The sequence below is a fragment of the Martes martes genome (assembly GCF_963455335.1).
Source record: "Martes martes genome assembly, chromosome: 11".
NCBI lineage: Eukaryota > Metazoa > Chordata > Mammalia > Carnivora > Mustelidae > Martes > Martes martes.
Window position 1 is genome coordinate 95,761,041 of NC_137899.1, and position 243,793 is coordinate 96,004,833.

Sequence of the window (243,793 nt, forward strand, 5' to 3'; positions counted from 1 at the left end):
TCTTACACCATACACAAAGATAAATTCAAAATGGATGAAAGACCTCAATGTGAGACAGGAATCCATTAAAATCCTAGAGGAGAACACAGGCAGCAACCTCTTTGACCTCAGCCACAGCAACTTCTTTCTACACAAATCTCTGGAGGCAAGGAAAACAAAGCAAAAATGAACTATTGGGACTTCATCAAGATAAAAATCTTTTGCATAGCAAAACTAGTAGTCAACAAAACTAAAAGGCAACCTACAGGGTGGGAGAAGATATTTGCAAATGACATCAGAGATAAAGGGTTGGCATCCAATATCTATTAAGAACTTCTCAGACTTAACACCCAAAAAACACATAATCCAGTCAAGAAATGGGCAGAAAACATGAACAAACACTTCTCCAAAGAAGACATACAAATGGCCAACAGACACATGAAAAGATGCTCAATATTATTTATCATCAGGGAAATACAAATCAAAACCACAATGGGATACCACCTTACACCAGTCAGAATGGCTAAAATTATCAAAATAGGAAACAACAAATGTTGGCAAGGATGTGGAGAGAGGGGAATCCTCTTACACTGTTTTTGGGAATGCAAGCTGTTACAGCCACTCTGGAAAATGGTTTGGAGGTTCCTCAAAAAATTAAATACAGAGCTACCACATGATCCAGCAAATTGCACTACTAGGTATTTATGCCTGAGATACAATTGTAGTGATCCAAAGGGACACCTGTACCCCAGTGTTCATAGCAGCAATGTCCACAATAGCCAAGCCAAATACATATATTATATATGTGTGTGTGTGTATATATATATATATATACACACATATACATATATATATATATATCACATCTTCTTTATCCAGTGATCTATCAATGTATGTCTGGGCTCTTTCCACAATATATATTACTATACACACACACACACACACACACATACATATATACACATATACATATGTATATATACACACACATATATGTATATATAAAATATATATCTCACACACATAAATATACATATATACACATGTACATATACATATGTATATATGTATATATATGTATGTGCATGTGATATATATTTTATATACACATATATATGTGTGTGTATATATACATATTAGAATATTACTCAGCCATCGAAAAAGATGAATACTAACCATTTACATTGACTTGGATGGAACTGGAGGGTATCATGTTGAGCCAAAGAAGTGAATCAGAGAAAGACAATTATCATATGGTTTCACTCATATCTGGAATATAAGAAACAGCATAGCGGATCATAGGGTAAGGTAGGGAAAATTGAATGGGAAGTCATCAGAGAGGGAGAAAAACCATGAGAGACTCTCAACTGTAGGAAACAAACTAAGAGTTTCTGTAGAGGAGGTGGGTAGTGGGATGGGGTCATCGGGTGATGGGCATTAAGGAGGGCACATGATGTGATCAGCTGTGGGTGTTATATACAACTGATAAATTATTGAACACTACATATGAAATTAAGTCTGTACTATATGTTGTACTATATATTGAATTTAAATTAAAAAACCCTAGGGACCTATATTCATCAAAAGATAGCTCAGACATGGTGAAGTGGGAAGTTACAGTCTGGGAGAAGAGATTTTCGAATAACATAACAAATGAAGTATAATACAAAAAAACTTCTAAAAATCATTTTTAAAAGTACAAACAAATCAGTGGAAAATAGGCAAATATTACAGATGCATATTTTATAGAAGAGGAAATACACATAGCCAATAAACCTATAAAGAAACATTCAACCATAGTAGTTGGGGCAGAGACTTCTAGGTGATCACCAAACATTTCTTCTTTTTGTACACATAGGTAAAATAAAATTTCCACTCTTCCCTGAAGGTAGGAGTGGCCATGTGAGTTGGTTCTAGCCAACAGTATGTGAGCAGAAGTGAGGTACACAACTTCCACATCTGGTACCAAAGACTTCTTCATGCGTAATCTCCTCTCTCTCTTTCACTTATATCCTTGAGGCCATATGTTGAAGATAGAAAACATTCATCAACATAGGTCCCTGAATGATCCTGTGGAGCAGAGTCTGTGCTACCAGCAGGCATAATACGTGGCCGTACATTAATGAGAAATAAACTTTTATTGTGATCAGCTACTGAACATTTGTAGTTTTCTACAACATCTAACACTACTCTAAATAATACATTAATAATTAGGGAAAACAGATGAAGACCATATGTCAATAAATAATAATCTCATGTATTTCTATCATATATTTTTGAAGGGAATGAAAATTGATGTAATCTCTTTGGAAACTATTTTGCATTATCTTAGAAAATTCAAAATTTACATACCCTATTACCCAACATTTCTCTACTCAGGATATACTCAAGAGAAACTCTTGTATGTGAGCACCAGAAGAATGTTCATGGCAGCATGGTTCGTGTTAGCAAAAACCTGTCAGCAATCCAACTGTACACCAACTAGAACAGTCATGTTTTATATAGTCACACAATAGAATATTATAGTAGTCAGTATTAATGAACATCAACAATACAAATGAATCATTTAACATGAAATGAAAAAACAAGTTCTGAAAGATTCCTTATATCATAATGCCTTCTTATAAAGTTAAAAAGAGTACACAAAAATGAGAAAAAATGAATTTTTTAAAAATTGAATGATGAACATGGGAGTGAGAATGGTGGTTGCCTGTGTTGTGGGGAGACAGAAGGGTGGAATAGGAGAAGACCATAGAGGTAGATATAAACTGTTATAAAGATTCTAGCTTTCATGGGTGGCTCAGTAGGTTTAGTGTCTAACTCCTGGTTTTGGCTCAGGTCATGATCTCAGGGTTGTGAGATTGAGCTCTGTGTAGGGATCCTCCCCAGTGTGGAGTGTACTTAAGGTTCTCTCTCTCCCTCTGCCCCTTCCTCAACCCTGCTCACATGCATGCTCTCAAAAAAAAAAAGAAAAAAAAAGATTCTAGTTTTCATGTTGGGCAATTTCATGGGTGTTATTACCTGTATGTAATACATATAGTTATATATGAGTGTTTTATAAATATATGCACGTATATACATAAGTATGTATGCATATGTATGTATATATAACTATTCATATATCTATCTATCTATATATATATATATATGACAAAACAAATGCATAAAAAAGACCCATTGGCATGTGTCAATTATGGGAATGTCCTATGAATGAAGGATTTTGATTAGTGTAGTCTTTGTACGTGAAGTTGAGCAAGACTGTGGCTTGAGAGATACTCAAATACCTCTGCTACCATGGACTCACTGGCCACTAGTGAGGATACCTAAGGGAATCATGAGGACCCCCTGCAGGAGTTAGAGTCTCTATGAGAGTCTACAGTAGGTAAGAGTGGAGGGTAAGAATTTTACTGCATTATTGTTCAGCCTGTGCTAAGGGAGACTCAGGAAGTGAAGCAGGACTATTCAGAAGGCAAGGGTCACCAAAGGATATGGCTTCTGAGGGTGGGGGTTGGCAACAGCAGGGAAAATAGGCAAAGGTGACCTCTACCTGATGTTTTCAGTCATGAATCGGTCCTGATCTATCAACATCTGAGGATGTGGGTCAATGACTTTGGTCGTGGGAACAGCAGCTCACACAGACAGGATGAGTAATGTGAATGTAAGCCAGAGCCATGGAAAGTATGGTCTTGACAGTCACAGAATTTTTGATGCACCTTTTCCTGACTTGGGCATAGTTTTATTTGCATATTATAAATGAGTGAACAGAAATTCTGAGAAATTAAGTGGCTTTCCTACATTCAGCTTTTAGGAAATTGAAGAATACTTCTTGGATAAAAATCTCAGCTTCAAATCTTCCACAAATGTTTCCCATATGTTTATTGCCATTGAGGTACATAGTGGGCATTTTATTTGATATACACATGAATTTTGTGAGAGGAGTATTACTTCCTCATTTTATAAGTAAAGAAAGAAAGGGACAGAAAGAGTAAGAAATCTGACAGATTCACATCGCATATTGGAAGCAAAGTAAAAAACTCTAGTCAAGGGGTTTACTAAATTTCCATTGCTTTAAAAAAAACCCTCATACATACCACTGCTGTCCAATAAGGTCACATTTGTCTACCCTCTTAAGGATCCAGCAACCCCTGTAGCCCCCAGTAATGAATTTAAAACCAAAGGGTCCATATTCCCTATATGCTCCCTACTCCCACCCCAGCCCGCTGGGCTTCTTTTAGAACTTTCACAGAAGTGTGTCTTCATCTTGGAGGAAATTTGGGCTACTAGGGAAATTACTAGATATCTACATTTCCTGACTATGGAAGTCTGAATTGTATTCTGTCATAAAACAGGAAGTGTGGCAACACACTTCTCCCTTCTCAAAACAGAAAGTTTGTGGTTTTCTTTCTGTTGTCTGGATTCTGGGGCTTCCTTTGTTGTAGAATTCTGTTTTCTTTATCTACCATAGACTCAGCCTCTCCCCCTAATACTCGCCTCAACTGCAACATTTATTCTTTGCTAACACCACATCCACTCTACCCCAAACACAAATTATTTCTGGTAACCTCCTTCAAGCAACTTCTAACACTTAAATGTATTTTCACATTTTTCAAAAATTTTAAGTGGCCATGATAATTGGACAAAAATTATGAGGCCCAGGAATATTAGGAACAGAGCTTAGTTTTATAACAAACAATAAAACAATAATTTTCTTTGACATACATCTGATGATATACACAGTAATTGTGGTATGTTGTTATGAGAAACAAATGATGAACAATTTACTTAGGTGACTATAATTTCCATTAGTTTAATACAGTCTTCTGTTATGGCTTAATTCTTATTACTCCAAACACACAGGTGTCTCTTTTTTCCTTTCCATTTACTGAGGAGGGTATGTGGCTGATATTCTGTTGCAAGTACAGAGAATAGCCAGGATGCCCCAAGACTTTCTTGTCTTTATCTTGCCTTTATTCCAGTATGGTGAAATGAACTCCATTTCCTCCTGCCTATGATTTCTATTTGTCCCTGGTGTTCCCTCTCTACTATATGCCTACTTCTTGCCTATACACTGTTTCCTTGAATAGTCCCCCTGTTTTTTACTCCTTGCTCAACTGGACCAGTTCTAGGTTGGTGTGATGCCAGTCAGTTTAAGGGCCTGACATCTTTGAGTCATGAGGCTGTACCTGGTAGCAGGGTTTCTCTAAACAGCATACAGGACTATTTTATGACCACCGGAGCCCAGGAGACAATTATAATTCTTAAAATATACTCAAAAAGCGTGGTCAGGTAATAAAAATATACTAAAATGGAGATTCAGGTCAAGACCAGGAGAATGTCCTGAATGCCCGAGTGTCTCTTCAGGGCTTTGTTGAAAAACATTGATTAGTTTGGTTGGTCATCTTGGCTGTCCGGTTATTTTCAAAAGGATTCCCTGGGAAATTCCTGCCCTGGCCAGACCACTGTCCATTCCTGTGAACAATGCTTTCTGTACTCCAAGGTTGGTTCCAGGAACACTTCCCTAGGCCTGGCCTCAATTCAGACTGAGGAGGGCCTCTGCTATCCCACCTCGGGTTCAGGGGGAACATGGGTCTCTTGACCCATGAGAACGAGGGTCTCTTGGGAACAGAGGTGAGGTCAGGAATCTGAGTTTCTTTCTCTTCCACCCTTGCTACTCTCTAAATAATGTCTTCACCTGCTCAGTCTGCAGTTTCTCCTTGGTTGTAGGGGCATGTGCTCTGAGGATAAAACAGAGCCTGGCAGCAGTCAGATCAGCCTGTTGATCAGTCAGAAATGCTCAGTTCTGTGGAAATAGACTTTGTCACTATATCAACTAAGTTGTTTCCATAAGATGACCCCATCTTCTCGAGATGGCTTTCATCCAGTCCTGCAAACCAGATCATTTCCCTACATAGGTAGGGACCTCTCATAGTAGGTAGATGGAGAAAGGGATCACTGATTAGATGCCTGGTGCAGATCTAAAAAGAGTCAACGGTGTGACACTCACAGGAAGTGGAGTCTTGGGGATGTTGCGGGCCCAGAATGGGGAGTTTACCTCTGTTGTGCCTTTGCGAGTATATTTGTGGAGGGGCTGTGGAGCCCAAGCCCTGAGGATTTGTTAGGGACCTCTATCAGTGACCTGCGGAAGACCGATACACTAATATGATACTCTACATGTCCTGAATCAATCCCAATTGTATTCTTTTTGCTTTTTCCAAAAGTGTATTTGTCATTACTATCAGAGGCCACAGAGAACTGCAATCATTTGGCTGGCTTCTCACAGATCCAGCGGGAGTTGATGTCACACAGTGCAGCATCGTATGTCCTTGTTAGGCCTATAGTCACACAGTTGAAATTCTCATGCTGATTGCTAATGCTAAATGGGAGAGAAAGTGTGGTAAAGGTGCATTGTTTCAGCCATGCCTTTTACTGATTCCAGTCTCCCCCACCCCCATCCCCAAATCCAGCTCCACACCCGCCCTTTCCTGTGAGCTCTCCTGTGAGTTCTCCTGTGAGCATTTGTGGACTCATGGTCTTGGATTAACTCACTCTTGTGGTTGGTTAGAAACATCTCATCTGTCTTCTCCTCTCAGAAATAGTGTTATACATAAACAATGAATTTTGGAACACTACATCGAAACTAATGATTTAGTGTATGGTGACTAACATAACACAATAAAAAAAAAGAAATAATGTTTTAATACTGCATAGGCTAAGTTCACAGCAGGAGGACTGAGAGGCAGAGGAAAGAAGTTGCTCCTCCTTTCGTAGGCCCCGACTGGCTTTAGGAGAAAGTGTGTTGGCCTTCTCCCACCTCTCTTTCGGTCATTGAATCTTATTGGAAAGAGTTTGGTTTCATGAAAAGGTCATGAGTTTTGGAGTCAAGTGGATGTGTGATTAGATTGTGGCTCTACCGTTTCGCAGCTTGGTGATATTCAGTACATTTTTAAGCCTCCCAGCCTCAATTCAACTGCTAAATGAGGATTAATAAAATCTTTTGTACAACATCTTTGTGAGCACTGTACGAAATGACGTGAGTAAGTGCTTAGCAAGTGCCTGGCATTTAGTAGACTTTGAATGAATCTTAATTTCCTTCTTCCTGTGAGAAGCCCAGTTGTAGGCGGGGGAACTGACTTGCTTTCTGTCTGACTCAACACCAGGAATGTCATGTTCACCACCAGTGTTTTACGTAAAGAAGCCTCTTCTGGGGAGTTTATAAGAACTTAATGATAAAGTATGGTCTGTGGGTTAAAAGACACTTCGGAGATATATCAAACAAATAGCATGTATATGGATTTGTTTAGATCTTGATGTGATCAAAATAATTCATGTGAATACTCTTTTTTCTACTTAAAAATGTTTGGTATCTTTCTTTATAAAAGTTTACAAAAAAATGTGTCTCTGGAAATAGATGAGTTGGAAGAAAGAAAGGAGAGGAATAAAACAAAAAACCAAGTCTCAACCTTTGTGCTATTTCAGGACAAACCCACTGAATCTCAGGTCAGGTTTCTTAAGGTGAACTAAGATCCTTAGAAAAATGTGAAATATTCACATACTTGCCATTAAATATGGAGTTGTCAATCCAATGCCATCTGTTCTTTGCTTGCTGGTATAAGCCAATAAAATACTTCTCAGCACCACTTCTGTCCTGGAGAAATTTCTAGAAGTTAAAAAAAGTAGTTCAACAAAAAGGTTTTGGTTTTTTTTTTTTTTTTTTTTTGGCTGCTCTCTCCCTTTGACAGCAGGCCCTGATTATATCTGATTCTGGGAACATGGAAGGCTGGTACAGGACTCTGGGGCTGGCTATAGCTGGCACTCACCATAACCCCTAGAGTAGTTTTCAGTAGGCACAGAGCATCAGGATCACTGGGAGGTCTTGTTAAAACAGTTTACTATGCTGAGTGAAATAAGTCAAGCAGAGAGAGCCAATTATCATATGGTTTCACTTATTTGTGGAGCATAGGGAATAACATGGAGGACATGGGGAGATGAAGAGGAGAAGGGAGTTGAGGGAAATTGGAAGGGGAGGAGAACCACGAGAGACTATGGACACTGAGAAACAACCTGAGGGTTTTGAAGGGGCAGGGGGTGGGAGGTTGGGAGAACCAGGTGGTGGGTATTGGGGAGGGCACGGATTGCATGGAGCACTGGGTGTGGTGCGAAAACAATGAATACTGTTACACTGAAAAGAAATAAAAAAAAAAAAAAAAAACCAACAGTTTACTGGGCTTCTGGTTCAGTAGGTCTGGTGTAGGGGACTAAGAATTTACATTCCCAACAAATCTCCAGGTGAGGCTGATGCTGCTTTTCAGGGATCACACTTTGAAAATGAAGAGGAAGGGTACTATATGATCTAAAAGAGTGCGTTTTTGAATACTTCTTTTTTTTAAAAATTGGAATGCCTCTCTGCATGGGCTTATTTCATTGCCAGAAATTTTGCATCCCAAATGACGTTGGATCAAGTGAATCTCTTGAGTACATAGCAAGGAATATAGTTAGAGAGATTTAAAAGTGTGTTGAAAAAAAAAAGTGTGTTGAGAAAAAAATCAGTTTTTTTTTTTTTTTTTAGTATTTGCTAAATTGATACCAATCCATGATATAATAGTTTCTTTATTAAGCTAATGAATCACAAATCACCCCAGTTAGAAGTTGGGGAGTCCCTGGGCTCTTTCCTGTTACTCTTCACATACCTCCTGTAATCAGTGGATATCCAAGTTCACTTGGATATTCCCTCCATCCCCAGGGCTATTATCTTTATTCCTCCTTTTCCTATATTCTCCTTCCCTGAAATATCTCATTTCATTATTCTTTAAAATTAGTTACCATGCTTCCTCATTTAACAAAGATTTCTTGAGTGTCCAGTGAGCCATTGTACAAGGCTGAGGAATATGGAAACAAATTGGTTTCTCCTTAAAGAAATTATGATCTAAGACAAGGGTTGGCAAAGTACAGCCAGTAGTTTAGCCCATTTTTGTAAATAAGGGGCGAAGAGAAGAGGTGAAGTCTCAGAAAACCATCAGCATTCAATCTTGGATAACATGACTGCTTGCCAATACTTGGAACACAAAAAGGGGAACCAGGTGAGGTGAAATATGATTTTGTTCAGTTTTGGACATGGTGCATTTGTGCTGTGTTTAAAACATCAGCATGGATTTTGATTACTGTTTGGTCCAGAGACAACTAGCTGGGGATACAGACTTGAGATCACTCGCAAATCCTTGGCGTGATGAGCTTTTTCTAGGGAATGCCCAAGATGACAATTGAGTTGCACCAGAATTTGAGGGTTGAGTAGAGGAAGAGGATGGAAACTTCCTCTCTCAACCCCTATTCTTCTCTTCTCTTTTTTTCTCCTGTCCCCACCCCCACCCTATACTACTCCTGGCTTTCTTCCATAAGGCATTTTCCCTTTCCACCTGTACACTTAGCCTCAGAGGTAGCATCCTGACCCCTGCTCTCTGTTGGACACCTGTTACCAAGATTCAGAGAGGGCCCTCTTATGAATTCTTCTCAACCACATGAGGACTTTCTAGAGGAATGGTGAAAGGTGGAGGGCAGAGAAGCAGGCATATAGCATCTCTCACATGCCTAGCACCCAGCAGGTGCTTAGGATTTGAAGGAGAGGCAACTATAAACTAAAATAACTTATGATCTAAAATTGCTATAGAGTGTGGGTTTTAGAGTTAGTGAGATCTCAATCCAATCCTGTCCTGTCACTTAGGAGGTGTATGACCTAGGTCAAATTATTTTTCTGTGCCCTAGCCTCCTTGTATTTAAGATACGGATAATGATAATACCTCCTTGGAATTGTTAGGAGGATAAAGAGAGATAGTAAAATAAAGATTTTTACACTGTGTTAACCATCTTTATTGTCATAATTATACACTGCAACCCAATTCTATGACCTGATTCTTTGTTTTTCATATGGCTAATTTTGTTAAGTTGTATCTTCCTTATTTTTGAGGCCGACTTGGATGATACATTAGGAGCTCACATACATGAAGTATTCCATAGTTTTTAAACAACTTTTAAACACATTTGGTCATTCCCTGCATTTTAAATATCTTGGCCCATCCCCAGGATACCAGTGCACTGCTAAGCCTCATGGGAGAGATCATAGAGTGTGGATCTCTGTAGCTCAAGTGATCCGAGGAGAACACCCCCACTGCTACTGAGAAGAGTCTCTCACCACCAGAATCAGAGAAAGGGGCTTGGGGTCTCAGCCAGCCACCTCTCTGTTCCTCTCCTCCACCCAGCCCATGTTGCACCAACCAAATTGCCCCACCATCTCCACTTCCCGAGACGGCTGTAGGGTGAGCCACTTTACTGTACCATCCTAATATTCTCACCAGTTTCTCTGGTGTGTCAACAATGGCCAAAGTGGATCCTTCTGTCTTGCAAAAGTCCCTGCTTTTGTTCCAGGACAGTTCAAACGGGGACAACAAAAAGCATCTTCTTTCATAAAAATACCACCTTTTGGGGCAGACTAAAGAAATCCAAGAAAAGAGTATAGAATTAGTGGTTTGGAGTGTGAACCCTGGAACTGAGTCAGAACATAGTGGGGCATAAGTTTCTTTATAGCAGTTCTATCATTGCAAATCATCCTTAATCCCAGAAGAAATCTCATGCAGTCTAGTCTGAATTTCCCTGTGGACAACGTGAAGAAGGTGAATTAGAAGCTCTTTATGGCTCCTTTGAGCAAGAAAGTTCCATAAGCAAGGAGGCAATGGGAAAAGTGTCTAAGAAATCATCACATAAGAAGCTGGGATAGAGGAGAGATTATTGTGATGCATTGTACCTGGTCCGGGGCTCTCCGTGGCAACTAAGGTGACATTACTGTTCTCGATAGTCTGTGGAACTGAAATAAAAAGAAAACCTGAAGGTAACTGTGTTGTGAGTACAACACGAACATCAGAGCAGCTGTTTGGTCCCTGCAACTATTTGTTGTGGGGTGGCGATGACAAGGCACTCTTGGCCACCCTCGGCTAGAAGTTTTCATTTTCTTTCTTTGAATTTTCCATCTAACTGCTACCTTCCTTAGTCATGTCCCACACCCCACGTCGTACTTCATATCTTTTTTGAAGGGGGTGTCAGAGTGAAATGTTGAGAAATAGAAGAGGAGAAAGGAAGAGGAACGGGTGAATTTAGTACCAGAAAGGAAACCTCTCATTCCTTTCCATATATGCTTCTGAGGGTGTTGCCTCCTCCCCTCCCACCCAGGTGCTGTTTGGAGCACTTCCCTTCCTGTGCGCACAGGATCTGTGCTGTTCTCCCCATCTCTCGTGCCCCTAGCCCCACTCTTCTCCCATGGGTGGCTCTTGGCTCCCCTCTCATCGGCACCTGCAGTCTCTAAGAGTTGAGGCTAATGGGAAATAGTTTCAGGACCAGGGATATTGGCAGACGTGGAGTCAGGTGAACATTCCAGAGATTTCCTGTAGGTAGAGAAGAGTCCATTTATTTCTTTAAGTATAAATAGGGGAAGGGGTGCCTGGGTGGCTCAGTGGGTTAAAGCCTCTGCCTTTGGCTCAGGTCATGATCCCAGGGTCCTGGGATCGAGCCCCTCATCGGGCTCTCTGCTCTGCAGGGAGCCTGCTTCCTCCTCTCTCTCTGCCTGCCTCTCTGCCTACTTGTAATCTCTGTCTGTCAAATAAATAAATAATCTTTAAAATAAATAAATAAATAAATAGGGGGATTGATAGGCCTCTAAGAAGCCTCATTTTTTCCTGGGAACACTGGCTGGCCAAGCAGACAGTGTCGTGGCTTTGGAGGCTGGTCAAACCTCTCCGCATCTGCCGGGTTACTTGTCCCGTGTGGCTCAAGACCCCTGTAGTTTACCCAGACACCACATTGGCTACTTCCAATGATATGAATAAATTATATCAGTTAGTATTCGCTTTTTATTTCAGTTCCCAGTTCAAAGGCTCTTTGTATTGTAAAATAACCTGGTTTTCAGGAGAAACTGTTCGGGGATTATAACTTCACAGAACTCCATAAATAGTTGATGAATGTTGCTTCCATACAGCTCACTGTACTAAGAACCTCAGTTGATACAAATATGAACAAACAACTTTCTCCTCAAGATGTGTGTAGTAATAGATGTTTTAAGACGGAGTGAGAGGGAGGTCCTTGAAAAAGCTTTAAGCGTGGAGGGATTTAATCGGGACAGCCATGTCTCATTCATCTCTTCATGCCCCTTAGCTTCTGGCATGGGGCCTTTTGCTTTATCGAGAAGAGCTGGCCAATAACTCCTATTCTTCTTCTTCTTTAAAAAAAATTTTTTTTTTAAAATTTCTTATTTGACAGAGAGAGAGATCACAAGCAGGCAGAGAGACAGGCAGAGAGAGAGGGGGAAGCAGGCTTTCCGCCGAGCAGAGAGCCCGATGCGGGACTCGATCGCAGGATCCTGAGATCATGACCCGAGTCGAAGGCAGAGGCGTAACCCACTGAGCCACCCAGGCGCCCCTCTTCTTCTTCTTCTGTTGTTGGTCTAGCAGAGTGATTGGCACACAAAAAGTGCTGATGAAGGTTTTGATTTTTTTTTTTTTGTATAATAATTCCTTTAGATGTACAACATGTCAGTTTATAGAGTCCTTTCCCACAATATTACAGTGATTATATCCAAGTTATCCTCATACTCAGGAGGAAAACTGAGGATCACAAATTTCGATCAGCTTAGTCTGATTTACACTAAGTTGTCTAAATCTATAGATGAGTTTCCCATCTACCAAAACAGGGGAATGAATTAGAATATATTTTTGGGGGGCATCTGGGTGGCTCAGTTGGTTAAGCATCTGCCTCTGGCTCAGGTTAGGATCCCAGGGTCCTAGAACCAAGTCCTGGGGTGGGCTCCCTGCTCAGCAGGGAGTCTGCTTCTTCCTCTCTCTCCCTCGGTCCCTCCCCCTTGCTCATACTCTCTTGTTCACTCTCTCTCTCTCTCTCAAAATAAATTTTAAAAAAGTTCTTTTTTTTCTGGGTGTGTTGCATTTATTTTTCCCGCTTTATTGAGATACAATTGACATAAATCATTGTGTAAATTTAAGGCATACAAGGTGATGATTTGATTCATGTATGCGTTGCAAAATTATTTACCACAGTAAGGTTAGTTAACACCTCCAACACCTCACATAATTACCTTTTTTTTTTTTTTTGAGAGAAAACATTTAAGATCTACTCTCTCAGCAACTTTCAAGTAGTGTATAATACAGTAGTTTTTTCTTTTAAAGATTTTATTTATTTGAGAGAGAGTGAGAGAGCACAACCAGTGGGGAGAAGGAGAGGCAGACTGCCTGCTGAGCGGGAAGCTGACGTGGGCTCCCCTAGCTGAAGGCAGACACCCAACTGACTGAGCCACACAGGTACCCCTAATACGGTATTGTTAACTATAGTCACCATGCTGTACATTAAACCCCCAGAACTATTCCTCCTATAGCAATTAGCATATCTTTGTGGACCCTCCCTGGAAAGAATTTCTTAGGAGAGGAGGCCTTGAGAAAGGACTGTAAGAAGTCAGCACACAAAAACCTGGAGGCTGGGAGGAAATCACTGTCGTGTACATTACCTGTTCCATAGCTCTCTGTGGGAAGGAAGTTGACTTGATTTCCGCCAAAAATCTGTGGGACTACAAAGAAAATCAGCTGTTGGCGCAGCCCCACAGGGAGCTGCAGCATGACTATAACAAACCAACATCACCCGGGGCTGCTGGGGCACCTCGATTATTATTACTGTGAGATCTGGAGTTCTCTGACTCAGGTCAATGAGGATGTGTATGTGTGTTTTTGTGAATGTGTTTACTTATTCGTATTTTCTTCCTGCTCACTTACATGATAGGAATTGCACCTTCAGTTTGGCTCAAAGGGAAGACAACTCTTACCCAAGTGCTGTCTTTTACTCACGTCTTCTTCCTCATTTACGTTCCCTACTGGTTTCTGGGGCTGGAGTAGATTCTCACAGCGACAGTGAAACCCTTTGATACGAGGCTTCTTCTAAGCATCTGGATGAAAGTTTCTGTGGATATAGAGGGAAACTTCGCCCCCAGTAAAATCCCATTATCTCATCATGCAGCTCTTAGCTCAGCCTCATCACTGGGTTGAACTGGCGCCAATTTTCAAATTTGAGGAACAATAACAAGTGCTAATAAGTATTTCACCTCAGACTGTCCAACTAACACTGTAGTGGGGAAAGATTTGTGTGGTCTTTTAACTGTCAGGCACTAGTCAGTTCTGTATCTACAAGGCAGACCGAGGGACCTGGCTCATTGTGTGTGCTGGGGAGCGAGACGAGCATTGTCAGTTGCCCCTACACTGGTCATTGCCCTCAGGTGGGAAGACTTAGGTGTGCAGCCTTTATATTCAACTTTGTGTTCTGAGAGGAAAGTCGAAGAAAAAGACAGTATGAAGTTGGAGTAGGAGGTTGCTCAGATACTCACAATAAAGCAGAAATAAGGTCATTCCAACAATTTTAAGCACCACTATGAAAAGCACAGAGATTATCATGTGCCAGTTCATGTTGAAGGCAATGAGGAGACCTGTGGGAATTAGAGCACAGTATCATTTTAAAGATATGGGAGCACGGCTTCTTTCCAGCAGGACACAAGCTTCTTTCTCAGAGCAACCTTGGGGGCCTTGAAAGGCAGGTGTGCCAATGACAGCTAGGTACAAGAATAAGGTACAGCCCATGCCCAGAAGATGCATAGAGTCTTGTACTGATTGGGAGCCTTGGAAGTTGGCATGGTGCCTCTCCTTCACCCATACTTTAGCTCTAGACTTTAGCTCCGTGTATCAGTTGCCTCCTAAACTCTGTCTAATGAAATAAATCTCCTAGACTTTGAGAACCCTTAGCTCTGGAACCTTCTCTGTGGTCTTGGCCATACTGACTTAAACTGTCAGAAGTCTCACTCTGCAGAAGACTATGCCAGGACTCTGACAGACAAGACAGTGTCCCTGAAGCTCTTAGCCTTGGGGAAGGGCCAACAATCGGTGCAGAGAGGGCAGACAGACAGACTCACCTGCTCTCTCTTGGGAAGGCTGGCCTAGTTTGCAGATGGGGATCTTCCTGGTGGCCTTATGCTTGGTGTGGTGGGCAGAGGCACCTTCAGAGAATATGCTTCTTCTGCTCAAGCACTCCTTCCTTCTTTACATGGTCTTTCTATCTTCACAGCATCCCTGAGCAAACACTTCTTCCTGTTCAATGTTCTTGGCAATGGGAGTGGGTGGGGCAAGGAAGGGAAGGGAGTTTATAGCTTTTGCAAGAGGAAGCTTCCTGCCAGAGGGTTTCTAATACAGTGGGACCTTTTTTATTTTTTTAAGATTTATTTATTTATTTTAGAGAGTGAAAGAGAGAGAGAAAGAGTGAGAGAGAGAGTGTGTGTCTGGGTGTGTGTGTAAGCAGAGGAAGGGAGAGAATCTTCAAGCAGACTCTCTGCTAAGCATGGAGCCCACTACGGGCCTCCATTCTAGGACTCTGAGATCATGACCTGAACCAAAATCAAGGATTCAATGCTTAACCACTAACCTACCCAGGGACCCCTGCAGGGGACCCTTTTTAGGAGAATTTGGAAAACCACCTTGACACAGACTGACCCTTTCTGTGTGTCTAAATCTCCATGAGATACAGTGGGAAGGAAAGGTAGTAAAATGTTAACAAAGAGAGAATTTGGGTGAAGGGTATCTGGAAATTATTTGTACTTTCCTTGCAACATTTCTGCATATCTGAAATTATGTCAAAATAGAAATTTTAACAAAAGAAATCCACCTGAAGTCACTAGTGTTAGTGAGCAGGTCCTCCTGTGCCCCATCTGCTCCACTCACTGTCATGTAGCTCTGCACAGTACCCTTGGTCATGGATGACTCCTCTTCGGCTTCAACAGCTTACCTTCCAGACCGTGTGCCATGTGAGACTAGGGGCCATTCAGTATTTCTTGAGCATGGCCTCTGCTCAATACAGGAAGTGTAGTGAGGGTGAGTAATACTAAAGTCTTATTATCAAGGAATTTGTACTACATATTTAATTTGAACTTTTCCTTTTATTATATTTCCCCTAATGTAAAATCTATGTGTGCTCATTACAAAAAAAATGGCTAGAAAATATTTGCAGGGAAAATTGGAAAAACAAAAAAGTCCATATAAGTTCACATATTTAGCTATAGTCACTATTAACATCTCTGGGTGTATATCCTTTTTAGATGACTAGGTAGTAAAAGGTTAGATGATAGATAGATAGGTGATAGCTAGCTAGATGATAGATACTGGTTCATTTAGAAAAATGGGATCATATTGCATATATTGTTTTGTAGTATATACACTATACATTAAGCTAGCGCTATATAAATATCCTTCCATGTTAGAATATAGATTTTGCATTTACAAATGGTCAAGATGGAAAATTTTATGTATATTTTACCACAATAAAAAAAATTGAAAAAAAAAAGAGAGAAAAACTGAGATTTAACTTTGGTAATCTTCATATGATATTAAGATGAAAATACAGTCTTTAGCAAGTGTATGTTGCAAATATAACAATTATCTTACTAACACAATGGAATCTGCTCTAAATTGTAATTAGCAAAGGGTTTAGGGAGATAGAAAACCATGCCCATACCTGTTCTTGGAAGAAATTTGAAGGGGACACAATATATAGCTAAACAAGTCTCCTGGGTGTACCATGGATTTGTTTTGGGAGAAAACAGCATGCGTGTGTGTGTGTGTGTGTGTGTGTGTGTGTGTGTGTGTGTGAGAGAGAGAGAGAGAGAGAAGGAGAGACTTACAGAGAGAGAATTGAAATGGATAGTCATTAAGAACTCTTCCAAGGAAGAGCAATAATAGGGGCCATGGAGTTTCCCTTCCCTCAGCTTCCAGAATCAACTATTAAAGCTGCAAACTATGGCACCAAAGAGATGGGCTGCCAGTTTCAGAATCTACACCCTGTGGCGACAATGGCAGCCAAAAATACCAGTGACAGTAGGAACTGTGTGACTGTTGTCTTTGGATTGATAAGCAACCGGGGGTATCATGGGGTGGTATCTGGGAAGGAACTCTAGAAGAAAGGGCTCCTATGATTCATTGCTTGGTGTTTTGCAGTCAAATGCTCTACCCCTGAGCTATACCCCATTGCTTGGTGTTTTGGAGTGGTATCAATCTACCAAAATGACTATACTTTGTACTTCACACAGAGAAAAATACTATCTCTTGAGCTTTATTATTAGGCACATGTACATTTAAATGTATGTACTTCCTTCACTATATATTGCAGGAATTCTTTCAAGTAGCTTAATGAGAAAACTTGGCAATTGAAAGAAACCTGATGTTTCCTCTTATCTTTACAGTCACAATTCTTGAAAGGATTGTCAGTTTTACTGCCTCCTCTCCCTCCCCTCCCACTTTCTCCTCAGCTCTCTCTGATGGGAATCCCACCATGACTACATCATGAGATAATGACTCCCACTCAGTAATTACATGCATACAGTTTGGTCTTTATATTTACTGATCTTGAACAAGGGCCCACATCATTTTATGTCGTATACTTTTTCTTGGCCTCCATAAGTCTACGTTCTGCAGGTTTCTCATCTTTCTTTCTAGCCTCTCCTGTTGCTTTCTTCTCCTCTGCCTCTTCCTCCGATTGTATACTTGTCCCTCTTCTCTTCTGAGTCTCGTGGTTTCAAGAACCATGCTCAAGAAGATGATTCTTAAATCTTTACTCTGAGTTTCAGATCTGTATATTTTCTGACTGTTTCACTTTTCACTGCGATGCTCTACACACAACCTGGAGTCAACATGTTCCTAAATGTATTAATTACTACCCTCTGCTAAAACATGTTCATCCTCTTATGCTCTCTCTTTCAGAATGTGAAGACCATCTCTTCAGTTGCCCAAATCATAAAATGTGGGTCTTTTCCTTCCCTTTCTTCCCCTTCCACTTTTCCTCCCATCTTCCCTCCCCTCCCCTCCCCTAGTCTCCTCTCTACTCCTCTCCTCTCCTCTCCTTTCCTCTTGTCTCCTCTTCTAGTCAGACGCCATGCCATGATGATTCTGGCTCCTCAAGTCTGTCCAATCTGGGTTCTTTCCTCCTTTCTCATATCTACCTCTTGCTCTCTCACTGGCTCTCTCCTCCATCTTCTCAACAGTTTCCAAAGAAACTTCTTGCTATAATCTTGCTTCACTCTGCAGTCAGAATGATCTTTCTAAAATGCAGACTTGGTTGTATCATTCCTGTGATGAAATATTTGAGTAACTTTCCATTGCTATTACAATAAGGTTTGGGTTCCTCAGTGTGGTCTATGAGTCTTTACACGTTCATTCTTTCAGCAAATGTTGCTGAGTGCTTGCCATGTGCCAGATACTCTTCTAGGCACTTGGGATATATGTTCTGGTTTTCTGTACATCTCAGGATACCACATCTACCCGTGTTCTGCTAGGAACATTAAACTTTTAGCTCTTTATACAGTCTTTTTGATCCAAGTCCTGACATATACTTATTGAGCACATGATATGTACAAAGCAGTAATCTACCTCCTTTCTCCCAGGCATGTATATATATCCCTATATACTCTCTTTAACTATATAATTTTGACTCATTCTTTGAGTCTCAGGTTAAATGTCACTTCTTTCAGGAAAATTTTTCTGATTCTCGTTCTTTACTCCAATTGGGATTAGGCACCCTTTATCTGTGGACTCATGATATCATGTGCTTTTTCTCTGAGGGCTAAGGGAAATGTGTGATAATGTACTTGTTTTCTTCCCCTGCTAGATGCTATGTCGTCATGAAGGCCCATCCACCGTGTTTGCAACACTGCACAATGGCATTAGGCTTCTAGGCTTGTTGGATTTTTATAATTTACTCATGAGAGTATGGTAAGGCCTTCAAAATACTTCCAATCAATTAAAAATTTGTGTAGTATTCTTTGTGTGAATTAAGTAGTTTTCAATAAGGATAATTTAAGAGCTAGACCATCTTTAAAGGTGTTGATTCCTGATTAGGAATATCTTCATATCTTACTTAAATAACCACCCTGAAGTATGGATTGTGACTACAGTACTTCAGATGATACCTAACCACCTCCTAGTTTATATAGAGTTAATTTATGTTCATATATATGATACTAATACTGTGTTATGTTAAAGTAAATTGCCACTCAGGCAAGGTGACAACCCAGAATCGTAGAATGTGCAGAATAAGCCTGCTTTGGGAGCAACTAGAAGAACCCTCCATTAGAACTGTATGATGTATATCCTAACCTGAAAAGTCAGGAGATGGAGGTGAGGTGTGGCTTTGGAGCCTGGAGAGGGGAAGATTTAGAGTGTCAGGTTCTGGATGTAGGGTATCAGGTTCTGGAGCCTACCAGAAGCAGCATGGAAACACACGGTTGGCTTCCACTTCATGCAGTGACTCACTGAATAAATGAGAAGTCATGCTGCAGGGGACAGTCATCCACTTGGGTAATGAGGACATTACTGTATTTGTAGCAGCTGCTGCAGCATCAGGGCAAAAAAACCCCCACTATGCTCCGTGGTCAGATTTCCTGCTTAGGTTGTCTCTGGTTGGGCAAAACAGAACCAGAGGATGGAAAAACACTCCCCATGTTCTTTCACCATATCCTAGAAGATTTGATGCTTTTAAAATCTAAATAGTCCCTTGTGACCTTGAATGTAGGAGAGACTCCCTAATCTCCCACTTCCAAGTTTAACACAGAGGAAAAGAGATCAGTGGATTATGTGAGAATGCAATCACTCAAAATAAGGTGAACATTGTGAAGAAAGCAGGCCATGTTTGTGACATAAAGTCATTATCAGACACAGAAGATGCTAGAAAAAAATCTCTTTCATTTTCACTGAGATTTTAGAGAACACTGATTGACTCTATAGAAGAATGTGTCCTCATATCATGAAATGGACAAACAAATGGTTTTAGATGTAGCTGCTGATGTTTGAGACAGTTAGTGACGTGAAGGGTTCTGAATAGCAGATAAGATACCGCAGGAAAAGAATGAGAATATTTGAAGATATCACTAAAATGTCAATTCATAATTCACAGAAAAAGGACAAAAGAAAAAAGTGTGATTGGAGGTAGAAGAGAATATGATGCTAGATCCAGCAGAACTTTTACATACACTGCAGTTTGCAGAAGAGAGAACACAAAACTGAATAAATATAAGAGCTGCAATAGTCAAATAAATTATAAGTAAAAGTATATGTGAATAAAAGCTGAAGTTTAGGCAAAATCAATGGAAAAGGTCCAAACCTACATAAACTGGTGATTTGTTTAAAAAAGAATAAAAACTATTGCATGGAACACTGGGTGTGGTGCATACACAATGAACTCTGGAACACTGAAAAGCAATTAAAAAAATAAATAAAAATTAAAAAAAGAATAAAAAGAAAATATATTCTTGAGGGCTCTGGGTAGAAAAATCTATGATGGAAGTAAATACTAGGTTTGTTTCAGATTTTTGTTTAGAAATTCTAAGTCCCAGAAGATAAGTCGATGTCTAGAGTTTTGATGGAGATGCTCAGGAACTAATAAGTAAAATACACGACAGAGTTTAATTTGAACTTGCATTCAGCATGCAGCTATATTTTGTTTGATCTGTTCAGTGTTTTAAGAAATTTGAGTCAACATTTTGAAATTTTGGAGCTTTCAACAGATGTCAAGGTATCTAGAAGTTCTAACACTGCTGAAAACACATTCCCACAAGGAACAGTGGGCTGGAAGCTAGAGCAGGTGTCAGGAGTCACCAGGTCTATCTCCAGTGACTCCTCGGTGGAAGGAACCCAGTTGGTAGCTAGTGTCATGCTTGCAAGGGTGTTTTTTACCCCCCTTAGAATAGAGCAAGAGTTTAGAGTCAGGCCTCTACTGAAAGAGGAAAAACAGAATGAGGCCATATGCTTCCAGAAAAATGTGAGAGAATGCATTTCTATGTGAAAAGTAAACAATATTTTATGTATTTAAAATTCAAAGTATGTCTTTGCCAAGAAATAAAATTTAAGTGGCGCCTGGGTGGCTCTGTGGGTTAAGCCTCTGCCTTCGGCTCAGGTCATGACCTCAGGGTCCTGGGATCAGAGCCCTGCCTCAGGCTCTCTGCTCAGCAGGGAGCCTGCTTCCCCCTCTCTCTCTGCCTGCTGCTCTGCCTACTTGTGATCTCTCTCTCTCTCTGTCAAATAAATAAATACAATCTTTAAAAAAAATTTTAAGATGCCAGTATAAAACAAATTAGAACAATTGCTATATGGAAAAGATATCTGATGAAAATTTAATTAACTGAAAGAAAGAACCAGAATTTCCATAGGATTAATTTCTGAATGCAAATAGAATAGGTAATGCTTTTGTTAAAAAGTGGCCATAAAGTCTTATAGTGCATTTCTGAAAGACTGTCTGTGGAGTGAAGGAGAATTTATATGACTTCAACAGAATCAAACACTCATGAATGCCTTATAGCTAAAAATACTGTGGTGTTCAGAATACTGAAGATGGCAGAGAATTTTTTAGAGAAGAATGAAAGAATCTATGATATTTTATTTTATTATTTTTAAGCTGCTATAAGCAATTTATTTTCGAAGTCATTCAACTGCCATCAAACATCATTCTAACTGTACATGTTCATAAGGCTAAATATGGTTTAGAGTATTAGATTTTTTAAAAGTTTAAATTCAAGTTAGTTAATATGTAGTGCAGTATTGGTTTTGGGAGTAGAATTTAGTGATTCATCACTTCCATGTAACACCAGTGCTCATCCCAACAAGCATCCTCCTTAATGTCCATCACCCATTTAGCCCATCCTTCCATCCATCAACCCTCAGTTTGTTCTCTATGTGTGATATTTCATAATTGTAGCTGATAAAAGCAAACACATACATAATAATTCCAAGCAATAGCTATATTTATCTGTGGCACTGAAAAAAAGCTTTTGTAATAAACCAAACATAAAATGCAGATGTAGGATATCAGAGACAAATTGAAAATTAGAAATGTTTAATTTTTATATTATATTCTCGTAATTTTATAATGTTTTTTTTAAAGATTTTATTTATTTATTTGACAGACAGAGATCACAAGTAGGCAGAGAAGTAGGCAGAGAGAGAGAGAGGAGGTAGCAGGCTCACCACTGAGCAGAGAGCTCCATGGGGGCTTGATCCCAGAACCCTGAGATCATGACCTGAGCCGAAGGCAGAGGGTTTAACCCCCTGAGCCACCAAGGTGCACCTATAATGTTTTTGATTTGGAACTAGACCTAATACTTCTCCTTTTGCACATTACAGTTTTAGATTAATATTGTGCACTGAGATGTAGTATTGTGCATTGAGATGTAATATTGTACATTGAGATTTTAACTAGAAGCAATATTTAATTGCATTCTGCTTCATAATGAAAAGTAGTTGTTCTCAAGTACAGATTTTTACAAATATGAATAGAATGTTTGCCAAATAATTTTGAAATCAGAGAATATACATTGGAAAATAGTCTTTTTTACCTTTAGAAATTTATTCCATGTCATGTGTTTCACTTCTGAAAAATTTTGGCATAGAAAATAGTCTATATTATTTAGTATTAAATATGCTTCCCAAAATCAGACTTTGTGTAAGAAAGAGCGAATCTGATTTATACAACTGTATATCTACACATGAATGTCCTCACAAAGAAGTATCCAAGCCATTAGTCCATTAGGTGGAGGGAGGAAAGAAGGTGCTAGGAAGGCAATAAACAAAAATATGGTCCATTCAAACCATCCTCGCTACCTCTTATCAGGTTGCTCCTCCCATAACTTTATGTCCTCCAAACTTGCCAATATTTTTTTCTCTACCTATATGACCCAATTGAAGATTTACATTTTTCAGGATAGCTTCTTTTGATGGCCACAAGTCTATGGTTCTGTCTTCTAATCTGAGTTTCACTTCTTCATTTCCAAAAATATGCCGGTGTTTTCCAAATAGATAACCTGATACCAACCCAGTTGCAGGAAATTCCAAACCACACATACCATTTTCCTTAAACTCAACCCCACTTCTCTTCTCAACTTCTTTATTTTTGTTAGTTATTACATCATATTACAACACACTCACACACCGGAAACTTCCTCAATTCTTCCATTTCTGTCAAGCACCTATTGAGATGCTAGTTGATGATTTTCAAATCTCTCTCATATTTATTCCATCTTCTCTATTCCTACTACCCCATCCTATCCAAATTTTTCACTGCAGTTGAAGTTTAAATGGTTTAAACCCTTCTCCTCTTCTTTTCAAACCAATATTAGACAAATCTTTATAAAATTACTGCTCTAATGTATCACTTCCTTATTTTTCTTTTATAACCATTAACATGAACTTGTCTCAACTCTTGAGTCTGTGAGAAGATATTTATTTATAAACTAAATGTATGATAAGAGGTCAATATCCAAAATATAAAAAAGGAGCTCATACAACTGAAAAGCAAAATGATTAAAAATGGGCAGGAGGACTTGAATAGACATTTTTCCAAAGAAGACATACAATTAGTTAACAAGTACATGAAAAGTTTCTCAGTATCACTAATCATCAGGAAATGCAAATCAAAACCATAGTCAAATACCATTTCACACCTGTCAGGATAGCTACTATCAAAAAGACAAGAGCTAACAAATACTGGTGAAGATGTGGAAACTTTGTGCCTTGTTAGTGGCAATGTAAATTGGTACAGCCACTGTGGAAAATAGTATGGGGCTCCTCCAAAAGTTAAAATTAGAACTATCATAAGATCCAGCAATCCCATTTCTGGGTATATGTCTAAAGACAATAAAAACAGGATATCGAAGAGATATCTGCACTCCCATGTTTATTGTAGCATTATTCACAATGACCAAGGCATGGAAACAACCTAAGTATCTATCAATGGATGAATGGACAACGAAAATGTGATATGTTTATTCAGCCGTAAAAAAAGGAAGCCTTGCAATTTGTCACAAAATGGATGGATCTTCAGGGCATTATACTAAGTAAAATGAGTCTGACAAAGACAAATGTTGTATGATCTCACTTCTCTTTAAGATCTAAAATAACTGGACTCATCGAAACAGAGGAATATGGTAGTTGCCAAGGGCTGGGTTTGGGGGAGAGAAATGGGGAAAGTGTTGGCCAACGGCTACAGATTCTCAGTTATAAATAAGTTCTAGATACCTAATGTACAACATGGTGACTACAGTTAACAGTGCTCTATAATATACTTGAAAGTTTCTATGACAGTAATAATTAAATACTTTCACCATAACCAGGAACAGCAACAAAATGGTAATTACGTGAGACAGAGGATGTGTTAACAAACTTTATTGCAGTAAACATTTTGCAATATGTATGTGTATCAAATCATCACATTGTACACCTTAATATTACAAATGTAATGTCAATATATCAATACAGCTGGGAGGGAATGTAATATATTGAAATTTGTGAGATATGACAAAAACATGTTTAGTGGAAAGCTTAAAACTTTCAATATTTGTGTTAAAGCAGAAAAAAAAAAGATTTAAAATGAATGATCTAATTCTCTGCCTTAAGAAACTAAATCAGATTTCTTTGTGAGATTAAACCTACAAAAGTAGAAGGAAGGAAATAATAAATAATAGGAAACAATGAATAAAAAATACAAGAAGTAGAGAAAAATCAAATGAAACAAGAAGTTTATTTCTTGGAAATATCAATAAATTGATAAACCTCTACCTAGATGAATTAAAAAGAGAACAAAATTTATCAAACTTGGAAATGAAAGATAGCAAGACAAGTGCTATAGACATTAAAATGAGAATAAAGGAATATTATGATCAAATTTATGGCAGTACATTAAAAACTTAGATAAAATAGGAAAATTCTTTGAAAAATACAATGTACCAAAATAGACACAAGAAGAAAGTATACTGAACTAATGAATCATTGGGCACTATATAAAAAACTAATAATGTACTACTATACCTTGGCTAATTGAATTTTTAAAATAAATAAATAAATAAATAAATAAATAAATAAATAAAGGATTAGGATAGTTAGCCATTAAAATAACTTAATAATACTATATCTATTAAGTAAATTGTAATTATAATAATTTGGAAAACCTCCCTGAATAGGAAATTTCAGTCCCATAAGATTTCTGATTAATGTTATCAAATATTTAGGGAAAGATAATACCAATTTTATACAAAGTCTTAAGTAAAATTGAGATGGAAGAAACATTTCCCAACTTGCATTATGTCAGAATAACCCTGATAACAAATTTGAAAAAGATATTAAAAATATATAGAGAGGTTAGTATTCTTCATGAATATAGATGCAAAAATTCTTAGCAGTATCTTTGGATATCAAATAGAGCAATATACAAAATAATGATACATCACGAATAAGTGAGTATTTACCCCAGGGATATAAATAAGATTGATTTAATATTTAAAATTTTTCAATGTACATCCTTATGTTAACAAAATAGAGGAGAGAAATTACACAATCATCTCAATAAATACAGAGAAATCTTCTGATAAAATTCAACTCCTATTGATAATAAAAATTCCTATTGCACTAGGAATAAAAACAGCTTTTCTTAATCTAATAAAGCAGATCTATAAGAGATCTATAGCTAACATTGTACTTAATGACAAAACTACTGAATGTTTCCTCCCTAAGATCAGTAATAAGGCAGTTTGTATATTCACATTACTACTAATCAATATTGACTGAAGATCTTAGCCAATGAAATACATAATATAATAAAGGTAATAAAGAATATAAAGGACATAGAGATTGGGAAGGAAGAAGTAAAACTGTCTCTATTTGCTCATGACGTGATTTTTTTTTGTTTAGATTTTATTTACTTATTTGACACAGAGAGAGAGAGAGAGAGAGTCAGTGAGAGAGAGTACACAAGCAGGGAGAGTGTGAGAGGGAGAAGCAGGCTCCGCACTGAGCAGAGAGCCTGATGTGGGGCTGGATCCCAGGACCCTGGGATGGTGCCCCCAGCCAAAGACAGACGCTTAATGACTGAGCCACCCAGGCACCCCTCATGACATGATTGTTTAAGTATAAAATTTCAAATAATCTACAACTACTAGAACTAATAATAAAGGAGAGTCTCAAGATACATGGTTAGTACACAAGAATCAATTATATTTTTATATACTAGCAGCAAATAATTGCAAAATGAAACTTTAAAATAAATTCTGTATATAATAAGGATATAAAATGTTAAGTACTTAGGGATAATTGTATCGACAGATATGCAGGACCTCTGTACTAAAAGCTATAAAACATTGCTGAGATAAATTAAAGACTTAAATAAATGAAGATATATATCATATTCATAGATTATCAGACAGTATTTTTAAGAGTCATTTCTCCCCAAATTGATGTCTAGATTTAACATAATTAGAATTCAAAGAGGCTTTTCTTTTTCATTTTTAGAAATAAATGAATAATGTGTTATTTTAGATTAGCTTAAACAAATCTGCAAAAAGAAAAATAAACTCTAAAGAATCACAATATCTGGTTTCAGAATTTACTATTAATCTATAGTAATAAAGAAGTGAGGTTTTGGTGAAAGGATAAACAGATAGATCAATGGAATACAATAGAACCACAAAACCAGAAAGAGATCCATGAATATATAGTCCTATGTTTTTTGACAAAGATGTTAATTCAATGAAGGGAGGGAAGACTTCAACAAATAGTAATGGAGTACCTGAATAGACATATGGGAAAAATAAAGTTCATCCCTGCTTAACATTAGATACAAAAGTTAATTCAAGATGAATTATAGCTCTAAGTATAAAAGTGAAATAATAGAGAAAAGCATAGTAGACCAATTTTGCATTTTAGAGGCAGGCACATATTTCTTATAGAGGACACAAAAAGCACTAAGTATTAAAGGAAAAAAATATGATAAATTTGGTTTTTCCAAGATTCAAAATTTCTGATCATCAAAAGATACCATTAAGAAAATGAAAGGAAAACCATAGTCTGGGTTAAAATAGTCATAATACATGTATCAGACAAAGGACCTGTATACAAAAAATCAAAAACTATATATATAACCATATATATTTATAATTTACACATACACACAAACACAAATGCTACCAAACTCCTACAAATTAATAAAAAAACAACTTAATATAAAAAGGGCATCAACTTCCAAGTTAAAAAAAAAAAGGCATCAACTGTACTTAAATGATACTTTTTTTTTTTAGAAGATCAAACAAATCAAAGTCACTTTACAAGATATACAAATGGCCAAGAAGCACCTGTGCTCCATATCATTAGTTATGAGGGAAATGCAAGTTATAACCATAAGGAGACACTATTCACTCCATCAAAATGGCCAAAATTTCTGATGATTGGGAATACCAAATGCTGGTAAGAATATGGAACAATTCTCTTACATTGTTGTTGGAAGCATAAAATGCTAAAATAGCTTTGGAAAACCCCTTTGCAGTTTTCTTATGAAATTAAATGTACATCAATTTAATGACCCAGTAATTCTACTCCTAGGTGTTTATCTAAGAGACATAAAAAGATGGATTTAAGAACATTGATTAAACACTTTATTTGTGGCTCAGTCGGTTAGACATCTATCTGACTCTTGGTTTCAGCTTGGCTCAAGATCTCAGGGTCATGGGACAGAGTTGGGTGACTGGCTCCACCCCTGCCCACGAATCCGCTGGAGATTCTCTCTCTCTTTCTGTCTCCCTCTACCCCTTCCCCCACTCATGCTCTCTTTCTCTCTCTAAAATAAATAAATAAACCTTAAAAAAACCCTTAATTCATTATAGCCCCAAACTGTGACCAATGCACATGTTCATCAATAGTGAGTGGAAAAACAAGCTGTGGCTCATACACAGTTAAGGATGGATCTCAAAGACATCATGTTGAGCAGAAGTAACAGAAACAAAAGAGTATTTACAGGATTTATACAGGAACAGGTAAAACTAATCTATGGGAAGAAATTAGTATAGTGGTTGCCTGTAGGGGATGGGGATTGACTGGAAGAGAGTACTGGGTCTTTCCATGCTGATGAAATATTGTACGTCTAATTTAGGGTGTTGGTTACACGCATGTGTACGTTTATCAAACTTCACACTGTACATTGTTGTACATTTAGCATCTGTGTGTTTTGCTCTATGTAAATTTTACCTAAACACGAGTAATACTATAAACAAATATTGTATTCTAGTTAGTCCTTTTGCCTTTTGCAGTGCTATAGGATGGAAATTTCAAAACCGCATTCTCTGTATTCTAGGCATCAGTAAATGAGCAAATATATTAAGTGTAAGTGGAATATATTTCTCATGGTTAGAGAAGGGAGTTACAAGTGTGTAAAAAGGAAAACTAAAGTGAACCATCTATTATAGGATTGGAACTGGAGGTATCTGTGTGGGGGAGTGGAGAGAGAAACAGGGCAAAACATAAATAATGAGTGAGTGTTGGTAAAGGTACATGGGACTTCTGGCAACTTTTCTATAAATTTGAAATTTTATCAAAATGTAATGTTCAAAACAAAGCCATGGAGAGGAGCAAGAGGTAATGAAGACTGTTCATAGAGAATTTATGCAAAAAGAAAGAAAGCAAAATGGTTTCTTTATGGTCATATTCCTCCAAGTACTCTAGGGGAAAGTGGAAAAAAAGGCACAATACAGGTTGCCTGGGTGGCTCAGTAGGTTAAGCTTCTCGATTTTGTCTCAGGCCATGATCTCAGGGTCGTGAGATCGACCCCCATGTTGGGCTCCTTGTTCAGTTTGGTGGTGGCTTGTCCCTCTCCCTCCCCCTTCCTCCCTCTTCCTGCTCATTCAAGCTCCATCTCTCCCTTTTTTATTTTATTTCAAAGATTTTATTTATCTCTTTGACAGAGAGAGACACAGTGAGAGAGGGAATGCAAGCAGGGGAGTGGGAGAGGGAGAAGCAGGCTTCCCGGTGGGCATGGAGCCCGAAGCGGGGCTCGATCCCAGGACCCTGGGATCATGACCCGAGTCGAAGGCAGAGGCTCAATGACTGAGCCACCCAGGTGCCCCCCTCTCTCTCTCTCTTAAACAAGTAAATAAGTAAATAAAAAAAAATAAATAAAATCTTTTTTTTTTTTTCTTAAGGGCACAATACAGTTCCACAGGAGGGTCTGACATCATCCAGCTCAAGAAAAAGGGCATCTGGAACAGTGTTTCTCAACACTGACTGTACCCTGGAATCACCTGGGGAGCTTTAAAATGATTCCTGGGTTCTACCTCTAGAGATCTGATAGAAGTGGCCTGCTGTGTGGCAGGGGCCTTGAGATTTTCAAAAGCTACCCAGACGATTTTAGCATGCAGACAAGAGTGGGGACCCCTGCCTTGGAGGGAATTCTAGGACAACTTCAGTGGCCACCGAAAAAGGAAACCAGATGAAGTTACGAATTGTGTAGCCAGTTCGGAGGTGACAGAAGGTTAGTTGGTTTTGGACAACTGGGGGGAGGTTTTGGACAACTCTGCCGGAGAGTAGGAAGCAGTTGCTTAGCAGTTCCCACAGCTAGCCGAGCTACGAGCCTCTGTGCGTGACCTGCTGTGATTTGAAGTCTGTCAAGATTTGTGTCTTGTATGTCTTTTCCTTTCCTGAGTGTTGTTGGATCTGATTTGAGGAGAGCCTCCCTGGCAGGCCGAGAATGCCGAATCTCTACAAACAGGCTTTTCAGTGAGGCTATTTTGGCAGGTTCTGATGCTTGATACCAGGCAAAGCACTGTGTTCAAGGGCAAATAGAGCAGAGCCAGAAGGCACACACCAGCGCTGGTATCCCGGGCACCCACTGAGCAAATATCTACCTCTCTTTCCTCCTACTGCAAAGCAGGTTAAGTGTACATTTCTGAATCTGTGTATTCCCAGACAAAATAACCCCTAGTCTCTGGCTTGTGTAGGAGTTTTAATGGAGTACCTCTTGAAGTTGAAGTGATGACTCTTGATCTTTCAAGACTGTCTTTTCATATCTTACATTTCCATGAAAATTGTGGAACTTAAAAAGGGTTATGTGATTGCCATAGTAGTGAATATTTTCTAATATTAAGCTAGTGCCTGTTTTAAGAAACAAGTTTAGAAGTCACGTGGAAAGCCAATCATGTTATCTTGGGGTTTAGAAGGTATTTGGTAAGAGGTGATTATCATGGTTTGGTTCATACCAAGCACAAATAATCTGTAGTATACAAAGCATTTACACTGAGTACCTCACCTCTCTATTTCATTCTTTTTCAAAACAAACTTGAAGAACCCATGCATGTCATTCTTGCCTAGGCCATAGATGGAGCTTTAATTATTTTATTCTACTATGGATGGGTTCATTGACATAAATTGGAGAGACTCTCACTTATGTCTACAGAAGAAACTAGAATAGGTTTCTGAAGGTTTTATGAACAAACAAAGGCATATTCATGAAGAGCCCATTTCGTGTCTGCTCTCAGCATAGATCTGGAGTCCTGGGATCTGCCCTGTGGTCTGCCCTTACCTTTAGGCTGCTCTGAATCCAGAGTAGAATGGTTTCCACAGCTCTCCTTAGCTTGGCATTGCCTGAGATTAGGATTGCTGCATGTATCGAGGGACAAGCTGCTAGGATCCCCACACATATCATTACCCCGATCTTGTTGTGCCACAGCATCAGTAAAGGCACTGAAATGAGGGCAGCACAGAATGACACCACGTAGAGGCAGAGAAAGGAGATGAGAGATCTGAGTGCTTTGATATGGGCCTCCAGGCTGGGGTCATGGGAGTCGTTAGTTTTGGCCTTCATTGTCCTCATGTGCCTCCCCAGAGAGACAATCAGCACCCCAGAAGAAACCAGAAAAAGCAAGAAAGGAGGGATGGACCCCAGGGTGCAGAAGATGAAGGAATGATAGAAATTGAGTTCTGTGATTTGCAAATTGAGTTCTGTATTATTCATGAAGAGCATAGTTGTGAACCCAAAGCCTGATCTACTAAAAAAATCCCCCAAACAGATGAGAGTGCATATGGAAGAGAAAACCATGGCACCCAGCAGCATCTGGGGGACCTTCCTGGAGACCCAGCTTGCCAAGCAGAGTAGGATGGTGTGAGAGAAACGGACAATCTTGGAGCAGTAGAGAAGGCTAAGACAGGTGGTGAGCCAGAGCCCAGCTTGGTTTGTGACCATCCAGAGCATGACGATGATCTGGTAGCTGAGGCTCAGTGGGTCCTTCATCCGCTGGAAGTATATAAGCTGGATGGCATCCAGGAACAGCAGCCCATGCAGGAAAAGCCGGGTGAGGCTGAGACTCAGAAGGATAAGATCACAGTTGCTCAGTGGCTGCCTCCTCACCACGTCCCAAAAATTCACCAAGAAAATGAAGGTATTGGTCAGAATCCCCACTGCAAACTCCAGGACTGAAAGGAACAGAAATGCACTCTTGACTTCATAGGACACAGTTATGACAGGAGTCAGAGTCAACATGATGTCTCTTCTTACTTGGTTAATCTAAGGCTCAACATACCACCCGGCAGAGAAGGGTCAGTGTACGTTATAAGCCAGGACCTCTCCTTCACAAGGCATCAGGCTCTTGCCCTGGATCTATCCCAAAGTGAGTACATAAAAATTTCTGACAGCAAACTTAGAAGAGGGATATATTGCTGCTTTGGAATATCTCTTGGATACACACAAGGGCTCATTGTAAGAGCAGAGGATTGATGGTTCTTTCTTTTGGGTGATGCAGAAGCTTTTAATAAACTGAGGTGTGTCCATACAACAGCCTTCTCAGAGGGCTCTGGCACAACATCAGGGATGCAAACAAGACAGGGTCTCAGTTTTCCAAGTCTGGTTTTGCATGCCCATCTGGACCTGCATGGGAGGAGAAGGGAGCAGGATTTGCTTATGGGTTTGAAGGGAACTGGCAACAGGCAAAACATATCTTCTTAATGAACTAAGGTTTGAAATGGCGCCTCTTTCCATTTACATGCCTTCTTCTATCACCTCTGAGTCATGACTCTTATCATAGACTTTGTTTTTAATGTGGATGAATGTATAGTTCCTCTCCTGGCATCAGCACACGTTAGTTAAGACTGCCCTTGCTAAGGATTTCATTCAAGCATCATCATTATGCCAAGCACTGTGCTGGCATGAGGAGCATTACTGTGAATGAGGCCAGCACCTGCCACGAAGGGAGTGGGTAGGGGGTGGTCTGGCCCAGATTATTGCAGAAGCCTTTTAACTGCTCACTCTGCTTTCCACTCCCCACTTCCTTACCCCATTTTTCTACAAAGCAATGATAGTGATCCTGCTAAAATACAACTAAGATCATGTCATTGCTCTGTTCAAGGCTTTCAGGGCCTCTCACTTCTCTCACCATAAAAGCAAAGTCCTTATAGTGGCCTATGTATGGGTCCTGCATGCCTAATCAGGTCTTCTGTCCCTTCTCAGATGTCGTCCATGATACTTGCTTCCTCCTTTATTCCATACCAGCCATATGGGCCTCCTTCATGTTCTGTGAACTCCCCACGCATGCTCCCACCTCAGGACTGGTGTGCTTGCCCTTCCCATTGCCCAAATTGCTTTCCCCACACATACCCAGGTGTCTCACTTGCTTCTCCAAAGTCATCTTCTCAGAGGGACCTTCCTGATCATCCTAAGAATGGCACCCCATATCCACATCTCGGATGCTTGTGAGCATAGTTACCCTATTCTGTATTCCTGCATGACCAGAGCATGACGATGATCTGGTATAAGGGATTATATCCTAACGCATGACATACTCTAACATACCAGGCTGTAATTTTGAAGTCTAGCCCTCTCTTAAACATTTCCAAATATCTGATGTGCCTGGGCTTTCTGGCATCTCTAATTCTCCTTCATCTCTAAAGGAATTTGAGCTGATTTTATGATCCCTTCTCCAAGCTTTGTAAAAATTCAGGCTAGTTACTCAGTGGAGATTTGGAGAGCTGATCATTTAGAGACCGGATCTTGTTTTATAACATTTCTGCCTGATCTGGTGCTTTTTCCCCACTCTTAAAAATGTTTAAACTTTTCCGGTTCTTTTGTTGTTGTCCTTCATGCTTCATCCAGCCACTCACTCATTCTGTGGGGTGAACGATGGGGAACAGGAAAGGAGAACTTGAGTGGTTGGTTTGCAATCTGTCATATGGTAACATTTCCTCTAAGACGTGGAGCTTTCCACCTCTTCACCTCTGCTTTCTCAGCCTCCTGCCTCATTGGCCGTTTTTGCTAACGTTTCACAGTCTTGCTTTGGGCAATATGCCCAGTGAGTGAGTTCACAGTTCCGTAAAGCACCTAGAGGAAGGGTGTTCTGTGTTGAGAGTCTCTGGAATCACGAGCCTTTGGAACCAGGGTCTTTAGGGTTGAGGCCTGGCTCCGTCACTTCTCTGTGTGACCTTGGCAAATGATTGAATCTTCTATATTTATCTCATATGAAATGGAGATGACCATCAAAATAACTCCTGCCTCGGAGGATTGGGAAGATTACCTGAACTGACACATACAGCATGATTGGTGTTGTGCTTGGTGCATGACATCTGAATGTGAATTATAGGACCAGTGCATCATCTAGCACTCTATCTTATAAATATATAGCCAGTGGAAATAAAGCCAGTACCTCGAGGAGGTATCTGCGCTCCCATGTTCATTGTGGCATTATTCCCAATAGCTGAGATATGGAAACAACCTAAGCCTCCGTCACAGATGAATGGATAAAGAAATTGTGACATATAGATATAATGGAGTATCATTCAACCTTAAAAAATGAGATCCCGCCATTTGCAACAATATGGATGAACCTGGAGGACATTATGTGAAGTGAAAGAAGCGTCACAGCAAGAAAAATACTTCATGATCCCACTTATATGCGAAATCTGGAAAGAGTTGAATTCACAGAAGCAGAGAGTCGAATGGTGGTTATTAGGGGTGTGGTGGAGGGGGTGATGGGGAAATGCTGGTCAGGGGGTAACCTACTCTCAGGAAGTGTGGAGGCTGAGGATGAGTCCCCATGTCTGCAATGTCCCCAGAGAATTGGACAAAGAAATGGGCCCCAACAAACTGGGAAAGTCCTATAATCACTGGCATTTTCCCAAATGTTCAAACCAGTTTAGGACCCAGAATCCTCCTTTCATTACTTAACAGCCCCCACCAGAGGGCGCCAGACCAATGTGAGACCTGGAATTCCTGCCCGTTTTACCCAGCAGGTTCAGCCCAGCCATTTACTTAATCTCAGGAAAATGTGGCCCCGTATTTTACAGAATTGAAATTGTAGACTCCACTTACTACTTTAGAGTAGGATGAGTATCCCTTAAGCTCACAGTTCCCCTCTAAAGACCAGAATGCTACTTCCATTTCATTGACAGAGTGGAGTTTCAAGAAAGTGAAATAGTTCAGTATCTCTGCCAGAGGCACTCAAGGGGTTAAGTGAGAAGCTGCGTTTCTAATTCTAATTCTAATATTCCGACTTCATGTTTGATGTTCTTTCCTCTAAGGCTAGCTACCGATCTGTAGACTGGGGTGTGGTGGATATCCTTATTTGGGTAAAAGGCCTGGTGACATTCTTTCCAACCTGATTCCTGTTTGAATGGGTTTATTTTGGGGAATGGCAGTTGAGTCCTTGTGAACTGCCTCAGGGTAGAGGTCGAGGTGGAGGGAGGGATGAACTATCATCCCATTCTCAGGAAAGGCGGAAAAGGCGGGTCTGGTGGGTTCATATCTCAGGAAACCACTATTCTGGCAGGGGAAGAGGTGGAGGGATCTCTGTAGGCTTGGTTACGTTGACTGAAAGAAAATATCTATCTACCCAGGAGGTTAACATAGCGATTAGCAGTGTATAAATATAAGTATAAGTGAAATTCCTCAGAATTTCTTCGAGTAGATCTGGGTTGAGGCCTTCTTTGATTCCTTCCCATAGATTTCCTACTTCTTCTTTGCTACAAAATGGTGATTTTGTCCATACCACTATCGTAGGCTTACCATATCGATCAAAATACATATTGGTTTACAAGTGTGTATCCCCACTTACACTGAGTTACTCAAAAGCAGGGATTATATATTATTCATTCTTTGCTCCCCATGGTATATGACATACAACTAGATTTTTGTTCATTTATTTAGTCATTCACTTTAAATCCAAGGCAGTGATATGATCCCTTGTGCTTTCTTTTTATTTTATTTTATTTTATTTTATTTTATTTATTTGACAGACAGAGATCACAAGTAGACAGAGAGGCAGGCAGAGAGAGTGGAGGAAGCAGGCTCCCCAGGGAGCAGAGAGCCCGACACGGGGCTCGATCCCAGGACCCTGGGTCATGACCTGAGCCGAAGGCAGAGGCTTTAACCTCTGAGCCACCCAGGCGCCCTCCCTTGTGCTTTCTTATGAATGTAGTACGTAGGCCCCGTTTGAATGTAGATGAATTCACTCCTGGAGTTCAAATGTGTTTTCTGTGCTGAAGATTAAAGGCTGTAAGTCTCTCACTACCTACTGTGTAGCCATTCAGGAAAGCACTCATCTTAAAGGTAGAAAGAATTAGGCAGTGAAATTTGACCTGGTAACAACTGGAGCCACCAGAGCATAGACAGGGTTCTGACGGATACGGTGTTTGTCATTAGGTCTTGTTCTCGATCTGGTCCAATGGGCTTCTGTCTGAGTCCAAAGGATATATAAAGCAGCTTCTTTTGGCTACAAGGAGTAAAGAATCATTGGGAAGATCTCCAGTAACGCAAGTTTACTATAAGTTACAGGAGATCAGTATCAGCAGAGAACTTGTGGGAGATGCAAACTCTTGAGCTTCACTTAGAACCATTGAACCAAAATCTCTGAAGGTGGAGCCCAGTGGTCTGTGTTTTGACAAAGCCATTCAAGTGGTGCCAACATACACGAACATTTAACCCCCGAGATAAAAAGGCGTTAGGGATTTCCAGGATCCCAGCAGTAGCAACAACTCAATCTGGAACATGGCTCGGGCACTGAACTCTACTCAGAATCCACATCATCTTAGCAGGAAGACTTAATTGCCATTCACTTGACTGCTCATACATAGTGAGATTCAGACTGTCATTGGAACTATTGGGGTGCCTGGGTGGCTCAGTTGGTTGGGCAGCTGCCTTCGGCTCAGGTCATGATCCCGGTGTCCTGGGATCAAGTCCCACATCGGGCTCCCTGCGCGGCAGGGAGCCTGCTTCTTCCTCTGCCTCTGCCTGCCACTCTGCCTGCCTGTGTGCTCTCTCACTGACAAATAAGTAAAAATAAAATCTTAAAAAAAAAAAAAAGAAGTATTAAGGAGGGCACGTATGGCATGGAGCACTGGCTGTTGTACACAAACAATGAATCATGGAACACTACATCAAAAACTAATGACGTACTGTATGGTGATTAACAGAACTTAATAAAAAAAAATACAACCCCCCCCCGAAAAAAGAAGATAAGACTTGTTAATACTTTCAGATGGCATATAGCCAAGAGTGCCCAATCCCAGCTCTGCCAGTCACCCCTATTACATGAGAACAGCAGTAGAATGGGGGTGTACGGTGTATATTGGTTTATTAAAAGCGAGACCAGAGCCCGAAGAGTCTGAAGGCAGAGCTTTGTGTAGTACAGGTTGGTTTGGAGCCCACAGTTGTCATAGGCAACGTCCGCATATCCAACTTGCTGCTCTGCTCATGGTGGATATTGCTAATTACCTACACTCTTCATTACCAACAGAACCCCTGTGATATTGGGTTGTCAATATTCCATCTACAAATAAACTGCATTCCCATCTTTCATATAGGTAGGAGCAGCATTTGGAACCCATGAAGAAGTTATTGAGTGGAATATTTTAGAGACTCTTGTTGCCTTTTTTCCCTTCTGTGCGGGCATGTTAATGTTACAGTTGGAGCTCTGAGCATGAGGGAAAAGCCAAGAGAACTGCAAAGACCTCACCCTGAATTTGCTAAGTACTTAAAGCCACACCAGCAACTACTCTGCTCCAGGCTTCTCCTCCTGTGAGAAAGGTCATCTCTTTATGGTTTTAAGTCAGAAGTCTTGGGCCACCATGACTCTTGCCTGCAAGAAGGGCCCTGGGAATCTATTTTCCTGTCTAAGCATGGAGGTGGAGTGGAGGCAAGGGCAGCCTGGCCTCTGCCTAGGTGTGCTTGTCACAGAGAGGCAGAAAACAGGAAGTGCAAGAGAAGAAATAAAAGGAAGGATGTCTCCATTTCCTGCATTTTAAAGCCTATTTTGTCCACTCACAGTTGTCAAAAGGATGTTGGAAGAGTGGTACTGGTATGGGGAGAGGAAGTTCAAGATTGTCTCACTACAGCTCTTATTTTTGATTCTCTCTCTGTACATTTTACTCTTTCTACTAACTGATTCTGCTGTAAATTCTCTCCGTGTCTCACACTCAGAGAATCTAAGTTGTCTTGTGAACACACAGCAAGCTACTTCATAAGAGGCTGGTGGAAATAAGGACTTGCTGTCTTGGGGTTAGGGGCTCATCCCTGGTCCAGGCATGGAATCTGGCGACTCAAGGACATACATAAGATCACTTCCTTCAGCAGGGAGCTGTGGAAAGGGATTCCTTTAGAGGGATCTCTGGGCTCCTTCTTAGGCTTCATTTTGTCCACTAAAATGAATTAAGGAAGAGGAGGTTTTCAGTAAAAGCCGATAGAGCTGTAAGACATTAGATGAGAGCCAGTCCTGTTCTGTTTCTCTGACACAATAAAGTATGGAGAACACTGGGCAGCCTTGGCACCTTGAGGGTTCGTATCCGGCAGAGACAGGGAGATCCTGTGGACATGCTGATTCCCAGAGAGCGGAATGGAGAGGGAAGCACATAGGGAGAGAGACTGAGCCAGAGAGAGGGCAGCAGTGAGAGAGTCTGTGCATGGCTCTAAGGCATTGTCCGTGCCTTTAAGATGTTTTTTTGTGGCATTCTTTTCACATGTTTTCCCTCGGCATGGGGGCAAAGAGGGAAGCGCACTCACTAGCTTCTCATCACAGGTGAAAATTTCTGTAAAATTTAGTATTTCATGTTAAAAAGTATCATGTAAATTTGCACGCTATTACTTTATGCCATCACATTTTTCATCATTTAAAATATTGATCCCAATTACTCCTTCTCCAATGATCTTAGACTAAAATGGAATTTCCCAGAAAATGTGTGATGTTCCCCTCAGCAGGTCACCACTTAACCCTGGGTTATGTATATCCTGATCTTAAAAGTACACTTCTATGGGAATGCCAAATGATCCAGAGAGACTCTGTGGGGATTTGAAGGTCCCACGATTATTACAAGTGGTTGTAAAACCCGGCAAAACACGGCAGGAGGATATGTTCGAGGGGAGTGTTTAGAGATTTTTGGTGAAGATATTTACTTTGAACAAAGGGAGAAAACTAAGAGCCTGTGGTAGCAGAGACTGGTTGCCAGGCATGGAAATGCACAGAAACTATCCGGAAGAAAGGATGATGGTGGTGGTGGCGGTGGCATTGGTTAGTAGTAGAAGAGGTGGTGGTAGTAATAGTAGGGAGAGTATCTTGGTGAAGGTGTCGGAGTATCAGATGACTTTCAGTTGCACCTTGGTCCGCACAGAAACAGGAAAAATCCTGGCAGTGAGTCTCTGCTGTTCCTTCTTTGGACCTGAGCAGTCTCTCATTTCTGCTACTTCCTACATGCCTTTTCCATCCTCATTTCAGTAAACAAGTATGTTCAGCAAAACTTTAATTTTTCTCTTCCAGGAACACGACATGACCACACAGACATAGCGCCCAGTGCAATGGGATTCAGACTCGGTGTCTCAAATCCTAATCTCTGGGAGAGAGAATCGGACGGGATGATATTGGCTCAATCGGATGGGACCCGTCAGTCAGGGCTATGCTGGACTCCCTTATAGGAGTGGGCAGGTGTTCTCCAGGCACAGGCAGGAAAGCTGTGGGGGTGCCCATGGGACTCTCTAGTTCCAGATGTGGGCTGAAAGAGAAGGGGCTAGCTGTAAGGTGAGAGTGGTAGAGGTTGGTAACTGACGGGATCTGAGAGTGCCCACTTTGGGAGATGTGGTAGAGAGTGAATTTGGAATTGGCTGACTGAATGAATGACTATTTCATCTGGAAAAGAAATTCTGTATTTACTGAATTATTCACCGACTTCAGACTCCGTGAACATCCAGAATACTCTATTGAAATGTCTGTGAGCTCCACTCTGCCACAATTCAAGGACCTTTAGCAAGTCATCTTTCTTGGTTTGTTTCCTCATTTTTACATGGGGATAAAATACCTGCTTTATGACATGCAATTAAAGAAATAGTACAGGTTAAAGTGCTCTGACAGCTACAAGTATGGTACAATTGACGCTTTATGACTGACACGTGAACACTAGGTAATGTATTATTCCTGACAACTCTCTCCCTGGACCCACACCTGTGTGTGCACGTGTTTCTGTCTGCAGGGGTAAGAGGTAGGAAGGGAAGCCAGCCAGCTCCAGACTGCTGACTAATAAATATTTCCCAAGGGAAGGAAATGCTGTAATGCTCAGTATGGGTTGCCCATACTCCCCACCACCTTTCCTCTGAACACTTCTGGGCAGAGAAATTACTCCTACCCCACACAACTCCTCTTTCTCCTTTCCAGGTAGCCTCTCCAAGAGCTTATACTTGGAACAAAAGAAGGAAAACCAACTCAGCTGCAATAAGAAGAAGAAGGTACAACTTAAAGTTTGTGGGTTGTGGTGAGCATGAGAGGTGATTTGTGATAGGAAGGGTGGAGATGGCACGTAGCCTATGAGTGTGAGTGCCTTGGAGTGCGTGTGCGCTTGTGTGCGTGCAGGGGAGGGGATCATCTTGCAGAACAAAGCTCTGGGCTAGGACTGGCTTTCTCCCACTGGCCTGGGAGTCAGTTTGGTGTGGCAGACATGCATTGGTCTCTGTTGTCTGTCAGTGGTCCGTGGAGGAAAGAGCCCACTGCTTCCGCCCCTTACCCCTTGAGGCTCTTCCTGGTGGTTGAGGAACCGAAGGAAGAGTTCTATTAGGATTTAAGCCAGTGCCACTGCTTGCTGGGTTTTATTTGACTTAATTTTCAGAAAAGACCAGTTAGGGAGAGACTGGAAAACTGACCCTGGATGTCAAGCATTTACCATCTCGGCTTAGGCTCAAAATAATACTATGTCATGCACATCATTATCTTTAATTTACAGAAAAGGCAACTAAGCTTGAGAAAGTTTAAATGACTGCCCAAGTCTGTAGCAAGTAAGCAGAAACTCTGATATTCAAGCCCAGGCTAGTTTGATTCCAACACCATGTTCTTTCTGTGACACCAAATGGGGGATCATTAAACCACCGTCTGAAGATTTTGCATGAAAACACGTCTCCAAGAGATGACGTTTCTTGATTCCAACATTGTTTTCAACTGTTTCAGATTAATAGGCTACAGAGAAAATGTCAGTGTTATCTTACCCACCCCTAGTCTACCGCCAGTAAAATGCAAGCAGATGTGTATTTTCTGTTCTATAGAATTTTCTTCCCGTCGGGGCGCCTGGGTGGCTCAGTGGGTTAAAGCCTCTGCCTTCGGCTCAGGTCATGATCCCAGGGTCCTGGGATCGAGTCCCGCGTCGGGCTCTCTGCTCGGCGGGGAGCCGGCTTCCACCTCTCTCTCTCTCTGCCTGCCTCTCTGCCTGCTTGTGATCTCTGTCTGTCAAGTGAATAAATAAAATCTTAAAAAAAAAAAAAAAGAATTTTCTTCCCGTCATTGGAAATCTGACGATGCGTTCGGTGCTAGGAGGGCGGAGACACACACCAGTGCTCAGCCAGCCCCTCTCAGCTCAGTGGTCAGAAGGGGCTCCTCACCTGGGTCTGGTTCTGCTAGAGCCTCTGAGGGATCTCAGCCAGCAGGGACTTTGATGAGTGGCTAGCACTGCTCGGAACACTTTGGGGTATACACATCTAGTAGAACCCTATCTTCTTGAAAGTACTGTTGCTTTAGTAGCTGAGAAAAGGGGAAGCATCCATATGAATTGAGTTAGAGAAAGTTCATGGCGAAGTGAGTTTAAACTTGCAATAAGAGAGAGGGGTTCATGGAGGAAGACACAGGACAGAGACATTTCCGGTGGAATCTGCACCCAATATGCAGAAACAGCAGTGAGCTAAGCTTTTTGGTGAATGATGAAAAAAAGAATATTGGAATGGTAGGATCAAGAACGGTAAAGTGGCTTTAAGGAGAAAGAAGAGCTTGAGATTTATCCTGAAGAACAGACTGTGACGACTTTGGGGTTTAGAACGGAAGCCAGAATGAAGTGTTGTGTAGGGCAGGTCCGCAGATGTTCTCGTCAGTACTGGCGAGGTGACGCACGGCTCTCTTGATCTTTAGGGCATGGCCCTGGAGATCTCAGGGTGGCCTCCAGTGTGCCGCTCCAATGGAGAGGTCGCTTGTAGAGCTTCCAGAATTCCCTCCTGAGAGGTACTTGCTCTGTGTGGAGCTGTGGGGAGACCAAATATCCTGACCAAATATCCTGACTAGTAAAGAGACAGATAAGCCAGCATTTTGAGTCCTGGGCAGAGAGCTCAGAAATGGATTTCATACTTATGACTGCTCTGGGCAGTTTCTTATCTGTGATGGTTCCCTGTTGGTAACAGGCTAGAGTGGGACTCCACGATGGGACTCCAGTGTGCTCTGCCAATAGTGTCCCTGACTTTCCCACAACCGTCTTCCCCGTCTCTATCTTTTCACTGCAGTTTCTAAAACTGATCCCATTCTCTCTAACCTCTGAGACTTGCGTATGCTGATCCCTTGGCTCAAAATGTCCTCCCGTCTTCCCTGTCCACTCCCATCTATCCATGCCTTCGGTTTCTTTCTTGTCCCTCCCAGTTGTGGTCTTTGCATTAGTCAGTGCCGTCTTGTCTTCTGTATGGCAGTCCCTGGGACTTCTACCTTCTCTTGGCCGTGAGGTTATGGAAGCACCGCTCACGTTCATGTCCAAGTGCAGGCTTGACCGCACTGACCGAGTTTGCATTCTGGTTTCACTCTTCCTAATTACAGAACTTCGCTCAGGCAAGTTGCTCTTTGTGTCTAGGGTTTCTAGTCTGTGGAACTGGAGTGACAGCTGCTACCTCACAGTGTAGTGATGAGGAGGAAATGGAATCATGCATGTGAGTCATTTAGCCTAATGCGCAGGAGCCATCGCCATACATGTTGCTGCTGTTGCTCTTCCGACAACGCTTGCGTATATCATACATATACCTGCGTACTGAACTGACTTGTGTTTAAGAAGGGGTTAGTGTTGTGTTTTCAGGGGTTGGAAGCAAGGACGGGGGTCATGAAAGTCTAAGCAAGGGTGATGTCTAGGGGATAGGGCGGAGGTGTCGTCATCAGTTACTGGCCGAATGGTCTCCATGGCTCCCAAGTAGACACGAAAGACAGAAAGCCAGTGAACTTGCAGGGAACAATATATATGTATTTTTCTTTGCTAAAATATAGCTGAAATGTGGCCTGTCCTTTAAGTATAAAGTGAGATCACAAACCTCAGGAGTGTTAGGAGTACCTAAGAATTTGGTTCCAAGAGAAGCCACAGTTACATTTGTATCTATTTTGAAGATAAACTCAAGATACTATTTCCATTTATTACTACTTTGAGATTGCAGTAGCTGTTAGACCTGTTGCTAGATCTGTTAGGTAATACATCACTAAAAAAAAAACATGCATTACTATATTGCAATTAAAAATATTCTAGTAAATAATTCATTGGAATTAGTTTCCTCTGTATTTTTAAAATTTTTAAAAATTTTTATTTAAATTCAATTAATTAACATGTAATGTATTATTAGTTTCAGAGTCTTTCGTATCCGTAGTATTTTGCCTCATTCATTTAAAAATATAATTCTAGGAGAGGTCCACAGGAAGCACCAAACTGCCAAAGGGTCTCTCCCCGCACAAAAACGCTTGGGGACAGCTCTCCTAGAGACAAAGAAAGAAGAAAACTGCTCTGGAAACATTTTCAGAATTATTTCCTTCAAACACAAGCCAGCTGATTGTGCTAGTAAATGTCAATGTGACCCTGGGATGGTTTATTTTTTGCTCTTAATCATCTACAGGTTGAGTCCGTCTGTGTTCCTTTGCCAGGCACCTGAGTGTGATCACTGCTGAAAGTACACTCAGCACCTGGAGGGGTCAGTGGGGGTCAGGATGATCACTTCTTTCTCCAGGTTCTTAGGGATGTTCTCAGAAGAAGACCATGATTACTAATTAACTAGGAGATACGATCTGGAGAATGAAATCAGGGCAGTCATTTGCATTTGAAGCCCATTAACCTTAACACGGCAAGGGCTTGCCAGGGCTGTCGCTGCGCTCTGCGGACTGCCCTCCTCGCTTTGCTTCCTAGTCCCTCCTTCAGTGAGAGCCGGAACAGCGGCAGGGAACAGTGAGGTATGTTTGTGAACTGTGTGTCCGTTTACGGCTGTAGATGTGTGTGCGCAAGGGTGTGTGGGCAGACACTGATCTCCGTTAGTCAGAACATCCTTGTAATTGGTCAAACACAAAACTAAACAACAGCACACATAATTACACAAATACACACACCAAACAAGATTCAACTCATTTGTGTGTGTGTATGTGTGTGTGTGTGTGTGTGTGCATGCACCCAAGGATGGGTCTATAAGCCCTGCTGTAGCTAAACCTTTGTGTGTATGTGTGTGAGGGAGAGGATAATGAGAGTTAATATCAGGGTAGCAATTCTTTGTGATCCAGAGGAGAGGTGGGAGAAGCAATGCAGAGTAGGGTTAGAATAGAATCCGTGGGGACGTTCCTTCTGAAAGGACGTGGGGTTGTGATAGCAGGGTGGTAACTAGAACATCTATCATGGTCAGGAAATTGAGAAATCTATTACTAGCCCCAAGAATTGGGTACCTTCGTGATCAAATAAAGAATTATTCTAGGAAAGAGTCTCAGGTGTACGCACATGCTGGGTGCTGGGTGCTGGGAGCTGGGGGCTGTGGGGCCTAGGAGAGCTTTCCGGTGGAGTCTGGGAAGAGGGTGTGGAGGGAAGGGTGCAGGACCTGGACGGGGGTCATGTGTGAAATAGCACAGAAGTGCCCCGGGGAAGGGGGGAGGCGGTGGCTTGTTGCTGGCCCCTCTCTGGTAAAACTTAAAGAAAGCTGGGTTCTCGCTAGTTGCTAAAGTCTAGCTAGATACAAATGGGCATTTCCTGGCACTGAGGTGGGAAGGAGAAGTTTCTGTTGGGGAAAGAGAAGGAGGCCAAGATCAATGCCACGGTCTCACTAGAATAGGCTACCAAGGGTCCGAATGGTGGCTTTCACGTTCTAAAGGGACCTCCTGCTCTCCAAGCTGGTTATTGCTCTGATGTCATGTTGCATAACAGTGAGTACCTGTGTGCTGGGCAGGCAGGGAGCGAGAGGGAAGGGGTCTTTGGTTTGTTGTGCTGGGCCAAAGTGTATCGGGGACCAAATGGAGTGGAAGGACCGTCTATCCTGTACTCCAGTTTTAAGATAGCTCATCACAGTTTCACTCACACTTACACACAATATCCGTGATTTTTTGTTGTGAGCCATTCCCTCACAAATGAGTTTCGATGAGCTAATAAAGTTACTTTACAAACTGCTCCGTAAGCATGGATTACTCCTGAGTAGATGGACTTAGAAGAAGAAATTTTCCCATTTAAAGTTTTTGGGAGTTAGCTGCAGAAGAGGATGAGGAAGATAAGCCTTTGTTGAGGCTTATCAACAAAGTGATAAGGTGATGAGGAAGATAACCCTGGTGTTGGGGTCACGGTCGTCCAAAGCTGTCTTCTAGTGATGATCCCTTTGTGATTCAGGGGAGGAAGCGAGGCCTGGAAGGGTTAGACAGGAGCTGGGAGACAATGAACTAAGCCAAGAAGTTTGGCCCAGGATTTCTGAGGTGTAGCCATGACTAACTGGGCTCCTTTTTGCAAGTTATTCCCCGTCTCTGTGAAACTAACTCTTTCTTCTCACTAGTTCTCTTGCCTCGTGTTATCAAAGGATTTTTAGAAGAAAGGCTTAGATCTTCATACACAAGTCAGGCACTGATCGTATGATCCTATGCAAATACGCTGTATTTAGAAAATATGACAATTGATTATCCAGTTTTTCCAAATTAATTCAGATAGCTATTTCAGTAGTTTGGGGTGCTACCTGATTGACCTATCTACTTTGCCTAAACAGTTATAACAGTACCAGGAAAATGCCCTTTGGCAACTATTTATGTAACCATTTTAATGTATATGAATACTGTTGGAGTCAGCATAGTTTATGTACAGAAATAATTTGAACCTTCCAAGTGAGTTTTGCTCTGACCAGTCTTATTGAAAGTGCTCCCCTCACCCCCACATGCCTCATCCCCCCACCCCATTTTATTTTTCTTTCCAAAGTACTTGCCACATATATGTACTTATTTTGTTTATTGTGTCTTTCTTCTAACGACAAGAACATAAGTCCCACGAGGGCAAGAATTTTTGTTTCGTTTGTTGTAGAACCAGCTCCTGGAAGAGCGCTTGGCACATTGTGGGTGCTTAAGTCATAATTGATGAGTAATAAATGATGAGTAATAAACTGATTGCAGTTTATACAGTTTATTCATTACTCTGCCCAAAGACAGAGCACTGATAATTGGATGATGAATAAACATGGAAAGTGTGCATTGGCAGCTCACTCCCCTTGGTCTCTGAGAATTTAACACAGTGCCGTGTCCCGTAAACTAAAAATGAGCTGACATCTACAGATGCCTACAGAAGCACTTTTGAATCCCCCAGGGGCTGTGGGGACTGAACTGTTGCTGAATATTTGTTTCCCCTTCTTTCCAGAAGACTTCAAACCCCATGGTTGTCTCTAGAAGGACACAGGCATCTCCCATGCATCCTACCTCGTCTTAATTTAGCAGTCTTAATTATTCATAAGTAGAGAAGTTTCCACATCACAGTGTGGAAACTGACTTTGGATTCACAGTGCCCGGTTGGAAACTTGGCTCTGAGCTCTGGACCGTGGGCACCCCAGCTTCTATTGGGCCCACTTAACTATTTGTAGAATGGGGATAATAACAGTCCCTCCTCACAGGGTGGTTGTGAGGACTAATGGAAATAAAGCAGCTAAGTGCTTAGCTGTGTACCACGCACATTCTGAGTACTTGGTTAATGACCTAGATACTATCTGATAAAACCACAATCTCACAAAAAGCCTAAGCTGGTGTGCAAAATGGGACATGATAACTTAGAATAGAGAGTCATGGTTGAAAGTTTTGGCTATGGAGTCCAAAGGCCAGGTGTTGAAATTGTGGCTTTGCTTCTTATCAGCTATGTGACACTAGGCAAGTTTTTTGACCTTGCTGAAATTTTAATTTCCTCATCTGAAAGCGGGGTTGTAGCAGTAAGTAACATTGGGTTGTCATGAGGACTGTATGCAACAAATTATGTAACCTCTTAGCATATTCACTCACTCATCATTAATTATTTTTAGTATTATTATCAGATTGCACAATTTTTATCATATGAAATAGAATATTCAAAGGTTAATGATGGACTGCCAAGTAGCAGTTTGTTAAAAAAATTTTTTTTAAAGATTTTATTTATTTATTTGACAGAGAGAGATCACAAGTAGGCAGAGAGGCAGGCAGAGAGAGAGAAGGGGGGAAGCAGGCTCCCTGCTGAGCAGAGAGTCCGATGCGGGACTTGATCCCAGGACCCTGAGATCATGACCTGAGCCGAAGGCAGAGGCTTAACCCACTGAGCCACCTAGGTGGCCAAAAATGTTTTTTCTTTTAAAAGCAATTGAAATTGTTTGTATTTGCCTTTTGCCATCTTTCTTGATTTTGTCTTCCTAAGTTGCATTCCGAAGTGAGACTGTAGGTTTCACCATCAAGATCCCTGTGATTCAGAAAGTGAGGTCAGCCAGATGATGCTGATGAGAGTTGTTTTTTTTTTTTTCCTTAAGGCTTATGGAAATGTTTCTCTTCTATAGCTAGGAAATAATTATTATTTTTCCAGAGAGCAGGTAACTATATCTGAATAAATGAAACAAAAAGACTTTGATAAGAGGCAAAAGATTTTTTAAAATGCAAATGATATTCAGAAGTCTAATTTACCCACATGTATTAATTATCTCTTAATGCATAACAGATTACCCCCACTATTCACAGCTTGAAACAATAAATATTTTTTAGGTCACAGTTTTTATGCATTAGAAATGCAGGAGCAGCTCAGCTAGGTGATACTGCATCAGGATCTCTCCTGACCTCACAACCAAGATGTTGCCAGGGGCTGGAGTCATGTGAAGGCACGACTGGTGCTGGAGGACCCACTTCTGAGGTGGAGGTGGCGCCCTCACCTGGCTGTTGGCTAAAGGCCTCAGTTACTCGCAGGTTGTTGGTCCTTTCCATAGGCCTGCTGGAGTGTCGCTATGATGTGGCAGCTGGCTTGTCTAAGAAATGAACCAAGAAAACGAGGAGGGAAGTGATCCAAGAGCAAAGAAAGGAAGAAACTGTCCTGCCTTTTATAACCTCATTTTGGGGGTCACGCACCATGCATATTTATTGTTAGAAGTGAGTCCCCGAGTCCAGCCTACTCTCAAGAAATGAGGGTTGGGGGACTTGGCTCCACCTCTGGTGGGGGGAGTATCAAAAGATTTGTGGACTTTTTTTGTAAACCACTGGATCATAATTTTGAAAAATAATGAATTTTATTTTATTGCACATTTTACTCAGTCCTCTCTCTGGATATTTACACTGTTCTCAGTGTTTTGCTGTTATGTACATTTCATGTCATGCCAAAATGAAAAACCTTTATCTGTACATCCACGTGCAAACATGTTTGTGGGCCAAATCTCTATAAATGGAATTCCAGATTGAGAGCATACAAAGTTTTAATGGTTTTGGCCAAATCTTCATTAAGCATATGGTGTTTACATTTGACTGTGGGTACAAAGTGTGGGTACCTTTTATTTCATAGTCTCTCACACAGTGTGTTTTTATAAACATTGGAGAAATTTAAAACAAACAATCTCCTATCTCATAATTACTAGTAACAATGAAAGAGAAGGAGACATGACCACTTAGACATGACCACTCTGGTAACACCTGTCCTTGCCAGTGAACAAGAGATCACTCTTTACCTCATTAGCTAACTCCATTCTATCAGGCATGGGAGGTTATTAATCTTTATGGAATTTTAGATGTAAGATTAATGTTAAGGGATACTTTATCGAGCCTTTGGGATTGAGGTATTAGGGACAGGACAGATTGGAGTTAGGTAATGTATTTTAGAAAAACCAAGGGGGTTCCCCTTTCTCCACATCCTCTCCAATACTTATATCCTGTCCTGTTAATTTTGGCCATTCTAACTGGTGTGGGGTTTGGAGGGGAGGAGGGTGGGGGGATGGATGAGCCTGGTGGTGGGTATTAAGGAGGGCATGTATTGCATAGAGCACTGGGTGTGCTGCATAAATAATGAATCTTGGAATACTGAAAAAATTAAATTAATTAAGAAAGAAGGAAAGAACATATTAAAAAAAACCAACAAGAGGATCCTTGTAGGGAGAGGTAGGGCCACATTTCCTTTCACAAAGTAAGAGGGCCTTATGTCAGGGCACCTGGGTGACTCAGTTAGTTGAGTGTCTGAGTATTTTTGTTTTCTTTTAAGATTTTATTTATTTGACAGAGAGGTAGAGAGAGTCAGAGAGCACAAGCAGAGGGAGAGGGATAAGCAGGCTCTGCACTGAGCAGGAAGCCTGATGTGGGGGTCCATCCCAGGCCCTTGGGATCATGACCTGAGCCGAAGGCACACATCTAACCATCTGAACCACCGAGGCTCCCTGAGCATCTGATGCTTGATTTCGGTTTAGGTCATGATCTCAGGGTCATGGGATGGAACCTTGCGTCTGGGGCTCCTCACTCAACATGGGGTCTGCCTGAGATTTTCTCTCTCCCTCTGTACCCCCCACCCTGTGCCCTCGCTCTCTCCCTCTCCCTTTAAAAAAAAGAAAAAAGAAGGGTGTTATGTTGGCAAAGAGCAATTTCTCATTAGTGTGTAGGAAGAAGATCCTCTTGTCATTTCACCTTTGGGTGAAGGACTGAGGAGAGTATGGAGCTTGCATGAGGGCACAATGGTTGGGTGGAGAGCAAGGCTCCAAGGCTGTATCAAACAGTAAATTCAAGATTCCCAAGCTGGGAGCTTTAAATTAGGGCCTGAGGGAAGATGGGTGGGGGTGTGCCTTTTGAGTAAAGCTGGTGTGATTTACAAGGCAGCCTGGGAGAGCAGCAGTGGATGCTGGGGCAGAAAGTGGGTCTTGAATGGGCAAGCTCCAGCTCTGGCTCCCACTGTTTCTTCCTGCCTTTCTGTACCTGCGTCTCAGGTAATGCACGACTCACCCAACATATGGCCGTAAAGCACTCAGCATATTGGAGGGTAGATCAGAAAAGGTTCACAGGGGCAGCAGTCAGGAATGTGCATCTGCCACTTCATGAAACACTGAGCAGTGCCATAGTCTCTGAAAGTGGGATGGACATGGTTCTTAGGGACATGCCACTTCTTACTCAGCACCCATGGCTATCTTTTTTAAGGCAAATGATAACATGGCATGTAATGCTTTGTAATTTATTTATTTATTTATTTATTTATTTATTTTTTTAAAGATTTTATTTATTTATTTGACAGACAGAGATCACAAGTAGGCAGAGAGGCAGGCAGAGAGAGAGAGGGAAGCAGGCTATCCGCCGAGCGGAGAACCCGATGCGGGGCTCGATCCCAGGACCCTGGGATCATGACCTGAGCCGAAGGCAGAGGCTTTAACCCACTGAGCCACCCTGGCGCCCCAATGTAATGCTTTGTAATTTAAAGTGTTTTTATTTGAGAGGTGCCTGGGTGGCTCAGTTGGTTGAGCGTCTGACTCTTGATGTCAGCTCAGGTCATGATCTTGGGGTCCTGAGATTGAGCCCCGTGTTGGTCTCTGCACTCAGCTGGAAGGCTGCTTCTCTCCCTTTTCCTCTCCCTCAGCCCCTCTAGCCACTTGCTCCTGTGTGTGTGTGCTCTGTCTCTCAAGCAAATAAATAAATCTTTAAAAAATATTGTTTTTATTTGATTTTCACAATAAGAAGGTGATGATGGGTAATACAATAGGTATTGTTAGTTTCATTTTTACAGATAAGAAAACCAAGACTCATGAATATTAGGAAAATTCTTTGGCTACCACATCAAGAAATGGTAGGGTAAGGAGTCAAGTGCGAGTCTTTTTTTTTGCCCTATTTAGCAAGCTCTCTGTTCTGAGAGTGAGACCTTGGGGATAAGATGCAGCAGGAAATTACTAATGAAAATTTTAGCACAGTGATCGACCAGGGAGTAAAATATTATCAATCAATAAGTATTGATTATGCAGATTCTACTAGTAGATACTTAGGAAGGAAATAAAAAGGAAGAAGCAGGCCTAATATTTATACCATGGGAGCTCATAATTTGAGAGAGAAAAGGGGTTTTGCAAACCTGTGGAAGTAGACACACTTTTTGGGAGAAAGCCTTAGGAAAAGACTTAACTTGACCACAAATGAGCTGGGAGTACAGAAGGTGTGTTGACATACTGGAGGTGCTGGGAGTGGTGTTTGATGGACTTGATAATTTCACAAGGGGCCACCCATCCCCTATTACTCCTTCCAAAAATGTTCTTTGGTTTTTAGTTGTTACTGTCCCCTGCTTAATGTTTGTCCCATTTTTCAATGTCCTCAAGTTATACCTGCCGCTCCACTCCCATCCTATAGGATAATGTCATGCAGTATTATTAAATCCACTGATGAATTCAACATCCCCCAAACGATTTTCAAATAGGAGTAGAGGGAACTGAATATCAAAGTCATCTGGGGAACTTTTGAAACCTACCCAGAAAGGTTCAAGATGGTAGACTGATCACAAGACTTTACCTGTTTTCTTTTCCAAACTTCCGTTAATGTTCTTATAAAGATGTACCAAATGAAATGGGTCTGTAACAAAACGGAAAAAAGAAAAACAGACCTGACCATGGTGCTGGGTATAGCAGAGCAGAGAAAATCTCTCAGGAGTCTGTTGTGGAGTTGGGGGCAGTTCTGCTCAGAGAGACCACTGAGCCTTGAGCTAGGAGTATGGGAGGGCAGAGTAGCAGAGGGATATGAACTAGTGTTCAGCTATAGTTGGGCTTAATAAAGGGGCTGTGAAGAGCACTGTTTTCCAGAAAGTGGATTTACTAGTATATGTTTTTTTAATAAAGATATGATTTCCAACTATTTCTTTTATGTTTATAACTCATATTAAGGCAGTTCTTCATATGAGCTATAGTTACAGAGGTCATATGGAGAGGGAAGTGGCTATATATTCTGAAAAAACAAAAACAAAAACAAAAACAAAAAACAACCCTCCCTAGAGATAATTGATTACCTTTCCTTCATACTTCAAAAACTGCTGATGAAAAGAAATCTTGACTTGGATCCTTTTGTAAAATAAACAACTGCATTCTAGTTTATATTATTTTTTATATCATTTTTTTCCTTTTTCTCACTTGGACTCCTGTAGTTAAGGGTGAGATTGCTGGGATGAAGGCATACCGTTTCCTGTTTCATCCCTCTCATACCCTTGGGAAAGAGGACCAGGTTCTCTGAAGTGCATCTGTGACACAGAGCATATCATGATGGTGTTTCCACTCAGTCTTGCTTCCAAATCAGCAAATACTCACTTAGAACCCTTGCCAGGGGCATCCACTGAAGCATTGTAGAGTTCTTCCCAACATTTTCCTGATCATAGAGCACAAAGGAAATGGTGGTAGTGTCATTAGGCTAATTGAAAGGGATCTAGATTTGCAGAAGCAGCAACTCTCAACAGAAGAATGGCCCAGCCCTGAACTCTCTGCCCCTACCCCACCCAGCTACCCACAGAACAAGGAAGTCAGTATCTCAAGCTCTCAGGTTGAGAGGGATCACTCAGGGAGGGGTGAGATACTCTCACTCGCTGGCATCTAGCTGCTTAAAACTTAGGAGGGGAAGACACATTTTCCTCAGAGTTAAATATAGATATAGATAGAGAGTTTGGGAGCAAGAGGGGGAGAGAGGGTTAATTTTAAGTCCTGGAGGAGATATTGTTGAACTGAAGAAGCAGGATTCTGATAAAGGGAGCAGGTGGTGTTGGGGAAGGGTGTGGGCTTTGCTGTGGTTGTGTAGAGAAGCATGTCTTTGGAGAATAGACCGGGAGTGCATTTCAGCTCCACTATTTGACATTGCTGATAAGTTTCATATCTTTCTGACCTCTGTTTTCTGCTTGTAAAATAGAGGTGAATGATACCTGCATTTCAGGATTATAAAGATGATTATAAAGATGACAGTCTGCAAAATACCTGACATAGAGAAATCCCAAAATATTACCTATAATTATTACTCAGAGTCAGACTGTAGATGATACCATTTAGCTTTATAAATGATGGATTTATAAGCCATTACAAGCTTGTGAGGCCTCAAAACCAATGGCCCCACTCATGGAGGCAGTTCTGCTGCTCTGCTCTCCTCCCACCTTTTAATGTACACTTCTCACTATGTCTGATTCCAGATTCTGCTGCTGTACGGTCTCCTGTAACTTAAGGGGATACGAGAAGCTAGTTAGATCGATGAAACTCATTTTAGAAATCATTCTGTCACACCACCCAACTTGACAATGGATTTGTTTACTTCTTCTGTGTAAGATCTTTCCAGAGACATTTCTCTCTCCGTGCTGGTTGATGTATTGATTGTGACTTGTCAGCTTCACTCCCTGTTGGGTGACACATTTCAACATCACAATACAGCTCTGGGTAGTTTCTCACACTTTCGAATAAGTGCTGTTATCTGTGTAGGTGGACACTCTCACAGAAAATGGTGGACATTCTCACACAAAACATGAAAGACAGAGTGTGCCGTTACCTAAGAGGCAGTGAGGTCTTAAAGACAACCCCTAGGGTGGAAGTCAGAATCCCTCATTGTGCCTTATCCTTAAACATGGTCTGTGCATGTCTGGTCAGATGAAGGGACCCTGCTCAGAGGCCCAAGTGCCACTGCCAGTCACCGTGGTCCCTGCTTTAACAGATGTGAGTTCTTCCTTTCTTAGGTCCTATTTCTGTGTTGGTCATCATACTCACCCTTAGGAATGTGGTATCCTTTTTTTTTTTTTATTTGAATATTTGCCATGTTGCTGTGATCCATATCTAGACAGTGGAGCACTTCAGCTGCTCTCTGGGCACAGTTCTCCCTGTAATTTCCCCCAGTGTAAGCAGGTTCAATGAATGAGGGTGACTGCCTAATCTTTCCTTATTAGTGAGAAGATATTTCAAGACCTGCTTTATGTTGGACCTCTGAATATGAAGGATAATGTTTTTAGGGTTTGAATTCTATGAATCTCTAAGACACAAATTTTGACTTAAAACACTGTCTGCATTTAGCACCCCAACAAGCCAGCTTCATGGTTGATCCCATTCTGTGGTATGTTTGGCAGGAAGCACTGAACTGGGGATCATATGAATCTGGAATGCAATACTTTGACTCAAATCTGATGGAGATCAGGAGCTGTTTGGAAGAAGGGGACAGGAATGGGTTGAGGGAAGTTGTTAAAGACCGAGGTTGTGGTAGGCTCAAGCATATTCTATCCATGAGGGGACGACCAAAAGTTGCCAGGATAGATACAGTAGCTAAGAGAACTACATTCAGCTTATTGGGAACTTTGGTTCTAGTCCTTGGTTATGTGACTCTCAACAAGGCACTTGGCCTACTGTACCTTACTTATGCATAAAATGAAGGGACCTGACTGACTATTGGTTCCATTTTTTTTTTTAACTTCATGGACACCATTTCTTAATATGTTTTTGCATAGTGAAATGTGTTTATTATAATTTATTAGCCTGGAATAGGGCCACTGTCTCCAAAACATAGTTGCATATCAGAATTATCTGTGGTGTTAAAAAAAAATTAGATATCTAAACCTCCCCAGAGATTCAGATTCACTTAGGTTGAGACAGCAGGAGAGTAGTGAACATTTGATTTAAACTTCTTGGCAAAATACTTTAATGCCCAGCTAGGATTTATAGCAATTCTAACATAGGTAAGTGTGTCATTTCTGTATTTTTTTAAATTGACAATTCTCCCTGGGACTCCAAAGGTAGCCAGTTGGTCAGGATGATCCATCAGGTACCTTCATTTGTAGAATTCACCAAATCTCATTGAAACTATAGTTTCTAAATATTGTTACCACTGTAAAAAAAAAAAAAAAAAAGCCTCCATAGAGATGTTTCTTTTGGGTATGGGGGCAGGAAATGTGCAAAATGAGCCTAGGTTATCATCTTATAACAGAGAGCAAGGAAACTATCAAAGACTACCAGGAACCAACTTGGAGAGACTCCCACTGGGTACATTTATCCTACCTCTCCTCTATGAACTGTGTCTTTATGATCCAAGTAATAGGTGAGGGGGAATTTCTCTCTATAGTAATATTTCATCCAGTATATAAAGAATGGTAGAATTACAGTATCACTGTCACAACTAATGGAATAATGGACCTAAGAAATGCTCACCAATGGCTATTAATATGAAAAAGGGAGAATCTGCTAGATCTTTTGTGTCTCCTGCTGGAAGACTGTATACCAGCTCTACACCATTCTTGCTAAAATATCAAACCTGCATCTCTCAAAACTCTAGATATGATCCTTAAATTTACAGGAAACATTAAGGTAGAGAAACATGTAAGTATATCCACAGATGCAATGAACAAAATCCAGATTATGGGGAAATCTATAGAACAAACCTATAGATTAAAAAAACCTAACAAGGGTGTCTGGGTGGCTCAGTCAGTTAAACATCCAACTCTTTATTTTGGGTCAGGTCATGATCTCAGGGTCGTCAGATTGAGACCCTGTGGGCTCTGCGCTGGGCATGGAGCCCATTTAGGATTCTCTCCTCCTCCGCCCCTCCTCCCACCCTGGGCTCTCTCTCTGTAAACAACAGAAAAAAAAAAAGCTTAACAGACACAAACCAATTACAATATATACATTTTGCTTGCATCCTGATGAAAGTAGAACAAATTATAAAATATTTATCAGGCAATGAGAGAAATTTCAACATTGACTAGATATTTGATGATTGAGGAATTATTTAAAAAATATTATTGGTGTTGTAACAACATTTTGTTTAACTTTCATGAAGTTTACTTTTTTAATGCTTAAATATTTAAAAAAATTTTTAAGTAGAAGATGCGGCATATACATACAATGGAATGTTATTTGGCCATCAGAAAGGTTGCATACCTACCATTTACATCGACATGGATGGAACTGGAGGAGATTATGCTGAGCGAAATAAGTCAATCAGAGAAAGACGATTATCATATGGTTTCACTCATAGGTGGAAAATAAGAAACAGTGCAGAAGATGATAGGGGAAGGGACGGAAAATGGAATGGGAAGTCATCAGAGTGGGAGAGAAACCGTGAGAGACTCCTAACTATAGGAAACAAACTGAGGGTTGCTGGAGGGGAGATGTGTGGGGGGATGGGGCAACTGGGTGATGGGCATTAAGAAGGGCACATGATGTGATGAGCACCGGGTGTTATTTGCATGTAACACTGGGTGTTATATGCAACTGATAAATTATTGAACACTACATCTGAAACTAATAATATGTTGGCTAATTGAATTTAAATAAAAACAATAAAGGAATCTCTATATCTACATTGTGGGGCTCAAACTCACAACGCCAAGATCAAGAGTCACATGCTCTACCAACTGAACCAGACAGATTCCCCAGTACTTAGATATTTCCAGATGAAAAGATATCTGAGATTTGCTTCAAGGTTAGGGAGAGAAGTAAATAGAATAAAGAAAAAATGAGATTGATCATGAGTTGATAATTTTTTAATCTTGCTGATGGGTATGTACATGAAGGACTTGTAGTTATTCATTTTACTTATGTGACATTTGAGCTTGTCCATTAGGAAATTACTAGCTATGAATTAAATAAAACTTAAATATAATTTTTTTTTCAGATGGCAAGAAAGAAGTTGAAAGATTTCACGACGTTGGAGATTATGCTCAGTGTTCTTCTGCTTATGGTATTTATCATCACTATTCCTCTGTTTGTGCTTTCAGCTAAAGAGTCTTCGGAATCAAAAGGTAACAAGGAACTCTAACATTCCCTCCCCATGTGTTGCTCTTACCAGAGCAGAAATCTCATAAATGGCAGGGACTTGATTCTCTCCTGTCCATTGTTGTGAGTGTGTCGGGGGAGGGTGGGGAGGGGGAGTTACATGTGTGTCGGTGAGCCCCTGACCGGAACTGTGATAGCTCACTAGGTATTTACTGTAGGCCTAAGCCGATACTTTTATTTCCCAGTTAGCACAGTGCAGGATTCCACAGCTGACTCTTGAAACAAATTTGCTGAATTGCTTTGAATAATTCTCATTTCATTAACAATATTATTGACATTTATTAACGAATAACCCCTTATATGTAAGGCAATTGAATACGTATATAATCAAAGTATTTAAGGCCAAAGTTCTGTTTTTTATAAAGTTAACAACCATCAGAGTTATTTAATTAAACGTTTATTGAACTGTCTTACTCTAAAAGAGGGGCTGGATTGTGTCGAGTTATCCCTGGTTTCTTCTCTGGTATATCTAGGAACAGTTTCTATGAATCAGGTGATGAAGGGGTAAGTCTGTGGCTAGAAGACTTCTCTTCTCCCAGTCCCTCTGTCCCAGCCCTGACAGTTTCTACTTTGGTGGGGAGTTAGATCAAATAATCTCAAAGATTGTTTAACTCTTAAAATTCCATGACTTTGAAGCTGGAACTAAAACCCTTGTTCAGAAAGTGGCACAAATGTGGAGCTTTCTAAATCTACCACTTTTGAACTGGAATAGAAATGAAAACTAATGAAAAGCCCCATTATCCTGTCTTCATGTTCTTGCAGAGTGACTTAAAGAAATCTCACTTCCTTATTTTAGAATGTAATCAATGTGTTTTTTATGTGACTGATTTTAAAATCCGAATCAAGGCGCTTGGGCAGATCCTAACTGCCAGTTTTTACATTGGTGGCCTTCCTTTACATTTTTGCCATATGAGACTTTACATTTACATGAGAACGTCATCACTCAGAAGTGTTCCTTGTTGAGGGAATGCCTGGTAATGGAACAACTGGAACTGAGGTTACAATGATTAGGGTGGTAACATCCATGGAAACATACACCGTGCGTGTTCTGTGCACAGATGTATTGTGAACCAGTTACTGGGAGTGGAAGTAAAGGACCAGGGCAGTCTGCAAACTTTTTTGTAAGAAACCAGGGACTTAATACTTCAGATTTGGTGGACCATATGGTCTCTGTCATAACTAACTAATTTTGCCACTGTAGCACAAAAGCAGCTGTAGATAATACATTAAAAAGTGGGTGTGTCTGTGTTCCAGCAATCAGACAGTGACCTGATTTGGCCCATGGGCTGTAGTTTGCCTGCCCCCTGGACTAGAGAAGAAGGTAGATTTGGTTCTTACCTTGGTGACCTTTTGATTTAATGGTGGAGCCACACTCCTTGCTCTTATATGAACCATCTCAAAGGGGAGAGCGTTGGTGGTAGAAGGAGATGATGCAGTATACACAGAAGTAAATACAGTCAGCAAGAACAAAATGAGGCTTTCTGAAGTGAACGTGTACATTTCAAGGGCATCAGGGTGAAGAACGATAAGTAGTAGAGTTCATATACTTGGAGGTGTTGAGAACTATGACAGTCATGTTAAATGCTTGTGATATTAGACCTGATGGTCATTTTATGTTTGTTTCTGGGATTATCCCAGATCCTGGGACAACAGTTACGCCATATCCAAGTACCACCCCAGAATCTGCTGTGTGCCCAGTGGTAAATGAAGTGGAACGGATAAATTGCATCCCTGACCAGCCACCAACAAAGGTTTGAATTACAGATCTTGTTTCCATTTAAGAGTTTATGCTATTGGATAGTTTTTGTTGTTGTTGTTAATTTCTGTTCTGTTTGTTTGTTTCCTGTTTGTAACTCCCAGAGAACTGTTTGCATTGCAACTATTGGTGGTTCACGCAAATGAATCCTGTATCCACCCTTGTGAGACAGTGCAGCTTTGGGAGAGAAAGAGTGAGAAAATTCCCTTGGGTTGACAGATTAAATGAAATACGAATTTCTGATAAATCATGAGTCCGTTTTTGTAGCATAAGAATGTCCCATGCAAGATTTGGGACTGACTTCTACTAAAAATGGATTTGTCTTTTATCTGGCAACACTGCTTGGTTACTCGTTCTCTCTGACTCTGTTACTGCCTCTGTTTCTTGCCTTTTCTCTGTCTCTCTGCTTTCATGATTCCCAAAGGCTGTCTAGGATCTACAATGAAAAGTAATACATGTGAATAAGACATTATTTAAAATAAGGATAAAGTTTTAAGAGCCATGTTTTGTAAGGAAGAAGATAATAAATCCCAGACTAAAGATAGTGCAGGCATCTGGGTATTTACAGCAATATCTCTTGATCATCAACTGAAGTGCTGCTGAATATTGTCATTGTGAAGTTCATTACACACACTGTATCAGTCACCTTTCACGCTGAGAATGAATGAAAACAAAATGCAGCCTTCTGAGTGAAGTCCACTGATATGAAATGGCAGATTTTTATCAGACACAGATATGATGCTTGCTACACGTGATACCCAGGCACGTGGCATGCTCCCATTTATCTCTCTAGCCATCCTATTGTGAGCTGGCTGGAATATCTGTGGTGTTCTTGAGAGCTGCAGTTTTGGTTTGTCTGAAGGTCCTAATACCAAAAGATGTTTTATTTTTCTTTTCTGTTTTTTTTTTTTTTTCCCTCTTATACTTCTGGAGGCTACAAGTCCCAAATCAAGATGTTGGCAAGGTTGATTCCTTTTGAGCACTCTTAGGTAGAAGCTGTTCATGCTTCTCTCCTAGTCTCTGGTGGTAGCAGTCAGTCCTTCACATTCCTTGGCTTATAGCTGCATCACTCCAGTTTCTGTCTGTGTCTTCACATGGCTTCTACCTGTGTGTGTGTGTGTGTGTGTGTGTGTGTCTGTGTTCAAATTTCCCATTTTTTAAAATTTCTTTTCAGTATAACAGTATTCATTGTTTTTGCACCACATCCAGTGCTCCATGCAATACGTGCCCTCCCCAATACCCATGGTCGAATAAGGATACTTGGCATATTGGATTAAAGGCTTACCCTATTCCAGTATGACCTCTTCTTAACTAATTACCTCTGCAACCATCCTACTTCCAAATAAGATCAAAATCTGAGGTATAAAGATTAAGACTTCAACATGTCTTTTCTGAGGACATAATTCAGTCCAAGTCATAGAGAGGGGAACTGTGGAAAGTGGGAATTGTTACAACTTGAGCCATTGGTGTTGACTGACTGGGTGTAGATGCTGAGTTGATGAGAACCAATGAAGCCAAGGGAGAACAGATGAAATCAGCTATAAGATATGATGGACTAGGGTTGGGGAAGTGGGAAGTTAAGGCAGAGAAGGGAAACCAGAACCAGATAAGTAGCTTGACATAGAGAAGATGCCCAAGACTGCAGCAGAGTGGTGGGATAAATCTAATCAGAAAGTCGAGATGCTGTACTGAAGGCAAGAGAGATCCAATCTCTGGATAGAGATGGGTAGTTAAGGATCAGAAAATCTCCTGGACAGGAAACTCAGTGCCGTGACTAACTGTTCTGGCTCCAAGGGCAGCAGCCTGCACAGCAAGTCCGCTAAGGTAAGAAATAATTCCAGTTAGACCAACATACCTTGCCAAGGTGGTTGTAGTGTTCAATTCCCTTTATTTGGCATCTTACCCTGACTGAAATGAACTTGACCTATTAGAATAGTGAACAGAATTAGAGTTGCCTACTGGGAGTAGGAAGAAACAAGATTGAAAAGAAAAGGTGGATTTAAATAGTAGAAGACCTCGGAAGTCACGTAGAGGAAGCTGGTTTTTGATGTGATATGCAGCAGCTAGGAGCAACGATTTAAGGCTGAATGGAATCATGTACTGAGAAACAAAGAAAAGAGAACATCAAAACAGGACTAACAGAAAAAGAAGATACCAGGGAGAAAGAAAAAGCAGAATACTTCAGTATGGGGCTAAATGTCAAAGTTCAGCATTTGGGGTGATAGGTTCAATTAAACTAAATATTTTTCTTCTCATAAATTCTTGTAGAGGAGATAAACCAAGTAAATAAATAACTGGAATATGAAATAAAGTCATAGATATAAAAGAAATATGATGGAGACCACAGAGAAGAAAACAGTATTATCAAGGGGAAGGTGACAGTATGGAATTAAACATAAGGAGGATTTTGACACAGATGGGAGGAATAGAAAGTGAATTCAAAATAGAATGGATGAGGAAATTGTGGGGCACACACATGACATATCAAATGGTCCCATATGGCCAAGATATGGGGTGGGTGCCAGAGAAAAGATAATGCCTGAGATGGCAAGGTAAATTAGAGCTTGATGAGAAAGAACCATTAATGTTCTGCTTTGTTGATAGGAAAGGGAAGCTGTAGTCTAGATATGCTTCATGTAAGCAGGATGTTTGGCACACTAGGTTTGCAGAAAGTTGATCCACACCCGTTCACTAGCCCCTGTCGCAGTGTGCTTGGAACCTTGTTGCTTGGAAGCACAGCTAGAAGGCTAATGCATCCTAAGTTCAGTCTCCTACAACACCTCCTCTTGATATTGATTATTGAACCTCAGATGTCATTATTGGCTCAGCAGTGTTTCTTTGGGGATTTATTGTAGGACCTCTCATAAACTCTGTGGTATCAAGATTATAGTTCAATAAATGAACTTTGTCTTTTTTTTTTTTTTTTGTATGTTGTACCAACCGCATTAAACTATGACCTTGGCATTCATTCATTGACCCGCTCTTCTTTAGCTCAGCCAGAGAGAAGTGCTCTGGGAGTACTTTCAGTGGCCTGTTTTTTCATAGAAGTTATGTCTTGGGCATTTTGGTGCATGTTTCAAGTATCCTGGCTGCTATATGCTCCCCAGACTATTGTTGAGAGGCCAAGTCTATGGATGATGATGTATTTGTATAACGTACATGTTAAAGGGAAGTACATGGCTGTGTGGAGTAGAGAAGTGGGAAGAAGTTATGAATATGATACCAGGCTAGTGGAATGTTCCAGTGTGGAGGCCATTACTGTACCATTTTATCACTCCTATCTCTCTCTCTCCTCCACGATTACTTATAAAGAACGAACTGTATAAATTTCCCTTCAGATTATTCTTTGTTGTAGATCCCACTGTTTTTAATTCCCAAGAATGGAGGGAATCCTATGAATTTGTCAAACCATGTGGTATACTCTTGGAGACATCTTGGAGAGAATGAGCTCCAAGAGTCTCTTCCATCTTAGGCGGGGGGAAAGGATGACTTGGTTATCAAAATCTCTAGTCTGATCTTTAGTTTTGGGTTGGCAGCTGTTTGCAGGGCGTCTCCCTTGGGTGTCCCATGAACACCTCGCCTGAACTCATCACTCCTCATCAAATCTGCTTTCCCTCCTCAACCGTCAGATTCTGTTCATGCTCCTGTTACGCTTCTCGTCTCGGTAGCAGGAATAGCAGAACTCTTGCCTGGCTCTTCCTTCAAGCCCTTTGAACAATACTTCATGTATTTTAAACATTTCCCTTAACAACGTTTCCCAGAATAAGCACTTAATTTCCCTTTACCTGGTCATGTTGGCCCTTCTCCACCTCACACGTGGCTTATTCCACAGACTCCCAGCACCTCTTCTGAATTCCATCTCTCCCCGACCTGTGCCATTACACACAGGATTGAAAACTGCCCTCTTGAATATGCTACTTTCTTTATTTTTATTTTTATTTTTTAAAAGATTTTATTTATTTATTTGACAGAGAGAGAGATCACAAAGGCTGAGAGGCAGGCAGAGAGAGAGAGAGGAGGAAGCAGGCTTCCTGCTGAGCAGAGAGCCGGTGTGGGGCTCGATCCCAGGACCCTGGGATCATGATCTGAGCCGAAGGCAGAGGCTTTTACCCACTGAGCCACCCAGGAGCCCCAATATGCTACTTTCTTTATATTGCTTCCCAGCTGGGGTACTTACAGCCTTCATTATTGTTTATTGGTCGAGTTCAAATACTCAAGTCTGTCATCTTAGACCCTGTTTAACCTTTGTGCCTCTCAAGCTGCACATAGGCCATCCTCCCATGCAGATTTAGAGACAGCTCTCATACTTACCCAAAACCTGTCCATTCTGAAAGACCGTATCACTTTCTACTTCCTTGGAGGCCTTCTGCCCACAATCCCAGCACCTTTTACCCATAATCCCAAGTTGAAAGATCCTGTTGATGGCTGGGAGCAGAAAGGTGTAGTCAATTCAGACACCCAGCTAAGGAAAGAGCTGTAGACAGTAATTTTAGCTCATTGATTGTCAGGATAGAATGTATTGTATGTTGGCTAGCTGAACATAAAAAAAGAACGTGTTGTATAAACAAAGAAGAGCAGGTTTACATGCTTAAAATAAACCGACATATCCTCACTATCTGTAGAATGGGTAAACTGAGAACAATTTACAGTAAGTCCTATGGTTAACAATAGTACAATGATGATAACCTTTATGATGATGTTTGAGAAGTTACTGTCTTCCTTATTCAGAAGTTGTGTCATATTTTATAGCAGGCATACTCAGTAATTATCTCTTTATTATTTATTTATTGGCTTGTGTTATATTCTGCAAATTCCATTTTCTTATCAATAAGTGTTTAATGGCTCAAGTTTTATGAATATCAGCAAGCAAACTGCATTTTGCAGAGATTGTTAAGAGTCCCCACCTTCAACATTACTCTGTGTTTACACAGCATTAGTTAAGAGCCATTATGTGGTGCCAGGAAGAGCCGTGAGCTGTCAGGTCCTGTGTACAGACTTATGTTTATGCTCTATGCCTTGAACTGGGAGTGTAGCCCTTGGGCAGCAGGGTGTTAGGGGAGCCCCAGTACAGGTTCTAGTCCTGGCTTTGCTCCTAAAAAACTCTGTGACTTGATCATGAAGTCTTGTTTCCTTGCAGACTATCCAAATCTTTGTCAGTGAAATGAAACAGTGTGCTCAGGCCAATCTGTCTATTAAACAAATGCCTACCAAGCACGAGCCAGGAGCTGTACTAGAGCTCTCTGTTTCCCACGATTTTAGTGACCACGAAAGTACTAGCTGATGACACGTGATAATTGACGTGATACATTTTTCCCCAAGGTCTCATTTTGTGTTTTCCATTTGTTCTGTTTTGCTATGTGCTGCTCCCTACCTGTCCCCCACCCCATGCCCATAACTATGTCTTCTTTCCTTTTTTTTTTTTTTTTTTGCTTTGAGGATTTTTCCCCCCTGGAGTTCTTAATACTGTATTGGAAGTTACACATGCTATATTATTTCAGCAATTCCTCTTAAATTTAAATTCTCACATGAACTTAAAAGGACATTTGTGTCTTGGCTCTAATTCTTCTCTTTATGTGCCTCCAGTCCTATTCACATCATCATTTTGTACAGCTTTTCTCTACGACGATTTTCCTAGGTTTCACATCCTTTTTACTCTCCTGTTTATGTGAACCATGCTTCTCTTTCCACTCCTCGTGACTGCTTAGGGCCACTGCAAGAACTGGTATTTTCAAGTTAGCCAACAGAGAACATTCACTTTTCTGGCTTCTTTGACCACTCCTTGATCTTTGTCCCTTCCATTTCAATGAAGAAATTATTAACCTCTGGGCAGCGTGCAGAAACCGTTCTGTTTAACACCCTAAAGTACCTTTCTCTTTGCCTGATGTACTGAGGTTTCCACTGAGTGGGTTTTAAAAGGAAAAAAAAAAACAACAACCCTGCTGATTGGAATTCATGGTGCAGCCCAATCCCACAGCCATATCATCCACAGATGGGCATGGTTTTTCCATCCTTAAATTAGTATCCACATAAAAATAAGTGTGTGATTAGATCCAATTGTTCATAAACCTAAACCATTTCTTTGTCTTATCATTTGCAAAGCATGGCCATGTCCTCCTGAAAACGTGCGTAAACAGAAACTCAACCCAGAGTATAGGAAAAAGATAGTAGATAGCAAGAGAACGAAGTTTTGGTGCTTGCCTTCCCAGTAGCTAACTGACTAAGCTTTGGCAGGTCACTGCACCTCTGTGAACTTCTGCCTGTCTCGGGTGCTTCATCTGTAAAATATATAGCAGGATGTAGTCATTATTTATTGCTTTGTGACAGATTATGCCAAAACTTCATGGTTTAACACAACAAACATGATTTTTTTATGGTCACAAATCTGACTTTGACATAGCTGGATGCTTTTGGCTCAAAGTCTTTTAGAAAACTGAGGTTGAGGTGTCTGCTGGGACTGAGCGTGATCACTTTCAGGCTCATTCATGGGATTGTTGGCAGGATTGAGATCCTCCAGGATTGTTGGATGAGAGTCTCAGTTCCTAGAAGGCCATTGGCTGGAGACCTCCCTTCGTCCCTTGCCTTGTGCTCCAGAAGAGCAAAGGAAAGAGAGCAAGCCAGACAGGAGACCTAATCTTTCTGTAGTCTAATCTTAGAAGCAACGTCCCATTATTTTTGCTTTACTCTGTTCATTACGAGTCACTAGGTCTAGTCCACATTCAAGAGGGAGAGGTTTCTTTGTACTTTTTTTATAGTTAGCCTGGTGCTCCTCCCAAATAAATTAGTTGACATGAGAGAGGGATTGTATTCATTTTAGTCTCCACTCGATTCTACTGTTAATTGTGGCATAAAGTGGACACCTTTCTTAACTAAAAATTAGAATCTCTTTGGGTTTCAAGGAACAATTACTTCCTGCTTTGGGAGAAGTTGAGAGACTAGGTATGTATATATGTATGTATCTATCACATATATGTAACACACACATAATAGACATATTTAAAAGTCAAAAATGATTTGATCTCAAAGCTTCTGAATAAAGCAGAGTCTTTTTTTTTTTTTTAAATCAAACCAGTATAAGTGAAGCTGCTTTTGTAATTTTGAGATACTGGTGGTATGACTATATTGTAGTTTAAGATATTTAAACAAAGTTACCAGTTTTATTGTGATGGCAGATATGGGACTGCACTGTGGTCCCTATATTATTATAAAATAATAATAACAGGGTAAGGCAGTGGCAGAAAAATTAATTTTGAGTACAAGCTGTGAATTGACTGGGATACAACACAATTTCTCTAGATATCATTATAAAATGAGGTTAATGATACCATAAGCTCAAAATACATTTGTAAATGATAATATTCTACAAATGCATGAAATTATTTGACTAATCTCTTATTTCAGGCCACATGTGATCAGCGTGGGTGCTGCTGGAGACCTCAGGGGACCATAAGTGTGCCCTGGTGCTACTATTCTAGAAGTCATGGTTATCAAATGGAGGATGACCTTGTCAAAACAAATGCAGGTAAGCCAGACAATGAGATGGGAGCTCCAGACCCTCTATTTGCTACAGAGGAAAGTCTTAGCAGCCTGCAGAGTATCACCCTGCAGGCCATACTACCGCCTGTGACAGAAGGTGAGCACTGCTCTTAAGCAAGGGCTGGGATCTATTTTGGCATCAAGGGAAAAAAAAATCCAATCTTGGCAGTTAGGATACATGGTCTATTCCTGGCTCTACTTTATGTCCCTTAGTAACCTTGTACAATCATTGTGACATCTTTGATCCCCAAGTTTCAAACTTTTAAAGAGAGGGATTTGGACTTAGTAACCTCTGAAACTACTCATAACTCTAATACGATGTGATTTTGATGATATGGAAACAATTCCAATTTCATCAATTTTATGAAAGTTAGCTAGTCAATATCAGTGTTCATGAACTAAATGTCTCCTCCTGTTTCTCCCACCCCCAAATACAGAGAATAATAATGAACCTTCTGAGAGATAACAGAGGGTGACTACTTTGGGGAAGCTCTTAGCATAAAGGAAGAGGCATGCTGCCCCTCCAAGGGTCTTGGCCTGTGGCCTTTTCTAATACAGTCTCAGTTCTCACCTGGCTTATCATGGAACCTGGAAGATGACATCAGCATATATGATCACCTGCAATGCAATATGAAAATAACTGAGAAGGAATGATATATAGATAGAGATAGAGATATATTCAGATATATCTATCTCTATATCCATATAGATCTCTCTCTCTCTCTCTATCTATCTATATATATCAAAGGCTGAGAGTGTAAAGGGTATGTGATTAACACAGAATAGCTGATGGACTGTTGGAATGACAATTAGGCCTTTGGGGAGAGGTTTCAAGCTGATTTTGTAAGCGAGAAGCATGGGTAAGGTAGTGCCTGTGCCTAGCTTCACACACTACCCGCGGTAGTGTTTGATGGGTAGATATCTCTCCTCCCTTCTTTTGAGAAATAAAGTCTTCTCAAAAAGGCTTATGTCAAAGGCCCCTTTGACATAAATATGGCTACTTCTTGTGAGTTTACACAGCCGGCTATGTAAACCTTTTTCTCTCTACATACTAGGATTCACAGCCCAGTTGAAAAGGTTGCCTTCTCCATCCCTATTTGGAAATGATGTCGACAATGTCCTTCTCACAGCAGAATACCAGACATCCAGTCGTTTCCACTTTAAGGTTGTGGTTTGTTTATTCTTTAAGAATCTTTTTGAAAAGTGCTTGTTCTCTACCTGGTGGCTGCAGTTACTACAAGACTGACAGTATTGCTAATGGGGGCATTTTTTTTCTACTGACATTGTTTTTCTTACTACCTCTATGCTGAAGTCATCTGTAGCCTTCCTGCAGTGTGATAACTTCCTGAATGTAGATTATAGGGTCAACTAGTGAAATCTGGCTTTCGTTTATTTGTCCCTAATACCATGTGAAATGTAGTCAGGAAGGAAAAGAAAAAGAAAGACCACAGCTATGAAAATTCTAGAGCTACTCCATCTCTGTAGACTTACAATGTCTATTTCTACCAAAAGACTAACTTCTGCCCAAGTGTGAAACATTTGAATTTGGTAATATAATGGATAAATCTACCTCAGACATCATGCCATTTGAGTCAGTGCCTGAGTTCAGTACCGTGAGCATGGTCACTGGGAAACACTGCTGTTGGTAGGGAGGTTTCTATTTTGAAAATACTGAGGAGTTTTCATTTTGGCTTTCTTTCCCTTCATGTCCCGGGCAGCTAACTGACCAGAGCAAGGACAGGTATGAAGTACCTCATGAACATGTGCAACCTTTCAAAGGAAATGCTGCTTCTCCCTTGACCTATGAAGTTATGGTCTCCCAACAGCCATTTAGCATCAAAGTGATCAGAAGAAGTAATAACCGTGTTTTGTAAGTTTTGAAAACCTGTCTGGGGATCCGAGTAGGAAGGACATGGGGAAGGGAGGTTTGCAAGTCCAAGGAAGGGTGCATGCATTGCAACAATGTTCCTGAGGGTTGGCCCACTTTTGGTGACTAGACTCTTCGAATGTGTACTTTCTTCCACCTTCCTCTTTCCTCCTCCTGCTGCTGCTTCTTATGTTGTTGTTATAGTTATTACTAAGCATTTATTATAGGCCAGGCACTGGGCTGGGTCCTTTTCTTTTTTTCCTTCATTTTTATTACTGTGTCATCATTTTTTTTCCTCCTTATTTTTCCATTCCTCCATCCATGTATCCACCAGTAACTATTTACGGAACATCTATTATAATGTAAGAGTAATATTTTGGCAGTGTCATAGGGTGTCTAAGGGAAAAAGAAGTCCTGATCTCTTGGTGTCCAGGGGAGGGCAAATGGAGCCAGTTAAACAGGGGATAGGAGTCATTAAGATGTAAGGGACACTTTTCTAAAAGGTGTGTCCTCTCCACTCTTACTTGCCCACCTGTCCCTGCATTTTGCATCGGCGTCTAGGTTGGACTCAAGCATTGGACCCCTCCTATTTGCTGATCAGTTCCTGCAGCTCTCCATGCGACTGCCCAGTGCTAACGTGTATGGTCTGGGAGAACAGGTTCACCAACAGTACCGGCATGATATGAATTGGAAGACCTGGGCCATGTTTGCCAGGGACACAACCCCCAATGGGGTAAGCTTTTAGGATGGGCCCCCCTGCACTACAGGTCAGCCTCATTTCTGAAGATCACTCCAAGTAGTACAGAATAATAGTTAAGAGTGAGATTCTAGGGTGAGGCTATTTAGGTTTGAATTATAACACTGACACTCACTAGTTCTGTAGTTCTGGGAGAGTTACCTCTATGTATCCCCAGTTTCTCATCGATAAAACAGGGGGAATATACTTCCCTCGTAGGACTGTGATGGGAATTAGAAGAATTTATCCACATAGAGTCTCTAGAAGAGTGTCTGCCACATAGAAAGGGCTCAATAAATGCCAACTACTCTTCATTTTATTTTCCTTTTGAACTAACTAGTTGTGGAGAAGATGTTACTAATATTGACTCTGCACAATAGGTGAGTTATTATCTCCATATATTTTAGGTTGGGCTTTATAGGTCACCAGTTTATACCAGGTTTGTCAGCAAAATAGGATAAAATATCAACAAAAATACTGTCTTGCTCATTCCCGTATGAATAGTGTTTGGGGCAGTGAAAGAAAAAAAGACATAGAGTTTTGTTGCTGTTTTGTTTGATTTTGCTTTTATTTTCATTTTTATTTTGCTTTGACTTTGAAAATCCAAATCAGAGTTACTTTCTAGGCTCAGAAATATTACCTACAGATCTTGTTCAGCCACTTTCCTGATCAAGAAGAATGAGTTTCCGAATAAAGGAGATCATTGGAATAATATATTAAGTGATCCTTTTAATATATGATCTGTATTTATTAAAAGAACCCTAAAAAATTAAGCATAATTGACTTCATTTAACAGGTGAGAAACTGAGGCTCAGAAATAGCCCAATGTTTAAAAATAAGTTTGGAGTAGCAGAGACAGGATCTAACCCCTGGCCTGAGTAATGTAAAGCCCATGCTCCTCACTCTACCATATGCCTATCAGAAAGACAGAAAAGTTGAGTCAGAGCAGCTCTCCTGGGAATCATTTAATAAGGAGCCTGAGATCTTTGCTACTCAAATGGGCATCACCATGTGAGAAATGTATTAGAATTAGAATCCACATTTAACTAAGATTCATGTATAATTTCTGTGCACACCAGATTTTGAGAAATGCTGTTCTAGAGTAGTGATTTCAAACATGACTACTCATTGGAATCACCTGGAGAAATTTAACAAAATATCAATGCCTGCTTCTATCCCCAGGAATTCTGTTTTAATTGGATTGGGATGCAGCCCCCGGTTGAGAACTACTATTCTAAAGTCTTAGAAGTTCAGCTCATGTTCTAAGAGACTTTAGCAAGACTAGAAGACCAAGATAGCTTGAGTAGAGCTCCCTCTAGTTGCACATTAGAATGATGTCTGATTCATATTAAGGCTTGATGGAGCTTTTGCAGATGGAATTAGGTTAAGCCTCTTTGAGAGAAGAGGTTTTTTGAACTACAGTTTCAAAATTCTTGTTCTCCTACATTTTGACAGATATCACAAGCTCTCACATTTCTACTAGATAAATGGTTATAACTGATTCAATTCAATAAGAGAATACTAATTCACTTGGTTGACATCAACCAAATTTAGACTTGATATATTAGAGATTTATCTGTGTCTTCTTTGACCATGAGTTCCCTGTCAGTTACTCACACGATTAACACTGATTTCTTAAGTCATTTCTAGTCATTTGGGGTTTAAATTATTAGATGGTAAGTTTTCTATTTTTTATTTTCTTTCTGCAGGATGGAACTAACTTATATGGTACACAGACATTCTTCCTGTGTCTTGAAGATGCTAGTGGATTGTCTTTTGGAGTGTTTCTGATGAACAGCAATGCCATGGGTAAAAGACTAAAGGGGTATTCATAAAAATGCATAAGAGCAGTTTTCAGCACTATGAGAAATGGAATGGAGCCCTTTAGGAATGGCTGAGCCATAGCTCAGGGACTCGCATGTTCTTTGATTGTCCCATCCCTAGTTCATTACCTGTTGTTATATGGTAACCATATATAGGCTTTCTCTCCTAACTTATGATTTTCCTTAATCATAGCTCAGATTCAGCTAAACCGAGCAATGAATATTTCATTCAGACAATACAGTGGTAGCAAGGCAAAGTGGAGTGGCAAGGGTCATGCCCTACAAGATCAATTTGTTTAAGACCAAACAGTGTAACATCAGAGGATTCCAGAAAGTAGGTAGCTTCCCCATTTTTGAAGGTTTAGATTGAATCAATGATTCTCTACTTTTTTTCTGCTTGCATCAGTAACAATGGATCTCAGTGGCAGTCAGTCAATCACCACAGGGGAAGAGGAGATGTATTAGAATCTCCCAGGGTTGATGGGATATTGATCCCTACTTTTTCTCAACTGAGAATCAATGGACTAGATCAGAGATGCTCAAAGCATGGCCCATGGATAGTTCACAAACTGTTTCAGGTCTATAGTAAGATGATTATAGTATTGGAAAGTAGACATTGCTGTGGTATCCAAGTGCATTCATGAGCCCTTTTTCATAGATACTCCGTATGAGTTGTTCTTATGACCAAAGAATACATTTCAGTAGATCTTGAAGCTTTTTATTCCTAAATACAAACTAAGGCAATGGGGAAACTTCACCTCTGAGAATTGTGATTGGGTTTTAGGGGATTTGGAGTTTATAATATAATCTCTGACCTTTTTTTTTTTTTTTTTAAGCTTGGCTTTTGCTCGAGTGAGATTCACTGAGGCTGGTGCCTCAGTTTGTCCAATTGGGTTACATTCCTGCAATGATGATGGGGTGTGAAGTGGGAGCAGCAAATTCTGTAGTTGTGAAGGTCAAGAAGAAACAGTTTTCCTCTGCCCTCGCCAGGCCAGTATTTGGGGGCCTGGGAGTCAAACTGACAAGAGATAGGTTAGCAGGAGAAAAGACAGGTTATTTCCATGTGCAGCATGGGTACACAGGAGAGTGCTCAGTGAAGAGTAACTTCTCAGAGGGGTGTTTGGAATTTGGGGCTTATATTCCAGCTATGCAAATGAGAGGGAGATAAGGGGTACTCATGGGAAAACACATGACTTTTTGGAAAGATAAATGAGCTCTTTGGAGAACAGTTGGGGGATAGGATATTCTTGTGACAATGTCTGTTTGGCGATGGTGCCAATGTATTGTCTCGGAGAAGATTGTAGTTGCTCTGGGGGTGGGAATTTATGACAACTGAGTTATTTTGGGAAGTCCTGCTTTTTGCTGATAGGGGATTTCAGAAGCTCAAAAGTCTTCTGCTTAAAATAACTTCCGTGCTACAGTGGCTTAGTCTGGACCCCTTCGTGAAACTATTTTTCATGAAAGCCGGAGTCCTGACATGGGAATGAAGATGCTCAAGTCACCAATGACCAAAATCAGTCCTGGAACAAATGCTTTGCCTTTCGTGTGCCGTGATCATCAGAATGTCTCCATTTGTATACAAAATTTGAGGTGTTGGATTCACTTTCTTAATATTAAGATGATTGATGATCCTCCAGTCTAAAACTGCATTCATTACTCTAGAGTAAATTCTAATTTTTATTTTTTTTCCACTTCTAAATCTTGCAAGAGGTTGCCCTCCAGCCTGCCCCAGCTGTCACTTACCGCACCATTGGGGGCATTCTCGACTTCTATGTGTTTTTGGGAAACACTCCAGAGCAAGTTGTTCAAGAGTATCTAGAGGTAAACTTACGATACCCTGACTACAACTGAGGAAATAAATCCCAAGTAGCACAAAGAAAAGTAAATTTAATATGCAGATGTGAGGCACAAAAATCTGCTGTTGTAAGCAGCTGTTATACATCTGCTACTACAATTGCTCCTACTCTCAATGATTTATAAAGGGGCTAGGAAAATAGACTAACATTCCTACATTCATGAAATGGTGTGTTGGAATTTAGAGTAGGTCATGTGCCCCCAAACCAGTGCTTACAACATTTTGTAAAAAATCGAGTATTTGCAGGGCGCCTGGGTGGCTCAGTGGATTAAGCCTCTGCCTTCAGCTCAGGTCATAATCTCGGGGTCCTGAGATCAAGCCCTGCCTCAGGCTCTCTGCTCAACGGAGAGCCTGCTTTCCCCCCTGTCTCTCTCTACTTGTGATCTCCGTCTGTAAAATAAATAAATAAAATATTTTAAAAAATCAAGTATTTGCTAACTTTCATTTCACATACTTCTTTCAGCTCATCGGACGGCCAGTCCTTCCCTCATACTGGGCACTTGGATTCCATCTCAGTCGTTATGATTATGGAACACTGGAGAGCCTGAAGGAAGTCGTGGAGAGAAACCGTGCGGCAGGGCTCCCTTATGTGAGTAAGGCTTTAAGTCAACTCTGGAAGTAAAGGAATTCCCATGGGGAATAAGAACAACTGCTTATAATTTCTCTGCCTAAGTTATTTTTTAAATATATATAATAAAAAGATTTTTATATATTCAGAATGCTTGACTTTTTTGCTGCACTGACCATTCCTTTAAGGAACTAGTTTTTTTTTTTTTTTTTTTTTGTTTTGTTTTTTTAATAGGAAATGATACTTAGAGACCACAATTTTGGGGTTAGGAGGACAATCTGTTTGTGTCTGTTTTTCTTAGAACGTTTTATTAGTAAAATTTTCTTATGCTATTGTATTGACTACATTTACATAATGTGTTTTTGCTTGAGTTCTCAAAGCATTTCTTTACCTAGTTTAAGTGAGCAAAAACATACAGTACATACATTTAATAATAGAATATTTTAATATTTTTGAATGGCTAAATTTGAACATGTCTGTTCTGTCACGGAGCATGAGGCTTTTCAAGAGGTGCAAAGGAAAAAGCCCAGTTGTCTCTGGAATAATCCTCTTCTCTTCCCCACCCCTTTTCCTTGGAGGCAGACACATAGGTCCTAGAGCAAGGGTCAGTTTCATTCTAGGTGCCACTATTTTCATACAGGTGGAATCAGGAAAAAATAAATGCCAAAGAACACTTGAGTTAGAAGAGAAGCAACAAAACAAAACACGAGGCAGTAAAATGAGGGAGATGTAGGACAGACTGTCTCTTCTCCCCTTCCATTTGTGGATGGCGTAGGATTTAGGTATGGATACATATTTTTTAAAATTATGTTCAGTTAGCATATAGTGCATCAGCAGTTTTTGATGTCGTGTTCAACAATTCATTAGTTGCATATAAACCCATTGCTCATCACATCATGTGCCCTCCTTATTACCTATCACCCCATTACACCATCTGTTTTTGATAGCCTTAGTGATTTTCTGTGATTGTTGTGGTTTGTTTGCTAGATTGGTTTTGAGTGACGGAGGGGGCCGGGTGACAAGGCCGGGTGATGCAGTTAACCTGGTTCCAGGGGTGAGGGTCAGGCCTGAGGGACACAACGGGTCCTCTGTTTTTGAAATTACTATTGGAAAACAAGCACTTAGATGCTAGGGACTGATCAAGAACCTGGCTTCGAGCCCGGCATGCAGTCAGCGTGTATGGTGGATAATAACAGTGATGATTTGACTGAGTCGTTTGAACAGGGAATTTCCTGCAATCTGAATTGTGGAGTTTGTGTATACTTTCAGGATGTCCAGCATGCCGATATTGATTATATGGATGAGAGGAAGGACTTCACTTACGACCCAGTCAATTTTAAAGGCTTCCCTGAGTTTGTTAAGGAGTTACACAATAACAGTCAGAAGCTGGTCATCATTGTGGTACGGGCCATCCTCCTTTCCCCCTGGATCATCGGGTGCTGGCTCTTCCTTATCTTTACAGCAACCTCCCTCTCCTTCACCCCCCAATTCCCAGTCTCCTTTCTGTGCCTCGAGCTTGAGGCTGGATTCTTCATTGTGTTTTTTCTTTTCTTAGGATCCAGCCATCTCCAACAGCTCTTCCCCCAGCAATCCCTATGGCCCATATGATAGGGGTTCCAGCATGAAGATATGGGTGAATGCTTCAGATGGGGTGACTCCACTCATTGGGGAGGTAACTAAATGGGGGACCTGGGGGCTGGTGACGGGGCTGTGGCAGAGTGTGTGTGTGTGTGTGTGTGTGCATGTGTGTGTTTGCATGTGTGTAATTGTCTTGACACTTTCAGATACCTTATATATGCTGGGGATACACTTGCTCCCCCTTCCCTTCATCCCCAGACCCCTACCAGCCATCTAGCTCTATATTCATTTAATTGACTCTGATCAATGTTTTCCTTTTTCTCCTGTAGGTCTGGCCTGGAAAAACTGTGTTTCCTGATTATACCAACCCCGACTGTGCTGTTTGGTGGGCAAAAGAATTTGAGCTTTTCCACAACCAAGTAGAGTTTGATGGAATCTGGATTGTGAGTCCTTAATACTCTGAATATTTGGTGACTAATGTCCAGACTGTGTGTTTCTATATCATCGAGTCAAGGAACATGGCAGGAAGAGGAGGAGAAAAAAGTACATAGGGCAGTGATTTTGATATTCCCTATCTTACTATTCAAATAATCTTACTGAAACATGTAGCTTAGAATCTAAATCAGATCATTAGGCCTGGAAGTAAACTCAGAAATTTGTGTTTTTTTTTTCCTGAATCCAGCTTTTCTTTTAAAAATGAATGAGCTGAATGACATAAAAATCAGTCATATATGCCTTATATTGTCGCAAACTTACATTGGTTTGTTCCATCACCAGCATAGGGCTCTTTCCTTTGGACATGGTGAACAAATTGGTCAGAACCAAAGTCCCTGGGTGCATGACAGAACTGTGGGGGTGGTAAGGACAAATGTCACATATGATATCAAATGAAAACAAATTCAAAGCAACAGATGTTCAGCAAAGTTTAGGGAGCTCTAGAGTTGAACTTTTTTCTATTTTTAAGAGAAGTATAGAAAATTTAAACAATATAGGGAGCTAAAAAGATGAAAGCGAAAACCCTCTAAATTGTTAACCAAAAACAATCTACCATCGACATTTTGGTATGCATCTTCCCAGAACCCTCACCTGCCCGGCTGTTGGCATGGGCTTGCCCCCTCACTTTCTCTAGGTATGTGTTTGTGTGTGTATATGTGTGTGTGTGTGTGTATCTAGTGTATATATATACATATACATATGTGTGTGTGTATATATATATATATATAGGTAGATAGAATGTGTGTGCATTCATAGCTGTATTTGGGTATATAGGTAACATATAAGTTGATATATATAGAAGCATATGAATTGCGATATTTTATCACCCAATGTTTTTGAAAATTTTCATTTCCCATGATTATAGACATAGAGCATTTTGAAGGGATTTTAAGAACTTTTTCTGTGAAACCTTCCATGGATAGAGAAGACAGGAAAATCTATTTCCCTCCATGTGCATAAGAACCTCTTTAAAGACAAAATATCTGGAATCATTTCTCCGATTTCTTAAAAAAAAAAAAAAGGGAGACAAACATCAGTACAACATAAGGGGGAATGTTACTTTTCCTTTGTGGTAGTTTTGCTCTTTGTCTTGTAGGATATGAATGAAATCTCCAACTTCGTTGATGGTTCCGTTTCAGGATGTTCCATGAACAATCTAAATTACCCCCCATTCACTCCTAGTAAGTCTTGGTGGTAGTATAATTAAAGTGGCAATGCGTATTTGGTGTTTTACATTCATAAGGATAGATATGAACCACCCAGCAAGGGAGTTTGTGCATAAGTGTACGTAGGGAGAGGAAAATGTGAGTAATATATACAGAAAATTAGGAAAGAAAACCAAAGCACTCCAAGCTCTCCTAAATGAGGCATAAATTCAAAGGGGGCCACTAGTCTTTCTACCAACAGGCTGAGCTATTTCTAGGGCACGGTCCAGAGAACATTCAGCACAGAAGCCAGAGGCCAGTGCTTAGTTGGTATTATTCTCTAGCATGTATCCCTCAAGGTCAGGGCTTACTAGAAAGAGACTGTGTAACTTGGCTTGCTTTTTGGATGAGGGTGACGTCTGGTGATATCAAGAGTGTGAAGAACAGATGTGAAATGTAGGATGAAAATGAAGCCAGGACCCATGGCCTTGAAGGCCTGAATCAGATCCCGTAAATATACTAGTGAACTCTGAACAACACCATCTCTCGGGGTATGGCCCTGGAATCTCAGCATTTGTTGTAGTTTGAAGAAAGCTAGAGGCTCACAGATACATTATATCTTGATCGAGGAAAGAATGAGGTGCTAGCATTAGAGCATTTTATGAAGACTTCCAGTGTGGTAAGGAAATAGGACATTGGGGTAGATGGGCCAGGGATTTGCATGGGGGTGAACCAGTTCACACGTCATTCTTTTGGTGATGGAAGCTATTTATGTATTCATCTAAGGGAATTAAGGTAGTCAAATTATTTTGGAAATACTAATCTGGTGTTAGTGTGCAGTATGAATTCGAAGACCAATAGATCCGAAGTCAATAAGCCATTAACTAGGTGTGCTGCATAAACAATGAATTCTGGAACACTGAAAAAAAATTTAAAAAAATAAATAAAAATTAAAAAAAAAAAAAAAAGAAACCATTGCAGTCATTAAGATGCAAATGTAATTTGGATCAGAGTCAGAATGGTACAATGGTAGCAGAAAAGAATAGAAGCATGAGAGAGATTGAGGAGGCAGTCTTTTTACTCTCTGGTCAGTGAAGAAAAGGGGTGAACAATTAATTTACACTTTCATCCATTATTTGTATTCTTGGACCACATGGTTTGGCTGAGTTTGCAAAATTCGGATTAAACCTCAAGTCTAACTGGATCCTTCGGCTTCCAAGTGCCTGCCTTGAACCACATGAGCACCTAGGGTGGAAGAGTGTGTATGGGGCAGCACAATTTATTTATATATCGGAGAAACTACTCCAAACATATAACCCTCTGACAGTGAGGAAGCTGTGTGACCATTTGCAGGATGGCCACAATAGATCCCTGCCTAGAGTGCCACTGTTTCCGGTTGTGCCACTGGATAGTCCAGGAGCCAGAAGTGTGCCCCCGAGGCTCTCATTGACTGATTCCCTCTTTTCCCCCAGGAATCCTGGATGGGTACCTTTTCTGCAAGACTCTCTGCATGGATGCAGAGCAGCACTGGGGCAAGCAGTATAATGTCCACAATCTATATGGCTACTCCATGGCGATTGCCACGGCAGAGTAAGACCACTGTTGCTATGGACTTCCTACACGATCAGATTACTGATCTTTGTTCGATGCCACGTGCCAATGTGTTATTTTTAAGAACGCTGCAAGATAGGGGCGCCTGGGTGGCTCAGTGGGTTAGGCCTCTGCCTTCGGCTCAGGTCATGATCCCGGAGTCCTGGGATCGAGCCCCGCATCGGGCTTTCTGCTCAGCGGGGAGCCTGCTTCCTCCCTCTCTCACTGCCTGCCTCTCTGCTTGCTTGTGATCTCTGTCTGTCAAATAAATGAATAAAATCTTTTAAAAAAAAAAGCTGCAAGATAAATAGGGTTATTATACTGAATGAATGAAGAAACTACCCAGCACATAGGGAAGAAGGAATCCAGGAAATACGTGTGGAATGTATAAAATGAAAGAATGGATGAATACATGAATGGAAGGCTGGAAGAGAGAGAGAGAAGTAACTTGACCAAGGGAAAGCAACTAATACCTTGTAAAAGCATATTTTAAACCATTTTTGCATGAATCCCAAACCCACATATTTTCCTCTCTGCCACACTGTATGGGGTATGGAGGGTAAAGTAACTTACAGACTTCATGTGCCTGAGGGTTTTGGATACGGGTTCAGCATCCTTCTACCGTGCTGGGTCTACCCTTGTGTGTAGACTCAAATTCTACAGTGAGGGAAACGTACTGAGAATTTGCTCTTCTGACTCTAACGGTGACAGCAGGAAGCCAGACCAAAGCCACATTCGTTCATTAGCAACGTCATGGTATAAGTTTAGCCATCTTGAAAGTTGTTTTAAAAATTACAGAGCAAGAGTTTAAAAATAGACATATAGACTTACAATTTAAAAAATACAGATAGGAGTGCTAGGCTGGCGCAGTCAGTTAAGTATCCAACTCTTGGTTTCAGCTCAGGTCATGATCTCAGGGTCATCAAATTGAGCCCTGGATCAGGTTCTGCACTCAGCGCAGAATCTGCTTGGGATTTTTCTCTCCTTCCCTCTATGCCCTTCCTGCTCCGTCTCTCTTAAAATAAATAAATAAATCTTTTATAAAAAAATATAGATGATACATATTTATAGTTACTTATAAAACTACACATATGTATCTATACATTTAAAATGTCTTATTTATTACAAAATTACGACTAAAGTGTCTCTACTTAAAAACAATTTAAGTTCCAAAAAGCTGTTCATAAATTCACTTTTTGCGTGTGTTTAAAATCATGCAGTGTGAAAGATCAGTGTATATCCATCTATGTAAAATTAAATTTCACCTTTGTTCCATAAAAATTGTGCCTCTAGTTACTAGCCTTTTCAAGGCTGCATTTAAAAATCTTGGAAATTATGGATTTAATGAGGTACATAAAACACCTTAAAACGAAGCAAAATAAAATGGAAACGTATTCAACGGTGCAGTCTGCTTCTACAGCATCTCTAACCCTACTAGGAGGGAGTTAAAAGGCAATGATCCTCGTCATTGTCACTGTATCTGAGGGGCTGAGACATTCAAGGATCACACACTAACTCCTTAAGTTTCTCTCCCTTTCTAGAGCTGTCAAGACTGTGTTCCCTGAAAAGAGAGGCTTTATTATAACCCGTTCTACCTTTGCGGGATCTGGCAAGTTTGCAGCCCACTGGTTGGGAGACAACGCGGCCACCTGGAATGATCTTCGGTGGTCCATCCCTGGCATGCTGGAATTCAATCTTTTTGGTATCCCAATGGTGAGTCCACATCCCTATCTCAGTCCCCGGAAAGCCTCTTCTAGAAAATTCTCAGAGTATGACGCTCACCTCTCCTACCCTTCCTGGCCCAGGGATTTAATGTCTTGAGAACAAAGGCTTCATCTACATCAGTATGGCTCTGATACTACAACATACTTTCCTGTACTGACTTATTAAGATAGAAAGTACAACCTTGAATTGCTATCATTGGAATATTTTTTTCTATTAAGTTATAACATACACACAAAAAAGTATACATATCCTTCAGTATATAGTTGATGGATTTTACGAGCGGAACACACGTGTGTATCCAGCACCCACATGAGAAAACATTACATTGCCAGGTCCCTAGAGGTGAGTTTGACATCTATTAGTTAAATTCAACATTTATATTTGTGGAGCTGTTACTGTGTGCAAGGTACTAAGCTAGGTATGCAGGGTGAGGGTAGAGAAAAGCATAAATATTACAGAAGCAACTTCTCTTTCCTCTTATATAGAAAATATATAACCAATAATTATGACAAGCTAGGGACATGTAAATTAAATATTGAGGGAAATCCTGAGAGAGACTTTTTTAGTTCCAACAAGATTATAAGGAACACAGGGAGTCAGGGCAACAAGTGAGAAGAAACATCACGGAACAGGTTGCACTTGAATTTACCCTTGAAAAGTGGGCTTATTTTACCAGACTAATGGAGAGGTCATTTCAAGTTTGAGAAATAAACATGAGGAAAAGCAGAAGGGGGAGAATTTGATGTGTTTATAAGGATTAGTTTGTAGGACTGGAGTGGAAAGTGATGCTGGAAAGGTGGGTTGGAGCCAGGTTTTGAGGAGCTGCTGGCTAAGCTGTGAGGAGACCTTGGAGATGTTTGAATACGTGACTGATGGAGTCAGATTTAGGCTTTGAGAAGTTAATTCTGGTAGTGGTACGGTCAAATAATATTGGCAGTAATCTTAGTTCTACCCATCAAAAGGCTATCGTATGTTGGGGCACCTAGGTGGCACCATTGGTTGGGTGTTTGACTCTTGGTTTCAGCTCAGGTCATGGTTTTGGCATAGTGGATGGGGCCCCACATCAGGCTCCACACTCAGTAGGGAGACTGCTTGGGACTCTCCCTCTCCCTCTGCCCCCCATCCCCCACCACTCTCTCTCTCTCTCAGTCAAATAAATCAATAAATCTTTAAAAAACAAAAGCTATTGTATGTCAAGTGTTTTACTTACATTATGTCATTTACTAAAACCCTGTGTAGCTAATTAGCACCCATTTAATGAAACGAGGAAACTGAGGCACAGAAAGATGAAGTAGCTTACTCATGGTCATCTGACAGTAATGAGTGGGCATGGGGGGAGCTCCTGGGTGGCTCAGTTGGTTAAGCATCTGACTGGATTTCAGCTCAGGTTGTGAGATCGAGCCCCATGTCAGGCTGTGTGCTGGTTGTGGTGCCTGCTTAAGATTCCCTCTCCCTCTGCCCCTCCCTTAAAAAAAAAAAAGAAGAGTGAACATGTGATGTGACCCAATTCTGATCACATTCTATAAGGCTTCTCAGGGAAGTCCCTGATGGGAAGCAACGAGGGCGGGATAATGGAGGTGAGGTAAACGTTCCGTCTGTGTGTCCTTCCAGGTGGGTGCTGACATATGTGGCTTCGCACTGGACGCCCCTGAGGAGCTCTGCAGGCGGTGGATGCAGCTGGGGGCGTTCTATCCGTTCTCCAGGAATCACAATGGCCAAGGCTATAAGGTAAGTCTCCTGGGAGACATGATCAAAACAAGAGCGGGATCTGCCTGCATCCTCACCAAGACATTGGGCGAGCCAGTCTCCTACCTGGCGCTTCGCTTAGGCTAATTTGCAGTTAACCAGGACCTCTGACATGCCATTAAAAGGCTCCGCTGTCACAGAGTCTGCTTTTGGTACTGCTGCAGTCAAGGAGATGGTTAGTCTGTGAAGGTTTTCATCAATGTCTGTACACTCTGTCTACGTTGCTCATTTTGTTATGAGAGTCAGATGAGGAAGTACTTCAGAATGATTGACATAGCAGGTGGTGAATGGCACTTACTGGTGAAGCGATCCTGCCCACCTGTACGGCTCAGAGGCCGAGTTTACACCCTAGGCTCCAGGTCTTTGAGGAAGGAAACTCTTGGGTTCTGATGAATGGGGTCTGGAGTTCTCCAGATGCTTCTGTCATTCATAGCCAAATCACAGCGGCAACCTCTTGCTCCTCCCAGGCCCAGGATCCTGCCTCTTTTGGAGCTGACTCTCTGCTGTTGAACTCCTCCAGGCACTACCTTACCATCCGCTACACCCTGTTACCCTACCTCTACACCCTCTTCTACCGTGCCCACAGCCGGGGGGACACGGTGGCCAGGCCCCTTCTGCACGAGTAAGTTCACCTCATCCAAAGAGCTTTTGTTAATGTGACTGGTGACATGGACTGTTTGATCAAATATCAGTGTGAATATTGAGACACGTTGAATGTTTATTCAGATACCTGTGTATTTTTTTAACTGGGTTACGCCGTTGGTACTTGGAAGACCACTGCTGCCTCCATACTGTTCTAGAGGTATATTTAAATGGTATAGCTTGTTCCCTTTTGGGGAACAGGACTTCTATCCCCAAGGGATTGAAGTAGACTTCTATCCCCCAAGGCTCTCAGGCACATATCTGCTTTTGTTATTATTATTACCATTATTATACATTCATTATTTTCAGTCCATTTTTACCGCCTCTTGGAATTCCCTGTTAGAAGGCAGCTACCCTAAAAGAGAAGAGTAGAATTTAAATTATCTGCTATGTGTCATGATTGCATCCAATTTCTTCTTGATAGTCTGCTGAAGTTTGGGGATGTATTGCTTGTTTTACTTATTTTATTTAAAGAGGCATATGGTGAATAGACTTAGAGTCTGGATCCTGCCTAGCTCTCATCTAACCAGGGAAAAGCGTCTGACCAGGAAGAAGCAAAGGAGAGTGCATGGGTTGGGGAAAGCGGATCTGTCTCTCAGGGCACAGACGCAGGACTTGAGCAGGTGTCCCAGAATAATCCGGGGGGTTACCACAGACAGGTGGCCTGCGTGTTTTAGACAGTTTGGGGGGAGAGTTGTCAGGAAGCATTGGCCTGGATCTCAGCGAATGTCTCTCTGTCTCCAGGTTCTATGGAGACAGCAGTACGTGGGATGTGCACCAGCAGTTTTTATGGGGTCCTGGCCTCCTCATCACTCCGGTTCTGGATGAGGTAAGCGTCCCACAGAGGCACACGGAGGGTCTCTGCTTCTGTTTCTGCTACCCTCCAAACTCTTCTATTCCTAGACCCATTTATCTTCTCTTTATCCCCAGCCTGAGTCTAGCCTCCATGCCTGAGCTGGCACTGAAGGCAGTGTGCTGAGGTTTGGAGAAGTTGGAAATGGGTTACTCACAAGTGTGTTTTTTTTTTTTTTTTCTGACCAAGTGTAGAAGCATCTGCTGGTGGCTCTGGGTTTGGGAATGGTCCTATTCATCATCAGAGTCTCCTAGTAGATCCTACTTGCTCCTTGAGGTAGAGGCAGAATGGAGCAGGGGCCCAGCACTGTCTTGAAGGTTGGATTGAATCAGGGTGTGATTGTTGCCTCCACCTCTTAGCACCGTGTGGCCTGGGGCAAGTGCCTCACCTGGAAAGGTGAGACCATGAGAGTACCTGCCACCAGAGACAGGTGAGAGGATTACATGAGTTCATGGAAAGCTGGAAATTTTAGCACAACATGTATCTCAATATTATTATTATTCCTAATGTGATTCCACTGGGATTTTCCCTTGTGTTGCAAATTATTGCTTCTATTATTCCTGTTAGAAGAAAGGCATGATTTGATAACAGAGAAAAGAAAGGCCACTTATGCTCTCTCAGTATATGGTTAAGAAACTCCCTTGGGAGTGCTAAGAAATCCATTTTACCCACTTCAGAGGCTGGGTCACAAAGAACAATATTTTGTTTTAATTTCAGGGTGCAGAGAAAGTGATGGCATATATGCCTGATGCTGTCTGGTACGATTACGAGACTGTAAGTAGCTTTGACTTAAACTCCTCAAGACCACAGCTGCATAGATGAGATACCTCCCCAGATAGAGGAAGATCTATCCACACCTGGAAGGGTGTTTCTGTGCTCTTTTCTGTCATTTCGTAGCACAGTGGATAAAGTGAGCCTAAGACACTTCATGTTAGTCATGAAGAGATCTGAAAAAACAAAAAACAAAAAACTTTTATACACTTTATTCAAGAGCGAGATAAGGGCAAATATTGGAGGGTCCAATGGAGAAATTCAGCTGGGTCAGCAGTCAGCTAGCTTGTTTAAAACTATCAGTCCATCTAATATATGTCAGATAGCCTTGGCATGACATAAACGCTCCCCCAAACTCCCAAGTGATGGCCAAAACCTGTTCTTAATTTGTTTCCTTCCTCTCATTTGATTGTCTGACTACACACTAAGTCAGCTTGGCAGAAAAATGAGAGAGCTGTGGATAGGTCAGCCCATGGGTAAGAGGCGGGTGCAAATGCGCCATCCTGCCAAGGTGCTTGACGTGTGTCTGCCTGCACCAGGGGGCCCGAGTGAGATGGAGGAAGCAAAGCGTGGAGATGGAACTTCCTGGAGACAAAATCGGACTTCACCTTCGTGGAGGCCACATCTTCCCCACACAACAGCCAGCCACCACCACGGTGGCCAGGTAGAGCACGGCGGGAGTTCCCTTCTAGGGGGAGGCTGCTGACAAAGCTGGTCATTTCCGTCCCCATATGTTGCCCAGGCAGAGAACGCTGAAGCTTTCCATGGTGTGTAGGGAGGAAGGGGATTGAGGTGTGCGTGACCCTTGCATTTCTGTTGGCTCTTTCTGAGGAAGTTGTGATTTACAAGATGGATTTTGAAAGAACTTAATCCCTCTCCTTCAACCTCCTGCATTTCTCCTCAAAGCACACTGGCTACTGGAGTGGTCTTCCTTCCTGGTTTTCCCAGAACCGGTTTAATTTTAGGACTGCAAGTTTCATGTCTTGGGAAACCTCTCAGTTCCAGGGAAACGGGGTCTGTTGATCCCCCTACCTGCTTGGCCAGATCATTCATCCATTGTGCTATGCTCTTGACTCATTCATTCTACTTCTAGGGAGAGGGAGTCCACTTTCCATTCTCCTATAATCTCGATTTCCCAGTCCTTTCCTCCCAGTGAGCCATTTCTTTCTGGTGACGCAGAACAACATACAAAAATTACTTGCTCACTTCAAATCTTCATATCACTGATTTCTCCTTTATGACTCTTCGATTCTGAAATTCTAGACTCTGTCTGTACTAAAGATGTACACGTTTCTACATGTCTCTAAAAGTCTTGTTTTTAATAGGCTGGGAGTTCTTTGGAGGTTAGAAATCTTTTTCCTTCTAAACTTTCCTTACTACCTTAATTTTTCATATTGCAGACTTTTTATGATAATGAGGCAAAATTCTCCATCTAACACCAAATGTTTTCTTTGTATCTAATTGTTCAGCCTCAGGCTGTTCTGCATACTGATACCAAAATTATCTTTCCAAAATGAAGATTTTTTTTTTCCTTGTTGCTCTCCTATGTGGAGTCCAAATTCTTTCATGAGTAGGGTGTTCAGGCCAATCACGATCTAGTCACGAGTTAACGGTGCCTCTGGAGACATCTGGGTGCACTCCTGTAGACCAGCCATGCCCCAAAGCTGGATGTTCCCAGACATACCCATCTATTGGACAGCATTTGGGCTTCTGTACTTATTAGCCTCTCCAACATCCTTTGCCTGGTGCATTCTTAATGACTTTCCAAATCAAAGATTTCATTGGTCAGAAAGCTTCCTTAATTCTTCCAGCAGAGGGAGTGATGCCACTCCAAACTTTTTTTTTTTTTCATCCTTCTTTTGTATACTGTTCAATATTATTGTGTGCCTTAGCTGAGAAAATTCAATTATCTAAAATCCTTTGGAAAGTCCAAATTATCGTTCATTGTTTTTGCCAACTTTCCTTCATGCTGGCTTATTACCTGGTGTGTTTAGTAACGTTTTTGTTTTTCAAGTGTAATGGTCTTAAGGATCCAAATGTGGGTCTCATTCCTTGGGAGAGGATTTGCCTCTTTTCTTCAGTTGCAAGTCAGGACTGTTGTCAACTTGAGGTCATCTGAAGCAACATTTAAGGATCGTGTGTTGGCTGGGTCTTTCAGGGTGCCTGGTGTCCCCCAGAATAGTCAGTCAGCCACACCGCTGGAAGTGCCATTCTAGACTCCTATAAGTCTTTTGACTTTTGTGTCACTCTACTTTCTGCCTTGAGTATGCAATGAACACGTTTAATCCTTCTCATAATATTTAAGCTCATCAATAGAGTTGTGATGTATTCATCTTTGTATTTCTTAGACTTGCTAAAAAACAAGAGCTACTTAATACATGTGTGTTAAGAGAAAGCAGGTGATTTGATTGATAATGGAACCTGCCTTGCATCGGGCACAGTGGAGGGCTGACCTGGGAAAGAACAGAAAGTGTGACTTTAGTGATGGACCAATGGGAGCAGGAAACTGGGAGGGGGTCCGGGGAGTGGTGACACAAGGGGAGATTCCACATGAAATGGCTCTTTCTTTCTTTCTCTCTACCCATGTACTTACCACCTTTTTGAGCCATGTTTGTGTTTTATATTCCTCTCTAAATGAATTAATAACAAATAATCAAATTAGGAAAATTACTATTAAATAGATGGGCTTTATTGTATTTTATTGCTTTCTGAGTCAAAATGGAGTCACTTTCTTTGTCAGGAAATATATCCCCCCAACCATAGTTAAAACGTCCCCTGCACACCATCAAAAGACACGAAATCTTGCCATTTGCGACGACGTGGATGGAACTAGAGGGTATCATGCTTAGCGAAATAAGTCAATCGGAGAAAGACAACTATCATATGATCTCTTTGATATGAGGAAGTGGAGATGCAATGCGGGGGGATTGGGGGGAGGTAGGAAAAGAGAAAATGAAAAGATGGGATTGGGAGGGAGACAAACCATAAAAGACTCAATTTCAAAAAACAGACTGAGGGTTGCTGGGGGGAGGGGGGATGGGAGAGGGTGGTGGGGAAATGGACATTGGGGAGGGTATGGGCTATGATGAGTGCTGTGAAATGTGTAAACCTGGCGATTCACAGACCTGTACCCCTGGGAATAAAAATACATTATATGTTTATTAAAAAAAAAAAAAGTCCTCTGCACAAACTCTAAAATTAGGCTGAACCAATTATTGTGTAGAATGTCTTTCTCTTCTAATACTCTGTATTCTAAGTAATAGTTGCTTCAGCAACTTTTACAGTAGCAATTGCAATGATTCTGACACTTAAATTTTTGCTTCTACATAGATGTTTATTGCTAATGTTTGCAGTATTTCTGTCTCCTGTGACATCACTGATTCTGGAGAAAGACGCGCCTGTTGTTTTGCTTTTGTGCCTGGAGAAAAGCCAAGCCATCTGCTGCTAGTAACCTTTCCCATTTGGAATCTGATAGCAGGGGCGCCTGGGGGGGTGTAGTTGGTGAAGCATCCAACACTTGGTTTAGGCTTAGGTTGTGATCTCAGGGTTGTGGGATTGAGCGCCCTGTTGGGACCAGCGTTCAGGAGGGAGTCTGTCTGGCATTCTCACTCTGACTTCTCACTCTCTCCCCTCTGCCCCTCCTGCTTTGCTTGTGTGTTCTCTCTCTCTCTCTCTCTCTTAAACTGATTTTGGTCGGGGTGCAAAAAAAAAAAAAAAAAGGAAGAAAGAAAACAAAGGGAAAGAAACCTGATGGCAACATTCCCAGCTCATTTGGCAAAGTTCTTTGAGTCGTAAGTGTTTATCTCCTCCCTAAACCTTGTTTCCCACAGCCGACGGAACCCTCTCGGTCTTATCATTGCCCTAGATGATAACAAAGAAGCAAAAGGCGAACTTTTCTGGGATGATGGGGAAACTAAAGGTGAGCACTGTTACGACAACCTGCGTCTGTGAGTGACTCCCACGGGTCATCCAGCCAGCGGAGAGATACCAGGCACAGCAGCGCTATTCACTCAAGAGGAAAATTTTCGTGTGGGTTGCACTGTTCATGGTTAGTGGTAGATGGACCACAGATGGAGGGAAAACACATTTCTACCTCTTAGCATGCTCCCCTCAGACAGGCAATATATACAGGCTCTCATTTTATTGTCAACAGGCATCTGAGAAAGATGTTTTCAACACTGTTCCTGCCATTCACTGTAGATCTCTTCCTCCACAATACTCCCGCACAAAAGTCAGTGATAGGAAACACAAACCATGGCAGCGAGGCAGAGTGAGAGCGTGTTCTTCTCGTGAGCCTCTATCCAGCCGTGCCTCTTTGTGTATTCTTCTGGCTCCAGTATACTAACAACTCTCGGGGCCGAAGCTTAGGCAATAGATTCACTTGAGGCATATGCCTTGGATGCATTTGGAAGGGAATCATTTCAAGAGTAAGGTAGGAAGAAAAAGGGAAAACAGTGGCCTGGCCTTGGAGACTCTGTCTATAATCTTATCATTCTCAAGATGAAGATTTCAGTACAGCCCAGGGGTGATGGGTTCTTCAGTGGTAGGCAGGCCAGAGGCTGACTCACCTTTCTTGCACTTTCAGATACTGTGGCCAATCAAGTTTATCTCTTTTGTGAGTTTTCTGCCACCCAAGTAAGTAGCACATTTTTATGATTCTTAGGTGTGGGCTTTTCTCTGACGGCTCATGTGTGTTTGTGTTATGTGTGAAGTTACATTTATGACTTCATACGCCTTTATGACTGTAGATGAGCACGTTTCTGGTTTCTTTTGGAAGATAAAAGAACTTTGTTTTTATTATTATTTGTTTTTATTTTAATTCCAGTTAATTAACATGCAGTGTTATATTAGTTTGAGGTGTACAATATAGTTATTCAGCACTTATGTAGATCACCCAGTGCTTAGATGGGGACATTTCAATTTATGACTTAACTCCCAATAATTGAATCATCCATGTTAGTAAAAAAGAGACAATGATACGGTTAAATCAAAGTAGTCAACCTTTTAAAAAAATTTCTCTGTGTGTTTCTCTCTCTCTTTTTCACTCAGGGGAGTATTAAAAAAAAGTTTGTACTCCTTGAGTACATGTTAGTAGAGACAGCTAAGAGGCATTTGAAGCAGTTTTGGGTACCTGGTCTAGGATATAATTTTTGAGTGACTTGACAACCAATCATCAGACCTTTGTGCTTAACTGTTTTGCAGAACCGCTTGGATGTGAAGATTTTGCAGTCAACTTACAAAGACCCCAATAATTTAGTATTTAAAGAGATTAAAATTCTTGGGACCCAGGAACCTACCAATGTTGTCGTGAAACACAATGGTGTCCCAAGTCAGATTTCTCCTAATGTCACTTATGATTCTAACCTACAGGTAAAAATCCATTTTGTTGAGATAGTTTATCAAGAATTTATAGCTTATCGTGTTCCTTTTTGCTAAAGTCACAAGGGTTCCTGAAGGACCAGGGCACACTCTGAGGTCTGGGGTGGGGAAGTCAGAGGGTTAGGAGAGAAAAAAAGCAAGGGTTCAGCCGGAGCTAGAATGGATCAGGTTGCTGCTGAGAAGCTGGAATAAGATGGCTGAAGCTAGAAAGGCAAAGTGGGAGGTGGGATCCCTATAATTAAAAATTTGAAGTGCATTTTTTTTTTTTACTGTGTTCAGATACATAGATTTTCTCTCCAACACATACATTGTAAAAAATATTTCAAGTCAAAGACTCTGATCAGCTTAGCTAAAGGCTACTCATTGGTTAGATAGTGATAAAAAATAATTTTTCATCAGTTGTAATGAGACCTGATGCTCCTGAGCAAGTTGTAATCTGTTCCCCTGGTATCTTAGCATTTCAGGAATCCTTTCCCCCATCCTCCTCAGTTCAGGCCCCCCAGATGATCTGGGACTGGGGGGTTGTGGCTCAGCATGTTTGTGAGGGATCTTCTAAATTTGGAGAAAATAAGTAAATCTGGCATTCCCCTATAATGATGTATTGATGGCATTGGCCATTTTGCCTTACAACGTACGCTGAGGATACCTATGTTATAGAGTTAGAAATAAAGCACAGTTGACCCTTGAACAGTATGAGGGACACTGAACCCCCCTCCCATGCTGTCAGCAATCTGTAAGCAACTTCTGAGTCCCCAAATCTTAACTACTAATAGCCTACTGCTGACCAAAAGCCTTATGGATAAATTGTCAATTAACACATATTTTATGTATCATAAGAATTCTGTACTCTAATCTTACGATAAAGCAAGCTAAAGAAAAGAAAATGTTGTTAAGAGAATCATTAGGAAGAGAAAGCATTTGCAGTTCTGTACTGTATTTATTGAAAAAAAAAAAAAAAAAGACCCATGCAGTTCAAACCCTGTTGTTCAAAGGACAACTGCATTGTATGGTTAGTTATGTGCACTGCAAAGTGCAAGCCATTTGAAAGGTGCATATATTAAAAAAAAAACTCAACAAATATTTGTTATATTAATTAATATAAGAGTGAAAGAATTGTTGGTGCTTGAATTTGGGTGGTGGGGAAACACAATTTATACACAGAAATCTACCAGGCAGGGGACCGACAGTCCAAACAACACAGAGGCAATGTTTACTGACATATCTAATTTAATGTTCAAAGTCTACTGGCATAGCTGAGCAAAGCTGTTGGAGAAGTCAGGGTTTGAGGCGGACTTTGAGTGAGGGTGTTATCAGATAGAGATCCATTCAGCTAACAAGTGATAGGAAATGGAGCAAAATGGGACTTTGAACAAATTGGGATTTTTTCTTCTTCATGCAATAGCAAGTTTAGAAAGTGGGTCAGTTGCCAACATTGCTTCAATGGCTCAAGGTTGTCAGGGTTAACTGGAAGTGACAGCTTAATACCAGTTGTTGTGGCCCAATTACTGCAGCATAAAAGAGGAGGCAGGAAGGAAAAGGTGCAGGGAAGTCCCTTAAGTCAAAATGAAGACTGGGCCAGCAACTCCCAGTGGACTTACACTTGCCTATTAAGGGCTGCAGCTATGTTACACAGATTAAAAATTAAGTTCTTAATTATGAACTTTAATATTCTAAGCTGAAATAGTGAGTCAGAAGGGAACTTTTATATAAGGCGGCAACTAGCAGGACATTCCACAAAAGGGCACCATTTTCCTGGAAAAAGCATTTGTCTAGAAAAAGTATGCAAGGTTGAGATATCAGGGTAAGACAATCTAAGAATTGAGACTAGCTTGGCATTGGTCTGTGAGTATCCTGTAACTAGAATAGGGAGGAGATCAGTTTGGACAAATAGTTTGTGGTCAGATTTTAGAGGATCTTAGATGCCAAAGTGAGATCTGATTCTTCAAGTGTGTCCTATGAATCCTTGAATCCAGGCCGTGCTATTATGAAAGCATTGCTCTGGGGAGTGAGATTTGTAAAACAGAGAAATTTAAGGTGAATTTAGACTGAGAAAATCCTGGAAAAGGGGTGATTATCCTTAGAGTGTGATTTTGTAACTCTGGGCAAATGAGGACCTGCACTATGGAAATTGCTAATTAAAGAAGAGATGAAAATACACAGAAAATATTAAATATTTTATTTAGTGAGATACAAAGAAGCAAGGTTTCAGGTTTTGAGGTGTGGGTCTTGGAGAAATGAAGAGGTTGGGATGTTAGAAATGGAAAGAAATGTAAGGATTTTTGCCAACTCCCCACTTTTGCAATTGATGAAACTGAGACCTAAAGAATCGAAATGATTTGGCTAAGTTTCCCTAGTGGAATGGAGATGAGAACCCAAGCCACATGTTCTTACTCCGTATTCTTGCCACCACTGCAGACCAAGACAGGACAGTGGGCTAGAGAATGGAAGGCAAGACCATAAGCTTGATTTTGGATGGCCCCGTGAGCTCATGTGTGTTGTGCTACAAGGGAAAACACAGGAAGGTCTTTTGTCCAAGTAAGGAAGACGAAGGGGAATCAGGGAAAGAAAGACAATGGGTGATCACAGAAGATTTTATTTGGCTTAATTCTCTTCCAAATGTGGTGTACGAGATTCTGATAGAGTTGGCACATTTGCATTTGCGTTCTTCCCCTCCCTCCATGTAGCTCTCCTCCTAGAAGTGCCAGTGGAGTGCCACTTGGATTGTTGAGTCTTCTCTGGTTTCTATTCCCTTTTCTAAAAGAGGTTTCATATCTTGCAAGGACTTTGTCCTGGGGGTAAATTTCCTTGTCACTTGCCCGTCCCTACAGGTTGCTCTGATCAGGGGAATTGATCTTATCCTGGGAGAAGCTTACACGGTGGAGTGGGCCCTGAAGATAAAGGATGCAGAAAAAATAGACTGTTTCCCTGATGAGAGCGGTGCTTCTGCAGAAAACTGTACTGCCCGTGGCTGTGCCTGGGAGGTAACCGTACCGACAACACTAGCGTGCATCAAAATCCTTGACACTCCACCTAGACTTTCATGAGCGTAGCATCAGTACCTATGTCACTCCTTAAAACCCACAGAAAGGCAGGACTTCCAAAGGAACCTGAGTCTGTATCTGGATATAGGGATAGGAGTGGGATTTTTTTTCCCCCAAATACTTTGCAAGGAGACCAGGAATTTAAAGTGATGCCCCTACCAAAGCATATATAAAGAAGTGAGTAATGGTCTGGCTTTATCTCCCTGTAAATGGCCTTTTCTAGCCCTTTGTATTTGATAATTCTAGGGTTGCATGCCGAGCTGACCTTACCTTTTCTTTCCAGGTACCCACTTCTCCAGGAGTCCCGTTTTGTTATTTCGTCAATGATCTATACTCTGTCGGTGATGTTCAGTACCACTCACATGGAGCCACTGCGACCCTGTCTTTAAAGTCTTCTGTCTATGCCTCCGCTCTGCCCTCAGTACCTGTGACCTCCCTCCGTCTGCATGTGACCTATCATAAGAATGACATGCTGCAGTTTAAGGTATGTGTCTGCAGTATCCCTATGTATCAAGTGCCCACTGGGCACTTGGCAGTTCCATTACTTTTTGCTAGTTGAGGTCACAGAACCCTAAAATAAGTTTGCTCCTCTGAGCTAACCATGCCAAAGTATACTAGATCATTATCCTGGGGGCACTGAAAGACCACTGATGAACCAGTGCTGCCCGTTCTGTTGTGCATTTGAAAAGATCACTGTGCCCGCTGTAAGGAGAATGGTTGGCAGGACAAGAGTGAAAAAGGAGAGGCCAGCCAGGAGGCTGCCGTTTAGGGTGTCCTTGTGGGTGACCAAGTGTAGACCAGGTATAAGAAAGGAGGAGGATGGTGGGAGAATTGAGAAGGTAGACTCACAGGATCTGGTGATGACTGCAAGTTGGCCATGAGGGAGAGGGAGGCATCGAGAACGGTTGCCATGTTTCTGGTATGTGTCTCTATATGGGTGACAGTGACATTACCTGAAATGGGAACATTGGACAGGTTTGGGCTTGGGCAGAATAAGATGATGGGTTCAGTTTGGGATACTGAATTTGGGATAGCTGAGAAATAGCCATGAGAGTGTAGTGATCTCTTTCTTTCCTATGGTTTAATGACATCTAAGGATTAGTGACAGCCTGTTCTTATGTCTATTTCTCTAATAACTTGAAAGTTTCTCAAAGACAGGAATTTGTCCTTTCATCTTTGTGTTTCTGAAATCTGACACCGAGCCTGATAGACAGTTAACACTCATGTTTAATGAGAGAGTAAATGAAAGACATTGGACATTGCCCAAAAGTTTCATCACAACCTGCTATCAACCTAGACTGACTCCTTTTACATTTTCTAATGCAGGGAAGATGCTCTTTGATATTCCTGTCCTCACCATGGTGCTGGCCTGTGGTAGGCACCTAGTGAGTTTGAACTAAATGAACTTGCTTGCATTTCCCACTTCAACCCTTTCCTCCTCTACCTCCTGATCAAACAGTGGCTCTCCCCCCAGTCTTTGCCTCTTTCTGACCCAGCTTTAATACTCTGGGCCTTTGCATTTATTTCTCTACCAGGAATGACTTTATCTCCTTGTTGTGCTGGGTTAACAGCTGCAAAGGTTTTAACACAGCCTGTATTTTGCCCATGATATCACCTCAGTCTTCTAGAAGCTGTGTTGGGCATTTTCTTCTTTATAATCTCACAACACTCCCACATAGCTGTACATGAGCATATCATCACCCAGATATTGTGGGCACCTCTTTTACTTCCCATTAGCATGTGAATTTCTTAAAAACAGCAAGAGTGTGTTATCTGATTTAGTGTATCTAGTGTATATAGTGTTGGGCAGGGGTAGAGTATGTACTTGGTGAATCAATTTAGATATCATTTGTTGCAAGGACATCTATGATTATTTTCATCAAATAGAGTTCATATTATTTTACTTTTTTTTCAATTCAGAGAAGTTTTCAGATATTCACATACAACCACAGACAAATAAATAATATATTTATATGTACCAAACTGATATCATACTGATGTTCAAAGATATCAATAATATCAAAGCAGATGTGTTACTGTAATGGGGTCTTAAAAATGAGATGACAGGCTCAGGTCAAAATGTTAAGTCTAACATTGTTCTTTGATATAATAACTAAATCCCTGGCTTCATGAGCTTAATGGAGACAAAGAAATATAGCATTCACACTCTGTGTCAAGGATACAAGTTTCTGGTAAGGTATATAGGTTTCTAGAGTACTATGCTTTTCTAATTTTCTTTGCACTCACCCTAGATTTATGATCCCAACAATAATCGGTATGAAGTCCCAGTTCCTCTCAACATACCCACGGTTCCTTCCAGCACCTCTGAGAGTCAACTCTACAATGTCCTTATTAAGAAGAATCCGTTTGGGATTGAAATTCGCCGGAAGAATACAGGCACTGTAATGTAGGTGGCTCCTAGTCTGATTTGAAATTGATGGTTCCCTGCACTGCCAGGTCCATTGTCCTTGGAGATATCCTGGCTCAAAACATCACACTATCCATTTCCAGATTTATGAATACATTATTCCTTTGGGGCCTGTTCTTATGGGAAATCTTTAGTCCCCTGGCACTAATTACTGAGACATTTACATGTACTAGGGATTCATTCAACCAGTGTTTATGGGGTGGTTAGTATATATTATCTCTATATTTAGGTAGTTCTAGAAGATGAGGTCTCTCTACTCATGACAAAAATTAATGATCAATAACAAAGATAATGTAAGTTAAAATATAAATAAGGAAGTTTAGATAGTGACAACTGCTATGTAGGAAAAAGAACAGGGTAATGAAGAGTTATGGGGAGTTTACTGCTTTTGATACTGGAGTCAGAGTAGGTGTCTCAGAGAAGGTGACATTTGAAATAGTACTTAGATGAGAAGGATCCACCCATGTGGAGATTTGGGGAAAGGGAGAGGACATTCCAGACAGATGGAATGAGAAGTACACAGGCCATAAAACAGAAGCACACTTGCCATATTGAGGGGGAAATGCTTGTTGTGGTTGGAGCACACTGAAGCCAGATGGCTGTGGATGTTAAGTCGCGAAGGGACGGTAGAGAGCACCAAGAGTGGCACCCTGGGCTGGTGTGGAGCGGAAGCACCCAAGATGTGAAAAGTCATTGGCTTTGGCATCCAGGAGACGGAAATGAAGGGAGGCAGTGAGAGAGGAAACCAGAAGAACGAAGGCTGGCTCCTGGGCTGGTAGCACGTGCATCAAAGATTATTTTAATCAAATAAACTTTGTGGATTTTTGGGAAGATAACAGGGCTCTGGGTGGGAGAGGGAATCAAGAGTTCTGTTGTCCTTGAAAAGTCAGCTGCTTGAAGCCAACAGGATGGCCCATTTCTTTTCTAAATACACCCTTTTGTGTTGCAGTTGGGACTCTCAGCTCCTTGGTTTTACCTTCAATGACATGTTCATCCGCATCTCCACTCGCCTTCCCTCCCAGTACATCTATGGCTTTGGGGAAACTGAGCACACAGCCTTTCGGAGAGACTTGAACTGGCACACATGGGGGATGTTCTCCAGAGACCAGCCCCCGGGGGTAAGGGCAGAGCATCTGGGATCTGTGTCTACTTTTTATGCACTATGTGCACTCCATGCTTCATCTTCCCAGATTCACCTTAGATGGTCACATTTCCACATTTAGATGAGTGGGTCAGTGCTCAGTCTCCTTTGTTTTTTATATATTTAGTTCATTGCGCAGAGAAAACAGGACATACCTTGCCAATCATTTCTTCGTGGAGTTTCTTTCTTGGCCACTATGTCTTTTAACCTCTTACCACTTCCCCCCCCCCCCGCCGACTCTCCCAGTACAAGAAGAATTCCTATGGCGTCCACCCCTACTACATGGCACTGGAGGAGGATGGAAGTGCCCATGGGGTGCTCCTGCTGAACAGCAATGCCATGGGTAAGAGATGCCAGGATCTCCCCTTGTTTCTGTGAACCAGTCATTTTTGAGTAACAGTGTGCTCGAACTAGCTGCCCTGAAGTCAAAATCATTATCTTGGGGACAGTGTTTTTGTTTTTATATTTCATTTCCTTTATAGGCTTTCTGTTTATTTCAATTTAGTAACATGTGGTAACAAGAGTTAACTCTTATTTGGCAAACATGTAAGAAGGGATGTAAGAAGGGATAGAAAGAACAAGTGAGTCCCACATATCCTGGGGGTCAGCCAGTGGGAGCCATTTTTTAAATTTGAATTAATGGTGAAGCTATGGTTAGGAGTGCTCACTCTGGGGGTATGAGGGTGTGAAGAAAATTTATACGGTGTATTGGAAAGAGGGTGGAAAAATAGGGTCAAATGTAAAAACTGCATGTAAAAACCGGTCAAATCAGAATCAGGTCTATCCCTAACTTAATAGTTTCATGTGAATGTCAGTTTCCTGGTTTGGACAATGTACAATGGTTATATAAGATGTTGTCATCGAGGGAAGCTGGGTAAAGTATACAAAGGAACTGTAGTACATTTTTGCAACTTCTTTTAAGTCTTAAATTATTCTAAAATAAAAGATGTAGTAATAACTTTAAAAGAACAGAATGACAGAGGGCCAAAAATCCAGGAGTAGCACCCTGTAGACTTTCATTTAACTTCTTCAATTCGATGTAGGTATAGTAAAAATACTTTCTCTTAATACTCCATAATAAAGAGGCCTAGGGAGAAGGAAAACCTAAGAATTTGAGGGGTTATTCCTCACCTTCCTCACCTTGAAGGTTTCCAGCTTGAGTGGTGTTTTCCTATGTTTCCTATATTTTCCTATAATTTCCTATATTTTCAGATGTGACCTTCCAGCCCCTTCCTGCCTTGACATACCGCACCATAGGAGGAATTCTGGACTTTTATGTGTTCTTGGGGCCAACTCCAGAGCTTGTCACTCAACAGTATACTGAGGTAGGAGGACATTAAACTGATTACCAACTACTCATACAGTAGGTTCTGAGTACCCAATCCACCTTGATTAGCATAACTCTCAGATGATACCTGGAATTGTTGATCCTTCTGGAAGATAGACTATAAAATGAAGAGCAAAAAAATATATCCCAATAACCATTACATTTGCAGCCTCTCAAAGCACTGCAGAGTAGCAGAAGTAGTATGGTACCAGTGGTGGTGTTGGCAGTGGCGATGGTAGTGGTGGAGGTGGTAATGGTGGTGCAGGTGGTGGTTGAAGTGGTGGAGGTGGTGGTACAGGTGGTGGTGGATATGATGAAGGTGGTAGTAGAGGTGGGGCATGTGGGGCAGAGGGTGGTGATGTGGTGATGGTGATGGTGCTGGTAGTGATGGTGGTCATAGTGGTCATGACAGTTACTTTCGCAGCAGTAACAAACACTTATATAACTTACTATATGTCACTGATCATTTTACATATATGAACTCATTCAGTCCTCACAAAGAACACTAATGAAGCAAATACTATTATTATTTTTTTTAAAGATTTTATTTATTTATTTGACAGAGAGAGATCACAAGCAGGCAGAGAGAAAGAGGAGGAAGAAGGCTCCCTGCCAAGCAGAGAGCCTGATGCGGAACTCGATCCCAGGACCCTGAGATCATGACCTGAGCCGAAGGCAGAGGCTTAACCCACTGAGCCACCCAGGCACCCCGAAGCAAATACTATTATTATCCTCAGTTTACAAGTGAAGGAACTGATGAACAAGAGGTTTTTAACATCTGCACAGGGCTACATAGCCAGCAGAGTTTAGAGCCTGTATGGTAGGCCAGGCATATTGCCTCTAGATTCTGAGTTCTGAACCAGTAAGCTTGACTGCCACTAGGAATCAGAGTAAAATCAGATTTTCCAAAATTCTTAGGGAAGTAAGTTAAGTCTAGGAGAAACCTTTCTCCAAGGTATCCCAGTGGCTCTACATCCTTTCAGTTTCTCTCCATTTTTGAATTTCTTGGTTATCTAAGATGGGACGCCAGAAAGATGTTCTTAATAATATGTCAACAATTTTAATCCCGATTCTCCTTTTTAAAGACTGAATTTTCTGTTTATTTTCTAGCTGATCGGTCGGCCAGTGATGGTTCCTTATTGGTCCTTGGGGTTTCAGCTGTGTCGCTATGGATACCAGAATGACTCTGAGATTGCCAGCTTGTATGATGAGATGGTGGCTGCCCAGATCCCTTATGTATGTTCTTCATATGGGTGGATTGGCTTTGGTACCTCATGGCTGATACTAGTCTTCTCTGTATCTGGATTAGCTTGACTTGAATGGGGGGGGGGGCGCGGAATTCCTATAACTATATGACTTTAAAACATTTGGTCAAAAACACCTTTGGTATCTTAAGAATAAAAGGTTGCCCAAACAGTAGTTTTGCTTAATTGAAAAGAAAATGACCCAAATTTAGTCAGATCACCATAGGTGCAGATATAACCTCACTTCCAAAACTTGGCTGGCATAGTGTTCCCTCAGTTTTGAGCTAAAGTTGAAGATAGGGATCTTGGTTATCAGTTTCCTGACGAAATAAATATGGAAACAAATTCTGTCCTTGTCTTGAGGGCAAGAGGGGTCCAAGAATCAGAGAATTAACCCCCTAAACTTCTTACATATTAAATTTTATTCAATATATTTTTCTATTATTTGCAATTGTTCCTATTAATGGTAAGCATGGTATGGAATATTTCATTTTTAATAAGAAAGCTATGTCTGATAACCTCCAGGATTGGATACTCTAAAGCAATCACAGGTGCTTTTTTTTTTTTTTTTTTTTTTAAGTAAAAGGTAGATTTACCATCCATCCAGTTATATTAGTGCTGGGGAGTTTACATTATGTTCTTTTCTCTGAAAGTGAACCACCGATCCCAGGGGCAGCCTCTTTGGCAAGGTAACCACAATCACTCCTACTGGCCTTTCACAAAGCACTTTCTTGTCCTCTCTTTTCATTTATCCTCCCAACAGTCTTGGCAGATAGATAGGCATTATCATCCTATTTTTGCTGATTTCGTTTTTTTTCTTCTATTTTACAACTGAAAATTTGAAAATTTCCTAGAATCCAATACCCGATACCTGAGGTTAGAATAAGTCAAAAGGAAGCCTTCTGAAATTCACCACTGGTTAATAGAAGCTTGTTCTCACCTGGAACCTGGCCTTTTCCAAGCAGGAGCCACTCACTTTTCTCCTGTGCTCCCCCCAGGACGTGCAGTACTCAGATATCGACTACATGGAGCGGCAGCTGGACTTCACCCTCAGCCCCAAGTTCCTGGGATTTCCAGCCCTGATTAATCGCATGAAGGATGACGGGATGCGGGTCATCCTCATTCTGGTTAGTCCCTCTGTGAATGGGTGGAGGGTGTTAGAGAGAGCGAAAGGGCTTTGGTGGAGAAAGCTTTCTTTTGTGTTTCCTTCCATGTCATGAGTGGAGAAGTTGAGGTTCAGAAAGAAAGGTGTATTTCCCAGGATTCACAGAAGCATTGTGGTTCAGGTGGGAGCTGGTGCCTTTCTGTTTGAAGAGTTCTTCTTTTTTCTGTCCCAAGTTGTTCTCTGGGTTTGGACTTCTACCTAGTCTGTGCTTTGATTTCAGGACCCAGCTATTTCTGGCAATGAGACACAGAACTATCCTGCATTCACTCGGGGTGTGGAAGATGATGTCTTCATCAAAGCTCCAAATGGTGGAGGCATTGTCTGGGGAAAGGTATGACCAGTGCGGTGATCCACTAATCCCCAGCCTGGGGTAGGGGCCTGACAGCGTATTGGTGCATATTGTTTTGGGGCCTTTTCCATTTGGGTTTAGAGCTCAGAAGTTCTCATTTTGTCCGTCAATATTTGTCAACACAGTTAAGGAATTTTTAGGGAATATATGTATGTGGTGCCTTGTGGGATCTACTTTTCTAGATCAAAATTAAGGTATTACCACCTACGACCATGGTTTATAGTTTCTTAGGAAGTACGATATAAGATAAATTATCTAGTGCATTGCTTTTGAACAGTTTTCTCTCCACAGGTGTGGCCTGATTTCCCTGATGTCGTTATAAATGGGTCTCTAGACTGGGAGACTCAAGTGGAGGTAAAGGGCCTTTTGTGGACATGGGTGAAGTCAGGGCTGCTGGGAAGGGGCGGCCATTCTCAGGATAGTGGATTTCCCCATGCGTGTTCCCTCAGGAATACACTGAGGGATTATGTCCTGTGTGTCCATCTGTGTGACAATCACTTTACATATAATATTTTACTTCCAGTTGGGAGGCAGGGATTATTATCTTCAGCGTAACTAGGATTCAGAGTGCTTAAATTACTGCTCTGGAGTTTTCGGTGACCAAGTGATGATTTCAAATCCAAGGCTGCCAGATTCCAAGGGCCCATGAAATTTCTACCTCCCAAGAAATACTGTTTGCCTAGAATGAGTGTATTTGTTATTGTTTTTATTGTTGTTCCTGAGTATCCTTTTTAAAGATTTTTATTTTTATTTATTTGAGAGAGAGACAGAAAGAGAGAGAGAGAGAGAGAGAGAGCAGGAACAGGGGGAGGGGCAGAGAGAGAAGAAGAAACAGGTTCCTGATGAGCGGAGAGCCCAATGCGGGGCTCAGTCCTGGGACCCTGGGATCATGACCTGAGCCAAAGGCAGACACTTAACTGACTGAGCCACCCAGGCACCCCTTAAGTACCCCTTTTGAACATAGTCTCCAAACCCTGTCTTCAGTGATGGAGTCTTTTTCTCTGTATATCTGTTTTCCATGGACAAGCTTCTCCATCTTCACTCTTACAAATCCCCCATCCTGGGGAACCTGGGTGGTACAGTTGGTTAAGTGTCTAACTCTTGGTTTTGGCTCAGGTCATGATCTCAGTGTCAGGAAATCAAGCCCCTCATCTGGCTCTGTGCTCAGCGTAGAGTCTGCTTCTCTCCCTCTCTCCCTCTCCGTCTATCCTTCCTGCCCCTCAAGTGCTCTCTCTCTAAAATAATTAAGTAAATCCTTTAAAAAATAATATAAAAATAAATCCCCCATCCTTCCTTGGTTTCTCAACTTCTCTCTTACCTCCCAGCTTCCATCCTTATGTTAAAACTTGCTCTCTCTGGGGAATAAGTTCTTACTTGTAATGGATCTTATATAAGGATTCAAGGGAGAGGACCTAGCTTCCTCTTCTCTGTTGCTTCTCATAGGAAACTATTTGAAATTTGCTGGTCCAGAGAGACCATATGGAGACAGTAGTCTGCCAGGCTAGAGAAGTTCAGGGTCTCCTTGAACTTAACACTCATTCATTCATTTTTTCATTCATTCATTCATTTTTTAAGTTTTTTTTTCCTCTAATACAATTGAAATATTACTGACAAAATTATATGTATTTAAAGTATACAGTGTGGTGATTGAATACATATATGTATCATGAAATGATTACTATAATTGGGTTAATTAACACATCCATCATCTCATGTATTTACCATTTGTTGGTGTGTGGTAAGAATACTTAAGATAGGGCACCTAGGTGGCTCAGTTGTTAAGCATCTGCCTTCAGCTCAGGTCATGATCCCGGGGTCCTGGGAATCTAGCACTGCATCAGGCTCCCCGCTCAATGGGGAGCCTGCTTCTCTCCCTCTGCCACTTCCCTTGTTTGTGATCTCTCCATCTCTCTCTGAAATAAATATTAAAAAAAAGAATACTTAGGATCTACAATCATAGCAACTTTTATGTATACAAGACAGTATTTTTACCTGTAGTCATCAGGCTATACATTAGATCTCCAGAACTTACTCATCTTAAAAATAAAAGCTTATACCCTTAGACCAGCATCTCCTCATTTCCCCCACTCCATTATCCCTGGTAGACACCATGCTGCTGTCTGTTTCTATGAGCTCAAACTTTTTTTTTTTTTTTTAAGATTCCACATATAAGTGAGATCATATAGTATTTATTTTTCTCTGTACAGGTTTTTCATTTAGCATAATGTCCTCTAAGTCTAGGTATGCTGTGGCAAATGGCAGGGTTTCCTTCTTTCTCATGGCTGAATAATATTTCATTGTGTGTATATATGTATGCCATATCTTCTTTACCCATTCACCCACTGACAGATGCTTGGTTTTTTTACACATCTTGGCTGTTGGGAATGATGCTGCAATGAACATGAGAGTGCAAATCTTTCTTTAGATATTTCTTTCATTTTACTCAGGATATATATCCGGAAGTGGGATTGCTAGATCACCTGGTAATTCTATGTTTGATTTTTTGAGGAACCTCCATATTATTTTCCACATGACTATACAAATTTAAATTACCACCAATAGTGCACAAGGTGCATGTCTTTTTGTGCCTGTCTTCATGAACAGTTGTTATCTCTTGTCTTTTTGGTAAAAGGTGCCTGTCTTCATGAACAGTTGTTATCTCTTGTCTTTTTGGTAAAAGCTATCCTAATAGGTAGAAGATGATATCTCATTGTGGTTTTGATTTGCATTTCCCTGATGATTAGGGATGTTGAGTACCTTTTCTTGTACCTGTTGGCCATCTATATGTTTTCTTTAGGAATATATCTATTTGGGTCCTTTGTCAACTTTTTAATCTGTTTTTTTTTTTTTTTTTTTGCTATTGAATTGTATAAATTCCTTATATACTTTGGAAATTAATCTCTTGTCAGATACAGGGTTTGCAAGTATTTTCTCCCATTTCCTAGCTGGCCTTTTCATTTCATTGATTATTTCCTCTGCCATGCAAAAGCTTTTTATTTCTATATAGTCCCACTTCTTATTTTTGCTTTTGTTGCTTGTGCTTGCGGTGTCAGATTCCCCCAGTATCATTGCCAAGACCAGTGTCAAGGAGCTTTTCCCTTGTTTTCTTTTAGAAGTCTCACGGTTTCTGGTCTTATAACTAAGTCTTGGGGCACCTGAGTGGCTCAGTCATTTAAGCATCTGACTCTTGATCTCAGCTCAGGTCTTGATCTCAGGGTCATGAGTTCAAGCCCCACACTGGGCTCCATGCTGGGTGTGGAGCCTACTTAAAATAAATAAATAAATAAAAAGAAATTTTAAAAAATTAAGTCTTTAATTCAGGTTGAAAATTTTTTGTGAGTGCTGTAAGAGAAGGGTTCAGTTTCATTCCTTTATATGTGGATATACAGTTCTCCTAGGACTGTTTATTGAGGAGACTATTGTTTTCCCACTGTGTTCTCTTGACATGTGTAGATTTCTTATGTGTAGATTTCTTTCTGGACTTTCTATTTTGTGTCATTGGTCTATGTATCTTTTTTTTTTTTTTTTTTGCTAGTACTATGATTTTTAAATCATACTGGGAAAGGGACCATTCAGTAATGAAGAGGTTGGCTACCCTGCAATTCATAAGCCATTGAGGGCATTTGGAAATCTGTGGGGCAGTTTTGATTATTACAGGGGAGCACCAAACGGCATTTAATGGACAGTGACCAGGGATGCTCAGAGTTCTGATTGTGGGGGATGTTCCCTGAAGAATTCTCCTGCCCCAAATGCCAGTTGTGTTTTTTATTAGAGATTCTAATGAAGGCACCCTAATAAAGTCGTGATATGTATTTGATAGCACATAAGAGATTCTCAGTAGATAGAATAATTATGACTACTTATATTAATAAGACCCACTTCATGATGCTGGTGGGGACAAAGCTACTGATATCCAGGTCTGGCCCGGCTGTGGGTAGTATAAATCAAACAAACAAGCAAGCAAACAGTATGCAGCCTGTGGAAAGCAGGTTGCTGAGTCTGAAGCTCAGATTGAATTCAGGAGTCTAGGGTTGGGGGCTAAGAACTGCATTTTGCTAGCACGCGCATAGTGGGTTGTGAAAATGATCCTATGCCCAAACATGCAGATGGGTCCATCACGAGTTGAGATCAAGGGGAGTGACGGCAGAAGTTGCAAGGCTGGAGCTGAACAGAGAAGGTAGTGAGGCAGAGCCAGCGCCTTGGAGAATGGCAAAGCATGTATTTCTTGTGTAAGTCCTCAGAGCACTTTTCAGTGAGATGAATGAATTAGAATTGGTCAAGTTTCTTACTCGTATCCCCTATGGGATTCGGTTGTGACTCAGGCATGGCTGGAACTGTGACTTTGTTTACCCTAATCCTCCATCTCCCTCCTCGACACCATGTTTCTAACCCTGCCTGAGCTGGAGCTCTGTTTCTGGTGAGAGGTTCTCTTCTTTTGGTTCCATGTTTCTACCTCTCTTTTCTAGCAAAAAGCCATCTTGGGATGTCTCCCTTTCAAGAGATTCTCAGTGATGTGGTTCACCACCCCTCACTTCACTGTGAGCTGGATCCCTGCATTTTGTTTCATTTCTGTTTTCTTCTTTGTGTTCTTTTTTTGCCTTTTATCTAGACATATGGGTTCTTACTTGCCTTTTGTCTATTGTATATAAGAACAGGAAATTTCCTAAACCAAGTCCTCTTTCTGCTGTCCCCCCTCCTCCTAACCCCCCTCCCCCAGGACCCTCTCCTCCCACCAGTAGCATTACTTAACTCTTTAACTCTTAAAATGCACTGAGTCTCATGAAACAGGCTGAGGGTTGCTGGGGGGAGGGGGATCGGGAGAGGGTGACGGGGTTATGGACATTGGGGAGGGTATGTGCTATGGTGAGTGCTGTGAAATGTGTAAACCTGGCAATTCACAGACCTGTACCCCTGGGGATAAAAATACATTATATGTTTATAAAAAAATTAAAAAATTAATTAAAAAATGCACTGAGGAACACAGAGGAACCTATTTACTGGGACATACAAAGGACCATGAAGTACCATTACAAGCAGCATGGGATGTATAGAAATTTATAAATATTTGCTGCTGCTGCTTGCTGCTGCTGCTCGGAGGTGTGAACTCACAGTTACTCACTGAGCATCTATTTCACATTAGGTTTGAAGCTAAGCACTGGTGGGGGGAGTACAAAGGTCAACCAGAAGAGTATAAAACAAGATCCTTGCTCTCAAAATCCTGATAATATAGTTAATCTTTGGATCCAGGTTAAAGTAAAGACACAGCTTTTATTATTTGGGGGAAGATAAAGAGAAGAGAGCAGTGTTAAAACTTCCTCTTTAGCTCTTCCCAAGTGACTTGACACACAAGTACAGTTGTCCAGTGATTTCTGAAACTACAGAGAACACATGCACACCAGTGAAATGTCTCACCCCTCACCTCCTTTCCCCAGTGGGAGTGAGACGGGAGAGGATCGTCTGGGTGTTGCCTTCCATCCTGTCGGCAGTCCATCTGATGTCCTTCAAGCTGCAATCTCTCCTGGCTCCTGCTTTGTCTGAGCCAAGCTTCGGAAATGGCAGGACAGAGGTTGAAAGTTACTCTCCAAATGCTAAGCAGGCTCCTGCTTTGTCTGAGCCAAGCTTCGGAAATGGCAGGACAGAGGTTGAAAGTTACTCTCCAAATGCTAAGCAGGTGTCTAATTTGTGCTCATGTCTCTTCTGTGCGCTCATATTTCAAGTAAGCTGCAAACGTTACCTGGGCTCTGTTTGGATTATCTATCATCATGCGTTACAGGGATGTACATGAGTGATGCTCTCAGGAAATGTCGGTTTGCTGTCGAATATAATTTGAGGGACCAATAAACTATATTTAATTTTTACAGCTATACCGAGCTTATGTGGCCTTTCCCGACTTTTTCCGTAACTCAACTACCACGTGGTGGAAGAGGGAGTTGCAAGAACTCTACACCAATCCACGGAATCCAGAGAGGAGCTTGAAGTTTGACGGCATGTGGATTGTGAGTGTGTGGGTTTGTGTCTGTGCACATGTGGGTGGGTGTGTTTCTGTATTTGTGTGTCTAAGCTTATATATCGTGACCTTTAATCAAGAGGAATAATAATCATCCAAGAAAGACTTTGGACCCATCCGATTGCAATTCTTCCAATCAGAAGTGGAACATCCCTAACACTCTTCATATCTTACAACTCGCCTGAAGTTCCTGCTGTAAAACGCCAGGGTGATTACTAGGAATTTCCTGGACTTGAGCCTTGCCCTCATACCTTGAGGGAGATTTTTTTTTAATCCTCTAGCCAGTCATTCTTGTGGGCTTGATTGATCTCTCTAGTCAATTCTCAGCTGGATCTAATGAGTGTCCCTGGCTAGTATCTACCGGATGGCTGGAAGGTGAATGATTTATTCATTGCTTCCGTGTCTCTGAGTTGGCAGGATGTAATGATTTGAAAAAGTAAGATATATCTGTGTTTGACATTTCTAGGATATGAATGAGCCAGCGAGTTTTGTGAATGGAGCAGTTCCCCCAGGCTGCAAGGATGCCACTCTGAACCACCCTCCCTATATGCCATGTAAGAGCCCTCGGCCTCCTCCGTTGGCAGAGCCATGACTACGAGGAGTGACCGCCAAGAGTGCCACAAGAGTCCTGACTATTCAGGGCACATCTTAACTGGTGCTGTGGTTTGGGGGGTGGGGGGCAAAACAAATATGCATCAAGCACTTTATCCAGCTGAGTGTGTATAAGTTATTGGCCCTGTTGGGTGAATTTCTCAGATTTGTTCAGAAAACGCTTAACAGTGGTTATGTCCCCAGAGGATTCTGTCTAAGTTTCCTAATTCTTCAGGCCTCTGTGAATTCCCCCACAGGAGTTTATTGTGCTGCCAATGGGTGGAAAGCAGCAGCTTTCCCTTATCAGAGAGTCGATGGACTTTGGTGTTATACTGTGTTCGTATCTTGGCTCCAGAAATTATACTCACTATGAATTGTGTGACCATCAACAGATTACTTGATGTTTCCAAATCTTTGCTTCAAATTGTGAAGGAAGAAAATGCTATCTCTTTTAGAGTTACGATAAAAATTACATGAAATGATTTATAAGAAAAATGTTTAGACTGCATCCTGTCAAGTAATTAGGTGTTTGACAATTGTGTTTTCCTCCCCTTGCCCTCACGTTCTCCTGGAAAACCCTGCGGGGAACTTGAGGTTAAAATACTTGGGTCCACTGCAGCTCAGAGCTGAGCATGGTCCCATGCCCCTGAGGAGGAGAGAGACCCATGCAGGGGTCAAATTAGTCTTAAGATCCAGTGTCAGATCCCTTAAAGAGAAGTCGGGGATAAAGGATTAGGCGTGGCATTGACATCACTAGATCTTTCCACTCAGATCTGGAGTCCAGGGACAGGGGCCTGAGCAGCAAGACCCTGTGCATGGAGAGTGAGCAGATCCTGCCGGACGGCTCGCGGGTGCGGCACTACGACGTTCACAGCCTGTATGGGTGGGCCCAGACCAGACCCACCTACGAGTGAGTCACCCTCTCCGTTCTCTGGTGCACCTGACCTGCAGGGATAGCCAGTGATGGATGAAGGAATCCTGCTTTTCCTTCCATGTCCCTCTCAAGGGTTAGGAAGATTTTAATCACAACTATGTCACAATTCTTATTTATTAAGCAAACATGAGCATGGACCCAGGCTCCAAGATCCGTGTTAGAAGGACAGATGTAGGGGTGCCTGGGTGGCTTAGTCAGTTAAGCATCTACCTTCAGCTCAGGTCATGATCCCAGGGTCCTGGGATCAAACCTTGCATCAGGGTCCTTGGTCGGCGGGAAGTCTGGTTCTCTCTCTTCGTCTGTCTGCTGCTCCCCCTGCTTGTGTTCTCTCTCTCTGTGTCAAATAAATAAATAAATAAAATCTTAAAAAAAAGAAGAAGAAGAAGAAGAGGAAGAAGAATGGCTTTAAGTAAGCAATTGCCAGAGAGAAAGATAGTCCTTGTGAAGGAGACATACACAGAGACACAAGTGATCACACAGGGCAGCTAATGCTGTAATTAATTCCAAGAGGTGAAGGGAATGCAGAGGACTGGCTATCTTTTCTTTTATTTCAAAAGGGACTCATCTCTGTTTGCTTTTCTTTTTCTTTTCTTCTCCTTTTTTAAAAAATTATTCTTGTTGGAGAGCCCACTGATGTTCTGCTGAATTAGTCCTGTCCTATTTTGTGAGTTGAATGAATAAGAAGAGTTCTCTTAAGGAAAGTCTTATAAAGAAATTCACCTTCTTTTTCCCCAAATACAAAAACTTAGTACTTAGTAAAGAAGTGGTAAGACTTAGTGATTAGTCATTATTTTTAGGTGATTCAATAGGCTTATTACAAAGTTCATTTTAAAACACTGTGAAACACTATGAAAAGGCATAGCTGCTACTATCATCTCTATCATCTCAGATCAGTCAGTGGGGACTTCATCATGGCTCTGATTTCCATATTTCCTCCAATAATTCAGGAGATATTTTGTTGCCATAACTTAGGCTCCAGAACTCTGGGAGGAGAAGCTCTGTGGCCTTTCCTCCTTTGATCCCTCCCCATTCACCTCCTTGTTCCCCTCCAACAAGAGCTGTGCAGGAGGTGACAGGACAGAGAGGGATTGTCATCACCCGCTCCACGTTCCCCACTTCTGGCCGCTGGGGAGGTCACTGGCTGGGCGACAACACGGCTGCCTGGGACCAGCTGAAGAAGTCTATTATTGGTGTGTGGGCTTATCCTTAAGGGCCTCTTTTGGTGGGAAGGGGGTTAAGACCCTTGATAAAGGATTCTTGAGGGAGGAGGAGGCAGATCACAACTGCTGCCTCTAACACAGCTGTGTTCTCGTTGCAGGCATGATGGAGTTCAGCCTCTTTGGCATATCTTATGTAAGTGTCTTTGGGTCATTTCTAATCCCCAAGCAGGTAGTGACACCTTTCAGAAATCACCAACAGACTTGTTTTCTTCTACCTCATTTCAGACAGGAGCAGATATTTGTGGGTTCTTTCAAGATGCTGAATATGAGATGTGTGCTCGCTGGATGCAGCTGGGAGCCTTTTATCCTTTTTCGAGGAACCACAACACCATTGGGACCAGGGTAGGACTTTAGCTTATAGCTCAGAAGTGTTGTGTCATTAGGAATACAACCTCCAAGTTTAAGCTGTGTTCTCTGTGACATCTTCAAAACTGTTGAACCCTCATGTTTCTTGTTTTTTATTTGATACATTTATGTGGTGTGAAATGATTACCACGGGAGGATTAGTTAACACCTCCGTCACCTCACAAGATTGCCATTTCTGTTTTTTGTGGTGAGAATATTTAGTATTTACTCTTTTTGCAACTTTCAAGTATATGATATAGTATTGTTAACTACAGACACCATGCTGTGCATTTCATTAGCAGAACATATTCATCTAATAACTGGAAATCTGTAGCCATTGACTGATACATCCCCATTTCTCCCATCCCCCAGCCCCTCATAACCACTGTTCAGCTCTCAAACAGATGTGAGGTAGTATCTCATTGTGGTTTTGATGTGAATTTCCCTGATGAAGAGTGATGTTGAGCATCTTTTTGTTGGCAATTTGTATGTCTCCTTTGGAAACTGGAAACCAGTAATAGGAGGAATACTGGAAAACTCACAAATACATGGAAGCTAAAGAGCCAATGGGTCAAAGATGAAATAAAAAGAAAAATTTTAAAAATCTTGAATGGAAACACAACATACCAAAACTTATGGGATGCAGTGAAAACATTTCTAAGGGGAAGTTTATAGTGATAAACAACTACATTTAAAAAAGAGAGAGAGAAAGAAAAATCTCAAATAAACAACCCAAGGAACTAGCAAAAGAAGAATGAAGTAAGCCCAGAGTGAGCAAAAGAAAGGAAATAACAAAGATCAGAGGAAAAAATAAATGACGTAGAGACCAGAAAAACAACAGAAAAGGTCAACAAACTAAGAGCTGGTTCTTTGGATAGATAAACAAAATTAACAAACCTTTAGTTAGACTTGCTAAGGAAAACAGAGAGAAGGCTCATATAAAGAAAAGTATAAGTGCAAAAGGGAGACATTAGAACCAATACCACAGAAATGCAAAGGATCACAAGAGACTATAATTGTGAACTAACAAATTGGACAACCAAGAAGAAATGAAGAAATTCCTAGGAAGATACAACCTACCAAGACTGAAACATGAAGAAGCAGAAAAGCCAAACATAAATACCAAATAAGGAGATTGAACTAGTAATAAGAAATACCCCAAGAAAGAAAAGTGATTTCCCTGGTGAATTGTATCAAAAATTTAGAGAAAAATCAACACCAAGACCTCCTCAAACACTTCCAAAAGACTGAAGTGGAGGAAACATTCCCAGGCTCATTTCACAAGATCAGCATTATCCTGACACTAAAGCCAAATAAGGATGCTACAAGAAAACTAAAGATCAATATCCCTCATAAATATAGATCCAAAAATTTGCAATAAAATATTAGCACTCTGAATTCAACACTTTGAAAAAAATCACACACCACGATCAAGTGGGATTTAACTTGGGATATGAGGTTGACTCAACATATACGAATAAATAAGTGTGATACACTACATTAATAGAAGGAAAAATAAAAATCATATGATCATCTTGATATGTGCAGAAAAAAAAATTGACAAAACATTCCATGATGAGGGGCGCCTAGGTGGCTCAGTGGGTTAAAGCCTCTGCCTTTGGCTCAGGTCATGATCCCAGGGTCCTGGGATCAAGCCCCGCATCGGGCTCTCTGCTCAGCAGGGAGCCTGCTTCCTCCTCTCTCCCTCTCTCTGCCTGCCTCTCTGACTACTTGTGATCTCGGTCTGTCAAATAGATGAATAAAAATCTTAAAAAAAAAAAATTCCATGATGAAAACTCTCAACAAATTGAGCACAGAAGGAATGTACCTCAGTGTTATAAAGGCTATATGTGACAAGCCCACAGCTAATATCATGCTCAAAGGTGGAAGCTTGAAAACATTTTCTCTAAGAACGGACATAAGACAAGTGCCCACTCTCACTACTCCTATTTAGCATAGTACTGGAAGTCCTAGCCAAAGCAGTCAGGCAAGAAAAAGAAATGAAAGTCATTTAAATCAGGAAGTAAAATTGTCTCTGTTTATAGTTCACATGATCTTACATATAGAAAGTCCTAATGCCATCATAAAAATTGCTAAAATGAATCAATTAATTCAGTAAAGTTGCAGAACACAAAGTGAACATACAGAAACAAGTTGTGTTTGTGTACACTGACACCAAGATATCTGAAAAAGAAATAAAGCAAACCCACTCACAGTAGCATCAAAAATCAATAAGATACTTAGTAATAAATTTAACCACGGAGATGAAAGATCTATACAATGAAAACTATAGGACATACATGAAAGAAATTGAAGAATACACAAACAAATGGAAAGATATTCCATGTTCATGGATTGGAATTAAATTGTTACAATGTCCATACTACCCCCAAACCATTTATAGAGTCAATGCAATCATTATTGAAATCCAATAGCATTTTTCACAGAAATAGAAAAAAAAAACCCTAAAATTCTTATGGAACTACAAAAGACCCCAAATGGCTAAGGCAATCCTGAAAAAGAATAAAGCTGGAGGCAGGGGCGCCTGGGTGGCTCAGTGGGTTAAAGCCTCTGCCTTCGGCTCCGGTCATGATCCCAGGGTCCTGGGATCGAGCCCCGCATCGGGCTCTCTGCTCGGCAGGGAGCCTGCTTCCTTCTCTCTCTCTCTCTGCCTGCCTCTCTGCCTACTTGTGATCTCTATCTGTCAAATAAATAAATAAAATCTTTAAAAAAAAAAAAAAAAGAATAAAGCTGGAGGCATTGTGCTTCCTGATTTCAAACTATATCACAAAGTGATAATAATCAAAACAGTATGTTATTGGCCTAAAAATAGATCAATGGAACAGAATCAAAAGTACAGAAATAAACCTTTGCATATAACATTTGACAAGGGAGCCAAGAATACTCAATGAAGAGAAGGCAGTCTCTTCAGTAGATGCTGTTGGGAAACTGGATAATCATGCCAAAAGATGAAATGGGAGGCCTATCTTATACCACTCACAAAAATTAACTCAAAATGATTATAATTTAAATGTAGGACGCAAAACTGTAAAAATTCTAGAAGAAAACATAGGGGAAACCCCCTTGACCTTGTTCTTGGCAATGATTTTTTTTGGATATGACACCAGAAGCACAAACAATGAAAGTGAAAATAAGTAAGTAGGACTACATCAAACTCAAAAGCTTCTGCATAGCAAAAGAAACAATTAACAAAATGGAAAGAACTATGGAATGGGAGAAAATATTTGCAAACATATCTCTGATTAGGAGTTAATATCCAAAATACTTAAGGTACTCATACAAAGCCATGGCAAATAACCACAATCTGACTTTAAAATGGGTAGACAGGGCGCCTGGGTGGCTCAGTGGGGATAAAAATGGGTAGACAAATCACATAGACATTTTTCCAAGAAGACATACACATGGCTAACAGGTACATGGAAAGGTTCTTGTTTTAGTGAACCAGATTCCTCAGTGTTCTTTAGAGTCTTTTGTTTGTTTAGGCTGCTTGTACCACATATATTCCATTTTACAGAATATCTTACAGAGACATTTCATCATTTGCCTTGGGAAAGCTTGAATGACTTCTTTCAGTATATTAAGAATATTCTCAGGACCCTCTATAATCAACTTTGGTTTAGCTATGTGTGATCTTCATTTGTAATAAGCATTCGGTGACTTCCTTAAGCTCCCAGGTCCCCGAGGTGACCTCTGAACACTCTTCTTTTCTCCTTTAGAGGCAAGACCCTGTGTCCTGGGATGCTGCCTTCATGGATATTTCCAGAAGTGTGCTGCTGACCAGATACACCCTGTTGCCGTATCTCTACACCCTGATGCACATGGCCCACACGGAGGGCAGCACTGTCGTGCGGCCTCTTCTCCACGAGTGAGTTAGTCTAGCTGGGGTCCCAGTGACTAAGGGATAATATCATTCTATGTGATGGCTTTTGAAAAAAAAAATCCAAATTAAATTAAAGACATGATTTCCCTTTGCCATTAGCTTTCCAGGCACAGACCATGCATTGTAACTCCTTTTAGCGCAGCGTCAGTCATGCCCTAGGTCCTTGATAAAAGACTACTGAACGAAAAAAAAAAATTCAAAGTGATTACAATACAGCATGGAATAATACTTTCTTTCTAAATTGGGCATATAAAGAACTGCCTATCTCTTGTAGAAGCTCAGGTCACAAAACACGGCCAGATATGAGGGATGGAGATTTGAGGGCTGAAGGTCATTCTTGCATGGAGCTATGTATAGGTGAGAATATGTCTAAATCCAGCCATTTCTGGGGTTTGAAGAACATGACAGAAAGGAAGTATGTATCTAATTAAAGGAGACCTAGGGAAAGAGTTAAAGGAAGGTATAGAATGCATTTGGATTTCTGACCTGGGTCTGAACTCGAGGAGTTTCTTCAGGGTCTGGCCTGAGGCCCTGTTGGGGGTCCTGATTGTGGTACCTTGGTTTCTCTTTCTAGGTTTGTGTCAGACCGGGTGACCTGGGATGTAGACAGTCAGTTTCTGCTGGGCCCAGCCTTCCTGGTCAGCCCTGTCCTGGAGCCTGTGAGTATGGAGGCCTCTGATGAACAGAGAATTAGAGCCACAAGGCCAGTGACTAGAGGTAGCAGACGAGGCCTGGTCTGCTGGGGTTCCTGAGATGGGGTCTCTTGCTCTACTGTCTCTTCTTCTGCCTCTGAGCTGAAGTCCAACACTCAGGTGCTCTGGTCCTCTGCTTCCTCATCTTTAAATCAGCATAACAGATTCTGATTCATAGGATAATCAAGATGGAAAGAACCTTATGATATATTTCAAGATAGAATCATTTCTTTATTAGCTAAAATAAGGAGTATGGGTGAGTATGGGTCAGAAACAGATTTTACAGGATTGTTTATACTGATGTGCATAATCTTGTTTCTGGCTAGTACTTCCCTTCCTTCTAAAAGATATTTTCAGGCAGCAAAAGCCATTTCTTCGCTTTTTTGGTTGATGTATAGGCTTCTGATTAAAATACCAGCTAATTGCATCCTCCCCAAAACTTCCTGCACTAATCATAATCCGTGAGGTTCTGGCACCATAAAATCTGCAAATTTTTCTTCTGCTCCATCCCCAACCTGAGTTTGTCTATTTAGAAAGGGGTGAGTCTATAAGCAAAGGGTAATTCTGCACCCCCCCAAGTCCTGATCCCAAAGGGCTTTAGAGAGACTGTTAATGTTGGATAGGCAAATATCCCATTTGGCAAGAGGGAATAGAAGAAATTCTTCCCAACATTACTGGCCTCTAAAAAGATGAGCATGTGGGTCCAAGGCCAATACTATCGTTTTGACCTTTTAACTGTGCAAATTAGTTACACTGCCCTGGATACAAGAGCCTACCTCCCAAGCCTTGTTTGTGTTTAATTTTAGAATGTCAGAAATGTCACTGCGTACTTCCCTAGAGCCCGCTGGTATGATTACTACACGGTAAGTTTTTCTGGTGATTTATACAACTTGGGAAAATGGTAGTGTGCACAGGCTTCTGGATCTGACACACCCACTGGTCAGGTTCTAACATCATCACTCATTTGATGTGTGATCTTGGAGCAGGCCATTGCTGCTATTTAACCTTGTAGCCTCAACTTCTTCACCTCTAAATAGGATAAGAGCACTTCCTTCACAGAATTGCTATAAAATAACATATTTTGTGAGTGTTCTGTATGTGTTAGTTTTTAATCTTTCACAATGGTGTATAATGGCAACACTAGTAAACATTTGAAATTGTACAGTAAACTATAGTTTATGTTTCTGTCGTCCCTTGTGAGACCATAAGTTCATATGTAGAGGGGCCTTTCCTCTCTGTCTTTCTATTAAATATCTCCTTCTGTAGCATAGATGCTCCAGGACAATCTGTTAAACGTAATATCCTGAGGTAAGTGTGGTCTTGGGCACATGTAAAATGCACGTGGAGGTACGAGACCCACCCTTGTGTGCCGAGCGACGTAAGTGCATTTAGAAATGCAAGATGAACACATCATTCTCTGCCTGGAACATTTCTAGGCTGGTCTGAGCCCCAGAGACTCAGCTGGGAAAATGGAGCCTTTCAAAGCAACCTCAGGGCCATGTCCTCTTGGAGGGACACAAGTCGGGCTTTATTTTCGAGGAAGAATCAAAGGTGGTATTTCCTCTCCCTATAGCCAAGCCTGTTCCAATACCTTTTCTGAGGAGAGCAAAGCAGAGGACTCGAAACACAGGAAAAGGAGACATACAGGAAAAGGAAGACAAGAGGCAGAGCATGTTCTGGCCCTTTCAGTCAGTGGGTTTGCAGTGGGATTAAGTGAAAACCAGACAAGGACAACGGAAGTCTTGCTCCTCTTCTCTGTCTCGGGGAGCCCTGAGTCCTTCCCTGACACCTTCTCCTTTCTTTTTCTTTTTTCTTTTTTTTTTAAATTTAATTTCTGTTCAGTGTAACAGAATTCATTGTTTATGCACCTTCTCCTTTCCACCACTCTCCCTTTTATTTTTGCGGGACTGAATCTGTCCTCTGGAAGCCCTCATTAAGACTCAGCTATGTCGGGGCGCCTGGGTGGCTCAGTGGCTTAAAGCCTCTGCCTTCGGCTCAGGTCATGATCCCAGGGTCCTGGAATTGAGCGCCACATTGGGCTCTCTGCTCAGCAGGGAGCCTGCTTCCTCCTCTCTCTCTGCCTGCCTCTCTGCCTACTTGTGATCTCTGTCTGTCAAATAAATAAATAAAATCTTAAAAAAAAAAAAATCAGACACAGTCCTTCTCAGGTTTTAAAAAAAAAAAAAAAAAAAAAGACTCAGCTATGTCAATAAGCATCCGTAACCATGGGAGATGGCTCCTGGACTGGCCACAGGATCACACATCTGTGCCAACTAAGGTTCCTCCAGGAGAATCCATTCCTTTGTTCTCCATAGGACTTCCGTGGCTCTGGCGCCCTGCTCTGTTCCTGTCTGGACAATCTCTAGCCTTATCTCCCAATCTCCAGCTTTGTTCTTATCCATTCCATTCCATAGCTGAATTGACTTAATTAATTAAATTAGTTTTAATTTAAAAAATTAAATAAAAAATTAAAATAGTTTTAATTTCTCAGATGCCTTTACGGCCAAGTTTGCACAATTAAATGCCTGTGGGGGCGGGGGCAGATATGTAGTTCAAACAAATGAAGGCTGGAGATAGCACGACAGGGCCTGGTGGGGCCTGTGGCAGACTGGAGAACACGTGCCTCCTCTAAGGAGACAGCACGGACTCCATTCCAGGTGGTTTGCAGTAACAGAAGTGGGATATTGCCATAGTGCCACTATTTTTTAAAGAGAAGCAAAAAAAACCCGGTTTTTTAATGTAAGATGTACAGATTGCTGAATGCTGGTGACTAGTTTTTTTACATGTAAATGCTGTGTGACCCAAATCAACATTTCTGCCAGCCTGATGCTGCGTGGGTCAGTGGTGGCACCAAGAATGAGTCTCGGAGTTTCCAGTCTAGGGGTGTAGCTGACCAGAAGCCTGGGCTGCCATGCTCTGAAGCCCATACACTCCCACAGACTGCTTGCTCCCTGTGATGACTGAGCATGGCAGGGGTACCCCTTCCTGAGAGACACAGGTTTCTGCCCCTAAGATGGCTTGAGAACTCCCCTATGGTGATCGTGCCCTAACTTCCTGCCCTCTCTCCTTCACTTGGAGGTCACACCTGCAGGGCCATCGGGGGCTCTCCCAGCCTTCTGCCTCTGTCACAGGCATTTGTCTTAATAAAAATCATGCAAGTTTGGGGCGTCTGGATGGTTCAGTCAATTAAGCATCTGTCTTCAGCATGGGTCATGATCCCAGGGTCCTGGGATGGAGTCCCGCATGGAGCTCCCTGCTCAGCAGGGAGCCAACTTCTCCCACCCTCTCTGTTGCTCCCTCTGCTTGTGTTCTCTTGCTCCATCAAGTAAATAAACAAAATCTTAAAAAAAAAAAAAAAGACTCAGCTATGTGGTTCGCAACCAGAGCTTTCCAGGAGGGGGCAGCCAACTGTTTTTAAGCAAGCTAGCCTTGCTCCTGAATTTGCATGTTGACTGCTCTGTTCACTTCCAGTCAGTGATCCTGAGTACACTGAGGTTCCCTTGTGCAGGGCCATCACTAGGCTGCAGCAAGTGAGGTGCCTAGGCAGGGATGGAAAGCCTGGGAGAAAACATAAGGACGTCCAGCTTAGCTTATAACCGCTTTTTGCACTTTTTTTTTTTTTTTTTTTTTTTTTTTTTTGCTATTTGTGCAATGGAAACTTGGGAATTAGCAAATGCCTTGAAAGAAGGATAGGTGAAGAATGTATGATATATCTTGGTTATTCCCATTTCTCAAGGATTGTGGCTCCTATCATAGCTGCCTTGGTAGCTGTGAATTCCCATCCCCACACTCTCCTGCCTATGCTCATCTGACCAGCAGAAGCAAGAGGGTCCCCTTACTGCTTGGCCTTTAGGCGTCACTTATTTTATGAAATGGCAGGTGCCTTGATGTGCTTCATAGAGTGGGTCTACTTCAGTAAGCCTGGCTCTTCATCTATGCTGAGTCTTAGTTTCTCCAAATAAGGTGCAAAACCAGCAATTTACAGCTCCTTCTAGAGCTCTCTGCCTGTCTCAGGCACGCCTCTGTGCTTGAGCATTCTAGGAAGTGTCTTTTTTTTTTTTTTTTTTAATGTTGAAAAACAAAAATAAAACTGGCGGCATCACATTACCTGATTTCAAGCTTTACTACAAAGCTGTGATCCCAAGACAGCATGATATTGGCATAAAAAGAGACACACAGACCAGTGGAACAGAGTAGAGAGCCCAGATATGGACCCTTAACTCTATGGTCAAATAATCTTTGACAAAATAGGAAGTGTCTTTTCCCCATTCCCCCTCCTTTCTGTCATTCTGGGCACTGCAGTTTGCAGACTTTATTCGGGAGAGGTGGAGGCATGGGACTAGTTACCTATGTTTATGAAGCTAAAGAGTAGGCAATGTGTATGAATCAAAGTTTTTATCTATCTGTGGCCATTTTCTTTGTTTACAGTATAGACATATGTCTACATATGTTACATATGTTGGATTCTACATACAGACATATGTCTACGTATGTTACATATGTTAGGTTCTTAAAACAGTGCTTCTCAATCATAATCAATGACTTATACAGTTAATGCAAATTCTCCCCCACAAAGGTATTTGGGTTGTCTATTCTTATTTTAATAGTGCTGCTTTGAGATTTTTACCTTACAGTCATATCATAATGGATATTTAAACAGCAATTTGTTCGACTAACCTGATCAGAAACTATTTAAAGTAAACAAGCTTGTGATTAATCAAGTATTAGAAATGAAATCATGAGATTAAAATCACAGTGTATTTATGTAACATGTAGGAGAATGGAAATACCATTGAGAGAAATAAGGAATTTGGTAGAGAGATAACTTGACAGTTTTACGTGTCGAGTCTCACCTGAAGGTGGGATAATCAATGGAGGAAATGTCCAGTGTTCATCAGATAATGGGGTGAAATGTCATTAGAGATCATATAATTGGATTTTCTCATGCTATCAGTGAGAAAACTGAAGAAGCCCAGAGATATGGGGCTGGACCTTTTATTAAACCCTGTAGACTTTGGAGTCCCGAGGCAGGCCAGTGAAGCAGAGTCCATCCCAGGGAGTGTGGCACCAGGCACTGGGCTTCCTTCTGACCACCCACCCCTACGGTCCGTACAGATAGAATATAGCTCAGATGAACATAAGGGACCAAAGCAGAGGAAAATTATGGTAGCTTACCTCCTCCCCTTTAAAGTAGCAATTATCAGATGGGAGAATTTTACCTACCAGGGGACATTTGGCAACATCTGGAGACCTTTTGTCACATCTGGTGGGCAAGGTTGGGGAGGTGCTCCTGGCGTCTAGCACACAGACATGGGTAAGCATCCCCAAAACATCTCCCCGTGACAAAAAATTTTCTGGCCCCAGATGTCCATAGTGCTAGGGCTGGGAAGCCCTGCCTTGGGCTGAAGAAATGTGGAAGACCGGTTTCTTAGAAACTGAGCTTTATGGCTCAGGGTGAGAGAGCACTTCTCCTGCCACGCAGGAGGCGAGAGAAAGATGTTAAACATAATGGAAGTTGCAGTGAGTTACAGTCAGGGATCTGTAAAGGAAGTCAGCTCATTTTAATTCTTTCTGTCAAGTAGGAGTCAAGGCTTTAGTGAGGTTGGTGAGGGTGAGGGGGGGAGGGCGGAGGCAGAGAGAGGAGAGACGGAGCAGAGACAAAGTGAAAGGTCTGGAAATGCCATTGCAGAGTGTATATCAGGAGGCAACAAGAAATACGTAAAAGGCTCGCTCCGCCTCCTCCAGCACTGCTCTCTGACTAGGAAACAGGATGTAGAAGGAGACACTGCGGTCTCATGGAGTATGTACGGGAAACACGCCCACAACACGAGGGGTGCTGACGTGATGTTGTAGCCACAACATGAGAGTCCACACAGCCCCTGAGTGAGCGGAGATGCATCATAATAAGCTGCGTGCTGAAGGGTCATGGACGGGCACCAAGTCCGGGAGAGTGGACGAGGTGTCTGGTAAAGGTGTCATGCAGTGAGGTGTGTTCTCAGCCTGTCTTACCTTCTTCTGGCCCACAGGGTAGGGACATTGGAGCAAGGGGAGAGTGGAAGTCCTTGGAGGCCCCTCTTGACCACATTAATCTTCACGTCCGTGGGGGCTACATCCTACCCTGGCAAGAGCCTGCACAGAACACGCACTTAAGGTGAATGACAAGGGACAGAGCTTCTCTTTTACCTGCCCTTTAGCCCAGATCCCGGTGAAGCCCACCAATTTGTAAGCCGTACCGTCAGACCCCAAAGGAATTTGACTATAGATTTTTGGTTGTTGGCTTGTTCGTGTTTTAACCTTGACTCCACACTCTTTGAACAATTATTAACAACTATTTTGGATTTAAATGGGTGAGATGATAGATCTAATTTTTCATACTCGAAATGGAAGTTAAACAAGGAGCAACCCAATTCATACTAGTTTTAGAAGACTCTGGATCGCAGTTGACTCTGCTAAGAAAACTGTGGCTGAGAAATTGTGTAAGCCACATTGCAACTGAAGCTTGAGGCTGAGGTTACTCACGGGACTTTAGAATTCTAGACCTAAGTTTATATAATAATTAATAATAGCTAACATCAAGTAAATGCTTGCTCTGTGCCTAGAACTATACTAAAATGGAGGTTTCTACATGGAAATTATTTATTTTTCTTAACAAAAAAAATTTGTGACGTAAATACTATCATCCCCATTTCACAGATGAGCAAAGAGAGGCTTCAAGTGGTCACACAGTTAGTAAGTAGTTCAGCAGGGACTAAAATCCATGTCTGTCTGATGTCAAACTAAAATTCTTAGAGCCATACCCATTTGATTAAAAAAATTCAGTTAAAAACTGAATAACTTAAGACATTTATAAACAGCTCGCTGTACGTGTGCTTAGGAAATTAGTTCATGAAAAAATAAAGATCACATCAGGATTTTTCTCACAGAACCAGTGAGTTTGCTTGTAGTTTTGTGTGGTACTTTTAGAGCACTTATGGGATTGTAGAGCCTTAAAGGAAAATACGTTCATTCATTCATTCATTCATTCATTCCTGACATGAAATCATACAGCCATTGGAGACAGAGCTAGTATTAGATCTCAAGTGTCTTGAATCCTAGTACCCAGTCTTTATACCATGAAGCACTTCCTTTATGATTCTATGAACACCCTTTGGTTTGTGGTAGTGGTTTTGTTTTTAGCTAATGACTATTTCCTATCTCACTGCAGCCGTCAGAAATTCATAGGCTTCAAGGTTGCCTTGGATGATGAGGGGACGGCTAAAGGCTGGCTCTTCTGGGATGATGGGGAAAGCATTGGTAAGTAGGGTTGCCTTGGATTCGTGTCAATACCACTGACTAGGGGACAGACCTGCTTTTTATCTTTGCCACGTCAAAACAGTTTTGCATTTTAAACATAGCCATTTGTTATTTCAAGTGTACGATACCTATTGTATATGATCCTTATGCCTCATGTAAATGAAGTATAGCTCTGAATCTGTTGCCATTACCCAACTTTCTTAATTCTCTGTGTGAGACCACAGCATGGAAGCCGATGGGAATCTGCTACCATGTGGTTTATGTTCACAGGCACATTCCCTAATTTCATGGTTTACTGTCCCAGTAAGAAAGGCAGTACCTTTATCAGCTGTGCTATTTATTTGGGGGGATTTTCCACTAGGAGTTTATAGGAACTGGTAAACTCTTGGGAGGAAGGCTTACATTCCATTAGCTACATCTAAGCCAATGCTGTCCAGTACAGTAATGGAAATAGACTGTATCTGTTTGCCCAATATGGTAGCCATTGGCATAGATGGCTATTGCATACTTGAAATACGACAAGTGCATCCCAGGAATGAATTTTTAATTTTGTTTAATTGTAATTAATTGTAATTTAAATAGATACATACTGCCAGTGGCTGCTATCTTGGAAGGCACAGCTCTAGAGGATAGCCAGTGCCCTCTGATTGAGTGGTAAGCAAATGAGTAAGAGATAGAATATGGTGAAGAGTGACCAAGCCCCAAAAGTAGGAGGTAGGGTGCGGATGCCTATGCTAGACATGCCGAGCTTCATATTCTCCCCAAACCTGTGGCATACATTAAGGATAAAGGACAAAGAAGTCTTCTCTATGGTTTTTCTTGGTCTCTGGAGATTGTGTTTAAAAAATTGCCCCATACCTCTCAAAATAAACTGACCAAGCTGACCAAAATAAGCTGACCATCAACAGTGTTGATGTTTGTGATGGGGGTGTACATGCACATATGCACACATATGTGTGCCTCTAGCAGTAGGAATCGAGAAATTCTGAGGTGATTAGGAAGATGTTGAGAATGGTAGGCCATGAGAAAGAGAAGCAGATTAAGAGTGGTGTCAGGAAACCGCATTCTATGAGGTGACCCTGTTAGACAGATGCATCTGTACATGCTTATTTCAAACATTTTGTGTAAATGGAGTTTGGGGTAAAAGTCTGACTGATCTCACAAAACTCTGTAAAGAAGAAAAGTAAAATGAAGAACAAAAATCACCCCTACTTTCTCAACAAGTAAGCAATTGGAATTTGAGAGCATGCTTACCTCATTGCTTATTTGCAGATACCTATGGAAAAGGACTCTATTACCTGGCCAACTTTTCTGCCAGTCAGGTGAGTATGCCTGATACCATGAAGGGAAAAAAGAGTTCTGTTGGCTTAGTTGGATGACAGATATCATAAGGACATAAAGTACCGCCTAGAATCTCCTCCCTGCTCATCTTGTTCATTTGCATCCTTTCCTTCCTCTGAAATTCAGATGGAAATTTAGTATGTTCTTGGGAAGTTTTCTGTGATTAAACCTCCTCATATTTCATCAGTAACTTCTTCCAGGTCAGCAAGGCACAGACAGACTGATTGTTTCTATGTTATTTAACCCTTGTTCCTATGTTGCCCTGGAATGGTCTGCATGTATCGTGACTTCTCTACATGTAGAACAGAAGATTGCTGATAGCTTAGACTGTCTTCTTAGAGTTCAGGGTGAATCTAGAGACACTGCAAGTACTTAGCCAATGCAAAGCTGGATGATGGTTGGAAGTGGGAGATAGAGGGCTGAAGTCACAGTCTGCATTATCCAAGGAGACAAGATGGTGATTTTCATGTTGTCTTACTTCATGATCTGCATTTGTTTCTAAAACAAGTTGAGAAAATTTAAATGGATTTTATTTCCCCCCCTGGTTTCTTTTTATCTTTAATTAACAGAATATGATGCGGAGTCATATAATTTTCAACAAATACATCACTGATTCAAACCCTTTGAAACTGGGCTACGTTGAGATCTGGGGAGTGGGCAGTGTTCCCATTTCCAGTGTCAGCATCTCTGTGAGCAGCATGGTGATAACACCCACCTTCAATTATGACCCCGTGACACAGGTTTGTGACCAGTGAAAAGTTCTAATGGTATATTCCAGTCCAGTCCTAGGGTAGTTCCTGCCCACCTCTCTTCCAAATGACAGGCTTTTCTATGGAGCCCTTTAGGAAGCTCTCTGTGTTCAGTGTGCCAACAGTGTACAGCCTGGAGATGAAGGGGAAATTCCTGACTTATCATTTGGAATTGAGGGTCTGGATCCTTATTTTGCATATATGTTTTCTTGTCTGCAAATTTATGTAAAACTTCATCTTTACTCCTTCACCTCACTTCAGAAATGTACTTTCCAAACAGCTTGAACTGCCATATTCCATCAAATATAAGACACCATCAGTTAAAGATGCCCCATAATTTCATGTGCCATGAAGAAGGAAAAAAGGATTAGAGTATGACACAACGCTTTTGTATCATTTAAAATTTATACTTTAAATACTTTTGCAAGTACTTTTGCAAATACTTCTGCAAGCTTTCTTTAAACAAAGATTTTTATCATTTTAATGTTAGAGATAATATAGAGGAAAAATATTAGGTAGAGACACATGAACATTGATAAATCTTCATCAAAGTAATTTAGATGAGGTAGACTCTGAATGTAAAGGAATACTAGAAATGCCTTAACCTGGGGCACCTGGGTGGTTCAGTGGGTTAAGTGTCTGCTCGAATCATGATCCCAGGGTCCTGGACCACATGTTGGACTCCCTGCTCAGAAAGGAGTCTGCTTTTCCCCCTCCCTCTCCCCTTCCCCCTGCTTGTGCTCTCTCTCTCTCTCTAATAGATAAATAAAATATTTTTTTAAAAAAGAAATGCCTTAACCAGTTAGTATCACAGAATCTTATTATTCAAATTTTTATGTAAATATTATAAATTCTTTTATTTACTATTATTTAAAAGAAAAATATGTGGTATGAATGGGTTAAGGAGTTTCCTTTGTGCTATCAGAGGCATTGGTGATACATCATTTCATAAAAATTCTTTCACTAGCATCTGTGGGATTTTCTCCAGACAAAACAAATGCTTTATACAAGTCTTAATCCAAGTAATTTCCTGATCTTACTATAAGCCAGGTTTCCTATTCTTTCCTAAAATAATGCCTAAGTGGTTTGTAGTCCACCTGTTCATAATACCAATAATAGCTATGAAGTTCATGCATGCACAGATAATACCAAGTATCATGAATGCTGCTTAGCTCACAGTAACTCTAAGGCTGTTAACTGCAAAACACATTCTGATTTCATGAATGTTAAAATTGTGGAAAATCTGCACCTTGGGATCAACGCAGTATGGTGTTTCCAACATCTATCCTCATGGTAAATAGATCTTTCTGGCTGTGCTTGCTTCTTGCTTTTTCCTGAACTGGCTTTCTTTCATAATCCTTCCTGATTAGAAGGCCTGAAACAAAAGTTTTCCTTCAGCTTTGTATTTTTAACTCATTTCCTCATATTTGTGGCTTTCTTGTCAACCAACTTCCCCAACTTTGCCAAGGTCTCATAAAGGAATTTGCCCACTTTTGTTGCTGACCAACTCCTGGACTGTCACACTAGCTACTGACGGCACCCGCAGTGACGCTTTATGGAAAGCATTTACCTAGAAGAAAGTTGAACTGTTGGACTTCCACTGGGCAATCACCAAGTCACTGTGGGGGAACAGGAAAAGGAGGAAATCCAAGGAGGGTTCTGAGGAATGGAAATAAAGACATCTCCAATTTTCGGGGCAGTTGTTTTTCTGCAGGGGTTGTGATTGCGTAGTGTAGGGCCTGTTTTCTTCTCCCTATTACTGAACAAGTTTGTACTTTAAGGAATCAAGAAATAGGCTCTTCACCTGAAAATTTGAGGGCTGCCTGACAGCTAAGCAATGAATTGTGATAGCAGCAGAGGGCGTATGGCTTGTATCTGATTCATTTGAATGCAGGAAATTTCAATTTCAATGATCAGATGCCCACTCCTTTTCCTTTGGTTCCCAACAGGTGTTAAGCATTGATGTGACCACCAGAGACATCAGCCTCCATAATTTCATTTCACTGACGTGGAGCACTCTTTGAATTTTTAGAACAAGATCTTAATTACGAACAGCTTTGGAACTACTTCTATTTCATGCTCATAAAATTGTTGTGTGTTCTTAATTGGTTCATGCTTAGTATGGGTAAAGTATTTTATTAATTTTGTTATATATTTTGTCTGTGTCTTAGCCCTGTGGTATAGGCCATCGGGAAGTGTGGGAAGTCTATGGGTTGTCTTCCTGTTGGTAAACGTGATAGTGGTGGCTCATCATACAATATCTACTGAAGATGAACTGGGTCCATGATGAAGGGGTGTGTGTTTGTGTGTGTGTGTGTGTGTGTGTGTGTGAGATCAGGGATGGGCTCCACTCTTGCTAAATACACAAGATAAAGCTTGCCAGGACAGTTCCAGGTCCTGGGGTTGACTAATGCCTCAAGAAAGTATGCAGAAAGAACATCTGCTAGTTGGTTATAGGGAGGGGGGAGCAATTGGCTGAGAGCATGATATGAGACGAAAGAAAGGAAACACAGGAAAGGTTAGCAGGAAGGATGAGAGGAAACAGAAGATGGTGATAAAAAATGATCATGACAGGTAATATGAAAACACAAAAATCTAAGTAATGGTAGCCTCATGGGAAGGGCCAAATCACATGAAAGCCAGAAGACAGATGGGGGAACACAGGTGAGGATGAGATTGAAGCAGGCAAAACTGAAGAAAGGAGTTTGAATGTAAAAAATGTAACTTATTTTTGCAGTGATGTGCTTTGAAATGTGTAAATCTTCTTTCTTTGCTCTGTGCCTAACATGTGTAACCACAGTTGACACAAATGCATGCAACTTAAATGCCAGAGAAAAATAAAACAAGCAAATTTACAAGAGATTTTGAATTTTATGATATTTTTACCCTGGGTAACCTACCTTTGGGGTTAAGTCTTACTGTTTGGCAAACCCTTGTAAGTTGGTCTTACTATCTTTGGCATCAGAGTTCCTGCAGTCTAACCACTGATGGATTTATGATTATCCACCCTTTCTCTCACACCTCTGGAATGGGATTTTCTTAAGATTCAGGTTTATGGAAGCCTTTACTTGGGTTGTGGTGGTTGTTTTACTCATCATAGCAAAGCGGGCAAAATGTCTGGAAAAATGTCAACTGGCAAAAACAGAATTTGCATCATGATTGGTTAAAACCTGAGATAGCTAAAATTTGGGATAAAGAAATGATGTATTAGTGTTCAACAGAGATATTTACTTTTAGTATTCCTTGAATAATGAGTGTATTGGAAACAAGTGTATATACTTCCCTAAGTATTTTTTTCTTTTTTAAACACCAGGAATGCATCCTATTTTAAAGAAACCCTATTTTTTTAAAATTTTTTATTTCTTTTCAGCGTAACAGTATTCATTGTTTTTGCACCACACCCAGTGCTCCATGCAATCCGTGCCCTCCCTAATACCTATTATATTAAAATACATTTATATGAATATTTTAAAAATTTAATATAATAACAGGAGGCAATTTTTAATGATCACATTAAATAACAAGATCTAGCAGTGGGCTTCATAAGGTCATAATTTCAATGTCATGATCAGCATAAACAATATTTTGAGATACCTACTATAATTTTCATAACGTGATATGAAAATATCTGTGATTCTATTTTTGAAAGACTGACATATACTGCTAACACAGCCATGCTCTGCTATCTACATTTATAATCTAAGAAAATGCTAAAGCTCGGTTAGAAATTAGTGAACAAAGACCTATTTTCCCCATTGATATTTGCAGATTCCCTAAGTTATACTCCTTGGAATTCTGGGGGTCCTAATTCAAGAATTCCCAGATTAAGGCACGTCTGCTTCTCAGACTTCAGTTTAGCAACTGGGTCCCTATGTAGCTGTCACTGTTGTAAGAGTTCCCAAGCCTCCATCAGTTACCTGTCTTGAATTCATTCAGCCTTTTGGCTTTTAAACAGCCATTTCTTATGGTCTTGAAGACCTTCAGTGTAAGACTGAAAAGATTCTTAGCAGCTCTGGGAAGGGTGTCAGTAAAGGAATTGGGTCTGTGGCTCTCTTAGTGTCTCTTTCTGAGCAGAGCTGTCCTCCTGTGCCTGGACCCACTGGCTGAGCATTTTCTGCTGCTTTCATCTGAATGAAAAGAACTCAGAAGCAATCTTTAGGGTCAGGGACTTGGTTAAATCACTTTGTCTCTCTGGGATCATGCCTCCTCATCTGCAAACTTCTAGTGCCAGAGTAAAGCTGTGATATCCTAACTCTGGAAAGGGGCTCTGCATTGCGCCCTAGGAGAGGGAAGAAAGTAGATTGGCAGGGATCTGAGCTCCCCATCCTGGCTTCAATCATTTACTCAGTTACATACTGGAATTCTATTTGAATAAAGAATTTTAAATATAGAGACTGTCTTTTTTCCTTTGTATATCCTTCGTGCTTTGTCGAAGATTAGTTGACCATAGAGTTGAGGGTCTATTTCTGGATTCTCTATTGTGTTCCATTGATCTATGTATCTGTTTGGGTGCCAAAACCATACTGTCTTGATGATAACAGCTTTGTAATATAGCTTGAAGTCAGGCATTGTGATGCCACCAGCTTTGGTTTTCTTTTTCAACATTTCCCTGGCCATCCTGAGTCTTTTCTGACCTATAGAAATTTAAGGATTGTTTGTTCCAGCTCTGCAAACAATGCCAATTGTATTTTGATAGGGATTGCATTGAATATGTTGATTGCTCTGGGCAACATAGACATTTTAATAATGTTTGCTTTTCCATTCCATGAGCATGGAATGTTTTTCTATCTCTGTAAGTATTCCTCAATTTCTCTCATAAGTGTTATTTTTTTTTAAAGATTTTATTTATTTATTTGTCAGAGAGAAAGCACAAGCAGGCAGAGGCAGAGAGACAAGCAGACTCCCTGCTGAGCAAGGAGCCCCACACGGGACTCGATCCCAGGATCCTGGGATCACCACCTGAGCCGAAGGCAGCGACTTAACCAACTGAACCCCTCAGGCGTCCCTCTCATAAGTGTTCTGTAGTTTCTAGAGTACAGGTCCTTATCTCTTTGGTTAGGTTTATTCTTAGGTATCTTATGGTTTTTGATGCAATTGTAAATGGGATCGATTCCTTAATTTTTCTTTCTTCAGTCACATTGTTAGTGTACAGAAATGTAACTGATTTCTGCACATTGATTTTGTATCCTACCACATTGTGAATTGCCGTATGAGTTCTGGCAGTTTTGGGGTGGAGTCTTTTGGGTTTTCCACATAAAGAATCATGTTATTTCTGAAGAGTGAGAGTTTGACTTTTTCTTTGGCAATGAGATTGGACCATTCTCTTACACCATACACAAAGATAAAATCAAAATGGATGAAAGACCCAAATGTGAGACAGGAATCCATCAAAATCTTAGAGAAGAACACAGGCAGTAACGTCTTTTACTTTAGCCACAGCAACTTCTTGCAAAACATGTCTCTAAAGGCAAGGGAAACAAAAGCAAAAGTGAACTATTGTGATTGCGTCCAGATAAAAATCTTCTACACTGCAAGGGAAACAGTCAACAAAACTAAAGGCAACTAAGGAATAGAAGAAGATACTTGCAAATAACATAACAGATAAAGGGCTGGTTTCCAAGATCTGTAATGAACTTGTCAAACACCACACCCCAAAAACAAATAATCCAGTCAAGAAATGGGTAGAAAACATGAACAGACACATCTCCAAAGAAGACATGCAGATGGCCAGCAGACACATGAAAAAATGGTCCACATCACTTGTCATTGGGGAAATACAAATGAAAACCACAATGAGATACCATGTTACACACCAGTTATAATGGCTAAAATTAAGACAGGGAAAAATAAGTGTTGGTGAGGATGTGGAGAAAGGAAAACCCTCTTAGACTCTTGATAGGAATGCAAGATGATATAGCCACTCTGGAAAACAGTAAGGATGTTCCTCAGGAAGTTAAAAATAGAGCTACCCTATGACCCAACAATTGCACTACTGGGTATTTACCCCAAAGATACAGATGTAGTGAAAAGAAGGGGCTCCTGCACCCCAGTGTTTATAGCAGCAATGTCCACAATTGCCAAACTGAGATGTCCTTCAACAGATGAATGGATAAAGAAGATGTGGTTCATATATATAAGGAAGTATTACTCAGCCATCAGAAAGGATGAATACCTACCATTTACACTGATATGGATGGAATTGGAGGGTATTATGCTAAATGAAAGAAGGCCATCAGAGAAACACAATTACATCATATGATTTCACTCATATGTAGAATATAAGGAATAACACAGAGAATCATAGGGGAAGGGAGGGAAAACTGAATGTGGAGAAATCAGAGAGGAGGCAAACCATGAGAGACTCTTAACTCTGGGAAACAAACTGAGGGCTGTGGAAAGGAAGGTGAGTGGGGGCATGGGGTAACTGGATGATGGGCATTAAGAAGGGCACGTGATGTGATGAGCACTGGGTGATATGCGCAACTAAAGAATATTGAACATTACCTCAAAAACTAATGATGTACTCTATGTTGGTTAATTGAATTTAAATTTAAAAAAAGAATTAAAGAATTTTAAGTATATGCATTGTATGCATATACATATATGCTTAATGTATATGTTTATATAATATATATGCTTACATTTTTTATTCATGTGGAATATGTATCTATCATATACATTTCATATAACATGTTTATGTAAAACATTTGAAAATCAGTACACCAAATCATCAACTCCACAAATACTTTGGTTCCAGCACCTTTTTGTACTCTTAAAAATTATTGAGGATTCTAAAGCTTTTGTTCATGAGGTTATATCTATTGATATTTATCATATTAAAAATTAAAGTAGGTAATTATAGACTTAAAATTAATGTTACACTGTATGTTAACAACTGGAATTTAAATAAAAATTTGAAGAAAAGAATAAGAATGACTACACATGGAGCCATATACACTTGTGGCTACCTTGAAGCAGACCTTGTAACATGGACCTACATTTGTAACTCCTGGCCAACCATTAGGGGAAAGGTTGGAGTCTTTTTGAGATATTCTCTCACCCTAAGACACAGAATTTCCCTTTATCTCATTATAGGTATGCTGAAATTAAAAAAAAAAATCTGAAACCCTCTCACTTAAGGAGGAAGAAAATTCATTCATTTTCTTATTAAAATCATCTTTTTAATGATCTAATATTATCTAATCTATTAATAGCATTAATTATTATAGGCACCTACAAAGACAAGGTTGTGTTGGCCTTGACAGATATGGTCCAAGTGTCAGTACCTTCCCTTCTTGTCATTATAGCAATTTCATTGAGATATTTGCATCTTGCCTTGGAGGATGGTGCTTTGAAAGTTAAAGGTCATGCATATTGTTGGTTTCTGTCTTGATGATTCAACTCTCTGCTTGCTTTGATTCCTTTGTAAGTTTTGCCAAGAGCTAACCTTACTGTGCCTTCTTACTAATAAACAATTGGAAGATACTGGGTTGCATTCTTGTTTCTTCTCTTTAAAATGTCTCTTTTTCATTGGTGAACACAATCATGGGACCCAATATCTTCCAGTTGCTAGTTAGTAAGAAAGGATGGCAAAGTTAGCTAATTTCTGCACTTTAGGAAACAGATTATAGCTGGGATTGTCAGTTAGTACTGAAATGTGAATGATGTCATAAGCGAGTATGGGATGCGAGGAGCTAAGAGTAAAGTACCACACAAAGAATAGAATTATCTTATGTAGTAACAAATCTCCTTTCTCGATCTTTTGCCAAGATATTTTCCCAATTGAAATGAGATCCAAGTACATTTTCTGTCTAACAAAGGCTCTCTTTTATTGGAGCAAAAGATAAGGTGTTTATGTCATTCCTGAAGTTCAAAAAAGTAGAAACCAAGTTTCTGTGTGTATGTGCTTTCCATACACTGAGGATTTGAAGCAAACAGGGACTACTATGGCTACTATATTACTATGGATCTTAGATGCCATTAAAAGATGGCGTGCCCTCATATATTGTTATATATAGAGTAAACAACCATATACCTTCATATTTTGATGGTGGAAATGTAAAATGTTGTCTGTCACCATTTTGGAAAATGCAATTCTTCATAAAGTTAAAGATAGAGTTCCCATATGATCTAGAAATTTCACTCTGAGGTATGTCCCCAAAAGAATTGAAAATATATATTCACACAAAAACTTGCACATGATGTTTATAGCAGCATTCCCCCTAAAAACAAAAAAAAGTAGAAACAACACAAATGTACATCAACTGATGAGTATATAAATAAAATGTAATATATTGATTTAATGAATATCATCCAGCTGTAAAAAGGAATAAAGCATTGATACCTGAGGGCACTTAATATGTATAACAGTATGGTTGAATTTTGAAAACATTATGCCAAGTGGAAGAAGCCAGACACAAATGGCTGCATATTGTATGATTCTATTTATATGAAATGTTCAGAATAGGTAAATCCATAAAGATAGAAAGTAGATGAGTGGTTGCAGGGATTGAGGAGAGGAGAATGGGGAGTGACCATGAATGAGTGATGGATTTCTTTTGGAATGATGAAAATGTTCTGGAATTAGATAGTGGTGATTTTTGCAAAACTCTGTAAATATACTAAAAACCACTGAACTGTATATTTTGCAAGGGTGAATGTCATGGCATATGAGTTCTGTTTCAGTACAAAAGTAACACACTTTAGCTAGCTTAAGAACAAAAAAGAATCTTGAAAGATTTTCGTGACTCATTGAAACTCCAGGAGGACTAGAGTGTCAGGTTTGTAGGCTACGTGGCTAGGTACAGCAGCCTGATTACCTTGTAGGAGGTTCCACTGCCATGGTCCTTAGCATTTGTCTGGCAGCTTATACCCCCTATACTGAACATAGGATGCCACTAGGTCCCCGGTCCCTGCTGCCTCTGAAACAATGTCTCTTCACCATTCTGGATACATAGGCACATCTCATTGGCCGAGCACAGACAACCTGTCTCTACCTTGGCCGAAAGGAAGATTGTGAAAGGGAATTTCTAGCCTCTTACTTGGGAGCAGGGGGACAGAATCCCCAAGGTGGAAAGTTCCTTAAATATTAGAAGATTTTTAAAGGTGTCGAATAGTCAAAGAGCATGACCCATTTCCAGTAGAAGTATCTTCTCACTTTAAGATTATATAACATCTACTTTGATGGTGCTCATTTTATTGAGAACATTTGATGGGAATGCTTATTTAAATTAATATCTGAGTTACTCAAAAGAACTTTGGTGGTTTTATTAAAAAAAAAGAAGAAAGTAGAAAATAAAAATAAAGCAGGAAGAAGCACAGATGCTGTTTAACTCCTCCACTGTCAAAATGAAGAGAAAACCACTGGCAATGTTACCTGTCTAACACTGTAAGCTCACTACATGGCAAATAGCTCAAGCATGTGACCAATTTGACAAAAGGATTACCAGTACTCATTAACCATGAACCATTTAACCTCATACAACTTTTTCACAAGAATATTTTTAAAATAAAGACACAATGAGAAACCACTTTACAACAGTTAGAATGTGGATGTGGGGAAAGGGAAACCCTCTTACACTGTTGGTAGGTATGCAAGCTGGTACAACCACTCTGGAAAACAGTATGGAGGTTCCTCAAGAAGTTAAAAGTAGAGCTACCTTACAACCCAGGAATTGTACTGCTAGGTATTTATCCAAAGGATACAAACATAGTGATCCCAAGGGGCACCTGCACCTCAGTGTTCATAGCAGTAATGTCTATAATAGCCAAAATGTGGAAGAAGATGATATGTCCTTCCACAGATGAATGGATAAAGAAGATGTGGTTCATATATACAAGGAAATATTACTCAGCCATCAGAAAGGGTGAATATCTACCATTTACATTGACATGGATGGAACTAGAGGGTATTGTGCTAAGAGAAATAAGTCAGTCAGAGAGATAGCTATATGGTTTCACTCATGTGGAATATAAGGAATAGTGCAGAGAATCATAGGGGAAGGGAGGGAAAACTGAATGGGAAGAAATCAGAGAGGGAGACAACCCATGAGAGACTCTTGACTCTGGGAAACAAACTGAAGGTTGTGGGAAAGGGAGGTGGGTGGGGAAGATGGGCTAACTGGGGGGATGGGCATTAAGGAGGACATGTGATGTGATGAGCACTGGGTATTATATGCAATTAATGAATCATTGAACACTACATCAAAAACTAATGATGTACTATATGATGGCTAATTGAATTTAAAAAAAGAAAAAGAAAAAAAAAAGACTTTGGGAGACAAAATGAAAAAATGAACAATGTGGGTAAACCAAGCAAGAGCTATTCATTTTTTTCATTTACTTAGTCAACAAATAGCTACATATTTATGTTGGGCAGAGTGCTAAGCACAGAATCTGCAGGTATGACTGAAGATGGCCAGCTCCCTGAGCCCTTCAGGCTACGTGGACAGACAAGCAAGTACAATGCAGTGTGACAAGCAAAGTAACTGGATATGAACAGGAACACAGAAAAAGCATAACTATCAGAACAAAAGCCCAACTTCCCCTTTTATTAACAAATGGAGCTTTCTCTAAGTCATAAGGAAAGCAAAGGCCCTTTATGGTTAGCTGGAAAATGCACTCCTCTCCTCCAATCGCCATCAAATGTACAGTGCAATAAATCGATCCTGGCAGAAGCTGTCTGCAGCAGCCTTGTCACCTCTGCTCAGTGTTCCTCAAGAACCAGTGAGGGATAGACACAGCAAATAAAGCGATACGGCTATGAGGTGAGTACTTTTCTCCATGTACGTGGTGCTTTGAATAAGTAGTGTTCTTTTCTTTTAAATGTCCCTGTCTGCTCTGCTAAATGATCTGGACAACTCAACGCTTTTCTTCTGGATATTTTCGTTCTTTTTGAGAGACTATGAGGAGTGGGGATGAGATAGTGCCTGGAGTACAGGCTGACTGGACAGGAGAGGGGCGTGTGTGTGTTTAACAGATGGGGACGGTCAAATGCAAGATGTTCCTCTCTCACTGAGACAAAAAAAAAAGGAAAGAACAAATAGGATACTTCTGGAAGCTAGCTGAAAGTGACATGGACTGGGGAGTTAGTGAATGCATCTATTTGAGTAGAGAGGGAAATAGTATATGATCATTAAGTTCATTAATAATCTGGTTTTAGTTGTTCAAAAATTGTGATTGATAAAGGAGAGTGGCTCTGAGTAGGGAGGGCTTCTAAGTAGGAGAGACTTTTTACCTTTACAAATCTCCATCTACCTGCTCTCTGCCAGGATGGCAGTAGTTCCTGTGGCAGGAAAATGCCTGGGGCTGTCCCCAGAGTCTTCTGAACTTCCTCAGCCCCAGGTGTTGAGCCTGCTCCCCCTGGAAGGTTTTGGGAGCTTTGGAAGAAGTAGTCGCTTTGGGTTTGTAGAGGCTGGGAAGGAAAGTCTCCTCATGGAGAGACACAATGCTTGGAGAAGGGAAGCTGTGTGACAGACAATCTGCTTGCTGTGGAAATGAGTCATAGTCTGTACGCATAAGTTACGAAGTCAGGTACCGCAAGCATATGAGGTTGGTCCCTCAGACTTCTTTCACTGCCTGAAACTCTACCATTGGAGATCCAGCCTCTAGATCTATAAGCTCTGAAGCCTAGGAGACATTGTAGAGAGAGTGCAAATACTCAGACTAGTTTAAGAAGCAGAGCCTCAGTGTTTGCCTCAGTTATACCACTAACCATGGTTAGGCAAAATACCCTAACATTGACATAAAATTGGAATCATAATGCCTGCCTGGTCAACTTTGATGTAGGGGTATCATAGGAATATAATATTATATGTTATATACGTCTTATAGGGATTAGAGTAAAACTTTGAATAATTTAGAGGAGAGACACCTGATAGATTTAGGTTAATAGGAAAAAACAGTTAATATACTCTAACTTCAGTTCCAAACCCCAATCTGAACTCCGCCCTCCCTTGGCAAATTATATATAGATCCTTGCTTCTTACCTCCATTTCAAAATTAAAGTGCCTATTACACATTAACCAAAAGCTTGCCTCAATCAAAAAGTGAAACTATGTGCATATGGAAATACTTACAGAAATTGTCATGGCAATGGGCCAGGGCCGAGAAGAGCCCAAATACAGGGAAATGCAAAGTTAAAGGAATGTCAAAGTAAGAAAAAAAAAAAAAAGAAAATTCTTTTTTCACATGGATATATAGATTATTACTACACAGTTGTTGGTTAGGTGTGGCTGGAACATAGGGAAGAGAAGAGGCAGGCCATGCAGGCATAGGAGATGTCACGAAGACCTTTGATTACAAAGCTAAAGAGTTTGTATTTTATTTGGAGAACCACTGAGGACCTGAATATAGGAAGACCAGATAACCCTGTTTTTTGCAGTAAAAAGATTAATCCATCCTCCAATTAGAAGCAGGAAGCCAGTGAGGAAGCTGTGGTCACAGTCCAGGCCAAAAATAATGGCCTGACTAAAGCATTTCTGGTAGGGATGGAGAGGGAGAAACAGATCTGAAAGATATTGAGGAAGAAGTCTGACTGAACGAGTGACTGGCTGTGAGAACTGCAAAAAAGAGAGAAGTCAAAAGTTATACAGATTTTTTTTTAACAAAGTTGTGATTCTGTTCCTCAAGATATTAATTATTGAGGAGAGGCCAATTGGACAGAATTGGTGGAAGTTAGGACTGGGGTGTGGGGAGCAGAGAACACATGTTCAAATGTGTTGAATTTGGTTGGACATCCAGGTAAGATATCTAATAGGCAGTTGCACATACAAATCTGAATCTCTGGGCTAGAAATACAGATTGCACTGCCCTTGGGTGTTATATGAAATCATATGAGTGGTGGAGCTTGCTAAATGAGAGAGGTTGGTGGACCTATGTTGAAAATACAGGGAATATCAATATCTTAATGAAACAGGGGACTAAAAGAAAATTGAAGAGGAGCCAGAAAAGTAGGTGAGAACCAAGATTAAATGACAAGGAATCCAAACATGGAGAAATTTTAAGAAGAAGGAGTGGTTGATAGTGGGGCGATTAAGAGAGTGCTCATTGTATTCAGCAGTTGAATCACCAGTGACCTTTAGGGGAATTTCAGTGGAATGCAAGAAACAGAAGCCATGCCAGTAATAGACAAGGAAGGTAAGGCAGACAGTGCACCATGATCTTTTTGGAAAGTTAGCTACAAGAGGAAAAAGAAAGTTATAATGGTACCTAGAGAAAGACACAGAGTAATCGCCAGAATTTAGGGTGACTTGGGATATACTTTTGAGGGGAAAGAGCATATTCAGAGGGAGAGGTTGATAATGCAAGGAAGAGGAAGGATAATTGGTGGAACAAGATTTTTGAGAAATTCGAAGTGTATGAGATCTGTAGAATAGATACAAGGGATATCCTTAGCAAGAGGATAACCCTTGTATCCTCTTCAATTGAGAAGAGGGGAAAAATAAGTTTACTTAAATACAGATAATTTTTATAGAAAAGCTTGGGTTGAGAAGCAGGGAGATGAAATAGTTTCTTCAAAATAGTTGTTTTGTTTGTAACGTTGGAGACGATACTGGTTGAGAGTAACAGTGTAGGTAACAAAGGTTGGGGCTTGAAAACAAGGATCAATATTTGAAATATCTCCTGGGAAAATGAGAGAAGATGGCAAGATTGTCCGTAGGCTTGAAGGCCCAGTATATTTGTCAGATTATGAACGCAGTGGCATCCCCGTTGGGCTGATTGCATAAATCCGGAAGGCAGAAGTTTGGGTCAACAGGTTTCATTGTATAAATTCAGTAAGCAGATGAGGGAGCAAGGAAGATGAGAGAAATAACAGCTATTGAGGACTGTGTCAGGGAAGGGTAATAGCTGGGAGGCTAGGAGGGACTAAGAGATTAAGAGGGAGTGGAACAGAAAAGAAGCCTCAATGTGATCAAAGAATAAACAGTGCAATAACAGGATAAAAGGGGATGGGCTTTTTCCCAGTAAATAGGAAGTAGAGGCTAAGAGTGAGTTCAGAAACGGAACAATGCTGGAGAGTGAGGCGTTCCAGGGCGTAGCCAATGTACAGCCGTGGTGGGAGGAGTGCTGAAGATGGTGGAGAGTCAGTCAAGGAATGACATGGTGAGGGCTGTCATGGGGTCATGAGACATATGTATAATGTGAGATTTGCTATAATTAGAGCAGAAACTTGGGAGTACCTCCAGAATCTTACTTCTGGAGATGAAGAAATGCACACCCAGATAGTTAAAATGCCCACCTGTTGGTATGCAAGTCAGGGCAAGAACCAAAACATTCTTTGGTTCCCAGTTCACTACACACTCCAATACACCAAATATTTTAAAACTTGGGTCTATGTATGCATGATTGGCAAGGCTATGGTGAGCCACCAAATTTATATGGGTTTGTGTGCTGTGACCATGCAAGCAAGCATTGTGTTGGAGATCGGGATTAGGTTCAGTCTTAACAGAGTCTTAACAGAATTAATCACTTCTAAATAATTAAACATCTTGCCATAATGGCATAGGAATTGAAATAAGAAGACCAGGATTCTGGTTTTGTTACTTTTTCCTTCCCTGAGTGTACCCTCCAATCTACTGCCCAGGGTGGGTGTGAGGATCAAAGTGATGTCTAAAAGGGCTTTGTGAAGCACCTCAACCCCTCATCTCTCTCCTGTACTCCGTTCTTTATGTCTGACATATTCTTTCCTTAGACAATACTCAATTCCTCTGCAGACAAAAAAGGCAAGGGTTCTAGAGATGATGGATGCACAGACTAGAGTTAATTGTAAATACTGTGATGAGTGGAAACAAATATTCTCTGAATTATGTAAGGAGGAATGCTTGTAATTAAGTCATCTTGCAAATGAGTTCACATTCTAATCATGATGCCTCTCCTTTTGGATTGATGGAACTTTGTGGTTTGCTTAAATCCCATTATCTGTGTCCATCCAGATGGCAAGGAAACTCACTGTATTGGAAGTCCTTCTGATCATCTTCTTCCTAACTGTGCTGGCCTTAGATATCTTCTTGATGTTTTTTGTGTTGGAGAAAACTGAAGGTAAGGAGGATGCTTGTAGCTTTGGGGTTGGAAGGATTATATTCCTTCACTCTTCAGCATAACACCATGTTGTATCACTCAAAATCCACATCCACAACCAATATCAGTCAATCTTCAAAAGACAAGTTTTCTTTTTCTACAACAAAACCTTGAATGCCAATGATATTCAGGATCTCCCAAGTCCCATTTGATGAAATTTTAACAAGATGCAAAATTAGGCTTGTCAGATGTCTGTCCTTCAATCCAGTCATAAAGTAGTAGAGCCTTCAAGTAGAAGGAACAGTTGAGGTAACAGTGCCCAATCCCACTACATTATGGAAAAGGAAATCAGGTTGCAGCAAGCTGATTAACTTGGCTTAAATATGTCAATTATAATCAGCCTCCAGCCCATACTGTCATTGAAATAGCTATGATTTCTTCATCAGTACCTTTGAAACTGTTCTCTCTCACACAGGAGCATCAAGAGAATGCTTTCTCCTCCGTGCACATGATACTCTAAATAACAAAATAATAGTGTGTAATATAAAAATCTATCCCTAATTTAAACAGTATTTGTGGTTGATTTTGCTTGCTAAAGCTCACATTTACATGTAGATTAAGTGTATATTGAAAAGAAATGGTGCTAATAGCAGAACCCTACCTACTCAATCTCTTTTCACTATTACCCACAGTAAACATTAGGGTGCTTTCTAGGAACAATTATGTCTTTGAACGAGGATTTGGAAAACATTGATATAAGCTATTTTTAGACCATTACTATTTTTTCCTATTAAATTTTGTTTGGGTAACAAGTCCCATGACATTACTATCTAATGTACATGAATAATGTACATGAATGTATAAGTAGTTTCTTTTAGTTAACATAAAACTGGATCTTCATGCCTCCATTTACCTGAAACCACAGTCTAATTCATGCAGAATAGTCAACTCTAGCCTGTTCTATATATTGGGCTTCTTTCAAGATGTTTTTTGAAGATATGCTTCCATGAGTTAAAAAGGAGGTTTCTTTCTTAAATTTTTTTTTATTTTGGTAAGAACACTTAACATGAAGTCTACCCTCTTAATAGATTCTCAAGTGTACATTGGGCACAATTACTCATAGGCACGATGTTGTACATCAGATCTGTAGAACTTATTCATCTTGCATAACTAAAACTTTATACATGTTGGTTAGCAACACCCCATCTTCCTCTACCCCTTGCCCTGGCAACTATCATTCTAGTATTTGCATCTGTGAATTTGACTATTTTAAATACCTAATATAAATGGAATCCTGCAGCATCTGTCCTTCTGATAATAATAACCAGCTTATTTCACTTAGCATAATGTCTTCCAGGTTCACCCATGTTGATGGAAATGACCAGGTTTCCTTCCTTATTTTACAGCTGAATAATATTCTGTTATATGTACACATACCACATTTTCTTTATCCATTCATTGGTTGATGGATGCCTGGGTCGTTTTCACATCTTCGTTATTTGTGAATAGCACAGCAATCAACATGAGAGTGCTAGTATATCTTTGAGGTTTTGATTTCAATTCTTTGAATTCTTTGCATAAATATCCAGCAGCGAGATTGTTGGATCATATGATGGTTCTATTTTTAATTTTTTGAGGAACCTCTATACTGTTTTCCATAGTGGCTGCACCAGTTTGCATCACTCCCACCACTGGCATACAAAGGTTCCAATTGTTCCACATTCTCACCAAAACTTACTTTTTTTTTTTTAATATATTAGCCATCCTGAGATGTGAGGTGATATCTAGTTGTGGTTTTGATTTAAGTTTCCCTGATGATTAGTGACATCGAGCATCTTTCCTGTTAGCCATTTGTGTGTCTCTAGAGAAATGCTTATGGAAGTCTTTTGCCCATTTTTTAATCAGATCCTTTTTATTTGTTTTTACTATTGTGTTGTATGCATTCCTTATGTATTTTAGAATTTTGCCCATTTTCAGATAGATGGTTTGCAAATATTTTCTCCCATCCTTTATGTTACCTTTTCATTCTGTTGATGGTTTCCTTTGTTGTATAGATTTTATTTATTTATTTGACAGAGAGAGAGAAAGAGAAAGCACAGGCAGGGGGAGCAGCAGGCAGAGGGAGAAGTAGCTCCCTACAGAGCAAGGAGACCTATGTGGGAATCAATCTAAGGACCCCAGGATCCTGACCTGAGCTGAAGGCAGACACTTAACTGTCTGAGCCACACAGGTGTCCCAAGGAGTTTCACAGTTTCAAGAGTCTTACATTTAGATCTTTAACCCAATTTTAAAATAAATTTTTATTTAAGTATATATACAAACAAGTATAGAGCCATAAATGTAGGAGAGTTGTTTTGAGGTCTTTTTTGAACAGAAACAAAGGTATTGAAAGGGACCTATTATGCCCGCAGTAACTGTTGACTCAAGCTTCAGATGGAATTCTGGGTGTTGACTGGCTCATGGAGCCTGTTAAACTAGATCCTACTTCTGATGTTACATTGCAGGGTGGCAGGGGTGGGGATGGGGCTTACAAAGGTGACAAAAGCTAAAGTAAACATAGCAATGTTGAGTGAAGGTCTTTGTTCAAATCCGAACAATAATATCTTCCCAGTTTACCTCACAGATGGCTGAAAACGAGTGGGGGAAAATAGCAAAAATGTAAATGTATGGGACAACAGGATATACACATGTAAAAAAATAATGCTGGATCCCTACCTGATATCACACATGAATAGTTAGCTCAACATGGATCAAAACTTGAAATGTAAGAGCCAAATCTATAAAATTCTAAGAAGAAAACATAGGTATAGATATTTTTACCTTGGGCTAGGCAACAGTGTCTTAGATATAACACCCAAACCATAATAGGCATAGAAAAGATAGGCAAATTTTACTTTAAAAGAAAATTGTGCTTTAAAGGACACTGTCAAGGAAGTCAAAAGACAGTCTACTGGATGGGAAAACATATTTGCAAGGAACATATCTGATTCTTGTATCCAGAATATATCAAGAAATCTTCCAATTCAAAACAAAGTAGAAAAATAATCTAGTTTTTTAAAGTGAGCTAAGGATTTGAACAGACATGTCTTCGTAGAAGATCTATAAATGGCCAATATGTCATGAAAAGATGTTCAGTATCAGTTTTGGGGAAATGCAAGTCAAAATCAAACACTCTTCACACCCACTGAAATGTCTATCCTGAAGAAGACAGACAATGACCATTGTTGAAGATGTGGAACACTTGGAACTCTCACATACTGCTAGTGGGGATGTAAAACTGGGCAGTCCCTTTGGGAATAAGTCTGGCAGTTCCTCAAAAACTTAAAGATAGAGTTAACCACATTACTTAGCAATTCTATTTCCAGATCTATAATCAAGAGAATTCCAAACATCTGTTCACGCTAAAACCTGTATGGGAATGTTCATCGTAGAATTCTGTGCAATAGTCAAGAAGTGGAAACAACACAAATGTACATCAACTTTGGAACGGATTTTTGTAAAGGGTTATATATCCATACTGTGGGTTTGATTCACCCATAAAAAGGAATGAAGTACTTATTACATGCTGCACCATGGGTGAGCCTTGAGAATAGTTATGCCAAGTGAGAGAAGCCAGACACCAAAGACCACATACTTTACAATTTCATTTATATGAAATACTCAGAATAGGCAAATCCATAGGGACAGAAAGCAGATTAGCATTTGCCAGAGACTGGGAAAAGAGGGGGTAGGGAGTGACCACTCATGGGTACATGCTTTCTTTTCGGGGTAATGACAATGTCCTGGAATTAGATAATGGTGCTTGGTTGCACAACTTTGTCAAATACTGAAAGCCATTCAACTGTACACTTTAAGAACGTAAAAATTTTATGGCTTGTGAATGATATCTCAATAAAAACCAACTGAACAAAAGGCAAATGTGTTCAGCACTTGTATGCACCTGTAGATACCGGCCACTAGTAATCACTGACTAGAGAATTGGCTGAAAGTCTATAACTTTCCCCTCATCCTTCCTGGTATTGTGATTGCACTGTAATTGTTCAACTTTTTCCTTTAATTCCTATACAGAGGCTGCATTTGTTCCAGAATGCCCAGAGATCCCTGAGTCAGAGAGGATAGACTGTGCTCCAGGCCAGGTGGTGACAGAGGTCAGAAAAGTGGGCTCCCTGCTACTGGTCTGCCGGGTTTTATTGAAAAGAAATGAATATATGAAGTAGGACAAGGGTGGTGGTGGAGGGGATTGTGGGCCTCTGATTTGTTTGGAGTCATTTATTCCTTGCCTTATTAAAATAAACAGCAACACTGTGGAAGCAGGGGAAGCAGGATAGGGTAAATGGAAGGGGAGGAGGAGGAACTAAGCGAGTGTTGGCTCATGGGGTCTCAAGTCTGAAGTAGGGGGGAATTCCCAGCATGACTAAATGTGTTATAAGTGTGATTCCAAGGCTAACCATGGGAAGGTGAAATGTCTGTGGGCTGGACCATGTATTCCTTGAGAACAGAGGCCATCAAGCACATTTGGATGACTGAGTCGGTTACTTGTAGAACTCCTGTGGTTTGTTACAACAAGAGCCTTCTAAAATGGTGTTAAACAGATCACTAAATTTTATTCCTGGCACCAATCTTACCCTTTATGTTAACTAACTAGAATTTAAATAAAAACTTGAAAAACAAACAAACAAACAAAAAACCCCCCAGGAAACCAAAAATAAAATCGTGTATTGGCAACAGATCCCCCAAATGAATGTGTGCTAAAAAATGTGGATTTTCTCCCTGAGTAGCTACCACGAGAATATCAACTATTTGAACCCAGCTTAATTATAACTTTTGACTTTATCAGAAAGAAGATATATATTTAGATTTTATTCCTTTCCCCCATAGTCTACCTTCTATATCCCATAATGTCTTATTGGAATATTAATTAGGACTGCATTGAATTGTAGAGTAAATTTAAGAAATACTGCTATCTCAATAATTTTGAAAGCTCCCGTTCTAAAAACATAGGCAGTCTCTCTATTTCAACTCTTTTTTATGTGTGTATATTTCTCAACTGGGTTTGGTGTTTAATGTTTATCTTTATGCATGTGTAATATGCATTTTATTACATATGCATTATGAGGGTTTTTTTCCCCTAGATCTTTCATATACTTAGTTTGTATTGTAGATACAATCCATTATATTTTCTAACTGGTGCTTTTTTAATTACTGATTATTCTATATTTATTTATTTTATTTTATATTTATATATTTATGTTATATTACATCATAACATATTAATTATATAATTGGCCAGCTGAAATTTCCTATCATTTCTAAATGGTTTCTGTAGTACTTCTTGAGTTATTAAGTATACAGTTATATTCTAGGCAAATAATGATACATAAGAATGTGTGGTGCCTAAACAATAAATCTTGGAACACTGAAAAAATAAAATTAAATTAAAAAAGCAGCGGCAACTGGAAAAAAAAAAAGAATGGAATTTCCAGTTCATAGGATATATACATCTTCATCTTTCAGTGATATTGCAAAATAGTTTTTCAAAGTGTTTGCACCAATTTACACTCCCTGTAGCAATTGACTACATTCCCTATGCTGTGTACATCCCACATGACTAAAGAAGTTAAACAGCTTTTCACATTACTTCTTGGCTACATTAATAATCATATTTGTGAAGTGTCTTTTAATTTTTTAATCAGTTTTTTTTCTGTTGGGTTGTTCATATTTTTCTTATTGCTTTGTGGTAATCATCTATATATTCTGGATACAAATCTTTTATCAGATATATATATATATATATTTTTTTTTTTTTTAAGTATCTTCTCTTACTCTGTGATTTGACTTTTAACCCAATGATGACTTTTGATGAAAAGTAGTTATTAATTTTAATAAAATCCACTTAAAGTTTTAATATGCATTTTGTATTCTATTTAAAAATCTTGCCTACTTCAAAGTTAGAAAAATATATTCCTATATATTCCTGTAAAAACATTGTTTTATTTTTCAAATTTAGATTTTTAATCAAGCTAAAACTGATTTTTGTGTATGGTATCAGGTAGAAGTCCAGGACATTTCTTTTCTTGAATCTTTAATAGATCCATCACCTCTTATTGAAATAACTATCTTTTCTCTTCTGCATTGTAGTGGCAACTTTACTGTAAATTATATGTCTCCGTGAGAACCTATTTCTGGAATATCTATTTTGTTTCATTGTTAGTCTACTCTTTTGCCAATACCACACTGCCTTAATTAGTATAGCTTTATAAAAGGTCATCATATGTGGTTGTGTAAGTCCTCCATATCATTCTTATTTTTCTTCAAGATTGCCTAACCTATTCTTAATGCTTTAGATTCCTTCCTTCCTTCCTTTTTCTTCCTTCCTCTTTCCTTCTTTCTCTCTTTCTCCCTTTCTTTCTTTCTTTTTTAAGATTTTACTCTTTTATTTGAGAGAGAGAGCATGAGCAGCGGAGTGGGACAGAGGGAGAAAGAGAAGCAAACTCCCTGTTCAGCAGGGAGCCTGATGCGGGGGCTAGATCCCAAGGCCCTGGGATCATGACCTGAGCTGAAGGGAGACACTTAACAGACTGAGCCACCCAGGTGCCCTGATGCTTTTGATTTCTAAATACATTTTAGAATCACTCAGTTTCTTCAAAAGAGTCTACCAGAAACTTATTCTCTTCACATAAAATGTACAGATAATTTTGCAACCATTGCCATATTTACAGGAGTGAATATTCTAATCTATGATCATGCTATATTTCTTTATTTATTGAGACTTTTAATTTTGAAGGTTTTGGTGTAGAGATCTAAAGTTTTTCCAAATTTTTTCTAACTATTTGCTATTTGATTTTATTTAAATATTTTTGAATTTTAATTTTCTGTTTAAGTTGTTATTGGCATAGTGATTTAAAATTGTTTTTTTGAATATTGATCTTGGAACCAGAAATAATCTTAAATTAACCTTATTAATTATCCTAGTTTGTTTATAGGAACTTTTGGATTTTCTTAGACAATAATGATACCTGCAACTAATGATCATTTAAATTTTTCCCAATATGCATTTTTTTCTTTGTCTTCTAACACTAAGGATCAATTTTTCTTCTAATTTTTTAATATTATTTGAGATATTTTATCTAAAAGACAATATGCAAATACACTAAGTTTCAGAGAATGGAACTTTCTGGAGATTGATTTTTACCAAACATAAGAAATAATGATGCCGGGGCACCTGGGTGGCTCAGTGGTTTAAGCCGCTGCCTTCGGCTCAGGTCATGATCTCAGGGTCCTAGGATCGAGTCCCACATTGGGCTCTCTGCTCAGCAGGGAGCCTGCTTCCTCCTCTCTCTCTGCCTGCCTCTCTGCCTACTTGTGATCTCTCTGTCAAATAAATAAATAAAATCTTAAAAAAAAAAGAAATAACGATGCAGTAAAATATTAACTATGAAGGTGAAATTTTGGGATTTTTGAAGAAATTCACTACACATCATTCACAGATCTCTCAGAGGCACTACTGAAAAAAATCCTTATATCAACTGGAAGTTTGGTTAGATAATTTCTAACCAATTCTCAAGTTCTACTAGTTAATAATTTGAGTGGAAAATAGCATAAAAGTCTATTTAAAAGATAACTGGAGCATAATCTTTGGAAAGGTGGTGTTACGGGAAAACCAGAGATAGGGAGACTTGTCTTGAATCAACCACTGTTGTCCAGGCAGCCGTTTATGAGGGTCTGTGTTCCTGTGTGGTGGCAGTGGAAATGGAAAAGAATAAGGAGATGTAGCAACATCAAAGGCCTGACCTTCTGTGTCTGCAACACTGGGGATGGCTTAAAATTAGAGCGGGGATGTTATGGCAGACTGCACTAAAAAAATACCATATTTACCAGAATGTGTTAGATTTCTTATCTTGCTGCTTTCTGTAGAGGTCTACAGACTGGAAGAATTTATGGCAGTGAAACTAACCTTTTGGACTTTACCAGTCTCAGTTTCAGAGTTTGCAGAGCCACTGAATATCTGCTTCAGAATGAGGAATATCAGTTATCCAGAAACTGCAAACTCTTTCTCCACTGAGCCCCTCGAGCGTTTTTTGTTGTTCTTATCTGGAGAGGATGAGGCAGGAATATCAGCTGTATCTATGCAGAATTAATAAGTACATTTAAGAATATTTTATGGTTATAATGTGATTGCTTTGTTTATAATAGACATGATTGATTTAAATTATATTGGTCTTATCATTTTTCAAAGCAATTGCATCAGATGTTAGCATCTGGATACTTGTTGGTACTATACTTTTCCAAATGAGTAGCCTGTGACATATTCTTTTGTGTTTTTTATCACAAAATTTATGCTGGATAAATTCCTTTAATGAAAAAGATTGAGACATTATACTTATGTACAGAGTAAAGTGGGAAGGTCTTTCCTTATTCATAACGCTTTCTCTTACCTCCAAATCCCCTCCCCAGAGTCAACTCAATAGCTTGTTGTGTATCCTTCTCTTGATTTTTCTAGGTTTTTGTGTATATGCATATATTATGCACATATGTTAATATATTTTTTTTGTTTTAACAAAAATTATATATTATTTTATAATTTGCTTTTTAAATTTAGGACCTTTGAATTTACCACATTATTTTATTTTAAAAATAGTTTGCTTCTGGGGCACCTGGGTGGCTCAGTTGGTTAAGCATTCAACTCTTGACTTTGGCTCAGGTCATGATCTCAGAGTCATGAGATGGAGACCCATGTCAGCCATGCAGAGTGCACAGTCTGCTTGAGATTCTTTCTGTCGCCCCTCTCCCCCCCAATACACACACATGCATGTGCTCCCTTTCTCTCAAAATAAATAAATTGAAAAATTTTTTAAAGTTTGCTTCTGTTGAGATGATCTTATGATTTTCTTTGGTCAATGTTGTAAATTATGTTAAAATATTTCTTAATTTTGAACCATTTTAGTTTTATACTTGATAACCCTTACTTAGCTATTATGCATGAATTCTTTTTTTTTCATGAATTCTTTTAATACACTAATGAATTCAAATTGTTAACCTTTTATTTAACATTTATAAAAACATCTATGTTTTTTAAGTGAAATTGGCTTATATATTTTTGATAATTTTGACTTTTCCTTGTCTAGTTGTTTGCCAGAATTATTAAAGTTTAATAGAATGAGTCAAGAAATTTTCCATCTTTTTCTATGTTCTAAAATATATATATATATAATATGAGAATATTCTATTCCCCAAATCATCTCAGCAAAGTATCATTTTCTTTTTTTTTTAGGGAAGCATCTTCGGTTACTTACAGTTTCTCATGGCAACTGGTCATTTCAGTTGATTATTTGATATTTTACTATTTAAAGATTCACATTATAGTTTCACATTCATTGGCAAATATTTTTATAGTTTTCTTACAGTCCTTAGTTATGTTAAAAATCCTATATACCTGGGGCACTTGACTGGCTCAGTTGGTTGAGTCTCAGACTCTAGATTTTGACTCAGGTCATGATATCAGGATCGTGAGACGGAACCCTACATGCTCAGCATGGAGCCTAACTGAGATTTTCTCTCTCCCTCTCCCGCTGTCCCATTCATGCACTGCATTCTCCCTCTCTCTCTCTGTCTCTCTCTCAAAAAAAAAATTCTATATATCTCTTTTCATTCACCATTTTTGTTTCTAATCTTGTTTGTCCCTCTTTGTGTCAATAGAGGATTTCTTAAGGTATTCATATTTCTTTGATCTTTTCAAAGAGTATTTGTAAGATTTATTGATCGGCCAAGCTAATATCAAAATACATCCTTGCACTGTAATAATTATCCGTGTAGAATTATAGCAGGAATTGACACATATGCCATACCTATAGAATGGTAAGTTCCAAAATGCGTATTCATAGTCTCATATATGTGCACTGAAATTCAGCTTGTCAGGAAAACGGCATTTCAAGTCAATAGTGGAAACAATTAATGGTGGTGTCTGTCTCACCTATTAAGCTTGCCAGCTGCACTGTATCATGTGAACTTAGATGCATACCTGGAACAGAGGAGATGCTTATTTCATGTTTTAAACTGATAACTGTCGACACGTGATTCTTTTCTCTTTCATTAATTACTGCTTTTACTCATTAATCCTTCATGTAGTTTTTCTGGGTTTATTTTGGTCTTTTCTAATTACTTGGGTGGTAGGTTGAGTTGTTCATCACGTCTGACGTTACTTTCCTTCTTCGATTCCCCCTTCCCCCACATGTGTCCTCTTTTCACCCTTTTTGGAATCTTCTAGTCGAGTATTACTGTCTGGCCCCACTGGCCACTTCGTCTACCTTTTCTCTCCTCTTCCCCTATCTTTGTCCTTGTCTTCTGAGGTAATCCTAAATGTGATTTTAAAAAGAAATTTCTTCTTGTCTTGACATGGTTCTCTTTCCTTTTTGTTAGTCAAAATATCAAGGAGTTTTAAATCTTTTTGTTCAATATCTTAACTTTCAATATTCTTTATTGCTTTTTTTTTCTAATGGAAGCAATAGTTATGTGCCTCTCTCTAAAGATAATAATTATATCTATTTAAAAGGTTTGTAATTTTTTTCCAATTAATTGTTTCCTACAATTTGTTTCTTCTGTTTATTAAGTTTGGTATCTATCATAGTGTTGGTTTCTCTCATGTTTGGTGGTTCTTGGCTGTCATCTTTGTATTTAATTATCTATGACTGCCTGTCCTATGCTGTTGGCTTGCACTGAGTCTTTAGGAGGGAAGGAAAGGACTGCTGGAGAGAATGTGGGTACTTGTCTGGGGGTGAGGGGCCTGGCTTATTAGCTGGTGCATCGCCATGTTTTCTGGTTCCCAGCATCTCTCCTAACTTCCTTAGTCTCTGAACAAATGCTTCATGATGCCCACCAATTAGCCAGAGCTTACCAATAACTATAAGGAACGTTGGATTGGGTAGCTAAATGTTCATGCTGGAACTTCCCAATTAATCATCCAAAACTATGCCCCAGGTTCTCTTCCACTTCTCCACATTGACTTGGCTTGGAGCAGTTCTTTTCCTCCTCTTGTGTTCTAGGTTATGAATATATTTTTCCCTAGAGTTGATAAAGTCTATTTCTTGTGTTTCAGTAATTTCATACCATTTCTGCCCTATTGCATTATAGCTGGCTGCTTTGTAATGGTTTTGTATTTTTTTAAAAGATTTTATTTATTTATTTGACAGACAGCGAGCACATGTAGGCAGAGAGGCAGGTAGAGAGAGAGGAGGAAGCAGGCTTCCTGCTGAGCAGAGAGCCAGATGTGGGGCTCGATCCCAGGACTCTGGGATCATGACCTGAGCTAAAGGCAGAGGTTTTAACGCACTGAGCCACCGAGGCGCCCCTGGTTTTGTATTTTTTTCTTAATGATACTTCTGTCACTTCATGTAAATTTAGTTGGGTGGAGAAGTGGATGCCTATGTTTGTTTCAACAGTTTGATTCAATTTGCTATCTATTTTATTCATTATAACAAAACAACTTTTATGTAAGTGAATATTAAAGTTGTAGGACCTATAAAAATACATCTTACAAAAAAGGTAATCATTTTTAAAGCTTTTATTTATTTATTTGATAGAGAAAGCATAAGCAGGGGGAGTGGCAGAGGGAGAGAGAAGCAGGCTCTCTGAGCAGGGACCCCAGGTGGGACTTGGGACCTTGGGATCACAAACCTGAGCTGAAGGCAGACACTTAACTGACTGAGCCACCCAGGCACCCCAAATAATAATTTTAAAACTCTATAATCAAACCACTCTGACAAACCATATGTGGGTTATTTTTACTTTGTGGACATCATGAATTTGTTTATGTTACCCTCTGTCCCAGTTCTGTCTTGATTTATTCCTAATTCCTTTGCTTTTCTTTTCTTACATTATATATATATATATATATACACATACACACACACATACACACAGTATATGCATATACTGTGTATATGCATATACAAACCATATGTGGATTATTTTTACTTTGTGGACATCATGAATTTGTTAATGTTACCCTCTGTCCCAGTTCTGTCTTGATTTATTCCTAATTCCTTTGCTTTTCTTTTCTTACATTATATATATATATATATATATATATATATATATATATATACTATTAGTCATTTCCATGACCCTCCCTTATGAGAAAGTCTAAACTGGTTGGTCCGGCATCCAGCTTACTCATGGTATATAATATTTGTGCCCCTCCAGCGTGTTTCTCTTACTCAATGTTCTTGGCACAATAGACTTGTGGTTTTATGAATCTATCATGCATTGCTGCTTTCTCTGCTTAGAATACTGGTCTCCTATTCCTTTATTTAATCCCTCCCAGTGCACTAGGAGTGGGCTTGCTTTTCACCTACTGGAAGCCTTCCCCACCCTGCTTACAGTCTTCTAGGCTGTGTACCCTGACTGGTGTGTGTGTGTTCCTTTAGGCCCTGGGCACTCTCTGTCCGAGTACTCCTCTCATACTGAAATTGCATGTACTACTAGACTGTAATGGAAGTTTGCCAAAGACAAGAACTGCATCTTATTTATATGTGTTATTAGCTTCTTGTCGGCTAGGTAATAAATGCATATTGGATGGCTGGGCAAATGTGAGAATAAAAGAAGAAGAAATAAATGACTGCATGTAAATGGGACCTATCTTAAATTCTTCTTGGAATAAAATTGGTTATAAATACATAGACGGAACTTTCTTTCCTTCATTTTATATCATGCTCACTTGGTGCCATTGTTACAGGATGTCTGCAGCCAACAACATAAGTGCTGCTGGAAACCTGTGCCAGACACTAATGTCCCTAGGTGCTTCTTCCCCAGGAACTGGGGCTATCACGTCAGCAGTAGACAGAATGATACAAAGACAGGTGAGCATCACCTTGATGAGGTCCCAGGGAATCATTCTCTACGATTCAGATAAACTAACCGCAAAATAAAGTCTAAAAGCTTCTTCCCCCTCTCCATTTTCCTCCCCCCCCCATCTCTAGGGTTTACAGCCCAGTTGGAAAAGTTGCCATTCCCATCTCTGTTTGGATATGATGTCAACGAGGCTAGCTTCACAGCTGAATATCAGACATCCAATCGTTTTCATTTTAAGGTCGGTTTGGTAGTTACCATTGAATACATCTCTGAGGAAAGCAGTGTCCCTACACTGGGTTCAGATCCTTCTCCTTCAGGCACTGCATAGAGGTGTAGAGCCAGAAGTTGCCTTTGTTCCCCTTGGCAGGAATCTCCCAATGGGATGTGTGGGCTCTTTCGTGTTTTGTGGAGGACACGTGATTGGGTGATTTTTGTCTCACAACTCAAGAAACACAGGATTAAGAATTAGAAGCTATTTCCATTGGGGGCTTAGAATGAGGATCCTTTCTAGCTCTACAAGGACATGGTTTCATCTGGAGTTGGTCTTTCTTTTTTTCTTCTGACAGATCAATGATATCAACAACAGACGCTATGAAGTTCCCCCTGAAATTATTAACCTATCTGATAGGACTACCAATGCCTCCAATTTGAACTATTATGTAGAGGTCATTGATAAGCCCTTCAGCATCAAAATAATGAGGACAAGCAACAAAAGAGTCTTGTGAGCTTTTCAACAATCTTTGTGTATCTTTGAATATAACAGTCTCAATATCATTCAATCTGACTTAGTGAGGGTGGATGATGAGATAAGTATGACCAGGGAAAATGTTTGGACCTCAGAAAAATGTCAATGTTTTTACTGTAAATCATTAACAGTTGTTAACCTGTCATGATTGTGGAGCACAGCATACTAAATAATATGCTAGTGTGTTAAGTTAGATAAATGCACTTGTAGTTAATGTCTATTATGAAACAGGAAATTTTATTATTTTGGATTACCATTTGCTTTGGAACTCAGCTTCATTGTTTATCATTCCAAGCTTTTATTCCCTGAGAAATGTGCCATGAAGAACCTAACAACAGCCTGGGCTTAAACCATAAATTGTATAGGAGAAGTGTAGGGATTAATGTGAATAAAATCTGTATTCAAGTTCTGGCACCAGCAAGTCACTGGTCAGCTTTGGGATGTTAGGCAAAGCATCTCACACCAGCCTCAGTTCCCACATCCATAGAAAGGGAATGAGAATATCCAGTGTTGCTCTGTAAATGAAGCTATATTCAGGAAGCATCCAGAGCAGGTCATGGGATGAAGTAGATGCCCAGCAAGTGTAAGGTCCCATCTGGTCTCTTCCCCCGGCCAACCAACTTGAGTTTCTGGTATCACATCTCCTCTAGAATGAAAGCATCAGAGACACCCTAGAAAGGCCTTCCAAGGTAGTACGAATGTGGATGAGAACACCTGAAACAACTGTTTTCAAAGTGAACAGGGAGAGCAGCGGGTGAGGTCCTGGCAGAGAGAGCTGTTTGGTGACTCCCACTCTTGCCCCATGGCCCAGATTGGACACGAGCATCGGGCCCTTGCAGTTCGCCCAGCAGTACCTGCAGCTGTCCTTCCGACTGCCCAGCACCGCCGTGTATGGGCTGGGGGAACATGTGCACCAGGAGTACCGCCACAACATGACCTGGAAGACCTGGCCCATCTTCACTCGCGATGCCGCGCCCACCGAGGTGAGCTTCCCTTCCTCCTACCTACGGCTCATGGTAAGGAATCCCTTCTCTCCTTTCCAGAGAGTGACCTAGAGTCAGGCAACCTACAGAGTTCTATACGTATTTTATTTTGTCAAGTTAGATCCATTTGTGCTGGGTGATACTTATTCTTGAAGTTTATAAACTCACAATTAGCAATATATCAATTTTTTTGGTTTAGTTTTGTTTTTTTATTATCATTTCTTACTGAGGCATTGCTGTCATACAAGATTTTATTAGTTTCAGGTGTACAGCATCATGATTCAATATTTGTTATATTGTGAAATGATCACCACAATAAGTCTAGTTAACATTTGTCACCACACTAGGTACAGATTTTTTTCCTCATGATGAGACCTTTTTTTAAAAAATTCAACTAATTAATATATAATGTATTATTAGTTTCAGAGGTAGAGGTCAGTGATTCATCAGTAATAGATCAATTTTTAAAAACATCCCACTTTTAAAGGAAAATATAATTCAATGACTATATGGTGGCCTAATGTATATTAGAAAATCCTTCTGCAAAATAACTGTTTGTCTTTAGTAATTGGGTAGTATCTAAGCGAGAGCATCAGCCGGAACTACTACCAGTAGAACTTAGTGGACCAAAAAAAAAAAAAAAAAAAAAATCCTTTTTAGTATTATTCTAGGTCTCTGCTAGTTGAAGTATGTTCTGGAGACAGCAGTGCTGGCACTAATTGGGAGGTTGTTAGAAATGAAGAATCTCAGGTCAGAGCCCAGACCTTCTGAACCAGAATCTGCACTTTAATAAGATCAAGTAAACCACATGTGCATTATGGTGGGTAAAGAGCTGGTCTAGAGCAGTGCCTTTCAACTTATCTATAGTGAAGGATCAGTTCCTTTCTCTCTCTCTCTCTCTTTTTCTTTTTAATCCTGGGGAAATGAAATAAAATTACTCAAAGACATATAAAATATAAGCTCAAGTTTTAGAGTAAAGAGATATAAAATTACTCTTTTAAATTGCTATAAAAGTTTCTGAACTCTTTCTCTTGGTTTTGTTTTGTTTTGTTTTTGTTTGTTTGTTTGTTTTTGTACGTTCCTTGCTGATTTACAGCAAAGGGTGTGGGGAGGTACCAGTCCATGGAGAACACTTCGAGTAGCATTGCTTTGTAGAGCAGGTCTTAAAGCCTCTATTGTGCTGATGATGTTTCCCAAATCTGAGCAAAAGATGCAGGTTTGATGTACCTTGCAAGGGAGGGATGGGACTGAGGTTTTGGAATTCATATTCCTTGGGAGATGAACAGATCAAGTAGCACATTAACTGCCCACCCACCAGTATCTGATGCAATGAAGGGAACATACTTACTGAACCAAACAGAGTAAAGCAGTACCAGCACATTCACTAAAGTGCTTGCTCAAGGCCCCTGACAAACATGGAACCCTAACCATCATACTAAGCTTGGCTCTCTAGAGCTGAAAAATCCTTGAGTTATGTAGTCACAGATTAGATAGGTGTCCTTCCTTCCTTCCTTCTTTCCTTCTTTTATCCTTTCTTCCTTCCTTCCTCTCTCCCTCCCTCCATTTCCTTCCTTCCCACTCTCTCCTTTTCCCTTTCTGCTTTTTTTCCCTCTCTTTCTCTATCTCTTTTTCACTCATAGTAATACACATTATCTCTTTTTATATCAGTGCTCATGATGGCCCTGTGACAGGTTCAATATCTTTTTAAAAATTTTAAACTTATTTACTGCTGAAGTATTACATATTAATTATAGAAAAATTAGAAAATACAGTTAGGCATAAAGAAGAGATACAAAATTTCTCATATTGACATCATCTTCTGCTAACATTTTATGTCTTTGCAGATATTTTCCAAATTTTGAAAAGTAACTTGACCGAAATATAATCTATATACTATAAAACTCACCTGTTTTAAGGGTACAATTCAGTGATTGCTTAGTACATTACTGAGTTGTGCAGCTATCACCGTAATCCAGTTTTAAAAGATTTTCATCACCCCACTAGGATCCCTCATACCTTTATAGACATAATCCCCATTCCCACCCCAGTACCCACTTGAGTCCCAGGAAATCACTAATCTATTTCTGTCTGTATAGATTTGACTTCTCTGGAGATTTCCTATAAATGGTATCATGCAATATATGGTTTCTTTTTTGTCTATTTCTTTCACTTAGCATCACATTTATGAGGTTTATTCATGTTGTAGCATGGATCAGTTTTTCATCTCTTATTATTACTAATCATATTCCATGGTATGTGTTTTATTTCATATATCAGTTGATGTTACCATTTCAATACCATTTTGATAGAATACTGAACTATGTCAAGTGTTGACCAAGTACATGTTATACGTGGCTTCTGATTTTATTTTAGGGTAAAGAAAACCATTTTTAACATGTACTACTATTGTTTGTTATCATCTTTCTTGACAGGGCATGATTAATCTGTATGGAGCTCATACCTTCTTCCTCTGCCTTGAAGACACCAGCGGCTCCTCTTTTGGGCTGTTTCTGTTGAACAGTAATGCCATGGGTAGGAGGCATCTTTTTATCTCAACAGGAATACATTTTGGGATGTGGCTTTTATAAAAATGACTTTTATGGCAAGATCACTGTTTAACAGAATGTGTATTTAACCTACAATGCTTCTATATAAAAACCCAGGTAGCGTAAACTGTTATAAATTCAGCTCATGCTGAAAGTTGTTTCTTTTTTAAAAATTTTTATTTATTTTTAAAATTTCTTTTCAGTGTTCCAGAATTCATTGTTTATGCACCACACCCAGTGCTCCATGCAATATGTGCCCTCTGTCATACCCACCACCAAGCTCACCCACCCTCCCATCCCCCACCCCTCCAAAACCCTCAGTTTGTTTCTGAGTCCACAGTCTCTCATGCTTCGTCTCCCTTTCCAATTTCTCCCAACTCCTTTCTCCTCTCCATCTCCCCATGTCCTCCATGTTATTCCTTATGCTCTACAAATAAGCAAAACCATATGATAATTGACTCTTTATACTTGACTTATTTCACTCAGCATAATCTCTTCCAGTCCTGTCCATGTTGATACAAAAGTTGGGTATTCATCCTTTCTGATGGAGGCATAATACTCCATAGTATATATGGACCATATCTTCCTTATCCATTCGTCCATTGAAGGGCATCTTGGTTCTTTCCGCAGTTTGGCGACTGTGGCCATTGCTGCTATGAACATTGGGGTATGGATGGCCCTTCTTTTCACTACATCAGTGTCTTTGAGATAAATACCCAGTAGTGCAATTGCAGGGTCATAGGGCAGCTCTATTTTTAATTTCTTAAGGAATCTCCACACTGTTTTCCAGAGTGGCTGCACCAACTTGCATTCCCACCAACAGTGTAAAAGGGTTCCCCTTTCTCCACATCCTCTCCAACACACATTATTTACTGTCTTGTTAATTTTAGCCATTCTAACTGGTGTAAGGTGGTATCTCAATGTGGTTTTGATTTGAATCTCCCTGATGGCTAATGATGATGAACAGTTTTTCATGTGTCTGTTAGCCATTTGTATGTCTTCATTGGAGAAGTGTCTGTTCATGTCTTCTGCCCATTTTTTGACATGATTATCTGTTTGTGTGTGTTGAGTTTGAGGAGTTCTTTATAGATCTTGGATATCAGCCTTTTGTCTGTAGTGTCATTTGCAAATATCTTCTCCCATTCCGTGGGTTGCCTCTTTGTTTTGTTGACTGTTTCCTTTGCTGTGCAGAAGCTTTTGATCTTGATGAAGTCCCCAAATTGAAAACTTCTTTGAGGTTCTCTTTTGATGCAGCATTTTCCATAATATTCTGTACATAATAAGATGAATTGACAAGTCCCAAAGATACCTGTAGATTTCAACACATAAACCAGGTTGTCTGTCTAAGCAACAAGGCTGTGTTCCATAAGCTGTTTCTCGTAGTTCATCCCTTCCCTACTCCAGAATCTTCTCCCTCAAGCTTCTGGACTAATATAGCACCTTAATCAGGGCTTGTTTTTATTTATTTATTTATTTAATTAATTAATTATTTGGTGAGTGAAACTCATCTATAAAGTTTTAAAAATCTTTCCATTATGTTAAATCACTCACAAATTCCAGCCATTCATATTGTAATACAGCCAGATTAAAATAGAATTTGTTCTTAATTGAATTTAAGTAAAAAAACAATAAAATTATAACAAAAAAATAAAACTTGTTCTGCTTTCTCTTAAAAAATCAATTCTTCATTAGTGTTTTACTCACTTAATATTATGATAAATTTCAGTAATCCATGAAAAAAAAGAAACATGATTTTCATCTCTTGCAAAATGAGACTGGGATTGTTTTGGATAACTCAGGTATTAATACTCCAGAGAAAAGCATATTTGCAACCACCAAATTCTTATAACTCTCATTTTAATCCTTTCAGAAGTCACCCTGCAGCCTGCTCCTGCAATCACTTACCGCACAATTGGGGGCATCCTTGACTTTTACATATTCCTGGGAAATACTCCAGAACAAGTGGTTCAGGAGTATCTGAAGGTATGGGCTTTGGCTTGAAGAGAGTTATAAACGGAAATGGAAACAGTGTTTTCTGTATCAGACATGGTGCTCAGAACAGTAGTTTTTAAATGATTAGACATGTCTATATTTATTGTTTCAGCTCATTGGACGACCATTCATGCCTCCCTACTGGAGTCTTGGGTTCCAGCTTAGTCGCAGGAACTATGGTGGCATCAATGGGCTGAAGAAGGTTGTGGATCGAAATCGTGTAGCTCAGATCCCTTATGTAAGTTGGAACTTCTCTTAACATGTCTAAGGCACCGCTTCCTATCTTTTAGTTTTTGCATCTGATTCAATGTATTAGGAAGAAATACAGAGAGGCAGATAGATAGATATGTACATACATATGTAGACAGACAGATGAACAGGCACACTTAGGATCAGAAATTTGCATGCTAAGTTACCTGTGTCATCATAGAAACAGCAGTTTATGGAGTCAGATGCATATGGTTTCGAAGTTTGACTTTACTTCTTTGCAAAGTTTTAGCTTTACCTCTATCAGTGTTGGGCTAGCATCTCTGAGACTTAATTCCCCTTTTATAAAATGAGAATGTTTTATATTCTCCAGTCCATTATATTCTACCAGTCCATTGGTGGACTGGTAGTGAGGAATGCCTTACACTAGGCATGGAAGGCAGGCAGTACACAGGATGAGCTCCATCCAAATTCGTTGTTATTTTATGGAAGAAAGCATCAGTTGGGGTGATATGGTTAACAAGAGCTGGTGACTGTAAAAATGACTCACAGGAAGTGAGTTTCTCATAGCAACCTTGAACACTCCTTCCAGATCTGGCAGACTCTAATTTTGAAAGCTCAGTGGCTGCCAAGTATTATGATGTTCAATGTCGACTAGTAAATAGATAATTATTTAGTATAGACTACTTTGATAAATTCTTCCAGGAGATGCAGAACGCCTTTAATGAAGTTATCAGAACAGTTTATTTGGGGCTAGATCTTTGGAATTGTGTTGCAAACATATATTTGTTTAGCATGTGAAGGAAGAAGGTGCAGGTAGAAATGACTTTGGCCTGATCTCAGGATTTAACAGTCCCTCCTCAGGGCAGCAAGGAGAGCAGGCAGGGAGATGACTTTTTCCTGGGAGAAAACACACCTGCTGTGGTGTTTTGCTATTAAGAGGAAATTGATCATGTGTTTCATTTAAATGCTCCCAAATCGATACCCACAAGCACTCAATTCCAGGAGGAATCAGGCCAAAGTTTGCCACATGGTTATTATTTTACAAGGTGCTTTCACAATCATGGTTAAACATCACTTATTGGTATTTTATAAATACCAGTGCATAGTTGATAACTTTTCTAAGGTCACTAGAACTAGCCAAATGGCAGGACCAGGATTCAAAAATAGTTCTTTTGACGACTTGTGGTATTTATTTCAATCTATCCCTGTACCTCTGGTGCGAAGGGCTTTTCTGAGGTGCTGCTGATTCACGAACAAAAGAGCTTTCCTTCCACGGACTGGCTCTTTCCCACCATGTGGGAGTGGAGGCACCTGAGTACTGACTGCCTAGTGTTAGAACAGGTGGGCTGCATTGGCAAGAGGCCACCAGCCACATTTTCCTGCGGGCCTGGAAGCTAGAACCTTCTCAGACACACGAGGAACACTTACTACATGAGGAACACTTTCTTTGAAGACCTTCAGATGTCCTTGAAGTTGTGGCAGTTTGGAAAAAAAAGAGCAGCTGGACTCAAAGATCCTATTACAAAAGCCCTAGTCGACCCCACCCACCCATACATATGACCTTGGGAAATGTCACTCAACGCCTTCACATTTCAGTCTTCTCACCAAGAATGACACCTGCTCCTCACAGATTGGTATGCAAACACTAAAATAATCTATGTATGAGACTTTGGTGAATTAAAGCCCTGCCCCCTCTCGTTTATCTTTGTGAGTTATTATTCTAGCAGTTCTATAGAGCAAGAAGACTGTTTTCTCCTCATATGATAAATTCTAGCTTAATGTTTAGGGTCCAAGCTAGCACATGGTAACTTCATTACTCATATACTCACCTGAACAGACATTTAAAGAGCACCTGTTTTATGTCCAGCATCCAAGCTCTCATGTTGCAGGGATGAACAAGACACAGTCCCTAACCTCAACTTCCTCCCAATACCTCATGACATGCATCTGTCAGGATAAAGACATAAAGCTGCAACCTAAGAGTGCCTGCATCTTTCAGAAGGGGCTTATTCTAAGAGGTAGCTAAGTCCTGGAAGTTCAAGGACCATTAAGAAATATGGCTTCAGGGGCACCTGGGTGTCTCAATCGGTTAAGCTTCTGCCTTCGGCTCAGGTCCTGATCTCAGGGTCCTGGGATCAATCCCTGTGTCAGCCTCAGTTTCTCCCTCTGCTTCTCCCCCTGCTCATGCTCTCTCTCTCTCTAAATGAATAGAATCTTAAAAAAAGAAGGAAAGAGGAAGGAAAGGGAGGAAAGAAAGAAAGAAATATGGCTTCAGTTTTAGTGAGCAAGAACCAGAGCAATGATACCTTCAGTCAGCACAATGATATTTCTAGGTTCTAACTGGCTGGCACTATCTTTCAGGATGTCCAGTACTCTGACATAGACTACATGAATGGATATAAGGATTTTACTATTGATGAACAGGCTTTCCCTAATCTCTCAAATTTTATCAACGACTTACATAAGCAAGGACTGAAATATGTAATCATTATGGTAAGTTCAAACAAGTCTGTTGCCTCATTTTCCCTTTCAAAGTACAAAAGAAAGTGATAAAAATAATATTTGTTATCATATTTATTTATTAGAATCCTGGCATCTTAAATAACTCTGACTACCAGCCCTATATGAATGGAAGCCACAAGAGAGTATGGATCTTGGGAGACAATGGCTTTGTTGTTGGGCAGGTAATTTTGCAAGGGAATCAATAAATTACAGTCATTTGGGGAAGTCTGTACTTTTGTTAAGAAAGTGAGTAGAAGGCATGTTGTAGTATCATTATTACTGATTTCATGGTTTTAGAGGCTTCTTTTATTATTATTTTTAAAACAGTAGATGTAATAGTAAAATGATTAAAATTCTGAAGGATTTTTTAAAAAATTGAAATATATTTGACATATGACATTGTGCAAATTTAAGGTGTACAGCATGTTAATTTGATACATTTGTATATTGCAATATGGTTGTCATTGTGGCGAGAGCACTTCTGCCATATCACTTGATTATCATTTCTTTTTTTGTGGTGGGAAAAATTAATGTCTAGTCTCTAAAAAGCTAGCCCCTGACCTTTGGACTACAGATATTTGAGAAGCAATGTAGTATAAGAAAAAAAATGCATTTATTCTTCAAGTCCACCTGCCTCTCAATTTCTCTCTTTCCCAAGACAATATGTTTGGCTACAATAATGTAACAGGAGGCTCATAGTCTAATGTGAAACCTGTCTCAGCTAATGTAGTTTTATTTTAAATGAGATTTATAGAGCCCAGCTGCAGGCATTGGAGTAGGCTGATTAGAAGACTAATTTCCAGAGTAATTTACATCAAATCATGGAGGCAACTTTCTATTCCAGTTACATATAGGGTCAGCCCTAGCTGGTTGGATTATGTGACAGTTACAAAAACTGATACTTAATCTGAGAGTTTATGTGGCTGCGAGTTGTGTTGCTCCTGGGCAGTTTACTTTTCAAAACTGTGTTTTCAGGTTTATCCATGCCCCTTAGTCTAACTGCTCACTTAATTTCTATCATTGATTTTATTTACAATACTTAAGTCTATTTATTTGTTTTTCATTGAGTCTAACCTTCTATGAAACAGTAGTTTCCTTCCTTCCCCAAACCAATGCTTTGATTTTATTGTTTTGTTTGAAGGGAATTTCTAAAAAATCAGACCAGTATTCATATATAAGTACAAAATCAGAGTCGTTTCAGTAGTACTCATATTTGAGTGGTACACAATTGGTAATTTGCATATAATTACAAGAATTTAATTAGTTGCCTCCATTGACCAACAAATAACATCAAACATTTGATCTGAGATGTTGGCAGAGGTAGTAGTCTTGGAGGTGGGTGGAGGTTTATTACAAAGGTGTTTAGGGGGTGCCTGGGTGGCTCAGGTGTTTAAGCATTCGACTTAGGTCGTGATCTCAGGGTTGTGAGGTTGAGCCCCCCAGCGGACTCTGAGCTGAGCGTGGAGACTGCTTAAGATTCTCTCTCTCCGGGCACCTGGGTGGCTCAGTTGGTTGGGCAACTGCCTTCGGCTCTGGTCATGATCCTGGAGTCCCAGGATCGAGTCCCACATCGGGCTCCCAGCTCCGTGCGGAGTCTGCTTCTCCCTCTGACCTTCTCCCCTCTCATGCTCTCTCTCTCAAATAAATAAATAAAATCTTTAAAAAAAAAAATTCTCTCTCTCCTTCTCCTGACCCTCCTCCCACCCCCACTCATACTCTCCCTCTCCCTAAAATAAACAAACAAATAAATAAAAATAAAGATATTTGGTTGGAATGAAGTTTGCTGGACCTACTCCAGATAATGTTGCTGTAGGTGACTTCTTTACCACACTGCCTATTTCCTAAGTTCAAAATTACCTCTAATTATTTGGTGCCCTATCACCTAACACAAGAGACCAGGAGTTCAATCCACTGAAACTGAGAATTTAAAGCTCTCATGTTGAGTTTTAAGAAGTCTCTGTAACACACATATATAAAAAAACATATGTATGTAATATTATTATAAAATATATGTAATATATGACACATGATATATATTAATATATAGAGAATATATATTATATATATATAATATATATATAACCTAATGACAACTTGTAAGTTTGTTGGAAACATAGATAAGAATGTAAGCAAAAAAGCTTGTATCCTATCAATTCAGAGTTTTCAGTAATTTGGCTGTAAGTTCTATCTTTGCGCTATTTATGGAAAATGTTAAAAGCAACATAGGTAGGAATAGATTAGGAAGAAAAGAGAGGATAAGAAATATTGGACCCGAGTAAGAAGCACAAAATTCATTTCACCATTTAAAACAGATCATTTCTCTACCTAAACCAAATGTATCATTTATAAACATCATTATTCAAAGCGGGTTTAAATGACCTTTAATTACACATTAAGTGAATCTAGTCATTCTCTCCTAAAATCTTACCCAGTTAGATGGATGAATGTTTTTAGACTCTGCTCCTAGCTGGTCTGAAATCATGAAATTTTGTTTTTATGTTTTCATTTGAAAAAAGACATCTGATGGCTTTTCATGTATTTAATTGGCTGTTTTTCCTTTCCTTTTGGCTTCTTTTGGTTCCTTGCATCTAGTTTACTATTTAGTTTGTGGGGAAATTTTGATTCTGAAATGATAAGATGCCTGGGGCTCCTGGTGGCAGAAGCCGTAGCATCAATGAATGTGTCGTGGCCCTTAGGCATACCCATTGCCACTGCCTTCTTCTTTGTTCTGTAGGGATACCCTGGATGGACAGTGTTTCCTGATTATAGTAATCCGACTTGCACTCAGTGGTGGACGGAGCAGTTCAGTGAATTTCATAAAACTCTCAAGTTTGATGGAGTATGGATTGTAAGTTGTTATTCCGGAATCAAACTTCTTTTGGAAACGGATAGTCCAAGATTTGAGAATGATCTTTGACCCTGATCTGTAACAAAATAGTTTCCTTGACATAGTGGTATTTAAAATCATTTTACTTAATGCAGAGCTTATATGCAGTAAAATAGACCCCTCAAAACCCCAGATTTTAATTCTGGATCTGCCACCAACTGATTATTTCTTTTTTGAGAAAGTCCTTTATTTTCCCAGGGTCTCATCTTCTTCCACCCTTAACTGTCTTTCAACTGTTTTATGAGAGGCTGTCACACCGGTTCATTAAAATTTAAAGTTAATCAGAGAACAATTTAATGAATCCCTTTTATTTTGTAGGTAGGGATAGCAGGTGGAGATATTTCTTTGAAATTTGGAAAATTATCTCCGTTAGCAAGATTAAGCATCACCCATTTTTAATCCATTTTAAAGAGACAGATTTGGTTTCTGTTATATCTTCTGGCCCCTCACTGAGTGGAATAAAAGACAGGGGGAATTATAAAACAGAAATACCCCTCCGTCTTAGGTTCTTTCGAACAGCACTGAAACATTAACAGCTACATAAAACTCACATTATTCATAAGGTAGGAATCAGCCTTTGGAAATGGTATCGCTTAATTAGCTAATTGAGATCAATGTGTAAAAGGTAAAATGTGCCTGATAGCACTTTGGGTTGGAGGGCACCTTAGACACAACCCAATCCAAAAGATGAAACACAGGGCAAGAAGATTTAGGCAGATTACTCAAGATCCCAGTCAATAAGAGGTCGCAGACGTGGGGTTTCTAGTTCAGTAAACCTTCCTGGACGACTAACCCTGCATCTGTAACCCTTCCCCTTGTGCCTCTTGTGTGTCGTTGAAGGAAATGGATGAAGTATCCAGCTTTCTCCACGGTTCCGATCGCGAGTGTGAATGTAATACCTTCAACTTTCCTCCTTTTACTCCCCGTAAGTTGTCACAAGATACCCTTAGAGCACGCTGCACAGCACTCCACGTGGCCTAGAACAGTCTCAGTTCCCAGGGCAGGGCGTCTGTGGACACGCTGGCGGCTCCCCTACCAAAGCCCTTCCTGCGCGCACCAGGGGCTCTAGCCACCTGCTGACCGCGGGAACCGAGGGCGAGCAGGTGGTGGGTGCGCGCCTCCCGCAACGGCCCCGTGGTCCTCCCGTCCTGTTTGTGGTCTCCAAACCCCTCAGGCAAATGGTTTCAGTTTTCAACTTTATGAGAATTCCAGAATACTTTAAGGTCCAAACCACCTTCCACTGAAGTAACTCTGTAATTTTGTGAACTTCTTTTTTTTTTTTTTTTGCTCACTAGCCACAATTTAAAGTATTCATTGTTCCTTTTAGCTTCTTCTTAATTTAAGTCTCATTCTTAGTTAGACTTTCCAGTCCTGATTTCAAAAGTGTGTATGTATGTGAAACAGTAATGGATAGATTGTGCTGTGGAAACGCGTGAACCCCAGCATCTCCGTGGATTAACACGATAGAAGTTCATTCTTGGCTCATCTACTCCAGCGTGAGATGCGTGGATCTCATCCGAGTAGTGGCTCAGGGATCTCATTGGTTCCATGGCTTGGTTCTCTGTCTCAGAGTCCTTTGTTTCCAGCTTCCTGGGCGAAGGAGAGAGAAGGTGGAGGAGTGTTATTGGCAGGCCTCGAAGTAGGGCGTATTCAATTTGCTCACATTTCTTGGCTCAGAATCCAATCACTTATTCTCAGTTTAACCTTGAGCGAAAGTGTGAAATATAATCTTAACTCTTCCAGGAAGAGAGAACAGCCTTGGTGAGCATCTGGCTCGTCCCTGCCTGTTAATTCTGGTTTATCCACTTCACCTGAACCTTGGACCATCGGTGACCTGCTTCTCTAGCTCCTTTTGGTCTCCAGAGGAGTGGAGAACTTTTTAAGGAGGAATCTTGGCTTCAAACCATTTAATTTCTTGTAAAATCTATTGTTTGCTTGTCTGCTTATTCCTCATTCTTCTCTCCTCAGTCCATGTCTCCCTCCCCCATTTTTTTTCCCACTAGGGATCACTTTACCTTGTTTCCCTTTTAATCTCTTAATCTTCTTCTTAGTGAGAGCCACGTTTTTGTTTTTTTGTTTTTTTTTTTCTGTAGAAAACTGCAGTCTCATTCCCTTCTGCCTACTTCTGGCGAGCACCTCACACCCCAGGTCCCAGCATTTCAGTCTACTTACCTATGACTAGCCACGACCTTCTAGCGGCTCTGCTGTGATCTCACCTTTTCATGATTAGACAGTACAATTAGTGTGATAAAGACTTACATTACCTTTGACCCTGGAACAATTTTAGTGTTTTTTTCTTATCATGGAAGTGGTTGTGGGTCTCATTCCACAAACCAAGCTCTGTCGAAAATATAAATTTCATAATGTTTTATCATTCAACTTAATTTCTGATTAAGTTGGTGGGTGAGATTCTGTTGGGCTAGTAGGGAAAAGTCAACATCAGGGTTTCCTGGTTCCTCTACTTTCTGGAACTGGGCTTCATTCTGAGGCCCTATATCGATGGCAAGGCTTGATGAAGGGGAGCTGATGTGGTGCCCAGCTGTAGGTCCACAAGTATGAGAAGGAAAGAACGAGATTCTAGGCTACAAGGCAGAAAATATTGAGCGTTTTAGGTATGAAAAGAGAAAATAATGGTCAGACAGTGGTGATTTTAGAAGCAGGATCTGAGTTCTTATTTATGGAACTTTTATTTAAGTTTCATATCTCATTTCTTTCTTTTTTTTTTTTTTTTTTGAGAGATCACAAGTAGGCAGAGAGGCAGGCAGAGAGAGAGAGAGAGAGAGAGAGAGAGAGAGAAGCAGGCTCCCTGCTGAACAGAGAGCCCTACACAGGGCTCGATCCCAAGACCCTGAGATCATGACCTAGGCCGAAGGCAGAGGCTTAACCCACTGAGCCACCCAGGGGCCCCTCATATCTCATTTCTTACAAAACAAAAAACAAAAAACAAAACAAAACAAAAAAACCAAAAAACCTAACTGAGGTTGACTGCCTGTAATGGAAGAATAAAAGTATTTCCTTCCCACTGCCTTCATCTCTGTTCCTTACACAATTCTTCTTGATCAAATATGTGTAGAGAAATGTGCTGCTTTATTTGTATTTCATTTCAGGCCAACTTCCCATTGCTCTCAGCTCATTTCCCAGTTGCCTCCACCCAGCACCATGTTTTATGGGCTCCAAGGGAAGGCACCTTAATTTTAATGATCTATCTTAGAGTGGGGCTTAGAGTGGGGCTTAGTGTGGGTCCCAGATAGGATGTAGCATCTAGGACAGAATTTAAAACCGGAACGGATTTTGTCAGGTGGAGATTGAGTGGGAAGGTATAGTAACTGCGAAGCAAAAAATTGGGTCATTATTTCGTTAGAGCTGGTTGACAGGAAAGTGCCTCACTGATGGCTATTTCCCCGTAGGAATTCTGGACCGCTTGCTTTTTGCAAGAACCCTGTGCATGGATGCAGAGTTTCAGTGGGGTCTTCATTATGATGTCCACAGTTTGTATGGCTACTCCATGGCAAAAGCGACAGACTCGTAAGCACTTGGTTTTCACCTAATGTCTGTGTAGGGGAGGTGGGGGGCAGTGGGTTTTGTGTATCTTCCATAAGTGTTTTTCAAATATATTTAGTGGTTATAAGGATGTACAACTCAGATCTTAGAGGGTACTGAGGAGCTCTTCTCATATATCCCCTTGGTGCATGTGTGAGATTAGTTTTGATTGGCTTGTGACTAAGGGACTTAGATACTGGTAGGCAACAATGTGCAAGGTATTTAGAGCCCCCAGTTGGAAGCCAGTCCTGTTACCAAACCACACCAGGGTTGCCTGATTTGGCAAATAAAAATATAGGGCCCAGTTAAATTTGTAGTGGACATACTTACACTAAAAATTATCTGTTGTTTAAATTAAATTCAAGTTTGCCAGAGTGTCCCTTGTCTACCTGGCAGGGCTACCCACACCACACCCTCCTGGCTTCTCTCCCCACTGGCTGCCCCAGGCTCCCTCTCAGTTCTCCTGTCTGCAAACATACGCTTGTCTTTAAAGCCTTTTTTTCAGATGTTTCTAGAAACCTTCCTGTCAGTTCTAGGAAAAGATTATTTCCCCTTTTTTATGCTACCTTTGTTTGTATTACAATATACTCAATATGCAAAAATCTTGTATTATAACATTTAAGCAATCCCCTCCTTTTTTTTCTTGCTGGACTACAAGCATTTTGAGGGCAAAGTTGTCCCTGTAACTTTAGCCTGAGCCATAGTGTGTGTACTTAAGACGTGTGTTGTATAGCTGCCTGGCCTGAGGTAGAGACATCATAAAGGGCCTGCAGGGGATGCGTGACCACCCCTGTTTTGTTCTCCAGCACCGTTTTGCCCTCCTGACTTTGTATTATGTGGGATCGTCCAGGTGAGAGAGAGTCCTTGTCTAATAAATGCAAAAGTTTTGATCTCCAAAAAGAAGCTTCAAGAAGAAGGACACATGTTTCTGATTTTGTTATCCTCTCTTTTCTGACCTCTGTCTCTCTCACTCTGCCTTTTCTGGGAAATAAGCTAGAAGAATAAGACTCAGTTCCCTCAACTTTGAAACTAGAGGCTTGGATTAATGTTTCCCATAGTTCCTTCTAGTTCCAATCTATTTCGACTCTAAAACACTTCTATCTTAGAACGGAGGGTGGGAGGGAGAGTGGCTACAGCCTGGGGTGAAAAAGGATGGGCTGGAGGAGGGAAAGAAAGTTGCAAATTGCTTTATTGCTTGTGTCTCTGTGTAATAAAAGTGCTGTAAGGTTGTGATGGGGTTGGTTAATATAGTCTAATAGCTATGATTAATAGTTAAAAGGTAACTACAATGGAGAAGGTTAAGTGCCCTTCTAAGCTCTCTAGGTCAGACAGAATGAACTAAGTTCCCAGAGAACAGTGGGGATATGTTTTTTGTTCAGTGGGATCTGAGCACCAGCAACATTTAAGCCATAGATCTGATTAATATTTGGCTCGACCTTCCTGGAAGTATCGTCTGGGACAGTGGTTACCCTAAGAAGGAACTTCTCCCTCTGAGCTGAAAGTAGAAAGACCAGATCCCCTCAGGGATGGGGACCAATGATAAGCCAGCCAGACCTGAGGGACAGAAAAGAGAGACTTGAGGATCTCTGAATAAGATTGTCCCTCTACTCTGGAAAACAGAGACTTATCTAATCTGTGGTACCATAAAGATCTGCCTCTACATAAACCTGTAACCTCAGATAACTTTATCAGCCTTTCGGTTTCACTCTGTACAACCTGAATGTGTTTCTTTCATGGTCGGTGATTACAGAGTGCCATAAACCCTCTAGCCAATGGTAATAAAGGCAAAGTACCTGCTTGTTGAGATCAAAGATATGAGGGTAGGAGTTGAAGAATGAGTGTTCTCCTTTAAGCTACCTTTATTTTTTGGTCATTAAACTGTCAGAAGGGAGGACTTCATGCTTTCAAACCCATTCCCTATTTCAGAATTTGCTCCCTTTTGCCATTCTATCATGTTGCCATTATAGACTCCACATAAGGTAGTACTCAGGAGTATGAAGTTGGGTGAGCATTGGTGGCTGGGACAGTGTCTGTGAAGGACTGGCCAGGGTCTGCTGATATACTTGTCTCAGATCACGTACTGAAAGGGAAGATACAAGGAACAATTGTGGGTCAGGTATCACCATGCCATTGTTGTAATTTTGTTTAATTTCAGATCGCTAAAAGAAGGTATGAGCTGCTTAGCATGGAAGGGGAAAGAAGGGAGAGGCATTTCAGGAAAGTGCTTATGAAAGTGCTTAAGATGTGCTTCAGGAAAGTGCTTATTATGAAAGTGCTTAAGAATATCCAGAATAAACGCTAAGCAAGATAACTTATATCTTACTGTGTTGTTACCCCACCTCACGCTCCCCCCTCTCCTGGAGTAATTGTCTTTCTGAATTCCATGTTCTCAATCCCTTTGCTTAATCTTTTATAGAGTCTTATTTGATATATGATGTTTTGTTTGTAGTACAATGAAAATAATACTTTATGTTTTAATTGCATTTAACTTTATAAAGAGTACCATGTGTTATCTTTTGAGACTTACTCAATGAAAATTATTATTATTTTGCATAGATTAAGATTTCCCAACATTGAGAATTGCTAATAATCAGTTCAAAAGCTTTAGGGGAACCCGGCTGCCTAGACCCCAGCTGGTGTACAAACTGTTCCAGCAGAGGTTTCAGAGTTCCAACCTGAGCTGGTGCTGTGCTGGACAGGATTGATTATAGAAGGGCAGCAAGACATGGAAACAAGGGACATTGGAAAAGCTTTGTCTTGGTGGAGAAGATGGAGTCAAGAACTCAAGACATGGGCACAATGTATTGCTAATCAAAAGGGCCAAAACACAGTCAGATCCAATAAGGGAAAGAGAGGCCAGGAGCATAAAGACATTTTTGGGGGGACTGGCCTGTAGAGGTTTGGACTGTCTTATATGAAGTCGGAAACCTTATTCAGAAGTGGGAAAGAAGCTCTTAAAAATACTAGATCTTAAATATAAGATACTAAAAAAGTACTAAATCTTAAAAATACTGGGTAGTGGGCATTAAGGAGGGCACATGGTGTAATGAGCGCTGGGTGTTTAATGCAACTGATGAATAACTAAACTCTCCATCTGAAAATAACGATACACTATAGGTTAATTGAATTTAAATAAAATAAGATAATAAAAAATGCTAAACAATTTCGCTCCCCTAGTTTGTGAAGTCCTGATGTTTTTTCTGTTTGGTTGGAAAGCCCACTGCTCCCCTTGGGTACAGGTGAGACCTAGATATTCACAGCTCACTTCACATTCAATAGATTGTATTCCTTTTCAGGGCCATGAAGAATATCTTCCCCAACAAAAGTAACTTGATCTTATCCCGTTCTACTTTTGCTGGATCGGGCAAATACGCTGCACATTGGTTGGGGGACAATGCAGCCACATGGGATGATCTCCGATGGTCCATCCCTAGTATCCTTGAGTTCAACCTGTTTGGTATCCCCATGGTGAGTTTTACTCTCAACAAGGAACTTGTGCCTTTTGTTCTTTGGCATTCTTTCCTTTATTAGTCTTTTGTGGTGTTAAAAACCAAGGAGCATTTATGTCTCCCTGTGGTATGTATTAGAAAATTCATTTTTATATGTGGCATGAACTGTCTTTTGAGGATAGAATGGTAAAAATTATTGTTGGGTAGTCATCCATGGAGTCTTTGAAGTCAGCATGGAGACACCATAAGTAAAATATGTGAGCATCACAGAAAATTCCATTAGCAAAGCATCAGTGAATAACAAAGTGTGAAATTGGGAACTGAACATTGAAATGAGCTCTCGTCAGCTGATTCATCATGCACATTTGCCACTTTTGTACCTTTGGCTGGTTCTGAAAGTCTGGGACCTCTGTAAGCGTAGAATGATGGGAATACGATTTTTCCCCTTTAGCACATAGGAATACAGTCAATGCTTTTGCTACTATCACTGACCACTGTCTTTTGTATGTGTGCTAATTCTCCAGGTAGGTGCCAACATCTGTGGTTACACAAAAAATGTCACAGAGGAGCTCTGCACGAGATGGATGCAGCTTGGAGCATTTTATCCACTATCGAGGAATCACAACGGGCCTGGGTTCAGGGTAAGGTCCCCAAGAGAAGCAATGGAAACTTCTTGGATTGTCTAAAGTACTTGTTCTCAAAAAGGATTGGAAAAAAAAAAAAAAAGACAACAACCCTACATCTTAGCCACTAGTACAAAAGGAGAACAGATAAATTTTGGGTCATAGACCTAAAGAGCAGAGTATTGGGATAAGTGTTCATGGCATGTATGTATGTATCAAATGATTTTATTGGGATTCATATTGATTTATATTGATTTTCTTAACTCACCAATGAAGGTGAGAAGGGTTGCTAGAATTTCAATGGTGCTGCTATCACTTCTTTTACCATCTATGTAAGATGGGACAGTTGGAGTCCACTGGTATTTTACCTCGAACAATACAAGAGAAACCACTTCTAGTACGGAGGAGCAAGGAGGGATGATTTAGGGAGTGTCAGGCCAGGGATCTGAAGACTTTTTTTCACCTTGTTACACCATTCTATCTTTCTATGAATGATTAGCGAGACCCTGCCCTCCTCACTATTTTTCACTCTTTTATCCTTTTCTATCCAAGATTTTTTTTTCTTTTTTCTTTTTTTTTAATGGGTGAGTATATAGAAGTGGGCTCAGAGCCCCTCTTAGGGAGATGTCTGGGACAATGGCAGGAGCAAGTAAGGTGGAATGTCCTTTATTTTAATGAAGTAATCTGCTTTTGAAGTGTTTCAAAATTGAGTTGGTTAGATCTTAATACACTCAATGGGGTAGCTTACTGATGATCATTTTAGCTGCCCTTCTTGACTTTGTCTCGAACATGGGAAAGATTTACAGCCAAATCACCAAAGTATTTTATCCCCAGACTGTCTTAGCCATTTACGAGCTGGAGACAGCTGGGTTATTTCTGAACTTCTAAGCTGGTGGCTGGGAGCAGGTTTGGCAGGTTGCCTTCCTCTTGAGATGGCTGGAAGGAATTAGATAAGAGCCTTCAGACCACCTAGCCTGCTAAATTTCAGTCCTTGTTTTCCTGTCCCTCCACAAGTGCTGTGCAACAGAATGACAATGAGAGCCACACATTAAGTTTAAATGTAAATTTAAAAAGTAAAAAGAAACAGAAGCAATCATTTTAAGTATATTTTGTATAAATCAGTATGTCCATAACATGATCATTTCAACCTGTTTAATATAAAATATTATCAATGAGATATTTTATATTCTTTTCTTTCTATTAAGTTTTCAAAATTCAAGTGCATGTTACACTTACAGCAGATCTCAGTTTGGATACTAAATTTTCAGCAGTTGGAGTGCAATAAAACAAAACAATAAAGTTATATTTAATGGGAAAATATTTTATTTAAAAGTATTTTATTGTTATTCTTTTTTATTTAAAAATAGTTCCTTAAAAATATTCACTTTTTAGGATTATATTTAAATGAACTAAAGTCAAGTAAAATGAAAAGTTCAGTTCCTCTCTCTTACTAACTACATCTCAAGTATGCAAAAGCTCCCCGTGGTATGTGGCCACCATAGTGGACAGTGCAGCTCTATACATTCTTGGTTGGAGACCTGAGTGATGGAGGATGTGGAATGTTATTTTCATTGGTGTTTGGTTTCAGGATTTTCATGAGCCCTACATTGGAGACATACAGTGGTCTCCTGCAGTAGACCACTCTACTTTCTACTCCCTTTGAAGGGAGGAAATGAGCATCTTTAGGAACAAAAGAAAGGAATAAATTTAGGTCATTTTCTCTAAAATTCAGTCCCAGCAAGAGAGTGCGGGATGACAGATCTTAATATGACATACATTATCTTTCTCATCTTGCAAATTACAAGGAAAATGGACAAAATGGGCCCCATCATTAATGGAAAAGTTCTGCATCTGGGTCCAAAGAAAATTAGATTTCCCTTCTAGAGGGCTGTTTCTTTGCTCTTGGATAAAGTCATGATTTCTTTGCACATTGTATATTGAAGAAAAAATAGAGGTCACTGTTTCTGGGGTAGAGAAAAGAAAACAAATATCGATGGTGAACACATTACAGACAAAACTATATATAAATTTCAAAATTGTAAATTCATAAAATTGCATGCAAAGGAGGAGATGAATTATAGATCATGGTGCTAGGCAATGCAGCCTAAGACAGTGGGTTTCAAATTCAAATTCTTTTTACTGGTTGTACAACTTACTGCTGTTATTATTATTAGCCAAATGGAGTATTATGAGAAACCTCAATATACAACAAATCAGATCAGCTAAGAAGGGAGCAGGGGCCACTGTAACCCCTTTATCTCCATGGCAACCTCCTGGGTTTTTTTTTTTTTTTAATTGATTGATTTTGAGAGAGAGAGGGAAAACGTGTGTGAGAGGGGCAGAGGGAGAGAAAGAGAGAATCCCAAGCAGACTCCACGCTGAATGCAGAGCCCAACTTGGGACTCGATTTCACAACCCTGAGATTGTGACCAGAGCCCAAACCAAGAGTCTGATGCTTAACCGACTACACCACCCAGGTCCCCGCCCCCTCCACCATGGACTTCTTTATTGCCCTTGAGGCTACCATCAACTGGGATCAGAAGACACATGTCAAATTTAAGCTCTGTCACCTGCTTGCAGTTTACACTGGGAGAATCATGTAATCTTTGATATATGTTTTTTCATCTATAAAATCAAGAAACAGTACCAAGATCCTTTTAGTTTTGGAAATGCTTTGATATCTTCCAAGTTAGAGAGCATAGCTACTCTCATCTGAGAAAGGCTCTTATCATAATGGAACAACTTTTAAGGCGCAATGGAAATATCTCATATTTGCTTCATTTTCTTCTAGGACCAGGATCCTGCTGCCTTTGGTGAACACTCTCTGTTGGTGAATTCCTCCAGATATTATCTGAACATCCGCTACACCCTGCTGCCCTACCTCTACACCCTTTTCTACCGAGCTCACACCCGGGGGGACACTGTAGCGAGGCCCCTGGTCCATGAGTGAGTTTCCTGACCCACGAAGAATCCCCTTCAGAGCATTCATTTCCCTTGTGTTATTGGTTGTTGACACCTAGGGTACAGTTGTCCTATACTGGAGGCTTCATCTGCCTTCTCTGTTTTCCAGGTTCTACCAGGACCCAGATACTTGGGGCATACATGAGCAGTTCCTATGGGGGCCTGGACTCCTCATCACACCAGTCTTATATGAGGTGTGTTTCTAATCTGAACAATGGGGTGGAATATCACATTTGTCCTCATGGTTCTATAGCTGAATAAGCTGAGTCTGGAGTATCTATGGCTGCATTTAAATATGAATATAAATATAAATATGGGGCACCTGGGTGGCTCAGTCAGTTAAGCATCTGCCTTTGGCTCAGGTCATGATCCCAGGGTCCTGGGATTGAGCCCCAATGTCAGCTTTCTGCTCAGTGTGGAGTCTGCTTCTCCCTCTGCCCCTCACCCTGCTCATACTCTCTCTCTCTCTCCCTCTACCTCCAAGCAAAACAATTTCTGTTTTGCCAAATTACCTTAAAACTTGTTTTCTTAAACATATGACCATGGATTGATGGGCTTTAAATGCCTTGTGAGTTTGGGCTGGCCATCCCTCTGCTTCCTTTGGACCAGAGGACATGTGCTCTGGGGTTGGGCTGGGAAAGGAGAAGAGTTGAGAGAGGATCAGGGAGGGAGTTCTGGGCGAGGGCAGGGCGTTACTCTGGAGACCAGATATGAAGGACCACACGTACCCTTCCAAAATGTAAGTGAGGAAGTGTGGGGGAGGGGTCAGGATGATGCTGATCACTTTATAAACACGGGAGATTGCCAGTGTACTCATGTCGGAGGCCATCTCTTGGCAGGTGCTGGGAGCAGCAGCAGTCCTGCTGGAAGTTTCTCCTCGAGGCCTGGCTGTTTCAGTCTCTTATTGCATAAGTAACTCAGTGAAGGAAATTTCTCTGCTTCTCTTAGAAAGTTCAGGAGCCTAGAAACTTACTTTCTAGGCAGAACTGTGCTTTGGGTGAACTGCCCGACTTTTCTGAGTGTCTGTATTCGTACCTATAGAATGGGATAGTCCTAACCACCTCTCAGGATTGTCAGATGAACACAGGCAAGCACACATGAGGTAGGTATTGTGTAAACTGTAAGAGACATGCTGATGTTGCTCAATATTGGTGTTTCCCTAGGGTGTGGACCGAGTGAAAGCATACATACCGGACGCCATCTGGTACGACTATGAGACGGTAAGTAAGGCAGCCCCGCTTGCGTCAGAGACCAGCCTCTAGCAGAGGGCAATTCTAAGGCAGGAGTCCTGGGAGCTTGGAGTAGGATAATAGCACAACATTTTACATTTGTTTGATAGAGGGTACTTTTCTGTGAGGAAGGCCTTTCTAGGTGTACTATGAAATAATTTGAATAACCAGGGTAGGTTTAGGGGAATTTTCATTGTATCGATACTATACAGCTATGAGGACTAATAATTGGTCTGAGGCTGGGATACCCTAGAAAATGAAAGCCCAGTTGTGGAAGAATTACCACACAGCATAATTCAAAGAAATAGGACAGGTTGGAGGCCCAGATCTGCTATCTATTTTGATTATGCTTTGGGCAGCCTTTTGTTTTGGGGGGAGGGGGGGGTCTCTGTTTTTCTTTCCTTTTTTTCCAAGTTTTTATTTAAATTCCTCTTATGGATATGGTATAATATGGTATAATGTTAGTTTCAGGAGTAGAATTTAGTGATTCATCATTTACATATAACACCTGGTGCTCATCACAAGTACCCTCCTTAATACCCATTGCCCATTTAAACCATCCCCCCACCACCTCCCCTCCAGCAAACAATGTTCTCTGTGGTTAAGAGTCTGTTTTATGGGGGCACCTGGGTGGCTCAGTGGGTTAAGCCTCTCTGCCTTTGGCTCAGGTCACGATCTCAGGGTCCTGGGATCAAGCCCCACATCGGGCTCTCTGCTCAGCAGGGAGCCTGCTTCCTCCTCTCTGTCTCTGCCTGCCTCTCTGCCTGCTTGTGATCTCTATCTGTCAAATAAATAAATAAAATCTTTAAAAAAAAAAAAAAGAGTCTGTTTTTTATGGTTTGCCTCTCCCTTTTTTACCACTATGTTCATCTGTTTTGTTTCTTAAATTCCACAATGAGTGAAATCATAGAGCGTTTGGCTTGCCCTGACTGACTTACTTTAAATGAGGCAACTGATCTAGAATGATCTGCATGGTCCCTCCTAGTCAAACGGTCCCTTGTCTGCTCTGGCATCCTTTTCTTGGTTAGGGGGTAGCCATCCAGTGGAGGAAACAATTGGTGGAGATGCTGCTGCCGCTCGATAAGATAGGACTTCACCTCCGAGGGGGCTTCATATTTCCCTTCCAACAACCCAACACAACCACAGAGGCCAGGTAAGCTCCTCATTCTTCTAAAGTGTAACTGCCCTGATGTGCCAAGGGAGGATGTTGTGGGACAGGCAAACAGACACTAAAAGTAAATAAGTCAAGGGAAGACCTCTCCAGTAAGGAATCTCTCCCCTTCTTTCAAGGTCGGCCCCAAAGTGGTACCTTCGTGTTCATTTACCTTAAGGTGGCCTTAGCTTCTTCACGTTTCTAGAGTCTTTCTCTTGGGAATTGAATCAGCTTTAAGAGCAGTCAAAGTAATCACTTGTAAGGATTTCCCTATGACCAGAAACTATCTTCAAGCAGATTTTCTTGAGCGAATGCAAGTTAAAGAGGAGGTGAGAGTTATCACACAGAAGTGAACATAGCTTCCAAGGTCAAGAGCCAGAATGTTCAGGTTCAGATCCCGGCTCTGTCACTACCACATGTGTTGCCCTGGGCAACATCCTTTCTGTGTTGCTGCACAACACGAGCGAACTGGGGATGACAATAGCTGGACTTTTTAGTGTCATCAAGGAGGTTAAATGGAATAATAGACATGACTTACTGTATATGGGACACTTAGAAAAATGGTGGGTGCATGGCAAGCACCCAGTAAGTGCTGATTGTTAGTAGTATCACAAACCCAGTGTTTGGCAGGAACTGCCTCCTTCTACCATTCTTCTTATGGTCATTCATTACTAACCTCTGCTGTCTAACCACACCCAATGTCCATGTTTCCATAAAATGTCAATATCTACTCTGTTTCTGGGGTAGACTCTGAGTTCATCTCTCCCTGAGACATGAAAGGGGCTGGTTGAACAACGTTCTATGCCTTCTTCATTCTCTGAAACTGGGATTTGCTCTTTTACAGTCGAAAGAATTCCCTGGGACTCATTGTTGCCTTGGACTACAAGAGACAGGCACGGGGCGAGCTGTACTGGGATGATGGTGTATCTAATGGTAAGCCTCCCGGTGATCCCTTCCCTGGGGTTCTCAGTGAAAAGTAGTCATTGCAGGCTGGCCAGTATGGCACTAACTCTATTATCATCGGTGCTTATTTCTGTAAGCTTAGAATGAATTTATTCAGTTAGCCAAGCACAATGCATTAAAATAGATCAGATGATCAACCTGTATGTTATTGACTACCAAAGCAACAGACATTATTGGGTTTAGTTTACTTAAATTATCTCTTCTCTGGGTGTCATTACCAATATCAAATAATACATTTTTGTTAATAGATTTGTAAAATACTGCTTTGATTACTATAGAGGGGGAAATATCTAATTTGTATAGTATGCTTTTCCATTGTAAGATTCCCATAGAAGTAGCTGACATAAGCTTATGGTCTGTGATTATATAAAAACCGTGCCCTGCGTAAAATTAGCATTTATTAATATTTATTGGATATTTATTATTGCCCTGTAGGCAGGGGATATGAAGATGAATAAGATGCAGGCATTGCCCCTGAGGAACTCCTGGTCCAGCAGGATAGATACAATGTGTATGTGGATGACTACAAATGCAAGTCACAATGTATTAAATGCCAGCAAAACGGTACCACAGAGAGTCATGGGAGTTTGGAGGGGCAAAGCAATTAGGGTTGGTTGAAGCAGTCCAGGAAACTTGGTGGAGGTTTGGCAAAAAGGGCAGAACCTGGGTAAGCAGAGAAAAAGGAGAGAAAAGCATGACCATGCAGCAACCCTGCTTCGTATAATCATGGGTATTCCTCTCTCTCTTCTAGATGCTGCAAAGAAGTATATTCTATATGATTTTTCTGTCAGCTCTGTAAGTACTGTTTTTGAGGAACATGCAGTATATGATCTTTTCTGTGATGGCTTTTTGAGTTTTTGGTTTGCTGCAATGCTTGGTCATATGGAACAGGGATGGTGCCCATGATGGTCCCAGAAAAGATTAGAGTTAAAATGAGAGTTTTAAATCTATGTTAGATATATAAGCCTCTCAAATCAGTATGACTCCAGTGAAGAACTTGTTTTCTTTCTTCTAGAAAAAAAATCATTGTATCTGAGCTTCATGAGTCCTGATTTCTGGGATGTGTCCTTGGCAAGAGGGAATGGGGTACAAGTATGTGTGAGATGTGGGTAGGGGTGATGAGTGGTACGGGGCCTTTTTGAGATTCTTCCATAATGGCCTTCCTTTCCAGCCTCCAAAACGTGGCATAGGTACTAAATGGTGGTTTTGAGAGGTTGGAAGATGGGTTTGAGAGGTTGGATGGCCAGAAAGATACAGATCATCACTTGCCTCATCTCTCTCTCTCCCAAGGGCATCAAGAGGAAGAAAGGCAATAACGCTATCAGAGGATATGAGAATTCTAATTTGATTTTCTTTGAAGTCTGATTGTACATGTGTGAGATTTCTTTTGTGGGGTATTTCTTTCCTTTATTTCTCCTTTCTTTTAAGAAAGGAACAATGAAGAATAAGAAAGCATATTGTTTTTTTAATTATCCTTTTTATTTTGAGATAATTATAGAGCCCCATGCAGTTGTAAGGAATAATACAGAGAGTTCTTCTTGTCCCCTTTACCCAGGTTCCCCTCATGGGAACATCTTGTCCTTTTAAGAATTTGATGTAGATGGAATCATACACCTTGGAACTGACTTTTTTCCCTCAGCAAAATTCTCTCAAAATTCATCCAAGGCATTACATATTAAAAGTCTCTTCTTTTTTATTGTTGAATACCATTCCAAGATATAGATGTCTACCTTCTGTTTAACAATTCATTTAATAAATGGTTAGTTCCAGGCATAGCTATTACAAAAAAAAGCTGCTGTGAATACTCATGGACAGGTTTCCATTTGTCTGGGATTGATACCCAAGAGTGCAGTTGCTGGGTCTTACAGTGATCACATATTTAGTTTCGTGAGGAACTGCCAAACTGGTTTTCAGAGTGGACCTACCATTTTGCATTCCTACCAGCAATGTTTGAGCAACCCAGTTTCTCTGTATCATAACCAGCATATATGTTGTCATAATTTTTTTAAATTTTAGTTCTTTTGATAAGGGTGTAATGACCTGTTATTGTGGTTTCAATTTGTATTTCTTTGATGTCTAATGATGTTGACCATCCTTTCATTTGCCATCTGTGTATATTTATATTCTCTTAGATGAAATGTCTGTCCAATTCTTCTGCCTATTTTCTCATTGACTGGTTGATTTTTCTGTTCAGTTTTGAGAGATCTTTATACGTTCTAGAGAGGACTTCCTTTTTGGATACGTGGTGTGTAAATATTTCCTATCAGTCTGTAGGCTTGTCCTTTCATTCTTTCACAAAGCAAAAGTTTTAAATTTTGATGCGTCTAATTCATCTTTTTAATTTCTTTTACGGATTGTGCTTTTTCGTGTCCACTGTGAGGACTTTTTCTATTTCTAGGTCTTGAATATTTTTTCTCCTATTTTTTTCCCTAAAAATTTTAGCTGTACCTTTTACATTTAAATTTTACATTTAATTGTACCTTTTACATTTAAGTCTGTGATCTGCTTTGAGTTAGTTTTTATACACCATGTGAGATTGAGACACAGATTTTAGTTTTGGCCTCTGGATGGCCATCTCACCCAGCATCATTTGTTGAAAAGGCTCTCTTTTCTCTACTACATAACTTTTGAGCCTTTACAAAAAGATCACTTGGACATGCTTGTGGGTTCCCTAATCTTTTTTAACATCGAAGTGCCCATCCCGCCTTTTTTCTTCAGTCCACCTTGGTCAGAGCTCCACTTCATCACTCTTGAACTGTGATTCCCTGGGAAGGTTGTTTGCTTCCCCGGGGCTTCAGTCTTCTCAAGAATGGGCTCATTGTAGCTTCAGGCTCACAGCTTGCTGTTGGAATGGAACGAGATGCTTAGCACCAAGCCTGGCACAGAGTAAGCACTCATAAATTTTAGCTCCTATCCTCATTATCATTAAAAGGAAAAAGAAAGTATTTAGGTACTTTGTATGCATGTGTGTATGTGTGTGTGTGTCTTCATCTTTGTGGGCCAATAGGTCTGTGTGTGCTGGTGTCTTTTTATTTAAGAGTACCCATCTTAATGCAGGCTGGTGCAGCCACTCTGGAAAACAGCATGGAGGTTCCTCAAAACATTGAAAATAGAGTTGAAAATAGACCCTATGACCCAGCAATCACACTACTGGGTATTTACCCTAAAGATACAAATGTAGTGATCCGAAGGGGCACGTGCACCTGAATGTTTACAGCAGCAATGTCCACAATAGCAAACTATTCATTCAACAGATGAATGAATAAAGAAGATGTGGTATATACATACAATGGAATACTATGCAGCCATCAAAAGAAATGAAATCTTGCCATTTGCAACAACATGGATGGAACTAGAGGGTATTATTCTAAGTGAAATAAGTCTATCAGAGGAAGATAATTATCATATGATCTCTCTGATATGAGGAATTTGAGAGGCAGGGTGGGGGGTTGTTGGGGGTAGGGAAGGAAAAAATGAAACAAGATGAGATCAGGAGGGAGACAAACCATAAGAGACTCTTAATCTCACAAAACAAACTGAGGGTTGCTAGGGGTTTGGGGGTGTAGAGACGGGGCGGCTGGGTTATGGACATTAGGGAGGATATGGGCTATGTTGAGTGCTGTGAAATGTGTAAGACTAATGATACACAGACCTGTACCCCTGGGGCAAATAATACATTATATGTTAATAAAAACAATTTTAAAAAAAAGAGTACCCATCTTGTCCACTTGGAAATTCTGTGATGTCAGGAACATATTTCCTGAGCGATGGAATGAATAAATAACCAGTGAGCATGAAATGTTACTGAAAGATTGAAGGCTGTAAAGAGTCTGGGTTAGCAAATTCCCTGGGGATGATCACCAGGCACCAATTAGAACTTCAGAGATAAAGGACATACCTCAGATGTCAGAAAGAAAGATGCTGAGTGGTATGTGGTGACGTACCTAGTTTCTAAACAGATGTTTTTGTGTTTTTTTCTTTCTTTCCAGAATCGTCTACAGGCAAAGACTGTAAATAATAACTATACGGACCCTAACAACCTCATGTTTACAGTTATCATAATCTTGGGAATGGACAAGCAACCTACTGATTTTACCGTCTTACATAGTAATTCTGCCACCTCCGTTTCAAGTGTTACCTACAATGTTTCATCAAAGGTGGGCGACCGTTCCATCCTTGCAGGGCCCTTGTCAAAAGCCCTGGCCTAAGATTCTGACAGCCAGCTCTCCCTTGCTCTTTTCACTTTGGGCGGTTTCAGAGACAGCTGGCTTGCTGCAAAGTCTACCGTACCACAGGGCAGTTGCAGGAGAAACTACACGTGCTACTTATAGGTTCCTGAGCTTCGTTTGCATCCGAACACTGAAGAAGGCAGTGGGAGCTGGGACCCTGAGGCAAGGCAGTTCTTCTCTGGGCAGATTTAAAACTAGACCTGCTGATCCCAGATGTGATACAGTGAAAATATGATTCAGTACATTGGCCTAGTTCTGGAGAGTATTTACACGTTTGTCCTCTCATTTAAGTTAAAGACTCTCTGGGAGACACAATTGACACACTGCTTTTACACCATTACACTGAAGGAGAGTTGAATAAAACACGAGGGGTAATCCAATTCTGCTCTTACTGAATGAGTCCCTTTCAAGCTAATCTTTAACAAAAGGTTCCCGCTGTTAGTTGACTATTTCAAGTGCTGGGAAATTCACTATTTCTTAGGGCAGCCCCCTTCCATTTTGACAAGGCAGATAGCAAAAAATAAGAGCCTGGTTTCTGTACTAGGCAGAATGGGGTTCCAGCCCTGGTTCTGCTGTCTCCTAGCTGTGAGATCTTGGACAAAGCCTTAAACCTCTTTAACCCTCAGTTTTCTATTTTGTAAAAGATAGCCATATTAGTTGCAGCATAGGATTACCTTCTAGGATTGGTGGAGATAATGCATCTAAAGTGGTTATCACAGTGCTTGGCTCATATAAATGTTCCGTAAAGTTTAACTGTTGTTATCACTGCCATCATTATTACAGTGTGTAAGCACCACACCCGGGGCGCATTGAGTCTTACAGAGAGCCCTGCTTGTGATCTGTAATCCTTAACATGATGAAAGCCCTTCCCATTCAATATTCCACGTGACTCCATGAGGTGAGAAAGGTCAGCAATAAGCCAAGTTCATTTTCCTGACAGGGAGGTCAAAAGACCCAGAGGATAACAAGTAATATTCCAAATATCCCATGATAAAGTAGCATTAGATGAAGGGCTAGCTTCCCTTCCAGATCATCAGGGAAGGACATTGGCTCAACCTCCCCTTGTTTGTCATGCGGCCTCCTTTCTCCTTCCTCAGGTGGTGAAGATCAGTGATCTTAAGGGACTGGCACTTGGTCAGAATTTCTCCATCGAATGGAAACTTCCAGTCAGTGACCTGGAGAAATTCAACTGCTACCCTGAGGATCCTGCCGTCTCCGAGGAGAGTTGCAGGCAGCGGGGGTGCCTTTGGGAGGTAATGATCAGGAACACACTATCACAGTGAGCAGAAAGTTGGAAAAACTTCCCGTGGATAATTAGACACCTAGAAAACACTTCCAAACTGTTGATGGGTCGAAGAGCAATCACCCTGCAGAAAGAAAATGACATTATGTCAACTGAACAATTATTTTGCCAACTCCGGGTGAGAGGAGACCAGTGTTTTCCTCAGATATCCTGAGTCAGAAAACACTTATTGCCACTCTGGCTCTCTCTTTCCTCCAACCACAACATTTAAAACCCCACCTTTATTTTTAACACAGCAACAATACTTTGGGTATGCATTGTGTATTGAGTGTTTTAAGTGAGGGTTTTTTTTTTCTTTTCATCTATTAGAGAGTCCATGTAGAAGGTAAGGTAAGACTTTTTCTCTTCATTTGATATATAGAATGAAAGTCAGGGAGAAAGTGAGGGAGATTACCTCAAGGTCACAGTGGCAGCAATGAGGACACCAGGAGTGGAGCCCTGCCTGAGGATTCCAGTCTCCAGATCAGGCTTCCTGCTTACCCTTACCTGCCCACCCAGGAGAGGAGGCCAATGAGCATGTGTTTTTTAAATGGATGTATTCATTTGCTGGTACTGTCGTAACAAAGTGCCACAAACTAGGTGACTTAGAACAACAGAAATTTGTTATCTGAGCGTTCTGGGAGCTAGAAGTCTGAGATCAAGCTGTCAGCAGTGTTGGTTCCTTCTAAGGAAAGGGAGGGAGACTCTGTCCCATGCTTTTCTCCCAGGTTCTGGTGGTTCTCTGGCACTCTTTGGTCTTGCTTGGTTTATAAAAACATTGCCCCGATCTCTGCCTTCATCCTCACATGGGCATCTCACGGGGTGCAGGTCTGTCTCTGTGTCTAAATTTCCCCTTTTAATAAAGACATTGGTCATATCGCATTAGACCGATCCTCATGATCTCATTGAATCTGATCATCTGTAAAGACCCTTATTTCCAAATAAGGTCACTTTCACAGATACCAGGGTAAGACTTCACATCTTTGGGAGGAACATAATTAAAGCCATAATAATGGGCATGGTGTAAGAGACTTAGTTTGCGTGAACCAGCTTCTCCAGAAATCAAACCCTCGAAGTGTGATGTTAGAGGCTGATGGGGAATTTCTTCTCTTGTTCCAGAGCACAACTGTTCCTAACGTGCCCACCTGTTACTACGACACCATCCCTAGTTATGCCGTCAGTAACATTCGGTACCTACCTACGGGCATCACCACAAACCTTGCCCACCTGGGGGCCCCTGAATCAGCCCGAGCAGCCACTGCCTCTGGCTCTCTCTCTGCGACAATCAGCTTCCTCCAGCTGAGTGTGATCTACCACACAGAGTACATGCTGCAGTTCAAGGTAATCTCCAAGATGGTGCAGGTTTTTTTTTTTTTTAAGATTTTATTTATATATTTGACAGAGAGAGATCACAAGTAGGCAGAGAGGCAGGCAGAGAGAGAGAGAGGGGAGGAAGCAGGCTTCCTGCCAAGCAAAGAGCCCGATGCGGGACTCGATCCCAGGACCCTGGGATCATGACCTGAGCTGAAGGCAGAGGCTTTAACCCACTGAGCCGCCCGGTCACCCGGTAGTGCAGGTTTTGTTCCTCAACACAGAGTTCTTACAGCTCCATGTGGATGAAAGTCACTGACACACTGTTGGTCCAAATCCATCATTTAATGGACAAAGGCACGATGGCCCAGAGAGGTCCAGGCCCAGGATATGATCTTGGACCCACCGGGGTTGTGAACGTTCTGCACTGCCAAGCGCTCAGTCATAAGTGTCCTCAAAAGACCCCTCCTTAGCCCTGTGAAAAATGTGTCTGCTCCATGAGAAACTCACATGAGTGGCATAAACTCACTTCCAGTGTTAGAATTATTTCTCTAACAGTGGTTCTTAAACTTCAGAAAGCTCCAGAATCACCCACAATTCTTGTTAAATTAAAGCTCAGATGTTAAAGCTCAGACGGCTGGGCCTCAGCCCTGGAGTTCCCAGTCTGAGAGTCTGCACCTCTAACACGTCTCCACATGATTCTGATGCTGAGGTGGGTCAAGGGGCCACACTTTGAGACCCAAAGCTCTGCTCTGAGGGAAGTACAATGTGAACCACATATATTTCCTAATAGCCACACTCCTGAGGATGTATTTGAAAAAAAAATCAAATGCAATTCATTTTAATAAGATTTTATTTAACCAACTTGCTGAAATATTATCTCACCATGTAATCCAAATGCAGTTACTGAGCTATTTTAGAATCTATTTTTTTTAAAGATTTTATTTATTTATTTGATAGATAGAGAGAGAACACAAGCAGGAGAGGGAGAGGGAGAAGCAGACTTCCTGCAGAGCAGGGAGACGGATTCGGGGCTTGATCCCAGGACCTCAGGATCATGACCTGAGCCAATGGCAGACGTTTAACAACTGAGCCACCAAGGCACCCCTAGAATCTTTTAATCATACTAACTCTTCAAATTTTGGTGTATAGTTTACACTTATAACAAGTCTCAATTCAGATTAGCACGTTTCGAGCGTTTAACGGCCACAAGTGTCTGGTGGGTCCGCTGCTGGGTGAGTTAGAGACAGAGACTACAGCAGGTGGGGCTGCCTCTCAAGGTCATCTTTATGTTTACAACAAGGAGATCTCAGGGAATGATTTCCAAAGCCAACAGGGGTAAGTGGGCTCCTTTTGTTAGGGCTTGGGAGGAATATCAGAAGGGGGTTTTAACATAGTAATGAAGCTGAGGTAACTGTGCCTGCATTTTCTTTTTTTTTAAAGATTTTATTTTTTTTTTATTTATTTGACAGACAGAAATCCCAAGTAGGCAGAGAGGCAGGCACAGAGAGAGGAGGAAGCAGGCTCCCTGCTGAGCAGAGAGCCCCATGCGGGGCTCCATCCCAGGACCCTGGGATCATGACCTGAGCTAAAGGCAGAGGCTTTAACCCGCTGAGCCACCCAGGCGCCCCGTGCCTGCACTTTCTGATTCATCTACACAGACCTCTCCTCAAATGTTTCTTTTCCTGGTCCAGCAATCCCATAGTTAGTTTCTAGAAGATGAAGTTACAGGGGCGCCTGGGTGGCTCAGTGGGTTAAGGCCTCTGCCTTCGGCTCAGTCATGATCCCAGGGTCCTGGGATGGAGCCCAGCATCGGGATCTTTACTCAGCGGGGAGCCTGCTTCCTCCTCTCTCTCTGCCTGCCTCTCTGCCTACTTGGGATCTCTGTCAAATAAATAAATAAAATCTTTTTTAAAAAAAGATGAAGTTACAGTTAGGCAGAAACTTCTAGGAGTTTCCTGGGTTCAGGAGGTCAGTCTTGAATTCAGGGGGTCATGGGGTCTCACCCCATGTCACCTTGGACAACTCAGCTCTAAACATTGTTTTTCACAGTATGTTGGAGGAATCACTCTGGGGATCTTATGAAAATGAAGACTCAGATTCAGAAAATGAAGGGGAGGGTGGCCTGAGACTTGGCATTTCTGACGAGCCACCAGGATCTGAGAAACACAATTTTAAGAAGCAGGACTATGGACCAAACTTGTCTTAAGCATCTGAAAGCTCAAACAATAAGATCCAAGTACATATAAAAACTCAGTTCTCTAATTTCTGACATACACATACATGCCCAAACATAATCTTACATAATTATGTGCACATACATATTCGTGTGCTCATAAACACACACACACACACACATTCTATCTGTGAAATTCTGTATACTGAATTCATAAATTATTTAGAGGACGTGCCCTCCCTGCTTCTGAATAGGTGTTTCTGAGGTATTTTGGAGTTCGGGATCCATCTTGGGCATTGTAGGTAGCAAATCACATCCATTTGCTTTGGGATATTGGATGCCTCCCAATGTGATTCAAACTGGCCAGAAAACATGGGAACTGAATGATATGAACTGGCAAGAGAGATTTTAGGTCTAAGATTATACCATCAGAAGTTTCCTTCTCTCTTCTTGTTAGATCTTTGATTCCACGAACAAAAGGTATGAGGTCCCCGTGCCTCTGAACACCCCTCCCTCTCCAGTTGGCTCCCCTGAAGACCGTCTGTATGACGTCAAGATTCAAAACAATCCTTTTGGGATCCAGATTCGAAGAAAAAGCTCTGGCACTGTGATGTAAGCACTATTTATTTAGCTCTCATTAAAGTGGTTCTGGGTCTGATTATGGTAGTTCTAATTAATGCACATAAAATATTAATCTTAGAGACAATAAAAGTATGTGTATGTGTGTGTTAAACAGGGAGTAGATCTGTTGCTCCATTTTCTACTGGTCACTAACTCAACAAGAAAAATTAATCAAAGACTTAAAATAAGTGTTGCTCGATTTCAGAAAAAAGAAAAATGCATGTTCTACTCATTGTTCTTGTTAAGTAGAACAGAAAACCCTTTTTAGTAAGCATGACCAAGGATAGAAATCAGCTCTATGTAGCCTCATTACAAAATAACAGAAGACTCAGCAGAGAGGGAAAGTTTTCTAAGGAAAGAGAAACAGCTTCTTACAATCTGTGCTTTTATCAGCACTGTAGACTTAAAGTCTTTTCCCAATGTTAAACGTGAAAAGAGTTGTCATTTCTCATCCCTTGTCTTGCTGCTGAATAGAATGAAGTGAAGGATTTTGCCTGGATTTTGCCTGGGGCTGAAGTTCCCCTTCCAAGTAAAAACCATCACCTCTGTGTGCACATGTAGACAGCCTTTGTCTCTCTTTGACTGAGTGTCTAACTTCGGTCAGTTGCCTTCTTTGCTAAGAAGTCCTTTGACCAATCTAGAGAACTCATGCTAAGAGCTTCACCCTTTTCTTTTGGGAAACGTGATTAGACCTTGCTTATTGATTCATACATGTATTCAAACTGGTTCTTCAATGATCACTGGGATAAAGAGACGAGTGAGACATAGTCCTTGCCTTCAAGGAGCCCGTGACCCAGAAAAGGAGTTCTCAGCCTTGCAGACCACAGAATAAAAAGGCAAATGCAGAACATTGGCAGTGAGTCATGGCCTTTGTTACGAGCTATGTCGTTTCACAGTATTTGAACCTGCATCCAGCTGTGCATTCCTTTAGGAGGCTTCGGAAGCCACTAGAATTCCCAAACAGGCCCCCTGCTTACTCTGCCCAGGATCAGGGCAATGTGGAGGTATGCTTTTGTGTTACAGTTGGGATTCTCAGCTGCCTGGCTTCACCTTCAATGACATGTTCCTCTCCATTTCTACTCGCCTCCCCTCTCAGTACATCTATGGCTTCGGGGAGATGGACCACACAGCTTTCAGAAGAAATATGAGCTGGACCACGTGGGGAATGTTTGCTCGCGATGAGCCCCCGGCAGTAAGCACAAAAGAAAAAGACTATCGATCCGTTTCTCCCCGTATAAATTTATCTTAATCCATATGTACATGTAGAGTGCTGATTAATGAGCTTCACCTTGTGTTGATAAATTCTGTTCTCAGACGAAATAGGCCACAGGTTATGCTCCTTCTGTCCCTAACATACTTTTTTCCTGTGGGCTATGGATTTTACTTCATAAACTTTTCTTTAGTGTATTCTATGTGTCAGGTGCATGTCTCATTTAATAAAATGCTGTCTGTTCTCCAGAGGCTTATAGGCTAGTAAGAGAGAGAGAGAGATGCAGAATTAATGGTAATATATATATTATATATCCCTCCCCCTCGTATATTATATATATAATATGTATATTATATATATAATTATATTAATATAATCTGTGCTATGAGAGAATTATATAATAATAAATGAGGAGGGTATGGACGGGGAGGGCACCTGATTTTTTTATTTGGGGTGGAAAGAAAGGTTTCATAAAGAACATGACATTGTGGTGAATCTTCAGTATTAAAGAAGAGCTTGCTCTTTGGGTTATGATGTGGAAACAACTTTTTGGATATTTCTTTTTTTGATTACTGCCTACTGTCCCTCCCGACTCTCCCAGTACGGGAAGAATTCCTATGGCGTCCACCCCTACTACATGGTACTGGAGGAGGATGGCAGCGCCCATGGGGTGCTCCTGCTGAACAGCAATGCCATGGGTAAGACAGAGACACGTTCCCTGCATATAACCAGCTGTGACTACTTTCCTGGGATCTGGAATACCAGTAGAAATAGAGAAATTCAAGGGCAAGGGAAATGGGATAAAACTGACTTTTCCTTCCTTCCTTCCTTCCTTCCTTCCTTCCTTCCTTCCTTCCTTCCTTCCTTCCTTCCTTCTTCCTTCCTTCCAGATTTATGAAGAGCTTTAGGCCAGGTGTTAGCGGTAAAATTTTGACCGAATTGCATGACCTTTTACGGTGACAGTTTAACTTCTTTTCACAGAGCGATACAAGATGTTGAGATTAAGATTCTGTTTGGGGTACCTGCAAATTCACTTATTCCACAGCATAGGAGAAAACTTTCCAGGGAAGGAGAGCATGAAAGAAAGAGAGAAAGTAAAGAGTACATTTTAGGGCAGATTTCCTATCTAGGGGATGTATAGCTCCAAGGACTCCTTGTCTTCTATCTTTTTTTTTTTTTTTTTTTTAACAGATGTGTCATTCCAGCCCACTCCTGCCCTGACATACCGCACCACAGGAGGGATTTTGGACTTTTATATGGTTTTGGGGCCAACCCCTGAGCTTGTAACTCAACAATACACTGAGGTTAGAATTCACTCTATGCATTGATAAGCAATCAAATATTTATTGGTTATTACCATGTTCTTATCACTGAGATAGTTGATTTTTTGTTTCTATGTCCCTTGGGAATTCCTACTACATTATTGCTGTCTTTCCTGAAGTTAGGTTCTATTGTTACAGGTATAAAGGCATATAGATAACCCATGTGTCTCTTAATTATTTGCTAAGCATCCTAAGAGTATCTAATCAGTAACAACCCCTGAGTTCTTAGCCTTTCCAGAGTAGAATCTCTGGAATACAGGAGATTTTCTGTCATCCTGCATGTTGATGATCAGTCCATATTTATTTGACTTCCTTATCTTTCTTGAGCAAGGCCTCTTAGATCAGATAGTGCTCAGTAGAAGTGCTCAAGTTGCTTCAAGTATAAGTCTTTCCTTCCCTTTCCCCCAAAGTCTTCCTGGACCCATTTTTCTTTTTTCTTCTAGTTGATTGGTCGGCCAGCGATGACTCCATACTGGGCCTTGGGATTCCAGCTAAGTCGCTATGGATACCAGAATGATACTGAAATCTCCCAATTGTATGAGGCAATGATGGCGGCACAGATTCCCTATGTATGAATCCCCCACTCTGCCCATGGTTTAATTAGTTATGGGAATTTGTGCCTAATTACAGATTGAAAATGTCTTCAGGGAAATTATTGATGACTACTTCAGTATAGGAAAATGTAGTTATGGAGCTAGTCTTGTGTGGAATACAGTGATTTCCAAATTTATTTCATGCCACCCTTAAATCAAGGGTTCAAAATTGAAAGTTGCCTTAATTCTTCAGTGGTTGGCAGTGTGTTTGAGGGATATTGTTACTCATTCATTGCCTTTTGCCAAGAATGCCCTGCAGTAGGCATGGCTAGTCTTAAGTCATGACTTCGGGAACTTCTAAGTGAGACTCATGTCAAAAGGATGACAATTCTTAGAGAGGATGGATATAAAGTGACAGTATAAAAGAAAGCAGCTAAATTCAAGTCTTCTCTCTCTGAGAATCACACATACCCACATATGCATATCACACAACGACAACCTAGTCCCCTTCATAAGCCCCAAGAAGTGTAGGCCATTGCTGCCAGCAAGAGAAGTCCACAGAGAGCACACCCTTCCTCCTCTGTAATCATCAGTTGTTCATCCCTCATGCTCGTTCTCTGCTTTCAGTCCACCTCCTGAGAGTTTAGAGGACAACTAATGACTGGAAGATGAGAATAAAGTGAAGTGTTATGATGTTGTCATCAAAGATAATTTGAAACATTCACCCAGGCTTTAAGTATTTTATTTTTATGTACTACTCTACCATGTATGTATTAAATATAAAGCAGAAAAAGTAGGAAGATTAACAGATGAAAAAATCCAGAGATCTACTGCACCAAGATGATCAGTGTTTATAATATGTCAGTTTGTTCTTTTCCAAGCTTTGGCTTTTGCACAAGTTTCTGTTCCCCAATCAAGTTTTACCTAGAATCTTAAGGCAATATGGGTGATTATCCTCTTCAGGCCAAAAAGAGGTATCTCTTTTTTTCAAGTGGGTACTAACTACATTAGCATTCACTCACCAGCCCTAGATTGAGTGACTTTCACATGCAGAAGCCTGGGTTGGTAAAGTTTAGAGAAAAGGGAAGACAAAATTCTCATCTCAAGGACCATCCAGTTGAACAGAATGGCAGAAATACACACATTCTAGAAAGCTATACAATAATATAGTTCTAAATGTAATAAATCCAATCAGGTTTACTGGAGGGGGGGAAATAAATATATTTCTCAGGGAAGTCCTGCTTTCTACCCTTGAATATTCAACTAGCACTTGTTTTGATAGGCTCACCAAGTTTGAAATTTGAAGAGTGGAAAAGAATTTAATCAAGGGAGGAAAAGGAGAGAAAATTCCAGTTGGGGGAACAGATGGAAAAGGATGGGGACAGGTGATCTGTATGCAGGAATCAGAAAGCAATTTCAATCTTCAGAATTGAAAAGTCAGTGTGTGTGTGTGGGGGGGGGGGGTTGGGCAAATTAGGAGGGGCCTAATGGCTGGGGTCGGCAGAAGCATTTGTAGGCCCTGAGGGGGTACTGCCATAGGATCCCCAGCACCTTGCTTGCTCCTTCCTGTAGGACGTCCAGCACGTAGACATCGATTACATGGACCGGAAGCTGGACTTCACTCTCAGTTCCAGCTTCAAAAACCTCAGCTTCTTGATTGAGCAAATGAAGAATAATGGCATGAGATTCATTCTCATTCTGGTAGGTATTTAGAAGATTAGAGCCCATTTTCTGTTTCTGTGTTCATGGCTTTAAAATAGTACCATTGATCGCTTCTCGGCCTTTTGGCTAAGATCAAGTGTAAAATAGTACCATTGAGGGAAACTAGGTGAAGAGTACACAAGACTTCCCTGTACATTTTTTGAAACTTCCTGTGAAACTATAGTATTTTTTTTTAAGTTTTAAAAAGCAAATAAGCAAAGGAGGACAGAACACATGAAAAATGGCTTCCTAAAGGTGATACTTTGCAATATTTATTTTTCATAACCATCACTGGGGTGTAATTTTTTACTACAGTTCCCTTGGTTAAAGTCAGAACTGTGGACTGAAACACTGAATATAGCAGCAGCATCCAAAAGGCCTCATTGTTCTAGGCTGTGCCTCTGAGGGAATCGCTGTATCCTAGTCTCATATTTACCTTAGGGGGTTCAAAAGCCACTTCAGTTGTATCATTACTCAGCAATGGTGAGGCTCAGGGGATTTACTTCTTTTTTTTTTTTTTTTTTTTTTTTTTTAATTTTATTTATTTATTTGACAGAGAGAGAGAGAGAGATCACAAGTAGGAAGAGAGGCAGGCAGAGAGAGAGAGGAGGAAGCAGGCTCCCCACTAGCAGAGAGCCCGATGCGGGGCTCGATCCCAGGACCCTGGGACCATGACCTGAGCCGAAGGCAGAGGCTTTAACCCGCTGAGCCACCCAGGTGCCCCGGGATTTACTTCTTAATTAAACTCACAAACAACTGAGCTAAGATTCAGAACACCAATTTATGATTTTGCGTTGGAGGCTGTATTTTGATAAACACAGAAGTAGTTACCTGCAAATGGTCCTCCCTTCTAGCTTCTAAGAAATAGAACATTATTTCCTGACTTTTATTCATTCATTCATTCAAGTATTAATTAAATACTGGGTCTTTGAAAATCACTGTTCTAAAAAGTGTGTGTGTGTGTGTGTGTGTGTGTGTGTGTGTGTGTGTCTGTGTCTGTGTGTGTTTGTGTGTATGATCTAAATTAATGAATCAGACATTGTCCTTTTTCTTACAGGATTTTATTCAGTCAGAGACAGCCAATAAATCACCATTAAAGAATGACTATATTGTACAACTGGACTAACATTACACTGCCTGTTAACTAACTGGAATTTAAATAAAAACTTCAAAAAATGAGAAAAATTAACGATAATTTCAGATAGTGGTGATTTATATGACAGTTATGAAATAGGATGCTATTACAGGGTAACTGAGGCAGATATGGGGTGGGATAAACAGGGAAGCCACTTTGGACACAGAACAGAAGAAAGAAGCTTCATGTTCTTAAAGAGTATTGATATCATACTCTAGGAACACAATAAATTGACTTTCTTTGTGGGAGGTTAATGTCTTATTAACCTGGCTTATCTCCAGGAATGTTTTCCAACAGCATACTTTATTCCTCAAGAATTTTATAGACATAAAGCAAATTATCTATGGGTATTCTGTTTTTGTTTTTTTGTCTTGGAGCTATTTTTCTCATGCTTGCTGTTTTAAACACTTTCATTGCAGGACCCAGCTATTTCTGGCAACGAGACCATGTATCAGCCATTCATCAGAGGGAAGGATAACAATGTGTTCATCAAATGGCCCAACAGTAATGACATTGTCTGGGGAAAGGTGAGCCTTGGGAGAAGATGCCCATAATTAATCAGCACCAGAATGTCTTGATTAAAAGAGGCTGCAGTAAATCCTGGCAAAATATATTGGGTAATTAATAAATCATGAATGAGTAGAAATCTGCCTGATGCTGATTAATAAGACCAAGGTTACAGGTCTAAGTCTCTAAAGTATCAGTGAGCTTTGTTTTATTGTCTGGAGATATTCTGATGCTCTACCCTTTATGTATTCCAGCTGGTCATGTAACAAACCTAAAGAATTCCTTTGGGAATGGCTCTGAAGTCTGTGTCTGTTGAAGTCTGTATCTGATGAACTCTCAGTCTTCATCTGTTTGTTTTATAGCAACAGGATTGTAGGTGCACTTCCTGATTCCAGATGACAGAAGCTCCTACGCAGGATTCAGACTCTGCTCTGTAACTGTGCTACGCTTCTTGTCTTAGGTGCATGCTCTGCTTACTGTGCCTTTGGATGTTGCCTTCTCAGCTTACCCAGATAATATCTGCACTTCAAGACCAACTCAAATGTACTCTCATAGAAGCATTCAGTGACCAGTTTAGCTCTACTCATTTCTCCCTTTTTCTATATTAGCATCTTCAGAGAGGATAGCATGTCACTTAGCAAACACATTTATCTGTGAACTCTTAAAAAATAAGGACTAGAAATGCCTGGGTGACTCAGTGGGTTGAGAGTTCAACTCTTGGTTTTGGCTCAGGTCATGATCTTAGGGTCCTGGGGTCAAGCTCTGCGTCAGGCTCCCTGCTCAATGAGGAGTCTGTTTGAGGATTCCTTCTCCCTCTGCCTCTCTTCCTGCTCATGCTCTCTCTTTCCCTCTCTCTCTGTCTCTCTCTTAAATAAATATATCTTAAAAAAAAAAGAAAACAAGGACTATTTCTTACTTAAATCTCAGTAGATACAGATTATAGTACAGTGCCTATCATATAGTATCAGTAAGCATTTGCTGAATGGATTAATTAATCAATGTATTTAGTTAATGCCCTTCTAGTTAATTAATCAATGTATATAGTTAATGCCCTTCTAGTTATAGGTGAGACTGGTTGAAACTCTGGATTTTTTTTAATGCTATGTATATTTGGAGTCTCCAGTAAGTGTTAATGCTACTTAAGAATATTAAGGCTAATTTTATAGGTTGTGAATGAAATCAATCTTAGTTCTTTAGAGTCATGTTTTAAATTTTTTACTTTTGGAGAGAATTTTGTTATATGTCTATGATAGACAGCAGAATAGTCATTTGAAAGGTGATTGTTCAGAGGATATATTTAAAATAGATTTAGCTTATTTTATTTTTGAACTTAATGATTTTGAAAGCTTATGAAATGAGTGAAAGGACCCTACTCTATTTTCTCCTAACAGAATTTCATATATTCAGATTTTACTATTTAATTAATGACAAAGAAATCCAAGAATTTTATGGAGATGCATGTCATTAGAGTCTGACACGTGAATCATCTCACGGTCCATATGCAATGCCTTTCAGAAGTTTTAATTTTTCTTCTTTTTCTATAGGCTTGGCCAGAACTGCCCAATGTGAATGTGGATACATCCCTTGACCATGAAACTCAGGTTAAGGTATAGTTGTGTGCAGATTTCTGTCCACATTGCCCTAAACATCTGGATACTTATAAGTTTTATCCCAGCACTTGGTTAAACAACATTCTGAGCATGCTTGTCAACCGGTAATTTCTTGGTAGAATGAGATCAGACAGAAACAGAAAACACAATAAGCAACTAAACTGGAAATGTGTAGAGGGAAATCAAGTGAAGTGTCTTCACATGTGTGCCTCTAATAAGTGGTATTATGTTTAAATCCAGTGGCGCTTGAAAAATAATAAATTGAAATCCAGAATATTTTAACTGGAGAGGTTATGAACAGACTAGGTTTTTAATGGATTGTCCCCATATAAGAAAATATGCCAGCCAGTTCAAAAGGGTTGATGTTTTTGATCTCCACACTTGATGTCACATCAACCTGGGCATCTAGCCTCCCCTTCTGCAGGTCACTTTTTCCTGGATGACTGGTCTCCTTTATTTGGTCAGTGTAGAAAAAATATTTACATATCTAAAGTTGGATCATTTAGACCCAGATAGTTAATTTTCCAGTTCATATGATTAAAGGTCCGGTCATTAAGTGGATCTCATGTTTCAAGGGGGTTTGAGACTATCTAACGTCCTTCTAGGAGAATAAAGAATGCAGTCAGCCTTCTCTGAGCTTTGTGTTCACAGTAAACTCTGTAGAAGCAACAACAGAGCTGAGACTAGTTTCAGACCCTGAGTGGGGCAGTGCCTTGCACAGGTACCTGCTCCTCACCCCTTCCTGGTCCCCAGACTCCCCTTCCTGGACAGGTGAAGACCCATCCTGAAAGTATGTGTTTACTCTTACAGCTGTACAGAGCCAACGTTGCTTTTCCTGACTTCTTACGTAATAGTACAGCCGCATGGTGGAAGATGGAAATCAAAGAGCTCTATGAAAATTCCCAAAAGTCAGGGGAGAACTTGAAGTTTGATGGACTGTGGATTGTAAGTGCACCCTTGGTGGTTCTTCTTTGGAAATGTTAGGAGTCAAACCATGGAGAGGCAATGCAGAGACAAGCAAAGGAGGGAGCTAAGGCTGGAGGAATGAGAGAGAGGGATACTCTTGTATAGTTGAGGTGCTGGACCCCTAGCGACACAGAGAGGATTGTGCGTCTGCCCAGGAACATGCCTGCAAAAGCTGGAGCCCTTGGAGGAGCTGGGCCACTACTGGAGACGCTGCCAGAGAAAGTGGGGGAGGGACAAATACCCCAGCTTCTCTTATCTCCCAACCTCCAATCGCTGGCCAGTGCCTCCCATGGGCCAAACTACTCAGAAGCTAATGCTAGGGGAGCCTGAGGGGCCATCCGGTGATACGGGGTGGAGCAGCGGCTGGCAAGGCATCAACTCAAGAGACAATCGGTGTTCACCACGGTGCTGGTACAGACTCATTTTCAAAGGCCTGTTCAGATATTGCTTACACATGTCAGTGGGGCTTAAGAGCAGGGCTTCATGAAATATCTGTGGGACATGTGTCCAAAGGCTCTTCTACTTGTGTTTGTCTAGGGATAGGAGGCATATCGGTGTTCCCATTTTCTTCCTCACTGTCCAGTGGCCTGAAATCCTGAGCATCTTCTAGGCCAGGTCTCAAGGGTTTCGCAGGTCTGGGCTAAGCTGAAAGAAGGTCGTAATTCACCCAGAGGTAGACCTACAAGCCCACTGGCCACTATTCTCAGAGTAGGTAGACCAGAGCAGACACATGGAAGATTAGCCTGAGCAAGGCAAAGCAGATAATGAAGAAACGTGTGTATCTCCGAGGAATAGGGAGATGATTACTCTGGGATGTTTGTTCTGGGGGAGGGAAGATGTGGCTGAAAAACTCAAGAAATAGTAAATAGGTTCCCAAACACCTGCCTTTGCCCTTAGTGTATCCTGTTAAAAGTAGTTCAGTTTATAAAATCTTAACTTTTCCACTAACAAAGTAGGCAGTGAACATTCACCTCAGGAACCGCCAGTGCCTAAATTTAGTAATAAACCCCCAAGTATGATTTCATTTCCAGATTTGGTTCTGGGTTACCTACAACTCTTCAGGGCTGCATCTACTGCAGAAAGCGAGACACTTGTCCTTGTGTTTGGTCTCTGCTGATGTCAGAATCAGTCCAAGCTACTAGACTAAGAAAGAGTAGGGGAAGAGACTAGCACCATGGGCCACAGATAAAAAGTGAGTAATTCATACATAGGAAAACAAAAATGGGCTTCTTGCGTGGGGAGATGCATCAAGGAATCTCCTTAGGTCATGGATCCAGCATGAGCTCCATATTTTTGCTTTTATGAAATAATCCTCACAAGTTTAAAAATGCCAGGTAAAGGGGCGCCTGGGTGGCTCAGTGGGTTAAGCCGCTGCCTTCGGCTCGGGTCATGATCTCAGGGTCCTGGGATCGAGTCCCATATCGGGCTCTCTGCTCAGCGGGAGGCCTGCTTCCCTCCCTCTCTCTCTTTGCCTGCCTCTCTGCTTACTTGTGATCTCTCTCTGTCAAATAAATAAATAAATAAATCTTTAAAAAAAAAAATGCCAGGTAAACTAGGAGTTTTATCCTCTACGTAGATAAACATGGGTTCTTAGAGTCCATCTGGGTCAATGCCTTAGAGTAAACGGAGACAATGAAATGATTAGCTGAGGGCTTAAATAAGATGCGTTCATCTCCGTGAAATCTGTGTCCTCCAGAGCCAAGGTCATAGTGTCTCTGACATCACAGAATCTTTCTTGTTAACTCATTGCAGGATATGAATGAGCCATCAAACTTTGTGGATGGATCTGTCAGGGGCTGCCGCGATGAAATTCTTAATAATCCACCCTATATGCCATGTATGTAAATGATTCCTTCATCAAATTACTCCCCTACTCAAAAACTCTGAAAGTTTTCCTTCTCTTATCAAAGTGAAGCCTAATTTTGGAGAATGAAAATACTTGTACACATGACATAAAATCCCAAATAGAATAAGCTTGAACAAGTGTAAATTACGAATCAGGCATAGAAATAATGACATGATGTATTATGAAAGACCGAGCAATGGATGATTACATTGGTAACTGTGAACTGATTGCTCACACTTTAAATAATCGTGCCCCCCGCCCCCAACACAGACTATTTTGATTAGAGGATGAAAATCTAGGCTCTGTTCTCTCTCTATCCATGTCCACAGACACTTCATGAAGGACGTGCCCTAGTTGTCCTGTAGTACAAACAGAAATAGAGCATCATAGAACCTTACCATCAAAGGTATTGCAGAAAGTTGATCCTTACAGAAACCCAGGGAAGGAAGCAACTTACCTTCTTAGAAACACCAGACCAGTAGTTTGTAGGACAGAATCTGCAATCTAAGTTTCTTGATGTTTGGGTCACAGTTATCCTGTCCATGGTTCACTAACTCCTGCATCCCTTTCCCACTGTCTTCCCTTCCTCCTCTCTTCCCTTCTTCCCTCCTTCCCTCTCCCATCCTTCTCCTCCCTCCCCCAACATTTATGTATCAGGCAAGTGCTAACGAATCAGAAAATTTAGAGACCTTAATACTGTTGATTGAAACAAGATCTATTCCCTTGAGAATGTTACCATCTAGTGGAAGAAACAGTCATAACAACAAAGGAGTTTATTGTACAGATAAGTGGGCTCTGGTTGCGTTCTATAAATATCAGAGGACAATGAAGCGTGCCTTGCCCAGCTCCACACCCTGTCTTTACCCTTCATTAGTTATAAAGATGTTGATTTTGTAGACAAAACAATTCTTGAAATTGGAACCGTTGACTGGTAACCAAGTCGTTGAGTGAAATGGAGAAACCGCACAGCTAGTGAGCATTTCTCGTGAATGAACACAGCAAGTTGTTTGGGAAGTAACTCTGCCTTTCCACTCAGATCTGGAGTCCAGGGGAAAGGGCCTGAGCAACAAGACCCTGTGCATGGAGAGTGAGCAGATCCTGCCGGACGGCTCGCGGGTGCGGCACTACGACGTTCACAGCCTGTATGGGTGGGCCCAGACCAGACCCACCTACGAGTAAGTGTGTTCCTAGAGAGGATGGCTGGATCCCAAGAGCATGCAATCCTTGATCTCAGGGTCATGAGTTTCAGTCCCATGTTGGGTATAGAGATTACTCAAACAAATAAACAAATGAACTTAAAAAAAAAAAAATAAAGGGAAGAAGCCTACCTAAAATTTAGTCAAGCTGAAGGGAATGTTAAGGCCTTCCTGGTCACCTGGATTCCTGGCCTCTATGTCAAGGGGACAAGTAGAAGCCACACCTTCAACTTGAGGTAGTTTCTAAGACCTTTCCTTTCCTGCTGACTCAGGACCTCTGGTATGGCCGGAAGTGAGTCACTGGAACTTTCTTCTTTCATGGCCTTTGTTGGGCATGCCCAGAGCCTTGTGCATGTGCTGTCTCTCTGTCAGTCCTCAGGAGTATGTAGGATCTTTGCAAAATTCTCCATGGTTCTACTTCTCCAGAATTTATTCTAAGAACAGCCGAGCTTTGTTTGCCCCAACTGAACCCCAGCCTGAATACCTATGACGGTGCCAGAAAATTGTTACTGTTTTGGGAATTCCCAGGCTCTGGCCACAGAGCCTTGGGAATAGAGATTATCCAGGGGGTTGGAAGCTAGAACAAAAGTATCAATTATGTTCTGGGGCTGGTGCTTTTCACAGAGCCCCCAAAGAGATCAGACCTGTGGGGCTGCTTCAGGGCTGCTGGCTGTTGGAGCCACTGAACAAGGGATGGGGTCAGCTGGGAACAGCCCAAGTTCAAATCCCACAGACCTCACTGTCCTGCCAAGACTGAGTCATTTTTCTTGGATAGATCATTTCCATTGCTTTCCAGAGCTGGTTAATTTCTAGAGTTCTGAAATGGTCAGTGACAAAGCTCTTTGTCTCCCATCTACCCTTCCTCTCCATCCCTGCCTTATTTCAGACCATCATTATCTCTCAGTCAGACGTGTGTGTGGATGCGTGTAAGTGTGTATCCATCCAGGTGGGAATTTATGCTGGTGTGAAATATTGGAATTGACCCAATGGATTAATCTCTGCCACAGTAGCTAACCCCTTTCCCTAACATCATTTACTGAATAATTCATCTGTGTCTATTGATTTGTAATGCTTTCTTCAGCAAATATGTGAATTAAATTATGTACTTGGATCTGTTAATAGCCTTTCTCTTTTTGTTCCATTGATTTTCCTCCCACGCATTGTTTTTATTTTCTTACTGAAGCTGCAGGCAGAAGACCCACCTTCCGCAGGGAGGTATTTGAACATCCTTTGTGTATATTTGTCCTTGTGTGCCAAATTTATCCCACTTTGTGAGGAGTAGGACAGAGAGAATTACCAAATAGCTGTAGTCATATATACTCTTTTTTTTAAATTTCTTTTCAGCGTAACAGTATTCATTATTTTTGCACCACACCCAATGTTCCATGCAATCCGTGCCCTCCCTAATACCCAGCACCTGGCTCTCCCACCCTCCCACCCCCCGCCCCTTCAAAACCCTCAGGTTGTTTTTCAGAGTCCATAGTCTCTCATGGTTCATCTCCCCTTCCAATTTCCCTCAACTCCCTTCTCCTCTTATTTGGATCCCGGATCTGCCTCCTTGCTCTTTAAATGTCCTCTGATAGATTGTCCAACTTCTCCGAGCTTCAGTTTTGTAACAGGAAGGGAGGCCAAGGAGACCTTCTCAGGAGGTTGTGAGGCGATATATACAGGAATGACCAGGCTAATACCTGGTTAGAGCAATTGCTCTGTAAACACCTGCCTCACACCTCACCCAGCTCCTTCCTGCCACCTCGATGTAGGCAACTAGTTAATTTGTTATTTTTTTTAAAGAAAGGAAATCTACATTTAGGGGATGATGGATTCCAGTTGTCCTGCTGTGACTCTTGGGATCACCTTTAAATAGCAGATGCTTCCAGGGAAGACACCTTCTGGCTCCAAATGGAACACCATTGCCGCCTCATACTCCAGACTGGAGCGGCTCTCTGTAACGAAGTCCCACAGCTGTCCCATCCTTGAATTCGCGCCCAATTCACTTCCTTGTTCCCTTCCAACCAGAGCTGTGCAGGAGGTGACGGGACAGCGAGGGGTCGTCATCACGCGCTCCACGTTCCCCTCTTCTGGCCGCTGGGGAGGCCACTGGCTGGGTGACAACACGGCCGCGTGGGACCAGCTGAGGAAATCCATCATCGGTGTGTGGCCTTCCCCCCGGGGCCCCCGGCTGGCAGGGAGCGGGCTGGGGTGTGTCCTGGCAGAGACATTGGTTATGTCTGTGTATCATTCACATGGCAGTGAAAGCAGCAGGAGCTGACTTCTCTGTGGGTATGAGTTTGAGTCTCTACCCATCATTTGATATTTTCATCATTGTTGGCCCAGGGCTTCGAAGTAGGGTATGGAAAAGACAGGGCAAACCTACCCTCTGAAAGGGCTGCTTTGTCCAACACAGCTGTGTCTTCTTGTTGCAGGCATGATGGAGTTCAGTCTCTTCGGAATATCGTATGTAAGTTACATTGGGGCCGTTCTTAATTAGTCATATTCCAGCGTGTCTGCAACCTACAAAAGTCCCACCTCATGTTCTGATTTTGCATCTTCCCAGACAGGAGCAGATATTTGTGGCTTCTTTGGAAATGCTGAATATGAGATGTGTGTTCGCTGGATGCAACTGGGGGCCTTTTATCCCTTTTCCAGAAACCACAACACCATCGGGACCAGGGTGAGGCGGCAGCTGGTGCTCAAATCACAACTTCTTTACCCTCAAAAGAAGCGTCCTTCTTTGTTGAGGAAAAATCATAAAAATCAGACCCTCCATTTCTTAGGAAACCCACAGAGTTCAAAACCCCAGAGTTATAAGCAATTCTCAAGAAAACACTTTTGCTCATGTCTTGAGGGATGCGTGCCTATGAGGACAGCAGGGTTTGTAGCTCCCTGTGGAGCTAAATTAAAAGCAGCTCTTCTTCCTTGGAGAATTTTTATTTTACTCAGATCCATCCAAGCTCTGTCAGTGCTGCATAGAGCCCCGTCTCTCCAGCCCTGTGCAGGGGACTTAGGAGTCTGTGATGAAGAGTGGGAAGGAAGTAGCACTAGTTCAGTCAGACAGCAGGAGCAAGAGAGAGAATGGAACAGAAATGAAGGGAGGGATCTATGTCACTGGTGCCTGGGATAAGTACTTGCTGACCTTTTTCTGATAAAGTTAGCATAGCATAAAGAAGTATCTGCCCCATGTTCCTGTATCTCTTTAGAGACAAGATCCTGTGGCCTGGAATTCAACCTTTGAGATGTTCTCCAGAAAAGTCCTTCAGACCAGATACACCCTGCTGCCCTACCTCTACACTTTGATGCATAGAGCTCATGTCGAGGGCAGCACTGTCGTCCGACCCCTTTTCCATGAGTGAGTACTGTTTCCTGCAAGCAGAGGTTCTGACCATGCCTTGTGGAGAGCACTCTGCAACAGTCCTAACAGTTTGGTGGGTACTTCATACTTCTTACTTTTTTTTTTTTTTTTTTTTAAGGTTTACGAATGACAACGAAACGTGGGATATAGACCGTCAGTTCATGTTGGGTCCTGCCCTCTTAATCAGCCCTGTGCTGGAAAGTGTGAGTTTTTTTGGTCATAGATTAGAAACCCTCAGTCACATAATCTCAAGTACAAGAAGGGCGTTTTAAAGATCATCTTGTCCCACTCGCTCTTTTCCAGCAAATACCTTTCTAGAACATATAAGGGAGATATTTTTTTTTTCAAAATCCCCATTAATGAAAACTTCACAACCCCAGCTGATTTCTCATTTTAGTGTCTTGTTACCCCACATCTTTATAAAGTTAACCTTTAAAAAAAATGTTTTCTCTATGTTTGAAGAATTTTCTCAGATCTTTTTTTTTTTTAAAGATTTTATTTACTTATTTGACAGACAGATCATAAGTAGGCAGAGCAGCAGGCAGAGAGATGGGGGAAGCAGGCTCCCTGCTGAGCAGAGAGCCCAATGTGGGGCTTGATCCCAGAACCCTGGGATCATGACCTGAGCCTAAGGCAGAGGCTTAACCCATTGAGCCATCCAGGCGCCCCTTCTCAGATCTTTTGCAATTAAACTTCCTAAACTCAGGACACCTGGGTGGCTCAGTGGGTTAAGTGTCTGTCTTTGGCTGGGGTCATGATATCAGGGTCCTGGAATCGAACCTTGTGTTGGTCTCTCTGCTCAGCATGGAGCCTGCTTCTACCTCTCCATCTCCCTCTGTGCTCTCTCTCTTTCAAATAAATAAAGTCTTAAAAAGAATCTTAAAAGAATTTTTAAAAACTTCCCAAACTCTTAAAATCATTAATAAAATTCCCATTTTTATCTTAATTCTAGAGAAAGATTTTTATTAATTATGTTAGTGGAATATGCATAATGTGTCATTTTTATGTTTCAGAAAACTTTTGCAATTCCTGCTTATTTTCCCAGAGCCCATTGGTATGACTACAGCACGGTAAGAGCTCACATATTTTGTGAAGAACCAGACTGGTCCGTGCTGCCTAGAGGGGTGACCAGCACTTTCTTCTGTCTTTCAGGGACATAATTTCTAAGGCAGTAATTTTCAACCTTTCAGCCAAGCAAGGTTTGCTTAAACAAAATTATCCACAAAAGCATAATTGGGTAAAATCTGACACCCATATCACATTGACTTTTCTCTCCCCTCACTCCTCCTTCTCTGGAGAACACAGAGAAAAGGCTAGATTTCCAGAGTTTTTAAAAAAGCTGAAATAAGAGATTTTTTCTCCTTTGACTTGCTGTTTCTTGCTGGCTTTCAAACATGCTTCCTTAGAAAGACTTGTATTAATCTGTTCATTTCTTCTGTTCATTTCTTCTCTTTATCTTCATCCCTCCTTGCCTATATTCTGTCTTCTAGGAATCTGGCAATGTGTCGACAGGTGAATGGAAAATCCTGGACGCACCCCTTGACCACATCAACCTTCACATCAGAGGAGGCTACATCCTGCCTTGGCAAGAGCCCGCGATGAACACTCAAGCCAGGTAAGGGCGAGCGATGGTACCGATGGCCACGCTTTGTCATAATGAGGCAGCCTCTCAGGGAGCTGTCCACCTTCACCAAAGCTCTGCGGATAAATAAGTACAACTACAAACCCTCCTATTGATTCGATTCCATAGGTGCCTTTTGACTGGGATCTGGGGGAGAACGCATTCATGAAGTCAGTCTTGGGGAGACCTTTTATCTACAGCTGTGTCTAAGGCCTGGGGAAAATTTTCTTTAATTTTTATTTTATTTTATTTTATTTATTTTTTTAGAGAGAGAGAGTGCATGTGGGGTTGGAGGAGTGGGCGGGGGGAGGGCAGAGGTAGAGGGAGAGAATCTTAAGCAGACTCCATGCTGAGCACCGAGTAGGAGGGATCGATCTCACTGTCCTGAGATCACAACCTGAGCCAAAATCAAAAGTCCAGTGCTTAATCAACTGAGCCACTCGGTCAACCCTGGGGCAAAAATTTTCTTGAGGGTGGTAGCATTTGCCCCTTTCCACACTATTAAGAAAGTTGGGGATATTAATGAGCTCCTTGATTTGTGATGGCTATCCAAGGATGATTTAGTGCTTATTTCCAGGTCTACTTTGATCAACTCGGGATAGATCTTATATAAATATAAATATTTATACATTTATATTTATATATTTATATTTGTGTTTTTGTACTAAATTAAAGGGAACATGTTATGTCAAGAGAGACACACATAAAAAGAACTATAACCATTCAAAAGGAAAGAACTTAACTTAGCCTTGTGGTGTAAAGCATGGTTTCACATGAAAGAGAGCTTTGAGCTGAGTCTTGAATAATAAATAAGATTTGAATATATGAAGGCAGGGAAAGAAATATTCTGGGAGTATTAAAGAGCTAAAGGTGAAAAATGAGTTTGGTTTGGGGCATAGTAAACCAGTCAGTTTAATTGGAGAGTAGAGAGGAAGAGAGATGAAATAAAGTTCACGCAGGCTAAGATCAGGTCATGGAGGGTGTAAATACCAGAGCAAGTCCTTTGCATTTTATTCTGTAGCAATCTGGAAGCTACTGAAGGGTTGTTTTGTGGTTTCCTTCCTAAGGAATTCATATCTTATCATATTACTTATAATGCATAGGTAAGTAAGTATGTTTATTTGATTTTTTAAGTGTCTATATTTTTAATCCACAAGATCATGCCTGATAAGTTCATATTAATTATTAAAAATTCGATCTTTAAAAAATTAAACATCTTGAGGTACATTCAAATTAAAGGACATTGATTAAATATATTTCATATTTATCATAATTATTTATAAGTCCCTTCTATAAAGAAACCACCTCAAAATCCAAACAGATATTCTTACATTACATAAAATAAATTAAATATGACTACATTTAATTAAAATTGGTTTGCACATACATCCTTTGAGATGGAATCCATTTCTAGTTGCAAATATATTTTGATAGATAAATATCTAAGTACATCTAAGCTTAATGGTATTTATACATTTTGCTGTATTATATAGTAGACATTTTTGTGTATAATTTTTGAAAATAAAATTCTGTTTTAAACCATCCAGGAAACCTTAATATTTAAGAGGCATGCAATAAGCCCTTTTATAAAGAAGATACATTTTAATTTCTTATTTTTAGAACTTTATGTGTATTTTATGTGCATTTTTAATGCATTTTTTTTTGTTCTGGATGAGTAATATCTTCAACAGAAACTGTCCTTCATTCTTTTTTTTTTTTTTTTTTTTTTAACACTTTTTTTTTTTTTTTTTTTTTTTTTTAAAGATTTTATTTATTTATTTGACAGACAGAGATCACAAGTAGGCAGAGAGGCAGGCAGAGAGAGAGGAGGAAGCAGGCTCCCCGCTGAGCAGAGAGCCCGATGCGGGGCTCGATCCCAGGACCCTGGGATCATGACCTGAGCCGAAGGCAGAGGCTTAACCCACTGAGCCACCCAGGCGCCCCGAGAAACTGTCCTTCATTCTTACAATTTATAATCTAGAGAAAAATAATTCCTTTTTTTTTTTGTCGTAGTCGACAAAAATTTATGGGATTGATTGTTGCTTTGGACGACAATGGGAAAGCTGAAGGCCAGATATTCTGGGATGATGGACAAAGCATTGGTGAGTATGAATGTTCTAGAATCTCTCCATACGTCACACAGAAAAACCACAGCTCAGGATATAATTGGCATAATCTGTTTCCAAACCTATTTCTGCTACTGTTATAGAGCAATGGTGTTGAGAGAATTTTTGTAATTTTTGCCTGCTCCTTATATTACTATATATATTACTATACTGTAATTACTATAGAACAGTATATAGCCCCCAGCTTTGTAGGTTCAGCAACGTGTTGTTATGGATTCGGCCAGGAAGGATCTGTCTCTGTATAGCTAACTGCCTTGCTCTGATAAAAGTGTGGATGCAGGGGTACCTGGGTGGCTCAGTGGGTTAAAGCCTCTGCTTTCAGCTCAGGTCATGATCCCAGGGTCCTGGGATCAAGCCCCGCATTGGGCTCTCTGCTCAGCAGGGAGTCTTCTTCCTCCCTTCTCTCTCTGCCTGCCTCTGCCTACTTGTGATCTCTCTGTCAAATAAATAAATAAAATCTTTAAAAAAATAAAAAAATAAAAAAAAATAAAAATAAAAATGAAGTTAATAGGGGCGCCTGGGTGGCTCAGTGGGTTAAGCCTCTGCCTTCGGCTCAGGTCATGATCCCAGCGTCCTGGGATCGAGCCCCATATCGGGCTCTCTGCTCGCTCGGCGGGAAGCCTGCTTCTCCCTCCCCCACTCCCCCTGCTTGTATTCCCTCTCTCGCTGTGTCTCTCTCTGTCAAATAAATAAAATCTTAAAAAAAAGTGTGGATGCAACTCTCAGGCTGACAGTTCATTCATTCACAGTGGTTCACAGACGTGGCTCTGTTGTTTTGGGCCAGCCACCTATTACCAGGCACCCTGTTGCTCCTAAGTAGGTTCACTGAAGAGGCAAATGAGAGCTCAGAAAATATCTTAGTGTCTCAGAAGTAGGGAATTAAGCATTGTCGAAAAGATCGTTATGTCAACGAAATATTACTTTGTATGCTTTCCCTAATCTAGAGATAGGACAGTGCTACCTGAGATAATCGGGGTTTGTCACAATAATCAGAACATCCTCTTCCTTAGACATCTTTAGAGAAATACTGATGTGTTGTTACCAACTGACACCCATCATCCAATTCTTGTTACTGTGGACTAGAACATTCTAATTTTGTAACATGTCACAGTTTCTGAAATCATAGCTCGTTTTTCACTGGTAATATCTTCCTTTTCATTTTCTTCATTATGAGGGTAATATATCATCATTAAAGAAAATATTTTAAAGACAGAAAACTAGAAAAAAAGTAATATTACTGCTATATTCTTTTGCTTTCATGTTATTTAAGAAAATGCTTAACTTTTTATATCACTGAAAACATACTGCATATTTAATTTCTGAATGCTATTTCTTTGCACTTAACATAATGATAGAAATATGTCTAGATATTACCATATACTCCTTATAAACACCATTATGGTTACTATATCCCACTGAGAAGATATGCCACAATATATCTGACTTTCTGTAATTACTTTCTAATCTAGGATACAGGATGTTTTCAGTTTTCATTGCTATGAACACCCTCCAGTATTAACCTTTGTTTGCATTTCAGATTGTTTCCATAGGGTAGATTCCTAGAAGTGAAATTATTGCTTTTTTAATCAACTTAATTGAGTTGTATTTACACAAAATGTATCCATCTTAAGTATACAGTTCAATAAGTTTTGACAAATACATTTATATTGTTACCACCACAGTCAAGATCTAGAATATTTTCATGACCCCAAATTTCCCCTTCTACATCTTTTCGGTGAATTACCCCCCACTCCCAACCCCCACTTCAGGCTCTTACAACTACTGATCTGCTTTCTGTCTCTCTAGATGAGATTTGTCTTTTCTAGGCTTGACGTAAATAGAATCATACATTGTGTATCCTTCTGTGCTTTGCTTCTGTCACTTAGCAAAATGATTTTTGTAGCAAAATATTTTGTCATCTGGTGGCATATAAAAGTAGCTTATTACCTTTTGACTCCTGAATAATAACATCCCATTGTATGGATATACCATAATTTGTTTATCTATTTACTTATTGATGAATATTTAAGTTGTTTTATGTTTTTTACCATGATACATAAACCTGCCATGATTATTTGAGTATAGATCATTTTGCGATCATACATTTTCATTTCCCCTGGGTAAAAGTCTGGATGTGAAATTGCCAGGCTGGGTCAGATAGTAAGTGTATGTTTAACTTTTGAAGAAACTGCCCAAGTATTTTCTAAACTGGCTATATGTTTCTCTTCACTAACGACAAAAATTCAGAGTTCCGATTTCCCACATCTTCACTAACACTTGGTGTTGTCAGTCTTTAAAATTTTAACTATTTTAGTAGTACCTAGTGCACCTCATTATGGATTTAATTTGCATTTCCTTGATGTTGAGCATCTTATGTTTATTGGCTATTTGTATGTCTTCTTATTGAGGTATTGGTTCGAGTCCTCTGCCTATTTTTTATTATGTTGCCTTTTCCTTAGTGACCTGTAGGAGTTATGTATACCAGAGTTTTATCAGTTAGGACTTGCCTCTCCCTGTCTGTAACTTGCCTATACAATTCCTTTATAGTATCTTACAAAAAACAAACTTTAACTTTGATAAAAATCCATTTTTTACCATGCTTTTCTTTGATATTTGTGCCTTGTCTAAAGCTTCTTGTGCGTTGGTCTAAAAAGCATCTGGTACTAATTCTAACATGTGTGTGTGTTGGGGGGGGGGGTTGTTTCCCCATACCAACAAGTAATTCTGGGACACTATCTACGTGTCCTACAATTCAACTCAATTCTGACACTACATTATCCGCCATCGCTCTCCAGCCCCAATTCCCTTCCAAAGGTCTCTGGGTAGGGCTGGAAGTTCCAACCTTCACATCACAGGGTTGATTAGCCAGTTCTGGAGGGGCTTTCCCTAAATCAACTCATTAAGGTAACAAAAAGATACTTAGTTCTTATCGCTCAGGAAATTCCAAGGGTTTTAAGAGCTCTGTGGCAGAAGTGGGATGAAGACCAAATACAGATTACAAATCACAAAATCTCACGGCCTAATCCAAGGTTACAGAGATTTTTCTTGTAGCTTTTACATTTAGGACTATCATCTATTTTGTATTAAATTCTGTATGTATGTAATGGTTCCCTCATATGTTTCTCCAGCTAATCCAGCACCTTTCCTGAAAGCAGAATGTTTTCCCTTGTTATATTACCTTGACACTTTTGTTAGCTATGAATAGGTCCTATATGGCTGAGAATCTATTTTTAGATTATTTGTCCTGTTTCATGATCTCTATGTTTATACTTAACCAATACCACACTATATTAACTAAGGTAGATTCAAAACTGTTTTGACAAATAGTAATTAACAAAAACTTGCTAGAATTTTGACTGCAATTGCATTGAGTCTATAAATCAATTTGGGAATATCTGTGTATCATCTTTAATTACTTAGGTGTTCTTTATCTCAGAGCATTTTGTAATTTTCAGTGCTTGGGTCTTACACATATTTTGTTAAATACATCCTAAGTATTTCTAAGTTTTTGATAGTATTGCAGATGGTACTTTAAATTTCAGTGTATGCATAATGCATTATAACCCCATAGTCATTGAATATGGTATTTAAAAGAGCTATTTTTCAAATAATTTGATTTCTCATTTAGAGGTAGGACCAAGTTAAGGGTGGGATATGAAAGAATTTGATTACTTTTTTCCAAGTTCAACTTAGTCTTTAATTATTTCTGTAAAGTTTAATCTGATAAGTGAATTCCATGGAGAGACATGTGACACATGGCATCCCATAGCCCTGGAATCAGACATCACTTCAGTCATTTCCTGGTTATATGTCTTTTGGAAGGATGCTTAACATCTCTTTGCTAGCATTTTCTTGTCTTTACCATCTACAAAACTGTACTTATCACACAGATCTTTTTATGCAGACAAAATGATCTCATATGTAGAGAGAATTCCTGGCACATAGATGCTGAGTAGAGTATATCATTAATACTCAAGGTAAATAAAATTACAGTATAAGTCTTTAAGATAAGATATATTAGGTAAGATATACTGCATTTACATCAGTGTGATTACTATGACAACAGGAAGTCCAAAAGCCAGAAAAAGGAGGTTAACCAGCCACCCAAATTAGGTTTTAAGAGATTTGCAGCCTTAAACCTTATAAAAAAATAATAAGCTACAGTGCCAATTTTTTAAACTTAAGAATTATATTAATGAGCTAGGATGTTCCCATCTATTAGGAAGTACATATTTTTCCTTAAATTAAATCTAGGTGAAGCATGAGATTTTAATCAGGGATTTGTTTGGTGAGCAAAAAATTGCAGCTAAAGGAGTTAGTGGCTGTGCCAAGGTTATTTAACACTATCACGTCAGTGACATCTCGCCAGGTTGACCACTGACTGCATCATCAGATCATGCCAGCTGCATGCATAGGTGATTGGGCAGGAAGCAATTCCATTATCATGGTATGGAACATGGGCAATAAAGTCAGGTTAGAGAGTGCTGAGAGATAAGGAGATTAATTTTGCATGCTTGGAATTTGAGACATTTATGGAGTCTCCTGGTGGGGCTTGCAATTTGCAAATATGGGTGTGATGACAGAAAAGTCTGATGAAGAGAGGAGTGAGAAGCCTGGGAGTGTTATGACAAGTAGAAATCACATTGTGTTAATCTTTAAGATGAATCAGGTAGAAGTCTTTTTTTTTTTTAAGATTTTATTTATTTATTTGACAGAGAGAGGTCACAAGTAGGCAGAGAGGTAAGCAGAAAGAGAGGGGGAAACAGGCCTCTGCTGAGCAGAGAGCCTGTTGTGGGGCTCGATCCCAGGACCCTGAGATCATGACCTGCACCGAAGGCAGAGGCTTAACCCACTGAGCCACCCAGGTGCCCCAGAAGTCTTTTTAATACATATTTTTTATAAAAAATAAATGCCTTTTTGTTGTTGTTAGTTCTTGGGGTTGTCTTTAACTTTTTGGTACCAAGTTTATTGAGATACAATTCACACACAACGTAACATACCATTCTTAAGTGTAGAATTCACTGGTTTTCATATGTTTGCCAAGTTGTGCAACCATTATGCAGACAATTTTGGAAAAATTTCTTTACCCTCAAAATAAGCCCTCCACCTTTTAGATATCACCCCTCAGTCCTCCCTTGCCCTGCCCCCATTATCTCCAGCCCCAGGAGATGCAGCCCTAGGCATTTACTACTCTGTCACTATACATCTGTGTATGCTAGACGTTTCATAGGAATGGAATCATATGGAGTCACATAAATGGAATAAATAAATGTGGTCTTTTATTACTGCCTTCTTTCACTTAGCATAACATTTTTAAGGTTCTAGCAAGTTGTAGTATGTATCCATACTTCATTTCTTTAATATGGATGAATAGTATGATGTGGTATGAATATAATACATTTTATATATCAGCTAGTACATGCTTGGGTTGTTTCCACTTTTTCACTATTAATAAAAACGCTGGTATGAATATTCGTGTACAAGTTTTTGTATAGACATTTTTTTAGTTCTCTAGGGTGCATACCTAGGATTGGAATTTCCCCTTTGTATAGTAACTCTATGTTTATTTTTGTGGGAACTCCCATATTCTTTTATAAGGAGGCGGCACCATTTTACATTCCTTCAGCAGTGCATGTGGGGTCCAGTGTCTCAACATCCTTGCCAACACTTATTATTGTCTTCCTGCTGGGTGTGAAGTAATATGCCACTGTGGCTTCTATTGATTTGTGTTTTTCCCTGATAACTAAGCTCATTGAATGTCTTTTCTTTCTTTCTTTTTTTTTTTTAAAGATTTTATTTATTTATTTGTCAGAGAGAGAGAGAGGGAGAGAGAGCGAACGAGCACAGGCAGGCAGAGTGGCAGGCAGAGGCAGAGGGAGAAGCAGGCTCCCTGCTGAGCAAGGAACCCGATGCGGGACTCGATCCCAGGACGCTGGGATCATGACCTGGGCCGAAGGCAGCTGCTTAACCAACTGAGCCACCCAGGCGTCCCTTGAATGTCTTTTCTTGTGCTTACTGGCCATTCATTTTTTTAAAAGATTTTATTTATTTATTTGAACAAGAGAGGAAGAGAGAACAAGTAGGGAGAGTGGAGGAGGGAGAAGCAGACTCCCCACCAAGCAGGGAGCCCCATGTGGGGCTTGATCTTAGAACCCTGGGATCATGACCTGAGCAGAAGGCAGATGCTTAACTGACTGAGCCACCCAGGTGTACCTTACTGGCCATTCATAATCTTCTTTGGAGAAATGTCTATTCACAAACTGTGTCAATTTTTACATTAGATTATCTTTTTATTATTTAATTGTAAGTGTTTTTATGTCCTCTAGATACAAGTCCCTTATCAGACATATGATTGATTGTAGTGACAATTTGGGCTAGATAATTCTTTGTTGCAGGTTGTGGCTGAACTGTTCATTACAAGATGTTGAGCAACACCCCTCCAAATGCCAAAAACACTCTCCCCAACCCCAAGATGTAGCAATCAAATGTCTTTCTAGATGTCACCAAATGTCGCACCAGCAAAATCACTGATGGTTGGGAACCAATGTTTTAAGGGAATCTAGAATCCTTTTATATAGCTTGAGCTAATTGGAACTAGGTGATTAATGTCATAGTGGGTTAATAACACCACAGTTAGTTTGTGTTAAGAAATCAGCTCCCTATGAGCAATATATTTCAAAAATTTAAGGGGAAAACAATTTTCTATGAAATTTCAGTTTCCTTCAACAAATGTCTTAGTTTCAAAGTTAAAAATCAATAGTCCCCGAGAGTTTAAAGATTTTTACACTTTTTAACTCCTATGGAGAAGCTCTTTGCTCCTTTTCACCAAGCAGACTTAGAAATTCAAAATTTAAAGCACTAAGTAATAATGTAAGTGTAGCTTTAACTTAAATTTTCCATTAATAGGTTTTTAACTATTTGTTAAATTTTCCCTTACATAAAGAGATTTAATAGCTAGTTCAAGGATAATCTTAGATCACCTTATTAACAAAATTCCATTCTTTAAGAATTCTTTGTTCAAACTGCTAGAAGAGTCTTATAATATTTGCTTAGGTTACATTTTCTAACCAAGGCTAAATTTAAAAAATACAGGCTTTATGATGATTTCTGCAAGAGTAGAGGTAATTTGTAGAAAAGAAAGAAGTGAATTAATTGGTTCAAGGACAGATATATTGGAATATTGGTAAGAGATGGAATGTCGATAAGGGCAAGAACAGAACATGAAATGGAACTGACTCTTAAGAAATAAGAATTATAGAACCTACATGAGAAGAATGAGTGAAGTGGGCATCGACTAAGGATTATTTCAAGGAAGCGATGTGTGGGGAAACAGATCTAAAACACCTAAATATCATGAAGAAATACTTAGATTTAATATACTGTGTTGCTGGTGACTTTGAAAAGATCAGATTCAGTGAAATAAGGAAACATAAGAACTGAAATATAGGAGATGTAGGATTGAATTATGAGTCGAGTCCACAGACATAACAAACAGAGGCTACCTTTTTTGAGACAATATGGCACTAAAAAAGAAATATGGTGGTTGCTTGCTATAGAGAGAACCAGTAAAGGGTTTGTCAGGACGGAATGTTCTGGAGCATAATTGGAACCTAGAGGAGCAAAGAGGGTCTGGGGATGAATTGATGGAGTAAGTTATGTAGAGTCAGGAGGGCTTGGGAACTAGAGCAATGTGGTAGGATGGTCTAAGAGAAGAATCATGAAGGTGAAGATGATGATGACTTTGCTAATGATAGTAAAGAATACATTTTGAGCACTTACTCTGCTCATGCAGCATACCACGAGCTAGGTGCTACTATCTCCATTTTACAGATGATAAAATGTTATTTGCCATAGTTTGCACAACTACTAAGTGTAGGAGCAGGAATTTGAATCCATGTCAGCCTGACTTGAGCCTGAATTCCTAGCTACTCTCCTCTGCTTTGAGCTTTTATCATCATAGCCATGTCAACCTTCATGGCTATGTGCTTGCTACATTGGCACAGAAGAAACCAGTCAGATTTCCTCATCTGGGGTATCTATCCTTAGTTCAACCAAGATTTTCTGGTTTTACAACCACTTGATCCTCACTTGAAATACCCTCTTCCGTATGCACATCCCCATACTACCCTGGAGTGAAAGAATCCCTTGGCTACTTATCCTTAATGTTTCTCAGAGAGGTCATGATTATCCTGATCAGTAATTGTGACCCCTTTGACTATATACAAGATTATCTGCTACAGTTGAAGCAATGAGTAGTTTATTCTTTTTTCTTGCTTGCAGATACCTATGAAAATGGAAACTATTTCTTGGCAAATTTTACTGCAGCTCAGGTAAGACTATTTTATTGAATTTTATAAACCCATTCCCAGTTAGTGACAGATTAAACATTACCAGTTAACTGTATCAAAATAATATCCTACATCTTAATAGGAGGAACATCCTACCTTTACACTTATAAATTGGGTCTGTTGACATTAACATAAGGATAAACAGTCCTTATTTTGACAATTATCCAATATGCCATCAGTTTTTTATAAGAAGAAACTTGTAGTTCATATAATGCTGGTGAAAAAATGGGTCTTCATATGTATGACATGTTTTCTGGGGATGAGACGGAATTTTCTGGCTGATAATATTTTGCGGGATAAATGCTAGATCAGTTATCTATTGTACAACAATGGTGTATAAGAAACAACCTCAAAACTTCAGCAGCTTGTAACAATAAATAAATAATTTAAACAATAAACTATTTAGCCCAGGAGCTTTTAGTGTTCTGATAATCTGGGCTGGAGTTAGCTGATCTTGGCTGGCTTACACTCAGTAATGGGACTGTTTGGCTGCTTGGATGATCCTGGCTGTACTCACTCACATAGGTATGTATGTATAAGAGTGAGCTGGCTCTTCAGTGATCTAAGAAAATGAAATATGTTCAATTGGCATTATGGAGAATTAACAAGACTTTGAGACTGACTGCAAGCAGAATCAAGGGAAAATGAAGAAAAGAGGGTATAACTTGAAGTAAATGGGCATCCTAAAGCTAGCTCTTGTTGATTTGGGAAAGCCTACGGTTTTGTTTTGGGGTTTTCTGTTTTTGTTTTTGTTTTTAAAGATTTATTTATTTGAAAGAGAGAGAGAGTGAAAGAGAACACACACATAGAGGGAGAGGGAGTAGTAGACTCCCCACTGAGCAAGGAGCCCAATATGGGGCTTGATCCCAGGATTCTAGGATCATGACCTAAGCCAAAAGCAGACGCTTAACTAACTGAACCACCCAGGTGTCCCTGGGAAAGGCCACTATTAAATTGCCTGGAAATTTCCAAGCCAGTCCTTATATTAATATGACCTAAGATTGCCTTATGGCAAGTCTGGGCAGGACATTTTTTATGACTGTGGTAGAGGGCAAAAACAGAAGTGGAAATGCTTGAGCATTTTTTAAAATCTCCAATTTGCAGCAAGTTGACTAATATTCTATTAACAAGGGGAAGTCAGATGGCCAAGCCCAAAGACAAAGGTGGGATACAATGCCCCATCCAGAGAGGGAGGGCATTGCCAAAATTACATGGAAAAAGGGTATGAATAGGGAGGAGTGAATAATTGAAGAAAATAATACAACCAATCTACCAGGCATGTTACATGACTCCAGAGATAACCTATATCATTCTCATTAGAGTAGGAATATCATTCTATGCCAAACCTGGAATTTGCTTCTCTGTAATTTTTACCTATTGATTTGCATTTAAGGAAAAGCATAGCACAAATCTATTGTCTTTTCTACATAGCAGTGCTTCAGTTATTTGAAGATGTCTGTTATATATACCTTCCGTCTTCTTTTGGAATTATTCATCTGCAGGCTAACGTCACACTTCCTCTGTTTTGTTCTTAAACAGATCTGATTATTGGACCACAATTAGTCTAGATTCCTCTCAAAACGTGGTACCCAGGATTGAAAGAATATCTTAGTGCTGCATTATCCAGTATGATAGTTACTAGCCACATGTGACTATTTTTTTTTTTTTTTGAGAGAGAGAAAGAGAGCACACATGCACACTCAAGCATAAGTGGATTTGGGGGGACAGCAGAGGGACAGGGAAAGAGAGAATCATAAGCAGGCTCCATACCCAGTGCAGTGTGGAGACTTGTGTGGAGCTCTATCTCTTGACTCTGAGATCATGACCTGAGCTGAAATTAAGAGTTGGACCCTTAACCGACTAAGCCACCCAGGCACCCCATGTGACTTTTGAGCACTGGAAATGTGACAAGGCTAATTTGAAATATTTGAAAGATTGTGAAATACCTCATTAATATTTCTATATTGAATACATGTTAAATGATAATATTTTGGATATGTTGGGTTAAATAAAATGTACTTTCAAATCAATTCCTCCTGTTTCCTTTTACTTTTAAAAAATGTAGCTAGGAGAAAATTTAAAATTACATATATGGTTTGCCATATATTTCTGTAGGATGACATGAACATTATACTGCAAAACAGTCAACCTTAAAACATCAGTGACATGGAACAATAGATAGTTCACTGTCCAACTATCACCTCTTTTTAGCTATACTCTATTTTCTTACTCTTACTGCCTCACGTTTTTAAATTTTTTTAATTTTTTAAACACATGTATTATATATTATAAATCTCATGGTCATCTAAATTGTTAAACACACACATCACATAAATCTCATGGTCATCTAAAGCTTTCAAATTATCTTCATAGACATAATTGTCAGGTCATGTTCTCTCCATCCCACATTGCCTTTTTGAAACTAAATGCAGGACTTAGTATGCTAATTAAATATGTAAATTCTCTTCTTAATTTAAGAAAAGTTGAATTGAAGACTACATATCTTTCCTCTCAAAATGTTGTTTTTTAAAATGAAACTGTTGATTTAGAAATCCTGGATTTTAGTTCTGTTTGTACTAACTAGTTATTTAACATAGGGAAGACACTTCCCCTGTTTAACCTGTGTTTCTTTATTATAAAGCATTACATTTTCCTTAAATGCTTTCTAACTCTAAAACCTCATTCTTCTCTTCTTCCAAAGAAGTGATAAGTGAATTCTAATTTCTGTGTGATCTTTGAAGACGTTTCTTTCTAAGGATCAGAGGCTTGACATGAAAGAAAGCTTCTAACTTTCCATGGGCTAATTATCAATGGCATGCTGGCTGGCATGGGGTAATGGGGGTGTGGAGCTAATTTGTGGCATTTGCTAATTCCTGTCGTTTAAGTACTCCCACCATTTTAGCCAATTTCAAACCATCAACTGGCTTTCAGAATTCCAGGCAATTTAACAGCAGGCTCTCCCAAATTAATAATAGCTTCAGCACACCCGTTTACTTCAAGTTGTATTCCCTTTTCTTCATTTTCCCTTGATTCTGCTTGTGCAGTCAGTCTCAAAGCTTATTAAATTCTCCAGAAAGCCAGTTGAATGGATTACTTTTTCTTTCTAGTGTTGCCACAAGAGTCAAGGAGTTTGTGGCGTCACTCCACTGCAACTATCTCCTTGATGCATCACATAAAATCTTCCTCATCCTACCCATGTTAACCAGTCTTATTTTGTTTGCTCAGCATGAGCTACCACAGCTCTTGCACTTAATGAACATGCCTTTTTTTCCACATGACTCTGCCTCCAGCGCCTTCCTCATTCATTTCACCTTCCTAAATCCATCCACCCTTCCAGGCTTCCTAAAGTCCCATGCCCTTCCTAAGCCCTTTCTTGACTCTCCCGATTCTGTAGCGATTTCTCGTTTCTCCTAGCACCCATAACAAATATTCACTATGATTTTCGTTTAGGCCTTAATCACATATTACTTTGTGACTTACCTCACATTAGTTTAAACCTTGTGTTGATGCAAAAACAGTTCATGATTTTGTCAAGTCCTAGACTTATTGCAAACTGTCCTTAGTCTAGGGCTGTTTGCTGGGATTCTGTGTTCACACTGTGTTAACTCATACAGAGCTATGCACATGGGTGCATCATGATTCCAACCATATCTGTGTCATTTAGCTACTTGCTTTACTCCCAGAGCCTCAATTTCCTCATCGGTAAAACTGAGATAACGATGCTTGCTTTTCAAAATCCCTGTAAAAATTAGTAATGATATAAGTAAAATAACTTTCATTTTGTTGGTGTTAGCAAGTTTATCATTGCAGATGCTCAGGAAGTGTATCTTCATGAAGTGTTTAAGAATAAAAACAGCAAACCAGCACAACAATAGTAATTTGAGGTTTCTTAATATTTTCATGTGAAATACAGTCTCTTGATAGATGTCCTATGTATTTTTTCTCTTTATATATTCTTTATAGAATCTATTGCAAATCCAGACCATACACAATAAGTATCTGAGTGACTCAAATCCACTGAAAGTTGGATATATTAAAATCTGGGGAACAAGCTCTACTTCGGTGATACAAGTCACTCTCACCTATGACAACCAGCAAATTAGAGTGGTGAATTTCAAGAGTGACCCTTATAGTCAGGTATGTCACAAAGGAATTTTATATCATAAATTAATTTTATTATTCTGCAGAGTTATCACCACTTTTATTTTCATTCTTTCACTTGCTTGTATTTGAAAGGTTATAAAGATACATGCAGTAGTATGTTCCTGAAAAGTTGGTAGTGTTGAATCCTATTGTAAAATGTGTAGCATCAGTGGTCTTCCCAGTGTAGTCCAGGAATCTATGATCAATGGTCTGGTGAAATCCTTTCCATGTGCTTCCCAGAAGTGGTTCTATGTGTTAAGTGAGGTTAGTATCTCAGGCTAGCATAACAAAACTTATTTCCTTCTGTGGCAGAGGCTAAAAGGAAAAAGTGATCCTCTAAAATTGTTGGAGATTTTTTCCCTCTTTCCTGAAATTGCTCATGACCCTGGTCAAATTGGTAGATCTTACAGGTTGGTACAAATTCAGCTGTGGCGATCATCATGATGATTATGGCCCACCTGTGATGTGAGATAAAATTATTTGGGTAACAAAACAGAGTGGTAAATAGCAGACCCTACTAGACCTTCTAGTAGGGTCTGCTTTTGGAGCTATCTACTTGGAAGACAAATTACCAGTAGAGTTACCAAGAGTAACCACAGAGGGAAAAGTATCCCGCTTTATAACACTAGACCCGTCCTAAGTTTGATCCGGTGATCTAGAGGGGTTCATTTAGCAAAGTGAAAATGGATAAGTATAGTTCCTGTGCTCCAAGCAGTGAATGAGTACCTGTCCTGCTGATACTTGGATTTTGGAAAATGACCCTCCAAACAATCAGATAGCTTTTCTCTCTCTCGTCTTTGATAGTTCTCTACTTCAGCACATTTTTCCTGGGCTATTGAGCTCAAGACCACGCTCTGCAAGTAATTACTCCCAGTTAAGACTAAGGCAGACCTTCTTCGTAGGAAATTTTGTAGCATATCAGATGCCTATTATATTCCAGGCACTATACTAGGTGTTGGGGCTGGTGAAAACATGAAACCAGACTGCCCTTTGGAAGGTTAAAATCTAGGCAAAGAAAGAGATTTTTATAAGTGTTGGTTATCAATGCTTAATCAAAGCTGCAAATCCTTGTAAGCAATGTGGTGTGTCCTGATGAAGTGAAAAGACACAGATTTCTAGCACAAGGATCATGCACACAACATATTCCTCTATTTACCTGTCTAGAGTCAGTGACCAGGAAAGGAATCTTTATATCCTTTTATTAATCTCTGGAAAAGAATGAATGTATTGGTTTTTGTTAAATTGTAATTTGAAAAATGACTTAAATGTGATGTTTAAGAAGTACTCAAATACCAACTTTATCTCTTCTTTTCTGGCAGAAGCTGACTATTCAACTTACCGACAAGATTATCAGCCTAGAAAAGCTAACAGAGGTTACATGGATATATGGTGCCCCTACAACTACTACTACAACTACGACAAGTACCTTCCCCACAAGTTCTCTACATCCTTCTACAGTTTCTACTACAGCTACCACTTTTGAGACTATTATCACTAGTTCTGTTTATACTAGTACCACTCTTCCTATCCCAACCACTGCTTTCTCAACAGGTACTACTGAAGCTACAACTAGTATTACTGGTCCTAATACCACTACATCTTTCCTAACAAGTACTACTGAAGTTATAACTAATCCTAATGTTTCTGATAGCACTACGCCTTCCCCCACAAATACGACAGCTAGCAATAGTACTCTTCCTAGCACGGACACTCCCTTCCCAACAGGTACTACGGCCTTTACAACTACTACCACCGTCCCTTATAGCACTACACCTTCCCCCACCAATACGACCGCTAGCAATACTACTCTTCCTACCACGGACACTCCCTTCCCGACGGGTACCACTGCCTTTACACCTTCTGCCACCGCCCCTAACAGCACTACGCCTTCCCCCACGAACACGACCGCTAGCAATGGTACCCTTCCTACCACGGACACTCCCTTCCCGACGGGTACCACTACCCTTACACCTACCACCACCGCCCCTAACAGCACTATGCCTTCCACCACAAACACGACCGCTAGCAATGGTACCCTTCCTACCACGGACACTCCCTTCCCGACGGGTACCACTGCCCTTACACCTACTACGACCATCCCTTACAGCACTACGCCTTCCCCCACGAACACGACCGCTAGCAATGGTACCCTTCCTACCACGGACACTCCCTTCCCGACGGGTACCACTGCCTTTACACCTTCTACCACCATCCCTAACAGTACTACGCCTTCCCCCACGAACACGACCGCTAGCAATACTACTCTTCCTACCACGGACACTCCCTTCCCGACGGGCACCACTGCCCTTACATCTACTACCACCATCCCTTACGGTACTACGCCTTCCCCCACAAACACGACCACTAGCAATGGTACCCTTCCTACCACGGACACTCCCTTCCCGACGGGTACCACTGCCCTTACACCTACTACCACCGCCCCTAACAGCACTACGCCTTCTCCCACGAACACGACCGCTAGCAATGGTACACTTCCTACCACGGACACTCCCTTCCCGACGGGTACCACTGCCCTTACACCTACTACTACCATCCCTTACAGCACTACGCCTTCCCCCACGAACACGACCGCTAGCAATGGTACCCTTCCTACCACGGACACTCCCTTCCCGACGGGTACCACTGCCCTTACACCTACTACCACCATCCCTTACAGCACTACGCCTTCCCCCACGAACACGACCGCTAGCAATGGTACCCTTCCTACCACGGACACTCCCTTCCCGACGGGTACCACTGCCCTTACACCTACTACCACCGCCCCTAACAGCACTACGCCTTCTCCCACGAACACGACCGCTAGCAATGGTACACTTCCTACCACGGACACTCCCTTCCCGACGGGTACCACTGCCCTTACACCTACTACTACCATCCCTTACAGCACTACGCCTTCCCCCACGAACACGACCGCTAGCAATGGTACCCTTCCTACCACGGACACTCCCTTCCCGACGGGTACCACTGCCCTTACACCTACTACCACCATCCCTTACAGCACTACGCCTTCCCCCACGAACACGACCGCTAGCAATGGTACCCTTCCTACCACGGACACTCCCTTCCCGACGGGTACCACTGCCCTTACACCTACTACGACCATCCCTTACAGCACTACGCCTTCCCCCACGAACACGACCGCTAGCAATGGTACCCTTCCTACCACGGACACTCCCTTCCCGACGGGTACCACTGCCCTTACACCTACTACCACCATCCCTTACAGCACTACGCCTTCCCCCACGAACACGACCGCTAGCAATGGTACCCTTCCTACCACGGACACTCCCTTCCTGACGGGTACCACTGCCCTTACACCTACTACCACCACCCCTAACAGCACTACGCCTTCTCCCACGAACACGACCGCTAGCAATGGTACCCTTCCTACCACGGACACTCCCTTCCCGACGGGTACCACTGCCCTTACACCTACTACCACCATCCCTTACAGCACTACGCCTTCCCCCACGAACACGACCGCTAGCAATGGTACCCTTCCTACCACGGACACTCCCTTCCCGACGGGTACCACTGCCCTTACACCTACTACGACCATCCCTTACAGCACTACGCCTTCCCCCACGAACACGACCGCTAGCAATGGTACCCTTCCTACCACGGACACTCCCTTCCCGACGGGCACCACTGCCCTTACACCTACTACCACCATCCCTTACAGCACTACGCCTTCCCCCACGAACACGACCGCTAGCAATGGTACCCTTCCTACCACGGACACTCCCTTCCTGACGGGTACCACTGCCCTTACACCTACTACCACCACCCCTAACAGCACTACGCCTTCTCCCACGAACACGACCGCTAGCAATGGTACCCTTCCTACCACGGACACTCCCTTCCCGACGGGTACCACTGCCCTTACACCTACTACCACCATCCCTTACAGCACTACGCCTTCCCCCACGAACACGACCGCTAGCAATGGTACCCTTCCTACCACGGACACTCCCTTCCCGACGGGTACCACTGCCCTTACACCTTCTACCACCATCCCTAACAGTACTATGCCTTCCCCCACGAATACGACCGCTAGCAATACTACTCTTCCTACCACGGACACTCCCTTCCCGACGGGCACCACTGCCCTTACACCTACTACCACCATCCCTTACAGCACTATGCCTTCCCCCACAAACACGACCACTAGCAATGGTACCCTTCCTACCACGGACACTCCCTTCCCGACGGGTACCACTGCCCTTACACCTACTACCACCGCCCCTAACAGCACTACGCCTTCCCCCACGAACACGACCGCTAGCAATGGTACCCTTCCTACCATGGACACTCCCTTCCCGACGGGTACTACTGCCTTTACACCTTCTACTACCATCCCTAACAGTACTACGCCTTCTCCCACGAATACGACCGCTAGCAATACTACTCTTCCTACCACAGACACTCCCTTCCCGACAGGTACCACTGCCCTTACACCTACTACCACCGCCCCTAACAGCACTACGCCTTCCCCCACGAACACGACCACTAGCAATGGTACCCTTCCTACCATGGACACTCCCTTCCCGACGGGTACCACTGCCCTTACACCTACTACCACCACCCCTAACAGCACTATGCCTTCCACCACGAACACGACCGCTAGCAATGGTACCCTTCCTACCACGGACACTCCCTTCCCGACAGGTACCACTGCCCTTACACCTACTACCACCGCCCCTAACAGCACTACGCCTTCCCCCACAAACACGACCGCTAGCAACGGTACTCTTTCTACCACCCACCATCCCTAACAGCACTACGCCTTCCCCCACGAACATGACTGCTAGCTCTGGTACTCTTCCTACCATGGACACTCCCTTCCCAACGGGTACTACTGCCCTTACACCTACTACCACCGCCCCTCACAGCACTACGCCTTCCCCCACGAACATGACCGCTAGCAATGGTACTCTTCCTACCACGGACACTCCCTTCCCGGCGAGTACTACTACCTTTACACCTACTACTACCGTCCCTTATAGCAATATGCCTTCCCCTACAAGTATCACTATTAGTAACACTAGTGCTACCCTTCCTATCACAAGCAGTCCCTTCCCAGCAAACACTATTGAAGTTACAGCTAGTACTGCTGTTACTAATACCACTGTGCTTTCCCCTATAAGTACTACTGCTGGCACTAGTACTACTCTTCCTATCATAACCACTCATTTCCCAACAAGTAATACTGATGCTAACACCAATGCTACTGTTCTAATTACCACTACTCTTTCCCCAATAAGTACCGATACTACTAGCACGTAATCCTGATCCAATTACAACCATTCCTTCTATGAATAGTAGTGCCAGTAGTATTCTCAATAGTTTTCCTAGTACAACTCCTTTTTCTGTAACTACTCATGTTAGGAACACTACTATTGCTATGGTAACCACTTCTATAAGTACTGATGTTGCTAGCACTGGCAACCATACTCCTATTACCAGTTCTCCTCCCCCTACAATATCTGGTGGTAATAGTACTAGTAATACTATTCCTACAGTATCTACTTCTTCTACAGATATTCACTCTATTAGCACTAATATCATAGCTATCTCTACCACCAATACTATGAATAGTACAGGGCAGGCAGTAAATATTACTGATGCAGATAACTCTAGCAGTGTTCCAGGTAACACTACACATGTTTCTATTCCAAATACCACAGTAGCCTTAGACACATCAATGACTACTCTTCTAGACACAACAACTCACCATCAGGTAACAAAAAACTCTACAGTCAGCTACTTACCTATTATTACAACTAATGCTACCACCAGTATTATAAATACTACCACATATGTTCTAAATACCATCATTCTTGATAGAACAACAATGAATGCTTCTGCTACCATACCAACTTATATTGAAAATGCCATAAATGCTACTCTAGTTCCATGATTACTATCCAAAGCAGTATAATTACTACAGACATCTCTTTACTATTACAGATATAAAAAAGCAATGAAAGATACACGATTTTATGCTACATAAGTTTTCACAGATATTAACACCAGTTTTTATAAATATGGCTACTCCAAGCACTATAGACACAGCTGATATGTCTAAAGATACATCCATGACTATTTTTATAAGTATAATTAAAGAAACCATGGATACTTCTTCTGCAGCCAGAATCTGTACTCCTATTTTAAAAATTATAAGCCCTATAGACCTATCAATTAAACTGTAGATATTTTATATATCCTTGCTAGAGACTTCATAGATGATTTTGGTATCTCAGAAAATACCATATTAGTCTCTGGAAATACTATTGCTTTAGATGTAGTTATTAAAGTAACCTAACTTGTTCTTAGGTTATAGGACATGATACCATAACTGAAAGCACTAGTGATATGTGGCACTCACATGGCCACTGTAGCAACAGTTGTTAATATTATAGTAATTATTTAATTAATAATGTTAAAAATCATGCCTTATTTTCCTATGGATTTTTCCACATACCATGGCTACCAATAGAATAATACACTATTACACATCCTGAAAATATTCTCGCTTCTAAAACAATCCTAGGTATAACCATAGATACGGAAAGTGCTACCACTGTAGATCTTGTATATATTTGGACTCCAGGAACTAAAATAATTAAATTTAAAATGTTAGATGTTACTTTTACTATCATAGGAAATAAAAATGTGATTATAGATGTTAAAAACATAACTTCCTAAACTTTGCAACCACTACTTCCATAGGTACTACTGATACTCTTACTGCAAATTTGATAAGTACTTTTATTTACAGACCTTAAATGCACTTCCAGGAAATTAACAGTTAATTTTCCTTAGGAGATAATCTTAGGGTCCTTGCTGTTATCCTGAATGACTGGATTCAATTACAAATCTCTAACTCTTCTGTAGACTAGAAATCACCCAGGTGGAGATGAATATTTAAAGATATGGCTTAGGGGAGATAGCCTCTGCCCTGGGATTGGAGTTCTTGTTGACTTTTAATTGGTTATAATCTTGTTTACTTTTTCTCTTATCTACCAGCTTTTCCCTTATTACTTCACTGTGAACTCCCCTTCTGTGTTAGGACTTTCATCATGTTCTTGGTCTTTCATATCCAAATTTACTATTTATCCTTGGTCTGTTACTTTCTTAGATCAGCCAGACCCCATAAATAGACTCATGGTCATAACCAAATATAGCCAGCTGAATGCTATTGAAGACATAATCCTAGGACAGTATTCTCAAAATGTAGTTTGGAGACCCATAGAGGCCCTAGAACTCTTTCTAGGGTTCACAAGGTCTAATTTGTTTTCATAATACTATGCTTTTCTATTCCTTTTTAACTTTCATCCTCTATTAGTAGACAGTGGCATTTTCCAGAGACTTTATGCTGTGTGGTGTTGCTATAAATGAATATGGAAACAGATATAAGGATCTAACTGTATCTATTGAGATAGAGATTAAACAGATTTACAAAATATAAAATATCATTCTTTTCACAATTTTATGCTTTGAAAATATATTTGTTTTTCATAAAAATATTTTATTTATGTGAACATGCAGTTGACATATTGTTATTTTTCATGAATGAAAAAATAAATATTTTACAAAGTATTTTACAAATGACTCAAGTTTAATTTTGAAAGTACATATTAACAGACACAAGCCACCTAAACCAAGCACAGGGTCTTCACTAAATTTGAATGTAAAGGGCTTTTTTTTTTTTTTCTAAGATTCTATTTATTTATTTGAGAGAGAGAGAAAGCATGAACGGGGGAGGGGCAAAAGGAGGGGGACAAGAAGACTCCACACTGAGCACGGAGCCCGCCTCATGGCTCAATCTCATGACACCGAGATCATGACCTGAGCTGAAATCAAGAGTTGGATGCTCAACTGACTGAGCCCCCCAGGCACCCCCGTAAAGAGAGCAGTTTTGAGACCACAAAGAGTGTGAAGATCACTTCCATAGTCAAATACATTATGAACTTTCCCAGCACTTAGGAACTCCAGCAACTGTGCCTTAAGGTTCTAACTACATACACCCCCTACTATGAACACAGCTGCATAGCATTCTGATCTACCACCACACCTGCACTATTGTGTGGCTGGCCTGATGGGGTTCCACATGAGGGGCAAAGATTCATCAGTTAGTTGCATTTGCCTTTTGGAATCGTCCCACAACCTGCCCCCTTCTGAATTAAGTTGATAGCCCTTATACCAGGGCATATATGCCTCTCAACTTGACCTTCCAACTCAAAACAAAACGAAACTCATAATTCCAAACTGTACCGCTGGCCTTGGTCATAGACTCCCTCACTTGTGTCTTTACCAAGAGAGCTCCAATGCCCTTATCTTGTTGGCACCACAAACCCCGATATGAGACAAAGCGTTCCGTGTCTTAAGGCACACGGTGTTCTGCTGCCAGCCAATTACTTGGCCAAAGGCTTTGCTTAAAGTACTTGGGATTTGGAAAACTGAGGAAGAACTTGTTCAAACAACCATAGTCCTGTAGGAAATTCATTCCCTTTGTGTACATAAATCAGCCCTAATGGAAAATTTGGGATCTTGAAAAGGGAAGTAATCCTGAAAAAAAGAACGACAGCAACAACAACAACAATGAAAACAAACCAAACAAAACAGAAAAAAGGAAACCTGGACTTCAGATGTTTGAAGAAACTTGAGGATTGAAACTGGAGAGTCTACACACAAGATATGCTCCTTGAACCATTTAGAAAACCTGAAAAGGGAAGAGGTAAAACCAAATATCAGCTTGCTCCTTCTGAGTCTTGAGCTCTGTGTTTTCATTAGACCCTGACACAGATGAATAGACTCCATGGGACCAGCTCTACGAATACCACCTGCTGTGAGGTTGGTACAGGGACTGTGGCTTTAGGTGGACACACACCTCCTTGCCTCAGTTTCTCATCTAGAAGAGGGAGTAAACATCAGAACTGCAATGTACATAGAAATGCACTTTCAGTCTGTAAAGTGCTATACAAAATTTTATTATTTTTATTATTACATAATCCATTGAGTGCTGTTAATGTCTATTTAAACTTTTCCCTTCTTCTTCCTCTTGGATTTCTTGAGAGCAGAGCTGTTTTTCCTTAGTGCTGTTACTTTGTAATAAGGCTACCCTATGTCTCTTTTTTCAAATGTTTTCAAATGTTTCACTGCTAAGTTAAATAATGCCCATCTTTCCTCACTTTATAAAATAAAGTGAATGGACATAATTATCCCAATTTTATGTTTAGGTTATTTTTCTATAATTTTTCTTAAGCTTTTTATACTTGCTGCTGTTCATTTGTTGCCTTCTAGAGAATAAAATGTATAAACAAAACACAGACAAGAAAAATTTTGAAGTAGCCAGTAGAGTTCATGTAGACTGTGTGTGTGTGTATTTGTGTGTGTGTGTTCATGCACATGATTTTACATAGCAAACATCATATTTTCTGCCAGTAACATTTTCTTTGGTTTGTATAATGAAATTAGATGTATCAGCCTTTCTTCATGTTTTTCAAAGAGGCTTGTTATTTGATGGTGTTTCACTGAATAGATGTGAGCGCTATTGCTTAGAAAGGCCTTGGTCCATCTCGTGTCCTGGCAATGAGATACTGAGTTACACAGTGCTTTCCCAAAAGTGACTTATGTTCAGTCTCTGCACTGAGGGGTGGACAGGATAACAGTTGTCCCTCGATTTATCTGCAATGTGGTTATACTTCTGTTCACTTAGGTTTTGTCTAAATAGGATATAAACGTAGGGCTATTGTTGAAATATAACATATGCATTTTATAATCACACCACAGTGAATAGGAAGTGAAGCAAGATGGGGTTGGGACTGTACTGGGTGGAGCAAGAGGCAGTCTTCCATGTTGATGGGAAATCCTCGGAGAAGGTGGTCTCAAACCGGGCAGAGGGTGATTCACTTGGGCATAAGATGTTGTTGTTAAGATTTTATTTACTTATTTGAGAGAAAGCACAAGGTAGGGAGCGGAGAGTAAGGGAGAGGGAGGAGCAGACATGTGTGCTCTCTCTCTAAAATAAATAACAAAATAAATCTTTAAAAAAAATATTCAGTAAGAAAGACCAGGGTCATTGTAAACATGAGCCCATGGTTCCTCTTGACCTCAAAAAACCACAGAAAAAAATAACGAGGGACTAAACCCTTTATTTACCCTCCACCTTTAATATGGGGTTTTGAGTAGAGGAGGTGAGGTGGAGAAGGAACTATAGTCTCAGTCACTCAACCTGACTTTAGAGACTCCTCTGGGATGAGGGATGACAGGCCCAAGGGACAGAATGTAGAGGAAGTTGGGGGTCATCTCTCCCCCTCAGCATTGAGCCCCTTCCTCCTGCAGTGTGTCATTAGGTCATCAGGAAGCTCGAGGTAACAAGTCTCGTATCCTAAGTATGAATGTTTTAAAACATATAATACTTCCCCAGAAGTATTGGCCTGAGCTCTCTGTCTCATATATGTATAATGTAAATGAATCCCTTTTAACTATAGGAATGTCACTCCCTATAGGTTGATATAAGTAGAGTTCCTCTCTCTAGACAGTTGGGGAGGAAACACTCAGTGGCACTGGGAAAAGCCCAGAGGTGGATAGTGTGAGCCCAAGGAGAAAATGGCCATTGAGGGGATCATAGAAACTTGACCACAGCCCCACAAGCGCAGAGCAGGTGTTTGTCCCAGTTTTTGTTCCCTTCAGTGGCTCCTGTTCTAACCTAATGTCAAGCACACAGTTGGTGCTCAGTACATGCATGATCACTAAATGCTGAAGTCAGGAGATGGAAAGAAAAATCAGATGAATGAAGGGAGGCCAACAAGAACAAGAAATTCAAGGGAGCAGAAAGGAAAGCAGAGGTGCCTGGGACCTGCACTGGGCCATGAGCTGGGCAAAGGGAGCCACAGGGAGATTTTGGCTCAGAACCTGGGGGTAGCTGCCCAGCTGGCTTGAACCTGTCAGGGTAGACCTGAGGTTAAATCCGTAGTGTAAACTAAGGTTTGGTGTCTGAAACCCAGCCAGAGAGGTTTTTTTTTTTTTTTTTAAGATTTTTATTTATTTATTAGACAGAGCACAAGTAGGCAGAGAGGCAGGCAGAGAGAGAGGAGGAAGCAGGCTCCCCGCTGAGCAGAGAGCCCAATGCGCGGCTCGATCCCAGGACCCTGAGATCATGACCTGAGCCGAAGGCAGAGGCTTAACCCCCTGAGCCACCCAAGCGCCCCTGGTTTTTGTTTTAAATCTGGAGGTTGGGGTTGAATGAATTTGTTTGGGAGCCTTGGAGTAATACAGAATATTGGAATAGAAATGTCAGCCTTGACAAGGCAAAGAGAGAAGTGGTCTGTGCCTGTTGTTTCACATTTCTATCTACATCTCATCTTTATCTACATGTTTCCTCATGCTGTAGAAGGTAATCTCTGTACCTCAGGCAGCTGCCAAATGGCATCAACCATGCTTTAGGATCAAAAGGAACGCCTCCATTTCCCTTGAATGGTGGGACCACAGAGATACTCAACAGTGAGCACACACAGGCCTCTGGCTTCAGGTGAGACTAGTTTTTTCCATCATCATAAACTTTGAAAAACCTCTTTGATTTAAGGACAAGTCCCTCTACTCACACATCACGAGGCCCAGAAGTGACCTCAAGTACTGAGCATATCCAGGACCGAGAGAGCAGGAGCTGAAGGTGAACACTGGAGATGTTGCATCATCTTAGAATGGAGCCTCCAGAATTCTCCAGAAGGAGTGACAGTAAAGACAAGGGGCTCAGTATCTAGCATATACCTCCTCAGTCCAGGAACTAGGGCTATGATATTCAGTCAATGTTTGGTCCCTCAAGCAATGATAAACAATTTACTGAGGCCGGATCCCTGGTTTCTAAGGGGTTAAGATTCCTCTAAACACTTCGGGATCACCAGAGAAGGAGTCCCTTTACCAGAGCACATGAACAATGAGCAAGGCAATTCATAAAATAGCATTGTGACTTTAAATCTCAAAGAAGGTGCTACACAGATTCTCAAGCTTAGAAAACAGAATTACCCCCCAGAAGCCCAGAGCAGCCACTGCCAATGCACCCTTTCCTTTCAACTGTGGTTGCAAATTGCAGCCTGACTGCTCAGATGATTTGTGTCTATTCCCTGCTCTGTCCATGTGAACCTCCTTGACATGCCCTGGGCTCCAGAGCTAAGGACTGCCCCACTCCACCTTGGCCTCGACCTGTTTGCAGAGCCCAATTCTCCCTGCCTGGCCAGTTAGGCTCTTGACCCCTAGTGAGCTGAGTGTTGAGAATGTGACACTTGATGGAATAAACAAAGGTCATCTGGTAGTAGAGGCACGCGTGAGAAGAGAAAGGACTGCATTTGATGTTGGCTTTTGGGTAGCTGGATCCTCAAATACCCTCTGTATGTCTGATACTGAACCATTCGAGAGACCTCCCAGCTTCCTCTCCTGGACCAAAGACTCAAAGGAAGGAGATGGCAGCAGGAAGCGAGTTAAGTTTTATTTAATCCGATGTCTTGAGCTTTGTCCTTTATAAACACAGCCTCTCCCTTTACTACCAATTCCACATGCGGCTTGCTGCCTCTGCCTCACAGGGAGGGTTGAGCAAAAAATGCCATAAGAAAGGAGAACCAGGAGCCCCCTTTATGGTCAGCGTGGGCAAGGGAGGGTTTGGGGGGCTTTCCCACTGCATGCAAGCTACTTCCCCAGCTGGCATCCCCTTAGGTAATCTGGAGCATCAGACTTCTCAGAGAGTGGTCCAGCCTTGAATCCAGATTTGGTCAGAAAACATGGGGTCCCATCGGTGTTTCCAAAGCTTTAAAGGCTGAATTGCTTCCCTCAGCATGGAAGAGCCTTTATGGAATAGGTGACACCCCCAGGCCTGCAACGTCGTGGCCTGGGTCGTGGGAAGGGGCACAGACAGGGGACATCGGAGAGCCCAGGCAGAGGGGGAATTTCTGTATTTGATAATAAGAGGAAGGCTGAGCAGAGAGTAACCTGAGTATTTGAAATGAGGAGACAATATCAGACTCCAACTTGCAGGGTGGCAAGAAGCCAAGAAAGAGCCCCCTGACCGAACAAGAGGGCAGCCAGAGAGAGGCGCCTCAGCGGAGCCGTGCTGGAGCCTGAGAGGGCCACTGGTGCAGCCCGGAAGCCTGCAGGGGTTTTGTCCTGAGGCTCCACTTTGCCTCCAGAGGACTCCAAGCAGGGTCCCCGAGTAGTTGGGATGATGTCCGGAATCCAGCCTGTCGTGTTTTCCACCAATTCCTGCAGCACAAGGAAAATGGGAGAAAATGGGTACAGGCAGAATCCTCCCCCACTCATTTCCTTTCTTCAGCCTTTACTTGCTGATTCCCCAGTCTTTGCAGCCTCATAAACTAGCGGGAGACCCCCCACCACCACCACTCCACAGTCCGGAGCAGCACCAGCGCATCTTTCTGCTCCCCAGCCCCTCCTTCCTGACCCAGTGTTCCCACCTTTGTCATTTACTGGCTTCCTCCGTTCTTTTCCTAGCTTAGCCCAATACCATCCCCAGAGGGTGCTGTCTCCTGGGACACTCACATCAATGGTCTTTATTATCACCATCTGCTGGGCCTCCTTGCAGGCTTTCTCAGCCTTCTTAATGTTCTCTGGGGTCCACTCAACATTGTTCATGGCCATCACGCCCTCCATGGGGCTGCCGTGGGCAGGGGAACACACGATGGGTTAGGGTCAACTTAAAGCTTTGACAAAATGCCTTCATGTTTGTTAGCATCATTTCCATGTTGGCATAAGCCAGAAGGAATGCCTCACAATTCAATAAGACAACCATGAATTTGGCAGATAGCAAAACTCACAGATGAGCACTTTTTTTTTAAAGTGAAAAAGTGACACTCCTGACTCTTTAAAGAAGTGGTGCTTAATCCAGGAGCCTTGAAGTCCAAGAAGGTGGATGGAGTGATTCAGGGAACACGTAAAGGCCCTGAAATTGTATGTGGAATGGGTGTGTTTGCACAGATATGCATTTTCCTGGGAAAGGAGTTTCAGGGCTTTCATCAAATCTCAGCGACAACCATCACCCCTAAATAATTAAGGGTCATTACTTAAAAGTAAACAGTCTTTGACTGAGTGAGGTAGCACATAAGAGAAAGGCAGACAAGAGAATTTGTACGTAAGTCATCTAACTCTTAGAGGTCAGTTCTTACCTGCTTTTCTGGATGACCTCATTGATATGGGGGGAAAACCCCTATTCTGTGTTATGTCAGAGCATTGAGAGTCAGACCAAGACCCCTCCCACACACATTTGAAGGTCTTCTCTTCCAGGATGACTCACTCTGATGCCTCCTCCCCAAGCTCATGGGCCACGTGGATGATGTCAGGGTACCCCATGCAGCTGGAGATGTTATTTCGGGGATAGTAGAAGAGGAAGATAAGGCACATCTCATTAATGGTGCTGGGGCCCCCCTGAGGAAGGAGAGAGAGACAGAAATGGAACACAAAGTCACAAAGCAAGCAGAGAGAGGGGGACAAGGCACGTAAGAAATAGTATAGGTGGTCATTCTACCAATGATGCTGTTTTCATTTTCCCTTAATCTACAACCAGCTGAATGAATGTTCATCTACTTCTTACACACCCTTTCCTTTCCCGTCCTCTCCTTCCAATTGGTGGACAGTCATTGATATTATTTACAAAGAAATAATATCTGCCCTGTCCTCTACATTTCCATGGCTTCTGCTCTGGTTTGAAAAGACAAGATGGTTGAGAAAATGAGAGAAGATATTGAGTTTCCTGAAAAAGTCACTCCCTTTTGATTTTCTCCAGGATTCCTCATCTCTATATGTCTAAAGCTGGACCTACTCAAATATGTCACGTGTTCAGTTCACCATAGGAGGGTCTTACGGTTTTTCCCTGTGAATCCCCTTGTGCATTATCGCCATTTGTGTCTTACAGTATGTATCACTTTCTACCTTGCATAATAATAATATATATGGCTGTAGTTTCTTCCTCAATAGCATGCAACCCCTTTGGAATCCTATAAGCACTGAACCACTCTTGACACACAAAAGAGGTGGGGTTCCTTGTGACCATAACAACAACAGCTAACTCTAACTGAACATCTACTATAAGCCAGGAAATGATCTAGATGTTTTATAAAGTTTAATCGACTCTTACAACAATTTTAAGAGGTACTATTATTAGTTCCTGTATGAATTCGGAGATTGAGGCACAAAGAGATTGAATAACTTATCTAAAATTAGAAAGCTAGCGATTGCGCTGACATTTGGAACCAGGCATGGAGACCATGAGTCCATGCTCTGGTTTACTATGGCATGCTGTCTTCCCATGGTGTTATTGGTCATTGACAGGAAAAGTAGGGAATCCTTGTACACATCCTACAATCACAGGGATGTGAGAGCATGAAAAGCCCCATGTGAGTGGATAATAATATTGGAGGGAGAAAAAGGCTTCAATTAGAATAATCAGAGTCACTCTATAGCCAAGGCCAGGGATGGGTTCTGTTCTGAGCCCATTGTGCTTGACCATGGTGGGAAGAGAGGTACTTACAAAAGTCAAGGAGTCCCGGTCCAGCGTCTGGTACTGACATTCCACAAGCAATTCATCTCCCTATTCAGAGTGAAACATGAAGGCTGAAAGTAAGACACAGAAAGACTGGTACAGCCTTAGAACTCTCTTGGCCAACAGTAATCACCTCTGATCCTGCCTCCCCTCCCTCAACTCCAGTCATGCCTTCCCACAGGCTCCCACCGGTTTGATCTCTGCTCGATAAGGTAAATCTCGAGTCTCCTGCAGATTGAAGTCATAAGAGTCATCTTTGCAGATTGTTCGGAGTTGTGCTCCATTTCTAGAGGGAACAAAGCAGTGTACGAGCTCATGCTGGGGGTGGGGGACAGGTTGCACATAAAACAGAAAACTTCTCCTTCCACAGTCTTATTCTGACCACCTCTATTCTAGGGATAGTTCCAGCTCCTCCTATCCCAACCAAGCATAACCTTATACTGCAGAATAAATAACTATCCTCAAATTTGTTCCCATATGCGGATGGGAAAGCTTCAAGTCCATGTCTTCCCTTACCTGTATTGCACAGCCTGCAGAGCACGGCCAGCCAGGTGGGTGTGAAGCAGGTAGCCATATACCTGTATGTCAGGCACTGGGGCCCCATTCATCTGCGATGGGGAGGAGACACGTCTGGTTTGCTAAGAACTCGCATCTTGCCCTGTTCCTCCATTTGCCTCCCTTAATAGTTGACACCTTCCTTGTATGAATGACAGGAGCCCCTTTCATTCTTCCTGGGCCCTCCTGGACCCTCTCCCCACCCCAACTCGCAGTCCTCAAAGCCCCAACTCTTTCCTTCTCTTGCATGATTCACGTTAGTGGTTTTCCTGAGCACCAGGTTGTAGTTATTCTCCAAGTCTCAGACTCAGGGTGTGTGTGCTTATGGACCAGCCCAGATCTGTGATGGGAAACAAGGAACCTCGGGGAAGGTGTGCCTCCCAGCTTCACCTCTTCAAACTTCTCTGTCTTACACAGCCCGTAGGACAGGAAGGACTCTGCGCCTGGGGGTATGAAGTGGATGGGGAAGGTGAAGAAGCCCAGTTGGAGGACTCCCATGTCGTATTTGCGCAGCTGTGCGGTGTAGTATAATCGCATGCCCGAGGAGTCATAAATGCCTGGTGTGGAATGGAACAATGACAGAGGACAAGAGAGCTGGTCACAATGTGAGAACAAGGGGAAAGCTGGGACAGGGCTGTGACCAAAATGAGCCAGCGTGCAACCCACAGCAGCTTCCCAACACCTAAAAAATCAGGAAGCTGCACCAGATTTTCCTCCATAGTTGCTCTAGATACTTACCAGGAAGGTTGTGAAAATTGCTGTAATGGATCTCCAGTCGGATCCACTGTGGGTCTAAGGGGGTGCCAATAGAGATACCCACATCATCTGGAAACTGGTAACTCTGTTGGATGAAAGCAGATCTGGCAGCAAGCAGGGCTGGGTGCTAGGTACAGGGGCTGGGACCTGCCCATGTTTTCTGGCCCTCATCCCAGACCTCCCCTGTCTCCTGGTCTGCCATCAATCCAGCAATCCCAGTCATCTGAGAACATGCACCCCACCCCCTTAGCCACCTAGTTCCCTCATCACAGGACTCACTGTGCCCCCGACAGCCCAGCCCACGATGACCTGTGAGCAGAGGGAGAAGGCAGGGTCAGCTCCATAGCAGTCACTGATACCCGTGGGGAGAACACTGGCATTGCCACAAGCATACACCAGGATGTGATGCACCATCGTCTCGTTGTGCACGAGCAGCTTGGGCTCAAACTGGGTAAGAGAAGGAGGCAGATCATGGTCAAAATCTTCTATGTCAAGTCCTATTCCCCCCCATCCCCTTTCCCCCAAATATATCTATATTCATTTCCCACTTCTGTGTCTCTTTCTTTTCTATTTGTTCTCTGTTTTCCTTCCCCAACCCATCACTTACCCCCACTTTGTTTGACTACTCTCTCAGCCCTCACCCTTTTAAACTTCTCCCCTGAGTCCACAACATTCTAAATCTAGGCAAGAATATCCCCAAGACTTCAGACTTTTCCTTAATAACCTCACCAGTCCAGTATATCTGAGGACATGCCTTGTTGGATTCTCCTCTAAAGAAAAAAAAAAAAATGGCTCCCACACATTTGCTAGTTTTTGTAAAATCAAAACTAGAAATAACTCAACTGTGAAATCAGGTGACCATGTTGGAGTTCCCTCTGGCCAGATTTCACTAACCTGACAGCCCTTGGCCCTGTCCCCCGAGCCTGAACTTCCTCCTGGACCATGAGCACAATTCTAGGTCCAAGGTGGGGATTATACTTTGCTTTCTGGAAACACTAACTGATGACCTTCATCAAAATCTCTGCTGTATTGTGGGGCTCGTATAGAACAGTGCTGGGAGTTATAGTTCTGGGCTCAGGAAAGCCTGAAACTACCACCCCCACCAAATTGGACCTGGTCCCCATGTTCTCTGGCTACTTCTCTTCAGCTTCCTCTCAGCAATTTTCTAAACACCATCCCTTCAGAGTTGACTGTGCCCACTGCACTGCTCAACTGCCTTAGCAATGTCTGGTTCACTGTACCTTGAAGATGTGATGCTTCTTGTTAACGATGGGGAGAGGGAGGAAGGTGCAGGCATACGTGGTGTCATCCTCTGGAATGAGGAACTGGAGAAGGACACATAGAGGCTGAGCTGGGTTGGAAATGAGGCTCTTAGAGAAGACAGGGGAGGGACAGACCAGCTTGGTGGTCCTCAGGGAATTACAGGAAGTCACAGTAACCTCAATTCAAGGAACATACTGAGTATTAGGTGCAAAAGGGGGTCTAAATTGAGTGGGAAGATGCGAAGGAGGCTTGGAGGTGGCTGGATGGATAGAGGACTCTTACATCAGTGATCTCCAGGTCATGGATGATGGTATCCTCAGGGACATCAAGGTCATCAGGATGGACTATTTGTAGCAGGAAGATGGACTTGATAAAAGTACGGTCCCGATCCAGCTTCAGAGTGTCATCCAGGCCGTAGGTGGCCAACACCCTTATGGTGTCACTCTGGAGGTGTGATAGGCATCGAGGTGCTACTGCCCGTGAATCGCACTTCGCACACACCCATACCCAAGGACTGAAACAAACCACTTGCTCACGTCTGCACAGTGGAGTGGAAAGAGCTTCTGACTGGGGGTCAGAACTGGTCAGGTTCTAGTTCTACCTCAGGGGCCAACTTGCTGGAAATGTTAAGCAAGTCACATTCCCTCTCGATGCCTGTGTCCACATCTGAGAAATGACACTCTAAAGTTCAGTGAAATCAGGGAAGGCTCTTGGAGAGGGGAGCCAGGGAGGTTGGGGTGGGTGCTTAATCCACGGGGAATCACTCTGCAGAGGGCTTGTGGATTTGGAGAGGGGCACAACTGGAGCAGTGCCTGGAAATGTGAAGAGGGACAGAACCCCTGGGAACTGTGACCATTGCCTGAGACACATGCATGTTCTAGATTGGAGTTGACTCCACATCCCTGAAAGGAAAAGTTGCTTACAGTTGAATGCTTCTCCCCTTCTTACTGTTTTACCGTAATGTCTTGGTCGTGAGGATCACAGGAGCGGAAGGGCCTAGAGAAGCGCATGGTGGTGTAGACAGCGTCTTCCATCAGCCCCTGCAACTCAGCATCCTGGCTCCCGTCCTCCTCTAGAGTGTCTTCATCCACCAGGTGCTGATCCTGGGGTCCAGTGAATATCAAAGAGTAAGAACAGGAAGCCCCAATGATCATGACTTTGGAGAAGCTGTTATCCCCTTAGCAACACCAAGGTACTAAATTAGCAGAATCTGGTCCTTTATTTCATAGCTTGCTCTTGGAACAGAGCATGGCATAGGATGGATCCCTGGGGCAGAGGGATATGCAGTGTCTGATGGGGTTTCACCACTTGACCTTGATTTACTTTCCCCGTTCCAAATCTCAAGTAAATAAATCCTAGTGTTCCTGCATCTCCAGCCCTTGATAGCTCCTTACGCTCTGAACTCTCTATGCTATTTGTCCTCTCTTGCGGCTCGTAACATTGACACTTACCCATTTAAATGCAGTTCCCGTGGGTGAGATTGGGAGAAATGGGTGAGCTGCTTTTTCATCTGTAAAATGGGGTAGTAATCATGTACCTCATAGCGAGGCTGTGAGGTTTAACGTGGGAAGATTTGGGAACAATGCCTGGTTGATCAAAAGTACGTAACAATGTTAAGCTATTATTATTATAGCTGTTGCTGTGGAGATTAGACTATTGCATGTTGTTGCCCACTTGACTGAGTTTAACAGAAATTAGGGCTGAAGACTTGGTCTCAAATAACATTGACTCTCCCCTATTGACCTGTAGTTAGTGGTGCAGGACTCTTTCAGGCCAGTGGTTCCACTCCTTAGCACCTTAGGGACATGCAGTCCAAAAGACCTAGTTGGGAACTCTCCAATGGACCATTTCTGTAAGGAGAGGTCAGTAGTCAGCTGGTGTTCTGGGCATGTGCCTGGATAAGTTTGGAAAATGTGGATGCTTCCTGGACCCAGAGATATCCTCAACCCAGCAAGAGACCTTCATCCTTGGAAGGGAATCACCCTCAGACTTACCGAGAAATAGACGTTGCCATCAGGCAGAACTCCTCCAACAACCAGATCACTCCCCACTCTGGTGTAGCGATTTGTGATACCCAGGCCCACCCAGCCAGTTGTCTGGACCTGCAGCTCAAAAGTGATGATCTCTGCCTCAAGGTCAAAGTCCCAGCGCAGGAAAATGACATTGGAAGGGTCTAGGAACCTGGAATAACGCAGGCGAGATGTGGGGCCAAGGTGTTTGCCTTGGGAGGCGTCCACCAGGGCCATAAGTAGGAGAAGCCTGAAGAGAAGGGCACAGGTCATGGCTCCTGGGGTCTGGAGCATCTCTCCTACAGACGGACGCTCAAGAAGTACGGGTTTATATGTGCCTCTACCTGTGCCAGGCACCGTGCCATGGGGGAGGGACAGACTGGGGCTCTTCTGATCTGATTATCCTCTGGATTCAGAGTGGTGCCGCTTACATAACTCTGGAGGTGTGGGGTGCCCAGTGAGGGTGCAGAGCAGAGTGCTCTTGTCCCAGAGCAGGGACTTGACATGAAATTCTCAGGAGAAGGTCATTAGACTCTTCCACCCCAATCCATGACAGGGTCCTCCCTGGGTTTGGTTTTTCCCTGCTGTTCTTTCCCTGTCTCTATTTCTCTCTCTCTCCCTTTCTGCACCCCCCATCCCCATATCCTTGGATGTCCTTACTGAGCACTCTGCTCTCTGGCACCTGCCCCAGGCCCCAGCTTTTATGGGCATTTTCTATATCTGGAACTGGGGCATAGCTGCGGGTGAGGGCGAGACGGACGACATGCAGCAGAGGAAGGAGAGAAGTTTCTGAGGGGGTGTTCGGGGAAGGCTATGATTTCCATCTCCCGGAGGAGTCTTTGCTACTAATCCCTGGAAGGACACATAGAGGTGAAGGAGCCATAATCAGCTTTCCAGATGGGCGAGTCTGGGTCAGCCCTGAGTTTCTGCCTATTCCTGGGGAGCGGCGAGGAGGAGGAGGAGGAGGGTGGGGAGGGGAAGAAGAGGGAGAGAGTGGGAGATAAATGGAAACTGGCCCTTGGGATCATTGGTGCTCTACCTTTCCTTCCATGAATTGCCTGGCAGAGAAGTCACATTTAGTGATTCTCACTCCACCGGGGACTTGGCCCAGGGTCCCCACCGACAAGTGCTTTGTTATTCAAACCATAAAAGCGCAGAAGGAATGTTAGAATATTAGAACACCAGAGTGAAAAGGAATTTTAAGTTCACTCAATTTTTAGATGAGGCAAAGGAAATACCAAGCGGTAACAGTAGTGCCTGACCCCCCAGTCAGAGGCGGAATTAACAGCGGCACACAGGGCCCTCCCCCCAGGCCAGCGCTCTTTCCATTATTTGCTTAGGTTACAGACACCCAAAGGGCGCCCAGCTACCAGCAGTGCTTTCCTGCCACAGCTTGCCCTGGTGGAGGGAGTTGTCATCTGCTGACTGCTTCTTAGGGAGGGGACGCACATCTCATTGTATGCGTTTCTTTTTTCTTTCTTTCTTTCTTTTTTTTTTTTTTAAGATTTCATTTATTTATTTGACAGAGAGAGATATCACAAGTAGGCAGAGAGGCAGGCAGAGAGAGAGGAGGAAGCAGGCTCCCTGCGGAGCAGAGAGCCCGATGTGGGGCTCAATCCCAGGACCCTGAGATCATGACCTGAGCAGAAGGCAGAGGCTTAACCTACTGAGCCACCCGGGCGCCCCCTGGCATTTTTTTCTATCCAGTTTCTGACATAGCTGAGCCAAAGCTGGAAATCACTTCACTGACCCCAGTGTCTTTTCTCCACCAGTCTGAAAAGTTAACAAGGACATGTGCCCAGGAGGCATCCCCCAGCCCAGAAACTGGACCACACATCACAGAGGCACTCAGCTCCGACTGCGGAGGACAGGGCCTGGAGCATCTGTTTACGCCTCCATCCGGGGCATGCATACTCTTTTCATTTCCTACTGAGTTCATCAAAGCTGGTAAGGACCCAGCTGAGGTTGTTGGCTGTTCCTGTGAGCACCTGAGTAGGAAATGGGGTGCAGTGGGAGGAAAAAAACCTATCTCCCAAGGCAGCAACCATAATGCCAACTCTGGGCATGGGAGCAGGGAGGTTGGCCCAGGATGGGAGCAGGGCCAGGACAAGAGGAGGAGCTGGGGAGGCACTGACCTTGCGGAGCAGGAATCCAGGGAGGAGATAACAGGAGTGTCAGAGACACTCTGATCCCAATCGCATTTGGGGATTAAGGCAAAGGGAGGGAGCGGCAGGGAGACAGGTCGGCCAGCCCTGTAAACCAAGATGGGGCCAGAATCCCTTATCCTGAAATCTGTCTACCTGCCCGAGTGCCTGCCTGAGGGAGGGAGCTGGGGGCCAGTACCTACAGCCTCAGGGTTTCTGCTCTTGGGCTCCCTCTGGCCACCCACTGGGCTTTTCTCTCCCTGTTCACCTCTCCCCCAACCGGTTAGCTTTGCTCTCCTCTTCCAGTGCCCGTCCCTGATCCCAGAGTCACTCTCTCCACAGTAAACTCAGACTGCGATGCACGTGGCTTGCCAGGTGACGACGCCTCTGTGTGGGCACATACACATTTCTAGTGTTCAAGATGTGTGATTTGGGAAATGCTTCCCAGAGCATCATCCCCTGCCCTCTCTGGAGAGAAGAGGTTGGGAAGAGGTAAGAGAGCAAAAGCCAAAAGAGAAGCAGCACGTGTTACCTGGAATGCCGGGCGGTGGACATTTTGTGCACGATTAGATAATGCACATTTGAAGTCACCTGATATGAAATATTAGCAAGCCCACTTTCTACCCAAAAGTGTACATAATGAAAATAAGCATCTTTAAAAAAAAAAATCCAGAACCACAGAGATTGCAAAGCTATGAAGACAACTGTATTATGTTGTCAGCATGCAGCATCAGTAACTGTTATTCTTTGCTAGAACCCCATGAGCCGTATTGTGGTAAGTATTTCTATGTCAGCAGATTAACAAAAATATTGAATCTGGGAGGCACAAAGCCCCAGGACGTCAGGCCACAGCTGTTCCCTGATGTGTCAGCTCCCCAGAGTGATGGGTCTGTGATCTTCCTCCCTCATCAAGGGCCCAGTAAGGCTCAGACTCCACACTGGGAGCACCGAAGTGAATACAGTGTGATCCCAGGTCTTGAAATAGTAAAGTCTGGTTGCTAGACCCCTAGGTGCCCCCATGTGTTTGTCTATCAAATGCTGAGGGTGAAGAGAGGGTCTTTTTTTTTTTTTTTTGAAGATTTATTTATTTATTTGAGAGAGAGAGAGAACACGAGTGGGAGGGACAGAGGGAGAGGGGGAGAGAATCTCAAGCAGACTCCACGCTGAGCGAGGACCCTGATGCAGGGCTCCATGCCAGGACCCTGAGGTCATGACCTGAGCTGAGACCAAGTTAACTGACTGCACCACCCAGGTGCCCTGAGAGGGTTTTTTTTTAAATCTAATATCCCAGATCACTGGTTTCCAAACTTTCTGGAAAACGATTCCTCTTGCCAACGTTAGAAAGCTATGAGAACTTGCGATTTTCATCTCAGCTGATGACTAAGAGAGAGATAAAGGGAGGTAAATCCTGCCATAAATTCTGTCATATGTAAATTGGATTGGCAATTTACCACTGATGTGACAGACGTCAACTCACTAAGGGCTCTGTCTGTGCCAAACTGTATTCCAAGAATTTTTGTGTGTATGGATCTGTTGACTCCTATGAAATCACTCTCATTATTATCTTCATCTCGAGATGGGTAAACTGAGTCCGAAATCCAGAGTGCTAGGTAGCGTCAGCACTGGGCATTGTCAGGACAATGTAACCAAAAATCAGAACTCCCCTCAACTCAGGAAATCTCTCCCTGAAGTAGAAAAGAAAGAAAGCAGCCTTGTTATTGAACAAGCATTAAATCAGAACGTGATATATATACATCCCAGGCATTTGGTTAGGATAGTGCAAAGACAGGCAGAAATCCCAGCCTTTTGTATAGGCCGTCCGACACAACGCATTACATACACTTGAGATAAGTGACAACCAGTCCTCAAAGCAGAGGCTGAAGAGGACATCCCGGAGTCACTTGCTAACTGGGGGTCCCATCTGGGTTTACCCAAAGGGCAAGTCATCTTGCCCTATCTTTCTGACAGGGCATAATTTTACATCTTGGTGTGAGGCCTGCACTCCAAATTAGGTTAGGCTCACTTTGTTGTTTGTATTTCAAAGAGATTCATTGCAGGTCCTGGAGAAAAACAACTCTGGGTGATTTACATATATTTCAAAGAAAGAGAGAGAACTTAAAATTACAAGTTTTCTAAAGTAATTGTTCTAAGAAAATGGACAGGAGGTAAGTCTCTTCGCTTATTTCCAACAGGGATAAATTAAGTCTCTTATGTTTAATTTGTTAGTTGACCTTAGAGAGGAAAACACGGGAATCGGAAATGTGAGCCCACTGTGTGCTGCCCAGCAAGGCCTTGGAGAAGTCTCTGTGCATGTGTGAGGCATACGGGGAGGGAGGTCTTCACTCAATCTAGCCGCCTGCTCCCTTTCACTGAGATGTTTGAATCCCTTGTGAAGATGTGCGGTGCAGATTCTCTGGGGCACAGTGGAGAGGGTGCAGGCCACGTACCTTCCGTAAGGCACTCCGTGAAGTTGGGGAGTGTGCACCTGTCTGTGTTAGGGTTGTTGGCATGCAGGAAACAGGAAACCCCATGGGGTTTGAACCTCAGTGAGACAATGAGATAAAATATTGAGCTTCCTGGAAAAGCCCCTCCCTTTTGAGTTTCAGGCCTAGAGTGTCAGCTACTAATTGTCACCTTATAGACTTGCATCCTGTTCTTTTGGCCTGTCCCACTGCCTTGCTGGAGAAAGCCTGTGGGGCCAGGGAATGGGATCGCCATCCATTCTGTGGGGCTGGGTTCTCCTGGCTACCATGAGTACAGGTCAGAGGCCAGGCAGAAAAAGCCAGTGCATGCGTTGGGGGAGGGAAAGAGGGACAGAAAGTTTTGCTCCCAGGTCCCAGCCTTGCTGAGATCCCCCCGGCATAGCACCCCCGCAGAAAGCACTCCTTCTGTTCCCAGGAGTCCGCTGCTGGCATTGCTCATGGCCCCCCCGCTTCGGGATTTGGCCGCAGCTGATTATTTGGGGCAGTTACTGTTACCCTCAGGAACTTTAGCCTGGCCTGACCGTGTATTTCAGGTACCACAGCGAGCTTGGTGGAGCAAAGGCCCAGGTGGGTCCTGGTAGCTCGTGGACAGGCTAAAATCCTGCACTGCATCCTGAGGAATTCCCAGTACCCCTGGATGAGCTGGTACCAACAGGACCTCCAGGGGTCACTACAGGTGCTGGCCACTCTGCGGAGTCCCGGGGATGAGGAGGTTGTGTCCCGTCCTGGGGCAGATTACCGAGTCAAGCGGGTCAACAGCACAGAGCTGAGGCTGCACGTGACCAATGTGACCCAGGGCAGAAGCCTCTACTGCACCTGCAGTACACACAGTGAGAGACCCCCCTTGCACGAGTGAATACAAACCATCCCAGGCGCCAACCACAGGCCCGACCTCCTCCTCTGCCCCGACCCCTCCTACGCTTCCCTACATCCCCCGTTGCCTCTTCTCTACCACCGACTCTTCTGCACCTTTTCCGTGCCCTCCTGGGAGTGCTCGGCCTGCCCAGCACAGCGTTTTAACCGCCAGTTCAGCCTCTGAAGGGCTCCGTTGCAGACCTTGCTCTGCCCCTTGGAAGGTTTGGGAAAGACTTCATCTCCCCCAACCCTGGTTTCTGTGCCTGTAAGTACAGACAGTAACTCGACCCAGCTCAGAGGCTTGCCATTAGGATCAAACGGCACGACTCTCCACGGTACGCCTAGGTCACAAACATATGCTTCTTAATACCGGTGTCAACGCCCACAGGGGTGCTGGAAAGAAACCTGGAGAAATCCTGAGGGCTCAGAAAGGAGGAGGAGGGAGTATCTCAGAGTGTAGCCCCTCACGCGCACCCCTAGAATAAACACCCACTTCTTCAATTTGATCCCCATACTTGGTGCTTGCCACCACCTAAATGTCTCAGCACCCACCCACCCCCACCCACCCCCTCCCCACCCCCGCCATCTCAAGCTGATCTTTTTAAAAAATAAGCTCTTCAGAGAGAGCCTGACCTAGAGAGGACCAGGGTCTGCATCCACAGTGAGGGCTCACCAAACAGTGACTTCAGCAGCCACGGCTCAGAACTGGGTCTGCTACCTGAGCAAGGCCATGCATGGAGTGAGGCGGAACAGGGAGGCTCAGCTCCCAGCGGAATGGCCCAGCAGCAGCAGGCAGGTGCCAAGGGGGAGAAGCCCAGATCCTAGGAGCGCTGCAGAGTTGGGCGGCCGGAAGGCGGTTGTAATGGCTCCACTCTGCTTCTAGCTAGGAGCAGCTCTATCCCAGAGCGTGTGGACCTGCTCATCTGCTCAACTGGGAGGCAAGGGGAGGGGGGGTGAGTGAGAAGTCTTTTCAAAGCTCTGTCTCTGATGAGGGTCTGGGGTTCTGTGTCCCAGAGCGGCAGGCAAGCACACTTTCCTCAGGGCTTGGGGAGAGGGAGCAACTTTGTCCACCAGGGGGCGCCATCGGCCCATAGTTCTCCATGATGTGCTCAGACAGGATCTGGCGTGGATGACAGGTGTGTCTTCTCTCACCGCCCCCCCCTACCTCCACTCAGGTGTTATGGTGAACAGCTCTATGGTGAACACCTGCCCAGCTCTAGAGGACTACAGCAGTCACGGGGAGCAGGTCCAGAGCCTGGCCAGAGCTCTGGAGACAAATGGATACCTGTGTTCCCTTCCTCCTCCAGGAAAGGTACCGCTGAGAACACCCTCACCGGGAAATCCTTGGTCCTAGGCCACCGAGAGGCTGTTAAAT

The 243,793-nt window shown here is 41.2% G+C and overlaps 6 protein-coding genes across 7 annotated transcripts; 3 read left to right on the forward strand and 3 right to left on the reverse strand.

Annotated features, from left to right (window-relative positions):
* Positions 1 to 6,237: 6,237 nt before the first annotated feature.
* On the reverse strand, positions 6,238 to 14,477 carry CLEC5A (C-type lectin domain containing 5A; the record flags this gene model as incomplete). The annotated part of the gene is made up of 6 exons (XM_080818749.1): positions 6,238 to 6,352; positions 7,533 to 7,636; positions 10,323 to 10,459; positions 10,772 to 10,831; positions 13,532 to 13,591; positions 14,399 to 14,477. 6 exons carry the CDS (start codon positions 14,475 to 14,477, stop codon positions 6,238 to 6,240), a joined length of 555 nt encoding a protein of 184 aa, XP_080674875.1.
* A 15,904-nt stretch (positions 14,478 to 30,381) lies between these two features.
* TAS2R38 (taste 2 receptor member 38) lies at positions 30,382 to 31,386 on the reverse strand (the record flags this gene model as incomplete). The annotated part of the gene is made up of 1 exon (XM_080819032.1): positions 30,382 to 31,386. One exon carries the CDS (start codon positions 31,384 to 31,386, stop codon positions 30,382 to 30,384), a length of 1,005 nt encoding a protein of 334 aa, XP_080675158.1.
* An 11,840-nt stretch (positions 31,387 to 43,226) lies between these two features.
* MGAM (maltase-glucoamylase) lies at positions 43,227 to 124,768 on the forward strand. 2 transcript variants are annotated; one of them, XM_080818447.1, is made up of 48 exons: positions 43,227 to 43,309; positions 55,916 to 56,042; positions 57,715 to 57,827; positions 65,231 to 65,351; positions 66,421 to 66,530; positions 67,084 to 67,235; positions 67,794 to 67,965; positions 69,678 to 69,777; positions 71,500 to 71,612; positions 72,110 to 72,235; positions 73,484 to 73,615; positions 73,770 to 73,886; positions 74,122 to 74,235; positions 75,384 to 75,468; positions 76,905 to 77,022; positions 78,564 to 78,735; positions 80,359 to 80,475; positions 80,961 to 81,115; positions 81,880 to 81,964; positions 82,706 to 82,762; positions 83,299 to 83,423; positions 86,590 to 86,678; positions 87,345 to 87,394; positions 87,962 to 88,129; positions 90,967 to 91,119; positions 91,463 to 91,663; positions 93,432 to 93,586; positions 94,557 to 94,725; positions 94,995 to 95,091; positions 95,961 to 96,073; positions 97,186 to 97,311; positions 98,318 to 98,446; positions 98,705 to 98,815; positions 99,125 to 99,187; positions 104,695 to 104,829; positions 105,307 to 105,394; positions 106,203 to 106,341; positions 107,422 to 107,555; positions 107,684 to 107,718; positions 107,811 to 107,927; positions 111,668 to 111,816; positions 112,406 to 112,490; positions 113,330 to 113,386; positions 118,550 to 118,674; positions 119,728 to 119,816; positions 121,089 to 121,138; positions 121,727 to 121,897; positions 123,856 to 124,768. In XM_080818447.1, the coding sequence occupies exons 2-48, from the start codon at positions 55,916 to 55,918 to the stop codon at positions 123,928 to 123,930; spliced, it is 5,484 nt and encodes a 1,827-aa protein (XP_080674573.1). In that variant the 5' UTR covers positions 43,227 to 43,309; the 3' UTR covers positions 123,931 to 124,768. The 2 variants fall into 2 exon arrangements, with proteins under 2 accessions (XP_080674573.1, XP_080674574.1); XM_080818448.1 differs by lacking the exons at positions 118,550 to 118,674; positions 119,728 to 119,816; positions 121,089 to 121,138; positions 121,727 to 121,897; positions 123,856 to 124,768 and adding an exon at positions 114,097 to 114,638.
* Positions 124,769 to 136,839: 12,071 nt separating this feature from the next.
* On the forward strand, positions 136,840 to 221,581 carry LOC308352505 (putative maltase-glucoamylase 2; the record flags this gene model as incomplete). Its single annotated transcript, XM_080818750.1, has 47 exons — positions 136,840 to 136,945; positions 140,993 to 141,072; positions 149,655 to 149,778; positions 149,899 to 150,008; positions 150,337 to 150,491; positions 151,327 to 151,498; positions 153,931 to 154,030; positions 155,915 to 156,027; positions 156,149 to 156,274; positions 158,608 to 158,739; positions 158,832 to 158,930; positions 161,483 to 161,596; positions 162,476 to 162,560; positions 165,043 to 165,160; positions 168,472 to 168,643; positions 169,149 to 169,265; positions 172,039 to 172,193; positions 172,318 to 172,402; positions 173,372 to 173,428; positions 174,466 to 174,590; positions 175,435 to 175,523; positions 176,305 to 176,348; positions 179,543 to 179,710; positions 180,880 to 181,035; positions 182,184 to 182,405; positions 185,009 to 185,163; positions 186,196 to 186,364; positions 186,984 to 187,080; positions 187,574 to 187,686; positions 188,148 to 188,273; positions 189,810 to 189,938; positions 191,493 to 191,600; positions 193,125 to 193,187; positions 194,001 to 194,135; positions 195,909 to 195,993; positions 197,039 to 197,177; positions 199,215 to 199,348; positions 199,622 to 199,656; positions 199,753 to 199,869; positions 200,396 to 200,544; positions 200,666 to 200,750; positions 201,561 to 201,617; positions 202,038 to 202,162; positions 204,182 to 204,270; positions 212,575 to 212,624; positions 216,606 to 216,779; positions 218,105 to 221,581. 47 exons carry the CDS (start codon positions 136,840 to 136,842, stop codon positions 221,579 to 221,581), a joined length of 8,835 nt encoding a protein of 2,944 aa, XP_080674876.1.
* Positions 221,582 to 221,606: 25 nt separating this feature from the next.
* Positions 221,607 to 222,726, forward strand: LOC308352506 (uncharacterized protein; the record flags this gene model as incomplete). Its single annotated transcript, XM_080818751.1, is given in 2 exon segments — positions 221,607 to 222,088; positions 222,090 to 222,726. Coding segments are annotated over 2 exon segments (1,119 nt in total).
* Positions 222,727 to 229,284: 6,558 nt separating this feature from the next.
* On the reverse strand, positions 229,285 to 237,230 carry LOC308352165 (putative DBH-like monooxygenase protein 2; the record flags this gene model as incomplete). The annotated part of the gene is made up of 13 exons (XM_080818229.1): positions 229,285 to 230,063; positions 230,358 to 230,472; positions 231,109 to 231,239; positions 232,342 to 232,401; positions 232,543 to 232,639; positions 232,870 to 232,961; positions 233,299 to 233,465; positions 233,647 to 233,749; positions 233,944 to 234,111; positions 234,906 to 234,989; positions 235,210 to 235,371; positions 235,884 to 236,030; positions 236,922 to 237,230. The coding sequence occupies 13 exons, from the start codon at positions 237,228 to 237,230 to the stop codon at positions 229,821 to 229,823; spliced, it is 1,878 nt and encodes a 625-aa protein (XP_080674355.1). The 3' UTR covers positions 229,285 to 229,820.
* Between the last annotated feature and the right edge of the window lie 6,563 nt (positions 237,231 to 243,793).

Coding starts and splice junctions, on each gene's coding strand:
- MGAM (XM_080818447.1), top strand. CDS start 55,916: ATGGCAAGAAAGAAGTTGAAAGATTTCACGACGTTGGAGATTATGCTC. Junction 82,763..83,298: donor TCTGGTACGATTACGAGACT/GTAAGTAGCTTT, acceptor TGCCTGCACCAG/GGGGCCCGAGTGAGATGGAG. Junction 121,139..121,726: donor CCAACTTTTCTGCCAGTCAG/GTGAGTATGCCT, acceptor TTTAATTAACAG/AATATGATGCGGAGTCATAT.